The 288,358-nt window shown below is 34.8% G+C and overlaps 4 protein-coding genes and 1 long non-coding RNA gene across 7 annotated transcripts; 3 read left to right on the forward strand and 2 right to left on the reverse strand.

Moving 5' to 3' along the window:
• Window positions 1–64,550: 64,550 nt before the first annotated feature.
• Window positions 64,551–70,770, reverse strand: LOC106673930 (tubulin alpha-8 chain-like). Its single transcript, XM_014406320.1, has 4 exons — window positions 70,639–70,770; window positions 65,819–66,077; window positions 65,462–65,763; window positions 64,551–65,400 (listed from the first exon to the last, which is right to left on the reverse strand). The coding sequence occupies exons 1-4, from the start codon at window positions 70,639–70,641 to the stop codon at window positions 64,609–64,611; spliced, it is 1,356 nt and encodes a 451-aa protein (XP_014261806.1). The 5' UTR covers window positions 70,642–70,770; the 3' UTR covers window positions 64,551–64,608.
• Window positions 70,771–98,069: 27,299 nt separating this feature from the next.
• Window positions 98,070–227,515, reverse strand: LOC106673913 (transcriptional repressor scratch 2-like). 3 transcript variants are annotated; one of them, XM_014406301.2, is made up of 4 exons: window positions 227,036–227,515; window positions 165,941–165,967; window positions 120,386–120,427; window positions 98,070–101,222 (listed from the first exon to the last, which is right to left on the reverse strand). In XM_014406301.2, exons 1-4 carry the CDS (start codon window positions 227,169–227,171, stop codon window positions 100,189–100,191), a joined length of 1,239 nt encoding a protein of 412 aa, XP_014261787.1. In that variant the 5' UTR covers window positions 227,172–227,515; the 3' UTR covers window positions 98,070–100,188. The 3 variants fall into 3 exon arrangements, with proteins under 3 accessions (XP_014261787.1, XP_014261788.1, XP_024083056.1); XM_014406302.2 differs by lacking the exon at window positions 120,386–120,427; XM_024227288.1 differs by lacking the exons at window positions 120,386–120,427; window positions 165,941–165,967; window positions 227,036–227,515 and adding an exon at window positions 105,115–105,172.
• On the forward strand, window positions 130,281–131,610 carry LOC112127027 (AFG3-like protein spg-7). The gene is made up of 2 exons (XM_024227290.1): window positions 130,281–130,515; window positions 131,384–131,610. The coding sequence occupies exons 1-2, from the start codon at window positions 130,302–130,304 to the stop codon at window positions 131,497–131,499; spliced, it is 330 nt and encodes a 109-aa protein (XP_024083058.1). The 5' UTR covers window positions 130,281–130,301; the 3' UTR covers window positions 131,500–131,610.
• On the forward strand, window positions 149,117–150,734 carry LOC112127026. The gene has a single exon (XM_024227289.1). It carries the CDS (start codon window positions 149,324–149,326, stop codon window positions 150,140–150,142), a length of 819 nt encoding a protein of 272 aa, XP_024083057.1. The 5' UTR covers window positions 149,117–149,323; the 3' UTR covers window positions 150,143–150,734.
• Window positions 154,053–158,781, forward strand: LOC106673914. Its single transcript, XR_001341442.2, has 3 exons — window positions 154,053–154,184; window positions 158,558–158,672; window positions 158,729–158,781. It is a non-coding gene; the product is annotated as an uncharacterized LOC106673914 (long non-coding RNA).
• Window positions 227,516–288,358: the final 60,843 nt, after the last annotated feature.

A 288,358-nucleotide genomic window follows, 5' to 3' on the forward strand; every position in this document is an offset into this window, starting at 1 on the left:
TATACATTAATTAAGTGCTATTATTATTATCAACTATATCACAATATTATTATTATGTAGTTGTTGTTTTATTACAATTGATATTATTTGGATATCATGAGGTGCAGTCTGGTGTGCTGTAGGTTTTAGAAAAACATTTATGTTTATTGTGCCAACGTTTCGATCTTTATTGAGATCATTTTCGAGGCTCAAGTGTTTGTTTTATGTGGAGATGTGTCATTCTTGTATGTGACTCTCAACACGACAAAAAAAAAGAAAAAAAAAAACATTGAGCCCTGAAGATGATCTCAAAAAGATCGAAAGGTTGGCATGATAGAAAAAAATCTCACGATCTCCATATAATCATTAACTAATGGTCACTAAGCACAGCACAATTGATGGTGTTACGTCAATTTATTTTTATTTTTTATCGTTATTTTTTCGAGGTTATATGAAGTTTGTAAATATGTCGCATTTGTACGCAATAAATTTAGTATCAAACAATTAACTTTTATATTTTTTGAGATTTAAGCAAACAGTGGGGTGTTCAAATATTTTTTTTACCCACTGTAAGTGCTTGAACCATAAAATAAAAAGCCTCTAAATTTAATTAAGTGTGGAAATATCTTTTGACCTTATCTTCATTCTGGAAAAAAAGCTTTAGTTTAATAATTCAAAAAGGTCTATTTTCGGCGTAGATTGTACAGCTTTATTTTTTTTCGAAATTAACACTTAAATGTTTAATAGGTAGTGAAAAAGAAAGGGTAATGCGTTGGAGCGGATGGGTCACTTGAGGATTGAAGGTGGACATAAAGTTGTGATCTAACGGAAGCGGAGTTGGACCCATTCCGACTGGATGGTCCCATTGGCCCAGTGGAACGATTGAATTAAATTCGGAAACTGGGGGGAGCTCGTCTCCGTTATTACAGGGGTAATCGACAGGAGTTCCCTTTATGGCAGCTCCTTTAAGTTTCTCTGAACCCGTGGTATACGATCCGTAGGTATTGCTTTACCGCCCCTCCGCTCATCTGACTTCAAATTTATTATCATACTTCTTCATCGTCATATTACAGATATGCGGTAATCGCAGGATATATAAATAGAAACGCTTTTGGCGTTTATATGTGTATAAGAAAGAACGTAATTTCATATAGATTCAAGAAGGTAACATTTCACAATTTGTAATCGAATCGACTCTGATATATGATCTACCTTTTTCGTTTCAGGTTCTGTAATGGGTTTGTGTGATATTTTAGCTTCTTAATTCACCACATTTAAGCCCTTGACCTACAACAAACACGCAACGTATTATGTTTTCAGCGGTGTTCTTACGTATGTATTCAGTGAGAAATTAAGTGCTTTTTTGCCTTTGTTTTAATTCTCTTATTGTAACTAGAACGAAATTTAACATGTGTGAAATATTGTAAGATTGAAACAAATTTTAAATTATGCTTAATTGATCAGTTTTGCATAAATTTTTAAATTTATAATGAAATAAAGTTAGAAGAAGAGAACATCGTTCCAAATGAACAGTTTTTTTGGTTTTAGAAAATACGAAAGTTGTCCAGATGCAATCTTTTCGTTAACGTCTGCTTTAAATTTCCAGTTGAAGTAAATAAATCTACGTTTCTGTTTTATTTGCTGACATTGAGAAAGCCGAAAGCCTCTGTCCCACGCTTTAGTTTTCGAAAAATATATAACTTAATAAATTCACTAGTTTTCGTGATCCGCTTGATCAATTAATATTTTTCAATTAATTAAGGTTTTTACTTGAGATAAAAAAGTCAGTGTCACGAGCGGGATTCGAACACGCGGCTAGATACGCCGCTATTTTACCATTTGAGCTATAGTGACTTCAAAATTGCAAAAAGGAGGGAAAATTCAAAGGTGGAGTTAAGATGGGAAGTTAGTGATTCCGTGTGGATCGAAATCACGATAGCTCAAGTGGTAGAGCAGCGGCGTATTTAGCCGAAGCTGGTAGGTTCGAATCCCGCTCGTGACATTGGCTTTTTTATCTCATCCAAAAATTGAAAAGAATTAATTTGATCAAGCGGACCTCGATACCTAATAAATGTAATAGGTTTAAAGAACTGACTGGCTCCTTATAGGGAGTGAGTAGGCTTGACTCCAGACATGAAAATAGTACTCGGGCGGAGGAGCAGAATGTTGGATCCTCTGTTCCATTTTTTCAAGATAATACAATAAATACCGAAAGTTGGGCGGTAGTGCAATAATTGTCATTCTTCGACCACATCCTTGATCCCAAAACATCAACATCACAATTATTAAAAAAAAAACAACTTCAAAATCATTCTGGAAAAATGTAGCAATCATTACTTATCCCTGGATGTGGGAAGAGTTCCTCAAAACAATTTTACTAGTATTTCTAGGAAATTATGTCAATTTGGCCAAAAATAAAGATAGTTGTTGCAAAATCAAACACATAGTACTCGGCTAAAGGCTCAACTTCGCTTTATAAATGAAGAGTCTCAGCAAAAGCAAAAACGCAATCCCATACCAGAAAAAATGACCTACATTTTTGAAGCTGCGCAGATAATATAGCACATTTTTTATATTGCCATTTCTACTTTAACATTTGAACTCGCTATTCACTCTCATGGATCGGTACATGGACAGGCAAAAAAAAGCACTGCATCCCTACTTGAGGTGAGAAGTGACCAATAAATACAACAAATTTTTTTATTGAATAACTAGCATTAGACAAAAGAAATTCCTTAGTTAAAATTTTCAGCTTGCCGTCATTTAATTTGTTTGCAGAACAATTTATTAACCATAATACAGATATTTTATGTTGCTATGCTGTTAAAACGGTTAGTTGAAGGTATTTGATTTAATCCATTACAAAGAAAAAAAAAGTAGCCTAAAATAGTTTGTTCTTAAACTCTTAAGTATTATTCAATTTATTACAAAATTTTTTAAGTATAACACAATTTTTTCGAAATGAAAAATTTGTGTCACAGGCGGGATTCGAACCCACGACTTTCGGCTAAATACGCCGGTTATACCACTTGAGCAACAGTGACTTCGATCGCCCATGCCACAAACTTATCATTTCGACTTCCCGTTTATTCACATTGTAAGCAAATCGGGGCTTCATACAGAAATACATTTTATCAACGATTGAACTAGATTATGGGACTGTGTGCGAGTCCCGCCTGTGACACAAATTTTTCATTTCGAAAAAATTTATTTTATAATTAATTGAGTAATTATATAATTAAGAATAAGTTGATAAAATAATAAAAAGTTAGTACTCTTGTATATAATAAATATTTAAAAAGTATTGATATTTGTAATAAATAGTAATAATAAATATTTAAAAAAAATTAAATGACAAATTGTGAAGCATCAAATTCCTGCACGAATAAAAAGGATTCCTTCGTTTAGTTTATATAAAATTTAAAACAAAAACAAAACAAGCAACAGTTTTTTAATGAAATTTTTTGTTGAAAAGAGGCAAAACAAAAATCGTGAGAAAAATCCAAAATGCCTCTGGGAAAGAGGACGTTCTTTCTGTAAGAAAACAACATTGGAATAGATAATAACAAAACTGGGCGGCATGAAAAACTTGACAAAGGTTGTATGGGGAATCATTAGGATGGAAGTGTTTCCTCGACAACTTTGATCTCACGTACGTTCTTCGCCACTCTAATTGGCACTCCTTGGCTTAGGAGTCGGTGATTGCTTTGAACACCTCGAACACATCTAACAAGGTGCCCATTGTTCAAACCATCCACGTATGTTCCCCGTGAGTTAATTCCAGAAGATATGTATTAATTTCCGCCGCTGTCAAACCCCAATAAATTATCACCGGTTAATGTGTCACGTGTTGCCACCCAAGAAGAAGGGAGAATTAGAACCATTTGTTTTTATTATTTCGTGCTCCAAAAAACAAAACAATACCGTTGGTATTTGAACAATGCTTTCCCATTAAAAATTGTTAACTCAACACTTTATTGTCAAAATGTTCTTAGTAAAGTTAGTTTTTTCTTTGGTTAAAATAATAATAATTGAATAATAAATAGTGTAGATGCTCAAACGTAAAGTGGGATGCCATGAACATATTCTACAATAGATATTGCATCCACTTTATTAAGGAAAATAAAAAATAAACCCCTTCATTGTAGTATGGCAGTTTGTGAAAGAAAATTATGAATAATTGAACATGATATCACGAATAAAGAAATTTGAAAGAAATAGTTTGATGCATACTTGAGATAGCAAGATAGGCAGGTAGATAGATACAGATACATTGATAGATAAATAGGCACATGGATAGTTCGATAGATAGAGAGAGGTAGAGAGAGAAAGATATTGATTGATTTATCCATACAAAGTTAGGGCTTGTGGATCTTTTTCCACTTAACGCGTGAGTGTATGCGCGCGCGTGTGTGTGTGTGTGTGAGAGAGAGATTATGTGGGAGGGAGAGAGAGATAGAGAGAAAGAGAACTATAATTTTAAAATAAGATAAATCCATAAGTTGAATGATTGATGATATCAGGGATAACGAAACTTGAAAGAAACAATTTGAAACATACTTGAGAGAGGAAGAAAGATCAAACATAAGTACATAGATGAAACGATAGATAAAGATAGAGCGATAGATTGATTGATTAAAAACTACTTAAACATTTTATTTAAGTTGAAGATGGGTGAGATTGAGAGAGAGAAAGAGAGAGAGAGAGAGAGAGAGAGAGAGAGAGAGAGAATTATAATTTTAAAATAAAATAAATCCGTAAGTTGAATGATTGATGATATCAGGGATAGCAAAACTTGAAAGAAATAATTTGAAACATACTTGATATAGCAAGAAAGATCAAACATAAATACATAGATGAGACGATAGATAAAGATAGAGAGACGCATTGATTGATTAAAAACCACCTAAACGTTTTATTTAAGTAGAAGATGGGTGACAGTTAGAGAGAGCTATATAGATAGATAGAGATAGATAGATAGATAAATAGATAGATAGATAGATAGATAGATAGATAGATAGATAGACAAGTAGATAGATAGAGATAGATAGATAGATAGATAGATAGATAGATAGATTAGATAGATAGAGAGAGAGAGAGAGAGAGAGAGAGAGAGAGAGAGAGAGAAGAGAGAGAGAGAGAGAGAGAGAGAGAGAGAGAGAGAGAGAGAGAGAGAGAGAGAGAGAACAGATAGACAGACAGACTGACAGAGAAGCAAAGAGAAAGAATGAAAAAAACTTAATTATTTCCTCTGGACATAAGAAACATCGCTTTCGGCCAGCCAGGTTTTCCTCAATTGCTAGTGTGAATTTTAGGTCATATTGTTTATGAAAAAACTTGTAGACAGAATCCTATCCATTAGCTAATTATATCATTTACATATCGTCCACACAAAATCATCAGATATGTTAAATATCTTACCTGAAGGCAGTTCATACAAATATCAGAAAATAATGAAAAGGGAAACCATAGGAATACTTTTCATAATATAAATGTTAAACTTATGATTCTTCTTGAAGGTGGGATAATAGGTCATCTCAAAAAACCACAACCAGTTTTTATCCACAACGTTTCGGATTTATTTTAATTCTTCCTCAGGTGAGTTAACGCAATTGTTAAAAAAGTGGTCGTCAGTCATTAATATTTTATAACAATTTATTTTAAAAAAGAGCCAGTGTGGTACTTATTCAGACTAGAAACAAAAGTTTTAATATTTTGAAACTGACAATTAATTGTTAAATCTACAATAATTTTAATAGTCTATAGGAGTACAGGTTTTACTTGTTTATCAAAAGATTCAATCGAATTTTTTGGGGAAAAAATAATTTATTACCTGGAATCAGAGAAACATTGCTACAAAACGTAATAACATTAAAAGCTCTCATGCTGTACTGGCACTGGGTTACTTACTTATTGGGGCCGTCTTTTCAAAAAAAATTACATGTTAAAGTAATGGAAGAACCGATGGAAATTTTACTTGCGAATATTCTGGATTTCAGTATGGTCGGAAAAAACCTCAATCGTTATGTACCAAGCTTTCGACCTATTTTAAGGTCATCATCAGGGTAGACCAATTTTATAGATGTCTACAAACTGTCAAAGTCTGACGAATAAAAACTTAAGAGAATTTGTAGAGTTCCTTAACATCATTTTAGGATTTAAAATACCTAGAAAAAGATCCATTTCATTCGGCTCATACCGAGATCCAGATTATTCGTTTAATTACTCAAATCCGCGAGTAAAGACGGGCTCAAATAAGTGACCCTGTGCCAGCCCAACATGTGTCCACAACATTAATCAACAACACCAGCAGCATCAACTTCAACATTAAAAGTTAGAAAATAGATTTTTATTTACAAAAATTTAGTTCACAGTGAATCAATCTTATATACATCCAAAACATATATGACATAGTTTACAACCATCTGTCAGAATGCATAACAATCTTTCATTCAACAAGGATTTCCTATATATACATCATTCAAAAAACATTAAAAAATACTAACATAAATGATGAATAAAGGGATAAATAAAGACGAACCTTCTTGAGAATATTATTAAATGGAATTAGTGCGATCAAAATAATTTATTTGTTTTGGCTTAATCTGACTGCCCATGATCGCTGTCGTACCGTCAGGTCCATGCTTGGCGGGCATACTGTATGAGAGAATTGACTTCTGGCTCGTATAATAATTTAATTAGGTTTTCTTTTGATAGGGCACAACTCTCAAAATTTAGTTTACGGGTCAGATTAGTGATTCAGCAATAAAATGGAAAACATTCTCCACAGCAGGTGAGTTGCAGATCGTAACATTCCACTACCACCTAAGGTACTGTACCCCCTTCAATGACAATTCCTCATAATTATCTTTACTTAAATGAAATATAATTGTATTTAGGAGAGCTGACTGTAAATCAACTGAATAGATTTGGCCAATTCTAAACATAAGCGACGGTCTTGGCTGGAGATTCCTTTAAAAGATTTGGAAAAAATCCAGGCCAAAAGCATGGAAGGTGTAAAAAGTCTTTGTTTGTGCTCGAATTTTATTGTAAATTTTACACGTCCCGCTCCACTCGGTCTTTTTTGCTAAACATCGTCAGTCGCTCGCAACTGTTGACCAGCTCTCTAAAAACATAGTTTTCACGGTATTTCTTCTTCTCAATCTTGCCATCTTAATTTAAGACGTTACTTCGCTTCATAGCCGCTTGGAAAGTGTCTGGATCGGAAAACAACGATTACTAAAAATTGATTCAATTGCCCCTTTTATCTCTTAAAGTTGTTCCCTTCTTTTTGTGTTCTTTGCATTTAAAGTAATATCCACTTCGTTTGCCTTTTCTCGTTTTCACTATATCTATTAATTTATTTCTCTTCCATTTTTTTATTATGTGCAAACAAAATAATATATATATGTCATTTGATCTGAGAAATTTTTATAAGAACTAAAGTATTTCACAAAATGTCATACAAAAGTTGATATCGGTTGTATTGTGCTTAAAGGAAGATTTTTTTATTTTTTTAATTTTTTTTTCTAGGAACAAACCATTTCCATTATCTTGGAGTTTAAGAACTACACTTTTAGGAATGAAGGGTTGACAAAAGAGGTGTGGAAACCAGGTGTTCTTAAGGGTGTGGATGAAAGTGTTCCTATTGCAACCTCGTTACAGGCGAGCGGACCTACATTGTCCCCTCTAACGAGCTAGCGGCAATCTACCTTCGTCCCCCTAATGAACAATGAAACCTAATTAAGTACTCAAACAATCTAAACAGCTAAAGTGGTACTTCTATGGATACAGCTTTTTCCGAGGGGTCTCGATCCGATAGAAAATTCCGTTAGCGTAGAATTCAAGTGCCTCCTAATGAGCTTAGCTGAAGTAAAATACAAACATGGAAGTAATTAAATTTTCCCTCTCAATCTACTTTTGTATCAACACAGATAAAACTATAACATTAAGAGTCTTGAATCAGAAAGTTTTTGTTTTGTCTGGTTGAGGATAGGAACTTATAATGAAATCCAATTAACATTTTTTTATCCTTCTAGAAAAAATATAGTTATGCAAATAAAACAATCAAATGAAAATTAACAAATTCAACCACCCGATCGAACCATTGGGTTAACCGTTAAGAACATGATAAAGGTACGAGGGTTGCATCAATGGGCGGGGTCGTCCGAGAGGCGGTACGTGTCAACAGAACATTTATATGGCTTCCCAAATACCTGAGTTGGAAAGAAGGATCGTCTTTACCCGATTAATAACAGGTCATACGTAGTTGATATTGCTTTGATACTCGGTTGTCCTAAAAAGGACAATGAGGATCTTTAACGTCCACACCTAGCCTTCCGGTCTTATCGGACGTTTTGATTCTCAAGATGAGAGTTGACGCACCTCCACATATGACAGAATGGTATTACTGCCGCAGCATTGGTGTAGAGGTAGCTCAGCCCCAAAGGGCCAAGACAACCTCGCTCCCCGCGTGCCCATTCCGAGTGGTCGGGTCTGCATTAAGCATCAGACCGTATGCCGCGAGCAAACGGCTACCTAAGCCGAAATACATCAGCCCGGTCTCCCGCGCACTCCCTAAATAGAGAAGGGCACTCTATCTCCCAGAGTATTGGGGCTTTTCTAGCGTCTAACTACCGGATCCACTCCAACCGCGGTTTTATTTAAAGTGGAATTGCTAATCACCGCTTAGAGGAGACCGCCTACGGTAAAGCCTCTAATCGAGGTCAGCCTACACCTACGTGCAAACCGTACTGGAGTAGGAGGAACCGATTCACTACCCGTTCCCATCCGCCACTAATCACGCATTCGAGGGACTTTTCAGCATAATCATACCGTCCTCAACGCTTATACGCTGCCGTCTGATCCGCCGTATCCCGTGAAGCCGGGTGTATAACGGTGGTCATACGCAAGTTTCATGCGAAGGTCCCAGATAGAAGACAGCCTTTTTTCTAAGTACCCGCCAGGGGTCTCACAACGGCCAACTACGAATCCATTCCCATTGTAACAGGGGCTGAATTTTGGAACATTTCTGTTACCCCGTAGTTCAGATGGTTATGCACCCTCCCCGGTCTATGCAGACAGGATCTGGTACACTAACCTCGTGTGCCTCTGATAAGGCACCCGCCGCCCATGCCGACCCGAGGCCGACCCGAGTACAGCTTGTGCTTTAGAGAGATTGCCACGCCCTCGGCGCTACACCATTATTTTGCGCCCGGACAGGGGTTGGGAGGGGTCACAGGAACCTAATGAGGTTGAAGGAACCTGGATTGAGAAAAGGACGTGGATGAAGACACGAGGTGCAACTTTTCAGTGCCCCGAGCCTTAACCACATTGTACCACCCGTCGTCGTTGTGGTACCACATTGAGTGGGCCACAACTCTCAGGGTGGATATATGCAGTTGACATTGGGTTCCCGATTACTCATCGTCAACAAGACAAGAGGATCTTTAACGTCCGCACCTAGCCTATGCGGCCTTATCGGACGTTTTGATTCTCAAGATGAGAGCTGACGTACCTCTGCATACGACGGAAAAGTGTTACCGCCGCAGCATTAGTGTAGTGGTGTCCCGGCCTCTAAGGGTCGGTAGCCACGCTCTCCGCTTGTCCACTCCGAATGGTCGGGCCCGCATTGTGCGTCGGGTCATACGCCGCACGCGAGGGGCTAACGGGCCGAAATACATCAGCCCGTCCCCCCCCCCCCCGAACCCCCAAATAGAGAAGACAACTCTATCTCTCTGAGTGTAGAGGCTCCTCTAGCGTAGAAACTTTCGGGAACGCCCCGACAGCGGTTTCGGATTAAAGTGGGATATGCAGTTGACACATGGACAACTAAATGGTGCTCGATGTATCCCACATAATAGAACCTATCATGGCTTGGTTCCGTATAGAGAGCATGTAGACATGCCGCTGGATTTAAGAATGTTCTCCTGCAGAGTAGTAATTTTCTGGGTTTTCTGTTCCACTTTTTAGAGGACGCGGGTTATTTTTATTGTAGTTGTGTGTTTTCTCTGAGTGCGTGTATTTATTAGAGTGAGTAGTGTGAATAGTGAGGGGCTGATGGTGAAGTATAGCGTCACTATCGCTATCAATGTGCCACTTATGCGCTTTTATTAATCTTCATATCGCCGATGGCCATATATTTTTGAAAATTTTCCATTCAAATTACCTTACGACTTTTGGGAGTAGATCGATGGAGAAACTCCTCCGAATTTTAGACTTAAATCATATTTTTTCTGCGTTCCGGGGCTGAAATGACCTAGCTGTCTAAAGCCCCGGTAGACTAACCCATTTGGTTGGAAAGGAATCTGCTGATCATCTGGCTTAAGGGGGATACTTAGCCTAAGGTGCACCACGGGGATTGACGCCACCGGATTAAAGACCAACAAATTCATTTGAATTTTTTGGACAGTTGTAAAATAGAAACTATGCAAGTTTTTTTTGTTTGTTGAAAAACTTAATAAATCTGTTATCATCTACCAAAGATATAAGCAACATTTAATCAAATTATTCACGGTTACACGTTTTAATCTACGGGAGAAACGTCCATTTGACTCGTGTTAAACCTCCTTGTGAAATAATTAAAATCTCTGTAAATAGAACAGGCGGTAATGCCCTCAGAGACTCCTGCATATTGAACACGCTTGAACGAGACTGAAACGTCGCATTTCGCCTCGGCTATTTACCAGAATATCATTGAAGATGAATTGTTTTGTCGTAACAATGAGGGATGTACAGGAGCAAGTCTTCATTTATTGTAGACATTATCGATTATTTACTATTTACTATTTAAATATTATTTGCTCTCGCTCAAAGCAAATTGTTCTTCACTAGTCCTTTCTGTAATAATATTTCCATTTCGAATAAAACGAATTGTGAGATTCCTTTTCAAGCTAACAGATTGGTCAATTCTTAACAAACCAACCACTGTGCATAGCGAAATGTCTAAACAGCAAATGAAGAAAACATCTGAACCAATAATCTAAACTTTTTTTAACGCAAAAGTTACAGGAACCGACGAAAAATACCGATTCAAAGTAATCAAACAATCAATAATAGGCAACATCATACTAGGTGACACAAACCACCAACCAGACGCAAAATGGGACGGAGAGAGGGAGAGAGAGAGGAAGAAAGAGCGAAAGACGGAAAGAGAGAGAACAAGAGAAAAGAGTGAGAGAAAGAGAGAAAAGAGAGAGAGAGAGAGAGAGAGAGAAGAAGAAAGAGCGAAAGACTGAAAGAGAGAGAACAAGTGAAAAGAGTGAGAGAAAGAGAGAAAAGAGAGAGAGAGAAGAAGAAAGAGCGAAAGACTGAAAGAGAGAGAACAAGAGAAAAGAGTGAGAGAAAGAGAGAAAAGAGAGACAGAAAAAGAGAAAAGCGAGAGAGGGAAAGAGAGAAAATGTAGAGAGAGAAAGAAAAGAAAGAGAGAAAGAGGGAAAAGAGAGAAAATTGAGAGAGAGAAAAGAGAGAGAAAAAGGCAGAGACGGAGAGGGAGAGAAAGAAAGAAAAGAGAGAGAAGGGAGAGAGAGAAAAGAGATCGATAAGGAAAGAGAGCGAGAGAAAGAAAAGAAAGAGAGAAAGAAGGAAAAGAGAGAGAAAGAGAGAAAAGAGAGAGTAAAAAAGGCAGAGACGGAGAGGGAGAGAAAGAGAGAAAAAAGAGACAGAAAGAGAGAAAAGCGAGAGAGAGAAAAGAGAGGGGCAGAGACGGAGATAGGGGGAAAGAGGGAAAAGAGAGTGAGAAAGACAGAGCAAAGTAGAATATAAATGTGCTGCAAAAATTTACAAAAAGTACAAAAATGATTAAAATCTTCTAAGACTTATAACATACCAACTCGTACTCATACTCATTCAGAATTAAACTTTATTTATTTGTTCTTAAGGCACTTTAAATCGTAGTGTTTTTGTTGCATGTCATTTTTCTGCTTCTTTTTCGTTTTTTCTTACTTTGGTGCACATTTTTTTTGCCGTCCATGGGTGGAAGTGAAAATTTTGAACTCAGAAAATCACCAGGATTAACCTTGGGAATTGGATTTTATTTATTGCCAAGCATGTTTTGGTTTTATGAGCGCAATGTTTATAATCCTTGTATTAGATGTAAACGTAAATAATTAAAGGAAAATTTTAATTTTTCTTCAAATAAGTTATTTTAATCGTTGGGAAGCAGTACAATTGTTTGAAAAAAGAAACTTTATTTATTTAATATTGTTAACCATTACAGTGTGATATCACAGTTTATTTTCAAACACAACGTTCGCATTTAACGACAGTTTAGAATTGCTTTGTGTTTATGAAATTCGTTTTAATAAAGCCCATAGGTGGACCTCACATGTAAATTCCATACTTCAGACGAAATCAGCAGATTCTACCATCTGATGCGAGGCGCATATTGCTCCTCCCGCTCTTGCTTAATTCATGAAATATTTTACTGCCCTCTTCAACAAACATTTTCACTTTATCCAGCTATGCGAGGCTCGATGGGAGGAGGGGGGGTTTAGAGCGTAAACTGCTCTGCTCGGAATAAAATCACGGACACTTGATTGCATTTTTCTGGTGTATTTCATTTCTATACCGTCACGTTGAGTTACGCGTCGGACTATTTCAGAAATTGGCCGATCGATGCACAAAGAAAAATTAAATCAATGGGCTTGTAATATTTGACATGTATTCGTAGCCGGTACCAGTATATAATATATAAAAATATATTCGCGTAGTTAATTTTACTCGATCACAACAGTGGCACTATGTGCAGTACGGTACAAAGAGGACTCATGAAAAAACCAATGAAACAATCAGAATTAAAAAATATTAGAGGTTAACCCCTAAGGGTTGTCACTTCCCGATGTGCAAAGTCTATACCTCAGGGAGTTCACCTATCCAGTTATGCAGCAGGGGCCCTTAGGGCGCTGACACACGGAGCGGTTTTGCTTGGTTGTGACACATGCAGCGGTGTATGATGTGCGTTTTGGCCAAAGCGGTTTTGTTTTCTCTCAGTTTTAAATGTATCCTACAGCAGTGCATATAAGCATTGAACGTCGCAAGGTGTTATTTTGCAGTTTGTATAACAAGTCCTGTTTAATAAATCTATTGTTCTGTAACTATATGTAACTTCGTGTATTAGTTTACAGAGTTCCCATGGATGAAGAGATACTTCTGGTGTCTCTGTTGTACTATCGTTGGAAGAAGAGAATGGAGAAAAAACACAGGAGATTGTGGGTTCATCCAATTGTCGAGAAGAGAAGCGAAAGAGGGCATTTTAAGAATTTGTTTTCAGAGATGAGGAAACACCCTGAAGAATTTTTTAACTTTACGAGGATGTAAATGGGCAGTTTTGACGAGTTACATAGGAAAATAAACTGCCGCATTACAAATTTTTTTCTCCATCTATGTTTTGCATCTTAAAAGTAAATTAGAAGACTGACAAACAAACAACCCTTCAAGAAAATGTGGGGTACGAACAACTCGAAAAAACGCCACGTGTGTCAGGGCTGATGCAGTACTTGGGTACCACTCACCGCCTGGCGTTTTCAAAACCGACGCGTTGGGTCGTCTCCGCCACCGACCGACTCGGTTTGAAAATCGACAGGCGAGTACGACCGCTACGTCTGTCAGGTTATATGCAACAACAATGAACGACGCACCGCCTCGATTTTTCTCACGATAAACGCTTCGGTCAAAACCGCTCCGTGTGTCTTCGCCCTTAAGCAAGATCCCCAGGGGATCGTTACTTCTTAACCAACAGGGACTTCGAAAGATAGGTGAATGCAAAATAAATCTAACCTAAATCTGACTTACTTCTGTTATACAGTCGCACAATAAATACATTCACACCTTCGTACATTGGGCTCATTCTGATTTGTCGGTGGAGTACTCAATATTTCTTCATCGACCTACACACAATATTAATAATCTAATCTAAATTAGGGTCGATAGGGTACTTTTATAAATATTCCACCATCGACCCTCACCACAAACACACACACACGCACACACATCGCTGGAAGGGCAATGTCAAAGTTATACTTCAACATCAGTCCCTCATCCCTCACATTAATAAACCCACGCAATCAAACAAAACATAAAACAGATCAATATCCAAAAAAAGTCCTACGAAAAGCGGAACACAGGACCGAGTAACCGCTACTTCGCCCGAGGTCCATTTTTAAATTCGGCGTTTTGCATACACGCTCTGTGAAAGGAGCCAAGCCACGAGATAAGCTTCTACTATGTAGGACACTTTGGGCAACCTTTCTCTTCACAAAGACCACCAGGAGTAGGTTTCCTTCGTCAACCGCGTAAATCCTATTCTTAATCGGGTAACGACGATTCCTCGTTTTTAGCTCAGGTTCTCGGTGGCCCTTTACATGTCGAAGTTGGAAAATATTTATAAATACAATTGTTGTATAGCACTGACTCTTAGCACGACACGCAAGAATGACACATCTGCAAGGAAAACAAACACTTTGAGTAGAAATGATAAATGATGGAGTGAGTGTGGTGTTCAATACTTTTTAAAAGGATAGTTCCTACTCACAGTAAGTTGTTTTCCAACGATCCGGATTTCGAGCCTTTTAGCTCATCATCAGTTTGAAGGACTTCTACAACCACGTCTCTCGACATGAATTGCAGAAGTGAACCCGCTGATACCCCCGCCAACGCGACGTTCCAATTAGCAGCTGATTTTTTTAATGGCGCTCAATTTGAACGTGCGAAACGCGGAAATTATAACACAAATAAATATTAGAATAATAAATACTTAATATTACTATAAATTACTATAAAAATAATAACAATTAAAATAATTAGTTTAATTATTTGTATGTATTGGATGCTAAGGTTTTAATAGTTTTTAATTCTTTTTTATAGTTATCAGGTGTTAGCGGAAGTTTTAACATCCGGTCTATGAGCCAAATGAAACCAGCAGCTTTTTGGGACCATGGGTGGGAAGAATCAGCTGGTATCAGTGTCTGTAGTTGTGGGTTTTCTATATACCCACAAGGGGGTTGTCCTTCAACCTGATGATGAGCTAAAAGGCTCGAAATCCGGATCGTTGCAAAACAACTTACTGTGAGTAGGAACTATCCTTATAAAACACTTTGAGCACTGAAGATGATCTCAATAAAGACCGAAACGTCGGCACGATAAAAAAAATGTCTTTCTATAACCTACGTCACACCAAACCGCATCTCACGATCTCCAACTAATCAATAACAAATAAAAGTAATAAAAAAATATTTCTTTACGTAATTATGATTTTATAATTACCGAATAACAAATACTTTTATCACGATGTTTTATTTTTGTACCCAGCAAGTGGGATTTTCATGTCTTTTTAAATAATGTAATATTTGAATTAAAAAACAGGAATGAAACGATTTCATTTCAATTTATAACTTGCTCGTAAAAACATTTTTCACTTAAAAATAATCTATTCGTCCCAAATAAAATTAGTATAATGGAATACCGTTGTCACCTTTCTCGTAGAAAAATATGTGCAATGTTCGCAAAAAAAAAAAAAAAATCATACCCGTTGCATCCTTTGTTTTAAAAAAATATAAATAATTCCATATTGATTGGAACCGGTCATTCAGGGAATTGGTGAGTTTTACATTAGCCCTAACTCCTTATTTGCTCGATATTCCCATACCCGTGACATATCGCGGCGGAACGGACACCTGTTTCCCACACCCTGACCTCTGCCAAGGAACACATGTTGCTTCTGCTAAATTATATACAAAACGCATTTCATAAATTCTGACGTAGCCAGTCAATGATACGTTATTTTTAAATTTTCTTGAATAAAAAATCAAGAACTGAAATAATAAAACATAAATATTGACATTTTATAATAAGGTGTATGAAAAATTAAGGTTTTATCTACTCCAAAAACTCCAGGGACGATAAGGTAACTCTATTTAAAGCTTATCTACAATATGATATATAACCCTCTATAATTGTATAACCTATACAGGTTGTCCTTTTTAGATAGCCGGGCTAAATTTATCTTGAACCAATGACGCTAAAAAAACTTATTTTATATTTTTTAGTTTAGTTAATTTATTAAATTATATTTAATATTATAAAAATTATAATGATAACACAAACCCAGTTCAACATCAAAATTTTAATACGACACATAATTTTAAAGGATTTTTGCTCTGAAAACAATGTGCAATCGGATTTTAAATTGGTCAAAAAATGACTAAGTTATGGCAAAAAGAAGAAAACGGCAGCGAAATTTCGACGTGGAGCTGAATATTTTACTGTATGTTGGCGAAAATCCTGAATTCCTCTCTCCGAATTGTTGGAAGGGTTTTAGGTTTTCAAAAAATAAAATTACACATATACTCTGGACTTTTAATTTTTAACCGTGTAGCTCTCAACTTGTTCAAGGACTTCGGGACTGATTATGAAAACGTCTATCGTTCCTACCACAAATGTTTTTCGGGAGGCTGAAGAAAACGTCCTTCCATACTTCCTATGGACTGTTGAATAAAAGTTCACCTCTAATGGCATACTTAACCGTTGGAATTTTCGAACGTGGTTGGTCCACTGGTGGTTCACAGTATCAACGATTGGAGTGGACTTCTCGGCAATAAATTAATTGGCCCTTACTTATTAATTTTTTTTACGGAGACAACACTATTAGATCATGTTCTCCTGTTTGATGGATGCCCTATGAAATATATAGCAAACCAAATGATTTTTTTTTTCAAACTTTTTGCCATGACTTTGTGATTTTTGACCAATTTAAAATCTGATTACAGTATTGTTCTCAGCTTGAAACAATACTTTTACGTTTCGATCTTTACTGAGATCATCTTCAGGTCCTGGGATTTATAAACATTGTTTAAATTATACAAATACGGGTAGGATGTGAAAAAGGTTTTTTTAACCTACATCACACCAGGCCACATCTCACGAATTCTAAATAATCATCATTAACTAACGGTCACTAAACACCACACATTTGTTTACAGTCGATTGTGTTAATGTTAAAAAATTGTTGAAGTTCCACTTAAACTTATTGAGTCTTATTTCGTGGAATAACTAAGACAACAAAAGTTGAAATAGTCTATAGCAATCCATCTCTGGCATTCCTCAAGGTACAATTTTGGGTCCCCTGTTTTTCCTTTTGTATATTAAAGACCTTTTAAAATTGAAAATATCCGGTAAAGTTTTAGTTATGCTAATGATTTGTGCTTGATTTTTTTTGGATGGATATTTGATAATTAATTCTTCTCCTAACTGTGAGTAGGAACTATCTTTTTAAAATGATTGAACAACACACTCACTCCACCAGTTATCATTTTTATTAATTTGCTAGTCAAAGCAGTAATGGATTAAAACTTTTTTTTTTTTAACTGGGGCTTCCGACATCTGGGTCATTTCAGCCCCAAGCTAAGTCAAGTCAATATTCTATTTACACTTCTATTTACAAACACTACATTCATACAGATAAATACATTCATACACATAAATACATCCATACAATACACTCATTCCGTTTGGTCGGTGGAGTACTTGATATTCCTCCACCGACCTATACTCGAACTAAACTAGATTGGGGTCGATGGAGTACTTTTATAAATATTCCGCCATCGACCCCGGACACATACTCATACGCTCTCAACGTTCGAGGGGCGATGATGATGTTATATTTCACCCTCACCCCTCGCCATTCACGCTAATAAATACATGCACTCAGACAAACATATAGACACACAACACATGAGACATACTATATACAATAAAAAAAACCAATTTCCCGTAAAAATCGGAACAGGGGACCCTGAAACTCGCTGCAGTGCTCGAGTACCTTCTTCAGATTGGATGGCATGCCTACGCGCTCCCTGTAGGGAGCCAAGGCATGGCATGTTTCCAGTATGTGGGACATATCGAGCAACCTTTCTCTGCATAAGGGACACCTGCGCGGGCTTTGGCCCAAGAGCAGGTGGCCGTGTGTCAACCGTGTATGGCCTATTCTTAATCGCGTTAGGACGATTCCTTGTCTCCGGCTCAGGTTCTCGGGGGGCCATCGAATCGTGCTCTTGACGCGCAAAATCCTCTCGGACGACCCGGCCCACTGACGCTGCCATCTTTCTTTTATCATGGTCTTTACTGCTAGCTTGGCGTCAGAGGGCCTGGTCGCGATGGTCCGGTCTGGAGGGTTGGACGTCCCGATTAAAACGTAATTAATAGTACTACCTCCACTTACTTAAAATCAGCCAGCAAAAAATTACTGTTAAAACTTCATTACAAATTATGAATTTCATGCTAAAAATAAGCAAATCAATCTGGTTCAAGACTCAATGTTTGAAATTAAAATCCCAAAATTCGTTCGAGCTAAATTAAATATTAAGAACTTTCAACTTTTTTATAACGTAAATGCCAAAAAACGATATTAAATAATGAATTACATAAATTTTACAGTCAAAGAGATACAAAACGTTTTTAACAATATCTTGTGCACATTAGGCTTGCCTCATTATTGTCTTCAATATATTGGGATAAAACGATTATGATACCCGATCAAAAGTTAAATTTATCATTGATAAAAAACAAACTATTTGGGTAAAAACATGAAATACGGTACACTTAAAAATAAAAATATTCATAAAGACAAAAAAACTCCAATTAAATTTTACCTAGTGGTTATAAATTTAACAAACATGGAATTAAATAAAGAAAAGAACAATTTAGTAAACAAAGGCTTAAAATTTGTCCCCGAAACAGAATTAAATACAAAAAATGTAACTACGAGTAGGACCTATCTTTTTAAAACGTTTAAGACTTGAAAAAACATGGTGTTTTCTATCTGTTTACTTTTTAACAATGATAAATCCAATGTTTAACACTTTTCATTAAGTAAAAGATTATTTAAATTAAATTTTGTTTCCATACTAATTCATTTAACTGTTACAGTTCTTCCATACCAAATACATATAATACTAATTACTTATATTAGTTAGGGAGTTATATTAAACTCTAGGGTATATTTATTCAGAAATCGTGAGATGCGGTCTGGTGTGATGTAGGTTTCAGAAAAACATTTTCTTTATCGTGCACAAGTTTCGATCTTTGTTGTTTACATTGTCTCACTGGCACTCTGAACACGACACGCAAGAATGGCGCAATTACACAGAAGACAAACACTTTGAGTGAGGAGAAATACTTTGATTGAATATAAAATATATAAATATATTGCATATATATTGCATTGTAAAAATTCACTTTTCCACATCCTAAATGTATTTGATAAATGTAGACAATGTTTGTAAATCCCAGGCCCTGAAGATGATCTCAATAAAGATCGAAACGTTGGCACGATAAACAAATGTTTTTCTGAAACCTACATCACCCCAGACCGCATCTCACGATTTCTGAATAATCATCGATTAACGGTCACTAATCATCACACATTTCTAGGTTATATTTTAAGTTATACATTGATTCTTTGGTTATGCGATTGAAAAAATTTCTTTATAAATTCAGTGTATTAATAGAGATCCCAAAATTAAAATAGTTAAAATCAATTTATTATGTCTTAGTTCAGGCTATAATTAAACAATGGAATTGTTTCATGGGGTAGAACTAAGAAGTGATATTTAATCCATTAATTATAACTCAAAATTCTCTTTTGAGAATTATCCTTTCTAAACCTTTTATATTCAACGCCAATAAACAATGTGATATTTTTCAGGTTCTGAAATTTAAACAATTGTTTTTAAAATGTTCTTGTCTGTGTGTCTTTAAAAATAATCTTTTTTTCTGATTCAAACAATGAGTATCAAACAGACAAAAAGTAATTAATAATAATTTTATGTTCAAAGTAAACACTATTCTTTACTTTAATTTTCATTCCATGTGGTTTTTAAGTTTCTTTACAATCATAAAATAAATTTTAACAAAATTAGTTCTCATTATGATTTCAAAAAAAGCAAAGATTCTTAAACTGAACTTGGGGAAACGGCTAAAATATACTGGATAATATGTAATTAATCTTGAAAATCAATATCTATGTCTGGCTGTTTTCAGAGCATTTAGTTCCCATACATTTTCAAATCGGGCATTTATCGTCAAAAGCTCGTTTCATCGTGAGGTAAAACGTCTTATGGCAAACTGACAGTAAATAGGCGGTTTATTGCTAATTCTATAATACAGTCGAGTCTTACGTGGAATATAGCTCTTAAATTTTCGTGTTTACATCGGAAGTGAAGGGATAATGTTAGCCATTAAAGATGTTCCCGTTTTACTGCTTTTTTATTGTCCAAAGGCAATGAGAGCCGTTTATGGTTTGAAACAACTCTGATAAGTTTGTTTTATAGCTATCAATTCAATATTACTATATCTTCGCCAAACGGATCCCGTGAAGTTTATACTTGAGGAAACGATCCAGATTTCTTTGAAACTAAAATTGGATCGCCGAAATAAAATATTTATTGACTTATAATCAATATGAACCAAACATTTTATTGAGCCAGACGAATACACAAATTTAGATAGTGCTCTAAAAAGGGTATTAAATCCTACGGTTATTAAAATATATAGTAAACATTAAATGGAATAATTTTGTGCCTCTTACGAATTCGTGCATTGGGCTATACATTCCATTAGAAAGGTCAACCGCCAACTAACACTACATTAAACACCTAATAATTCAACGATATTATTATTATTATTATTAATATTATTTATTACAAGTCCACTATGGAAGGGATTCTTTTGAAAGGTAGAATTTAGCCAGCGGGAAAATTAAATCTGATCCGATCGAAAAGTACATTGTAACTTCGTAAAACATATTAATCTACACGTATATAAGTAAAAATACTTTCTTTACTTCATTAGTACTTAGTTTATTCATTTAAAACGAAGAATTTCATGCTAAAAAACCAAAAATCAATCTGGTTCAAGACCCAATGTTTGAAATTAAACCTAACGTCAAAATTCATTCTTGCTAAATTAAATATTAAAAACTGTTCAACTTTTTTACAGCGTAAATGCCAGAAAAAGCATATTTAATAATGAATCACATAAATTGTACAGTCAAAGAGATACAAAACGTTTTTATCAGTATCTTGTTCACATTAGGCTTGCCTTATTATTGTCTTCAATAAATTGAGATAAAATCGATTACGATACTCTATCAAAAGTTAAAATGTTGAACCGGCACACGGGCACTACTGGGTCTGTCTTCACTCGCGGGTATTTGTTAGAGTTATTCAAACGCGTTTCGGCATTACGCCATCTTCAGTGAAAAACTGTCTGTCATTTAGTCTGAGTGGGGTTTATATAGTGTTGCGTCCGTCGCTTGTCGCTGGGGGCGTTGCGTTAGGGGGCGTGGTCTCCGTGCTCGTTGGTCGGTCTCGGTGGCGGTTATTTCCATTGTCAGTTATTATTTGTGCGTTGTTGGTTTTTTGTTTAAAGAAAACACACTCAGAGACCTCAACACAATACATAAAAACATTACGTACACTATAGAAACCGAAAATAACAACAGCATCAACTTCTTGGAATTAACACTCACCAGAACCAATAACAAAATCGACTTCAAAATATACAGAAAACCCACTGCTACAGACAACATAATAAATGCACAATCCAACATCCACACCTACACAAACTCTCAGCACTGCGACACATGATACACAGACTAAAAACAATCCCACTCAACACCGAAAACTACAACAAAGAACTGCAAACAATAACAAACATTGCACTAAGAAACGGTTACAAAACAAACACCATACAGAAACTCATTAAAAAAAAAAAAAAAAAAACAACGAAACACAAATCAACAACAAATGGACAACATTCACATACACAGGAAAAGAAACCTACAAACTAACAAATCTGTTCAACAAACTCGGACTGAAAACAGCACTAAGGACCAATAACAACACAGTAAACTACTAAAAAGAAACATAGACACAACTAACCCGCTTGACAACAACGGTGTTTATAGCATCACATGTCAATGCGGATACACTTACATCGGACAGACTGGAAGGAAACTAAGAGATCGATTCAAAGAACATCTTAGATCCTAGAGACAATGACGGAAAATCAAATTACGCCACACACTTAATACACTACAACCACGAACCAAACACAATAGAAATAAGCATGACATTAATACACAACGCACAAAAAGGACGAAAACTAAACATACTGGACGAAAACTAAAACCTCGAGATATACAAACAAATAACACTTAAAGACGGAAAACTTATAAACGCACAAACAAACTCACAATCACACACCACCTTCACACCACTAAAAACAATCCATAACAAAAAACGAAAACGTTCAGAAGAACAAAACATCGCAACCAACACCAGGAAAAAACAAAAACCAACAACGCACAAATAATAACTGACAATGGAAATAACCGCCACCGAGACCGACCAACGAGCACGGAGACCACGCCCCCTAACGCAACGCCCCCAGCGACAAGCGACGGACGCAACACTATATAAACCCCACTCAGACTAAATGACAGACAGTTTTTCATTGAAGATGGCGTAATGCCGAAACGCGTTTGAATAACTCAAACAAAAAACCCGCGAGTGAAGACAGACCAGTAGTGCCCGTGTGCCGGTTCAACATGAGTTCGCCAACTCGCAGACCAAACCCCATCATCTATTAAAAGTTAAATTATCATTGATATCGATAGAAAATAAAAACAGGAAATAAGGTATATTTAAATATCTCATAAAGACCAAAAAACTCTAATTAAAATTTACCCATTATACCATTTTAAACTTACCAATATTTTTACCATTATAAACTTAACAAACATGGAACTAAATAAAGAAGAAAACAATTTATTAAATAAAGGCTTAAAATTGGTCCCGAAAACAGAATTAGATAAAAAAATATAACTGCGAGTAAAACTATCTTTTTAAAAAGATTTAATTAATAATTTGTTTATGTCTATTAAAAATGTTCTTACACTTGAAAAAACATGGATATCTTCTAACTGTTTACTTTTAAACAATAATAAAATAATGTAAACAAAACTTAATTAAACGAAGGATTTAAGTTGTGATGTTATTAAATGTATTTCAATTATGATGTCCCGTACAACTTATCGTTTAAATATAATTTGTAATTTGCAAGTAAATTTGAAAAATAAAAATAAAATATTTTGTTTGTTAAAAAATTAAACAAAAAAAGATTGAGAAAATTTTTAGTATGGAGTTCAGTATAAAAGTTGGGCGAATGCGTGATAGTGCGCGTGTTGGCGCTTGTGATGGAGACAATGAAGGAAATTCATTTTAAGTTGGACATAAAAGTTCCATCGGCGGCTGTTCGGGAAACGCAAACGGTGGAACGATAGCAGTCGGTACAGATTTATAGCCGGGACGAGCGTCAGCGGGTTCCCCGACCGCGAAACGACGGCGCATTCTCATCGGTGCGCGACTCGGGAAATTAGTGTGAGCCAAGGGCTGTAAATCCCACGGATCATGGAGGAAGGAGTAATTAAAACGGGGAGCGATGAACCGCGGACTTTGCCCGAGTGTGAGATTAAATGGGGTAAAAAGAGGAAAATGCCGGCTTGTTCTCCGGGTCCCGGTTTTGCATGTCCCTATCTAACCGAGGGAAGGCCGACATCTACCCCTGGCACATAAATAACCCGATAACCTTCCGATCCGGCCTCTACCACAGTTTTATCTTACAGTTTTACAAACCAATAGTTTTATCTGGTCCAAAAAACCTTTCAGGAAAATAAGCCCCTCCGACCATTTCTACCAACCTACTTTAAGTAGAAGCCCTGGTATATTTATATCTCAAAACAAGATTGCATAATCTCGGCCCTAATTTATTATTTACCAAATATTAAATTAAACTTTTAAAAAGAAAAATGCATTTTCCGTGAAATTAATTCGTTTCGGGACTTAGTCACTGTCATTGGCTGTCCCTGTCAACTTCCCATACTTTCTCAAAATGCTAAACGAAAATCTCCAGCGTTATCACAATGATTTAATTAAAATAATTAGTGTTTGACATAAACGTTAGTTCCCAGGTTAATGTCCAAAAGAAGAAAAGATGTAAAGAGATTCGGGCGTCCGACTCATATTCACCAAGTTAGCAGTTCTGCGTTCAAATCTCAGCATACTGCATGGTTTCTTGCTTGAAAATAATGTAAAAAATGTTGGAAAATAGTGTTGACCCCTTGTGGCACCCATGAGGTAGTTAGACGTTAGCAGTCCCGTATCATAAAAATTTCTTTAGTTTACTTAATTTAACGAATTTTACTTAGTAGAATAATACATGAAAACACAGTTGACATGAAATGAGAATATCATCAGTTAATTCTTCAGAACCATCAGAAGAACCTTAGGAAAATCTTGGGGTCTAAAAGCAAAAATGGCATATTGTCCATTTGGCTATTTTTCGAAGCACCGCAGGAAAAATGAATCTACTGATTTATATAAAGTCAGATCTGTACGTGCGTGTTCATACAGAATATAGTTAAGCCTATCAATTCTCGCAGTCCATCGGCAATTCCAACTTTTGCAATTTACAATAAATTCCAGGCCCCAACAATCACCCACCTCGGGTGATGATACTCCGGGGTCAGACCTCGGTTTTATCTGTCCAGACACCAAGTGTACAGACACCAAATACAAAATGGCGCCGACGAACACCGCCGGAGATAGGAGTTTAAATTAATAAGAAGATTGTTGCGGCACCAATGGGAATGGAAGATTCCCGATTGAATAGATGTTAATTTAGGAAGAATTAAATGTAGGAATAAATAATGAACGAAAGGAGTAATTGAAGACTCACTGTTTAATGGAATTTCTATGGCTTACAAGATGGCCGATGATCGTATTGGAGATTTGAAGGCGATGACGGTTCAAAGGCGATGAATGCCTCTGAAGGCATTGAAGGCCGGACAGCGATGAATGTCTCCGAATGCGATATCGTGCGTTGTTCGGCGATGACTAGGCTACTGCAGCTGCCAGGTTCTTGCAGCGTCGATGATGATGATGATGGATGATGAAATCAAGTGGCGATGATAATGAGATGATGCAATCCAGGTGGAAGCCAGTGAAACGATGGAGTCTTCCGGGGATAATGATGGATGATTCGTTCGAGGAATTATAATGATGATAGATGGAAAAGGAGAGACGAGATATTAAGGGAAAATGGCGATGATAGGTTTGTGGCCATGCGGTCGGAAGATAGGGTGCACGCGGAGGTCAAGATCGTATGGCGATTTGAAGGGGAAACGTGGGGATTCGCGTGGCGATGAAACTTTAAGAAACGGCGGTCTTACACGGAGGTGAATTACTATGATGCTACACTTAGGGGAGATGACAGGGCGATAGGAGATGTGCTCGCTCCGAGAGCTGGCGGAGAAGAGAGCTCAAAAAGGCTGAAAGTGGTGGTTTTTTGAGGAATAAGGAGGGAAGTGTGTTATGATTGGTGGATTGTGAGAAGATAGGAGTTGTAGATAGAGGGGTACAGTGTACGTCATCAAGGATGGGCTCCAGGTGCTGTGAACAGTTAGGTCAATTTATCCCCAACACAATCTGAGTTTCTAGATCCAAACTTATTCACATTCTAACTCACTCTTAAAACATTTTTTCCTATTTAACATTCACTCAGTTAGAATGGAGAGCACTTGAGTACTCATTCCGCCATCGGCCTTACTTATTCAGACTCAATATAAGAAACCCAAAAAGGGATATTTGTAAAAAACTATTTACAGTAAAACAGTCCTGTTTTTCCAAAAATTGGAACAGGGGACTAGCTACTTTGCTTGAGCACAATTATCATATCTGGCCTGCTTACACACAAGTAAGTGGCACCCTTCCATTGTGTGGGACCCAACGAGCATCCTTTCTCTACATGCAGAATACATACGCTGGCTTTGTCCCCAATGTAAGTATCCGTGTGTCATCCTCGGCCAATTCTTAATCGTGTGAGGATGACCCATCTTCCATGATTCAAATTCTCCACCACCTATCGGCAATGCTCTTGATGCAGGATACTCTCTGTCGATCAGACTCAACGACGAAACTAATTTATTTTAAACATGTTTTTTAATTGTATTTTTAACCTAAGAGGGCCGGATAGCGGTGGTTAAGTCCGGTTGGTCGGTCATAGCCATAGCATACAACAACCACCGTTTTGCCGAGCAAGACGCTCCATTTCCACACATTTCATTTATGTGTGGTGTTTAGTGACCGTTATTTAATTCGGAGTTCGTGAGATACAGTCTGGTGTCACGTAGGTTTTATAAAAATATTTTCTTTTCGTGCCAACGTTTCGATCTTTATTGAGATCATCTTCAGTGCTCAAAGTGTTTGTTTTCTGCGTAATGGCACTCGACACGACACACAAGAATGACACAATTACGCACAAAACAAACAATTTGAGCCTTGAAGATGTTGTACAGCCAAATAAAATTTTCATTTAATTTTACCCTTGCTTATAATTGTAATACTAATAAAAATACCAAGTAATTAAAAAATATTTAAATAGGCACACTCTTATTGCTCATTCACATTTCATTTATTAAAGTATTTTTAAGAAAAAAAGGTTTTTATGTTATATACACATTGCTATAGTGTGTGTAAATAGAATGGAATGTTTTTATTTTCATTTGGTATGGAAATGTTATTTTTTTTTATTGAAATGGAATTTTAAATGCCGAGGGTTTCGCTTTGTGAAATATTTTTCGATAAATTCATTCGAGCTTTTCAGCTGTAGCTAACGATCAATTGATTGGGCCAGAAAATTAATTCAGCTGATTGTCTCACCAGCAATCTTTAAATCATGAGCTTAAGAATCGAATAATTGATGAAAAATCAATGTATCAACTTTTCAAAACGGAATGAGTCAATATTAAAAAACAACTTTAATCTATTAATTGCACCACAATTTAAAAGTGTAAAAACCAAAAGCGAGAAGGATTTTCTTCAGAAAAGGAAACGGTATTAAAGACGATGCATGCTTACTCGCTAATCCCAAGAAGCCTCGACAAGACGTGGGGTTGAATAAGTCCAAACAGATTGGAGCTCCAGTCTGGGGATTAAACTGAGAAGCGGCATTACCAAGGACACCTGATAAACAGCCGAAGCGGAAAATTAGTTAAGTTGGTTTAATTCATATGTTAATACTGTTTATTAGAGAATCCTTACAGATAACTGCCCCGTTGCGCCTCATACTACAACTTTGTTGTTACCTAATAACTCTCCAACTTAGGAACGGTTATGATACCTAACACTATACCGTGAAGTTCTTTATAAAGAAAATACCATATTCTTACGCGAGAGTAAAAGAGAAAAGAAAATGATAGAAAAAGTGTTTATTTATAATAGAGTAAGTAAATAAATACATAGAAATCCAACTATATTTAGGTCTCTGGTCCCAATGAAATACTTCTGAATTAAACAAAATTAAAAAAGACATCCTGCTAAAACAGTTAAAATTAGAATACTTTCATCCATTGTGTGGTGATTAGTGACCGTTAATCGATAATTATTCAGAAATCGTGGGATGCGGTCTGGTGTGATGTAGGTTTCAGAAAAACATGGCAGCAGTCTCAACACGACACGCAAGAATGGCACAATTACACAGAAGACAAACACTTTGAGCCCTGAAGATGATCTCAATAAAGATCGAAACGTTGGCACGATAAAGAAAATGTTTTTCTGAAACCTACGTCACACCAGACTGCATCTCACGATTTCTGAATAAGTATATATAAAGTATTTGCCACCTATTAAAAAAACAAAATTTAATTGTGTGCCCCTTGAAACGGGTTTCAAGCCCCTCTCCCAACATCAACTATAACATATTAAAGCCAATAAGACAAGTAAGCAACTATAATATTTTAAAGCATTAACATGTAAACATAATTAATTCAAAATTGGTCAGTAAATGCATCAAAATCTTCAAAACCTGGGGAAACAATACATCCTGATGATGTCGTGGCTTCCAGGACAGAAAGGAAATACGGGAAACGAAAGGGCAGACTCACTGGCCAGAGGAATATCGGCAAGACCAAATATAGGCTCTGAACCTATTGTTAGGATAAGAAAACCCAAGTATAAAATCCTCCTTCCGTTTTTTTAATAGGTGGAAAATTCTTTATATATACTTATTCAGAAATCGTGAGATGCGGTCTGGTGGGATGTAGGTTTCAGAAAAACATTTTCTTTATCGTGCCAACGTTTCGATTTTTATTGAGATCATCTTCAGGGCCTGGGATTCACAAACATTGTTTACATTTAACAAATACATTTAGGATGTGGAAAAGTGAATTTATGCAATGCAAAATATATTTTTTATATTCAATCAAACTATTTCTACTCACTCAAAGTGTTTGTCTTCTGTGTCTTCTTTGATTGAATATAAATATATTTTGCATTGCATAAATTCACTTTTCCACATCCTAAATGTATTTGTTAAATGAATGAATGAAAAAGTACTTTATTAGATAAACAAAAGAGCGTAGAAGAAAAATAAATTGTACATAACCAAAAAGCACATAACGGCAATGGTTATCAACCGTCTGCCGGAATCGGACTATACATTTTTAATAAACAAGAAACACATTTCTTCTTAAGGAATAAACAAAAGAAAGAGAGAAAAAACTATATAATTAAACTAAAATAACAATATATCTATTTATGCACATATAAATAACCAGGGTGTCTCTGATATATACAGTAAACATTTAATAATTGAAATAAAAAACAAGCATTTTCCTGTAGTTCCAGGCTTCCATCGCTAACTTTACCAGATTTAAAGACTCGGGGTTATTTAATAAAGAGATTAGGTGCTCTCTCGTCAACGTGGGCAAGCCTGTATAATATTTGTTAAATGTAAACAATTAAATTCACTAATTTCGTGGTCCGCTTGACCAATTTTTATATATTTTTTATATTCAATCAAACAGTTTTTTACGCAGAAAACAAACACTTTGGGTGAGTAGAAATACTTTGATTGAATATAAAAAATATTTTTTGCATTGTATAAATTCACTTTTTTTCACATCCTACTTGCATTTGTTAAATTGAAACAATGTTTGTAAATCCCAGGCACTGAAGATGATCTCAATAAAGATCGAAACGTTGGCACGATAAAGAAAATATTTTTCTGAAACCTACATCACACCAGACCGCATCTCACGATTTCCGAATAACTTTCATTCATTGTTTGATGGATCGAAGATGAAAATGTAATTAACGTATATACCGACGGAAGCTAAGAAGATTATGGAAACGTGGGATGTTCATTTGTTGTCTACCACAAAACGAAAAAATTCACTCGGAAAAGTACAGACTGGAAAATTTTCGCTCAAATAATCAAGCGGAAGAACTTGCGATTTCTAAGGCTTTGATGTGGATTAACGCTGGCGGAGATCCTAAAATTATTATTCATACAGACAGCATAGTGACAGATCAATAAGGAATCCGAAAAACCAGTTATGTGAAGATATCAGGGTTCAAGCCAAGCAACTGAGCTGGAAAACAATTGGCTTTGCTTTGGGAGAAAACACATCGGAATCCTAGGCAATGAAGAAGCGGACCGACTGGCCAAAGAAGCTGCTGATGACATTCATATACCAATAGAGTATAATCGATACCTTACAAAATGAAATCTTGCATGGAGATAGTCTACCAAAGGGGAATAGACGAGAAAGTTTTTTTCAAAAGATACAAGACAGAAGCGGATTGACACTCAATTAACGGCAAAGCTGACGGAGACTCTCACTGGACATGGGCCCAACATTAAATATTTGCATAAAATTGGAGTGACAACATCACCGGTAGTCGGGTTCAGAATGTGGATCATCTCTTGTTCAACTGCCCAGTGCTAGATGCAAAGAGATCAAATTTGACACCTGCTGAATGTATCTGACTGATGTACTCGAAGAAACCACCTCAGTGAAAACAATGTAACAGTGTTTGAACAATTCGTTAAAAATTGTAATTTGCGGGAAATAAACAATGAAACAATAATCATAATTAATATTAAATCCATTGTATTTCGTGGTCCGATTGACTAAATAACTTCTTTCAATTAATCAATCTTTATGTAAGATATTGGTTGAAATGAAAAAGCTAGTGTCACGAGCGGGATTCGAACACACGACCTTCGGCGAAATACGCCGCTGTTCTACCACTTGAGCTATCGTGACACGAAAATTGGAAAAACACGACAAGTAACATAAAACGCGCAAAAGGCAGGAAAAAAAAAGGATTGAATGCTGGTTATTATCACTGGTGCTTGCCGGCTTTTAAAAATATTAAAAAATTAAATATTTAACATTATACATAACATTTAATATTAAATTAAGAATGTTTAAACATATAAACTCAGTATAGAATATCAGGTGATACAGTACACCGTACATAACGTAAAGCAATATATAACATTAATATCAATTGCAAAGAACAATTCATAAAATAAATAAAAAAATAAAAATAATGATGAATGCCGCTATACAGCAATTTCTATTACCTGTAAATGCATAAATATTATACAGAAATATCACGTAACTAGAGATTGGTTTTCTAACTATATGTTGAAAATGTATCATATTTCAATAATTAAACTCACTTATTAATTCCGATGTATACTTTACCGCCTGAAAAATGCTAATGTATAATGTTTCCTACTTATAAGCAATAATATCACAATCAGACTTTGCCTCGTGAAAAATTTATTAATGTCCTTAACCATAAATTCTTTTAACACTGGACATACAATACGAGTATAACTGTATATTTGTGACACAGTATATCAATCTCTTTATTCAAATATTAATTTATGTCAATAATGGTGAATAATTACAAGAATTGTATTTTCGTCTTCGATCGATTGAATATAAACGCTCCCATTTGATTATGCAAATAGGAGTTTGATTGATTGACCATCTGCCAATTCAGGTGGTGTTGATACAGCTTCGCACGGTAACACTTTCGATAATTATCATACCCGCGACATCCGAACCACCTGTCGCAACGTCTCCGAGCAAGGTTACAATGCATTGACCAAATTCAAATTAAATATCAATAACATACATGTATGATCATCAAATCACATAAAACATATAAAACAATGTGTGGTGTTTAGTGACCGTTAGTTAATGATAATTTGGAGATCGTGAGATGCTGTCTGGTGTGACGTAGGTTTTAGAAAAACATTTTCTTTATTGTTCCAACGTTTCGATCTTTACTGAGATCATCTTCAGGCCTCAAAGGGTTGGTTTTCTATGTAGATGTGTTTTTCTTGTGTGTCGTGTTGAGAGTACCAGTCACATTTCTACACGAGAAGAACGAAGAACATGGGATTCTATGAACAGTTTTCAACTACATATGGACACTATGAAAAGAGTTTTCTGAAGGACATCGCCAACAATGAAAACAAATTCACCAGCTTTCGTAAGACCAATTAATATCTTTCAATTAATTAAAGTTTTTAGTTGAGGTAAAAAGTCAGTGACACGAGCGGGATTCGAACCCACGATCTTCGGCTAGATACGCCGCTTTTCTACCACTTGAGCTATCGTGACCTCGATCCACTCGGACACCAACTTCCCATCTCAACTCCACCTTTTGAATTTTCCCTCCTTTTTGCCATTTTTTAAATGTCGAGTCGGCGACAATTGAAATGGCCACAGTGAGCTTTAGTGAAGGTATACTTCATTTTAACTCATTCAATCCACTAGTTTTCGTGGTCCGCTTGACCAATAGCCGAAGATCGTGGGTTCGAATCCCGCTCGTCTAACTGACTTTTTTTAATCTCAACTAAAAACCTTAATTAAATGAAAACAAACTTGCACCGGCAATAAATCAGAGAACTTTTTTTGTGGAAATGCAGACAACACAAGGTATTTCCTACTGACATCAAAAACAACTTCAACTTCACAAATGCCACACTAACACAACCAAAACCAGAATTAACGACATACATAAGGACACAATACATTTCAAAAGAAACATTTTAAACATAAAAATCACTACCAGCATTAAAAACATTAATACACTAACACAAAAATTATACTATTTAAAACTCAGTGCCGCCAACATAATACCTACAGACACTTAAAAAATTCTACAAACATCAAAAAGGTGTATACAATTTCGACTTTGACCAAATTAAAACCAAACACACCATAAAACTTAACAAATTACCAACAAAGAAACACCTGATAACACAAACAATTAGTTTCTAAACCTAACAAAAACTAATATTCCTCCAGAAATCTAAAACTTCCTATCACTTAGTCCCAAACATTCCATTCCTTACAACAAACGAGATTTCCCAACATCCTAAATTAATTACTGATGTAGACTATGCAATCCAAATGTGAACAAAAACGGCACTCTTGATAAGACACACAAGAATGACACATTTACACAGAAAACAAACACTTTGAGCCTTGAAGATGATCTGTCAAAAAAAATTTTTCTAAAACCTACGTCACACCAGACGCATCTCACGATCTCCAAATTATGATCTATGAAACAAACCTTACATTCCTCACATCAATCATTTCTACATAGTCTAATTCTTCAACAATTTAGCTTTCCTTTTTCTAATTATCTCTGTCTTTGACAGGATAATCCAGCCTAACCCATTCTTTCACATTGTCGGCTCCTGTTGACTCAAAGAAGCGACTCCTCATATAAAAATGTTTTCTGTTCCAACTTCCTTCCCCTCCCATTCAAAATCTAACGTATATAAACATAAAACATCAATACCTCACTGTCACTCTGAACACGACACGCAAGAATGGCACAATTACACAGAAGACAAACACTTTGAGTGAGTAGAAATACTTTGATTGATATATAAAAAATATATTTTGCATTGTATAAATTCACTTTTCCACATCCTAAATGTATTTGTTAAATGTAAACAATGTTTGTAAATCCCAGGCCCTGAAGATGATCTCAATAAAGATCGAAACGTTGGCACGATAAAGAAAATGTTTTTCTAAAACGTACGTCACACCAGACCCCATCTCACGATCTCCAAATAAACAGTGACCAAGTTCGAACAATTCGCGATGTTACAACACAACAACTTTGTGTTTTTCTTGAAGGAATTAATGTTAAAAGGCGATGGGAATTTAACTGTAAGGCGTTATAGATCCCTGTTGACCTGGAATGCGGTCAACGAGGGAGTTGAAGTGGACCGAAAACTCTCAAAGTAATTTATAGCTAGGCCTCACTCGTGGAGTAGGGCGTGGTTGATAAAGGGACCGGAAAAACTGGTGCGAACCACGGCCTCTGCAGTCGTAACCACTTACACATATACATCTCTGACCTCATCTTTTATCCTAAAGCGAAATCCCTTAATTTAGTTACGATTCAACAAAAAATTTTCCGACTCTAGAAAAAAAGGCAACTGTTTATTTATTAGTTATTTTCTTTCCTTAAGATATAATCTTATTCTAAAAATGAATACATTATTCATGACGGATATTTAGTTTTATCCGTTTTCGGGACAACGTTCTATCCGATAATTTTGAATACGGGAGCTCTTCTAGGTCGGAAAGGGTGCGCTGTGGAAATGAATTATGCACAAGGGACAAAACGGAAACTTCAAAGTTTCCATTGTTCGGCAACCTGTCCACGGAAGGTCGTCTAAGTAAACGACTTGGAAATAGGTGAATTATTTTATAATTTAGATTAATTTCTGATCTCGCTAACGATTAGAAGGCTGTAAAATTTTTAAAACAAGGTCCAACATGAACAAAGGAACTATAAATAAGCTACAAAAATATTAATACTTAACTTTATATTTAAATAAAACATGTGGTGATTGGTGACCGTTAATCGATAATTATTCAGAAATCGTGAGATGCGGTCTGCTGTGATAGGTTTCAGAAAAATATTTTCTTTATCGTGCCAACGTTTCGATCTTTATTGAGCACTCTCAACACGATACGCAAGAATGACACAATTACACAAAAGACAAACACTTTGAGCCCTGACGATGATCTCAATAAAGATCGAAACGTTGGCACAATAAAGAAAATGCTTTTCTGAAATCTATCACACAAGACCGCATCTCACGATTTCTGAATAATTTTAAATAAAACTTTAAAATTTATGGCTATCAGTATTTTTATTATTTATTAATTATTACATATTTTATATTAGTATTCCAACTCCGACAACTATATTCCTGTAAACTTTTAGGTATTGCAGTTTTTGTGTGATAAAGTCTGAAGAAAACAATTTTATTTTAAACGCAATGTGCCTTTATAGACATCTCTAAAAGTAAGGTCAACTGTTAATAATTCTATTTGTCTATTTGTAAGCTCAAATAAACCAATAACCCACTGAACCTTTATGAACTGTGAACACAATAAAAAAATATTATTAAAAAATTGAGGTTGTATCAAAGGGCAGGCACTAATAAAGTTAGATTGATTTTTGGTCATACGATGAGAATAAATAATTAAACGTAATTATCATTAACACACCAGAGTACTCGATATTCCTCGGGGTATATGGGGAATAAGCCATTCCATTCACGCAAATAAATACATTCATTCCAATAAATAACATATATCACATAATTATTCAGGAATCGTGAGATGCGGTCTGGTGTGATATAGGTTTCAGAAAAACATTTTCTTTATCGTGCCAACGTTTCGATCTTTATTGAGTTCATCTTCAGGGCCAGGGATTTACAAACATTATTTCAATTTAACAAATACATGTAGGATGTGGAAAAAAGTGAATTTATACAATGCAAAAAAATATATTTTTTATATTCGATCATAGTATTTCTACTCAAAGTGTTTGTTTTCTGCGTAAAAAAATTTTTGATTGAATATAAAAAATATTTTTTGCATTGTATAAATTCACTTTTTTCGACATCCTACGTTTATTTGTTAAATTTAAACAAGGTTTGTAAATCCCAGGCCCTGAAGATGATCTCAATAAAGATCGAAACGTTGGCACGATAAAGAAAATGTTTTTCTGAAACCTACATCACACCAGACCGCATCTCACGATTTCTAAATAATCCTCGACTAACTGTCACTAATCACCACACATATATCACATAAATGTAGGCACAAAGGTCCAAAATATAATTTAAAATATTTACGGTCCTGAGACATAGTAACAGCAATCTGTGCTTCCTCAAGGCCGCTTATCTGGTAAATCTGAAATATCGATATCATTCAGGTATAGATGTGTGTGGTGATTAGTGACCGTTAATCGATATTTATTTAGAACTCGTGAGATGCGGTCTGGTGTGATGTAGGTTTCAGAAAAACATTTTCTTTATCGTACCAACGTTTCGATCTTTATTGTGTTCATCTTCAGGGCTCAAAGTGTTTGTCTTTTGTGTAATTGTGCCATTCCTTGCAATAAGAGTGCACTCTCGACACGACACGCAAGAATGGCACAATTACACAGAAGACAAACCCTTTGAGCCCTGAAGATGATCTCAATAAAGATCGAAACGTTGTCACGATAAAGAAAATATTTTTCTCGAACCTACATCACACCAGACCGCATCTCACGATTTCTAAATAAATAGTCAGGTATAGGTTAAATTTATGTTTTTACTCCTGTTTTTACTTTAAAATGTTTCGACCCTTATGAACTTTAAGATTTTTTTAGTTTCCAATTCTTTCTTTGAATCTGATAAGGGAGGAGTGTATAACGCAAATTACATTAATTCTATTAAAATCATACTTATATACATGACAATGAAATGAAATTTTGAGTTCAATTTTGATTCATCTGTGAAAAATAATTACAGTAATGGGTATCCCGTTCTTCCAAGAATTTTTTTCCAGTGTAAAGAAAGGAAAAACATTGACTTAATGGCTTCATTATAAAAGTGCTCCAATTAGGACGTACAATATAATTAATGTTTTCCATTAATATAATTATGGACTGTTTGAGCTTTGCAACGATGCTAATTACAAATATGGTATCCTTAATCATTTTTAAAATTCCATGTCTATTCAACTCAATATTTACACTTTGACATTTGTGGAAAGGAGGTTGAAAATTTTCCTACTTAACAAGCTTGTTTAGATCGTTTATTTCATAGATCATATTTCATACGTTAGAAGGTAGATTTTTTTCCAAAATCATTATGTTTTCACAGGTTTTCTAAGACATATTCTTATTATGATAAGGTGAAAAAAAATTATGCGTATGAAAATCTGCTCGATTAAGAAAATTAGGAATATCATTTTCAATTTTATAGCATGACAAGTGTTCTTTTTCGTGAGAGGACGAAAGTACAACAGGTAGGCAAGTTTCCATGGGCAAAAATGAGATTAGACCGGCGAGTCCTTCCTTCTCCCCTTGCCCACCCCTCGCCAGGACGGTGTTCCGGCTAAAGATAAAAATATCAGTTTCCAAACTTGGCCCTGGGTGGAATGGGGCGATGGCAGAAAAGCTTGGAAAACCGTAGTAATCGGATTTCTTTACCGACGGAAGAGTCGGGGGAGCTCGTCGGGGAGTCGGGGGCAGTGACTAACTTTTCCTCCACCCCGGCCGAGCCGAGAGTTGCCGCAGAGTTGTAATCCTAGCACGGTTCCAAGTACACAAGTCACCCGCTGGTCTTGTAATATCTCTGGCAAACATTTCATATAACATGGGATTGGCAGCAACTTCCCATGCCCCCGAACCTCCAATCGTTTTCAATATTTCAATTTCACTTTTCTTTTTAATTTAACTTTGGATTTTCCGCCTGTAACAGTTTCGAAAACATGAATTAGTCTTTCAACCATAATTTTTCACTTCTACTTTTTTCGATTTTATTTTTGAAGGGAACAGATTGCTTGCTGTTCTAAAACATCGGTTTATCATTCCAGTAGTCGATCGGGGTACAAAACTACCCAAGTCCATTATTATAAATTATATTAATAATTATTCTTCTTATCTAAGGTTTTTAGTTGAGATGAAAAATTAGTGTCACGAGCGGGACTCGAACCGTAGTAAATTTTTATTTTGTATTTATTTGTCCTCATACATACATGATTTATGAATTTTACATTTTTCCTTAAGTATAAACGTACATATTTCTGGAATTTGCTTGTGATTACCATTTTTTTGGACCATGCAAGATAGCGTTATGCTAGTTCCTTGCGTGGAGTTGTGCCTAAGTAATTTTTCTACATTTTATATAACATTTTTCAATTAATTAATATTTATGAAAGCTATTGATTGAGATAAAAATTCAGTGTCACGAGAAGGATTCGAACCCACTTCGGACACCAACTTCCCATGCTAATCTCAGCTCTCGAATTTTCCCTCCTTTTTTGCCATTTTTCAAATGTCGTGTAATCTATTTGACTCTCGGCGAGAAATGAAATGGCCACGGAGAGCTTTCGTGAAGATATACTTCAGTTTAATTATTAAATCCATTACAGTTCGTGGTCCGATTGACCAACTAACATTTTTCAACTAATTAAAATTTATGAAAGGTGTTGGTTGAGATATATTTTGAAAAATGGCAAAAAGGAGGGAAAATTCGAAAGTTTGTAGGTTGAGGTGGGGAGTTGGTGTCCGAGAGGATCGACGTCACGATAGCTCAAGTGGTGGAGCAGTGGCGTATTTAGCCGAAGGTCGTGGGTTCGAATCCCGCTCATGACACTGACTTTTTTAGCTCAACCAATACCTTTCATAAATATTAGTCAATTGAAAAATGATAGTTGGTCAATCGGTCCACAAACTGTAATGGATTTTATATAACATTTGTGTAAATTTGGTATAAAGCTTTAATGTACATGATATGTTGTGCATGACAAAATTTAATACAATGGCAATTAAAATTAGTTTATATAATAGCTGGTACTGGGACGTTTCATGTAGGTAAATCGACAAATTCGTATTTGAACAATTTAAAATCAATTTCTTTTATCATTGTGTGGGTTCTTTTTATAACAATTTCGCTTAAAATAGTTCAGTATTAAATTATATAATTTGGAAAATAAATTATTTATTAATACTATTGCTCTAAACAATGGTGAGTTTTGCCTAATTGTTTTTTTGATCATTGGTAATTTTATTCTATATCTCTAGTAACAAAAGTGTTCTGTATAATTAAACTTTTTTTTATATAATTACTTGCATAAATTTTTAACAAATAATTTCTGAACGCTATGTAAATTAAGATTTTTCAAACAATGGTACTGGTGAAAGTCTAAACTTCTTTTGAATAACATTTTTGTATATCTTTTTTGTAATAAATAAACAGGATCAACTATAAATCTATATGTTCCTCCCCATGCAGTTATTCCAAACTGCATTATCGATTGGAATAATGCTTTGTAGACCAATTGTCTTATTTTGTCTGGAAAACATTTTATGCTGTGAATTGTATACATTTGCGTAACTTATTACATAAATAATCTACGTGTTTATTCCATTTCATATTTTTATCAATTTTTATGCCGAGGTATTTTGCTTAATCAACAGCGTTTTGGCAGTTTAGTTGCGTTTGGTTTTCAAATTGATGGATAGTAAGGGTTATATTTTTGACCTCTAATTCTTGTCGGATTGAAAAAGAAAATAATTATTCAGAAATCATCTAAATGTTTACAGGAATATAGTTGTCTGAGTTGGAATACTAATATAAAATATGTAATAATTAATAAATAATAAAAATACTGATAGCTATAAATTTTAATGTTTTATTTAAAATTATTCAGAAATCGTGAGATGCGGTCTGGTGTGATGTAGGTTTCAGAAAAATATTTTCTTTATCGTGTCAACGTTTCGATCTTTATTGAGATCATCTTCAGTGCCTGGGATTTACAAACATTGTTTACATTTAACAAATACATTTAGGATGTGGAAAAGTGAATTTATACAATGCAAAATATATATATTTTTTTAAAATTATATTCAATCAAAATATTTCTATAAAAGAAAATAATAAAATTGTGATGTTATTAAATTTTTTTATAAAAATGAGAAAAAAAATAAAAATAAAATAACCACAAATATAAAAATTAATTTATTGTTAAAATTAAAATTTGATTCCAGTTTGATGAAAATAATTAAACATATAAAATAAAAAGTAAATAACTTCCAATTGGATGTGAGGTAAAAGTAACCCTTTTAGCCTTTTCAAATTAAATACTCAAAAATAAACGTTCTTAATATTTATACATTGAATATTTTCAAAATAATAGTTTTAACACCTTCCAAAATCTTTTGTTTCAAAAATTTAAATATTTTCTATTTATTATGACTAATTATAGTTGAACAACGATCCACTCAAAGCCCGAGTAAAATGGCGACTATGCTTCCAATCACCCCTCTTTCTTAAATTCTCCAGCTGACCCATCTACGACGAATCGTATTTGGAGGTTTCCTTATTCGTTTGAAATTTGTAACTTTTAATTGTGATGGGCCACCATCACAAAATAATAAAATAAACCTCTCCAACTAATACGCCGCTGCACTGACCACTTGAGCTGTCGTGACTTCGATCCCCTCGGACTTCTCACTTCAACCTACAACCGTTCGAATTTCCCTTCTTTTTGCCATATTTTCAAATTTCGTGTAATCAGGATTCGATTCTCAGCAACTGGTAAAGTGGCCACGGGGAGCTGCTAGTGAAGTAATTATTTCTTTTAATTTTTAAATAATCCACATTTGTTTAGTGGCCATAATTGTCCAATTAATAATTCCAATTAATTATTCTTTTTATCTAAGGTTTTTCTACGGCTGGTTTCGAATGCCGCTCGTGACACTAATTTTTCATCTCAACTCAAAACTTTAGATAAAAAGGATAATTAATTGGAATATTTATAATGCTTAATTATGACCAGTAAACAAATATGGATTTTTTAAAATTATTTACATTTCTGTACCTGTAAATGATTAAAATGACAAAAATAATTGCTTTTGTACTAATAGCACTAACCTTTTAATAACATTTGCAAAAATAATCATAGATATTATAATAATTATTTGGAGAACGTGAGATGAGGTCGGGTGTGACGTAGTTTTAGAAAAACATTTTCTTTATAGTGCCAACGTTTCGATCTTTATTGAGATCATCTTCAGGGCCTGGGATTTATTAACATTGTTTAAATTATACAAAATATATGTAGGATGTGAAAAAAATTGTATTTATATAATGCTTGCAATTTTAGACTCGATCGTAGTATTTGTACTTGCATAGAAAACAAACACTTTGATTGAGTCTAAAATTTCTAAGTTTGTATAAATTCACTTTTTTCACATCCTACATGTATTATAGACCGCATCTCACGATCTCCGAATAATCGTAGACTAACGGTCAATAAACACCAATCAGATAATATAATAAATAATAATTTATGCAATTAGAATTATATCATCATAAATTGCATACAGACATCTTATCTGAATTTATCCTTTCTTTTGTTTTTCCCTAATTTTCAGAATATATTTTCAAAATTGTGTTCTACAAGCTTAGCCATTATATTACTAGCACATATTTCAGTAGTTCAAAATACAAAAAGAAAGAATATTTTTTATCAGTTTTTTACGATGAAATTTTCTTTTCCTGTGCACTTTTCTTAGATTAAAATTGGATTTTACAACTTTTGTATTGTTGTTCTTTTTTTTCTTGTCTGTGTTTAGTGCAAATAGTTTGTCCAATTTTTCTGCTTTAGTAGATGAGTTTTTTTTAAATTCTTATTAAGTAAAACTTGGGAAAGAAATTTTACCCAAGAACGAAAAGTTCAATTATTGTATTAACCCCGTTCCCTTTTCTTAGCCGTCACAATTTTTTTCCATTTAGGATAAAATTTCCGCATTTGGTTTGATATAATTAAAAGGAAAGGTATACCGCCAGAAAGCTTATTAAACCAAGAAGTCATGAAATTTGCTCTACCCTGAATTTTTCCAATGAAGTTTCAAATTTAGATTTTTTTAAAATTTTAAATTAGCACTTTTTGAAATATATAGATTTTTTTGCCGAAAATTAAATTCTGAATGCTAGAAGTTTGCATTCTTAACGGAAATTTTACTCTATTTTCAATTCTTTCCCCCCCCCCCAACAATGAATAGTTAAGGGCTACGGGTAGATTTATGATGAAAACCGTAGATAGTTGAAAAAACATGTTGAAAATTGGACCATGGTTCATAGGAACTTTTTTGTTCCATTTGAGGTGTAGAAGCACCTGACAAAATTTGAAATACGAGCAGCGAAACACCCTGTATTTGATATTTTTGGATTTGTATGGTTTGAAGTAATATTTCGTAGTATATCCATGATTTCTAGTTTTTGTAATGGATTGGAACAACTCAGGAGACAACCATACGGTATTGTAGTGTACAGTACCGCACCAATACCGAAATACGTTCTTGAGCTCAGATCGGAATATGCTGGTTTTCGGCTCGTCTTCACAGACGGGTCTAAGACACGAAGGTCTGGTGTACGTTGTGTATAATGGAGGTTCGTCCGTTTTATGGACGTTCCCGTGTCATTGAAGCACGTACACAGCGGAACTGTACGCGTTCGAGGTGATTCGAGATGATGGAGGCTCTGCCTACCTCGTCTGTACGGATCACCTGAACGGGTTATCGGCAATGCAGGAAATGCTCTCGGTAGAACCACTTATGGTGCGCTTTTTGGAAAGATTGAGAAGGAAGGGGTTGGGGCGCGCGCGGAAAAACTATAGTACATGTCTGGGTACCCGGGTCCGTCGGGCTGCAGTTCAACCATGCGCATCAAACCGCCATATCTTGAAAAAAAAAAGATTTAACAGAAACGCATACTTACTCAACATAGCAAAATGGGAGACAGCAAGGATAAGCAGACCAAAATCATCACTAAGAATCATATTTCGATCACCTCCTTGGAAACCATAGCAGGAAATGTATTAATATCCGTTTTATTTTAAAAAGACTACGTTTAGGTATCATTACCGTATTTTTTTAGCACTCATAATAATTAAATCCTGAATTTAAAATACTTGTACCCAAACTACGAACGTGTTTGGCTGTTTTAAACCAGAAGATCCTGAATTTTATTATTGTGCGTGATATATCACACATTTAAAGGTGATTTTTTTGTCGAGATGGATGATAGATATTCCTTTCGTATTTTTCTTTCCATTCCTCAAAATAGTTGCGAAGCATACAAATCTTTTTTAAACGTCACTGCGAAAAGCGATGACCGATTTTACTAGGTAATTTTTTTATTTGCGTCGTAAAATTTTACAACAACGATCGGTGAAATGCAGCTCACTCAATTCCGACTTTACTGAAATTCAATATGAAAATTGTCAATATCCGAGATAGATCTATTCCAGAAAGTGGATCTGGCTTTACTGCTTCGGTCCCTTTTACAACCGGTTTACTCTAGGTTTATTGGTGCCCCGAGGACCCGGGTGGCTATATACCCAAGTAGATCGCCCCTCCTCCCAGGACATGAATGCCTTGACCAGTCTGACCACTGTATTGCTGTTTGTTAGATTTTATTCTTATCTCCTTCGTAGAAAGTGTCATTTTTCCCATCCTTAAACTGGCCAATCACCGTTTTTATTTGACAAAGCTATCGTCGGCGTAAGCTTGTAAATATTTATACTTAAGATTTTTGTAATAAGACCCTCTATTCTCAGCTCATAGGATCATCAGACATTGGAAATAAATTTTATTTATATGTATATACAGGGTGTCAACCAACTAGGGTCCCCCCTGGTTTTCTCAGAAACTACTCTACGTAGAAAAAACAGTTAAACCGAACTATTTTTAAAATGAGCTCTAATTTTTCTTTACGGATTCATCAAGTCCATGAAAATTGGCGAAAACGAAAATGAATATCGGTTCTGAAAAAAACATTAAAACTTAAATCAGATACTGAATAATTAACTTCATCATTATTTTTAGGTCAAAAATGATTTAAGCTTTTCTACGTATGCATTGAACTTACAATATTTACGAAGAACCTACAGAATTTACTTAAATTCACTAATTTCGTGGTCCGCTTGACCAATTAATACATTACAATTAATTAAGGTTAATTACATTTGGGATAAAAAAAGTCAATGGCACGAGCAGGATTCGAACCCACGATCTTCGGCTAGATACGCCGCTGCTCTGCCACTTGAGCTATCGTGACCTCGATCCACTCGGACACTAACTTCCCATCTCAAACCCACCTTTTGAATTTTCCCTCCTTTTTGCCATTTTCGGCAAAGTAAATTCAAGATGTAAATTCTTAGATTCTTCGTAAATATTGTAAGTTCAATACTAACGTCGAAAAGTTTAAACATCATCATCACTAAAACATATATATTAGCTTACTGCAAGTTTTGTTTAATTTAAAGCTTAATCGCTCATAAACTATTTGTAATTTTAAACACATGTTTATAATTTAGTATCACAGTATAGGTTAACAAGATATATTTCAAATTTAAGGCCCCTGGTTAGTAACTTAAACTGTAATTAAATAAAATTCCATCGTGCTTCCTTCTCCAGTATATATTTCTACAGTCAATATTCATGAGTTATAGAAATTGTGTTTTTACACTTGTTTTCTTTGTTTAAATAGCATTCGATTTTTATAAACATTCTGATGAGTCTGATATCTAAAGAAACGTTCGGGGTCCGATGGGGGCTATTTCTGTGAGCGATAAAATAGCCGCAACTTTAGGGATGTTGCTTAATGTAAAGGTCGAACTCGTAAAACGCAGGGAGTTTCTCAGCACCAAACCAGCAAAGGCAGGGAAAGGTAGAGGGAAAAAAAGTAAAAACAGAGTTGTGCTTAAGTGTAGAATTTCAACTCGTAAGAAATAAGTACATTCCAAGAGTGGGATGTAACGTTGAGTTTAATGGTTGAAATTATTAGGTGCCTTAACTCCTTCGAGGTAAAAAAGTTAGATTAAACAGGATTTTCTCTCTTTGTATGCCATAAAAAACATACAATCAAACAAGTCAAGTATTTACTGACAAACTGGTGACATCTGATATAAACAGCTCAAAAATGAATAGAGATATTGCCAATTTTGTAGTATTTACTTTCCATAGAATTTTAATTTTATTTTTATTATAAATTTCATTAAAATTTATTAGAGATTATTTTGTTTTTGGACTGGAGGAAAATTTAATTAAGTGATTTTGAAAAATAACAAAATAAATGGTTCTGATTCCATAATTTTGTTTATTAGACACAATAATTTTTTAAAACAATTAATACCCTGAATAATATCCTCTGTTAGCCAAAACCTTCGGGCACCTGTTAGGCATAATGTTAATGAGGTTATCACTAATTTCATAAGGAATTTCACACCATAGATGTTGCCTTGCTGCACTCACTTGTTACAGGTCAATTGGCTGCAGATGGAGATCGAAAATTCTTCTCTGCAACTCATCCCACAAATGCTCAAGGGATTCAGGTCTGACGTCAACGGGGGAAGAGGCAGATAGAAAATTCCCAGATTTTCTAAACCTTGATGAACAACTCTGCCTTTATGAGATCTTACATTGTAATCTAGAAATCGAAAATCCCTGCCAATGAGATCCCTGGTTTGAGGGAAGTAGTCTTCGATGATTTCTTTGACATAACGGACTACGGTGAGGTTGCCTTCAACAATATGGATTCCAGTTCGTCCTCTAGTGTAAATCACCAGCCCAGAACATCACACCGCCAACTCCAAACTGCACTGAAGTGAGCACGCATCCCCTGTTCTCGGTAGACTCTTAGTCTCCTGCTATCACTATACTGATATAAATGCATCAGTAAACATAACAGCATTTCAATTGGTTGTCTTCTAGGCGCTCGCTGCACCATATTCTCCTGAGTTGTTACTATCGGGCGTTGCTGCAGGTCGTCTCAAAGGGGCATACAACGTGAGGCCAACTTCCCATAAACGATTACGAATCGTTTGTGTTGACAAAGGTCATGCCAAAACTTCTTGTACTTCATTTGCACTATGAAAAGAGTCCTATCTTGCAGCAATGACAATATTTCTGTCCTAACTTAGCTTTGTAATGCGCTTGGATCTGTCACCTGAGCTCTGATTGGTACTTCCATTCCCTCGGTGTCGAGCTGAAGTCCGGAGACCATGCTCTGAGAAAGGCCAACTGCCTTTGCTATCTCCACAAGTCGGTGACCTCGATGACTCATTCTTACAACAATATTGCTAACTTTTGGTTGATGATGTTTTTCCATGGTTAAAGAGAATACAACAGGAATTAAATGGTGAAAAGACGAAAAAGGTCTTTGTTTACAAAACGAATAATATTTACTATTATTTAAAAAATCCGTCATTAAAAATTTGTTTGTATTTTCTACTTTGTTTTATCCAACTATAAGAATATATCAATTTAATTAAAATTAATAGAATAAGAATAAGTTACAAATATCTCTTTTCATTTTTGCGCAATTTATGTGTATTTCAACATATTTACTCATTTCAATCAATTAATTATTCCTTCTACTTAAGGTCTTGGTTGAGATAAAAACCTGGATTTGCTGTGGAAACTCAAGCGCATCCTACCATCTACGCACATCCTCATTTTAAAATCCTGCCTGGCTACGAGTAGTTTGCACTATTTGGTTTGGATCGTCTCACTCTAATTTGTCCTAGACAGTAGCGGGCGTTGCTCAGGGTAGCGTCTTATGCCCGTTACTCAGTATATGCGGCTGATTTCCCCTACCTTTCCGACATAATCACCTTTATTCCATTCTATCATACAACTCTTATCCGCATATAGCTCATTGAATCCTTCAGGCGAAATAACTTTAAACATTAATTGATTTAGAAATCGTGAGATGCGGTCTGGTGTGATGTAGGTTTCAGAAAAACATTTTCGTTATCGTGCCAACGTTTCGATCTTTATTGAGATCATCTTCAGGGCTCAAAGTGTTTGTCTTCTTTGTAATTGTGCCATTCTTGCGTGTTGTGTTGAGAGTACTCAATAAAGATCGAAACGTTGGCACGATAAAGAAAATGTTTTTCTGAAACCTACATCACACCAGACCGCATCTCACGATTTCTAAATAAATATCGATTAACGGTCACTAATCACCACACATTTAAACATTAAATTGAAAAGTTGCCAAGGTTTTTTTAAACTTTCCGTGGGAAAATAATCTACAGCAAGAAAACTTTCGAACACATTTTTCTAATATTTAAGAATTTATTTCTCCCAATGTAATTGTTATTTTCGGAAAAGCTCTCTTAGAAGTGTTGAAAGACCTTTTATGTTACTGCATAAAAAATTTAAACCGCACATTTTAAACGGCTTGGCAGATTTTGTCCCATGTGTAACCAAAACCTTACTTTTCAGGGCGGCTGTTTTTATGACGTAGTTCCCCTAAAGTGACGTTTTTCGTTATTTCGCATTTCCTATCGATTCTATTACGATGAACCATTTGGAAAGAAAACTCTGCCTAATTGTGAACCTGTTTGCATTGTTTTGGGCCTTTTCCTGGTATTTTCCCGACTCTGGTATTGTGAAAATACCCCTCGGAAAGAGGTAGCGGCAGGCGTTTATAGGAAATTGCGCGCCCTCATGGAATAGGAATTCTTAATTCAGTAATTTTTTTAACTAACTTCTAGTGATCCAATTTTAAAAATCCTGAATCCAAGAAAGGTAATAGTTTTTTACAGCCAATAAAACCAATTTGGTTAGAATGACCTGCAACACTTTGTCCGGGTCTCCTTAAATCAATCTTATTCTAGTGTGAAATATCCTGTTAAGAATTCTGTTTCTTCATTCACAAAGGTGGAGAGTGATCATAATTAATCCATGATTTAAAAATTATTTTCGGTTTTGTAACCTTGAATCACAATTACATTATATCTGTCGGTATTTCAACAACCATCCTGGTACCTTAAATATTTTTCTGGCCATATAAATAAATCAAACTGCGAATGTAACGATTTGAAAGATTAAGATTAGAACGTAATATAACTATAGAGGTAATTAATGGATCCGGGAATCAAAAGGGATTAAATATGAAGTAGGCTTTTAGCTAAGTTCAGTCATATGTAGATGTAACCAACATGCACAAAGCTCACTAAACCACCCTTTGCACAAACAACTTAAACCGAGCAATAATTATATTACACGTACGTTACATTGGGATAAAAAGGGTTATATTTTTAAGTATAAGTGCTTTACTGCTTAATTAAATATGGTCTCGTTTTTTTCTTGAAACCATTGCTGACTATGTAACAGGAGAAAAAATATGGGAAGGCTAATTTTAGCTGGTAGTCAGATTATATTTCTTAAAGAAAAATAAGTCTAATCAAATAAGGTAATTAATTTTTACTTTTCCGATGGTTATTAGACCATTATTGTCTATTTAGTTTGAATTTTTAATATTATTATTAAAGACACGTTATAATCATATTGATTTTATTTTAAATTGGGTCGTATAATATAACAAACTTAAAACCGTCAAATAATTTAATTCAGAAGTTGTCTGACCCATGACCCAGGAGAAAGGGAAGCTAGATTTCCTTTCGTGTTTTCATAACGAGGGTCAAATGATGATGGCAGTGACGCTTCCCCAATTCCATACAAGCTGATAGGTATGAATAAAAAATGAGGGCAGGGTATCACGGCCCATTACCTATGATCCCAGAGCCCATGTATTTATGTCAACCCTTTTAATGACATCGACCCATCAACTGTGTCCTCTCCAGCTTCTGCAACATGTCAGACCCACCCTATGTATAATTACGAATAATTTAAACGGAAAAGCCTTTTGGATAAGTGGAGCCTTCAAGGGCGGCCGGGGTCTGTGTGCATATTTTAATTTGGAAAATTTTCAACAAAATCGTGAAGATGCAAAGAAAAATACTTAAAATAAACGTTTCTGTGAAATTATGAATGTAGATTGTTTTAAACAAGCAAATAAAATGTATTAATAAACTCCAATTTTTATTCAAAGGGTTTCATTCAGTGTGAATGAAATGAAATTATAACGGGCTTTTCCCCGAACTTCTCACGCAACTGTAAGTGAACTTTGTATGCATGGTCGTTCAATAATGCATTATCCCGCTTCTGGTTCTTTCCTGATATTAACTTTGTAAACATTATCGCTTTCTTTTTCACATGTTTCCGTTCTTATAACTTAAAGAAGCGGCAGACGCTTCCCAACAAGTACGCTCAGCGTACTTTAAAACTATTAATTTAAAATACAATAACAAGAGAATGGAAAAACCTCTATGCTCGTAAAAATATAAATAACCCTGCCAAATTGTGGCAGCTTAAGTATGACAGGGGTTCCCGACACGGAGAATAGGTCGAAGAGGGAAAAGGCCTATTGACAAGAGTGCGCATAAGTTATTAAAAAAACTCACTGACAACTTCTTCGGGGGACACCCGTCACCCACTGGGGAGAGACTGACCACCACTCCCCCTGAATGCGTCAATATGGAGAATGGATACTTGAGAATGAATAGCTCGGATTCGTCACTCGAGATGACTGGTCGGGATGGTGTCGACACGTTCGGCCCTTGAAGGCCGTTTTATCTCTTTTATCCACCCAGGGGAGCCATAGCCCACTAATGTGGAACTACGGCGACAATGGGTGGTAAAGTGTGGACAAGGTGGTAGGTGCAGCCTGAAAAGGTGAGCCTCGTGTCCCCGTTAACTTACCTTTCTCAATCCAGGTCTTTCGGCATTCTTCCTTGAGACCTCTCCTAACCTTGGTTGCAAGGGAGGTATCAGGGGGCAAAATAAATGTGCAATGTTGAAGGCGTGGCAACCTCTCTAAAACACAAGCTTGATTCGACTTGGCTTCCGGGTCGGCAGGGAACGGCGGGTGCGTTATCAGAGGCACATAGGGGGTTAGGGTACCAGATTCTATCTGCATAGACGGGGGAGGGTGCATAACAATCTGTACTACGGGGTAGCAGAAATGTTTCAAAGTCCAGTCCAGGACTAGTAGTGGTTAGTGGTGATGCTCCTGGCGTGAACTTAGAGAAGAGGCTGTTGTTCTATTTTTGACGTTCGTCCAAGCACTTGCGTATCTCATTCGTCCCTTCGTTATAAACCCGGCCTCACGGTATACGAAGGATCGAGCCATCGAAGCGTATAGCGTTGAGGACGCTCAGACTACGCTGACGGAGTCCCTCTAATGTGTGAGAAGTGGCGGATGGCAACGGATGGTGATCAGTGTATTACGTGTGCGATTTTGCGAGTCGGAGTGAACGCTTCGCACGCTCACTTCTATCGCTCCTCTCCCCAGAGGTTAATGAATCTCCTCGTATTTTTTGATCAATCCAAATTGAAAGGGTGTAATAATAATGCGTGCACAAAAAAAGTTATACGATTTTACAAATATATTTTGATAATTTAAAGGAACAGAAATTGAATAAAAAAGAAAGAAAAGGCCAACACTTGCAAGTTTCAAACATTAGCTTAAATATTGTTTGCGAAGGGTATTTTTTAACATAAAAAAAGGACAAAAAAATGTTTTCCTTTGGGTCACTGTCCTCCACCGAAAACACAAATAAGTGAAATTTTCACTCCCCTGGAAGACGTGCCGCGTAGTCCCGGCTCCAATATCGGGTGGCGTTGGAAGTAAAAAAGATGACTCGCTCACGCAGTCCAGTCTCCAATGTCGGGCGGCGTTGGTAGTGAAAGAAAAAAAGTCTCATTGTTATGTTTTCAACAGGTTTGTTGTCACCTCTCGGCTGGCCAGGGCTAAACTAAAACTTCTCGTCCGATCATCTTTATCGGAAGGGGGGGTTATCTCTGATTGCGCCTTAAGTGATACCTACACGAATGGCGACCTGTACCGAAGACAGTCTCCTCTAGGTGAGATATTCCGAGGCCGGAGCGGATCCGGAAGTTCTTAAGCTGGAGGAGCCCCAATACTCTGGGAGATAGGCCTCGACATTCCAGCCTAATAGGTCCAGCCTTCTTCTTTGGGCGGACCCGACCACTCGGAATGGGCAAGAGGGAAGTGAAGTCCGTCTTAGCTCTTCGGGGCTGGGGCGGCTTCTTCACCAACGCTCGCGGCTGTAACACCTATCGGTTCGCGAGCGGAGGTGCGTCATCTCTCATCTTGAGAATCAAAACGTCGGGTACGGCCAAGAGTACAGGCGTTAAAGATCCTCATAGTCGTTTTCAAGACGACCGAGAATTTGGGAACCTAATGATAACTTCTGACCAAAAAGCGACCAGGTAGGTGCCCAATATGTACGAATAAAATAAAAACAGTTGCGCATATATTCAATTGCAGAAGGCAACATTTTGATATATCTTCGGATATTTCCGTAGTTGTTCCGGTACATCAGGGTTATAGGTATATTTAATGTATATAGTCTTTGTGTTGTGTTTCTGTTAATTTATTAGAATGAATATAGTTTATTATCGTGAAAGGGTTTTTTAACCCGCCTCGAGGTATATCGAGAACCCTGGGGTGAGGTGGCCGACTGGAGAGAAAAAGTAAGTTATTAGCGTGAATTGAGTGGGCTCGACCAAGCCCTGAGAAATATCAATTACTCCGGTGGAGTGAATGTGAACAGATTTCTTTGTTTGTGTTTGGATCATGTTTCTGGTCAGTTAGAGAAAGACGTAGATTCTGTGATCATTTGCCAAGCTTTCGGCCTTTTTTAAGACCATCATCATGGACTGAATAAATATTATAACAATACATTATTACGATAATTACAGGTTTTCTGGTTTGTTTTAACTTACAACATCCTATTTGTCATATCAACATGACAGAATGACGAAAAAACCCCGACGACATCGACTACGAGGTCTCCTAGTACATGAGGTTGGTTAAGTTGAAACGAAGATAAGTTTTTCCAGGTTTTTCTATAATTGATGTAAAATTAGATTAAACCAACAAGAATTGCTTGTAATAATTCTTGTAATTAATGAAATAACATAATGTTGTAAAAATTATGCAGGCCCTGATGATGGTCTTATAAAGGCCGAAAGAATGGCAAGTGATCACAGATTCTACCTCTTTCTCTACCTGACCAGAAACCAGATTCCAAACACATTAATCATCGTGGTCGATTTCTTCTTCTTCTATGTTTATATCACACAATATATATATATATATATATTGTACGTTTTGTTCTGATAAACTTAGGTACAAATACTTAGACTTTAGAACAGCTTTGTTTTAAATTGATATGAATGTTGAAAACAAAATTACTAGTTTTTATTTACGTCGGTATGTTTTTTGGTATCCGTTTGTTTAAACTTGAGAAGACAAGAGTTATTTCCTAATCAACAATTTTGTAAACAATTATTATTCAAAAAGAAGGCTCACGACGCAAAAGGCAACAATTAAATGTAGTGTTACAAACAAGGGGAGTCTACGAACATAGGTTCACTGGTTGGAAAATACTTAACAATTATCCGAGCGTTTTTTGCACATATTTTAACAATCATTATTTGGAAGCATATGAAAAGGAAGGCGATATGAGTGAGTACCAGGACTTCGATTCATAATTTTCTAATTAAACGTACGCGTTCCGGAATTGAAGGCCAAAATCACATTCACTAATTGATAATTAAAGTGAAGTAGATACAAAATTATGTTAAAATAAAAATTGTTGGTGCAGCGGTACGCAACTCATGGTACAGCAAACCTAGAAGCTTTAAAATTAATCGCTAATAGTTTAGTTATTTACAAATCTGACTTATCTGTCAGACCAAGAGGCAGAGGGGAGAGAAATCAGCCAGTGCTGTAAGATTATTTATAGTCGGGAGGGTTACGATAGGAGGTCATGAGGCCATCGTCGTTTTAGGGGGCGTGTAGGATTATAAAGCTGGGATGTCGAGGAAATAATTTGGGCTAGTGGATTAGGACGAAGGGATAGTTTAGAGCGGAAATTGAGGAAGCGTGTTCGGATCAGATCCTTCATAATGGGATTTTAAAGTCTTTATGGATCATTTGATTAGTAACGTAAAAGGGAGCGTTTTGGACAAGGCGGAGAACTTTGGAATGAAAGGATTGGATTTGGATGTAGAAGGATTTGGCTGAACCCAACAGTTCAACACCGTAAGTTCATATCTATCTGATGAGTGTTTTGTGTGTTGTATGGTTAGTGTTGATTTTGTTGTTTTTTGATTGGCAAGTAGGTGTCTGAGCAGTCCATATCTTTTTTTTAAGTTCCTAACTTTTTAATCTTGCATGCAGGCAGTAAACTACTGCCTAAGTATAACTTAATACCATAAAATATTAACTTTTTGTTTATGTGTACTTGCGTGCAGATCTACAGCAGTAATCAGGATTGTCTGATTGCTTCTATGGCTAGAATAGATTGGAGACTGCATATAGGATCGTCCGATTAGGTTGTGAGTTGTGTACGTGGGTGTGTAGGTATGTCGGCAATGTAGACGGTTTAGAAGTTTGGAACTAAGGGATTCTCCTGGAAGACCAGCTTTGATTGGCGTGATAGGTAGAAAATCGGAGTCGATTCTCACTTTAAACAATCGATCCGAAAGGAAGAACTTCAGGATAAAATAGTTGGTATGAGGGATGATACGTTTTAACTCGACTAGGAGAGCAGTGCCATACTCGGTGGAATGCTTCCAAAAGGTCCAGAAATACGACTAGAAATTATTGTTTTCTTAAGCCTACACTCTCATGAAATGCTCAATAAACAAAAATAAATAAATTAAAAGAAAAACCTATTTACTCGCTGTAAAATTGCTATCGTGATAAGTGGTGGTTTTTGACTTATCCAGTTTTGCCTCGAGTTGTAAAATTAAATTACACCCTTTTAAATATTAATTTTCCAAATTTTAATTGCTTTTTTTACAATTAGCTTTAAATATTGATTGCTTTATACATAAATGGTAGCACCGACGTATAAAAATAAGCCCTTTATTTTAAAGCCAAGCTCATTTTTTGCATATTAATTCATCCTGACTAATTAATTTTTTGTTTTTTCAGAAAGGAAATGATTTAACAACATGCAAAAAAGCGGAGCTGACCAACCGACATTCAGCATAATTGAATACCACGAGGGGCAGTCTTTGAAATTACACCACTCTCTTTTAACTATCGTCACAATATGATGAATTGTACATTTTACATGGCGAGTTCAACTTTTGTCCCCCCCATTATGTATTGTTTTTTATTGGGCCGTTTTTGGATCTTGAATAAAAAAGTTACCAGTTTAAATCACAACAAATTTGCCGCAAAACCATATACACAGTTGACATACGCTTTTACACCATGTAAAAAAGGAAAAGGGCGGATGATTACAAAGACCAACCAGAACAATAAAAAAGACTTAAGCCCCCAAATTGGGGGCAGACTGAGAAAAAGCTGAGACACCCAGCATAAAACTTAACAGGATAGCACAGACACCCTGAAGACGGCAGATCTTACACCAGCAAGAAATCCAACCAAATTGATCGGTAAGAATATACCTATAGCTTCATCACCTCTTAGATCACAGAAGGAAATCTCAAGATTTCTGATAGGAAATTTGATATTTCTTGCATTTGTTTAAATAGTCAGTAATTGTAGTCAAGTGAATATTAACATTTCAAATTGTTGCCAGGTCCTTCAATAAGTTTATTTAACTCCGTCAAAGATGTGACACTGTATTGAAAACATTTGTAACATTGACAGCAATCGACTTAACCTGATCGTCTATGTCAATTAGAAGTTCGAGTCATCGTTTTTGCCCTGGGAATTTTAAAACTCCTTGTAAATTCTCTAATTTGGGAATTAATTTATAATAAATTTTTCAGTTGCTCTGTAAAAACACAAAGACAACGAAAAGTTAATTTTTTTCTAATGTATGGACATTTGAAAATTGGCAAAAGGAGGGAAAATTCGAAAGGTTGTAGGTTTTTTTTTGTGGCTTCATCAGGGATATTCAGCCAGATTCAGGTACCAGAAACTAACAATCTAAGTAACTGTCTATGTAAAGAAATAAATAGATGAATAAATATATAAATACGCTAATAAATATACAGGGTGAGTCATTTTTTGACACACCATTGGAAAAATCAACGTGGGTCCGTTTAAATCTGACTCGAGGCTTATTTCCTTTGATTAATACGTTAATAAAAAAAAGTGAGTCAATTTTCGAAGCACCATAGGAAAATCAACGTTGGTGCGTCTAATTATGACTCGGCACATTTTATTTTGTTAGTCTCTTACCAAAAAATAGGCGAGTCACTTTTCGACACACCATTCGTTACAAATTAGTTTTAGTAGGTTGGAAGGAAAATAAACAAAACCAATATTATTAAAACATTCAAACACAATGTAAAAATTTAAAAAAAATTTGTCACAAATTAATTTGATTAAGGTTTAAGAGTATTTTTTTCGTCCGATCATCGTTTTACGATAGACTAGGCTACAGTGTTGCAGCAAATGGAGGTTTGTTCGAAAAATTATTATAATGATTTTGAACATTTTTGGTTTGCTAACAAAGGAGATTGTTAGATTTATTTAATTTTTTACTTTACCAGAACAAAGGAGATTGTTACATTTATTTAATTTTTTTACTTTACGAGAAAAAAGGAGATTGTTACATTTATTTTATTTTTTTACTTTACCAGAAAAAAGAAGATTGTTACATTTATTTAATTTTTTTACTTTACCAGAAAAAAAGAGATTGTTACATTTATTTAATTTTTTTTACTTTACAAGAAAAAAGGAGATTGTTAAATTTATTTAATTTTTTTACTTTACCAGAAAAAAGAAGATTGTTACATTTATTTAATTTTTTTTACTTTACAAGAAAAAAGGAGATCGTTAAATTTATTTAATTTTTTTACTTTACCAGAAAAAGAAGATTGTTACATTTATTTAATTTTTTTTACTTTACAAGAAAAAAAGTGTTACATTTATTTAATTTTTTTACTTTACCAAAAAAAAGGAGATTGTTACGTTTATTTATTTTTTTACTTTACCAGAAAAAAGGAGATTGTTACATGTATTTAATTTTTTTTACTTTACCAGGAAAAAAGGAGATTGTTACATTTATTTAATTTTTTTACTTTAAAAAAGGAGATTGTTACATTTATTTAATTTTTTTACTTTACCAGAAAAAAGGAGATTGTTACATTTATTTAATTTTTTTACTTTAACAGAAAAAAAGATGTTACATTTATTTCATTTTTTTACTTTACCAGAAAAAATACTCTTAAACCTTAATCGAATTAATCTGTGAAGAATTTTTTTTTAATTTTTACATTAGGTTTGAATAATGTTTTAATAATATTGGTTGTGTTTATTTTCATTCCAATCTACTAAATGGTGCGTCGAAAAATGACTCTCCTATTTTTTGGTACGAGACTAACAAAATAAAATGTGCCGAGTCATAATTAAACGCACCAACGTTGATTTTCCTATGGTGCTTCGAAAATTGACTCACTTTCTTTTATTAACGTATTAATCAAAGGAAATAAGCCTCGAGTCAGATTTAAACGCACCCACGTTGATTTTCCAATGGTGCGTCAAAAAATGACTCACCCTGTATACATAACCGGATAAACAACTTAAACATTAATGTCACAATTCTTGAAGTATTTGAACTAGGCGTCATAGACTTCCGTGTCACCCTCTGCCAGCAGCAAGCTTAAGTTCAGTGGCCTTTTCACTTGCCCCAGAGCCTCCAATTCTTTCAAAAACTGTTCTCACTGGGCCTCATATTCGGTTAACTGCAGTGGTATATGGTCAAGGCTTTCTTCTACATTGCACGTTTTGCAGTTTGGCAGTTCTTCAGTTACTGTTGGGAATAATGAACGGTAGAACTTCCCTGCGGTGCCCGTATCGTACCAATTTGGCTAGTTTCTGCACACGTCTCTTTTGATATTGTTTGTAACATCTCCGACGGTTAGCTGCACAGTCGTGGGAGATCCTTAAATGGTTGCCTCCTTGGGTAACTGGTCGACTCTTTCATTATGTTTATTAATGCATGTCCTTTTATCCTGCATATTACAATTTTTTTCCTTTAATTTGTAAGTTAACCTGACAATTTCGATTAAAATATGTTCATACTTCTTATCAAAATCGAAAGTCGTAGCTGGCATACCGTGCTGAGACTGTCCGTCATAATCCAAATTTTTTTATTTGGTATCTTCGCGGAGTATTCCAGCGCATTCAGTATACCTTCTGCTGTGTAAGAGCTAACAAGATCCGGAAGTAAGTGTTCCTCCTGATACCTGTTCAGGCTGTCATAAAATGCACAACCTACGGAACCATTAAGTTTAGATCCGTCTGTGAAGATAAGGATCTCGGAACTTTTTGCATCTGTTTGCCCTGAAATGAATTTCTACGAAATTGTCTGGGCGTTCTATGTAATTCAGTTCTTGACAATTTATTTCGCTTATTATTGCTTGATATTCCAGCGAGAAAATTGATATTATCGGATTTTTGTAAACAGAATATATTATTGGAACTAAGAGAGCAATGATTCGACTATGAGCGGAGCGTTTTTCTTTCGCCAATATCTGGACTGTCTTTCGCGTATATTTTAATTAGACAGTTCTTTGCACTTTAAGTTCGGCGGTGGCTCACATGCTTCGGCATAAAGAGCAGGTATGGGAGTTCTGGGGAGACATCCCAGGATGCGCCGCAGGCATTTGCCTTGCAATATCGTCGTCCATAAAAAAAGGTTGTAGGTTGAGATGAGCTGGTGTCCGAGTGGATTGAAGTCACGATACCTCAAGTGGTTAGAGCAGCGGCGTATTGAGCCGAAGGTCGTGGGTTCGAATCCCGCTCGTCACACTTTTTCATTCCAGCCAAAACCTTACATAAAAAGGATTAATTAAAATATGTAATTTGATCAATCAGACCACTATATATAAAGTGGAAGGTTTATGGGCCGACAAACAGCTGAGGCATAGCCGGCCCTGCGCGTGTATTCCTTCTCTTTCCTGTCTTTCTCGCGTGTTTTATATTGAACTGCAGCCATTTGAGCATCTCGATCTGGTTACTGACTCTCTGATTTTACTTGTATATTACGTCGTTATTTTAAAAAGCTAGACTCTTGTTAGTACCTCAGGTTGTCAATTTAAGAATAGATACACAACATACAATACATAACATATATATCGCCACAAACATAGAAGTCTGGTCACATTCACTCCCCCAGAGTACTCGATATTCCTCGGGGCGGGGTTGAACCCACTCCATTCGCGCTAATAACTTACTTTTACTCTCCAGACGTCACACACTCACCCCAGAGTACTCGATATTCCTCGGGGCGGGGTAAATAACCCCTTCCTTTCATGCTTAAATTACATTCATTCCAACAGAGTAAAATATAAACAACATACAATACTAACATAAAAGTCTGGTCACATTCACTCCCCCAGAGTACTCGATATTCCTCGGGGCGGGGTCGAACCCACTCCATTCGCGCTAATAACTTACTTTTGCTCCCCAGACATCACACACTCACCACAGAGTACTCGATATTCCTCGGGCGGGGTAAATAACCTCTTCCTTTCTCGCTAATAAATTACATTCATCCTAGTGTATTAACATAAACACCACACAAACACGACACAAAAACTTCAAACACAACACAAGCACAGAACAAACACACATTAACTATATACATTTGAAAATCCCTACAGCCCTGAGGTACCGGTACAGCGATTTGTGCCCGCTGCCGTGCCCCAAGACTACGCACAGGTCTGATGATATTCCAAAATATTGCCTATAAACGTCGAGCCTTCTACAATTGAAAATGTGCTCGACTGTTACTCTATCCTTGCATAATGGGCACCTATGCGATCGCTTTTCTGCTAGAAGGTGCCCGTGCGTAATTCTTGTATGACCTTGTAGTCTTGTCAGTACGATCTTTTCCCTTTTTGACCCATTTTCCGTGAACCAGGGACCGACGTCTTTCTTAACCTGCCACAGTTTGGCAGGGTTATTTCTATTTTTCCAAGCCCAGCGGTTTTTCCATTCTTCTTTTATCGTATTTGAAATTAATAGTTTGAGATCCGCTGGGCGTATTGGTTGTGAAGCGTCGTGAAGTCCTCTGGCTGCTTCTTAGGCCGCCCTGTCTGCTGCTTCGTTCCCGGCTATCCCTATGTGGCCGGGAACCCACACCAATACGACCTTCTTCCCAGCTGTGTCGATCCCTTTTAATTGTTGTTTTATTTTGTTTAGTAATGGGTCCACGGAGCTTCTTCTCCTGAGCTTCTGGACCGCGCTGAGTCGGTATATACTACAAATGATTCGTGACGCTGACTTTTTATTATGCTCTGTGCGAGGGATATGGCATTTAGTTCCGCCGTGTACATGCTCGTGACGGGAAGGAATGACAATATTTTTGTTTCTTCCTCCGTGTACACGGCACACCCCACGCCCTCTGCCGTTTTTGGCATCTCTGTATTCGTTTTTCAGGACTTCAAAAATTCCTTTATATATATATTGGTTATATAATGTTATATATATAATGTACAACAAAACCTCTAATTAATTTAAGTAGTTTTTGTTAAGTATAGTGTATTATATTACGAAAAGAGCATTTTTGTAATTATTGATTCATTTTATACTATTGGTTATCTTTATAAAAAAAAGTGAGACTAGACGTAATAACATTAATCGATGTAAGTAAGAAAGTTTTTAAAACAAAAATTAAAAGTATTTATATATGATGTTAGAAGTGTGGCTCAGTTTGACTTAATTTATCGTTTATTATGCTTCAGAGAACCTGAATCGGGAAACAATTCAATTAGTGAGCCAGCACTCAAGGCTCTATAAATCTAAACTCAAATAGCGACAACCGTCTGGTTTAATTCTAATGGGCTCTTGTAAATCAAACGCTTTTTTTATTCCTTCGGTATTGTTTCCTTTTGAGAAGAGAGCATTCGGCCTGTCTGGCTTTGATATTTTTGCCAGAAATTTACCGCCCAGCCCGAGATCCTCTTGCAAGCTTGTCTTCATCAATAATTCGAGACGGGAACTGATGGATGGACTCGGAGATAAATATCTTTCCGATTGCTTTTCTCTACGGGCGCGAGGTCGTTTCAGAACAGATTGCCTCTGTTGTCCTATACGCAGGAAATTTATTCAATAATTAGACATTTATTATTGAAATATACTTCATACTTTTTCTGTACTGAGTCATTCCGGTGGGTATGAGGTGATATAAATAACTAATGCTCCTGTGGATATAGAAATGTTGATTAATGGCATAACATGGACTCTATGGGCCCAGAACCCTACTGCGGCCTAGCAGCCTGCCACAAAATGGATCCTGAATGAGTCCAAAATCTGGTGGAACAATACCACAGGTATGAACGCAAAGAGATTCATAGAAGGACCTCCGGAAACCTTACAAAAGTATTACTGCAAGGCAACCGTAACCGACTAGGATTTTGGTTGGACTCCTGACAAGGCACTGCCATTGAAAAAGGCACATGTACCGGATATGAGTACAGAAAGGCGAAACACTGTGCAGATACTGCAAGAGGAGGAGAACGCAGAACACATTTTATGTTTCTGTGAAGGTCTATGTAGGTGCAGGTTCTTGCAAGCTAGGACAAGAAAAACCACAAGGAAGATCCTACACCAAGGAACCGCTGGCAAAGCTGTGGAGGCTGATTAATAACCTGAAGCTGGCCAGTGAGATATAATTAACAGAGGAGAAAAATCGATCAATTTAGGTCGAGGTGCAGTAGGCCTTGTGGCCGCCCATCTTATCCCTTCCCTATCCCTATCCCCGATTAATGGCATTAAAAAAATAGGAAATGAAAAATCGGTCGACTATCTGGCATCAAAAAGAAAATTATTACCTCAGCCTGACGAAGGTACGAAAATAGGACCAAAATATCGACTAAGTAAAAAAAAAAACATTTTTTGATTTTTTAATAAATAGACGTTAGGGTCTACACCTGTAAAATAACATTGAATTGATTGACGAAAAGAAAGCAATGGTATATTCAATAATTACAATATTAAGAAATCGTGAGATGCGGTCTGGTGATATATTCAATATATATTTTTGTTTTTTTATCAATTTATATCCCTAATATAGATTTATGACAATAATGTGTCATTACGAATAAGCGCTCAAGCAATACGAGAAAACTTATAAAAAAGAGAAGCGATGAAGGAGAAAAAGTAGGTCAGTTTTTTTTAGCTAAAATTGAATTTATGATATTCATTATTTCAAATGCATAATTTTCCTTTGCTATCATTTCTCCAGTTTTGCCCTCCCCCCGTGACAGTAAAGTGTAATAATAAAAGTACGATGGGAGCTTTAGATCGATAAGGCAGTGGTTCCTCTGCAGTGCGCTTCCACATTTGACTTATAGTCAGCTTTTGAACCGCCACAATTCAATCGGGACCAAACGATCCCCTCATGAATTGGTCCCGTAATTCATACCGGCTCCAAAAGGAAGGAAAAAAAGGAAACAGAAAAAAAACGGGTCTAAAGCTTGTCGGGCTTAACCGGGTCGAACGAATGTGGAGTCTTTGTGGCCAATCAAACAGATGGAGATAGCATTACGGTGATCGGGCAATCTCTTTTATTTAATTCCCCCTCATCCCATCGATTCCCGCGAATCAGTCATTATTGCCTTTGGTTGAAAAACGTTTGAAGCTTCTGAGCTAATCACATTAGAAGTATCATTTGCTATCCTTTGAATGATCAATTCAGCCCTAATATGTATCTGTGACGGCAAAACAAGCTTTTGCTTGATTACTGATCTTTTTAAATAGCGCAGAAATTGTCACGGGGACAAATCTGTTGTGTGGTTTGAACAATCGACGAATTCGCATTGTAACTAGTTAATGACTTAACAATTCAACACAATAAAAATAATATTTTGACGTTACTTTCTCTGAGTCGTCTAATAGGTTTCGAAAAAATTAATATTTTATTAAAGCCATATGATAAACCTTTTATTCACATCTAAGTTAGCCCATTTATGTCCTTTCTACTAGTCAGTCCATACCAACCAAAAATTGAATACCCTGACTATACTGATTTCCTCATATTCCGTGCAAGAACCCTTCATCACGGAATGCATCCAGTCCAATATGCAATACAAACAGGGCTAAACTCAGTGAACTGATATAACAATATGCTGATCACTGAAATCTGATTAAACATCTTCCTAACATCAGCATATTCAATGATAACCACCATTTGTAGGTTATGCAATGAGGAGGATCCCATCCGGCCATTTGAATTTTCAAATTTAAAGCAAATGCCTATAAAGTAAATAGGAAAAGTACAATAACCCAGAAAGCTGTAACGTTTTGGAAACACCAAACCTCTGCTCCCTAGTGTCCTCTTCATCCTTACCATCACCACATCCATTGTAAACATCAAATTATATTTTATCAACACCACACGGTTATATTCAACTGTTGGGCCCAAGAAGCTTCATTTTTATTTGTTGTTTTCGGCCGACCGAGGTTCGTTTCCGGAGGCCTGTTTAAATCGCTGAGGGTATTGTTTTTATTTTGGCAAGCGATAACGCCGGTAGCTTCGGCCTTTGCACGGCCAGCATAAGACGCACCGCCTACACAATCGATTATCGAACCTAAACTCGATTTGGATCGATATTCACCATCGATTTCGTCATCGTGTCGTGTCGTCACATAACCGGCTTCACGGACTACTACGTCAACTGTATCGTCATCCGGCTCAACTGGCACCTTCTGTGTGTCGAACCAAGCAGTAACCTCCAGCTCAACACCGATTATTTTGATTGTTTGGAAAAGCGAGTCGTCATCAAGCCAAGTCCTTTTTTCATTTCGTCTTTTTTTTTCTAAAATCCTGGCCAGTAAGGTTGAACTAGGAATTTGAATATATTTGAGGAAAATTAATGAAGGTTTTTAGTTGAGATGAAAAAAAGCTAATGGCACGAGCGGGATTCGAACCCACGATCTTCGGCTAGATACGACGCTACTCCACCACTTGAGCTATCGTGACCTCGATCGGTGGAGCAGCGGCGTATCTAGCCGTAGATCGTGGGTTCGAATCCCGCTCATGCCATTAGATTTTTTTCATCTCAACTTAAAACCTTCATTAATTGTAATGATTTAATTGGTCAAGCGGACCACGAAAATTAGTGAGTTTAAATAATTGAGGACATTTCATTTATTTTTTTCTTTGTGTAAATAAATTGTAAATATTTAATTTCGATTCTTAAGTATTATCAATTTCCCTCTTTTTCTCAATACCAATTAAGTATAAATACTGTGTGTGGGGATTAGTGACCGTTAATCGATAATTATTCAGAAATCGTGAGATGCGGTCTGGTGTGATGTAGGTTTCAGAAAAACATGGCAGCACTCTCAACACGACACGCAAGAATGGCACAATTACACAGAAGATGATCTCAATAAAGATCGAAGCGTTGGCACGATAAAGAAAATGTTTTTCTGAAACCTACATCACTCCAGACTCACGATTTCTGAATTATATATAAAGTATTTGCCACCTATTAAAAAAAAAAAAAAAATTAATTGAATACCCCTTGAAACAGGTTTCAAGCCCCTCTCCCAACATCAACTATAACATATTAAAGCCTATAAGACAAGTAAGCAACTATAGTATTTTAAAGCATTAGCATGTAAAAATAATTAATTCAAAATTGGTCAGTAAATGCATCAAAATCTTCAAAACCTGGGGAAACAATACATCCTGATGATGTCGTGGCTTCCAGGACAGAAAGGAAATACGGGAAACGAAAGGGCAGACTCACTGGCAATAGGAATATTGGCATGACCATTTATTGGCTCTGAACCTATTGTTAGGATAAAAAAACCCAAGTATAAAATCCTCCTTCACGAAATGGATCCAAAAACGATGAAATGATAGTGGGTAAACCTAAAGATGCTAGATACAATAAGATAGATATAGTATGCTTATGCTAAAACAAACCCTTAGAAATAATGACAAACTGACTGCTACAGTTGGAAAGGGATAAATCAAGAGGAGTGGTAAGACTATTTACCGGTCACTGCCATTTGATAAAACATTTGTATATTCAACAATGATGTAGGTTATGCAATAAGGACGAAGAATCTGCCGTGTGTGGTGACCGAGAGGAAACACCGCGAATCTGTCGCCTATTCCCCGGTCAGTTCGGCCCATGAGAGAGTCCACATCCACCGGGAGTGGAGGAAAGAGGATATATACAAAAAATGAGGAGAGAGGGAGAAGGCTGGTTCCTAACCTGGAGATTGCTGGATGGTGGATGACGAAAAGCTGACTGCTGAATCGGAGAGAAAAGAAAAGGAGAGAAAAGAAGAGGAGAAAAAGGAAGAAAAGAGGACGTTACCCCGACGTGACCACCTTTTCTTAGGCAGGCTTGTTTTTCTTCGCTCGCCCCCCCTATCTTAAAAGACAACCCCAAATTCAGAGACCATTTATAGCGTTAAACAGTCGTAAAAAAAACACAATTAGTTTAAATAAAATTCTTATGTCCTGGCTAAAATTTTGAATTCCGAAGTCAACCTTGCTTCCCAGTTCCTGAGAGTAAAAGCCACTACACATGGTATTTTCAAATGCGAATTAACCGCTCAATAGAGACATAACCTTGGATACAAAGAAAACTAAGGAAAAGAAAGTGCTGCAACAAGGACAGTCCATGACCTAATACTTCTTATATAAGGATCGAGTCGATTGAAAGTTTGGGCCCAGGGTAGAATCAAGCAGGCTTCGCCCCCTTTTTTTCCTGTACTGCTCCGACCCTAAATCATCCTTCAGTTCTCGTCTCGATCTCGAACGATCAACCTCTGTCCTTAACCTCAAAAATGCTCACCTCACCTAAGTTAGCCCTTTCGCATGCCAAATCCTTGGAACCTTAAGTTTCCCCATGTTTTCATCTATTCCAACATTTTCGAAAATTTCACGTTTTTCATCCACCCTGTAGGTCACCATCGTCGTCGCAACTGGGCCCCAACTTCACGAAGCGGCCTGTGGTTCTTCTCCGTTACTTTAACAAGAGTTCACAAAAGCCAAGTAAGTTTTCCTTTCTTTTCTTTTTTCCTATTTTTCTCACATTCTATTTTTTTTTTGCAGGCCCAAACACACTAAACTAAGAAGTAGTAGTAAGTACAACAAAGAAACTCTTGCTTCCTGTTATTATCATGATCATTATAAGCACCATTCTGGAAATTATCACCGCATTATGGTTATGCCTAACGAAGAACTATTTGTAAGTTATACAATAAGGAAGAAACACTACTCTCATATTATGTTAAAATTTCAAGCAACCGCTACGTATCGACATAACATAGAGTTTTAAGAAGATCCGGGATAGTCAGATTGACCAATAAACCAGATGACTGCAGTGTTTGGGAAATAGAAAATTCTTGCTTTCAAGTAACCTAACCATCATCACCACCACATCATAAGCATCAAACTACAATTCGCCTACATAAAATTGTTTTATCCAACGATGACCCCATTGTAGGTTATGTAATGAGGTTCATGACTGAGTCCAGTATAAGGTTACCTTTTTCACTAAAATGGATTCCACTTCCGAAACTGCTTAGTGAATAAGTCCTGCTGATAGCACTTAGAACTAAACATTTACACTGAAATTATCCTGTACAAATATAATAGGTTGCTAAATAAAATCATTTTTTAAATATATTTGTATTAGAAGTGAAAAGAACCGATCTAAAATAAGCATGACTGCCCGTTTAGGCTTAGTGTAAGAAAAACAATATGTTAATGCCAATGTATTCTTCCACATGCTTTCTTTTAGCTGTCTTTAAACACGAATGTTAATTGACTTTATTCATTAACTCGTACTCCTCTTCTAGTGTTAAAAGATTTTCTTGGGCATCGTAAAAGTGGTTTGCTTCTAACCCTTCGCCTAGGTACCAGTGGAAGAAGGCCTTTTTGTCAAGCATCAAGTGATATTTAATGTTCAAATTGGTCCAAGCTTCTTTGACCGCGGTGGTATTGCAGAGCATGCAGACGGCCCTGGTGCTTCTGGCTAAGTCTCCGTCGGGCACGACGGCAGGTGGAGAGTCGTTGATCCCGATTTTGAATCCTGTCGGCGACCACTGGACAAACTTGATACTTTTCTTTTCCTTTATCGCAGATACAGCCGCGTTGACGTCTTTTGGGGCGACGTCTCCTCTGTAGAGGAGACAACAGGACATGTACCTTCCCGCTTCGTTTTCGCATTGCAGCATACGACTCGACGTGTCGAAACATTTGTTGGTTATATCGGCGACGCTCAGAGATTCGTGGCCGTGCGTTTGTACGCTGTTAATCGGAGCATAGCTCATCACTGGAAAATGGATTCGCGGATATGGAACCAAATTGGTCTGAAAATCCATAAAATCTGCGTTCAGACTTCCCTTGAACCTCACGCTGCTCGTAATCGAGCTGACAGCTTGAGCCAGTATTCTATTTAAATTCGTATAGGAAGGACTATCTATGTCCATTTTCTTTTGACAAATACTATACATGGCCTCGTTATCAGCAAGAAAAACACATTCAGCTTCTTCTAATGTTGCATCTGTAGCTAAAACAGCGTTGTAAGGTTCGACTACAGCCGTCGACATCTATGAAGAAAATTTAATTGTTTAAATCCACAACGTAATAATTTTAAAACTATTTGAATACCTTAGGCGATGGAAAAACGGCTATTTCCAGTTTAGTTAATTTTTGAAATTCTTTTGTCAGGGCTTTAGTTACCAAAGCATGTAGTCCAGATCCGGTTCCGCCACCAAAAGAATGATACAGCATAAAACCTTGCAGCCTGTCGCAAGATTCTGCCAATTTATAGATCGGCGACATGACAGATTCTAAAATCGCTCTTCCTGAGGTGAGGTAGCCTCGGGCAAAATTATTCGCCGCATCTTCCTTCCCAGAAATCAAATTATTGGGACTGTAGAGGTTCTTGAACCTGCCACTTCTTATATCATCTGTAAAACAAAAATTAATAATAGTATGTATTCAACATAATCGGACTTTTTCTACCGATGACCGTCGGGTCAAGATCGACAAAAATAGCTCTTGGAGAATACGATCCTGAAGTATTTTCGTAGAAAAACGATCTGAATCCTTCTACGATACAGTTCTTCCCCTCGCCTGAACAGCGAAGCTGCTGGTCCATCGGTGCTTGAGCTTGTGACAGATAGCCATTTTCTAACAAATTGTGTTCAAGACAGTACAGTTCCCAGCCAATATTGCCAAGTTGGACACCAGCCTGTCCAAGGTGAATTGATATTACTTCTCTCTGTTAACAAAAAAATCATAAAAATTCATCATTAAGTTTTTATTTTAAAGCAAGTTAATTTTTCAATTAAGTTGCGAGAATCATGCCCTCCTGCCCCATTATTAAAAAAAATATTGTATCTACTGATCTAATTTAAATATATCTAAATATATCTTTTTTTTTATAATTTGAAGTACATTAGTACTACTTTCAAACTAGTACAAGTAACATTGAGCAAGGTAATATATACAAAATTAAAACCAACAGTGGGGAAAACACCCATTGGTATTAGGAAGAAGAAAAATAACTTTATTTTGGGACTGGTGTCCCCTAAGAATAATTTACATGAAATAAATAAAGGAAGTTCCTTCTATGAAGTTAAAAGTAAAAAAAAAAGATATAAATCTTGGCACAATGTATACCAATAAGGCAGGACAGAAGAAAAAATTACGAGAATGTTAAACAAAAATAACAAATGTTAACGTGAGGTCTCTGCTTGGAGGGAGAGGAGGTGATTATACAGGTGGGATTTAAAGGAGGAAAAGGAGGCAGCGTAGAGCGACGAATAGAAAGGGGAAGGGAGTTCCAGAGTTTAGGGCTCGGATCAGAAAGGATCTTTCGAAGTTATGGGTTGTATGTTGCAGTAGGATAAGGTCGATTGGGGATGAGCGGGTTTTACGAGTGAGATGTGAGGAGTTGAATTGGAGGGATTGGATGATGTAAGGAGGACGACGAGTGTTGATGGACTGGAAAAGAAAGCAACCTAGGAAATACTGTGCCCGGAAGGAGGGGAATAGCCAGGAAAGTTGGGAATACAACCCCGACACCCGGGATCCCCGTAGAGTGCCGTACACAAATCTTACGCAACAATTCATAATACGCTTCAAACTCGCGTTCTCCCCCTCCGAGAGTCCACCGTATGCCAAACAGCTATAATCGAAGAAGGGAAGTACAAGGGAAGATACAAGGTGTTTGCTGGTGGAGAAAGGTAAAAGAATCCAAGACCGACGAAACAGGCTGACGGAGGCAATGGAATGAAATAATAAAGTATTACTCTAATGTTACTAAAATATTGTCAGTTTCATTGATACTTGAGTCATAATCACTTTCACTATCATTATCATCACTTCCTAGGATTATCTCGCGGCCATTGTCTCTTCAGTCGGCGAGGAGGGTTTGAAATGATTCGTCGGGATGCGAGGTTTATCATGTGCTGATTTACGGTAGTTGGGAGGTGTTTATGAAATTTACGGTAACGAGAACGACTCGTCGTTGGCTCAGGCAAAGTCCGACTATCAACCCTGGTGCTTGGAGGTAACCAAAATTCCCTATTACCTTCCCTTTCCTTCCTACCCCTTTCCTTTTTCCTAGCACTCCCCCCACTGCTTTGGCAGAGGCTTCCTGGGTTACTGAACCCGCACCCCGCAGGCAACGGGTGCATCAGTAGGGGGTTCGTATGAACCCCCGGGTGGGCGATCAGTCCCACCTTAAAAATAATACCGAATCACGGGAGTAGAGTATCCAAGCGGCTCTACTAATTGAGGTTGGACTCGTGGTGGTCGTGGTTTATAAACAAATTGTACCATAGCTGGAGGGTACCGGCCAATCGGAGCTCGGCTAGAGTGCCTTCTCTATCTCTCCGAGGGTGTTGAAAGTCAAGACTGAAAACCGGAAACCACAAAAGTGCCTTTTTCAAGGCATATGTATGGATATGCCCTTTTCAGAGCATTTCTGAACTTGGTAGCATTGCACCATCTTGCTAGCCACGAGATGTGACAAGTCCATGCATGTAAAATCTTCCAGGTGTTCTCTTTGAGAACTCTGGGCGTCTGAATAAGTCCGGACGTTAAAGATCCTCACGGGTCTCAATACCCATGAGTAAAGGTAGTTTTGAGACTGATTTCATCTTGAACAAAAGGTATATGTAAGTCTGTAGTGGTTAAGTGCGATACATAAAATGGAGCATCTAGAATTTTTAGTAGTATTAAGGACTGGGCAGTTTGAATACCGTGGATGTTGGAATGTTTGGCTGAACTCCTCAGTTCAAGTCCTTAAGTCCATAAAGGCTTAACTATGGTGTTGTAAAACATCTTTTTATTTTTGAGAAGTAAATTAGAACGTTTGTCAAAAAGTCATGCAAGAGGTCTATATCGTGTCATAACCTCCTGACGTTTCAGTCGTGTGTGACGATCAGGCGTTTGTCGTATGTTCAGTCCGAGGTGCCGAAGCTTGTTCGCAGTTAAGAGTGGAATATTATTTAACAAATCAAGGGAGAGCTGTCTACGGAGGGTGAAGGTAATGTGGGTGGATTTATCTATGTTAAATTTGATCCTTTTCTTTTTACCCAAAGACTAGTAATATGAGGTGTTAGAGGTTTCGAGTGGAAATTACAAGGTCAGATTAGAGAGAGTTGCTGTATCATCTGCAATTGTGAATGTGCTGGTTTCGGGATGAGATGGCATGTCAGCTGTGAACACCTGGTATAGTGTGGAAGCCAGAACGCTACCCTGAGAATAGGGAAATATGCAGAGAAGAAATGGCCTTCGATGACTTGGAAGGATCGGTCAGTGAGGTAACTGCAGTATCTAGTTCAGAACTAAACCAGGATATTAAATTTTCTATATATTTTTAGTTGGTTCTAATTAACCAAAGTTATTATTTATATTGATTTATGATTTTTACGTAAAGTGTGGTTGAGACAAAAAATTATAAATCAAGTTATTAATTTTGCTTTTTCTGATCATTCGGTGTGTCTGCTTTGGGCTGGTAGTTTGTTTTGGCTTTTACCGTCTTCAGAGACGAACATTTGCGTTATTTTACTGATTATTTTACGAATCTCTCTTGTATTTCATTTTGTGTGTTAACCGCGGTGAATTCGACAGATCTACAATAAACACTTTCCTGAATAATTTTTCAATAATTGATAAATAAATTTGATATATACTTATCAAGATGGGGATGAAAATACAAGGAGGAAAGGGGATTTCCCTAAGTATTTCTTCTGGCTTATTATACTTTTCCTATTTATTATGTTTATTTCAACTAACTTGGTTTTTCTTTTACAAAGGCCATCTAATGTCCCGGGTCTTCCCGGGGTTATGTTTCCAATGAGCGAATCTTTTCATACAAAATAACATGAGGCGGTTTGTTCCTACTTATTGAATATCCCTCAAATAACGTTGGTTATAACAATGTTGTGAAGGTGATATCAAGATGGATGCCTATAATGAATGTGGTGATGATTATTTAACTACGAGACATGGATTTGGTATTCCAAAAACACTGGGTGAAACTACTATTTAGCTACGCAGATTTCATCTGAACAGTTTATTTATTTAACTATTTTGGATGTGAGTTTTATTACTCGCTAACGCTTGGCTGTCTGATATTATGTACTTCATACATGACAAGAGGCCGTACGCCTGAGGTATCACAAACCAAAATAGCTAAGATATGAAGATAAAAAACGAAAACGATTAATTTACAGATTCAACAACCAGCAAATCTCAAGAGGAAATCTCATAATGTATGACATATATTATTTCTTATTGTATTAATTTTACGGCAATAAAAATTAAAAAAATCTGGACAGTTTAAACGCAAGAATATCATCGTAATTTCTCTTGCCAATTGCCACCATCTCGCGTTCTTTTTTTTTTTTTAAGAACAAAAATATCTCTCTCGTAGGACACCTGGCGTTCTTTCTGATGGAACTTTTGGGACTTGATTCTTAGTCGTATTTAGCCCCTCGACAGGTTGTGAATGTTCAGCAACGCATTGAAATTTTGTCTAACCTTAGTTTGGCAGGTTTCTGGGACTCGATAGCAGGCCCTCATTCACGCTAATAAATACAGTCATACTGATTATACCCTTTCATACCATATGCATAGCTAAAAATAAGTAAACAACTGGGGTATTAATATTATACCCGTGCTTGTTATTCTACGAAAGTTTTAAACGATAATTAAATCATTATTGAAATTGTATATTCAAATCAACCAATATTTTGAAAGGATAAAATAATTTCATAATCAAAGAATATAATCAGTACCCATAGGTAAATGCTGTATGATAAAAAATGGAACAAAACTCATAATGAGAATATAACGGGCAAATAATTTTTTCTCATTGAGATATTTATATTATATGTGATGAGCTAATTATACTTGGTTAACCTAAAACCTGCCATTCCGGCAGGATGGCATTTTTCGTATTAACGGACAACGTGATTTGAAAACAAATTGTGCTATTGAATTGGGACTACTTTTATTTATATTTTTGCTTTGACGCCTTACGAAACTTTCTTTAACAAGTGCTCTTTCCCAGAGTTGTATCTACAAAGTCGGCCTTTTTAAGCCGCCGGAGGAGCCACCTACGAAAAACGCGCCTGCTTTCCTACCCGGCAAACTTCTATTTTATTTCAGACTCGGTTATACTTATCTACTCCAAAGTTTACGCGTTACAACCCAGCTCTGGAAGATGGATGACAATAGAAACCATTCACGTAATTTATGATGCAGTTCCGATCGCCGGGGGGTTGTACAAACTAAGCCCTGTAAAATTGACTGCAGCGTTTACGTACCATGGTCTGAGGTGAAGGGTTGTGTGATTATCACTTAGAATTTAGAATTGGAATGCCAAAAGTTGGTGTTGTTGAGAATATGCACTTAAAATTTTGTCAACAGTAACATATGTTCAAGGTATTTTCAATCTACCATGTGAAATGAAAATTAAACTTTCGAAGTTTTACCTTTTTTATTTATTAAATGGCTTGGATTACCTGGATGAACTTAGGCTCAAAATTGGACGCTTGAATTAATTATATAAAAAGGGTCATATTCTGAAAATATATATGATAAATGTGATGGGAAATATGCCACTATACAAATTAATCAAGAGTTTTTTTTACAGTTTATGTTTAAACGAACTTTAAACATTTATAAAAGAGACTTGACTGCAAAAATTGCACAGACCCAAACTAAGGATAGCGAAATACCGAAACGCGTCTGTCTGCCCAAGACAGCGAATGTAGACGGAGTAAAATGATCAGTAATGACGAAATTAAAACAATGATGTCTTTTCTTTTTCCTTGTTAAATGATTTTAATATAAAAGAACAAAATAAAACGAAAAACCTAAACCAGAAGGGTTTCTGTGAAGGTCTGGTTTGCAAGAAGTACCTCATCATTAGGGGAACCTTGTTAAATATTCAATAATGAGCCTTTGCTGCGGTAGTCTAAACCATTTATAAATGCTATACTTTTGGGAGTGATTAAGAAAAATTCGCCAGTTTCCCCCTTAAAACGGCTGTATTATAATGGCTTCAAGGCATGAATAAACTTGCGGCGTTAAAAAAAAATTCATCACGGCTTAATTACAATTAGTAAGATTATTGAATAAGCCATGTTAGACGTCTTTTGGAACTAAGATAAAACGGGTCCAAGAGGGCAATTTGGCGATATTTTCCTTCCGCTTGGAAGTCGCAACTTTTTTATTTAATCCCTTTAGGCCCGTCATATCCTCCGTTGATCCCTCACCCATGAAGCCTGGATAATAAAATTACTATGCCAACGGCATCTGCACTCTTGGGCAGTAAATGTTAATCCACGGTTTCTAACCCTGGCAAATTGTTGGACAAACTTCAGCAACATGCAACGATGAATGTTAAATACTTACTTGAGCGTAGATTAGTTTCTGTTTGTGATGTAGACAAGACCACTGTGGCCTTTCACGATGCTAATATATTTTACAAAAAGACTTTACTCTGAACTTTGCCTAGACAAACATTAATAAAAAAAGTTAATCGAACAATTAAAAATACATCTATAATCTTCATGGAATAGTAAACTGTATTCCTACTTGCTTAATAATCATAACAAATATTGTTAATTCTCATAATTTTGCAACCTGTCTTACACTCATTATAAAACACAAAATATCTAAATCAACAACGAAACAGTTACAGTAATTAAAATATTAAGTGTTTTCATTATTATTTGGGAAATGTAAGAATAATTATTTCAACCAAAACAAATATTAAAAATACAAGCTATCTTACTAGGTATTTAGAAACAGATTTTGAAATTTTGAAAAATACTCTTTTATGAATGTATAACAAAGAAATATAAATCAATATTATACTTGTTATTCAGTACAGTTTTAAATAAATAAACTAATTATATTAAATATATTTAATAACTTAATATTTCAGCAGTTTTTATTGAATGGTAAATTTAATTTTAACTATTCTTTTTATGTAAGGTAAATTCACTAGTTTTCGTGTACCGCTAGAACAATTAATATCATTCAATTAATTAAGGTTTTTAGTTGAGATAAAAAAGTCAGCGTCACGAGCGGGATTCGAACCCACGACCTTCGGCTCAATACGCCGCTGCTTACATCTTGAGCTATCGTGACTTCGATTCTCTCGGACAGCAACTCTCCGTCTGAACCTGCAGCCGTTCGAATTTTCCCTCTTTTTTGCCATTTTCAAAAGTCGTATAATCGAGATTGGATTCTCAGCGAATTATGAAATGACGACGGAGAGCTTTCGTGAAGATATACTTCAGTTTAATTATTATATCCCACAGTTCGTGGTCAGATTGACCAATTAACATTTTTCAATTAATTAATATTTTATGAAATGTATCGGTCGAGATAAAAAGTGAGTCATGAACAGGATTCGAACCCACGACCTTCGGCTCAATACGCCGCTGCTCTACCACTTGAGCTATCATGATTTCGATCCTCTCGGACACCAACCCTCCATCTCAACCTACAACCGTTCGAATTTTCCCTTTTTCTGCCATTTTGAAATGTTGTGGGTTCGAATCCCGCTTGTAACTCTCAATTTTTTTATCTCAACCAAGACCTTATATAAAATGAATAATTAAGTCAAAGAAGTAACTTGGTCAATTGACCACTAAAACGCAAATGGATTTTCTTTTAAGATTGAAAATATAAAACGAAAATAACAACCACTTAGTGAACATATTTTGGAAGAACATCTGTTTGTGCCTTTTTAATACTTTTTGAACTCGATATATTATCATTTTAATTATTTAAGTGCAATCTACATTTCATTTTGAGAACAGTCTGTTTTTTTAGTCAATTGTAAAAATTTAAAATTTTACCCAATTCAGCGGTTTTTTGGTCATTTATTGGTTCGAAGACAACTCGAAAATAAGCCATTTTAAGCAAAATTTTCTCCTAATCTATTTAGTCTATTACACAGAATTTCATTTCTTACTAATTTGATAATATACTACATTGGTTGCAAGTGTTTTTAAATAATGAAACTTCAATTAAAAAAATTAAATATATAAAATAAAATTTTTTTGCTTCTGGGTGTATTTAAAATATTGTTTTCATTACAATTATCTGCCAATTATAAGTAGTTGTAGAAAATTAAATAGAACTGTTCCAATATGATGAACATTTTTGGAAGAAAGTGTTTTGTAAGGTGAGAAAATAAATTTTTTTCTCCAGAAAAGATTTTCTGATCGAGATTTTCCTTGCCGCTCAATTTAAGCCATTAAGATCAATTTCCCTTTTAGTAGAGAATCGATAGACGATGCTTTAGTCAGAAAGGTAGTTTTTAAAAACGAATACACATGATAGATAGTTTTGAAAATGCGTAAGGGATGGAGAATTGGATGCTCATCAAAGCAAAGTAGGCAAGATTGGAAACTTTAAAAAATCATTTAAAGTACTTAAAGAACTCTAATCTCATGAATTCTTTCTGTATAAAACTGGTTCTAACTTAATCAAAATGCAGTTTGTCCAAAAAACAGTTGCTACCATAATAAAAATTACATTAAAAGTTTTTAGTTTTTTGCCTCAGCTCTGGAATTAATTCGTACAATAAAATACAAATACATTTTAATTACGCACCAAATTTTTAATATTTCTTTATTCTCCTAGACGTATAGAAATAAAATAGCACTTTTGTTGAAACATTTTTTGTCGAAGGAGCAGAATACAAAAATCATTCACAATTTTTTCTTCTTGTCAAAATTCTTCTTTTTTAAATCTTCCTTTTCTTTTGTATTTTTCATCAGTTAATAACTGTTTAAAATCGATCATTTTTCGGAATTTTTGAAATTACTCTCTGCAACTGGCATCGTTAGTAATTTAAAATAATAGTTTTTAGAAGTTAGGAACCTTTCATTCAACCCAATAATTTATTATTTGGGTTTTGAAATCCGAATTGCCATAGGTTCTCAACTGCAGCTACTAATCGTTCTAACTTCTTGAAGCTCACAAATTTCCTTTTTTTTACCTATGTTTGTTAACGATATTTAGGTCTTTCTCCGCAACTCAAAAAAAAATCACATTTGAAATAGTTGAAAGGTACTTAGTCGAAAAACTATTGATGAAGAAAGGAGAATATTTCATAAAAGTTTTTTAAATAACTGAATATAACATGTTTACTTAACATTTAAGAAATGAAGAATCTAGAACAAAAAATCATACGTTCGTGTATATTTAGCGAAGAAAATTTGGATTGTGTTGCAAGTGAATAAATAAATTATTCTAAGCCCTATACGTTGACACTATCACGATAACGTATGGAAGCACTGAATGTGAAAATAATAACAATCACAGTCAAAAATCCCCTGAATCGCGTTAAAAAGAAAAGAAGGAAAGCTGTGATGAATGCCACTTCCTTTCCCCGGAAACGGGAAAAAAGTTAAAAACAATTTTTCAAACAGCAATCTTTTAAAATTAAATATCCAAGCTTAGGGCTGTTATTAAACGCCTTTGTGACGGTTCGCCCATATCATCAATCATAATTTCATCTTTGCACTTCAATTAAAATTCCAATTTATCCCCTCAAAGCTTGATTGTTTCTTATTAAATACTTTCACGCCGTTCCACAGGGGCTTTGGGAGAAAAAATATTTTTTTATATCTATCCTTTCTTTGCTAAATTAAAAAAATCAACGAAGTTTTGTAGATATAACGAAAATTTAAAAATTTAAATGTTAACTTCAACGTATGTTACTTGGAATGCGATGAATGGAAACTACTCAAAATATATCAATATTTTATCATGTAACCTTTTAGACAAATATATTTATTGAAACATAACACAATTTTCTACTTTTATGAAATAGTGTCTTTACTCAGATTGTTTTAGTGAAAAATTATTACTTATCATTACTTATCTTAAATGTTATTGATATAAACAACGACATTATTACTCAATATTTAGAAAAAGAAAGTTGATGAACTTGTATACAAGTAGTTTCGGACCACTCAGGTCTGCGTATTTGCTGATTTTGGTCTAAGGAATTAGTATTATTAGTACGTGTTTATGTATGCATATTTAACACAAATTTTAGCTTATATAAATCGAAAATCAGCAGGGGATGATGATTTTGATTGATTTTTTCCTATTGTCAACTTGCCATTTTTGGCTTTAGTCCGTAAAATTATCCTAAGATTTTTCTTACGGCGATTAACCTCTGATATTCACATTTCAACTCAACAGTCTTTTCATTATACAGTCTATTATAATAAGTAAAAATAAACATAAATAGAAATAAGTGACTTAAGTGAAGTAAAGTAAAACATTTCTTGAGGTAAAGGATGGCTTAATTTCTAACAACCCAAGGAGTGTCTCGGAAGAGTGGTGAAACCGTAATACAACATTTTTCTATTATTTTCAATTAAAAATCCATGGAGTGTTCTGGGATTCGAACCCAGAACCGCTACCTTCGCGAATATGACGGAACGCTCCAACCCCTTCACGATATTACAAAATGTACTTCTGCTACAGTCCATTATCCTTGGAAACTAACGTTTTATTTTAATAAATTCACTAGTTTTCGTAGTCCGCCTGACTAATTAATAACTTTCAATTAATTAAGGTTTTTAGTTGAGATAAAAAAGTCAATGTCGCGAGCGGGATTCGAACCCACGACCTTCGGCTAGGTACGCCGCTACTCTACCACTTGAGCTATCGTGACTTCGATCCACTCGGACACTAACTTCCCATCTCAACCCCACCTCTTGAATTTTCCCTCCTTTTTGCCATTTTTATCTCAACTAAAAACCTTAATTAATTGAAAGTTATTAATTGGTTAAGCGGACCACGAAAACTAGTGAATTTAATAAGCTAAAATGAAGTATACTTAACAAAACATTTGAAAAAAAGGTTTTTAGTTGAGATAAAAAATGGTAAAAGGGAGGGAAAATTCAAAAGATGGGTTGAGAGGGGAAGTTAGTGTCCGAGTGGATCGAAGTCACGATAGCTCAAGTGGTAGAGTAGCGGCGTACCTAGCCGAAGGTCGTGGGTTCGAATCCCGCTCGCGACATTGACTTTTTTATCTCAACTAAAAACCTTAATTAATTGAAAGTTATTAATTGGTCAGGCGGACTACGAAAACTAGTGAATTTATTGAAATAAAACGTTAGTTTCCAAGGGTAATGGCCTTTAGCGGAAGTACATTTTGTAATTTCGTGAAGGGGTTGGAGCGTTCCGTCATATTCGCGAAGGTATCGGTTCTGGGTTCGAATCCCAGAACACTCCATGGATTTTTAATTGAAAATAATAGAAAAATGTTGTAATACGGTTTCACCACTCTTCCGAGCCACTCCTTGGGTTGTTAGAAATTAAGCCATCCTTTACCTAAAAAATGTTTTACTTTACTTCACTTAAGTCACTTATTTCTATTTATGTTTATTAAATTATTAAATTAGCTTATTAAATTCACTAGTTTTCGTGGTCCGCTTAACCAATTAATAACTTTCAATTAATTAAGGTTTTTAGTTGAGATAAAAATGGCAAAAAGGAGGGAAAATTCAAGAGGTGGGGTTGAGATGGGAAGTTAGTGTCCGAGTGGATCGAAGTCACGATAGCTCATGTGGTAGAGTAGCGGCGTATCTAGCCGAAGGTCTTGGGTTCGAATCCCGCTCGTGACATTGACTTTTTTATCTCGACTAAAAACCTTAATTAATTGAAAGTTTTATCTTAACTTTGTTTTGATTATATAGCTTACCGTAAAGAAATAAATAATGATAAGTTAAGTGCCAATACATTTTAAAGGATAAGGTAATAAATTAGGGTCGATTGTGAAATCGGTCATAAATTTTTTTTTATGTTTTTAGAAATATTAGTTTTGTTTACAAAATTTAATATATATGAGTGGAAGGACGATCGAATAAATCGGAATGAACTGAATTGGTTGTGATCCTTAAGCGGTATGAAATTATACGAGATAACGATTTTAACTAATAAACAAGATCGAATTCCGGCTTAGGAATGTTATGACTCTAATAAAAAAAATGGTGGGCTCTTATATTTTTTATTATACGATTAAAGTCAGAGCTTAGAGGTCAAATAATACACAAGTCGAAATAACACCGACTATCAGAAGTACAACTCGTACGATCATGTGGCTCTTGGTAATCCTCTTTAGTGATGTTGATCCAGGGAAAAGGAGGGTCAAGGGCCTTCGAGAAAAGAAGGGATAGAGAAGTAGGAGGGGACTTTAGCCTTTCCTACGTGCTTGAAATATAAATGGAGGCGGTGTAGAGAAAGCAATATCTTAGCGAGGTGCCTTGGTTTTCTCAAAGGGCCTCAACAAGTGGCGGGGCTCCTTTCTGATTTCAAACAGCCCTTATCCCCGGTTCGGAACAAAGTCAGGGAGATCAACGGCGTAGAGTCCAACAAATTTCTGACAAACAAACCCAGATAGGAACGGGAAAAACTTTATCACATCCCATCCAGGCCCTTGGAAATATAATTCAAAACACGTAAATTCTTGCTATCAGGAGCCTTGGTACAATTTCCACTTTTATTTCCACCACATGATTAGGTAAATACTCGTTTTTTTTAAATATTTGTTTCAGTATAAAATATGTTATTATCAATAACTTGATCTTTTTTATAGTAAAGAGATTTGTGAAAATGTATTTACATTTCGATTAAGTTCCAACGGATGCACTATAATTGTAAAGCGTCAATGATTTCCTTAAGGAAGCTCACCAGCATGACATCATCAGCGTAGAGAAGGTTTAATAATTTATACGTTTAGAACAATGTGATATTTGCCAGGAACTGGGAATTCTTCTTTTATTTTCCTTTGTGTACATAAAAGTGAAATTTCTGGAGCATTGTGAAGGACGAGAGAGAAATGGGCAGACTTCATCGGGGCCAGGTTCATTTAGATGGTCCGTGCCAAGTTGTTTTTTCTTAATCTTGAGGTCCTTAGTCCGGTAGTTCAGACCGCAAAAATAAACAGATGTTACACTGATCCGGTAAAAACCAAAGAAAGATCTTAGTACATGTTTTTAGGCTTTTTTTCTGACTCCCGAGCGTTCAGTTCTCCATTGGCTGAACCGGCTTGGATGAGGAGGAAGCACAGAGGTTTGTGGCGCCTCTCCGGCTCACCACAGAATAATATAAATTGTTATTTTTAATTTATTTGATGTTGTTTAATTCTATCTGTATATAATTACTCTCTCTTATTATTTATTAGTTAGATGGGAGTGTTAACGTAGGATGTCATGAGGCCATGGTCGCTTTAGACGGCCTGAATGATTGTAAGGTTGGGGCATTGAGGGAAGAGAGAGAGGAGAGAGAGAGAGAGAGAGAGAGAGAGAGAGAGAGAGAGAGAGAAAGAGAGAGGATTTGAGCTAGTGGATTAGGGTTAAAGGATAGTTCAGAGTGGAAAATTAGGAAGCGGATTCGTAGAAAAAGGATTTTTAGATATTTACGATCATTGATTGTTGATGTACATCGTTGAGGGTATGGCGGAGAGCTTTGGACAGAATAGTAATTTATTGTCTATGTTCAATCCGAAAGTCCGAATCGGTCCGATGAGTGTTTTGTAAGCGGTTAGGTGCTTATGGTAAGTAACTAATATAAAGCAAAAACAACAAAGGGCTTAAAACGCCGTCCTGTCTAAACCCAGGTTTATCCTGAAAGTACTGAATGTTTACACATAATATGGTGTAATTTACAATTAATTGTAAAGTAATTAATCTTTTTATAGAAGGTATTGGTTGAAAGGAAAAGTCAGTGTCACGAGCAGGATTCGAACCCACGACCTTTGGCTCAATACGCCGCCCTTAAGCTATAGTAACATCGATCGACACCAACTCCAATTTCAACCTCCTTTTCGAATTTTTCCTCCTTTTTGCCATTTTTCAATGTCGTGTCATCAGGATTCGATTCTCGGCGACACATGAACTGGCGACGACGAGCTGTTAATGAAGATATACTTCGTTTTACTTATTAAATCCATAATATTTGGTGGTCCGATTGACCAAATAACTTCTTTTAATTAATTAACTTTTTTAAGTAAGATATTGGTTGAAATGGAAAAGTCAGTGTCACGAGCGGGATTTGAACCAACGACCAAGTAACAACCAACCTAGTGAAGTATATATATATGNTAACTTATTAAATTCACTAGTTTTGTGGATCGAAGTCACGATAGCTCAAATGGTAGAGCAGCGGCGTATCTAGCCGAAGGTCGTGGGTTCGAATCCCGCTCGAGACACTGACTTTTTACCTCAAGTAAAAACCTTAATTAATTGACAGATATTAATTGGTCAAAGGGACCACGAAAACTAGTGAATTTAAGAATTTAACATGTTTATTCAGTCTCATTTGAATTATGAAGCAATAAACTCTTTAGTTTTCATCTTTGTTTTCTTAATTTCAATTTGTAAACTTAAAAATGCCCCATAGAGCTGAGATGTTGCGCGGCTGTGGCACGTATTGATGATGGATGTTCCATGACGTATGCGACTGTTTCCATCATCGGAGTTTCGTACGAAACACTGCGAGACGCCGTTAGACGTTTTCCAAAAACTGGGTCCTACCATCGAAGGCCCGGTTCTGGACGCCCTAGGGTAACAGAACCACAGGATGACCTTTTTCGATTTTGAGAATTTTGCGAAACCGTCACCTTACTGTTGTTCAAGCAATTCATCAGTTCCAGGAAGTTCAAGGAGTCCAAATTTCTGAACGCACTGCTCGAAGAATATTAAATCAGTCTTGACTGAGGCTTTTTCACCCCATAAGAGGACCAGAATCGAGAGTTGCACAGCTCCATTTGCTCTAGAACACAGCCATTGGTCTTAGGACGATTGGTCTCCTGTACTTTTTACAGATGAGTGTAGATTTGCTCTACGATCTCGAGACGGGCGAAAAGAGTGTGGAAAAGGCGAAACCAAAGGTACGAAATTTGAAATTTTTCCCAGAGCCAACATTTTCAACATAGCTCAGTGATGGTGTAAGAGGGAATTTCAATGAAGAGTCGCAAAGAGTTGGATGTTGTTAGTGGAGGGTGACGGCCACTCGCTATTTGAATGAAATTGTGGAACATCATGCATTGCCAATTCTATATCAAATCAGCGACAATCATATTCTAATGCACGATAATGCCCGTCCAGCTGTCGTTCGCATCGTACAAACATACCTTCAACGGCATAACATCGAGGTCTTAGCTCGGCCATCCGTTCTCCAGACTGGAACCCCATCGAACATTTATGGGATAACCTCAAAAGACGAATAAGAGCACATCTATCCATGATACACTCCACGATCTTGAAAGGTCTCTTCTTGAAAAACCTCCAGCAAAAAGACATTTCCACAGTGATAGAAAGTATGCCGAGGCGTCTTCGCAATATAATTAAGACAAGAGGAAGAAATACGCGATATTGAAATGTTAATTAAAAATCTAAAACAAAATTAAAACAAATTAAATCGGTCGATCTTTTTTGTTCATTTTCCTTAGTAATTTACATTTTTAAAAACTTTTTTAGAAAAAGACTCAATTATTAAAAATTCTGAAACTTTGATTAATATATAAAATATATAAAAATCAAGTTATATTACGAGTCGTTGGAATTTATTGCCTGTCAGTGTATTGTTCATTATAATTGATTAAAATATTTTAGGAATATGTCATAAAATATAAACTGGGCGGTAGTTATTTTAGATTATTCCTCTGTCCATGTTTATACAATGGCATAACAAACCCTATTTTATACAAAATTTCGAAAAACACCTTGCCCCAGGGTAAATTTAAAAAGTTGTTGAAGAATAGGGGCCAATACAAATCAACATTGATATATAAGTAAGGGTGGAGTTCCGTTCACAAATCTTAACAGAATTTACGTGAGAGAAGAACGCTTCTAATGAAATATTGAGCGAGTTTATAGTATGTATCGGTGATTTAGGATGAAAATTTGTGTTATTTAACGGTGAAGGATTTATATGTAGACTTGAAGTGCTCTTTAAACAAATTGAAGATGACAACCCCATCACTGCATGTTACACCATTATTAACAATGATATTGGGTATACCATCTGACTTCTTTTTGGATTTTATAAATCTCCGGAAGTTTTTCTAATTAAACTGATTATTTTCATTTACAGAGTAAATACACGTATCGCAACAATATTTTGATAAAACATTACATTGTTTTCGTTAATTAGGAAATCTTTCATAATCACTTTTAATCTAGAATTTTTATGACAGTGAGTTGGATTTTTAGTTTTATCGTGGAATTCAGATCTTTGAAAAACCAAAATGGCTAAGTATTATAGGTTTTAATAATTTTACGGACATATCTAAAAATAAGAACTTTCAAGATGGAATAAAATTCATTAATCATTGCATTTACATTTATAGTGTTACAAAAGAGGAAAGGCCAATATTAAAGCTAAAAAATATTGCATATGTTTCCCATCTTAAAATTGTATTTGGAGAGGTTATGGTCAAATTCAGTGGTGTTATGGAGGATATTATAGACGTATAGTTAATGGAAAGAACTGGATGATCTGAATCCACATTGACAATAGTTATTCTTTTTATGTTTAGATGTTGGTTGAGATAAAAAGTCATTGTCACGGACGGGATTCGAACCCACGACCTTCGACTAAATACGCCGCTGCTCTACTACTTGAGCTATCGTGACTTCGATCCTCTCCGACACCAATTCTCCATCTCAACCTACGACCGTTCGAATTTGACCTTTTTTGGCCATTTTCGAACGTCGTGTAATCGGATTGGATTCTCAGCGACTTATGAAATGGCCACGGGGAGCTGTTTCGTGAAGTGATACTTCGATTACTTTTTAAATATTAATCCATTTTTGTTTTTGTAGTTAATTGACCAAGTTTCTTCTTTCAGTCAATTATTTTTTTTTATGGTCTTGGTTGAGATAAAAAAGAATGTCACGGGCGGGATTCGAACCCACGACCTTCGACTAAATACGCCGCTGCTCTACTACTTGAGCTATCGTGACTTCGATCATCTCCGACCCCAATTCTCCATCTCAACCTACGACCTTTCGAATTTTCCTTTTTTTTTGCCATTTTCAAACGTCGTGTAATCGGATTGGATTCTCAGCGACTTATGAAATGGCCACGGGGAGCTGTTTCGTGAAGTGATACTTCTATTACTTTTTAAATATTAATCCATTTTTGTTTTTGTTGTTAATTGACCAAGTTTCTTCTTTCAGTCAATTATTCTTTTTATGGTCTTGGTTGAGATAAAAAGTCAGTGTCACGGGCGGGATTCGAACCCACGACCTTCGACTAAATACGCCGCTGCTCTACTACTTGAGCTATCGTGACTTCGATCATCTCCGACACCAATTCTCCATCTCAACCTACGACCGTTCGTATTTTCCCTCTTTTTGCTATTTTCTCAGCGACTTATGAAATGGCCACGGAGAGCTTTCGTGAAGATATACTTCAGTTTAATTATTAAATCCATTCCAGTTCGTTGTCCGATTGACCAATTAAATTTTTTCAATTAATTAATATTTTATGAAAGATCTTGGTTGAGATAAAAAGGCAGTGTCACGAGCGGGATTCGAACCCACGACCTTTGGCTAAATACGCCGCTGCTCTACAACTTGAGCTATCGTGACTTCCTCTCGGACACCAACTCTTCATCTCAACCTATAACCGTTCGAATTTTCGTTCTTGTTGTAGGTTGTAGGTGGAGATGGAGAGTTGTCCGAGAGGACCGAAGTCACGATAGCTCAAATGGTAGAGCATCGGCGTATTTAGCCGAAGGTCGTTGGTTCGAATCCCGCTCATGACAGTTACTTTTTTATCTCAACCAAGACCTTACATAAAAAGAATAATTAATTGAAAGAAGTAACTTGGTCAATTGACCAATAAAACGTAAATGGATTGATAATAGTGTCATTGATACTTCTTCCATATTAGTGAAGACAAGGTGCAGAAAAACATTAAGGTGGCCATTCACGATCGCTCCAAATTGAACCGCGCCAAGCCGTACAGCTCCATTTGGAGTGCCTGATTATTTGAGGGGGCATTCACGACCAGTCCACAGCCAGTCGCTCCGAACGTCATCTAGTGAATTACCTTCTCAAAATGGATGACGATCTCTTGTGCTACGCTGCTGTTTCTTTATATATTAAAAGTAGAAAACCGAAGGGGACATGGTGTAAGAAGTGGCTGGAAGGAACCGGTGGTTGAGGACCGAATTTCTTTTATTTCTATCGTGGTAATCATTGTCCACCACTTTCCATAAATAAGGTAAACTTTCATACAATTCAATCACCTAAACAATAAAATCTTGATTGGATGTCATCACTTTTTGAGAAGTACGACGGAGATGTTTGCTCAGTGACAAAAAGACGGAGACTGCGCCAAACAAAAAACGCTGGTTTTCCCATGGTCGTCGCGCCGTAGATATTTGGAGTGGCGCGATGGAGTTTGGACCGGTCGAATATTCGGCACAGCCGGGCACGCCAGTTCAGTTTTGCCATTGACGTGGTTTTTTGAACGACGTCGCTCCGTGGACTGCTAGGAGCGATCGCGAATTGCCACCTTTGACACATTCAGTTGAAAGTTAACTTGGCGAAAATTATGAAAAGAACATATATCTAATAAAATATCTGCTGAAGATCTGGGAGGAGATGGCTCATGAGATGACTTCTAGAGGCTCGGTAGATTGAAGGCACCACAAAGTATTATCTGAGGATGCTTGTTAGAAAGAACTTCATCCAAAGCAGTAATCAACTTAAACACTTTCACTAGGCTCAGGTGGATTCTATACGCTACTTATCAGGATTTAAGCACCATGTAGTAATTCCAATTGGGTGAGAAGCCAACGTTTGCCATATTCTGAAGAATTAATGTGCAAAATTTGCTTTAATGTAAAAGTGTTTTAGGATTTCTATTTTAAGTACATTCACGAAAATAAGGGTTAACAGTGAAGTAGTCTTCAACAAATCCAGTCTGAAATTCACCTAGGCTATACTTTGCGCGGATGAAATCTTTCATGTGACGAAATTATTTTTCTTTGGATCTAAAACGAACAATCCAGAGCAATGAACTTACCTTTATAAAAGTATCTCAATTGTCCTTTTTCTTCAATAATTGTCCTGCCTATCTTTCCCAGTCTTCCGACGCTTTTCAAAACAATTTTTTTTCCTCTCTTTTCCCATAGCTGGGTTTGATAACTTGTGATCCCATTGTCCCAAACTGGCGACAAAACACAATCTCTTTGACAAAACAAATCCTGGCCGCCTTTTTTCTTCCCCGGCTCGCCCTGGGTATCTCTGTTATTAAGTTGTGTTCTTTTTACAACAATGAAAGTTTTTATCTGAAATCCCTATTTGGCTGGAAATACTTCAATTGACCTGGTATCCAGGAGGCACTGGACTGAATATTTTTACACGTGTTATTTCCATAAACAAAGATTTATTCAGTGGTTTTTTTTGCTTTTGATTAATGTTTTTAATGATATTTTAAAACTATAGAATTGTTTCCAGTAAAGAGATTTTAAATACGTGAATTTATACATAGTTCATACGCAGAATCAAATAGGTATGTAATGAAAAATACATAACAATTTATCTTTAATCTCGATCAATACCTTTACGAAATAACCAATAAAAAACAAAGATAAAATAATAAAGCAATCTTATAAACTGGATATTAAAAAATTTATATTCCTATTAGGGTTAATAACAATAAATGAATTATTTTTAATTACTCGTTTCGTCCATCACTGAATAAAAGCCTATTTAATATTTTTAATTATGAAAATGTCTGATTATGCCTTTTTATTTTTCAAATTTATAATTGAGTTTTATTAATTTCATTATATTTGGTGGTCTGATTGATCAAATCACTTCTTTTGATTAATTAATGTTTTTATGTAAGGTATTGGTTGAATTGGAAAACTCAATGTCAGGAGCGGGATTCGAACCCACGACCTTCGGCATGCTACTCGTGACACTAACTTTTTTATTTGAACGAATACCTTATATAAAAAGTATATTTAATTCAAATTGTGTTTTATATTTATGTTTATAATTTATAATTGCATAAATGATTATTAATTAGAAATGATCTGCACAAAAGAAAAATTTATCAAGTGATTGTCATTTATGATTATATAAATAATAATTCAATTAATTTAGGTTTTCGGTTCAGATAAAAAAGTCAGTGTCCCGAGCGGGATTCGAACCCACGACCTTCGGCTTGATACGGCGCTCCTCTAACACTTGAGCTATCGTGACTTCGGTCCACTCAAGCACTAACTTCCCATCTCAACCCCACCTTTTGAAAGTTGGGAAATTAGAGCCTGAGTGGATCGAAGTCACGATAGCTCAAGTGGTATAGCCGAAGGTCGTGGGTTCGTATCCCGCTCGTGACACTGACTTTTTTGTCTCAACTAAAAACCTTAATTAATTGAATGATATTAATTGTTCAAGCCGACTACGAAAACTAGTGAATTTAATAAATGATAATATTTAAATTATTCAAAATAAAAAAATGTGTATTTTCAGTTCATTACAATAACTTATTTAATTTGAAATTCTATTGGTATTGCTCTATTATTTATTGTCTTTAGTCGTAATTATTTAGAAAATATTTTATCCCAGAATTATCACAAGTTTGTGTTTACCAATCGAACGATGATAAGAAAAAGAAAAAAATAAACTTTATTTTGGGGCTTTCAGCTTCTTTAAATAACATAAAAGTACAAAATTTGGTACAATTCGTGTCAAAATGAATATGTACATACACGTTTAATTGTAATAGCATATAAGTAATTTTAACGTAGTAAATGAAACATGAAAGGGAAATTATTTACAGAAAATTAACCATCATCGCAATTAAATTATAGGGACAGGCGATTTCCAAAACGACAGTTCGAAATGGCTGATTCATCTTGACGTAAGGAATTTCGAAGGTTTTATGAACAGATAAGGAAGAAGCGAATAAAAGCAGTGGATTTGTATGAGGAGTTAGAGGAAAGAAAGACGGGAATGAGTGTGATTTAAATTTTGAAGCATCATAAATATAAGAAATGAAATAAGAAAAAATTGTTTGATGATGGAAGGGGCCAACAGCTTCTAGCCTGTGATATAAAGCATTTCAAACCACGATATTAGACACATGGGATCTCTTTAGGGAGCTAAATATGAACCAAAGAAAGCATTTCATGATTCTCTCGAGTCCAATAACAATAACGCTTGATTCTTGGTCTCTTCCCTTAGAACATTAAACCAAACAGCCATAGTCAAAATTGGAAAACACAAGTTAGGAGGTCGGGAGTTTGTCGGTGCTGATTGGCAAGTGATGCATGACGGGATTGACGGAGAGTGGAAAAGCAACGGCGGGAAATTTGGGAATGTGGGGTTCCCTGGTTTTAAGGATTAAGGACGATCTCTAAGTGTTGGATAAATGAAGATCGTTTGCTTGTGAACGCAGATCGGAGTAATAAGAGGTAAACATTGCAGAAGGTAATGGGATCCAAACGTACAGCCTGGACTTATTGGTATTGAAAGAGAGACAGTTTGACGGCCCAGGAATTGATATAGATTGCATAGTTGATAGAGATTTGATGGTAATGAGGTGAAGAGGGGAAATAGATTTGGAAGTCATCTGCTTCGAAGTGATATGTGCCATATTTTAGGATGTTAGGAAGATAATGGTTATAACAAAAAACGTGCTAGGCAGATGGAGCCTTGAGGAACATCAGAATTGAAGGTTAGATGATAGGAAGGTGCTGGTCTGGGATGAAATCTATTTGACAACGGGCTGAGAAGAAGGAATGAAACCATGGAAGAATACTACAGGAGACAAAAAGGCATGTGAATTTAGAATCAGATCATAGTGACTTTACAATATTAAATTTTTGGTACATTGAGCCATTACTGAAAGTTTACAACTTCCAAGATTGGCTGTCCGATTTGAACAGGAGGAAACACTGAATGAGTATGATTCAACATGAAATGGTAACATAAGAATTAAAAAACGAGTAGGTTCAGGTCGTTCAATGGTGTCTACGTCCGTGTCTATATTTTACGACGAAAAATCGAGACATTCAATAAAACCCACTCTGAGTCGGCTTGAAACATGTGGTTTGCGCCAATCAAAACGTTAATGAACATCGTTTTGTGTAATGAGACAAAAATACATTGGCGTAAACATGTTCAATTTGAGAAAAATGACGTGATTATTCCTTTCTTAATAATAGGAAGTAATAGTAAAATAATTACATTCATAAATTTGGGGACCGCGGTAGCAGAGTGGTTAGCATGAGAGACTGTCACGCCGCGGTCGTGGGTTCGATTCCCACCGTCGCCTCTGCCCCTTTTTTCACGATAACCCCCCCCCCCCAATTTGAACACACACATAAGAATTCGTCACCATGGCTAATATGCATAGATCCTAACGAAAAAAAAATCATAAATTCACTAATTTTGGGGTCCGCTTGACCAATTACTATATTACAATTAATTAAGGTTTTTAGTCGAGATAAAAAAGTCAATGGCACGAGCGGGATTCGAACCCACGATCTTCGGAGAGATAAGCCGCTGCTCTACCACTTTGAGCTATCGTGACCTAGAACCACTCGGACACCAACTTCCTATCTCAACCCCACCAAAATGGCAAAAAGGAGGGGAAATTCAAAAGGTGGGGTTGAGATAGGAAGTTAGTATTCGAGTGGATCGAGGTCACGATAGCTCAAGTGGTAGAGCAGCGGCATATCTAGCCGAAGATCCTGAGTTCGAATCCCGCTCGTGCCATTGGCTTTTTTATCTCAACTAAAAACCTTAATTAACTGTTACATTCATAGTTCGTTCCAGATAGTGGAACGGTTAGTTTTTAACTCCAATATGATAAATTTGAAAAAATGTACGTTTTGAAGCAGGTAAATCCGGTTGTATTGAAGAGGGACGAAATATTATTTCAGGGAGTCAATCTCTGCCTCACACGTTCGTGATTACTCGTCGAAAAAAAAAATGAGAGAATCCAACTTTTATCACACCTGCCTTATACCCCGTCCGGACTACCATTATTTTCGGGAAATGGTTCACGTTTTGACAAAAATACAAAGTACATGATTTTTTTGGTTCTGAATCTATGGTACCGCCTCCAATAATGTTGGATTCAATAGTTTTTACATGGCACTTGACCATCCAAAAGACAACCTTTATTTTGAATTCACTAATTTTCGTGGTCCGCTTGACCAATTAATATCTTTCAATTAATTAATGTTTTTAGTTGAGATAAACTTATTCTGAATGATGAAATAGTTATTACTCAGATAAAAATGAATTTTTATTTTTATCCTAAAACTGTGATTGTTTGGACTCACCCCAATATTTAATTTAACTCGGTTTTAATTAATTTACAATATATTCATATTTATTGCATGCTTTCTTTTGTTATTTAATATTTGCTTTTATTAATTAAGGTTCTTGTAATCCACTCGGGCACTAACTTCCCATCTCAATCCCAACTTTTCAATTTTCCCTCCTTTTTTCCATTTTTCAAATTCAAAAGGTGGGGTTAAGATGGGAAGTTAGTGGCAGAGTGGATCGAAGTCACGAGAGCTCAAGTGGTCTCCACTAAAAACCTTAATTAAATGAAAACAAACTTGCACCTGCTATAAATCAGAGAACGTTTTTGTAGAAATGCAGACAACACAAGTTATTTCCTTCTCACATCAAAAACAACTTCAACTTCACAAATGCCACACTAACACAACCGAACACCAGAATTAACGACATACATAAGGACACAATACATTTCAGATGAAACATTTTAAACATAAAAATCACTACCAGCATTAAAACCATTAAGATACTAACACAAAAATTATACCAATTAAAACTCAGTGCCGCCAACATAATACGTACAGACACTTTAAATTTTTTTTACAAACATCAAAAAGATGGATACCGTTTTAATTTTGAAAATTGGAACCTTGTTGGCTTTGTTGGCAACTGTACATGAAATGTTAAATAAAGTTTGCCGTTTAAATAAATTTAATTTTAAACAGAAATAGATAATAAACCAGTGTCATGTCTTTTAACAGCTCATAATAAAAATAATTGATTAGATCAGCATAATAGTTAAAAAGAGATCAATTTTACCTGGATAAAAACGTCCATTCCAGGGAGGCAGATAAAACTGTGTTCTTTATGTAACTCTACCGAAGGAAAAGACTTTCACTTTGTATGCAAATGCTCTGTTTTCAGAGATTTTTAGCTACTTCAATAAATGTAGACTTAGCATTTAAGACTTCGTGTCACATTGAACCGAATGGTCTCTACTGTCTAATTACACATTAGACAATAAAACAGTATTAATATTTTACACGAGTGCATAAATTAATGGGTTTCCTTTACATGAAGGGTTAAAATATGATGGATTAAAAAAAATGATAAAAATTGTTCATCTATCTGTATATTATGAAAATATGTCTAAGATATATACATTGTACATTATAACATAGTAATCTTTTTTGAGAGAGTAAACAGTTATAATATTTCATGGGTAACAGTTGCAATGAACCCACACCACGGAGTCGACGAGTCGGAAGTATAGCTGCATAGATAAATCTATCTATATATATTTTTTTTGACCATTATATACATACAGTAAGGTTAAAAAGCTGTCGAACGTACTACATGTTTTTGAAAACTAGTTTCACCCCCTTATAAGATGATTATAGTTGTTTTTCCATAATAAATGTTTGAAATTAAATGTTTTTAAAGAATGCTAAAATTTACACTGTATCTATACAGTGTCATTTTTAGATGGTCCCGTTGAATTTCTCTTGAACCAATGACGCTATTAAAAAAAAAGTTTAATATTTTTTAGTCCAGTTCAATTTCAAGCTGTCAAATGACACGCTATACATCCTGACACATCATTTTAAATGATTTTTTACGCTGAAAATAGTGCAATCGTATTTTAAATTGGTCAAAAAATCAAATTGTGTTTCTATAATAAATGTTTGAAATTAAATGCTTTTAAAGAATGCTAAATTTTACACTGTATCTATACAGTGTCATTTTTAGATGGTCCGGTTGAATTTCTCTTGAACCAATGACGCTATTAAAAAAAGTTTAATATTTTTTAGTCTAGTTTCACATTTTTACTTTAAAAAAAAATTGTCCAGTTCAACTTCAAACTTTCAAATGCCACGCTATACATCCTGACACATAATTTTAAAAGATTTTTTCGCGGAAAATAATGCAATCGTATTTTAAATTGGTCAAAAAATTAAAATGTTTTTCTATTTTAAATGTTTTAAATTAAATGATTTTAAAGAATGCTAAAATTTAAACTGTATCTATACAGGGTGTCATTTTTAGATGATCTGGCTGAATTTCTCTTGAACCAATGACGCTACTTAAAAAAACAAAAAAAACCTTTTTTACCTTTTTTGAAAAAAATTGTCCAGTTCTAGTTCAAACTCTCAAATACCACGCTATACATCCTGACACATAATTTTAAAAGATTTTTTACACTGAAAATAGTGTAATCGTTTTTTAGATTTTAAATTGGTCAAAAAATGACAAAATTTAGTAAAGTACCAGCCATTTGGTTTGCTATATATTAATCTCATTTCATGTTCGAACTGCCTGCCTTGCGAAAAATGCAAAACTTTGGTTTTTTAACTCTCTTCACCATTCCTCAGATCGAAAGAGTCAAGGGGATGGAGACTCAATGGGACACGTATTTTATTTTATTTTTATTTTTCAAGAAGCGTAAAATTTTTAAACTTTTTTGTTCACAGAAGAAATGAATGAAATTGAATATTTTGTTTCTGCCAGTTGTAGGTAAGGGTTTACTGGGTATGTCCACTTTTAATAAATAAACTAATTAATTAATTTAAAAAATAGTTATTTACGAGATAATTATTTTGGAGTGTGTGTAAAGCAAATAGAAGAAGATTATTCGGAAAAGTTTTTTTTTTGTTTTAATTTTCCACCTTACGAATCCGTCAGCCACGGTTTTTTCCTTTCCTCCATCAATTTCTTCATCTTTGCAAAAAGTTCATAAAAAAGTAATTGCACTACTAAAATGGATGTTATATGGTGTATGTTATCTGAAATTTGCTGGTCTCTAGATTTGGAATAGTAGGTTAGAATCACCTTAATAAGTTTAAAAATTTTTTTTTTCAATGTTCTCTCTACTAAAACTCTTATTTCACCAATGTTTACAAGTTTAGTTTTGTTCATATCTTATTGGAAATCTAACGTAGTTTTCATTGGTTTGTCCAAAAGTTTATTTATTATTGTTTATTTGGACCAAGGTCGTGAAATCATAAAAAATCAAAAAAAGTGAAATAACTCCGAAAATGTTGAGATACGGATAATAGTTAATTAGTACTTTTGGGTTCAATTTTGAATGTAGAATCTAATGTTTATTAGGACTTATTGGTTCCATTTTGAATGCAAAATCTACAGGAAAGTTTTTTTTTTTTAATTTTCCACCTTACCAATCCGTCAGCCACGGTTTTTTCCTTTCATCCATCAATTTCTTCATCTTTGAAAAAAGTAATTAAAAAAGCAATTAAACCACTAAACTGGATGTTAAGTGGAGTATGCTCTCTGAAATTTGCTCGTCTCTAGGTTTAAAAATAGTAGGATAGAATCACCATAGTACGTTTTTCAACTTAAATTTTTTTTTCAAAGTTCTCGCTACTAAAGCAATAACTGACGTTTACAAGTTTAGTATTGTTCACATCTTATAGGAAATGTAACTTAGTTTTTAATAGTATTTAGGTATGGACAACGGATTTGTCCAAAAGTTTATTTATTAGTTATTATTGTTTATTGGACGCAAGGTAGTGAAATCTTAAAAAATAAAAAAAGTGAAATAACTCCAAAAATGTTGAGATTCGGATCATAATTAATTAGTACTTTTTGGTTCAATTTTGAATAAAGAATCTAATGTTTATTAGGACATGTTGGTTCCATTTTGAATGCAGAATCTACAGGAAAAGTTTTTTTTTTTAATTTTCCACCTTACCAATCCGTCAGCCACGGTTTTTTCCTTTCATCCATCAATTTCTTCATCTTAGAAAAAAGTAATCAACAAAGCAATTAAACCACTAAACTGGGTGTTAAGTGGAGTATGTTCTCTGAAATTTGCTCGTCTCTAGGTTTAGAAATAGTAGGATAGAATCACCATAGTACGTATTTCAACTTAAATTTTTTTTTTAAAGTTCTCGCTACTAAAGCGATAACTGACGTTTACAAGTTTAGTATTGTTCACATCCTATTGGAAATGTAACTTAGTTTTCAATGGTATTTTATTATGGACAACGGATTTGTCCAAAAGTTTATTTATTAGTTATTATAGTTTATTGGACGCAAGGTCGTGAAATCATAAAAAATCAAAAAAAGTGAAATAACTCCGAAAATGTTGAGATTCGGATAATAGTTAATTAGTACTTATTGGTTCCATTTTGAATGTAGAATCTCATGTTCATTAGGACTTGTTGGTTCCATTTTGAATGCAAAATCTACAGGAAAGTTTTTTTTTAATTTTCCACCTTACCAATCCGTCAGCCACGGTTTTTTCCTTTCATCCATCAATTTCTTCATCTTAGAAAAAAGTAATTAAAAAAGCAATCAAACCACTAAACTGGATGTTAAGTGGAGTATGTTCTCTGAAATTTGCTCGTCTCTAGGTTTAGAAATAGTAGGATAGAATCACCATAGTACGTTTTTCAACTTAAATTTTTTTTTTCAAAGTTCTCGCTACTAAAGCGATAACTGACGTTTACAAGTTTAGTATTGTTCACATCTTATAGGAAATGTAACTTAGTTTTTAATGGTATTTTGGTATGGACGACGGATTTGTCCAAAAGTTTATTTATTAGTTATTATTGTTTATTGGACGCAAGGTAGTGAAATCTTAAAAAATAAAAAAAGTGAAATAACTCCAAAAATGTTGAGATTCGGATCATAATTAATTAGTACTTTTTGGTTCAATTTTGAATAAAGAATCTAATGTTTATTAGGACATGTTGGTTCCATTTTGAATGCAGAATCTACAGGAAAAGTTTTTTTTTAATTTTCCACCTTACCAATCCGTCAGCTACGGTTTTTTCCTTTATTCCATCAATTTCTTAATCTTTCAAAAAAGTAATTAAGAAAGCAATTACTCCACTAAAAAGTATATTAAAGTGAATTGGTTTTCTGAAATTTGCTAACAAAAATATTTTTATTAATGTGTGATTTTTCTTTGTATTGTGAAAATGGATATAAAGTCGTAGGATTAAATCGATGACGGAAATCACTTCTGTTTGTATTTTCCAAAAGGTTTTTATTTCACCAAAGAGATTGTGTTTGACTTCGGTTGAGGTAGAAAACGGAATGAGACAGGAAACACATTGCCAGTCTTGGAATGGATACAATCCTATAAACTCTCGTTTTCATGCCGCCATAAAATGGTCGAACAATGAATTGGACTCAGAGCCAGTAACTCGCTATTGCTCGGCTGTTTCAGCAACCAGGTACAATCGGCAATAAAGGCCGTTATTACCAGGAATTCCGTTCTCGCGTTCTCAGATAAACAGTTATAACAATGTTGCACAGACTCAACTACAAAGGATGGGAATTCTTTCTTGAAAAGCCGACCCGTCCCCTGAGCAGAAATAGAGGTTTCCCTTTTTTTCCTAAAGTAAAACAAACTTGAAGAAATTTTCTTTCGTGAAAAGCGTTATTATTGAATTATTAGAGGCGGCGACCATAATAAATTAATTACATGGTAAATTTGTCTCCGAGAGGGGGATACCGCCCAAGACTTTAGGATAAAAAATTGAGAAAGCGGAAAAAAATATTAATCCCTGTCAAAGGGTTTCATCCGCAAAGTCTTCATCTCTATTTACGTTAATAATGTGTCTATCGAGTGATGGATTAAGGAAATTCAGAATTGATGAATTGTGGAATCGACAACGCAACCCCCTTTCACCGGATTTTAATTTTGTTCCGTGTAAAGCTCTTTAATAAAATTTCAAAACCAAACTTTCCTCTCGAGATGGGAAAATAAAGCTGGAGTTAAAAAAATCTTTTTAAAGCTCATTTTGTTTGAATAAAAAGATTGTCAATATAATTCTGAATAAATTGTGATATTGTTATTAATATTATTACTGCCATAATTGCCAATAACATTTTTATCCAATGGACATGTTGATGCCACAGAAATTTATATAAAAAAATAACATAGAAGATAAAGGAAGAAAAAAAAATATTCTGAGAAGGAGTCTCCTAAAATAGTATATAGGTTAAAGTAAGAGTTGTTAACATTTTGACACAAAAATAGACCTTGTCGTGGTAAAGTAAAACAATAGCCTAAAAAATCTAACTCAGAGGGGTTAAAACTAATTTGAGTTACTCTGAAAATTAATAATGAAAATAATAATTACTGAGTATATGTAAACTGTGGTTAAATAGACTCTGTATGGAGAGAGAAGAAGTGCGTGTATAGGGGATGCTTAAAAGAAGTAAGGGAAGGGTCTTAGAGGGAGGGAGTTCTAAGATTTTGGTGCTCGGACTAGGTAAGACGGTTTAAAAGTGCATGTTTTATGCCGGGAAGGATTATATCACAGGGAGATGAGCAGGAATGGAAAGAGAATTTGAATCGGATGGACTGGGTTATGTAATGAGGATGATGGGTGTTATTAGCATGGTAAAGGAAGAAACAGAGAAAATGTAGAGTTCGGGAAGAAGGATATTGCCAGGATAGGTCAGAATACAGCCGTGACAACCTGAACCCGCGGGGGATGACGAATATAAACCGTAATAGTTCATTAATCATTTTAGGCGCTTATTCTGCTCCCCCGAAAGCCCACCGTATGAATCTGTAGTCGAGGAAGGGGAAGATGATGGACGAGACTACGAGTCCAGGTGGACAGTGGTGGGAGGAGCCAGGACAGGAGGAATTAGATGAGGGCGGCAACACAACGTCGGTAAATTTGGAAAATGTGGTGGTACCAGGTTTTGGTCAAGGAAAACTCCAAGTTTTTAACGGAGGGGCGGAAGGAATTAGGCTGGTTATTGATAGGAAGAGAGGAGAAATTGGGGTGGGATTTGAGGAGATGGCTGGATTCTATACTGATAGTTGAGGACTTGCTTTATCAGAGGCAAACGAGGGTTAGGGTACAAGATCCTGTCTGCATAGGCGATGGAGGGTGCATAACCATCTGAACTACGGGGCAGCAGAAAATGTTCCAGCCCTGCTACATGGTAATGGATTCGTAGTGGCTTGGATGCGATGCTCCTGACGAGAACTTGCTGTTGCTCGGGGGTACCGTTCGCGGTTCCTTCCGAGAGCAGTGTTCCTCTAGAGGGTGGTTAGATATTCCACTTTAACCAAAACCGCGGCCAGAGCGTATCCGGAAGTTCTTACGCTGGAGGAGCCCCAACACTCTGGGAGATAGGCCTTCTCTTTCTAGGGAGCTAGGCGGGACTACCCAGGCTGATGTATTCATTTGCCACTTTGGATAGCCCTTTCCGAACAGTCTGGCGCTTAATGCAGTCCCAACCACTCTGAATGGGCAAGCGGAGAGCGATGTCCGTCTCGCCCCCTCGGGGTTCATCACGGGGTTCTGCACCAAAACTTGTGGCTGTACTACCCATCCGGTCGTAAGCGGAGGTGGTGTCATTCCTCATCTTGAGAATCAAAACGTCCGGTAGAGCTGAAAAGGCTCGGTACGGACGTTAAAAATCCTCATGTCCTGAGTAAATACGCTCACTGAGCCCATGCAGAAGCTGTACATACTCTACTACCAGGGCCTTTGAGCGTTTAGAACGAATACAATGGCCAGCCTGTGCTAAGACCTAGGAACTTCGGAGAGAGCAGGCTACTCTCAATTATGCGGCTGGGTCCTTGGCCAAACCGGTGTAGCAGCTTTCGGATGCGTTCCTCAGATTTCAGTACAGTACTTCTACGAGCGACTTCAGACAAGGAAGGGATTTTTAGGAATACGCTTCGGCGAAGCCTTAGGAAGGACAGGAATGACCCTAGGAACCGTAGCTGGACAACCAACCTACTCTGCTCTGCATTCTCCCGTCGTACTCGGCATAACCACCGCCATCCGGCCTTCTGGCGTTAAAAAAGCAACATAGGTGGTCCTCGCAGGATAAGGGGGTGGCACAGTAAATGAACCAACGTAAAAACTAAACTTTAGTGTGATGGGATTTTATGATAAGTGGATTTTTTTTTCTGGATTATTCAAAAGCATCAAATGACAAGAAAATATTTTTTATTTACATTTTATTTGCAAAAAATTCTTTTAATTTTGTATTTGTGGGCCGAGATTAGAAGAAGCAGCTGGGACATGTGCAAAAATCGTACTGCATTCAAAAAAAGTTCATTATGCGTAGGAACGCCCAATCATATCAAATAACCCCTTAAATAATGATACATTTTCTATATTTATTGCAGTTGAATTCCCAATAAGTGACAATTATTTTGAAGTAAAAGGCAATGAAGCTTTTGATCATGATTGGTATAGGACACACTTCTTCTTTCAACTGAATTACAAGAAATATACACAAACGTTCAGAAGTAGAAAAAAATAAATACACATCGTGTGCAAAATATAGTATGCAAAATATCAAAAATGAGTAAATATGTCAGAAATTTGTAGTTTTATGCTTCAGGTATGCATACAAATTTATTAGAGACTAAATTCTTCTAGCAGTTCAGCACTTAATTTGCAGCCATTTTGGAAATTTCCTTTATTGATAGGTAAATGCTGTGTGGACATTTTATTCAAGCGAAATAAAGGAAGAATATTTTTACAAAGATTGGAGGTTACTTGGGTGGGCTATAAAAAAGATATAAATTTAGCATATCGTTGGTTTTTTTTTCACTGGCTGGAGGATAACAGATATTGGGTTTTTCTTCGTGAGCAAGAATACCCGACTTTTCTTAAAATCTTTGTTTTAACGAAATCGATTTGAAGTGCTTCTGCCTCCTCTCGCTACAAATTTACAAATTAGCGTATTATTAGTTCCCTAGTTTGCGTGGTCCGCTTGACCAATTCAATCTTTCAATAAAAACTTCTTTAACTTCTTTGAAAAATGGCAAAAAGGAGGGAAAATTCAAAAGGTGGAGTTGAGATGGGAAGTTGGTGTCCGAGTGGATCGAAGTCACTATAGCTCAAGTGGTAGAGCAGCGGCGTATCTAGCCGACGATCGTGGGTTCGAATCCCGCTCGTGACACTGACTTTTTTATCTCAACTAAAAACCTTAATTAATTGAAATGTATTATTAGTTTTGTAATTTGGATGCAACTCTAACATCTTACATTATTGTTTTCTTTCCCTAGTATTTTTACATTATCAAAATTTATGTCATGTACTATATATTTTATATGCTGATTTAACCTGTGTTGTCATTTTGATAGTTTATATCATCTTTGTGTTGGTTTAACTGTAATTTTTTGTATAATTTCTACTTACCTTACAAATTTTGTAATCCAGCAGAGCTATTTTCTTTTCTCGTTATCATGGTTTTTGCGAAGACCAACTGAGTGAGGGGTATTAAATTCACATTTAATGTTGGTAACGAGCCTCAGTCATTTCTGGACCCAAAATGATGTAAAGAAAAGCTTGTATGTCTTTAGAAAGCATTAAATGTGAATATAGAAGTAACTGTTTTTCCCCAAACTCATTCTGAAATTTTTTTAAAAATTGGGCAAGGAAAGAAAAACACGTTTACATATTACATTACAATATATTGCTATTTTATTGCCACTTTTTACTAAATAACTCCGAACTTCTTTTGGAAACATGAAGCTCAATTGCTTCTTGTGTTAAAATGGAGCCTGCTTTTTTCACTGCCATTTCAGGGCTGACCCATGGCGTTTTCCAGGGTTTTGACTAGAAAAATCTACTATCCAACTATCTCACATGCAAAGTTCACAAATTTTCAATAAAATATATAACAAGCTATGTTTTGACAGAAATTATTTTCAATAACCTCACAGCGTATTATTTTTTTTAAAAATTTGGATAATACAAGTCTAAGTCTTTTATACGCAAATTGGTGTGATATGAAAAAAGTTTATTAATAAAAGAAATACCCGCATTTTTTTTAATTATAAAACAAGCTGCTTATGAGTAAACCTAAAGCTTTTCGTTTTATCTGCAATTTGTACTGTTAATTAATTTATACAGAATTGAAGTTCAAGCCAATATTGTATGAATAATTATGGTGTTCTATCGGTTCTTGGTCCTTTAAGCTATTAGAAATGATCGGAAGAAACTACTGAAGGATTGCCACCATGGATCAAAGTTTCAAGCGATTGAAAATCCTGTTCGAATTATAATAAATTTCTTTTGTAATATATAATATATAAAGATTTTTACATCTATGAGTTACAAAATCATAAAAATGTTAACAAGATCCGTGCAACTTGATAGAGCTCATACTTTCACCCGTCTCCATCATATAACCATCCATTTAAGCGTAATATCTTTTTTTTCTTTATACACTCCCTAGTCTTCACTCTTTTAATAATTAAGTATGAGCTCTTCCTTTTTTTTTAAGTAGCTAAGGAATCATTACGTTACAAAATTTGTAAAAGGATATCTAATTTAAGGCCTTATAAATTTACCGGCAAAACATTGTAGGATTCACATAATTCAAACGGCACTGTAACTATTTTCTCATTAAACAATTTACGAATGGAAACTATAACTAACTTTCACATTGTATGGATTTTTAAAACTAAGTATAAAAACATTAATATCCGTCAAATAACACTCTAATTGGTCGTTTGTTGATGTAAATGATAAAATTTTTAAAATTACATTTTGGTATCCATCACAAAATGACTAGAAAACATTGAACCCTAAACTGATATTCAACTAAACAAATGCACACACCCTTGTTTCTACCATCATTCATCATCACTTACTCATAAGTACTGTTTAATATGAGCCTGTGTCAAATTAGTCTGTACATTTTTATAAGATTATAAAACTATACGTTTTAAAATAATGGCCGTATTTTGATATTTCAAGCTGCTTTCACGGCCTTCCAACGGGCCAGGGAACATAAGCCTATTTATTTAATCGGGAATGGTTATCTGGCGTTAGATCTAATGAAATCTGTAAAATTCTTAACGAAAAATATGTAAGCTTCTAAAAGTAACATGCCAGACGTTATTAATTCACTATTTCGATTCTTGTAGCCTTCCTAATGTTTGCAATAACTATAAATTACACAGTAGGAATATATATTATATATAATATACTCACTTAAGATATACCAAAAATACCTATGGCTATATATTATTTTATATTTTAATTACAACTCCAGTCTATAAAATATTATACTGAATTTGCCATATCTTTAAATACTCTCTTCCATTAGATAAATATGAGTATTTTTCTTGTTATTACAACAAACACGTTTTTGAGCAGGTCAATAGGCTAAACGATTACGTCATTATTGACAAATATCAAAACTGGTATTTTAATTTATATCTTGTAAATATATATCATTTATAAAAATTAATTGGATAGTTTTTTTATGAGTATTCAAGACTAGTATTACTTTATATCTAATATTCTATCGTTGCTCGAATAAAGACGAAAATATAACTTTGTTTATAGCTAAATTACCATATACTTTATTTTTTTTATTTTTTGATAATTAGCCTGTCTTTTTGTTTACTTAAATAGATTTTAATAAAATTTTAATGTTATCACTGAGTGTTCATTATATCATTAATTTTTTTGGTGTGTTTGGCGTTTTAAAGGGAGTCTGGCCCGAATATTGTATCATTTATCACTAGTCCTGCGTTTTTCTCTTTGCGAATTGTATCACAGAGAAATCCCTTTGCTGCTACTGAACCTGTACTGCTGAGCGTACAGTTTCGAACACGACTTTCATTTCGACACCGTCCTGTTCTTCCTTGATACAAGCGGATTCCAGGTGTTTATTGAGGTAGGATTTGAGAGCGAACGTCTTGTGGCACCTCGTGCATTGGTAGTTCTTGTCGGTGGAGTGTGTCTGCATGTGCGCTCTCAGGTTCGACCTGTCGGCGAAAGCTTTCCCGCAATGCGCGCATCCGTACGGCTTTTCTCCTGTGTGCGACCTCAAATGACCCTGCAGCAGCCACGGCCTGGAGAACAGCTTCCCGCAGACGCCGCACGCGTGGCTCAACTTGTGCGTAAGGAGATGCATCGCCAGAGCGGGCATGCTCACGTACGCTTTCCCGCATGTCACGCACTTTTTTGCCGACTGGGAATCCAGGCTTCTGTGTGTCTGTTTGTGCCTGGACAGGTTGCTCGAAGTGGCGTATTTCTTTCCGCATTCTGAGCAGGTATAACGTCCGGTCTTTTCACAGCCGTTCTCCTCCACTTCTGTCGTCACTCCGTCGTCGGATGATGATGGACTCAAAGGGGCCGCCCTCCCGGGGGCTTTTCTCTCTTTCCGGTTCTTCGACCTGCCGTCGGTGACGAGGAGGGCATCGTACGTGTAGACGACCGCGTTCGCTTGTTGGACCTGTGTCGCTTGAGTCGTCTGAGGATTCGGATTGTTGTTTTCAGCGTCGGACGAATATTCCGAATTTGGGGGCGTTAAAGGCGGTGGGGGCTGGGGAGTCGGCCTGTAGCTCACGTCGGTGCTGCCACAGCAATGGTAAACAGGCTCGGAACTCTGGTAAATCGGCTCTGGTGGTCCGGCGTTCGTCGGGTAGTGAGGGGTCACTCCCGGGGCCGGAAGCGGAGGTAGGGATCTGGATAATTCCAGCAGATCGTGGGCAGCTTCCGTTTCCTCGACGCTTCGCAATCGGAATATCGGGATTCCACCGTCATGACAGCTTACTGGTTCGGTCCTCTCGCTTTCGATATTATCGTTCGTAATGTATCTATATTCTGAAACAAAACAAAAGCCAAAAATTAATTTAAAAAATATGTGTTTTTAAATTATTTAACAATTTGAGCTATTTCATTTAATTTCAGTGTTTGAATTAGTACAAAACCTAAAATATATCTTAATAAATATAAAACAGAAACTATTATTTAACTATAAAGATAACAGCATTTCAGATAGGACGATGATATTTATTGCTAACACTGCCATATAAATCAAAGCAAAAGTTTATTAATCCTAATGAGTTTACAGTTCCGGTTTAAGTTCGGTACTTGATCATCTCTATTATACGCGACAAGTCTAAGCCAACCTCCAACTGTAATTAGCTAGATATTGAAATGATGTCTAATTAGAAGGCATCAATTTTAGATATGCCCTCCTTCAAAAGACAAACTAATCAAAGAAAATGGTTAACCTTCGTATTGGAATTCTGACAGTTTTCGCACAAACTCGGCTAAGAGTTAATTAATTACGTACTTAAGATAAAGGCTAAATTAATTTGATTATCTCAATTGTAACAAAAGCAAGGATTAAACTTTCCATGGAAGCCTTCAAAATTATTCTAATAATGAGGTAAATTTGAAATCTTTTTTGCGCCAAATTTTGTTCATATTCGTTTTTTTCTTCTTACAAACAGCAAACCTTTCACTTCATTTAAGATTGTAAGGCGGTGGCGAGTTGTGGTAATGGTTCAAAGAACAAGGTGAGAATTACAGGGTGTATCAGATGTGCAATGCTACCCTTGAAGAAAAATATTAGGGGTATTCACGATTTTTGTGTTAACCCTGTTAACTTACCTGTTAGATCGAGAAAAATGATGACGTAAACTTGTAAGAATCGGCTAGTTAACAGTGCTCGATTTAACAGGCCAGAGCCAACGTTAGGTGTTAGGGCGAAAGTGTAGTCACATTTCTATCCGTTAGGGCGGAGGTAACCAACATGGCAGCCATGACTTTAACAGCTGTTTTTTGTTAACACTTATTTTTATTCTTAAATACGCATTAATTAAATCAGGCAAATACATTTGTTTTGTTCATTTCTGACCATCATTCATAATATATATCGTATCCTATCCTATAAAGTTGTAGGCTTTTAGAGGTTAGGATACAAGTTAGGTTAGTCGGCACGAATTGACGCTTGTCATTTGTTAGTACTTTTCGAGTGCATAGATAGCACTTTGAACGAAAGAGTTGGTTAATTTTGCTTTTTTATTAATATCTGGCATCTTATAATTTAACACACACACAAACAAAAAAACTAACAACAATTAGCCTTCAAGGACTGTTATAGTTTTATTTTGGGTGCTACCAGTCGCCATGCGGAGCATTTCGGAAAAATTAACGTTTAACATGCTACGAAAAGAAGGGGGCGTTCACAATCTTACTGGACATTTCTCTATTCGAGTTAACACGAGTTAACATCTTAAAACATCTTGAATACCCATATGATCTTCGTATATGAGTCTGTTATTGTTTCAAACTGATATGAACATATGGAATAGAAAACTATGGGGCATCGTTAAACCCACCAAAATCCAATTCTTTTTCCACAACAATCAGATTCTCTCCTTCCAGCCCAAAGTCCTCGAAATCATAGTCAACACTCCCTACTGTCTTTTTATGCCTCCACTACCAACCTCGAACAACGGCTTCAAAATAAAGTAATACCAACGAAATTTTCTAAGTTCCACAATTAACTCTCCACTCACACCAACCCATCCTAATCCATGTCTAACATAATCCATCTCTATAATCCCGTCAGACAGCTAAAGCGGATGGCACTGCGGCCCCCTCGTCAGGAACGATCCCTTGTGTAATATTAAGGGACAAGAATGGTTGCTAACACCTCTTAAGACATAGTGTATTGTAAATATGTCTAATAAAAATGCATAAAATTCCAAAATATATTATCTTATACAGAGGTAGTAAATATGTTTTAAAAAAACTATTTCAATTTTTTTTTTCACTGAAGACGGATACAGCCTGGAACCGATCTCTGATATAATTGGTGATCTGCCTCCCACAAATCCGCTAAAGACCTTCGACAAACAATCATAAGGTTTTGAAAATTTAATTATTAATTTCAAAAGTTAATATTCCTAAATAGGATAAGAAAATCAATTAACAAAATTTGACGAATAGTTTTAAGTACAATGAAATTAATGTTGTGAATCACTAAAATTTACATGACCCTTGACATGAAAAATATACAGGCTACTTCTGGAGTAAATTGCAACTGATTTTAATTTCTTTTTATTGTTAAAAATATATAATTTTATTATTGTTAAAAAATAATCTTATTCTTTCAATCAAGTAATTATTCTTTCTATGTAAGGACTTGGTTGAGATAAAAAAGTCAGTGTCACGAGCGGGATTCGAACCCCCGACCTTCGGCTTAGCAATACTCAACCAAGAACTTACATATTAACAAATTTTAACCAATAGCTTTAAGTACAATGAAATTAATATTGCGATAAATTTCACATGGCCCTTGACATGATAAAAATACAGGCTACTTCTGGTGTACATTGTAACTGATTTTAATTTCTTATTGTTGTTCAAAATATATAAACTTATTATTGTTAAAAAAACAAAACAATAATCTTGTTCTTTCAATCAATTAATTATTCTTTCTATGTAAGGTCTTGGTAGAGACGAAAAAGTCAGTGTCACGAGCGGGATTCGAACCCATGACCTTCGGTTTATCGATACTCAACCTCACATAGAAAGAATAATTAACTGATTGAAAGAATTAATATTTAAAAAATAATCTTATTATTGAAAATAGAATACTACATAAAAAAACATACTATACAATCTCTAACCCAATATTTGGTGATACAGTTTAGATAAAGATGGTTCTCATAACACTAAAAATTTATTAAATAACATAACTAAAAGAGGCTTTCACATATCAGGAGCCCTGTCGATAGATAACAATAATGGAAACATTTTGGTTTTTATTGTAATTTTTTCCCGGTAAAATTTAGGTTGCGAAGCCTCTTCTCCAATTTTATGCTGCACTTCCTTTGGCATAGAAAATAAAAGCATTAAAAAAGATGAGCTTCATCAGCTCGTAACTCGAGCCGAGAGAGGGGGCTGTCTCCCCGATAGCGGAGATCGGTATAAATCCACGATTAGTGACCTCCACAAAGACGGTTCAGCTGACGAGGCCTTAAAGCGAAAAATTTTACTTTCCGATAGCCCTGAATAAACGCCTTTAAATAACAGATAAACTCCTTTTTATGCCCATCCTTTAGGCCTTTCCGTCCCCGAGGCCTTTATCAAAAATGGGACGGTGCCTCGCTTTACCACTCTCCCCATCGTGACACTTTTACTTTCAAGGTAATCCCAAAGGATTATTTCCCTCTTTTCCTTGCTTAGTCTGCAATGGGTTTAATTAATTTTACAAACGCGCTGGCAAAACCTCCCTTTCTGACAAGTAATTACATTATTAAAAAATGTTACGTTTTGTTTATGTTAGGATTTTGGCATATTACATATCAATGCCTGTCGACTGCCAAGGTTAAATAAACGTCATAAAAGTATGCTATAATACATTATGCAAACATGTTTCTATAAGGATGTAATCTATTACAAAAATCAGTAAATCATTACTTTTCGAAAATAATCGTTTGCAGCTATTGAAAAAACATTGAAAAAGTGTGACGCGTTTCTGCGGGAAAAATATTGCTAAAGAAAATACATAATTATTAATTGTGGTGATTAGCGACCGTTAATCGATGATTATTCGAAAATCGTGTGCGGTCTGGTGTGATGTATGTTTTAGAAAAACATTTTCTTTATTGTGTCAACGTTTCGATCTTTATTGAGATCATCTTCAGGGCCTGAGATATACAAACATTGTTTAAATTTAACAAATACAGTGACTCACCGATTCGTTCACAGCTGAATGTAAATTGAGTCATATCATTATTTACTTTACAAAACAATTATAGGACATCAAATAAACGTAGTTTTTTTATCTTATGATTCTTCCTTCTTGAAGGTGGGATAATAGGTCATCTCAAAAAACCACAACCAGTTTTTATCCACAACGCTTCGGATTTATTTTAATCCTTCTTCAGGTAAGTTAACGCCTGTACACAGAACAAATATTTTTTACATTTTTATATCGACATAGTTATCATTGTTTCTTCACTACTTACAATTGTTAAAAAAGTGGTCGTCAGCCATTAATNGGTCTGTGATAAGATGTTGATAAGAGGTCGAACGTCACATAAAATATTAATGACTGACGAACACTTTTTTAACCATTGTACGTAGTGAAGAAACAATGATAACCATGTCGATATAAAAATGTAAAAAATATTTGTTCTGTGTACAGGCGTTAACTCACCTCAGGAAGGATTAAAATAAATCCGAAACGTTGTGGATAAAAACTGGTTGTGGTTTTTTGAGATGACCTCCTTCAAGAAGGAAGAATCATAAGATTAACTGTTGAGGTCAAAATATAAGAAAACATCGTTACTCTAATCATGGGTAGTTTTTTTAATAATTTTATTTATCTTAACACAAAAAACAACCAAATAATTAAATTGTTCCTTTATCATGATAGAATTAAAATAATAGAAAAGAAATTACCGTGTGTGAACGATAATATGATTGTGTCATAGAAAGTCCTTTAATATTTTGTATGTCCTCCTTTGGCTTTCAAAACTGCATCAGTTCTTCTGGGCATACTTTTCACGAGATTTCTGTACTGTTCTGGATCAATTAGATCCCATTCAACATGTGTTTTTTCCCAAAGTCGATCGAAGTTTGAAGCGTCTCCTGCAGCATCGGCTAAAGATTTTTTAGTTTTCCCCACAAGTGCTAAATTCGATTAAGGTTAGGTGACTGTGGGGGCCATTCCATGACATTAAAACCACGATAAGCAAACCACTCTTTGGTCTGCAACGGTTTCTTCACTTCCCGTCGCTCTTAATCCGGCCTCAGCAAACATCTCCGTTTGTTTCAGCACTGACATCCATATTATCATTATCACGCGGCCTACGCTGAATTTGGACACCATAGTCAACCTGTCCTGATCGAACGGAGCGCGTAGATACAACGTCTTTTGGCCTCGGAAAATTTTGTTTCATGACCACTCCTCTTCTTTTTAAAACAACTTTTGTAAATTCCGGAAGATCTTTCAGGTTTCGTTATTACCCCAATAATAACAATTTATATTTTTTTGAAATTTCACGATAAGGAAGTCCTTCTTGTAGAGATTTTATTATTTGATCTTTCAAAAACGTTGAAAATGGCTTCATACTGTAATTAAACGGAATAGATCATAACCATTAAAGAAAGGAAATATTTTCAATATGTAAGAAAAATAACTAAATTGATGATATCTGATAACAAATTTGAGACGAATTATTCAATGGTTTTTTCGAAATTTGCAATGAATTAACCCGAGTCACAAAACTTTTCACATGAAGACTCGTAATAAACTGGCTCAATTCAAAGGTATAAACATAAATAAAGATTATTAGGGTGAATTTTGTTCAACGAACTCAATCCTATGGCTGTTGTCTCGATTAAAAAATACGGGATTTGCAAAATAGAGATAATAGAAAATTGTATACTAATGTGAACAAATAGGTGAGTCACTGTGCATGTAGGATGTGGAAAAAATTGAATTTATACAATGCAAAAAATATTATTATATTCAATCAAAGTACGGAGAAAATAAACATTTTGAGGGAGTAGAAATATTTTGATTGCATATAAATAATATTTTTTGCATTGTATAAATTCAATTTTTTCCACATCCTACATGTATTTGTTAAATTTAAACAATTTTTGTAAATCCCAGGCCCTGATGATGATCTCAATAAAGATCGAAACGTTGGCACGATAAAGAAAATGTTTTTCTGAACCTACATCATACCACACCGCATCTCACCATTTCCGAATAATCATAATTACATACTTCGATTTTATTACAATTAAGCCATAAATAGAAAAAATACTAATAATATCTGGTACTTTAATTTAAAAAAAATTAATTACAACATTACTTCCTATTTTGCAGATTGTCGGTTCATATTGTTGTTCGGAAAGAGGAAAACTGTGAGCACGGTTAAAAATAACTTTTAATAAAATGACCCCTGACTTAATAGAATAAAAGGGGTTTCAGTTACAGGCTAAGCCTCTCTCCCACACTGTCAGCTTTTATTATCAATGATAACACTGCCAGTGAAAGTAATTCATTTTTAACCTTTCGACTTTGACACAAATCAAAATTCATTTTTTGACGGTATTGTCTGAAATGATAGCTAATTGTATAATAAAGTTGAGAACTGTACTTTTAACCAGAACGAACAGACAATTCTGGAAGTGTTCTTGAAATATATACATATGCTAGCAGTGAAAAACGTGATTTGTTCATTTTAATTATTATACCTACATTTACTCGATAGAATACAGTTACAGTACTTGGAAATATTGGGTCCGTTTTCACTCGCGAGTTTGTTAACCAATACCCAGTATCAACTCAATTTAAATTCCACCTGATCCTATCCGACTATTTGGGGGAGTTAGATTGAATTTTTTCGCTCATGTGAAATTAGACAAAAAATAAAAATTTTCGTCTCTCGGGGTTTTTAAAAAAAAATCCTAAATACAAAAAAAGAAGTAGGGAAGAAGAAGTTATACCGAAAGAACTTACGGTTAAATAATACAGAATTTAGTGTTGTTGGTATAATTTAATAATAAATTTTCCTTAATTATATTCACTATTTATTTAGATTATAAACTTAGGCCTAAATACATACGTATGAAGGTAACACTGAAAACTAACGCGTTTAAACATTCTTTCAGTTCATTCTTGATAGAAAACGTGGACCATGACAGTTATACCATGGTACCGATTTTATTGAGCTGGTTTCAGTTTGACGATTTTGTTTATTGCCATCTTCAGTAAGTATGTGTGATTTTTCAGTCAAGTTCCTTGTGTAAAATTTTGAGAAACAAGAGCCAATATTCTTTGTAAACCAACAGCAGAATACCAAAAGGGGTTCTATCAGACTAAAATATTAAATCATTAAAATAATCAGAAACCACCAAAGTGTGAAAAATAAATAATAAATACAATAAAATCATTTAGTGAGATAATAAAGTTAATAAAAATTTACATTAGCAATAAATGATTTTTCAGTATTTTGACGAATTTTCTTTGACAAATCACAACGAAATAAATTTTATTTGAATTTCTTATTTTATTTGATTTACAATGAAATAAATAAGTTGTAATTAACACACCGATAAAAGTAGGTATTTGAGATTAAAAAAACACAAATCGAATATCCTATTTTTTGCTCTTTAAGTACAGAACAAGAGAAAAAAACAATCTTTGACCGGAAACGGGAAACAGAGAGATGTCATGCTCGCCTTAGTTTTATACTCGATGGGATTAATAAAAATTTACGCTGAAAAAGATGGCTTTTTAAAAAGTTTTCCTAGCTTCGGGTCATTCATCAGTAAATTAAAAAATTCTGGAACATCAATTTTTGCAATTTCACGAAAACTTCAAATTGGACTGTGGAACCGGGAAATCGTTCTGAGGCGAGGCATTTTAGCAATCGAAAGGAAATTTTAATAACCTCTCAATTGATTACCTTTCACTTTACCCGATTTCTTAACCGTTTTCGAGTTATTCGCGATTTTTGAGCAAAAAAAGTGGTTTATGAAAAAAAACCATTCACACTCTCTCCCGATTTCACCATACATAAACCAATTGTTTCAGTACATTATTCGAAACCAAACTGCTGCCAAACTGAAGGAAAAGTTTAATTGCCGTGAAGTGGTAAACACGTGGGTGGCGACAGGAGAAGCAATCCTCATGCCAAAAGATCAAAGAGAAAGTGAGAAATGTCGCTTCCCCGGTCACTTTTTTGAAAAAAAAAATCGAAACAAGGGTTGTAAAGCGTAAAATTTGCAAAAACGTGCTGTTTCAAAAATGTTTTGAAAATCGGGCGAGAGAGTCGGATTGAGGAACAGGTTTATTGTACAAGTATAGAACTAGTATCAAGGCGGAGTGTAAAGGTGATAAGTTGTTACTTTGAGGGTTACACTTTATTTTTCAAAGATTGCTCCATTTTTCGATAACATAAGTGAAGGTTGTGTAGAAGACAGATGACTTGTTAGTATGGCGGTATCATCTGCGTACATGGTGGTAAGTGTATTCTCATTTGTGGTCATATTAGAAGTAAAGATTGTGTACAACAGCGGAGCGAGTATTGACCCTTGTGGCACACCTGCAAGCACTTCTTCCATCCCAGAATTCTCCGTACCCTAGTTTACTGCGAAAAACGCGCCTTAAGGTATGATTGTGTAATCAGATAATAGGCTAGGGTAAAAATAATTTGTAATTTGTATAGTAATCAATCATGTCATAATGAAATCTGTGAAGATGAGTGGTGGAATGATAGGTTCGAAAGACAAATTGATGGTCTGGTTTCTCTATAACGCCCGTAATGTCACAAACAATAAATTATACAATATGCTGGTTGTATATAATACATGTACAGATGTAGATACAAATAATTGAAGTAAACAAAAATCTAACAAATATTTTGCTATTTGGTGTACTTTCTTATAGAAATATTTTATATATTTTTACATATTTTTATGGTACATAAGTCGTTAAAAAGCTACGTCCCACTTCTTTCAAATATTCTGTATGACTTTAACATCCTAATCAGATATTCCGACAATGACTTCTCAAAAATCGGAAAAATTTTAGAGTTCAAAAAATAGATGAATTTACATTCATACAAAAATTTGAATTTAAGGGGCTATAGAGGTGCAAAAACAAAATCTCACAGTAGTTTCACGAGAAAAAAATGACCTAGCATACATGAAAAATATTTGGTTTCTGGAAATTTTTTAGTTATTAATAAACTTTGATATCTTTTACTATAGTTTTATAGCAATCTACGTAAAAAAATGTGACACGGGCACAGTAGGAGTATCAAGAAATAGTTGATTTTTTTCTATGAGCACGTAAAAAATCACATTTTGCCCCTCAAAAAATGGGGAATAATTCGAAAACGGTTAAGAAATCGGGTAATGTGGAAGGTGACGAATTGAAAGCTTATTAAATTTCCTATCGATTGCTAAAAGGCGCCGCTACAGAACGATTCCCTGGCTCCAAAGTGCTCAATTTGAAGTTTTCGTAAAAAGTGCAAAAATTAACAAGTTCCAGAATTTTTGAATTAACTGATGAATTTATTGAAACAAGAAAACATTTAAATCAGCCAACTTGTTCAGCGTAACATTTTATAAAAAATTCGATCTAGCGCAGGTCTATGTCTTAACAGGCTGAGAAAATATTCATTTCCAAAGAAAAGTTGGCCAATTTTCGTGCAAAAACCGGATGGTCGGTGTTTTTGGTGGGTAAAGTATTTACTAACTATAATTATTCAGAAATCGTGAGATGCGGTCTGAAAAGGTTTCAGAAAAACATTTTCTTTGTCGTGCCAACGTTTCGATATTTGTGTGGTGATTAGTGACCGTTAATCGATAATTATTCAGAAATCGTGAGAGAGCTAACCTTTTCCCTAATCCTAGATTGTCATTCTAAAGATAAGAACTGGAATATACTATATACAGTAATTCCAAGAAAACAAACTATGCTCACATTTTTAGCACTTCTCGATATATATTATCTTATACTTACCTGTCGCCAGAGTTAGAGAAAACTAAACATGGAATAATTGTATTGCAAAAAGTAGTTTAATATTAAATACTGTAAAAGGTAGAGACAACTCTACTATTTTTTTTTCTTTCTGAGGAATTTAGCAATTGTCCAAGTGAAGGGCAAATAAATAAATACAAAGTTTTAAAAAGGTAGCGTTAAGGAATTATTATAAATAATTATAAATATTATAAATCATGTGTGGTGATTTGTGAGCGTTAGTCAATAATTATTCGAAAATCGTGAGATGCGGTCTGGTGTGATAGGTTTCAGAAAAACATTTTCTTTATCGTGCCAACGTTTCGATCTTTGTGTGGTGATTAGTGACCGTTAATAGATAATTATTCAGAAATCGTGAGATGCGGTCTGGTGTGATAGGTTTCAGAAAAACATTTTCTTTACCGTGCCAACGTTTCGATCTTTATATTATCTATGGGCACTCTCAACACGACACGCAAGAATGGCACAATTACACAGAAGACAAACAGTTTGAGCCCTGAAGATGATCTCAATGTAGATCGAAACGTTGGCACGATAAAGAAAATGATTTTCTGAAACCTACGTAACACCAGACCGGATCTCACGATTTCTCAATAATGATCGATTAACGGTCACTAATCACCACACCCGTATATACTACCAACAAATTTTATAAATGCACATCAAAAGAATCTTTTTGTTTTGTTTTTGTGTTTCATAACAGTAAATTTTTGACACATTATAATAGCAAAATATGAATTAAAAAAAGGGGGGAGAAATGAAAGGGCTATGCAGTGTACAACAAAACGCAATCAAAATATTTAAAAAAATATATATATAGTTTTTTGTCCCTCCACTAACAGTGGAATGGTGTTTTCAGTCCATTTGCCAGTTGTGTGAACAACGCACTTGCACAATGGCCGATTGAGAATGTGGAGAGACGCCAAATCCGAGCACAATGCCGACGGGGGACAATAAAATATCATCACTGCCGGTTTTGCCAGATTCTCACCCTTCCCCGTTCTCATAACAACTAGCCCCGCCTCACCAACAAACGGCTCAAAGGTGGAGAATTAACCTGTCTATCTGTCCGTTTACGTCTTACGACCTTGTCACCCTTTGAATTAATCATCCTCATAAGACGACGAGAGCCTTCAATGTGACAGGCATCACTGTCAAGACGGTTCCTAGATTGCAATTCACACAAGAAGTCTGATTAATTGTATTAAACGCTAGTGCCACAATTCCAATTCACATATTCCGAACAAACTAAAATATCTATTTGTAACCCATAAATTTAAAAGAATTTTTTATGAACACCATAGCCACGGTGGACAGAAACACATCCTTGATATCAAGATCCAATGCTCTTTCAATCTGAATTTTAAAATTGAATTAGACCTAACAATTTTCATCTCTTCCTTGTGAACAGTCGAAACATTTGATTGGCGTGATTTGTATTGCTTTCCAAACTTTTGTTATACAATTATGTTTTAGTGAACAATTGACTAAGTTACTTCTTTCAATTAATTATTCTTTTTATGTAAGGTCTTGGTTGAGATAAAAAAGTCAGTGTCACGAGCGAGATTCGAACCCACGACCTTCGGCTATGGTGACTTTGATCATCTCGGAACCTTTTCTCCATCTCAACCTACAACCGTTCGAAATTTTCCCTCTTTTTGCAATTTTATTTATTTTTTCTCAACCAAGACTGACATAAAAAGAATAATTAATTGAAAGAAGTAACTTAGTCAATTGAACAGTAAAACATAAATGGTTTAAAATTTAATAAGGAAAAGAAGTATCAAGTACCCACAGGCCCACCAAATTAGTATAGATATGTTATATATTTGTAGTATGGTGAGAGGGACGGGTCATTGGCATTTCGTTGGTACTATACTTCCGAAGTGTAGTGTCTTGTCCAGAATGAATGTATTTATTAGGGTGAGAGGTGATGCGTGAAAGGACGTGGCTGTGAGGAATATCGAGTACTCCACAGGCCCGTCAAACAATTTAGATTAGGATAGGTTAGTGTGTGAGTGGAACTTGTAAATACAGTTTGAACGTATTTATTAGTGTGAAAGACAGGAGGGCGCAAGATCACGATAATCTTCCGACCTCCAATTAGTTGTAGTATAGGTTAGCAAATTAGTATGAATGTGAATTATGAAAATGTGTAAATATTATATCTATGTATTTTAATTTATCACGTGTGGGAGGGTAACAACAAACAAGATAACGAATCCCCTTTTAGGTGAATTAGGTGAATCGGAAGGCAACAGTTGTTTAGTTGAGGCATAAGAAGACTCAGAAAAGAATATACACATAAGGTAGATAAGAAGAAAATGCGAGAAGGTTTATATGTGAGGCGCCGGCGATGACCCAGGTAGTTAGCCGGCAAAAAAAAAAAGTATCAGTTCACTGAAAAAAAAAAAGAAGTATCAGTTCACTGACAGGTCCCCGTAACCACTTCATAAATCGCTGAGAATGCAATCTGATTATACGATATTTGAAAATGGCCAAATGGTGGGAGGTTCGAACGGTTGTAGGTTGAGATGGAGAGTTGGTGTCCGAGAATATCGAAGTCACGATAGCTCAAGTAGTGGCGTATTTAACCGAAACTCGTGGGTTCGAACCCCGCTCGTGACACTAACTTTTGTTATACAATTTAAGGTGATATTTTTGTATAATAAATTGAATAAAGGACTACATTAATTTGTTTGTAAAGAGTTACGGATTTATTTTCACTGTACCTAGAAAATAAATCTTAAGACACAACAACACAACAAAATATCCATCAGAATCTGACTTGACCGTAAAAACTAAACTAACTTTATACGAGACTTTGTTGCAACCACTTTGGACGTATGGAGTGGAACTATGGAGTTCTCCCAGCCAACCAATGCCTAGCACATCCAATCCTTCCAATCGAAAGTCCTCAGAGATATCCTCAAAGCTCCTTTCTAAATTCACTAATTTCGTGGTCCGCTTGACCAATTAATATATTACAATTAATTAAGGTTTTTAGTTGAGATAAAAAAGTCAATGGCACGAGCGGGATTCGAACCCACGATCTTCGGCTAGATACCCCGCTATTCTACCACTTGAGCTATCGTGACCTTGATTCACTCGGACACCAACTTCCCATCTCAACCCTACCTTTGAGTTTTCCCTCCTTTTTGCCATTTTTCAAATGTCGTGTAATCGGATTGGATTCTCGGCGACAAATGAAATGGCCACGGAGAGCTTTAGTGAAGTATACTTCATTTTAATTCATTAAATTCACTAATTTCGTGGTCCGCTTGACCAATTAATATATTACAGTTAATTAAGGTTTTTAGTTGAGATAAAAAAGTTAATGGCACGAGCGGGATTCGAACCCACGATCTTCGGCTTCATACGCCGCTATTCTACCACTTGAGCTATCGTGACCTCGATCCACTCGGACACCAACTTCCCATCTCAACCCCACCTTTTGAGTTTTCCCTCCTTTTTGCCATTTAAGATCGTGGGTTCGAATCCCGCTCGTGCCATTGACTTTTTTAGCTCCTTACTAAGTCACTTAACTCGTTTTTCTCAACGTTCGTTTACTCGACGAACTGATTAGTTCCTGATTCCAAAAGTATCTCACACTAACCTCTCGATCCATCCTAACTGCTCGAGCCTCTTTACATTCCCATTCCCAAAATTCGCCAAGCCTCGATACCTCCTTGAACCTTAATCTTTCACTGAGTGACAGCATTGACTGGTTCTCATGATATCCCAGCATTAATTTTAGAGCTGTTACCCTATGAAAAACCTTTTATGATCACATTTGTAAATTGTACCAATATGTAATAGCAATAATTATCGTATATTCCACCTTTCCTTTTATATAAAATATTTGTTAGTACAGCGATTATTTCATGTTTTCTAAACGATTTCTATCATAAAAAGGGCCTAAAATTTTTTTTAAAATATACTTTTTTTTAAACAATTAACGTGTTTTCTTGGCCTCAGCACACTTCAAGCACTTAATATAGATAAAATCATAGACATTAACTATGGATTTAATTATAATTGTCAATTTAAACGTGGGGAATGTCAATATTTTCTTTCTGTAGAATAACTGTGACTGTTTGGCTTATCGATTAGTTATGTGGGTTTTATATGAATTAATCCTTATTTTTTTCTTTATTCGTTTTTATTGTAAATACCTTTCGAGTCATGTTTGGCCCCTCAGTGCATAAAAACTTCTCTAGAACTGTAATTCATTCCAAGTAAATTGTTCGTTGTTCCGTGTGAATATTTCATTTTTAATTTAAAACTTGACAACAAAAACAACAACACTGAGATGAAAAAATTTAATGTTGTTCGACCTTTTCATATTAAATTATTTTAATTATTATATTCTCGGGAAAAATGAAAAACGGGTTAAATTGAGAAAAGAAGGAAAAAATATAATAACAACAATGTTGGCACGAATTCTCTAATTAATAAATAAATTCTTTCATTAATAATTTACAACGCGAGACATTATCACATGTTCTTTCGTATATAAGATTTGGACGGTCGATATCTGTTGAAGTATGGAATAGATTTCCTGTTCTATCTCGAATAAGAAAAAAAAGTCTGATTTTTTAGGCTGGTCTGTTGTTTCTCACAAATGTCACAGTGCCCTATTGTTTTTGAACATTGACTTGGAACTGGATCGACAGGTAGGTTGGGCACCTTGGCCGAGGGATCTACTCCCTCAGGATTTGGGGTTATCCAAATCCCTTTGGCACCGGTACGGTTCAATCTTCGGGGCGGGAAGAGAAAAAAAAAACGCAGAGCGAGAGAGGGCGAAAGAATGAAAGGAGAGTATAAAAGTCGATTCGCCGTCCAGAACAGGAATTGCATCTTTGCCGAAGGTGGGGGAACTTTCAAATTGGACCGAGGGTGGAAAATAAATTGGCGAGTATTAGAGCACCCTGAGCGAGGATGAGGGAAGTGGTTGAGATTGTAACTTTTGATTTATACTCTCTAACGTACGGTATTAAAAGTATAACAAATAAGGGTAATTTGTTTCGTCAAAAATTGCTATATGGGTTTTCTGCCGTGCTATGAAATTTATAGCAAACAGATAAGTAATACCTCTGCATTTTGAAATATTTACAATGTTTGATAATAAATTAGACATAGAGGAAAAAATCTAATTTTTAAAATTTCTTAAAGTAATAACTTTCTATTGTTACTAAAGTTGCATAGGCGCTGAGTCGACGAAAAATTCTTTAATTCCGAAAACGACGGGCAAGATTGTCGGAAATTAAGTTATTACAGATGGGGTGTATGTGCAAATATTGACAGCGCGTCCCAAAGCTCGCTTCGGGGCCCAATTAAGTGGAACCTCTTTCTTCCAATTGAGATTTAATTCGAAATTTTTCGTTCGCGCACAAATATTTTCTTTATCCTCTGTTTTTTGTTATTAATAAAATTCCACTTCATTGAAAATAAAAGCGAAATTAACCAAATAAATTTGTTTTTAATACTACCATTAAAATTTAAATATTTATTCTTCAACTCACGATGGGTTGGGTTTGTAAAAATTACAGATATTATTGGGTGAAGAAATGGTTCATCGTGTATTATATTATCGTACAACTTGTACAGCTAATAAAGCAAAAAGAAAAATCTAAAATCTACAAGGGACTTAAGGCCATACAGTCATAATTTAATTAGATAAGTATGTTCAATGTATAAATGTTCTTTTAACTAATAACACAAAAAATAAATAGGTTAAAAAATAACCCTACTGATTATATTATAAACCAATAGTTTAAAAATACAATACTAATAGTAAATCAGATATCGTGAGATGCGGTCGGGTGTTATGTAGGTTTCAGAAAAACATTTTCTTTATCGTGCCAACGTTTCGATCTTTATTGAGATCATCTTCAGGGCCTGGGATTTACAAACAATGTTTNTGCACAAAATTGTCTTTTATATACCGACTTCCTTCCCCACCCCTTCAATACCAAACATATATAAACATAAAACAGCAAAATCTCACTGGCACTCTCAACACGACACGCAAGAATGGCACAATTACACAAAAGACAAACATTTTGAGTGAGTAGAAATACTTTGTTTGATTATAAAATATATTTTGCATTGTATAAATTCACTTATCCACATCCTAAATGTATTTGTTAAATGTAAACATTGTTTGTAAATCTCAAGCCCTGACGATGATCTCAATAAAGATCGAAACGTTGGCACGATAAAGAAAATGTTTTTCTGACACCTACATCACACCAGACCGCATATCACGATATCGATTAACGGTTACTAATCTCTACACATAAAATACTAAGTTTTTATAATTAGTATTTTTGGGAAATGTAATGAATCTATGTGTGAATAACTTTACAGTGTATATCAGGTTACAAAAAAACACAATTCATTATGAAACTTATAATTTTGAGAAGGACACGTTTGAAGCAGAATCCCTTAAATTCGCCATTATATATTAACTGTATAGAGTATAATGGACATAAAAAATACAGACGAGGTAAAATTTTGTTTTTTAAATAAATTAAAGGACCTATTTTAGCACTTTAAAATTAAAAACACATCTATTAAATTTTCACGTATTTAGAGTACAACGATTGTCACAGATTTTCTGTTTTAAAATATAAATCAGTTAAGACAACTATTTTTTTAAATTATTCGTTGAGTCCAGCTGGGCTTGTGATTATCTAGCAAGTTTGTTTTTGATCATTTTAGTCTAAATCAGTTAACTGAACTCTACATAACCTAAAGCGTTCCAAACCTAAACTTCAATCACTTTAGCCTGTTACTAATCCAAACATCCTAAACTGTCGCTAAACTAACTTTTTGTATCCTAACCCGTCCCTAACCTGATTTCCAATCAACTTAACCCGTCCGTAATCTAACCTTCAATCACCCTAATCCATCACTAATTTGACCACATTAACCAGTCCCTAACCAAACCTTTCGTAACTCAACCCGTCCCTAATCTTGAATCAAACTAACCTTCAATCGCCCTAACCCTCAATTAACCTCACCTTCAATCATTATAACCCGTCCCTAACCTAACTTTCAATAACACCAGGCCATCCCTAACTATAACTGTACCTACCAAGTTCAAACCATAACTAACCTGAATTTTCGCAATGTATGAAGCAAAAATGCATATCATGCAATAAAATGTGTATCTAGCTGATGTTTAAATAGCAAATATCAAAACCACATATCACAGTAGATATCAGTTTATACAATGGTTTTTGTAACATTTTTCCATGTGTGTTTGGGATCTGGTTTCTGGTCAGGTAGAGAAGAAAGTAGACCCTGTGGTCACTTGCCAAGCTTTCGGCCTTTATCATTAGGGCCTGAATAATTATTACAATGTAATATTATTACATTAATTACAAGTTTTTTTTTAACTTACAGCATCCTAGTTCTCATATTAACATTACAGGATGACGGAAAAAACGAACGAAATTTTTTTTTACAAAAGACCTATTTTACTTTTGAAATTGTTGGTTTAATGTAGTTTTGCATTATTATAGAAAAACCTGGAGAAACTTATCTTAATTTCATCTTAACCAACCTCATGTACTTGGAGACCTCGTAGTCGATGTCGTCGGGGTTTATTCCTCATTCTGTCATGTTAATATGAGAAATAGGATGCTGTAGGTTAAAACAAACCAGAAAACTTGTAATTAACGTAATAATGTATTGTTATAATATTTATTCACGCCCTGATGTTGGTCTTAAAAAAGGCCGAAAGAATGACAAGTGATCATAGAGACTCTACTTCTTTCTCTACCTGACCACGATATTCCAAACATCGTCGAAGAAATCGTCTTGGTCAATTTCTTCTTCATCAACATTTTTCCTTGTGGCGTTCTGGGTTGATGAATGGGTCTCATGCGGGTTCCCAGCGTTCCATACATTTCTTCTAACTCGGCATTAAAGATAGGGTTATGTAAAAAGTGATCTTTTTGTGACCATATCTTAGCGCGTCAGTTGCGTCCTTTTCTCGCCGGGTACATAGTTTGATTCCGATTATTTTAGTTTTCCTCTGTTAGCCTGTGACTTTCGTCATTACCATATTTGATTTTTTTTTCAGGTTTTACTATCCGATAAAAAGCAAGAAGTTTATTGTTCTATTAAAAATCACCCGGAAAGATGAACATGTAACTTGGTAGTTTACGATCATTTGGTTTGGACTATTTTCGCTTTTTTGTCATCTGGCATTCCGACTTTACGCTATTGTTATTGATGGGTTTGTTTCCTCTTAGCTGTTCCTTCTATCTCATTGTGATAACTTCGTAAATTGGTTTCTGGTGTATTGCTTGCTGTTTCAGTTTGTCCGACGCGTTTCTGATTTTTTCAATTTCAATGATATTTTGTAACATGTGAAGAAAAGCAGAAATGAATAGCAGACGAGGAAGCTACCGTAATTACCAAACTACTGATTCCTGACATAGCATATCTGACGAAAAAATATCCCCATTAGCAATGTTGTATTATAATTTTAGATAAATATAAATATAAGCTATTTTCGTTTTATATGTTTAATGATCATGAACGATAAATAAACAATCTGAAGATTCTGTTTACATTTTGTCTCTGTTGATTTCTGTCATACGAATACCTGTCAAGTTGCTATTTTCAGTTGTGTGTTACTTCGTAAATTTACTTATCCGAAAAACCATCTTAGACAGAACGATCAAAATCCGACCAAACTACATGTACAAATATATACATTTGAAAAGTGGAAAAAATATAAATCACACGATCGGGCAATATTAACTGTGTGCCCTCCAACTTTGCGTGCTTTGGAGGCTTTTTAAACCCGGTTGATACTGCAATTTACTAAAACTCAGAAACGTTTGAAGAGGCACGCGATGTTGACTGCCATACTTAATCAAACCAAATCTCTGAAAGAAACATGAGACCGTTTTCCGCAAGAATTAACTCCGTCTAAGAACAGTTTATAAAAGTTGGAATAATACGAAACGACTGCGGTTTTTATTATTTTACTCGTGTTGAAACGTTTTTCATAAAAGCTGATCATGCATTTATACATTGAAGCGTTATGTAAATGTGATTTACCAAGCATTTTGCAAAATTTATACAAATATGTTTACAACGGTTGAATACAGAGTTTGAACAGAAAATGATTCTTGAAGAAATTCAAAATATTTCTTAATATAGAAAATTGAAACGTCAAAATAGTTTTCTTACAAGAGTTCGCAACAGGAGAGGTCATATCAGTCCTTGGGGTGTCGGTATATAAAAAAATGAAAGCCCCAAGTATGTCCGGTTCGAATGCCGCTGGATTCAAACTTAGAACCTTTGTTATGAACAACTACGATTAATAGTACTCGTCAATAAAAAATTGAATATTTCAAATTGTATATTTTTAAATACTTTTGAAGATAACATGATTAAAAAAAGAAATTGGTAAGAATGCTTACATGCTTACCTTGATAATGAACAGCTGCTCCGTTTTCGTTACTGCACAGCCCTGTCAAAAAATATTCCATTATAGTTACGTTTAATTATTCAAAAACGAATAATTGGTAACTATAAATAACAAAACTACATAGTAAAGTTGAAACAAGTTTCCCAACTTATTGTATGAAGGAAGTTTCTATAAACGGAAATTTTTTGAAACAATCAATATTTGCCTATATCTTAAATTTTAATTTAAGAATTTTATGTTTGAATATTGAAATTGGATAACACAGCAGGGTGAAAAACTGTGTACATTTAATTAGAACCACCTACTAAACTTTATAAAATCGATTCTTCTGTAAAAACAATTTTTTAATGTATTATTTAAAGCTGGTTTTTACCATCATAATATGAATATATAACCACTCAGTACGCGGATGACTTGGCATTCCTTTAATATTCGTGTAAAGAATCACAGATTATGCTAATGTAAAATAAATTGTGGAATTTTTGCTGGGAGTCAGCGGTGTGATAGTTATCCATCTTCAGAGATTTTTGTAGAGTGAAATTTTAGTTAGTAGGGCGTGGATGTGGGTGGGCTGTGTAACGTTTTGTTACGTTCATTTGTCGTACTTTTTATACGCCGTGTAGTAGTTTCATATTTTTTTTGACGATAGTTTCTCGTTGTTTTCTATTAGGTGTGTCTCGTAATTCGATTTTTCGTCTTTCTCCTTAATTTTCTTTTTTGTACGGTCTGGTCGATGGAGTTAACTCCGCATTCGCATGTTAGTGTTTCCTTCTTGTGCTGGTTGGTCCGTCTTACTGAAGATCAAACAGCTTAACAAATTGGCATAGTGGGTGACTAGTTGAAACGCGCCTAAATCAGCCTAACAACATGATCATCACCTCACTGAACTCACAAAGGATTTCATAACAAATTGTAAATATAATAAACACAAATGGTTCATCAAACATCAATGGATGATTGCGATGATTGTTAATTAATGAAACGTGTCAGTCTGTCCAAAGCAAGCGAAACTGGGTAATTGGCAGCGACCAAACTAAAAAACAATGTATTTAATTATTTATTCCGATTTGTTCAAGACACTTTTTCTTTACAAACTGTTGTAAAATTAACAATTTATCAGCTCGTTGATACATAAATTACTGGTGGCAAGTCTGACCTAACGGGGCGCAAAACCAACACTTCTGCAACACTCGCCGGTCTTGCGGGTTTAGCATGTCGGGAGCGCCGTATAAGACGTTCGAATCTTTTAGTTTTCATCCCTACCATGTATTTCTTGTCGGAGCATTGTCTTCATCTTGGTTTATGAGATGCGTTCCGGTTTTTTTTTTTATAATTATTGTTTTTCCCCCCGTTCGTAATGGAGATTTCATAACAGCTTTTCAGCTCTTCGCCTTCTTCCGTAATTGTCACAAATCGAAAGCTTATTGTAATACTAGTTTAGATAGAAAAGTGACTTTGTTATTTACAATCGTGTTAAATAATGTTGTTATTATGATCTATTTACAAAAGGAAAGACATGCATTACCACTGGTTGTGCAAACCGTTGTGGGTGAGTTGACCTTGCGACCTATTACATTTCTTTTATTTAATAATTAAATTAAATAATTCTCTTTTAAACAAATAGTATTACATTACAGTTAATCTTTCATTGACAGAATAATATTAAACTATTAATGACTTTATGGCTAACTTACAATTGTACATAAATCATATTATTCCTTTTTAAACATTTACTAAATTCTTTTACACATTTTACACTTTATACCAATGTAAAACATATATATATACATATATATATGTCGGTGATAGAGAAGAAACCCAATGATTAATGTTTATAATGTTTATGTTTTCTACTTATCACATTTTTGTAAAGTTGATTAATTATTATTTATTATTATTATAAAGTTATTACTTCCTGAAAGGCAAACACATTGTGTCGTCTTGAACGCTCCCCACTGGTATAGAATCTAAATTAACCGCGGAGGTAGTTTTTAGAAAGACCATGGAGTGCGCTCTATACTTTTGCGGGGGCAGAAGCAATAAGAACCTCCAGTATGTTACAGTAACATTTTATTCGTGCCAGTGGGGAGTGCATCCGTGCCTTGATCTTTTACTAAATAAAATTATAATTGTTAAATAGTCTTGTTTGTTATTATGTCCGACTTAGAAGAGGGCCAGATCTCCGAGGATGAGTGGGATCATAGCCCAACGGATGAATTCCCGACATATATATATATATATATATATATATATATATATATATATATACATATATACATGCAAATTACCCTTATACTATTTTGGCCAACAGATTGTAAGCTGCTCTGCAGTAACGCCACTCACTACCCAATTTTCCCCATTTATACATTCATCATTTTTTGGGATCAAGGCGAAAATAGTCCATTCTTAAATCGGATAGTTTGGGACATACCCCGAGAAAATGAATCAGATCTTCTACCACGTACTGGTCATTACACAATGACACCCCAACTCTATCTCCTTGTATGGTTGTTGCTCGAGTTTCAGAGTTTGGCTTCTTACTGCCATTATCCATTGTAAGTATGACCATGGGAGCTTTGCCAGCTCGTAGCTTTTATATTTTAAATCAAAATGTAACTCCCAATTTAGAGGGTATGTTTTTCTTTTCCTTACTCCCTCTAGAATTTCTCGGCGCCATGGTAGGTTATTTAAATTTTGAATCGTCTTAAGGAAGCTCACCCATTCTGTAATATTATTTAATGAGTGAATGAATGAAAGTTTTTTTTAAACAAAAGTATTTACATTAAATTTATATTTCAAAAAGCTAAATTGACAATTCCCTTAGCCGTCTGTCGAGTTGATTTATAAATTTATATCCCTATTTTTGTAACTTGAGAATGACATTCTTTGATTTTACAAATTGAAGTGGTCAACCAGGTATTTTCGGTACTGCAAGGCGTGAGTGAGGTACACCACAATCTTCCTCCAGTTACCCCTTCCGTTAAGAATTGCAATAACTTATTCTACATCCAGCTTCAGTTTCCCAAAGTACGTTTGGCGGAAATCTCAGAACAGGATGTGAAGTGGAGAGTGTCCTCTGGGACGTTGAGGTTACATAAGGAGCAAATGATGGCACGGTCCTGTCTCCACGGTTATTTTACCCACCCTGGGAGTCGTGGCCCCCTGTGTGTGGAATTAAGACGACGATGGGTGGTATAGTGTGGTTTGAGACTCGAGACCCCGAAACGGCTCACCTCGTGTTCTCATCCACGGCCCTTTTTCTCAATCCGAGTTCCTTCATTCTATCCTGTGACCTTTCCTAACCCTTCGGTGCAAGGGGGTTATCCGGGCACAAAATAAAGGTGCAGCCCAGACGGCGTGGCAACCTCTCTAAAGCACAAGCTGTACTCGTGTCGGCCTAGGGTCGGCATGTGCGGCGGGTGCCTTAGCAGAGTCACACGAGGGCCAGTGCACTAGATCCTGTCTGCATAGACGGGGGAGGGTGTATGGCCGACTGTACCACGGGGTAACTTAACAGTCCAAATTCAGCCCTAGTTACACTGGGAATTGTTGTGCGTATGACCGGCGTGGTACCCAAGGGGAAGCGAAGGATCGGACCACCTAGGCTGAGCCTATAGCGTCGCTCGAATGCGCATGGCAGGCTCGATACACTTTACCGTAGGTGGTGCTCATCTAGGGTTTGGTTAGCAATTCCACTTTAAACTAACCCGCTGCCGGGGAGTTTCTACGCTAGGGGAGCTCTTACACTCAGGGAGATAGAGTGGCCTTCTCTATCTAGGGAGTACGCGGGAGAACAGGCTGATGTATTTCGGCCTGTTAGCCTTTTGCGTGCGGCATACGACCCCATGCACAATGCGGGCCCGACCACTCGGAATGGGCAAGCGGAGAGCGCGGTTGCCTCGGCCCGTAGGGGCTGGGGCGCCTCTACACCAATGCTGCGGCGGTAACACCATTCCGTCGTATGCGGAGGTGCGTCAGCTCTCATTTTGAGAATCAAAACGTCTGATAAGGCCGAATAAGCCAGGTGCGGACGCTAAAGATCCTCTTGTCTTGTTGACGATGAGTTCTCGAGAACGAACTGTCTCCACGGTTGGCAGTTCAGCTGATGCAATTCACCCCTCGCCCTCAAGACCAGAGGCACCTAATAGGCTGTCATATTAGAGCACTCAATGTAGTTTCGCCTGTCAAAATCCAGTCTTGCGTACAAGTTGTCATGTAACTCGCATGGGTTACCAGGTCTTTCCTTACCTCCCAATTTTTAATCAGGTAATATTATTTAATTTGGTAAGTACTCTGATGTCCACTGTACCGCCATTACAAGGATATCTTTGAACCATGATAATTTCTTAACTATGATTTCCATAGGAACTATTTTTGGATATTTATGTTCGGGCATATTCAGTACCTTTATAATGTCATCGTGGTGAAGTTGGAGTGTATGATGGAAAACTAATTACGATTAATAGTTTATTTCAATTGATTAAATTGATCCATAACTCATTAGGGATTGAAACAACTATTTAAATGCAGTCATTTAATCATGAATGGGCAATATTTGGAAGTTACAACGCTGATAATTGTTATTATGAACTTTACCATATTTACATTTTAATGATTAAATTTATGAAAAAGGTTAGTTGAGAATGATCAACTGTCATAGTTATTAAGTCAAAGATAATTATTTAAGGGTCTAGATTTTTAGAAAATTGTCGAAATGGCGGGTCATCATAAAACGAGGACAATTCAAATTAACTCAAAGGGTGAAATAAACCGAGATAAACAGTGTGACGTCGGTAATAACATGCGGCAGAAGACCAAGCCGTCTTGACGTTTCAACATCCAGCCTTGAGCGAATAGTATCTCATATAAGTTGACAAGGAAACCACTTTCCGAGCGAGGGATGGGCCCGAGGTAAATAGGCGGATTTCAACCGCACTTCGCCTAAGTTGAAATTCGTCCAAATAAATTTGACCCAAATCTAGTTTGGACATATTTACTTTCGCAAGTCCTTCTTTTCTCCCATTCTATTATAAAAGATAATATATATAAAAATTAACAATTAAATGTATTTATGACAATCCATAATTTAGATTTGAGGATTTTGGTTTGTTTACATGACAAAGAACTGCAAAAATAAAACGAATTTTCAAAACCTGCATTAATTTTTACCAACCCAATGACATATTATCCTGTTGGTATTACGTAATACTATCATATTTCCTATAAAAATAGAAATGTTGGTTAACGTTATTAAAACAATAACAAATAAAAAACTGCACAAAAAAATAACAATCACAATAAATATTTTTGTTTATTTTTAGGATAAAAGAATAAAAGACGACACAAGAGATTTATATTTATAAGATTGCAAAGGAAGCACTGAATATTTTCCAACAGTTGAATTAATTTAGAATTGCAGATTTTTATTCTTCTCCATGACTCTAATCTAATCGCGGAACCGTGAGAATTCGAAGGCCTTTGAAGTCCCGGATTTCTAGAATTACCTCTAAACATACAAATGGAAATCAGGGGCTCGCTTTTTCAATTGCTGGTCGCCTGGCGAAATAGTCTAATCCATTGCTAAATCCCTCACTCGGTAGGAAGCTATTATTTCCAACGGTTTAATAATTTCTAGAATCCCTTTTAAGCTCAACAACGGTTGATGATTTTATATTGTAATATTACTTTAAACAGGCACTTCCTTATTTGACCAATTATATGTAGGACCGTTTCTATTTGTTACCAGATATTGATCGTTTTTGTAATATACTCATTTCTTATGAATTTTTTTCTTCAAATATTATGCAATATTCAAGACAAATAAGTTAAACATTAAATATAGAAAATACTTTAGTGGGCGAAACAATTAGGTAAACAGAATCAATCATTTACATTGTTAAATGTTGATGGCCTCCTTTTTTTTCAAATATCCTGAGAAATAAAACGACCAATGACCATCCGAATCTCTAATACAAATGATTTCCTTTTGCTTTGAAAATCATTTAAAAGCATTCGCCTGTTTATGCTTAATAATTTATTTGTTAAAAGGATAGTCATCAGCAACGTAAATCCCTGGAACTTCGGCCGTTTTTGAAAGATTCAGCAAATGTAAGATTGAGTAAATCATTCGTTCTAAAATATATAAAATAATCAGCTCATTATTATCGTTTGTTTAGAAATAGAAAAATTGAATTGTAATGCCTAGTTCTTGCTTTTTTCTCTAATATGGATTCCCTATTATTCATAGTAACTTTTGTCATTCCACTACATAAAGCTGGCGATAGATCTAATGCTTTCAATTACAGACCAATATCTATTCCAGGGGTGCCCAAGCTCCTTGATATCCTAGCCATTTTTCAAAATTTGAAATTTTACGCGAGCCGCAATTAAATACGTATTTAAAAGGTATGCAAAAAAGGTATTAAAAATTTTTTTTACAGAAATTATATTTATTGAAAACATATAAATAAAAATACAAAATATTGAATTTAAATATTAAAAATTAAACACATTTATTTTACTTCTCTTGATAATTCTTTAAAATTTGGTGAATAATTGGTGACAGCACTTCTCAATAATTCTTTGAGATGCTGGTTAGTTAATACTGATTTGGATTTCACGAATTTTAAAGTGGAATAAAATGATTCACATAAGTAAGTTGTTCCGAATATTGAAATAATTCGACAAGCAGCCTTTTTTAATTCAGGATACTTCGATTCTGGTACAAATTTCCAAAATTCAGCAATCGACGTCGACTTATATTTTAATTGTAGAGCTTGATCTTCTTGCATCTCTATTAGTTCTAATTCTCCAGATGCTTTTTGGGTCATAATTATATTGGAAATGGAAAACTCACCTTGAATTATGTTAATTTCAAATGGATTCAGAAAAAAAAATCAAGAGACGATTTAAAATATTTCAAGTCTTGAAATCTATTTTGTAATTCCGTCTATATTCCTTCTAGCTTTTTTATATACTCGTTGAGTTTTTCTTGTTTAATATTGGAACAAATTTTTTTAATTCGAGGAAAATGACAAAATGTTTTCTTTTTAATGTTCTTTTGAAAAAGTTGTAATTTAGTTTGAAAACTGTGAGAGGTCAGATATTATTTTATCTTTCCCCTGCAATTGTAAATTCAGTGTTTGCAAATGTTCCATGACATCAGTCAAAAACATTAAGTCTTGTAACACTCGTCAGCGTCTAATTCTGAATATGTTATTTCCTTTTCTTTTAGAAATGCAGTTATCGGATCAAACAAATCTACAAAACGATTTAATACGTTGCAGCTAGATAACCATCTAACAATGCAAAAGAAATTAATGTCATTTTGAAGTTCTTCGTCCTTTAATTCTTCAAGGAAATTTTTGAATTGTCGATGATTTTTTGCATTGGTGCGAATGTAATTTACAATGTGTAACACTGTTTTCATAACATCAGGATATTTTAAATATTTTGTAACAAGATGTTCTCGGTGAATTATGCAGTGAATCGGTATGAATTGTGGAATTTGAGAAGCATCTCTTAAAAGCCCAATAAGACCGATTTTTTTACCCAGCATTGCCGGAGCTCCATCAGTTGCAATGCTTACAAGTTTATTAAGAGGCACATCAAAAGTTTTCATTATGGAATCTAATGCATTTTTAATATCGACACCGCGGGTTGACTCTTGAAGTGCTACTAAATCTAATAATTCTTCTTTAACAACGAACTCAAGTGAAACAAAACGTATGAAAACTGCCAATTGCGGAAGATCTGTGATATCTGTCGATTCGTCAAGGGCTAAGCTAAATGCAATACAGTTCTTCAAATCATTTTTTAAATTATATTCAAGAGATGTAAAAATTGCAGTTATCCGTCGTTCGGTTGTGTGTCTCGAGATGGGAATTTACGAAACAACTTTGTGCAATCCTGCATTATTTGGACCTAAAACTTTAAGTATATCTTCCAAGTTTTTTTAAATAAATTCTCCCTCTCTATACGGGCGTTTTGCACGAGCAATATTCCAGGCAATAACAAAACTGGCTTCAGCTACATTATTAGCTTGATTGCTAAAGGTCATCAAAATTGACTGTTGTTTATTTAAATTTGATTTTAAAGAAGCAAGTTTATCTGATCTTAATTTGTAATTTGGTGAATACTGATTAGAAAACTGAGGATGATTGGTTTCATAATGTCGACGTAAATTGCTAGCTTTATAATTTTTATGACCGTGGAATTACAAATAACACATAATGCTTTTCCGCTGTTGTCAATAAAAAAGAAATTCTCCTCCCACTCGTTATTAAAACTTCTATTTTCTTGCTCGTATTTTCTTTTTTTATTTTCGTTCTCTGTCGTCATATTTTTAAAAGAACTGGAAATGAATAAAGAAATTTAGAAAATACAAGTTTAGTGTTATTAAAACAATAACAACACGTGTTACATACTACCGTAGCAAGAGTGATACAAATTGTTTCCTTCAGAGCACAATGTCAACTGTCCGTGGCAATGAAAGTTTATAAATTCAAAATCGGTCTGAAGTCGGTCATGTTTATGTTCGTTCGCGCAGTTTTCGATGAGTCATATCGTTCTTAACTTGGACGGAAATGAAATTTGTTACAACATTGCACTTAGTCTTTCATATTTGTTGTCAGTAATTTAAAAGACATTTTGAAACACATACGGAACGATAATAATTTTTAAAAATATAATAGCACTAAAATGAAAAGGGAACTCGGGTACATTTTTCGAGAGACACAAATAATCCTTCAAAGAGCCGCATGTGGTTCGCGAGCCGTAGGTTAGCCCCCTAGATCTATTCAATCCATGCTCTCCAAGATATTTGATTCTATTATTTGTAATAAACTTAAAAACGACATTAAATATTTTATTATACCGCAGCAACATGGTTTCTGCTCTAATAGATCAACTGTTACTAACCTGCTCACATTTCAAAATTACATCTTAGATGCAATAAACTCTGGACACCAAGTAGACTCAGTGTATACTGATTTTTCTAAAGCTTTTGATAAAGTAAATCACACAATATTGTTAAGGAAACTAATGGATTATGGTTTCACCGGAACTATCTTGAATTGGCTGACCAGCTTTCTCTCCGACAGAAAACAAATAATCAAAATAAAATCATTTAAATCATGTCCCTTTGCGGCTTCCTCGGGAGTCCCTCAAGGGTTTCATCTTGGACCAGTTTTGTTTCTCTTATTTATTAATGATATCCACTTTTCTCTCCCTTCTCCTCAATTTTTATTATTTGCTGATGATATGAAAATCTATTCCATACTCACTTCTCCTTCTGATTGCTTACAATTACAAAATTCTATCAATAACGTGCAAACCTGGTGCTCTAATAACAAACTTGCTCTTAATGTTTCCAAATGCTACACAATTACATTCTCTCATAAGAAACAACCTTTTATTTATCTCTATACTCTCCATGATGCTCTTTTAACGCGAGTTGAGGTCGTAAAGGATCTTGGTGTACTTTTTGATCAAAAGCTCAAGTTTAAAGAACATATTTCTTCAATAAAAAATAGTTCTATGAAGAATCTAGGTTTCATCATCCGAAACACCTATGAATTTAAAAATCCTCTATGTTTTGTTCATCTTTATAAAGCTTTTGAACAACCCATACTAGAATATGCTATACCTGTTTGGAACCCATTCTATCTATTTATTGATGAAATTGATGCTGTTGGTCGCAAAAGAGGAGGGAAAAGTTTTGGAGGACACTCCGAACAGGAAAATACCTTGAATCAAGTACTGGTTGAAATGGACGGTAAATTAGTTTTGTTACATCAAACATCTTTTATACTTGTAGATAATTAATATATGTTAATGTTGTTAATAAAGTTTATGTTATAAAGTGGACGTATATTCGTATAATAAATAGTGGATTTTCTTCAACAGGTTTTAACACATGAACGTGGTAGTGCTTGCTGCAACCAACCGAGTGGATATTCTTGACAAAGCGCTTCTAAGGCCCGGAAGATTTGACCGGCAAATATTCGTTCCGGCCCCGGACATAAAGGGGAGAGCTTCAATCTTTAAAGTCCACCTTTCCCCTTTGAAATCGAACTTGAACAAACAGGAAATATCTCGTCGCCTGGCAGCGTTGACTACCGGATTTACAGGTATTTCACATTATCCTTGAGCACTGTCTCAAAAATGATCCTGTCTTACTTTGGCAAATCCTACTGTCGAATATTTGCTATAAGAATTATCTTTTTGATACAGAAAACTCAATCCAATCTAATACTAAAAAGGTTTTGGAATTATGTGAATTCTGTCAGCACTTCTAAAGCCATGCCCTCTTTCATGCGTTTAGGAAATGAATCTTCATCTAGTGGCCATGACATTGCTAATCTCTTTGCTAAATATTTCTCCCAAGTCTATGACCATAGTTCCGATCTTCCCACTTCCCTTCCTGAAACAATCTCTCTCCTTACGCCATCTTCTCACACTATCTCTAATTACTATATCTCACACAATGAAATACTAAATTCTATCTCATTACTCAACGTGAAAAAGTCTTCTGGTCCCGATTGCATACCCCCTATATTAGTTAAAGAGTGTTCTGCGGCTCTTATTGCTCCTTTACACTATATTCTGAACCAGCCGTTAAAAACAGGTATTTTCCCCAATGCTTGGAAAAGCACTTTTGTGATTCCTCTACATAAAGCTGGCGATAGATATAATGTTTTCAATTACAGACCAATATCTATTCAATCCATGTTCTCCAAGATATTTGATTCTATTATTTGTAATAAATTTAAAAACGACATTAAATCTTTTATTATACCGCAGCAACATGGTTTCTGTTCTAATAGATCAACTGTTACTAACCTGCTCACATTTCAAAATTACATCTTAGATGCAATAAACTCTGGACACCAAGTAGACTCAGTGTATACTGATTTTTCTAAAGCTTTTGATAAAGTAGATCACACAACACTGTTAAGGAAACTAATGGATATAATTTTTTTTGCCTTTCACTATTAGCGCAAAGACCACACCTCCACCCGGGAAGAAGAGAGCCCCAGCCCGCCCACCGGGGAAAATTGCGGCACCTGGGAAAAATGCGGCACCAGGGGACTCCACCTCAAATTCCAATTTGACTCAAGTACGTCCTGGTGGGATGTGCGTGTGTGCCTGGCCACCCACATTCCAAACCGATCGGGGACGGCTATCGATGTCCATGTACCAGAGCCACCCCCAGCAACCAGACAAGGACCACCCCGCCCCCGGGCAGCAGGCCAGAGACAGTTATCGTCTCAAATAGTTATATGGCACTCATGGACAAATTTAACGATATTTGTATCAAAGATCTTTAGAAAACAGTCGACATCTATAATCAAATGGTTTGTCCAACGTTTTTAGTTTATACGTTGGAACCCATTCTATCTAAATTATCAAAAAATTCTTCAATCTGTACAAAAAATTTTAAAAAACTTTCCTACAAACTCAATCTTCCTCCGAATTCTGCCTACCCTGGAATCCGCTCTGAACTTAAACTTTTCGAATTGGCACTAAGAAGGGATTACATTGATATTGTTTTTGTATTTAAATTATTAAACAATCTCATTGATAGTCCTTATCTCCTCTCTCAACTACAGCTACATGTCTCTTCGCACCTCTTAAAACCTATAAATTATTTTATATTGAATTCCAAAGCTCTAACTACATGCTCTCTCCTCTACACAGAATGATGATCAAGAGTAACAACATCTGCAATAGCATTGACTTCTTCAATAGTTCTGTGCAATTTGTGAAAAACTTTATCCTACAACCTTAGTTGAATGCTATTATATTTCATACTGTACAAAATTATTACAATTTATTTCATTTTCTGGTTCAACTAATTCTCGCACTCTAGTCTTATTATATATTTACAAAGAGCATTATTTTCATTAAATATGTACCTAATTATTGTAGTTTCAATTGTCTTTCAGATTTATTTTGTTTCCTCTGCCTTATTTAGTTAGTAATTATGTCTTTAATTTTTGTTGTTCAGTTTTTGCTCTTTAATTGTATTTTTATATTTATCATTTATATTTACCATTTATATTATTATCTTGTATATACGTCCTTATTCTTTTTATATATATTATTTGTATTTTTACATATATTATTTATATTATTTGTTATTGTAAAATGTCTTTTTTTATAGTGGATTTCGATCCGTAAATAAATAAATAAATAAATAACTGACGTGATTAATTATAAAAAGATTTTGTTTGATGTAGATATTGTGGAGGCATTATTTGACGTCTGAGAGTAGAGGTTATGTGCAGGCTGTTGTCTTGTTTTGTATTATTTGATTGTTGTATATTACAACTAGCTGCAATTGGATAAAAATTGTAGCGAATGTATAAAATAACCGACACGCAAGGATGGCACCATTACACAGAAGACAAACACTTTAAGCCCTGAAGATGATCTCAATAAAAGATCGAAACGTTGGCACGATAAAGAAAATGTTTTTCTGAAACCTACATCACACCCGACCGCATCTCACGATATCTGAATAATTATCGATTAACGGTCACTAATCTCTACACATGTATTTTTAGTTCTACTGTCTGTGATATTATATGAAACTAGTCCAGTCATTTCATAGTTTAGAAAGGTGAAGAANATAAAGAAAATGTTTTTCTGAAACCTACATCACACCCGACCGCATCTCACGATATCTGAATAACTATCGATTAACGGTCACTAATCTCTACACACACGTATAAAATAAAGTTTAAAAAAAGTGGGGAAACTACTGGTTGTCGGTACTCCTATGGGTCATTCTTTGGGATAAGAGCATTTAAGGATTTATGCTAGTTGGACGGTATGAACGTCTAGATAACGGGAGTGTATTACATCTTGAACAAAAAGAATAAAGGTATGTAAAGAAAATGAGAGCATCAGGGATTTTTCTGAGCCGTTGGACTGCTTGGATTCGGAGGACTGTTTGGTTATACCCAACACTTCCAACCCGAAATCCACATGGCCTTTTATTTAAGAATGGTAAATTAGGGCATTTACCAAGAAGTCTGATAAAGTACGTTTTCATTGCTTTTCGTTTAAATCGTTAGTGAAGATTCGCGTCAGATAAGTATGTCACTAACCTAGAGTACCGCACTTGTCCGTAAATGGGAGGGGTATTTGATTGAAGCAGACCTTTTTCAAAGAGTAAAACTTATGTGATTTGATTTTTCTGAGTTAAATCTGTTTCTTTCTTATACTTTTGGTCTGCCTGACAATCCTCGCTAAAAAAATAAAACAAAAAATAATAATTAATAAAACCATGGACTTAATTTTCCTGGTTTATTGATGATGTTTAAAAGCTAGATGGCGGGCATATCGTAAAAGCAATGATTTTTGGGTTGGCCTAGATAGTTGAAAAAATTGGAAGGTTATTATGTTTATACAGCTAAAAGATCAGAGAATGTGTTTGTTAATATTACAGACTTTATGAGTACAGAGAGAATAGAGAAGTGAGTCATGGATATATGAAACACTGGCTTTTATTGAATAAATAAAGAAGGAGAACCTTGAATGACGTGAAATTAAAGGTGAAATAAATAGTAGATAATACGTGAAAGGTTTCGCTTATGTTTTCCCCGTTACCGTTATGCTTTCAATGCGTAGGAAACAGCAGGGCTTTGTTTTACTTTGTTGGGATTTTGATGACTGTGGTTGATTGTAAAACAAGAATATTATAACGGAGTCTTATTTATCCGGAAATTGTTGTTTGTTTTTGCGTTATGGAGGTCCGGGAGAAGTGAGAAGGAAGACAAGGACGTCATGAATTATTGATCCCATGTATGTCTTATATGTCCGGGTGATGAGTGAAAACATTGGATAGATGGATTACGAAACTTTGGCCCTTGTTCATATTCAATTTAGCTCGTTTGGAAAAGAGGAAGGATGCAATATTGATTAATTATGCTTGTTAATCATCGAAAGTTGTTCGCAGGAATTGATTCTGTATAAGGAGCGAAAAATTTTTTGACCCAAAACGTGCGACTTTCTATAACCTGTCTAATTTGTATTCCATAATTAAATTTAATTTTCGTTAACATTAAGTAAAATTTCCAAGTCATAAAATCTAAAGTCTCAATTTTTTGTTGTAATATGAACATCTAAAATCAAAGCAAAAAGAGATTTTGCGGATAATTAATCGTTCACTATGTGTAGGGGCAGTGTTGTATAAGGACTGAGGAAGTTGGAAACAGGCAGTTAACTAGAGCAACCAATTTAAAGTCTGAGCGCCCGGAGGCTAGTAAACCGAGCTGGGATGCGGTTACGCAGTCGGAATTATACAGAACAACACCCTTTATGGCAGACAACTATCTGAAGACAAGCCCGTGTCGATATTTAGGTTAGCTCGCTTTGAATTTCGGTTTTAGCTAATAATTCGCACTCGAGTAAACAGTAATAGTTATCTAGAAATGTGTGGTGATTAGTGACCGTTAATCGATAATTATTCAGAAATCGTGAGATGCGGTCTGATGTGATGTAGGTTTCAGATAAAAATTTTCTTTATCGTGCCAACGTTTCGATCTTTATTGAGATCATCTTCAGGGCTCAAAATGTTTGTCTTCTGTAATTGTGCCATTCTTGCGTGTCGTGGCACTCTCAACACGACACGCAAGAATAGCACAATTACACAGAAGACAAACACTTTGAGCCCTGAAGATGATCTCAATAAAGATCGAAACGTGGGATGATTAGTGACCGATAATCGATAATTATTTAGAAATCGTGACCGGGATTATCCAGACCGCATCTCTCGATTTCTGAATAAAGATCGAAATGTTGGCACGATAAAGAAAATATTTTTCTGAAAAACTACATCACACCAGACCGCATCTCACGATTTCTGAATAGTTACCTAGAAAGGAGAAAATTGATCCTGGGTTTTTTGTTTAAAAATAAACCATAAACACATAGTTATATAGCATAAATACACATGGAGACAAAGTTGCCAATTAGCCCTAGGAGCAAATAAACAATATATTTTACCTAATACAACCAAATTTAAAAAATACACATTTCTGCTCTCATCGTGCAAGCATTTAATCACAATGGTATAGTAATCGACTCCTTTTATTTATTTGAATTAACAAAATAATATAAAGGATTTTATCTAACGAGGTTAAGCTTATAAAAAGTTACAAAACCAAAAGAAGCTTTGAATAAACTAGACACAAAAATATGTTATAAATAATTGGATTCGTTCCAAGAACTCTGTAATTCCATAAAATACGAATTTTTATTTCAATAAAATTCATTTATTGAATTTTTAATTTATTTTTAGATTTGATTATTCGGGGAATTTTGTTCCTGATGTTCTATGTTCTACTTTGCGATTTAGAAGCCTCTGGATTCCAAATTATTCCAAGATAATAAGAAGTAAGAAGGACATGTTTCTAATGTCGAAAAAAAACACAAAACTAATTCATATTGGTAACTTAGTTTATCTTTTATAACTCTAAGCTAACTTCTTTTTCTTCAAAGTTATTATCAACGTCTTATTTTGCTGGAAAACTATTTTTTTTCTTACAGGCCATGGCTACAATATTTTGATTCTATGCTATTATCATTAAATAAAGTAAATATAAACTCAATAAAAATACCTCAATATTTTTACCAGAAATTCTAATCTATTTACATAAGCTGTGATGATGAAATTACGTATAGTTTATAATTTTCCAAAACATTATCAAGTTTATATTAGATGAGTGGAATCATATAAAAAATATCCTAACTTTTTTAAATAAATTGAAAGGATTAGAGATGCAAAAAATAAATTCTTTTATTTTCCCCAAATTTTGTTTTATTCTGTGAAAAATTCTAAAAAATTCTAAAAATAAATTATTCTGAGAAAAGCGTGGTAAAAACATTTAACAAGAAGCAAAGTTGCTATTTGTTGTTTGTACTAAATAAAAAACCTTCAACAGAAAACATTTGTAAAAAAATGTTTTTCTTAAAATGTGAAGTTAGGAGATTTTAGGGATTCAAAGAATGAAATATCCACTTTGTTTGTTCTTAAAAAAATATTTAAAATTACTTTTCTAAGATGCTCGGCTACAAATGACGTATTGTATTTTGTAGGCAGCTTGAATTTTTGTCACTGATGAGTGATTGTTTTCGTATTTTTGCATATTAAGTTAATTTATTTTTCAAGGTGCAAGTTTGTATCGGTTTGTAATCTTTTTCTCATCCCAAAAAAAGTTTTTTTTTTAATTTTTCCATGAATAAACTTGAAGTACTTTGGAGTAAATGCTCAGCATACACAAAAAACAAATTCAAATTTGTCCGTGGATCAAATACCAGCAAGCTAATGGTTTGTTAATTGAAAATAATAAGAAAAATGTGTTAAATACTGGTTTGTCTCTTCGTTCGCTACCTTACAGATAGTTGGACTTTGAACCCTGATTTAGGAGAAAAATTACTTTACTTTTATTAATTACGTTTACTTTCAACTTGCTTTACCCTTTATAACTACTAGGATAAATACTTTTGAAGTTATTTTAAATTTAATATTATTACATCCGTTATTAAAACTCTCTGTTTAAGGCTGTTGCATAAAATTTGGGATTCATAACATTATCGGTGAGAATAAGTACAAAAAATCAACGAAAACTTCTCAAACGTTATTTTTTAAATCTCCAGTTATAATTTGTTTATAGAGGACAAGTTTGTACCATTACGTGAAGTTTGGTAGATCTCCTAAATATTAAGTATTTTGAAGTTTATTTTTGTTATGTTCAAAAAAATATTTTTGCTCGGAAAATATATATATATTCCTAATAATGGTTGTAGTTATTAACATTGTTTTATGTACAAACAGAATATCACAACGTGAGAATTGTCATGTTGAATACGAAAAAATGAACTGAAAATAGTTAAACTTTATTAATAAAAACTCACTAATTTCGTGGTCCGCTTGACCAATTAATATATTACAATTAATTAAGGTTTTTAGTTGAGATAAAAAAGTCAGTGTCACGAGCGGGATTCGAACCCACGACCTGCGGCTAGATACGCCGCTGCTCTACCACTTGAGCTATCGTGACCTCGATCCACTCGGACACCAACTTCCCATCTTAACCCCACCTTTTGAATTTTCCCTCCTTTTTGCACATGATTTGAAAAATGGCAAAAAGGAGGGAAAATTCAAAAGGTGTGGTTGAGATCGGAGGTTGGTGTCCGAGTGGATCGAGGTCACGATAGATCAAGTGGTAGAGCAGCGGCGTATCTAGCCGCAGGTCGTGGGTTCGAATCCCGCTCGTGCCATTGACTTTTTTATCTAAACTAAAAACCTTAATTAATTATTAATAAAAACGTAAAAATTGATTTCATTAAAGTTTCACTTCTTCGAAGCAAGAATCACAGCTTTTTGTTTGTGAGCTTTTTCATTTTTTTATAACGAGGGTTCGCAACAACAGAGGTTATATCAACCCTTGGGATGCCTGTGTTTTTGAAAGAAAAAAAAACCCATTAACATGCATGTGAGATTAGTGTAGAATGGAAATTCAGGAAAACAAACTTATCATAATGCACATAAACTTTGTCAGCCTAAAAGAGAGTCTGGAAAAAACGAACGGTGTAACAATCTCGGTATTGCTTCTTGTCAGTTTGCTGAATCAGAAGGAGCATGTCTTATATTCAGCCGTGTCAGCAGTGAAAAGGCTGCACCGGCTGAAAGACCGAATCAAATGAACCGTATCTGAATAAAATCGAACGGAATTACCAAAAAAGGTGAAAGACGACGGGAAAAGACAGCCGATAAATAAAAATAATTTTTGGATAGAGTCGAAGGAAGTCATTATCACATAAAAATGACAGTTTGCATTGGAAGGTAAGAGGAAGTCAAACTGAAGTGACCAGTTTCACGGCGCTAATAGTTCACCTTACCCGCAACACGGCTGGGTAATGAGGGTATGATAGTACCTCTGCCCCGTTTATTAAGAATAGCCCATTTATACACACATGTTTATGTTAAAAAATGGTTTATTTAATATTCCAATTAATTTAAACATCAATAAATGTTAAAAAATTAATATGAACTATAAAAATATCTAACGCATTATTAACCAATATTTCATAACAAAATAAAGCTGTTATTTGGTTGTAGGTTATTGGTTTTCAATCAAGTCACTACTGGAAACCTTGTATTGTGTGTAATCTGTGTATGCTTCGTCGTTGGCCTTCGTAGATAGTGTGAACAAACGTCGACTCGTGGAAAACCGTGGTTAGAATGGAAATTCCTGTAAGTAAATCCTTTAATCGTTTTGAACAGTCTGGAGAGTCATTTGAATTTCATTATGACAGTGTAGCACTGGTTGAAATAATCCTTAGAATCCAGTGTAAAACGGCGAACATTCTGTCCGAGCTTTCATTAACATATCACGTATTTTTACAAAAATTTTCATCGAATGTAGCATACGTTTGAAGTTTTATAATTAAAATGTATTTTTTATATGGTTAATTAATATTATTATCTATGGCAAGTTATACATACAAGTCAAAAGAAAAAGCTGAAAAGTTAGCAGTTTATCTGAGTTCTTTCTTTAGAGTTTCGGATTCACTGATTACCAAAATTTATCTTCCTTCAAAAACACCTATTGTGGATTAACTCCTTCTAATTCCCAAATTTCGAAACATCACTACCCATAAGATAATTTTCCAATTTTCTAGATTCCTCTTAGCTTATTTCTTTAAGTGTTAATAAGGCGAGTATAAAGGATTATTATTTTTCTTAATTTACGCCTCCTGCGAGAAACGTCTGTTTGTTCTTGCTTAAAATGATTCGGGAATTTATTTTGCACGTGGTGAATTCATTCAGTTTATGTTCCTTTCTTTTTCCATTTTCGTTCAGTTTTGCTTTTAGTATTACTTTAGAGCCAGCCAATTTGTTATTACTTGCTTTCAATCCTCTCGTATTCTGAAATCTACATCAGATTTATTTGATAACATTTTTTTAGGGTTGGAAATTTGCAAAGCCACGCCAGACTAGGTTTGAATCGAACTTAGATGAGGTTAAGGCTTTTAGTGCTGCTTGGCTGTCTGACAATATTTATGTATTTGCTCTTTTTATATCTTAATAAAAAGTGTGGTGATTAGTGACTCCTTATACAAAAATGTCTTTTCTATACCGACTTCCTTCCCCACATCTTCAAAATCTATCGTATATAAACATAAAACAGCAAAATCTCACTGGCACTCTCAACACGACACGCAAGAATGGCACAATTACACAGAAGACAAACACTTTGAGTGAGTTGAAATACTTTGGTTGAATATAAAAAATATATATAAAAACTAAAGAAAATATGTATATAAAAATATATTATATCATTGTATAAATGCACTTTTCCACATCCTAAATATATTTGTTAAATGTAAACAATGTTTGTAAATCACAGGTCCTGAAGATGATCTTAATAAAGATCAAAACGTTGGCACGATAAAGAAAATGTTTTTCTGAAACCTACATCACACCAGACCGCATCTCACGATTTCTGAATAATTAATTAATAAATGTTTTGTACCCTACTCTGAATAATTTTGTGTATAAAATTTGGGCCTGTGATACCCCACTCCAATTTCCATTTTAAATACTTTGTTTAGTAGTTTCCGGGTTTTTATCCTTCCAAACAACTTTTGTTCTGTTTATTGGCAGCGTCTGTAAAAATTTTACTTTAATTTCATTCTGACTTGTTTGTAACCATCGTATTGGGTTTTGAAAATGTTTGTTTTTTAGGACTTTATAATGACTTACTTTTACTTCTGATTGGTTTTTTTTATTGCAATAGTGGCAGGCCCAGAGCAACTTTCCATGCTGAAATGTGGCGAGAAATTGCGCCTGTTATGTTCAGACATGCTAATCTTTGTAATTTCTGAAATTTATCTTGTGTATTTTTTGCTAAAGTTCGTGATTACCATACTAGAACTCAAGAAGATTAGAAGGGTAAGTTTTTCTTCTCACTCAGAAAGCTATGTTTGAATTTCTACCATTTTTTCAACCAAAATTTTGGTCAAAACTTGTTATAGCCTTCACTTTTGTAATGGCTTGTTCTAGATGAAGTCTTTGGATAAAGGAATATTTTTATTTTTTTAATGAAGGTGTATTTAGGGTTTCTAAAACTTATTGGTTTAGTTTTTTGCGACTTGACCAAGGACCCATATTCACGAATCACATTTATATTAAATTGATGGGACTTTCATTTGAGAAGAAACAATTTGATCATATTTGTCACTACATGGTCATCACCATAACATATGGTAAGATATTTTAGCCAATTTTTCAATTAGTATAAATTTTAAAAATAAAAGTTTCATATTTGAAAACGTTCCAAAAAAATTAATGACTATCTTTTCATTATTAGCACGGTACTTGTGCCGGCTGATTTGTATGGGGAAAAAGAGCCTGAAAACTCTACAGTCGACAGTGGGAATCGAACCGACGACGGAGTCTATGAGACAAAATCTAACACGCTATCCAATCTGCTCCTCGGTGGTAGATTTATGGAATTTACGGGTTATTAACTCATTATATGATGTAATGACTATAAAATGTTGATTTGCAGTTTACAATAGATAAAATAAAATATAAAAACCAAACTCATATTTAATATTTGACGAAATTTCAGATTTTATATAAAAAATCACTTTAAACGGACAGTGTCGAATTAAAATGCTCCCAAAACAATGCTTACTTATTTTTTTTTGGTTATTTCTTGAATGCTATCTACAAAGTATCTTTGTGAAATGATTTAAAAACTGAGACCGGATTTTTTTAAACTTTTTCAAAATTTAACGGCCCTGAATTATGAAGAATGAACACGGTTTTTTTAAAGACAAATAGTAACAAAAAATCTAAAACATTACATTTTTGATTGCTCATATAGAAGAAAAAATCGATAATGTGTAAAATTAGAAAAAGGTTTATTTGGCTATTTCCGGAGAGGTTTTGTGAACGAGTCATTTATCATTCAGCACATTATTAACAGTACGTTAAACACCATGGGTGAGGTGCAGCTAAATTTGATATCGTCTTCTGAACTCCTCATTAGGTCGGTGAAGTACGTTAATAGAATATTATAACTAAGTTAACTCTCTTGAGTGTACATTACTGGAGGGTGGGAATTTTGAAATTGTGTTGGCGGGGGTTCGGCCTGGTTCTGACAGGGCCAGGAGCAACTTCTAATGGGATTTCAGGAGGGTCGCAACCCCTGGTACCAACCTTTCCCTAAATGCCAATGAAGGGATAAATAATGCAGGTCCTTCTGCGTCTCGTACCAATCAAAGCGCAACTTCGGCCTTCACAATTCCCCATCTCCTTCCCGGCTTCATCAATTTTAAACACCGAAGATGACTCTCCTTTCTAGAAAAGAGACTTTCTTCAACGTTTGACTGTTGAGAAAATCTTTAATCTCAACAATCCTTCATTTCAAATTCGTTTTTCAAATAAAAGGCTGCTTAATTGTTCAACTCATTACTTATAAATAGTTGCAGGGAGAGAATAAATTTAAATATTATTTCTTAATTGAACAACTAAACGTTCAAATCATTAATAATATCATTGTGTGGTGATTAGTTGATCGATAATTATTCAGAAATCGTGAGATGCGGTCTGGAGTGATGTACGTTCCAGGAAAACATTTCTTTATCGTGCCAATGTTTCGATCTTTATTGAGATCATCTTCAGAGCTCAAAGTGTTTGTCTTCTGTGCAATTGTGCCATTCTTGCACTCTTAACACGACACGCAAGAATGGCAGAATCACACAGAAGACAAACACTTTGAGCCCTAAAGATGATCTCAATAAAGGTCGAAACATTGGCACGATAAAGAAAATGTTTTTCTGAGACCTACATCACACCAAACCGCATCCCTCGATTTTCGAATAATTATAAATAATTCATAAGAGTTGAGATAAAAAAGTCATTGACACGAGCGGGATTCGAACCCACGACCCTCGGCTAAATATGCAGCTGCTCTACCACTTTAAAAATGCCAAAGGAAGAAAAATCCGAAAGGTTCGTTTGAGATGGAAAGTTAGTGTCCCATTTGATCGAATTCACTATAGCTCAAGTTGTAGAGCAACGGCGTATTTAGCCGAGGGTCGTGGGTTCGAATTCCGCTCGTGACAATGACTTTTTTATCTCAACCAATACCTTACATAAAGATTATTTAATTATGCCTAATGTAAAACCTAAGAACCTCTACCTTGCAATGATAACAATTGTATTACAAAGTAAGAGGCAAAAACAGCATATATTAGCGGGCTTAGTATTCCCCCAGCGGGAGCCCTTTATATGGTGTCTTGGGTCCTATCAACGCTTCGTTGATTCTAAAGTAAAATTTTCTGTTTGATATTAAACAAGAAAACATTTAAAACTGCCAACATGTTCAGCGTAACATTTTATAAATAATTCGACCTAGCGCAGGTCTTAACAGGCTGACAAAATATTCATTTCCAAAGAAAAATTGGCCGTTTTTCGTGCAAAACCCGGGTGGTCGGTTTTTTTTGATGGGTAATGTATTTACTAACTATAATTATTCAGAAATCGTGAGGTGCGGTCTGGTGTGATGTAGGTTTCGGAAAAACATTTTCTTTATCGTGCCAACGTTTCGATCTTTATATTATCACTGGGCACTCTCAACACGACACGCAAGAATGGCACAATTACACAGAAAACAAACAGTTTGAGCCCTGAAGATGATCTCAATAAAGATCGAAACGTTGGCACGATACAGAAAAGTTTTTCTACATCACAGCAGACCGCATCTCACGATTTCTGAATAAAAATATCATTATTGTGAAGGAGTATTTTTAAACAATTCTAGCTGAGTGTGCTACTTTAAATGGACTCTTTTAACTGTCTAAGAAGAATAAAGTTTCTAACTTTTATTTGTGATTTGTCGTTTTAACTTTAATCGCTCGTCGATAAGCAAGTCGTTTTATTTTGATTGGTTTTTCGATTGGGTAATGATGGAAAAGTGAGTGCTGCTGAGTCCATCTCTTTAAATCATGGGACTAATTTTACGACAAATTTGATCGTTGTGGTTCAAAACTACCAAAACAAACCAAGGCCTGGAAACTGAATAATAACCTTAATTAAATAACTCGGAACAACTTTTCCGTCTGAATATAGTTATTTTGATTTTTTTGTGTGCAAATTATGGCTGAGGTCAAAAATTAGTGTACACATTGTAAAGCCATCATCCGTATAAATAAATTACAATTAATTAAGGTTTTTAGTTGAGATAAAAAAGTCCATGGCACGAGCGGGATTCGAACCCACGATCTTCGGCTTGATACGCCGCTGCTCTACCACTTGAGCTATCGTGACCACTCAGCAGTGGCGTATCAAGTCGAAGATCGTGGGTTCGAATCCCGCTCGTGCCATGGACTTTTTATCTCAACTAGAAACCTTAATTAATTGTAATATATTAATTAGTCAAGCGGACCACGAAATTAGTGAATTTAACGTATAAATAAAATTTTTGAGTACAGTTTGTAAGTTCTGAAAGACAAAAATTATTTTATTCTATGACGAGGGTCCCTAAGAATAACAAATATGATCATAAAAATGTTTAAAATCTGCAGTTGAATTAATAAAGGATTGTCGTTAAGTCATAGTTAAATAAATTTACATAAATTGATACAACACAGAAATTATAGTAGCATTAATATGAATTAAGATAGAAAAAAAGAATTGTTTGTCTTGTGCAAACAAAATTACAAAATGTGAACTTAAAAGTTGAGAAAAAAGGGACGAAAAGTTGTCTCATGTAGCAAAAGGGCCTAATAATATTGACATATTAGTCTGTTATGAAGGGAGATTAGGTGTTGGTAAAAAGAGATAAGGAAGGAGCTTAGGGATTGGACAAGAAAGAATATTCTAGAGATTTCTGATCCTAGATCGAGTCGTCCTGCCACCATGGTTGGAATCAGGGAGGATGCTGTCAAAAAAAAGTCTATTCAGCATTCAAGTCTTGCTCTTCCAAACCCATTCAAACTCACGTTTATTCTTAAATACAGTCTCTCCTATTTACAACAATCTGAAATATGCCTACATATTGTCATAATTAGGCTTTAGTAGATGATTGCAAATTTTTTTCAAGAACGACTCAGTACCAACATTGCCAAAGATTGCTAAAACAATAAAACATAAACTTTATTACCCCCTTCAAAATGAACATGTAAAGTTAATACATTCTCTAAAATTAGGTTTAATATCATCAAGCATTCATTATTTGCAAACTATTATCATAAATTTTCTTCTTATTCCAAGAAACAGAAGAATGAAGTACTGTACATCATTCCAGCAATGAATCTTTTCACGTCTGGGGAGAAAGAAAAGCCGGAACATTTTCGCTGTCGAGAAATACGTCTTAATATCAAATAGAAACTTCATCAGAGTTGATGATTCAGCTCATGATCTGTCCCTCATAACGGATATTGGGCTTTTAGATGTACTAAGAGTATGTTAAACATGCCGCATCAAAGGGGGAGGTGCTGTTAAAGGGGTAGAACTTGTTGCTTCAATCCCACCCCCTTCGGAGCCACAACAACCCATCATCATTCGACGAACTCAAGGTTGGCCGGAAATTACTGCTAAATTACAAATTCAACTCGGGCGAATTACGGCAATGTCGCCGGTCGGCCTGGCTGTATAACATTTGCCAGAGGTTAAGGAATTCATTACAAAGATGATTCTGAAGTAAGTTTTCTGTTTTACAGAAATATATATTATTTCCGTCCCTATAAAAGACAGAATATGTTAGAGGTATAAAAACTTTTTTGCCGTCGTGCATTGAAGGACATTCAATAAAATAGATGGTGGATTCTTATTGCATGTTATACTTTCTTGAGTGAAAAATCGATAGCACTAACCTTGGGACTGATCTCCCCTAATACATCAAGGATGGAACTTTTATGTAAGGTGAGAGATGATTTTATTGAAATTACATATTTTCAATCATTCTACTTTTATCGGTAATTTATCTCCCTTGAAGAACATCGTAATAATTTATACATGTTTTACTATTGAATATATCGAAGAGGTTTTGAACCATTAAAATTGAAAGAAGAAGAACATCAACGTTCACCGTCTCATTCATTTATCTCGAAATGAGGGGAAATTTTTTAGAGGGACTTCCTTTTATTTTTAATCTACTTTTGAAAATCTTCCGAATCTAATTCTTATGGAGTCACTAGATTTGAATCCTGGTGTTTTATCAAAGACCAAACATTCTATATGCTATTATTTCAAATAATTCCAATAAGATCAAATGGGCTTTTAGAAAGATTATCAAGTATATCAATTAGTAAATATTCTTAACCTAGCAAATTATTAACAAAGTTTCAAAGTCCTGATGAAGAAAATGGATCGAGAAATTTTCACTTATATTTTTTTATATTTTTGTTTTAGGACCGACAAAATGGCAAGGTCTGTCCTCTTTATCTTTGCATTTTTCTCTTATCTTTCTCGCGTTTTAAACAAACTAATTTTATTTACTGATTTTCCAGTCAATCTATGATGCTTTATGACATAACAGCACCAATTCTTTCTTTTCTGTGTGTGTGGTGGTTAGTGACCGTTAATCGATTAATTATTCACAAATCGTGAGATGCGATCTGGTGTGATGTAGGTTTCAGAAAAACATTTTCTTTATCGTGCCAACGTTTCGATCTTTATTGAGATCTTCTTCAGGGCCTGGGATTTACAAACATTGTTTATATTTAACAAATACATGTAGGATGTGGAAAAAAGTGAATTTATACAATGCAAAATATATTTTTTATATTCAATCAAAATATTTCTACTCACTCAAAGTGTTTGTCTTCTGTGTAATTGTACCATTCTTGAGTGTGTTTTTCCCCTTCGTCGGCTCTTTTCAGCCTCAAATGATCTCAACAAAGATCGAAACGTTGGCACGATAAAGCAAATGTTTTTCTGAAATCTACATGACACCAGACCGCATCTCACGATCTCCAAATAATTCTGAAAAAAAATTTCTGAATAATTCTTTCTTTTCTTTTTTTTCGTTATACCAGCCTCTCTCTATCTCAGGGCTTCGTCATTTGTGCATAAAATAACACAAATACAGAGAAAATAAATAAAACCATGATAGTTTTCTGAACATTCAAACTATATCAACGTACCTACTCGATATTGCTTAGGGTAATTGGGAATATGCTCGTCTGTTCACGCAGATAAATTACTTCATATTTATGAGTCCATGGATCAAATTAATTCTTTCAATTAATTAATATTTTTATGTAAGGTTTTGATTTGAAACGAAAAAGTCAGTGTCACGAGCGGGATTCTAACTCAAAAATGGCAAAAAGGAGGGAAAATTCTAAAGGTTGTTGGTTGAAATGAGAAGTTGGTAACCGAGTGGATCGAAGTCGCGATAGCTCAAGTGGAAGGGCAGCGGAGTATCAAGCCGAAGGTCGTGGGTTCGAATCCCGCTCGTGGCACTTACTTTTTCGCTTTAACCAAAGCCTTAAATAAAAGGACTAATTAATTACATTCACTCATCAGGCTTTGTTGATGCTACACTAGAGTACCCGATATTTTTCGGATTTATTGGGGATTCACACTAATAAATTATATTCACACGTGGTTTCCATATTTATAATAAAATTATATTTATTAAATTAAACGATATCATTAAAAATGTTTCAACACTGAATTTCAAGGGTCTTATAATATATAATCTTTCTTTTTAAAAAAATCGCTAATTTGATGATAACATTTTTCAAATGATTTGAGTTACTGTAAACGGAAAGTTAGAAAATGACAAAAGGAATCCCAATTCTGAAAATCTGTGAGTTAAGTTGCTATAAACTTAATTGGAATTACACAAAACGCATAACTCTGTTTGTGAAGGCAACATAAAACAAGAGAATTTCTGGCGCGCTAAATCTCCTAACTTAACCCTTAGCCCCGGGTTGCGATTCTAGTTCTACTTTGCCCATCTAATTACAACATATATGTTATTAAGCTGTTACAATTTATATGTTATTGTATACAATTTGAAAAGGCGGAAAGTTTTTAATATTTAATAGTAATAATAATAAAATTCGATCCGCTTAAGAAAACCGAGCAATAAAGAGCATGATAAAAAACGTGACAGTATCAGGGACTGCGACGTCCGTGAAGCTTTTCCTGTCTAGAGCACGGTTAATAGGTGGCCCCCGAAGAATCTAAACCGTATGTGCCCGGCATGCAAATAAAGGATGCTCAATGAATCCAACATAATTAAAGTCAGTCTTTGGCTCTACATAGAGAGCTAGTACTTCCCGACATAAGAATTGTGCTCGAGCACGGCAGCGAATCTGGGAATCTTTGGGCCCCTTGGGTACAGGGTTGTTTTATATACTATATATANATATATATATATATGTTTCTGTACTTAACGTGTGCTGAGGGTGAATGTAATTATTAGCGTGAATGTTTATTGCAAACGGGCTGATGAATTTCGAAAATGAATTTTTATAATGACATCTATAATCGCTAAGAAAGTATTTTTTGAAATTACATACATATTTGCTCTCTCTGTATATATGAAACAATTCCGTGACTGACTGTCAGACAACGCACAGACCAAACTGCTGGATCTAAACGACTGAAAGTTTGACAGTGCAAGTGAAGCCCTAGGGAGGACTGGACTGGCCCTGAGGACGGTGCTTCGTCTGGGCGACAGACCTACGCCGCTCTTGACTCTTCCTGCCCTACTCGTCCGTGACGATATGTCGAAGTTGCCCAAATCGTGTACACCGCCATACCTCTACAAAGGCAAGATTTATAAACTTAAAAACATATACACCGGTTTTCGTCCCGTTTTTACAGACGGGTCGAGGACCGACGATGTTGTGGCGTGTGGCGTGTATAGCGAGGGAGCGGACAAGTCTTGGTCGTTGCCTCCGCACTGCAGCGAATACCCGGCAGAAACGTACGCGATTTTGCACGCTGTCGAGGCGGTGCGGACCGAGGAGGGTTCAGCCTTCCTCGTATGTACCGACTCTCTGAGCGCTGTTTGGGCACTGCGTGGACGGATTCTCTGAGGACCCTCTGGTCGTGTTCTTGCTAGAAAGATATACCGAATTGGAGCTCCTCGGAAAAACCGTGGTTGTGTCTGGGGCCCTGAACAAATCGGAGAGTAACGAACGCGCGGACGCGGCGGCGAAAGCTGGAACGTCTCACCGTCCCTACCGGACAATCGAGATCAGTCCCTCTGACACTAAACGAGCTGTAAAAAAAAAATGATACGGGATAAATGGCAGCGTCAGTGGGCAGGGTCATCCGAGAGCTCCTTCGTGTTAAGTGCACGACCTGCAGATTGTCCCCCGAGGATCTGAACCCCAAAGAAGTAATAGTTATTACCAGATTAAGAATACGCTATACTCGGTTGACACATGGGCCCTTGCAAGTGGGCCAATCCACCCGCAGGTGTCCGTTATGCAGGGAAAGGTTGCTCGATGTGTCCCACATAGTCGAAGCGTGTCGTGCATTGGCTCCCTATAGAGCGCGAGTAGTCATGCGGCCAGATTTAAAAAGAGTTCTCGGACACAGCAGCGAGTTTCAGGGTCCTCTGTTTTGCTTTTTAAAGGATTTGGGAATTTTTTATTGTACATAGACATAAAGGTATATGTTTTGAGTTTCTGTGTCTTGCATGAGTGAATGTATTTATTGATGAGAATGGGGAGGAGCTGATAATAGCTTTGCAATCGCTTCTCAGGTTGTGAGTGTGGCGACCATTTTGGCAACACTGCCTCAAAAAGTGAACCTTCCGAGACTGCTTTTGAGAAGTTATTAAATAAAGTATCTTTCGGCCGAACACGTGTTGCTTTCGTACCCCCCAGTGTTTAAACCAAATTGGTGACCCCGACGATTTCGTAAGTTTATCTACGCATTTCATAATGTCTGAAAACGAAGAGGAAAAGGCTGCGGAGCCCGTTATAGCCAGAGTTGCTGTGAAACTGCCTCCCTTTTGGAAACAGAAGCCAAGCTTATGGTTTAAACAAGTAGAGTCCAGTTTTTACGTTTCTGGAGTGATCGCAGATGAAACCAAATTTCATTACATTGTGAGCTGTTTGGACGGAGAGGTGCTCGAACAGGTGAGTGATATAATCAACAATCCTCCTAAGACAGATAAATACGACACTGTAAAAAAGGTGATAATAGATGTGTTTGCCGATAGCGAACAGTTACGATTAAAAAAACTGTTAAACGAGCTGGAACTAGGAGATCAGAAGCCTTCACAATTATTCAGAAAAATGCGCGATTTAGGTGGAGCGAAAGTCGGGGAGGAATTGTTGCGATCTCTTTGGCTACAACGATTGCCCAGCAATGTACACTCAACTTTATCGGTACTCGGCGACGAAGTCGCAACCGGAAAATTAATTTCGATGGCAGACAAGATGATGGAAGTGCAAAGACCAGGATTGTGCCCATTGCAATCAGACGTTTCACCTAAACCTAGTCAGTGTTCCCTAACGGATGAGCGTTTACTCGAGCTGGCGCGAAAAATTGAAAATATGAGTTTAGAGATTAGTGAGCTTAGAACTCAAAATCGTCGCAATAATAATCGCCGTAATAACCAGATTTCACCACGAAGCCGCAGTTCCTCACCCTTCAACATAAACAACGTGGAATTTTGCTGGTACCATGCAACTTTCGGTCGCAGGGCTTCTAAATGTCGTCCCCCCTGCTCTTACGTCACCGCACCGGAAAAATAAATCCTCGGCTACAATTGGCGGATTGCAGTCGAGGTATAAATAACCGCCTATTCGTCACTGACAAGACTTCCAATATTAAGTACTTAATCGACACCGGCGCAGACGTATCAGTATGGCCAGCAACAAACGAAGATAAATGTCGTGGACCTTCAAAATTCTCTTTAGTTACCGCAGACGGTTCTCCTTTACACACTTTCGGCACTAAACTAATTAACCTAAATTTGGGTCTGCGTCGTTGTTTTCAGTGGCCATTTTTACTCACTACCGTCATGCAACCAATAATAGGCGCAGACCTACTTAGATATTTTAACCTACTGCCTGATTTGCGGCGTTCTTGTCTAATCGACGGATCAACGTTACTTCAGACACCTCTCGGTGTACAACAAACTAGAGCACCTTCGGTTTTTGTCATAGAAACATCTTCGCCTTTCAGGAAACTCTTAATGGAATTCCCTTCATTAACCCGACCGTCTATCGCGCCAAAGACAACGAATCATAATATAGAACATTACATTATTACGACTGGTCCACCTATCGCTTCTCGTCCTAGACGTTTAGCTCCGGCAAAACTAGCAGCTGCGAAGTGTGAATTCGATTTCATGGTACAACAAGGCCTTTGTCGCCCTTCTCGTAGCCCTTGGGCAAGTCCATTGCATTTAGTTGCTAAAAAAAACGGTGATTGGCGCCCTTGCGGTGATTATCGTAAACTTAATGCATTAACCGTTCCGGATCGTTACCCTATTCCGTTTTTACAGGACTGTACCCATTTTTTGGCTAATAAAACTGTTTTCTCAACCATCGATCTTGTAAGGGCTTATTAACAGATTCCAGTAAGGGAAGAAGATGTAGCAAAGACGGCCATTACAACTCCATTCGGTCTGTTCGAGTTTCCATATATGGTATTCGGTCTTCGTGGAGCGGCGCAGACTTTCCAACGGTTTATAGATCGGGTGCTTGAGGGACTGCCGTTTTGCTATGCTTATTTGGACGATGTTTTGGTGGCTTCGGAGTCTTATGAACAACATTTATCAGATTTACGTACGATTTTTCGGAGATTCACAGAATTCGGTGTCGCTATTAACCCATCCAAGTGTATTTTTGGCAGACAGACCGTACAATTTTTAGGTCATCAGATAACACAAGAAGGTTTAGCCCCGCGGCACGATAAGGTACAGGCCATCGTGGATTTTCCTCGACCGGAGACAGTGAAGAGTTTACGACGCTTCTTGGGGATGGTAAATTTTTATCATCGTTTCATTCCGCGGGCCGCTCATATCCAAACTCCCTTATTGAACGCCATTTGCCAGGGTTCTCGTTCAGATCGTTCACCGTTACAGTTTACAAACGAAATGACAGTCTCCTTTAATTCACTAAAAGAAGCCTTAAGCAAAGCGGCCCTTCTAGCCCACCCTAAGACAGAAGCTACTATTTCTTTGACAACTGACGCTTCGGATGTAGCAATAGGTGCGGTGTTGGAACAGAAAATGGGTCAACATTGGCAACCTCTGGCGTTCTTTTCCCGTAAGTTGGATGAAACCCAAAAGCGATATAGCGCCTACGATCGCGAACTACTGGCAGTTTACGAGAGTATTAAGTATTTTCGTCATTTTTTGGAAGGGCGTACCTTGACGATTTATACTGATCATAAGCCGTTAGTATATGCTTTCAACCAGAAGCTAGAGAAAACTTCACCGAGACAAACAAGGCAATTAACTTTTATAGCGGAATTTTCTACGGACCTGCAACATTTAAAAGGAAAAAGTAATGTTGTAGCTGACGCCCTTTCAAGGGTGGAGACGATCAATTTTCCTTCTTTTCTGGATTACGACATGCTGGCAGTACAGCAAGACTGCGAGGAATTGCAGGAGCTGCTTCTAAGGCCTAACCTGCGCTTCGCCACCTACCCAGAACCTTCTAAGCGCAAAACCATTTATTGTGAAGTTTCCACGGGCCGGATAAGGCCATATATTCCGAAAGAGTTTCGTCGTTCGATTTTTGACAGGCTACATGGTTTATCCCATCCGGGAACTCGCGGTTCCGTTAAACTAATTACCGAGCGATATTTCTGGCCGGAAATCAGAAAAGACGTCGCAAATTGGGCCAAGTCGTGCGTTTCCTGCCAGCGAAGTAAAATTCACCGACATACCAAAGCACCCTTGTCCGATTTTGCTGTCCCCGAGAGTCGGTTTAGCCATGTACATCTCGACATCGTGGGGCCGCTGCCTATGTGTCAAGGTTTCAGGTACCTTTTGACCGCCACCGACCGGTTTACTCGCTGGCTGGAGGCATTTCCGATTTGCGACCAAACGGCCGAATCGGTAAGCAAAGCTTTCATTTCGGGTTGGACGGCAAGGTTTGGTATTCCTTATAAATTGACAACAGATTTAGGTCGTCAATTCCAAAGTGAGTTATTCATTTCTTTAAAGCGTTTACTCGGCATTTCTTCGTCCAACACTACGGCATATCACCCTCAGTCGAATGGTTTACTCGAACGTCACCACCGAACAATGAAAGCAGCACTGACAAGCCACCTACAGTCATCGACATCATGGATCGATGCTTTGCCCTGGGTGTTACTAGGAATGAGGTGCGTGTTTAAAGAAGATATTCAAGCTACTCCATCACAATTGGTCTATGGGTGCAATCTTAGGCTCCCAGGAGAATTTTTTCATGATGCTAACAATCACGCACCTAATAATTTCGCTCAACAGCTACAAGACATCATGCGTAAGCTGCGTCCACCTCCAACATCACTACATGCTAAGCAAAAACCTTTTGTACACCCGGGACTCAGCTCTGCCAGCCATGTGTTCGTCCGAAACGACACTGTGAGACCACCCTTAGAACCACCTTATGACGGGCCCTTCGAAGTCAAAAACAGATACCAAAAATTTTTCGACATCAGCATGAATGGAGTTTCTAAGAGAATATCTATCGATCGCATTAAACCGGCTTTTGTGGACGCAACCTCGGGGCAGCAGCGGACTTCAAGTTCATCAGGTCCCCAGGATTCAACAAGCAAAAATGACAACCAGAAGAACATCAACGAGACAGACAAGCAAGAAGATGAAAGGAACAAACATACAACCTTAGAAGAGGGCAACCTGATGACACGATCGGGTCGGAGAGTGCATTTTCCAAAGCGTTTCCTTGATCAGATTGGTTTTTAACTGTACATACCTATATGATTATGTTTCAATTATAATACATGTAAATAAAAATGGACATTGTGCCTTTTATACGTAGCTTATTAAATTTTATTTTGTTGTCAACGTTTCATAAGGTAATATTTTGTTTTCTTTTGTGTTTTGTTTTGTTTCATTCCTTTAGGAAGGGAGGTAGTGTGGCGACCATTTTGGCAACACTGCCTTAAAAAGTGAACCTTCCGAGACTGCTTTTGAGAAGTTATTAAATAAAGTATCTTTCGGCCGAACACGTGTTGCTTTCGTACCCCCCAGTGTTTAAACCAAATGAGTATGACTTGGGCTGATGGCGGAAACTTTATAAAAATAAACCATCGATCCCAGTCTAGATTATTTTATTATAGAGAATATCGAGTACTCCATCTACCAAACAGTATGAGTGCGATCAATGTATATAAGTATGAATGTATTTAGTGTCGTGTGCGGTATTATGTTAGTGCTTCGGGGGTGAAGAAAAAAAAAACAATTCCGTGACTGATTGCCAGACAACACACAAAAAAACTAGCTGGATCTAAGGGGCTGAAAATTTTACAGTGCCTTCCTATAATGACATGGGTAGGCGCTAAAAAATGTTCTTTCGAAATTTCGTCCCTACGGGAATGATATAGGCAATTTTTTACCATGTTTAGACCGAAGCGAAATCAAGAAGAGAAGAATATCAGAAACCAGACGTTATATTAAAAAACCATATGAGCACTTTGCATTGCATAAAAAAGTTTCATTTAAACAGAGTCCGGGGGAAAGAAGTCGCGGGTAAAAACCAGTATATTCGTATTCTAGAAAATAGATTTAAAGCCGGCTGATGATGGAGGATTGAGTACCTCATCGACCTTATCTAGGTAGTTATATAATAGGTGTGAAGGAATATTGACTACTACACCAACCTAAGTGAGTGAAAGGTATGTAAACTGGAAAGAATGTACTTGAGATTATGGAGGTACTTCAAAACCGTCCATATTCATGACTTTGCTGCAACTGACTTTCATCATTTGGATAAATGTTTAACAACTACAGTACACAACAAAAAATCGTTCAAATCTACCTTTCAGAAAGTAAACCATGAACTCTTTTACGATATTAGGCTAAAAAACAAGTGTTCTTTCATTTTCCTATATTTTTGACCAAACCAGAGTGTTATGGGGTTAATTATCAACGAGGGTGTTTTCTTGTTAGCAATTAGACTGTTTCCAGGTTATTTGCTGTGATTCCTGATTGTCTTTTTCTAACAAAATTGAAGATAATAGGTACTAGAGACACTCTCACGTCATTTAATATGTCAAAACCCAAAGCATTATTAAATTTTACGTTCTTAGAATCGCCCTTGGAAAGAATGAAAATTTGGTACCCAAGAATATATTTTGGTGCATAAAACCTCTTAAACCCCTTTTAAAAGAGTAGCAATGGTGCGGTAAAAGTGAATTGCATTTTGTAAGTGAAGGTTGAACGTTTATTTGCTAAACGCTGTAAACACCGCTGCGATTAAAAGGGAAAGTTATTAATTTGAAACGGATCTTCAACAGTGCAAAGGTGGCTTAATGGAACGCCATTTAGAGACGAAGGTGGGATTTCGCCGTACTCGTAACCCCTTCCGCAACCGCCTTCAAGGGTAATTGGGGGTTAAGAGAGGGTAAGGAACGAGTCCTCCTTCACACAATAGCCTAACTTTACCGCACCTGATTTTGCTTGCGGGATTTAATTAAGACGTCACTTTCCCCTTTCATAAGCGCTGATTGAACTTTTCGGATAATGGACTATTTGGGGTTTGAATGTCAATTTCGGGCTTACAACTAAATTGGAGTGTATAAATTAGCCGGTTGATCCGCAAGTGGACAACTTAATTGATTTTTGATCAATATGAGGCTATTTTTGCTTCATATAACCGAGGAACCTGGCAACTGGAATCTAATAAAACCTAAAAATGTCAGTAAACACACCGCAATTGCGTACATTTTGGGAAATACTTATCTTTTATTTAAACCACAAATCAATATAAAACCTAGAAAATCTTTAGTTTAAATATTTTGAAATATTTTCAAATTTTTGTAACGTATAAAGCGTTATTTTGTAATAATAACGAGGATTTGACCATATGCTAAAGTTAGAGAAGCTATAAAGGACACCATCATTTGTTCTAATAAATAAATAACTCAATTATCTCAATATCAATATCTATCATAACAAATATTTTTAAATAAGTTTCTAGTTGTCAAGGAATTAAAAAAAAAACAAATTAGTCATTTGATATAGCGTAGGTTTTAGAAACAAAGAACATTTTCTTTAACTTCACTAATTTCGTGGTCCGCTTGACCAATTAAACATTACAATTAATTAAGGATTTTAGTTGAGATGAAAAAAAGTCAATGGCACGAAAGGGAAAACTCATAAGGTTGAGATGGGAAGTTAGTGTCCGAGTGGATCGAGGTCACGATAGCTCAAGTGGTAGAGCAGCGGCGTATCAAGCCGAAGGTCGTGGGTTCGAATCCCTCTCGTGCCATTAACTTTTTTTCATATCAACTAAAAACCTTAATTAATTGTAATTTTCTTTAACGTGCCAACGTTTCGATCTTTATTGAGATCATCTTCAGGGCTCAATAAAGCTCGAAATGTTGGTACGATTAAGCAAATGTATTTCTAAACCCGACGTCGCATCAGACCGCATCTCACGATCTCTCCAAATAATCATTTGTCACTAAACCCCACAGATTTGGTTTAGCCTTGATCCAAGCTATTTTCTTCTGCCATTCGCTTTTTACTTTTGACATCTTTAGCAGCGAGCTTGTTTAGCATGAATTTGTGTTTGATGCTTTTTGCCTGCAAGGTAAGGATACGTTGAAACGCGTCTGACAGGCAAAACAAGAAAACTACTGAGGCGAAAACACATTTATAGAGACAGAAAGCGTGCAAGAAAGGAAAAGTGTAGAAAAGAAAGAGAGCAAGAAACCAAAAAAAAAAATAGAAAGTAAGAGTGAGAAATAACAAACTATTGACGGGATAGAGAAAGAGAGTATAAAGAGTGTGTGTGTGTGTGTGTGTGTGTGTGTGAGAGAGAGAGAGAGAGAGAGAGAGAGAGAGAGAGAGAGAGAGAGAGAGAGGGAGAGAGAACAAAGACGGGTAGTTAGAGAAAGAGAGAAAATTAAAACGAGCTGGAGTGAGAGGGAAAAAGGAGAATGAATCAATATCGTTTTATTTTAAAGTAATGTAAATTTAGGTCTTTAACGAACATGGTTGAAATTAACAAAAGAAAGAGAGAGCAAGAAAGAGAGTGAGAAAGAGAGAGAGAGAGTGAGAGGGAGAGAGAGAACAAAAACGGGTAGTTAGAGAAAGAGAGAAAATTAAAACGAGCTGGAGTGAGAGGAAAAAAGGAGAATGAATCAATATCGTTTTATTTAAAAATATTGCAAATTTAGGCCTTAACGAACTTGGTTGAAATTAACAAAAGAAAGAGAGAGAGCAAGAAATAGAGTGAAATGAGGAGATAGAGAAAGAAAGAGAGAGAGTGTGCGAGAGAGAAAGTGGGTGTAAAAAAAGACGTAAGGGAGAGGCAACATAAAGGGTAGAATCTTTCAGAAAAAGAATGGAAAAGAAGTAAGAGAGAATGCAGGTAAAAAAAATATACAAAAATAAGTAACACATCTACAGAATAATAATAATAAATAAATAGAATAATAACGAGTAAGTAAGTGGGAGAAAATATTAAAGAGTTAGTAAAAGAGAAAATAAAAACACTTAGATAAAAGAGAGAAAGAAAGAGAAGGGGGAGAGGGTGAAAAAGAAAAGATGTAACGGAAAGAAAACATAATGGATAGAATATTTCAGAAAAAGAAAGGAAAATAAATAAGAGAGAATGTAGGTATCGAAAATATGAAAGAATAAGAAAGACATCTAAAATAAGAAAGCGTAAGTAACTGGGAGATAATATTAAAATGTTAGTAAGAGAGAAAATAAAAACGCGTAGATAACAAAGTAAAAGAAAGAAAAGAGAGAGAGAGTGAGAGAGAGAGAGTGAAAAAGAAAAAACTTAAGGGAGGCACAAATTAAGGGATAGAATCTTTCAGAAAACAGAAAGGAAAAGAAGTAAGAGAGAACGTAGGTACAGAAGATATGCAAGAATAAGTAAGAAATTGAAAATAAGAAAGTGTAAGTTGGCGACAATATTAGAGTTAGTAAGAGAGAAAATAAAAATGTGTAAATAACAGATAAAAAAGAGAGAGGGAAGAGAGAGAGAGAGAGAGAGAGAGAGAGAGAGAGAGAGAGAAATAGAGAGAGAGAGAGAATAATGATGTGTAGTTGGATAGAAAGTGAGTGTAAGAGTGTGAAAGAAAAAAGAGCGAAGATATTTAATAACAAATTAGTTTTTTAAATAAAAATAACATTAATAACATTATTTTTTCTTCGAAATGTCTGACAATAAATTTCAACTTAAGAATTTACTTTTATACAAATGATGCAATTAGTTGTCTAATGTATTCAAAATATTAAATATTTTATTACATCTTTAAGTTAAACTTGTAGTTATACTTAATCCAATTATCTATATTTATCGATTAACAAATCTTTGTGAGCAAATTATACTCAGTGGCCAATTTCCTCGAGCCGACGAGTAAAGCCATTTGGTCGTAAAAGTGTCTATTGGCAATAAATCCATTGTCATTTATCTACTTTAATTGGTCATTGTCGTTTAAGCAATCACTAGCCTTATATATAAAGGCAAATGAATGTTTCTGGCATAATCCACTTAGCGACTCCGCAAACAGCCAGTATCCGTATCAGGTATTTTAGCGCTAAGTGCTGTGTACGGTCCCACTAACAGTCAATTAACGCAAATCGTGGTTCACGAACTCGTGAATGACAATGCCTAGCCATTAGGTCACGGCTAATCAGCAGATAAATAACATAGATAGACAAAAGATAAAGTTTATCTATCTTTAACCAAAACTCATAGTTAACAATTTATTAGCGATAATAAGTGAAATGTTTTATGTTCAGTTAGCTAGCAATCTAAATAACCATAATTTTTTAGTGTATAATAAATTTCACAATATTTTGATAACATACACTATCTATTATAGTAAAAGATTGAATTTAAATAAAGTACGTAAAGGATTTTAAAAATAATTGTTCAGAAATCGTGAGATGCGGTCTGGTGTGATGTAGGTTAGGATCCGTTTTTGATGAGCAAGATTTTTCTATAATAGATCTTTTTGTATGTCAGAACGGTTTTCAGCATTTTACTCACTTCAGTGGAAGATCAGACGATTGAAACGAGTCTGACAGTCGAAACAAGCGAGATTGAACGGACCATTATAGAAAAAAATGAAGAAAAAACAGTAATGCAGGAAATAAAAAGATACCTTTTTTGAATATAAAGATATTTCTTTTATAGATATTCTGGCATAATAGTGGATGATTATTCCACAACAGAACCAAAGACCATTTTATGGATTAACGTTGTTCTATCTTCCTGTGATTGAAATAAATAATTGAGTTCATTGATATTTCTAGTGTTAGTTTTTTCTTAAATTATTACATTTTTTATTAATATTCACGAAAAAATTGTTGTCCAAAGTTGTAAGATTTCGTATTTTTATCAACCTGAAAATAAAATTACTCGTGTCTACCCGACAAGTACAAGTAAAGTTACCTTGATCTGATAACGACAAAAAATATTTAACTAGTTTTAACTAGTACTTGTACGATCTTCTTGATGTCTGTTTTCTGATGAACCTGCAATTTGGTCATTTAAGGTCATTTTGGTCTAATAGATACGTATCAACATTTCGTCATCTTCAGTAGTAGTTCTGAGTATTATTTGTTATTTGGAGGTCGTGAGATGCGGTCTGGTGTGATGTAGGTTTCAGAAAAACATTTCCTTTATCGTGCCAACGTTCCTCACTCTCAACACGACACGCAAGAATGGCACAATCACACAAAAGACAAACACTTTAAGCCCTGAAGATGATCTCAATAAAGATCGAAACGTTGGCACGACAAAGAAAATGTTTTTCTGAAACCAACATCACACCAGACCGCATCTCACGATTTCTGAATAGTTACCGATTAACGGTCACTAATCACCACACAGATTTTAAAAATATTTCCATAAAATAAGTATTAAAGCAATTTGACTATTAAAGTAAGTAGTGTAAATTAAAGTAGTACACACTAGTAAATTAAAGTGAGTAAAGAACCAACCGCTTGTTTCCGAACGCTTTGGTCTGCTGAAGTATTTAAGAACACGTCTGACAGACAATAACAAGTGATGGTAGTGAAACTTGAAATTAGTGAGGCAACTCATCCGTGGACATTACGCTATTTTCTTCCGACCTCGCCCTTAGAAGAAGATGGGAAGCTATGGATGATCCAATATGATCGTACTATGTCCCAATCCTTTTCACAATATGAAACTCCTCAGCACTAAGCTTGTCAAGCACACAGGTCAGATGAAATATCAAAAATGCAAACGAATGCTTATAGGCTTGCCTGGGAGGAAAACAAATCCACACTCCACAGAGAAAAATTGACGTACAACACATTTGAAAAAGTCTTAACCAATATGTCCCATCAGTTTCCTTCCTGGTTCATTGGAGCATTCCTGAAAATAAGAAAATGGTTTCCCACAAGTGAAAACGTAAGATACGGTGGAATACACAGTGCGAAGCGGCAATAAAGAAAAAATTATAAAATCTCCCCATCTTTAGAAATCTATGACATCTTAAGAACGCTTTCACTCGAAGCACAAAATATCAGGGATGCAAAAAAAAAAAATCCTGAAGAAATTTCTGTTCCTCTATCAATTACACGACCCCAATTTCAGAAATCTGGGCCAAACTAAAGATTTTTAAAAGCACTCCAATCTTCTTTGGGCAATGGACGACAGACCTGATAAACAAGCTCTGTCCTAGCGGGCCCAACGAAAAGTTCAGGCCTGGACGTACGCATTACCACGGTTCCCACTACTTAATAGATAATTTCACCAAGGCTGAGTTAAACTGCGCTTTAAAGCCAACAAATAATAGTTCCCCTGGTAAGAATCAGATCCACTATTCCATGATAAAAACCTGCCTCCTCTAGCGAAGGCTGCATTACTCGAACTATACAATCGCATTTCGACTAGCCAAGAAATGCCAGATCAATGGAATGAAACGGTAATAATCCTAATAAAGATAGCAGGGAAGCCTCCTGACTCTTCCAACTCATACAGATCCATTTCTTTGGTTTCGTGTGTTCAAAAAACCTATGAACACATGATCAAAACTCGCTTTGAGTGGTGGGCGGAGCAAAATTGTAAACTTCACCAATGTCAATTTGGCTTCCGCAATAATAAATCAGTCATAGATGGACAGCTACTTTAGTAACCGACATCAAACTGGCCCTTTTCAGTATTAAATCAGTGCCCGCGCTCTTCTTGGACATAAGCGGAGCCAATGTTGTCACACAGCTCCTCGCCTCCAATCTGATTGCCATGGGTCCTCCAGTCCTTTTTGTACTGGAGTACAAAACATCGTCAACTTAATATCAGACAGAAAATTTTACTTTAGAATCAACGAAGCGTTGATAGGACCCAGGACATCATATAAAGGGCTCCCGCAGGGGGGAATACTAGGCCCGCTAATATATGCCCTTTTTCGCCTCGTACTTTGTAATACAATTGTTACCATTGCAAGCTAGATGTTCTTAGGTTTTACATTATGCATAATTAATTAATCTTTATGTAAGATATTGGTTGAGATAAAAAAGTCATTGTCACGAGCGGGATTCCAACCCACGACCCTCGGGTAAATACAACTTGAGCTATCGTGACTTCGATCATCTGGGACACTAACTTCCCATCTCAACCCAACCTTTCGGATTTTTCCTCCTTTGGCATTTTTCAAGTGGTAGAGCAGCTGCGTATTTAGCCGAGGGTCGAGGGTTCGAATCCCGCTCGTGACAATGACTTTTTTTATCTCAACCAATATCTTACATAAAGATTAATTAATTATGCATAATGTAAAGAACCTCTACCTTGCAATGATAACAATTGTATTACAAAGTACGAGGCAACTATTATGAATTATTTATAATCATTCGAAAATCGTGAGATGCGGTCTGGTGTGATGTAGGTTTCAGAAAAACATTTTCTTTATCGTACCAACGTTTCCATCTTTATTGAGATCATCTTCAGGGCCTGGGATTTACAAACATTGTATGTACTATTTAAGAAATACATGTAGGATGTGGAAAAAAGTGAATTTATAGAATGCAAAAAATATTTGTTTATATTCAATCAAAGTATTTCTCCTCACTCAAAGTGTTTGTTTTTTGCATAATTGTGCCACTACATGTATTTGTTAAATGTAAACAATGCTTGTAAATCCCAGGCCCTGAAGATGATCTCAATAATGATCGAAACGTTGGCACGATAAAGAAAATCTTTTTCTGAAACCTACATCACACCAGACCGCATCTCACGATTTGCGAATAATTATTGACTAACGGTCACTAATCACCACACATTATTTATAATAATTCCTTAACGCTAGCTTTTTAAAACTTTGTATTTATTTATTTGCCTTTCACTTGGACAATTGCTAAATTCCTCAGACAAAGAAAAAAAAATAGTGAGTTGTCTTTACCATATACAGTATTTAATATTAAACTACTTTTTGCAAAACAATTATTGCATGCTTAGTTTTCTCTAACTCTGGCGAGAGGTAAGTATAAGATATATCGAGATGTGCTAAAAAATTGAACATAGTTTTTTTTTCCTGGAATTACTGTATATAGTATATTCCAGTTCTTATCTTTAGAATTACAATCTAGGATTAGGGAAAAGGTTAGCTTTTCAATTAAGAAATTTCGGTCAAATTGAACTTTGTTCAAATGAGTTCAATAGACACATCATCCTACACAAAATATATATTGTAAGCATTGACTCTTGTGTTAATATTGATGCAATTTTGCTAATTAAATGTAAAAGGGAAAGGATAATTAATGGGATCGATTTCCTCTCAATTCAGGAATTTTCAATAATGAGACTAAGGATTGTTAGCAGTCAGCGGGTGGCTATTTACAGAGTAGAAAATATTGACGGTTAAACCATTGGAGCGAGCTTCGCATACTTCGATGAACTAATTAATCCGCCACCTCACACACCCATCCAACACTGCTTAAATTAGTCTTTCAACCGAGCGTTAACTTCATTAATTTATGAGACAACAAATAACTAATTAGTTCGTTCTAAAGGGACTTCCCATTAATTTTAATTAGTAAAATATGCCCCGTCTCTCGGTTGATTAAACGGTGCGTCACTTTTATATATCAGCGCGAAATAATGCCCTGTCGGTGCGAGAGAAGAGATGTTTCCGTTGGCACACGCATAAACCGCACATATTAAAATATATCTCTATAAATCTCAATAATTATACATTTTCATTTAATGAAATTCGTTTTTGACAATATTATTATCAATAATTATTCAGAAATAGTGAGATGCGGTTTGGTGTTTTAGGTGTCAGAAAAACATTTTCTTTATCGTGCCAACGTTTCGATCTTTATTGAGATCATCTTCAGTGCCCAAAGTGTTTGTCTTCTGTGTGACTGTGCCATTCTTGCGAGTCGTGTTGAGAATGAGAAACGTTGGTACGATAAAGAAAATGTTTTTCTGAAACCTACATCACACCAGACCGCATCTCACGATTTCTGAATAATTATCGTTTAACGGTCCATGAATTTTCTTTTAATCAATTTTTCGCCTTCCAACAATATAACAATCGGAATCATTTAGGTTCTCTACAAATTTATTTAAATTGCCAAATAAGTGTTTAAAGCTGTTTTAAAACGCTATAAATTATCTCAGAAATCTTGTCGAATTGTAGTTTTATCCGTTTTATTCATACGTATCGATTTAAATGGACTATTCGTAGTTGTCCTTTATCGAGAAAGCTCTGAACATGTGATCTCCTGTCGCATGAACAATTCCACTAATGCAAAGCGGTGTGTTTCAAAGGCCGTGAAATGACACCTCAGATAAAATGATTTTCTACTTAATTCAAACACGACCGTCCAGTCCATTTATTTCTGATATCCGATCGATGTGATGAAAATGATGCTGTTAGGATATTCAACTTTCAAACAGTGCTTACAGAGTGTAAATTCATGACTAATATTTTTTTATGTATGAAATTTTTTTTGGTTAAACTAAATAAAACAATATTGTAAGCATGTACATTTTTAATTATTTTACTTTCGCGACGTTTTAAAGTAGAGCTCTTTTTAGATTACAACACTAAGCGCTGAATTAAGTTAATTATCCGAAAAAGTTTTTCTATTTGCATTTTGGGAAAATTAACACCAAGTTTTTCCTCAGTTCAGCCGCTTTTCCTTCTCTACTTTTCCGTTCGTCTCCATTATAATATTATAGTCTTTATGAGAGTTCGCGGAGTTGGGGGGGATAAAGGTAAAACTCTCAGAGCAATCCATTTTATATTTACCTTTGGCAAACTCATTTAGAGTCGGAAACTTGGAGGATTGCTTCTTGAATTGTTATGGATCTCTGACGGTATAAGTATTAGCACTTTCAATTTACAACCCTTGAATCCTTATTAACGCCCCGGGGGAGTATAGGTGACATTAGATTTGGATAGCCTATTTAATTTTCATTCAGGGAATACTTCGCGTTTTATTATTCGCCTTTTTCGTTAGGCGGTTCAACGAAGTTAAGTCTTAACAAAAAAAGAAAACAATCCTGTCAGAAATAAATTTCATTTTATCGGATATAGAAAATCTTAAGTAGGTTTTAAAACGAAAGCATTTCCTTCAATTCCTTTTGGCTTGGGATTTTTTTGGATTCATCAACTTATTTTTTTATGGTTATCAATACATAAGAACGTAAAAATTACTTAATGAATGAGCTATCATGTCAATAATAAAAAAAATACGAAATCCCAAATATTTCAGTTTTATTACGGCCAATCCGTCAAATAGCCCTTTATTTCTTAATTAATTATTCTTTTTATAAACACCAATATTTTTTTTATTCGTAAATTTTTACTCTGATCTAGCAAAAAATATAAAAGGAAAAAATAATGTGTTGTCTAATGAATTAATATATTTTGTCCGTAATATTAAATAGTCTTTCCTAATTTCAAATTAACTTATCTTATTTTAAATTACCTTTTTATTATTTTCAAATTAACTCTTTTTAATTTCAATTTAATCCTTTTTTAATTCAAACTACCTCTTATTGATTTCAAATTACATATTTTTAATTTCGAATTAACCCTTTTTTAATCCCAGATTAACTCTATTTTTTATTCGGAATCAACCAATTTTTAAAGCGTTAAAGAAATTAGAAGATGATATGAAATATATCCGTCTGAATTAAAATTCTTGTATAGTCGAAAATATTTTAAATATGTGAAATAATTGGGTTTTTTGAAAAAATTATTTACAGTTAAAATTGATATACAATTAAATCTGAGAATATTTTAATAATATGAAATGGGTTTGTACAGAAAATACCGCATGGAAATCAGTTCTAATTAATTTTAAATGTTCTATAAAATTAATCAATTCATTATATACAATGGAATTAATTCTTTGATTGTGAGAAGTTTACAAAAATATTAAATAGGTTTTGATTCAAAATAACGTATAAAAATTAGTTAAAATTTAAATTTAAATTCCATAAAATTAAGTATAAATAGAAATTATCATTCTATTAATTCAAGATTTAAAAAAATGCGACATAATTATTTTATAGATATTTTATTTTGTGTTTAAAAATATTTTGAATTGATAGAATAATACTTTCTATTCAAATTAGTTTTATGTCAATTTTAATTTTAACTGTAATTAATTTTCAAAATATCTAATTAAAACCACAATTATTTTATATTTAAAAATAAATCAAATATTCAATCATTTCCAGTCTTCAGTGTCCAATGTTTAACAATCAAAAAATTATGAGATTGATGATATATAAATCCATATCATTTTTTAAAATTAAAACAGGTTTATTTGAAATTACAATAGAGGTTAATTTACAATTCAAAATGGTTGATTAGAAGGGAAAATGAATAATTTGAAAATTGAAATCGTTTAATTTGAAGTAAAAAAGAGTTAATTTGAAATGGAAAAATATTTATTTGAAGTTTACATTGGTCAGTTTCAAATCTAAAAAAATATTTTTGAAATCAAAAACTGTTAATCCCAAATTAATAAAAGGATAATTTTACATTAAAAAGTCTTAATTTGTGGAAACAGTGCTATACTCTACAAATGATATTTATGATTTGATCAAGATATTGCCTTTTATCCTCTCCCCAACTTCTCAAAATTTTACCTCCATTTTGTAAAAATGTGACTTTTACACCTCATAAGATTATAGTTGCGAACTATTAACCTGAAGAGCTAAAATGGTTGATATAAATTGAACGAAAATTAACGACGAACCGTGGAAACCGGAATGGTGAAGGAAGCCAGTCCCCGACCGTTGGGTCGAAAATCGATCCATTTTCTCACTCGTGTTTAACATGGGAAAAATGATCGATCTTTTTTCCATGTTTCAATTCGATTTGACATACTGTAAACGTATAACTCTAAGCGTACTTACTTTTGGTCATGAGAACCGGACAGTTGTCTGCAAAAGAAACGAAAATTCAATTAGAAGATAATTTTGGAACAGATTATTAAAAATCATTTTTTAAATTGCAAACTAACGTACATACCCACACGCACAACGTCACACCATTTGGAAAAAGGGATGGTTAAGGGCGCATTTAAAAATTATATAGTTAAACATTATTATATTATATACCATTCCTGTACCCAGTGTCTCCTATATCAACGATAGACAAGGAACTGGAAAATTCCAGAGTATCTGTCTCAACATCTCAGATCCGGTTTGTCCTTGCAATCAGATACTCGCCTAAGACTGTAGACTGTTTTCTTCTATGCTAAAAGAGCAGGAAGAATCGCTTCCTTTGCTGTTGATTGATATAGTTCCTTCTTCAACTCAGGTATGTGCACAGACAAACGGCTGAGGAGGGATCATTCTTAAACGAAACGATGACAGTTCAACCAATGAAGAATTAAACTGGATGTTGGTGGGCGTTTCCAAGATTGACGTTGACCTGTTCGACACTGATCACTTTTTCCAATGGATTACTTCCACTCAATGAAATAACCTACGGGTTCATGACCCCACAACCATCATGAAAAATTTCACAGGCAGTGAAAGCATCTACCAGTTACTCTTAATATAATACATTTATATTCACGGATGCAGATTTGTTATTCGGATTCTTTTTCGATTGCAAATTGGACTGGCATAAATAAAATTTAAAAAAATGGTTATTCGGAGATCGTGAGATGCGGTCTGGTGTGAAGTAGGTTTTAGATAAACATTTTCTTTATCGTGCCAACGTTTCGATCTTTACTGAGATCATCATCAGAGGTCAAAGTATTTGTTTTCCGTGTAGATGTGTCATTCTTGTCTGTTCTGTTGAGAGTGTGAAAAAAAATGAAAAAATTAGCACTGAACGACTAAAAAGAAAACAAAATTTTCCTACTTATTGCATTTAATACAATATAAGAACATTATAAGAATTATTTGGAACTAAGGACTTGATGTCAAGTTTTCAAAAATTACAATTACAGCTCCTCTCCTCCAAACTGATTGCCCTGGGTCTTCCAGTCCTTTTTGTACAAAATATCGTCAAGTTAATATCACACAGAAAATTTTACTTTAGAATCAACGAAGAGTTGGTAGGACCCAGGACATTATATAAAGGGCTCCCCAGGGGGGAATACTAAGACCGCTAATATATGCTCTTTTTGCCTCGTACTTTGTAATACAATTGTTATCATTGAAAGGTAGAGGTTCTTAGGTTTTACATTATGCATAATTAATTAATCTTTATGTAAGGTATTGGTTGAGATAAAAAAGTCATTGTCACGAGCGGAATTCGAACCCACGACCCTCGGCTAAATACGCCGTTGCTCTCCAACTTGAGCTATAGTGAATTCGATCAAATGGGACAATAACTTCCCATCTCAAACCAACCTTTCGGATTTTTCCTCCTTTGGCATTTTACAAGTGGTACAGCAGCTGCGTATTTAACCGAGGGTCGTGGGTTCGAATCCCGCTCGTGACAATGACTTTTTTAACTCAACTCTTATGAATTATTTATAATTATTCGAAAATCGTGAGGCGCGGTCTGGTGTGTTGTAGTTTTCAGAAAAACATTTTCTTTATCGTGCCAACGTTTCGATCTTTATTGAGATCATCTTCAGGGACTGGGATTTACATTATATGTACTATTATGTTACTTTACAACAAAGTATTTGTTTTCCGTGTAGATATATCATTCTTGTCTGTTCTGTTGAGAGTGTGATAAATTGTTACTTATTGCATTTAATACAATATAAGAACATCATAAGACTTAGTTGGAACTAAGGACTTGATGTCAAGGGTTCAAAAATTTTCTATGAAATGTTACTTTAAAAAATCCATCACTGTCTCGGCAGCAAACTTAACTGGAATCAGCACGTAAAGTAAACAGATTAGTACTAAACATGTGATTGAGTATTCTATGCAGAGTAACAGGTAATCGATAACAAGCAATCAAACCTAAACTGAACTTAATATTTCAGTTAGAATTCATCATCATTAATGTCCCTTTTTGGCAGAGCAGTAAAATTTATTCCACGTGAATGAAACCACTCACAAAGACAAAAAAAATTATACTTCAAGCTTTCCACATTACTTCAAAAACTGGATGTTATTGTTTTGAAAAGTACCGATTCGAAGGTCAATTTGCAATATGAATTTCTTAGATAATTGAATTTTATAGTTTGTATATAATAAGACTTTCGATAAAAAAGAAAAAGCGGGTTTAATTACTTGTGAAAAAATAACTGATAATCGCTCAAAGATAAAAGAATTGAAAGACATATGAAATGTAAAGTTCGAAGTTGCACCACCTCGCTAATAAGGCTTTGGGAGAGAAGCTGACGTGGGAAAACGTAAGGTCCTTTGCAAACCCCGACCCGAGTTTAAGGGAAAGAGCCTTGTTAACTATTCATCCGGATTGATCCCTGGCAAAGATGGAATCTTCAGGGTTATGCACAAATCCTTAAATAAATTATTTCTGAGGAGAGAAGTTCTAAATGCAAGCAGTAACGATATTTCTATTTTCATCACATTTTGATTTCGCCACTTGATGTTTTGGTTTGAGGAAAAGCCTTTGATTTTTAAAACCTTACTTTTATTATATTAAAAAAATATTATACCAACATGTAATATATAACATTATGAATTATAATATAACGTTTTTCTGAATTAACTTTAAAATGGCTAATTTTTTTATAGAAAAAAACTAATTGATAAAAACTAACGTTATCTCTAAGTCATGCGCTTATGCTTTAAAGATGGAGTGAGCTGGTTTAATACAAATACTAAAATTATTTGGAGATCATGAGGTGCGGTCTGGTGTGACGTAGGTTTTAGAATTTTCTTTATCGTGCCAACGTTTCGATCTTTATTGAGATCATCTTCAGGGCTCAAAGTGTTTGTTTTCTGTATTGACAGAGCCCAACACGACACTCAAGAATGACACTCCTAGACGGAAAACAAACACTTAAGATGATCTCAATAAAGATCGAAACGTTGGCATGATAAAGAAAATGTTTTTCTAAAACCTAGGTCACACTAGACCGCATCTCACGATCTCCGAATAATCATTGGCTAACTGTCATTAAACACTACACACAAATATTAAGCATGATAGAAAAGGGTACCATACCATAGGCTGCGTAGATGGCCTGGTACAATCATAAAATTGAAATTCGATGACACTGTCAAATCAGATGCAAAAACGCCCTAAATATTGTAGGAAAACAGTGTGAGAAAATGGGTTTAAACATAAACCCAAGGAAACATATCTTCTCTCTCTCTCTCTCTCTCTCTCTCTCTCTCTCTCTCTCTCTCTCTCTCTCTCTCTCGGTAAATGTAAGAAAGTTTCATGGGACCTAATTTTTGCGATCTTTTATAAATAAACGTTCAATTCAATTATCTTTAAATCCGGTATATGGGACATTTCAGTTACAGCCAACAGCCGTTTTACCTGTTTCCCGCCATTTTTTAAATAATTTTTCACAATAAAGGCAGTTTATCTCGAACCATCCAGTCGACCTTACACATCCAAATACAGAGGTGGCTTTAAGAACGATTACTGAATGCTGCTGGCCTCTAATCTGAATCAGGTGAGTTTCAGGGCAGCTTTGAAAGCTGTTTGTAAAAAGCTAGTTGGATGCTTTCCATTTTTCGAGGTACCACAGTGTTCGAAGGAATCAAAGACTGGAGCCTACAGTGGTTCTTAACAGGTAAGACCACGACTTGCAACCACCTACACCAGAATCTGCACAGTGCCACAACTTCCGACCAATCTGGAAGCGATCCCTTAAGAAAGAAGTGTTAGCGGCTTCCAAAACTGCCCGGTCTCACGAAGGGTGTCTCAAAAATTAACTCCCGGTCTCGTAGTGTTAAAAATTTTCTCTTTTCTTCGTTTACATAAAACCTTGACTCATTCTAGCTGCTCCTATTGGATTAAAAACTTTATTTTTCTTTGTATTGACTATTATTCCATTCTTGTAAAATGTTTAAGTTAAAAATCCGTTTTCCTTATGAAAGAAAGCAAGATCAATTGACAGCAGTAAAATCTATAAAGAAAATATGTCACGCTTGTATTCTTCAAAATGGTTGACTTGAACTTGGGATTCTTAAAAAAATACAACATTTAACATATTCTGAGCTATGTTACCCATCCAAACTATTCCTGCAGAATTATATTGTAAATAAAATCATATACAAACAAACATCGAAAAATGTTGCCCATTGCTCCTACATCGGGGGGCAAGTATATGATGGTACGATGTTTGAATATTGGCGGTTAAACAGGAAAAATTTAAATAGTTGTCGGTTGAGGTGAAGAATTGGTATTTCGGAGAGCATAGTCACGATAGTTCAAGTGGTACACCATGGAGGTGTAAAAAGCAGTCGTGGGTTCGAGCCCTGGTCGTGACAATAATTTTTGTTCACTAGTTTTGTGGTCCGCTTGACCATTTAATATCTTTCAATTAATTAGGATGTTTAATTGAGATAAAAAAATCAGTGTCACGAGCGGGATTCGAACCCACGAACTTCCCACTTGAGCTATCGTGACCCCGATCCTCTAGGGCACTAACTTCCCTTCTCAACCCCACCTTTTTTTAATTTTCCCTCCTTTTTGCCATTTTGCAAGTTAATGAATTTAATAAGTAAAAATGAAGTATACCTTAACTAATGCTCTCCGTGGCCATTTCATTCGTCGCCGAGAATCAAATGGATTACACGACATTTGAAAAATGGCAAAAAGGAGGGAAAATTCAAAAGGTGGAGTTCAGATGGGAAGTTAGTGTATGAGTGAATCTAATCAAGTGGTAGAGCAGCGGCGTATCTAGTAGAAGATCGTGGGTTCGAATCTCGCTCGTGGCAATGACTTTTTTATCTCAACTAAAACCCTTAATTAAATGAAAGATATTAATTCTTGTTCTTAACCTTCTTTGCATAAAAAATAATAATCATTAAAGACTGATAAGATAATAAAAACAATTGTAAATAATGTTTTTTTAAAAATATTTTTGTGTTTGATGGTTCTTTTGAATTTAAATAAAATTTCTTTCTCGGACGCTGAGCTCTTTCCAATATTTGAAAAATAAATGAAAACGGGATTGGAGAAATAACCTGTTTGACGAATACAGCACAAAATGGTTGAAATCTCCTTTCGGATGAGCTCTCTTTTACTCTCAGTCTAACAAGATGAGCCGTGGAAATCTAGTTCCAGACCACTCAAGTCATCCCTCTCCACGAAGCGGATATATGCCGCGGGGATGGGGTGGAACAGTAAGCTCTAAACGGATATTCTATCCTTTGGGATTCGCCACCGCTCCGCCGACATTATGACCCCGGCTTTACTTCCCTATCGATATCAACGCGTCAATCTTTCCGAGTCACGACGTCGACCAATGGGGCCGCTTTGAATTTAATTAAATTTCAATTTACCTAACCGTGACGATACCCGATTTGTAAATAGAGGGATCGACTTGATGGAATCATTCTGTTACATTCGTATATTTGGAAAGGGTTGGTCACATCCTGCTTTATCTCTTACGCTTCGTTGGCTCGGGATGAATTTAACTCATTTCACATGGACAGAGGAACACGGATTCGATATGTTCATCCGATATCTGTCACTGTAATCGATCCGGTTTTGATCCTGGAAGGAATATGCTATACAAATTGTATATTACTATATTTCAAATACAATGAGTTTTTTGAGTTTAAAACCCAGAGGTGATTATTAAAACCGGAAAAACACATTTGGATTTTAGCGATGTTTCGGTATTATTTAGAATAATTTATTATGGTTCATTGTCGGACTGTCTGAATAGTGTTTTTCAATTAATTAATCTTTATATAAGGCATTGGTTGAGATAAAAAAAAGTCAGCGTCACGAGCGGGAATCGAACTCACGACCCTCTGCTAAATCCGCCTCTACCACTTCAGCTATTGTGACTTCGATCCACTCGAACACCAACATCCCATCTCAACCCCACCTTTCGAATATCTCTCCTTTTTGCCATTTTTCAAGGGGGTATTCGAAAGGTGGGGTTCAGATGGGAAGTTAGTGTCCGAGTGGATCGAGGTCACGATAGCTCAAGTGGTAGATCATCGGCGTAGTTAGCAGAGGATCGTGGGTTCGATTCCCGCTCGTGAGCTGACTTTTTTATCTACGAAACGAAACTATTTTAAAGTTATCAGAAGAGAGAAATATGTTTAATTTAGATGATAGACCGTGAATGAATGGCATGGATACGTATATTGGCTTGTGGTTATGTTAATAAATCCCAGGTCCTGAAGATGATCTCAATAAAGATCGAAACGTTTGCACGATAAAGAAAATGTTTTTCTAAACCTTCGCCACACCAGACCGCATCTCACGATCTCCAAAAAAATTATAATTTAATTTTTTTGCAATTTTTGTTAAAATAATTTTCATAATGCGGTGCAATGTTAGCGTAAATATTATGAATATGTTTATTATAAAAACATAATAGAATTGCTGCTTGGTGTTGGCCTCCGAGTCGTTGAACTCATGCTGAAGCGGCCTGGGTCACTTATTGCTTGTTTTCACTTGTGGGTTTGTTCGGCAGTTCCTCACTGAAGATGGCGCAATGCGGAAACGCGTTTCTGTTCAATAAGCCCGCGAGTGAAAATTGATTCAGTAAGTCGCCCAGTACAAGTATGAAAAATATATTAAATATTTAAAAACAATAATGGAAAATTAAAGTTTTTCAAAAATAAAATTATTTCTTGAAAATTGCAGAGCATAGCCGAAACGTGTTTCATTTTTCGATTAAAACCGCTATAAAGCCTACTATAAATAAATTTTTCATCTATTAAAAATAAAATTGATAAAAAATTATAAGTATTGACCAGAATTTATAAAAAAAATTTGTACAAATACAAAATTCAAACTGATAAATATTCAAACGTTATACATGGAACGACATTTGTATGTTTGCACACCTTCGCTTTCTCGTACAAATGCTCAACTTAATTTTCATTTTAGTGTTCGATTTACTGGAATTTTTGGCGTTTTCTTGTCGGAAAAGTCGAGTTCCGGGAAATACGGAATTTCGCATTTTTGCAAACTTGTTTGAAAAGAAAATGAAAACGAAAACAGCGATAAGTACAAAAAACTGAGCTGGATATGCCTATTTCTACCGTAAAATCCGTATTTGATTATTCCCCAAACAACCAAAGAATTCCAACGAAACTACGGAAACGACATTGACTTGTTTTCACCTCGAATTTTCAATTATTCGGTTTTCCCTTTCCTGAAAAGAACACGTTTTTACACAAAAGTTACAATTTTCTCGGAACAATGTGTACCGATTTCGATAATAAATTTATCAAATCATTAAGCATACGTTTTCCAAGAATTCTCGTCTCGGAATTTTAAAAAAAATACATAGTTTCTGAAATAAAAAAAGTTTCAAATTCCAAAATTTAAATTCTCATCAAATTAATATTGTATGTCTTATTATTATTTTCTTTCCAGTGGGCATATAATCACAAACAATTGTGTAAAATTTGAGTCAAATTGAGTAAACAGTCATTGAGAAAAATGTTTATCCTATAACGATAAGATCCAACCATCCCTAAGATGGTTTTTTTCGCCACTTAACTTTTTCTGCCCATCTTTTCTATTTTTTCTATCAGTTGCCGTTTCTCAATAGTTAGAATTAGCCGAAGGTCGTGGGTTCGAATCCTGCTCGTGGCACTAACTTTTTCATCTGAACCAAGACCTTACATTAAAAAAACAACAACAATTAATTAAGGTTTTTAATTGAGATGAAAAAAAGTTAATGGCACGAGAAGGATTCGAACCCACGACCTTCGGCTAGATACGCCGCTGCTCTACCACCTGAGCTATCGTGACCTCGATCTTTTCCATTTTCATCTCAACTAAAAACCTTAATTAATTGTAAAGTATTAATTGGTCAAGCGGACCACGAAAATAGTGAATTTAATTTTTAAAAAATTAACTGAAAGACGTAATTTGGCCAATTAGACCACTAAACAATGTCTTTAATAGCAAACAAACCAACCAATAAACAACATCCAAAATAAGCAGACAGTATATTGTGAGATGAACTGCTGGGCTCATCACGAGTCTTTACCCCAATGGGATCAAGACACACAATTTTATGATTTATGACAAAATGAAAGATTAAAATGATCGTAAATGATCAACAGGCTTACCCGTCCGACCGAAAATCGCACATACGGCATAAAACACCACTAACAACTAAAAAAGATCCACCTGTTACTTTCTTACTCCTACCTTCCCGGTTCCACGCAGTTCTTCTAGTAGAAATATTCCATAATATCATAATCTAGAATCGGTACCCAAAATTGAAAAGGTTGAATCTGAACATACGATTGAGAATTTTATACAGACTAAGAAAAAATAAGTACCAAGTTAACCTAAACGGAAAATGTACATATCAGAAGTCATTCATATTCAAAGTTTATAATTACACTGCACAATTTAGTTTAAAAAATCGTACAATTTAATTTGATTCAGATGGAATGGGCCCACTCATAAATTATTAGGTTTTCCTTCTGCTCATGAAGTTCGATCCCGTTAGCATATGCCAAGTAACCAAAGAAAGTTCATGCAAGTTTGAATTGTCACAATTAAAGTTAGTTTAGAAATATTTTAGTGGAAGGAATCTATAATCATCTCTTAACGAGTTATCGGTTCAGTTGTGCCCTTTATCATTAATTAAAAATTTTATTCAGCTACTGGCGACTATCAAACTCCCGAATTCGCATATGACAGTCAATTTCTAAGAAAAAGAGAAAGCTAAATCGGTTAAGATCTGGATAGTACAGATGATGTGGTAGCACTTCATTATCATGCTTCATTATCACCTCCTTCGACGTTCTGACAATATGAACTTCCAAGGTTGCCCTCGTGAAAAATTACATATTTTCTTTTTACGAGAGCAGGTCGTTTCTGGGTCAGGGCAACAATACAATTATACTTGGATTGTGTAAAATTCGGCAAGACAAAGCATAACCGTTCGCTCGGTCAGTATTTGGTTTTCTTATCAGTGGGAAAGGGTCATCTGGCCAAAGGTACGACCAGTGATACAGCACAGGATCCATTTATCATCGCATGTGACATTCCGCTCAAAAAAATCTTTGCCGTGGAAGCAATGAAAGACAAATGTTTAGACGCTGAAGCTTGCTAACGTAGGTCAATTTATCAGAAATCCATTTGCTCAGGTTACGTCTTCCCAGATCGATGTAAGCTAGGGAAAAACGTATCACCGCTTACTTTGAACACTGGCAAGCTTATGACAAGTTTGACTCGACTCAACTTCGATATCTTTCCTCAATTCGTTGTCATTAAAAAAAAATGTCTACCAGATCGTGGCTCATCTTCCACACCATAATTCCTAGAAGCAAACATTTTGAACCACTTATTGTCTCATCACAGTACGCATATTTTAGGAGCTTCCTGGGCCGCTCTAGTACCGAAAAAAATTCATAAAATAAGCTAGCACAAATTATGCCTTTTCAAACTATGAGAAAGTAAATATTTTATAATTTAATGTGAACCGTTCATGTCACTTTTTCTTTATGAACTAAGAATCATGGTTTTACTTGATGATTTTTTTAAATTTATTTTTATTACAATCTGTAATTATTATTTACAATATGTAATTTGCGGATACATGAAATTATGTACAACTATTTACATTGAGGGGAGGAAATAATCAATGTTATCCTCCCTCTTCCCTTTGTTTATGTTTTTTTACAGTTTACTCGGAAAGGAGATCGCGGGGCCATTTCCTCTTAAGACGCCTTATGGGGGTGTAGAGATGGGTTCTATCGGACAGGGCTTGGGTAAGACTATTTGGATGGTGGGAGAGTTTTTTTGTGAAAGTTGGTAAATTTTTCGGGAATAAATTTTTGGATATAAGGAATTTGAAGGTCGTTGTGGAGGGTAGCATTTGAGACATAATAAGGAGCATTTACAATGGATCTGAGGACTTTAGATTGAAAGGATTGGAGACGTTGGGTATTGGAAGGTTTAGCGGTTCCCCACAGTTCTATTCCATACGTCCAAATCGGTTGTAGTAGTGTTTTGTAAATTGTAAGTTTGTTTTTTGTCGATAGTTTAGACTGTCGTCCTATAAGTCTGTGCAGTAGACCATACCGTCTGTTTAGGTTTTGTCGTGTCAGTCGTGTATGTTGATTCCACGTTAGTCGTGAGTCTAGGTGGAACCCAAGGTAGCGAACGCAGTCGGATTTGGGGATAGGAACGTTGCTGTAGTATATCGTGAGAGGAGGTTTGCTTCGGAGTGTAAATGTGACATGTACGCTCTTGCTTTCGTTTATCTTCATTTTCCATTGTCTACACCAACCTGCTATACATGAGATATGTTCCTGCAGATCTTCCGAAGCAACCGCAGGATCGGAATTGGAGGATAGTACAGCTGTATCATCAGCGAAGGATGCAAGTAGGGTGGTAGGTTTAGTGGGAATATCTGCAGTATAAAGGATGTAAATGTCTCATCCTCCTATCTAAACAGAAACGTTGATTAACAGTATTAAAACAATCTCAAATGAAAAAAACCCAACTTTTCTAGTTTCTTGGCATTTCGTAAAAACTATTCCTCCTTACTAATCGAAAAACATTCACTACAAATTTCCTCTAACCAATCGAATTGTCTTTACGAACATAAACACGCAGTAAAATAACAATAAAAACAAACGGACGCACATAATCATAACCGGACCCAAAAAATCGACTCTTAACAATGCATGACACTACTGCAAGGGGACACCTCCACATCTCGCCCCACGGGAAAAGGCAGGAATATTTGAATGTTTATTGTTGCCTTCTCCGACCGTCGTGAATTTCATTTTTGTTTATTTGTCAAGCAGTCGGCCAGGAAAGAATTTTTTTCTTAATAAACAGCATCCATGTTGAAAAGAACGAGTATAGAAAAGAATTGCAAGAGAAAACATTCCTACATTTTTCTACAGTATTCTCCAATGCTAACGAAAACCATTAATTTCATAAAATATGCTAATTTTCATTGGACGAAACAATGGTGCAGCATGAATTCCCACAGGATAAACCGGGCTAATAGATTGTTTGAAAATTTAGCAACCGTTGTTCGTAAACCGGGGTCTAATCAAGGTTGGTAACCTTGTCACGGGATTATCGCCCATGTCTGCAAACTTTCCTTACATCCCCAACTCCTATGAAGGATATTATTTACCCGAACCAGTTCCATCAACTTTTTCAAATAATTTTTATGAAAGAAAGTATACATAATTGTTTTTTTAGAAAATTGTCATCTCATCCTGTTGTATGTAGTAATAAACCGTCTTTAAATTATTAAAATTTTTTTTGGGTCGCGGATAATTTCAAAGGTATTACAACATACGTTGCAAAACATTGCGTGCCAAGTTAAATTTGACAGACGAAATGTATTCGAGTGGAATAACGGCGGGGGTTCGATCGAAACTGTTTATTCATTTAAAGGAATACCAAGAACCGAGAAAATAGAAACCCTCTTGTAATGTTTTCCTGGTTTATAAATTATTAAGAAATGGGTTCTATTCATCCTGTTGAAATCGTAATAACTCGCGAAAAATTTATTTTTTATTTATTTTTTGCAAACAATAGTTGAAAAGTCATGAAATATGTATGTGAAATTGTATTTGTTATTTAACAGCATGGATAAAAATAAAACTGGACATTAGAAGGTCTGAAACCCGCGCAAGCATGAACCCTGCAATAAAGATGGTACTCGGCGGGTGAGTCCTTTAAATCACAAATTAAATCAATTTAGGGAGAAAAATAAAATTACAAAATTCGGGTTCGTTGTTGGGCGGAGGCTGTAAGGCGATAGGTAACGATAGCCGTTTCGGCACACTATCCAATTGCAAAAAGTTATATCGTGGAAACTTGTATTTTATCTCAGAACCAAGCCATGTATCTGAGATTAGTTGTATTCCCCAAATGCAACACCAGCTAAGTTGACTCCATTGAAATGACTTTAAATCTATGGGTGTAATGAGGCTGTGGGAAGGTTGAAGATGATCGCAGGCATGACCATCTACAATCTCTGGGATTTAAAAAAGGCATAAAAATGAAATAATACAGTATTAAAGATTTTAGACTCAATCAAAATATCTTAAACACTTTGAAAGAATACAATACGCTGATTGAGAGTAAAATTTCTAAAATTGTAAAAATCATTCATTCAGTCATTTTTTCACATCTTAAATGTAGTTGTAAATTTAATCAATGTTTATAAATCCCAGGCGCTGAAGATGATCTCAATAAGGATCGAAACGTTGGCACGATAAAGTAAATGTTTTTTTAACCTATCCACTATTTATTCAGAAATCGTGAGATGCGGTCTGGCGTGATGTAGGTTTCAGAAAAACATTTTCTTTATCGTGCCAACGACCGACCTCCTTCCCCACCCCTTCAAAATCCAACGGACATAAACATAAAACAGCAAAATCTCACTGGCACTCTCAACACGACACGCAAGAATGGCATAATTACACAAAAGACAAACACATTGAGTGAGTAGAAATACTTTGATTGAATGTATAAAATATATTCAATCAAAGTATAAATTCACTTTTCCACATCCTAAATGTATTTGTTATATTTAAACAATGTTTGTAAATCCCAGGCCCTGAAGATGATTTCAATAAAGATCGAAACGTTGGCACGATAAAGAAAATGTTTTTCTGAAACCTATCACACCAGACCGCATCTCGCGATTTCTAAATAATTATTTATAAACATTGTTCAAATTATACAAATATATGTAAAATGTGAATAAATGAATTAATCAATGATATGTTTTAGACTCAATTAAATTATCCTAAACACTTTGAATGTGTACAATACCTTGATTGAGTCCCAAATTTCTATTATTGTATAAATTCATTTTTTCACATCTTACATGTATTTGTTTAATTTACAAAATTTTTATAAATCCCAGGCCCTGAAGATGTTCTCAATAAAGATCGAAACGTTGGCAGGATAAAGAAAATGTTTTTCTATTAATAAATTTATCAAAACATTAAGCAGATGTTTTCCAAGAATTCTCGTTTCGGAATTTTTAAAAAAAATATATTGTTTATGGAATAAAAAAGGGGCACTCTCAACACGACACGCAAGAATGGCACATTTACACAGAAGACAAACACTTTGAGCTCTGAAGATGATCTCAATAAAGATCGAAACGTTGGCACGCTGTATCCCTGGCATCCTCGCATGAAACACCTGACCGATAAGCCGAGCATTTACACAGTTTTCCAAACAACGACATTTCATAACTCGTTTATTACATCAATTATTTATAAAAGTTTAGGCACATTATGAATAATATATATAGGATGTGTATCCGATTAGCTGAACATAACTATCCGAACACTTCAGAAGAGGTAGTTCCGTGACTTGACCTAATCGTGATTGGAACAATCTCAAAAGAAAAGCTCGGTCACGGAATCAACCCCTTACATCCCTTGAAATGCTAAAGACGGTTGTATCGGATGAGTGGAATAAACTCAGGATTCTTTCTAATGGGACCTATTTTCACTTTAACCTTTACCTCAAAGTTTTTTACGCACCCACTACATAAAGTCCCGATATAACGAAGTCGAACAACGAAGATTTCCTCATCATCAGATCCTACTTGTCCATAACGTTGTCTCTTAAGTGAGGATGTATATTCATCAGAATCTGGTATAAAATGATTGTTTAAAAACTCAATATTATTAAATGTAAAGTTTTATATTAATATTTAAATGTTTTAAAAATGTTAAATGTTTTAAATTTAGAATTTTTAAATTCTTACAAACTCGAGACTGGCACTCGGGCTTGCTTTGGAAACTGAAGAACTATCTTCCTCATACGTACTATCTTATACTAAGTTCTATCTGACGGATCGATTTTGCCGAGTTCGTCAAGAAACTGAATTCTCACCTTGGGTATTAGGGCGGGTGTTCCTCAGGGAAGCAAACTTGGCCCATTTCTATTTTCAATATACAATGCACATACTCCTACACACTGTTAACATTTCAACACATATTCGTTGATGATACAACGATTCTTACACGTAATCCGTACCCTTCAATTAACACTCAACACTTATAACAACACCTAAATCAATTTACAGTATGGTTCACAAAATGGAGAATGAAGACAAACCTAACGAAAAACGTCCAGATAAATTCGACCTTAATTAAAAACATCTGTCCTTCAGTAAATATAAATGGAATTCCGTACCATTAACGTTGTGGGCTATCTTGGACTTTTCATGGATAAACTTGGAATCTCCACACAAGACTGAAAAGACAGGGAAAAAACCGACGTTCTAAATCATTAAAAAGACTACCTGACTCACGGTCAAAATTAGACGTTGAAAACAAACTTTTAATTTACAAGACAATGATTAGACCTTTTTGGGGGTACGACTGTGAAGTGTGGGGCTTAGCCAAGGATTCCAATTCCCCACGTCAACAATCAATCCAATCAAAAATTCTCCGTCAAATTAAGAAAGCTCCTTTTTACTTTTGAAATTACATTATTAATAACGATCTACACATCCCAGTTGCACATGAATTCATCAAAACCCGCTATAAAATATTTTATCATTCACACACACAATAATTTATTAGTACGACATTTAACACTTCCAATCCGATCTGAAAATCCACTAAGACGATTGAAGCGAAAGTGGCCCCGAGACCTTCTCATTGAGTGAACATAGAACAAGATTACGTAAGGTTTTTAGTTGAGATGGAAAAGTCACTGTCACGAGCGGGATTCGAACCCACGATCTTCGGCTAGATACGCCGCTGCTCTACCACTTGATTCGATCCCCTCGGACACTAACTTCCACCTTTTTTTAATTTTCCCTCCTTTTTGCCATTTTTATCTCAACTAAGAGCTTTAATTAATTGAACGATATTAATTGGTCAAGCGGACAACGAAATCTAGTGAATTTAATAAGTTAAAATGAAGCGTATCTTCACTAAAGCTCTCCATGGCCATTTCATTTGTCGCCAAGAATCAAAAAGGTTAGACAACATTTGAAAAATGGCAAAAAGGAGGGAAAATTCAAAAGGTGAGTTTGAGATGGGAAGTTAGTGTCCGAGTGGATCTAGGTCACGATAGCTCAAGTAGTAGAGCAGCAGTGTATCTAGCCGAAGATTGTGGGTTCGAATCCCGCTTGTGACACTGACTTTTTTATCTCAACTAAAAACCTTAATTAATTGAAAGATATTAATTGGTCAGGTGGACCAGGAAATCTAGTGAATTTAATAAGTTAACATGAAGGATATCTTCACTAAAGCTCTCCGTCGCCATATCATTTGTCGCCGAGAAAAAAATAGATTACACGACATTTGAAAAATGGCAAAAAGGAGGGAAAATTCAAAATGTGAGTTTGAGGTGGGAAGTTAGTGTCCGAGAGGATCAAGGTCACGATACATCAAGTGGTAGAGTAGCGGCGTTTTTAGCCGAAGGTCGTGGGTTTGAATCCCGCTAGTGACAGTGACTTTTTGATCTCAACTAAAAACCTTAATTAATTGCAAGATATTAATTGGTCAAGCGGACCAAGAAAACTAGTGAATTGAGCCACCAATCATTGTAAAGGAATGTTGTCACTGGGCAACTTCTCCTACAAGAGATTTAATAACAATTTAAACATATTTGAACATTAATTATTCAGAAATTGTGAGATGCGGTCTGGTGTGATGTAGGTTTCAGNTTATGATTTTGATTCTCTCTAAAAATTAACGGGGATTTCAACGGTGCTTATAGATTTTAAGAGAAATGTTTAGATTAAAAGATATCACGATTTTCCGATGAATGCCCAACATCGTAATTAAAAAAAAAAGAGGATGAAGAAAAAGAAGTTTTATTGTGTTTTTGTTCCTTATTATTGTTAAGTAGCATTAGTTTATTTATCATATTTGAATGGAAGAAAAAAACGATAACGATGAGCCTATACTCACGCTGAGACTGTTGGTAGACTGACTCCATTATTATTATTATTGGTCATACAAGCCTATGGGAAGAAAGCAAATTAAGTTGGTAACGCCAAGCTTGCGACCTATTTTAAGGTCATTATCAGGTCAAATCAATCTTAAATTGATATATAAATGATATATTCTACAGATTGAAAAATATAAGTATTTTACATGCGATCTCAAATTTTATTGAAGACCGAATAAGTCCAAACATTGCCAACTGTTGTCACAGTCAGAGGTGGATTTGTTATTGTTATTTTATTTATGTCTTTTACCTATTTTCAGTGGTCGATTTTTATATTGCAAAATATTTATTTAGAAATCGTGAGATGCGGTCTGTGTGATGTAGGTTTCAGAAAAACTTTTTCTTTATCGTGACAACGTTTCGATCTTTATTGAGATCATTTTCAGGGCTCAACGTGTTTGTCTTCTGTGTAATTGTGCCATTCATGCATGTCGTACCCGAGTACCCGCAAGAATGGCACAATTAAACAAACGACAAACACTTTGAGCCCTGAAGATGATCTCAATAAAGATCGAAACGTTGGCACGATAAAGAAAATGTTTTTCTGAAACCTACATCACACCAGACCCCATCTCACGATTTCTGAATAATTATCATTTAAATTACAATTTCGATAAATTGATTAGTATTATATACAACAGTTTTTTATTAACTAAAAGTCAGGCAAGCAACATTTAATTAAAAATGATTCTATTATTTTTATTTTCTTATTATTACAAACGTGCATTTGCAATTAAATTTCTTTGATTGACAATGTTCTTTCTTCATTTCTCCAATTTTGACTAGGCAAAATAAAATAAATCTAAATCCGATATAAATAAAAGACTTTTTTAGTAAAATGGAAAAAGTCAATCTACGAAGGGTGTTGCATCGGATAAAAAATTCTAGAATAATTACTGCAGTACACTGGCTGAACCTTGAATCACTTGTTGGGAATCAATAACGTTCCCCTACTGGTCGCTCCCCTTTGCAGTTTACCTCCTACGCCAACATAATAAAAAAAACACTCGTCCAAAAAAAAAAATCCATAAATATCAATCTATCTTTAACATCATACATGATGAATCTTAGACTTTTAGACTTGATGATCAAAATTTTCAAATTGAAAAACTAAAACCACTGCCGAATTTGTAGACGTCTTTAATTTTTAAGGCGTTTTGTAAAACCAACTGGCACTAGGAAGAAGTATAGGGTTGAAAATGTCCACCAAATATTTTTGGCTGAGTTTTGTTGCTCCCACGTCACACAAGAGTTAGGACTTCTGTTCGGGATGAGTGCCAGAATAATTTCTAATCCTCTTAAAGACTTTGGTAAACAGAAATAAAAAAAAATGGAAAAGGGGTGTTGCACAGGCATGAGAGGGCGTTGTAAATTAACAGGTAGGAAACGTATTATTTCTTGTTTACTTAAAAGATATAAGAGTTTAGAATACATAATATTTTTGAACAAAAACCTGTACTAATTAGTCATAAAACGAATACTTGAAATGGATTCCTCAACAAACTATCATTATTCAACAAGCATATGTCGTTAAAGGGATTACAATGTTTTACGTTTATGATTGAAACTACTATTCATAACTACTAAAATCGTTTTATTGTAACTGTAAATTTTTGAACAAAAATGTACTAATTAGTCATAAAATGAAGATTGAAAATGTATGACTAAACAAACCATGATTATCCAACAAACGTAAAGCGTTATAGGGAATTACAAAGTTTTACATTGATGTTTAAAATATTTTAGATTGTTCGGACGCTATATATGAAAAGTTATGAATAAAAACGTATTTATAAAAATGGCATCTAGGAAAATTCAAAAAATTAAATGGTAAATCATGTAAGATCATATCTCAGGCTAAAGTTATCTGTCATATCTAAACTTCAAAGTAACACAAAAGATGCGCTAAACTTAGCGACTTATATTATTTGATTGTAACTTCAGACACGCACGTGCTTGATGATAGTCATGAAATACGAAGCTTTACCAAACGATCACCCTGTGATGAGTAACTAAAAAAAGATGTAGAATTTAGAAGAAATGTCGTCACTTGATGTTGGTCAGTCACCAAGTAAACATACGTTGAATAAATTAATTAAGGTTTTTAGCTGAGATGAAAAAAAGTTAATGGCACGAGAGGGATTCAAGCCCACGACCTTCGGCTTGATACGCCGCTGCTCTACCACCGGAGCTATCGTGACCTCGATCCACTCGGACATCAACTCCCCATCTCAACCCCACCTTATGAGTTTTCCCTCCTTTTGCCATTTTTTTTTGAGATGGGGAGTTGATGTCCGAGTGGATCGAGGTCACGATAGCTCAGGTGGTAGAGCAGCGGCGTATCAAGCCGAAGGTCGTGGGTTCGAATCCCTCTCATGCTATTAACTTTTTTTCATGTCAACTAAAAACCTTAATTAATTGTAATGATTTAATTGGTCAAGCGGTCCACGAAATTAGTGAATTTAATACGTTGAATAGTTGGAGCATTTACTGTGTCCAGCTAACTTGCCCACGACTGAAGATGGCGCAAAGCCTAAGTGCGTTTGATTAATATCAAACCACGCGAAAGTAGACGGTATATGCCCCAGTGCCTAAAGAAAATGTTTATCCTCCATTTTTAAAAAATATTTTTAAGATCTATGGTATGGCATATTAGCCAGAGACGAGATATGATCAGATGAATTTTTTTGTTGGTAGGGGGGAAGACAGTTCACAAAATTCCAGGGGCGAAGGTGGGAATCGAACCCATGACCTCAAGAAGTACCAGAGTTTGGCATGCAGTTAATATTATTATTATATATGTACATAGTTTGATTTGGTAGGCACAACTCTGTGAATCTTTGTATAATTGACCTTATGCAAATCAGTAATCGGAAAATTCAACATTTTCCTTATTAAACTTGAACATAGTAATTTTTTTAACGAAACCTAGTTCCACGATTGAATTTCCTTTCTAAATGATATATTACATAATATAATATATATTTTTATTTCAAAATTTTCATTTGATTTATCCGACAGATTGCAGTTGGAGATTTTTGAATTTTGTCGTTCTATCACATCATGTGGTTTCGAGTCGTCTATGACAAAAGAGTTTTTACAAAATATTAGAATTTTAAGTCAGTTCAACAGATTAATGCTTTATTTGATTTTCATATCGTTATTCTGAGTCGAAATCTAGTTTAATGTTTCAGCATTATGTAGAATCCATTAGAGTTCGTGGTCCGATTGACCGAATAACGTTTGTCAATTAATTAATCTTTATAAAAGGCATTGTTTGAGATAAAAAAGTCAGTGTCACGAGCGGGATTCGAACCCACGACCCTCCGCTAAACCGCTGCTCTACCACTTGAGCTATCGTGACTTCGATCCATTTGGACACTAACTTCCCATCTCAACCCCACCTTTTGAATTTTCCCTCCTTATTATGTACAATAACGAACGAATTTTTCTGTTATGCCTCAGCTTTTTCTTAATAGTAAGCACGAAGCTCAGAACTAGTTGTATTTGCTTGCAAACTATTTTCATAAACTTTGAAAGGAGGGTAAAGAATTCTTTGCAACAAATTCCGTTACCCCATTTTCTTTTTTCAATATTAATAAAATGAACTCTTCCACTGCATATTTTCATATGGTAAAAGCCCGTTTTTGGATTCCTGGACTATACTTGACATGATTTCCCAAAAGGCATTTATTTGGAATTCCCCTGGGTTACAATTTGGCCCCGTAGCCTCCAGAGTGTTCGCTGCAACAGATTCTAACATGAATTATATAGAAGCGCCTTCCCGCGGGGAAACGGGGCCAGCCGACCATTCATATTTCCAGTACTTCCGAACGCGTACTCCTCCTCCAGAAAATCATTCAATATTCCAAGCCGGGGGTAAATATTTAAGAGAGATAGAATATTTACCCACAGATTTTTACAGGCGGGCCGATTTATGTAAATATGAAGGAGTGTGGGTTTGGGTTTTTCTTAAATGTATGAAAGATAAAAATTGTAAAAGAAAATAGTTAAATATATTATCACTAGAGTTTCTTTTGAAAACTAATTTTAGATTTTTCACGAAGGTTTAGCGTGAACTAAAGCGATAATGTTAAAATATTTTTCTTGTTATATCCAGCCCGGTGTAAACCATATACTACTAAGTTGCACTTTCTGGTCTGGTGCTCGACAGGCCCTCTTTGCTGTCGACACCGTAGGACATGTCGTATGGAAAGTAGTACAACCCTTGAATCACAATTTTGCTCAAAAGAGATAGTCAAGTCTGTTGGCAACTCAACCACTCCAACGGCAGCTTTATTTTGGTTGAGTTAAGCAGACCGCATGATTCTAAACGATATTAAATCTCATTAAAGAGTTATTTTATGACCATGCCGGCATAGTTAGTACATAACACAAAATAATTATCGAATGTGTAATGAAAACACGGATGTTTCGTCGTTTTTTGGGATTGTGTTGGGGATGAATGTAAAATTCGATCCTTACCAATCATAGCATTGGTAGACCAAAATGATCGGTGAACTTTACACGAAGATTTACGCTGACAAAGTTTTAAGTATGTGAATTTTTATCTATAACCTACACATAGTTTATACTTCATCTATTTCGGATATTCAGAAAAACAATTTTTGTGGACAATTTTTTATTTGTAAGTTAATAATAATATTGGGTTGTCTCGTAAAATTAAGAACTTACTTTAATATTTTTAATTACTTTCGATAAATTAATCTTTAATTAAAGTTTTCAGTTGAGATAAAAAAGTCACTGTCACGAGCGGGATTCGAACCCACGACCATCGGCTAAAATTGAGTTTTTTATTACATTTATTTAATATTTACAATTAAAAATATGGTATTAAGTAAATATGTTCAAATATGTGTGGTGATTAGTGACCGTTAATCGATAATTATTCAGAAATCGTGAGATGCGGTCTGGTGTGAAACACTTTGAACCCTGAAGATGAACTCAATAAAGATCGAAACGTTGGCACGATAAAGGAAATGGTTTTCTGAAACCTACATCACACCAGACCGCATCTCACGATTTCTGAATAATTCATGTTCAAATATGTTAAATTTGTCATTAAATCTCTTGTAGGAGAAGTTGCCCAGTGACAACACTCCTTTACAACGATATCTTGTTCAATTCACTATTTTTCTTGGTCTGCTTGACCAATTAATACCTTTCATTTAATTAAGGTTTTTGGTTGAGATCAAAAAGTCAGTGTCACGAGCGGGATTCGAACCCACGATCTTCGGCCAGATACTCCTCTGCTCTACCACTTGAGCTACCGTGACTTCGATCCACTCGGACACTAACTTCCCATCTCAACCCCAAATTTTTGAATTTTCCCTCCTTTTTACCATTTTTCAAATGTCGTGTAATCTATTTGATTATTGACGACAAATGAAATGGCGACGGAGAGCTGTAGTGAAGATACTTCATTTTACTGATTACATTTATTAGGTTTCATGGTCCGCTTGTTCTAATAAATTCTTCTCAATAAATTAATCTTTATCTCGACCAAAACCATAATTTAGATTAATTAATTGAAATGAATTTATTTGATCAAGCGGACCACGAAACCTAATAAATCTAAATTAATAATAACTTTAGGATCGAATACTCCAGGGAAGTATGAATGTAATGTGGTATATGTCATTTATTATCGTGAATGAAAAAGCTTAACTTTAATTATTCCAAGGAATTTCGAACGCTCTAGGATTGAGTGAGTGAATATAGGAATGTAATGTTTTATCACGAATGGAGGGCTTATCACTAATTATCTCAAGGATTATTAATCACTCTGTTGTAGGCTGAATAAAAGTGTAGGTGTCTCATTTATTAGCGAGAACGAAAGGGTTCAAACCGAATTCCTCTTAGGAATAACGAGTAGCCCCTTATGCAGAGAAAGGTTGCTCGATGTGTCCCACATACTGGAAACATGCCATGCCTTGGCCCCCTACAGGGAGCGTGTAGGCATGCCATCCAATCTGAAAAAGGTACTCGAACACTGCAGCGAGTTTCAGGGTCCCCTGTTCCGCTTTTTAGAGGAAATAGGTTTTTTTTATTGAATATAGTATGTCTCATGTGTTGTGTGTCTATATGTTTTGTCTGAGTGCATGTATTTCTTAGCGTGCGTGGCGATTAGGGTCATCATCACCCCTGGAACGTTGAGAGCGTATTAGTGTGTATTCGGGGTCGATGGAGGAATATTTATAAAAGTACTCCATCGACCCAAATCTAGTTTAGTTTGAGTATAGGTCGGTGGAGGAATATCAAGTACTTCACGGACCAAACGGAATGATTGTATTGTATGGCTGTATTTATCTGTATGAACGTAGTGTTTGTAAATAGAAGTGTAAATAGAATATAATATAGGAAAAAAAGAGTATATTAAGGTAGAGAAGGCAAAGTTTGTTTAGGGATATAATTTATTAGCGTGAATGCTCGGGCTTCTTTCCCACTACCTCGATTAATATTAAATATTGTCGTATGGAGTAATGAATATGTGAATGTAATTTATTAGGGTCAGTAAAGGGGATTATTCCCATTTCCCTTGAGGAAGTCAGGATGGCATCTGGAGTAGAGTGAATCAATACGTGAATGTAATTTATTAGAGTGAATGGAGAGGATTGTCCCAAGTTACACTGGGGAATATTAAGTACTTTTGTGTAAAATCTAACCGGACTATTATTTATTTTGTCTTTATTTTTATGTTTTTTTATGTTATTTTATGCAAAATTGACCAACAAGCTCTGACGTGAGAGAACAGAAATAGGATAGATAAAAGAGAGTCGGTTACCGTTATATCATAACTCATAATATCATAACATGTTTGTGGAAATGCAAAAATAAATTGGTAGGAAAACGGAAAACGGAAAAATATTCCCAATACGTGAGAAAAACAAAAAAACGTCAAGAAGGAGAGATCTGGTGATGACCAATGTTGTTTGCCGACCCTAGAGCTAAAAACAAAAATAAATAAATACAAATAAGAACACGGATTTATTAATGCATAAAGCATCCTTACTGTTGGTTGATATTTATCGATTTTCAAATATATATCCAGCATGTAATAATATATACGAGTCTATCTATTCTCAGAGAAACACTGCATATTAATTAATTAGAAAAGAAGATTAGAATGAATTAATTTCATAGCACTTTTAGATATCGTAGAAAATAGGATTACTATTTCCAACAAAGGCGTTACTCGTCCTGTTTTCGTTACCAAACAAACTAAAGAATTGTTGATTAATTTTATTTGTAAGCTTATAACACAAACTTCCAAAGAAGTTTTACACTTGGAATGCAACTACTTGAGAGATTACCTAGAAAATTGAATCAAATAGTTTTAAGCGAGCTCAGAAGTCGCCCTACCGATCCCACTTTGGGAACAACGGGATGTAATTATCTGAAAATAATTAAACTAGGTAACTCCGTGAAAGGGAAGTCTGAGCGCGCAATTTATTGCGAACCGTTCTACCAGTGAAACAGCTCTCAGACTTAATTTAAATGTCTAAATGTCTTACAAGTCCAGTAATCTTGACTGAAAAAAAAGTCTGAATAAACATGAAGGATCCAAAGCACAGTATATTCAACAGTGCGACATCAAAAGAAAATTAAATAATTTTAATTAGTTGTGGAATAATTTTAAATTAAGGTAAATTGGTGCAAATTTTACATAGCAGGTTTGTAATGGTGTAAAAAACTGTTTTGAAAAGGATTCATGTATTTACAAATAGAAATGACTTATCTTCACTGAGATTACTTTAACTTTGATATTTAGAATGGATTTTTGTTTTCCGACATGCGTAAGACGGCCAAATCCCGACCGATGCGTCGAGATAGGACCTGCGAAAGGATTGAACAGTGCGATAAGGAGTCCGAGAAAAGGGAGAATGGGAAGGAAAGGGTTAAAGGGCGGCGGCTAAAAGGGACGAGTGACGTCGAAAGAAGGAAAAACGATAAAGGATGAAGACGGAAGGGTAGTGTTTGTTTAGCCCTTCTTGTATTGACCCTGTCCTAAGTTACAGGAAAGGAAACAGTAATCCGACACTGCTGACACTATGTCTACTGATAACTAATCTAAAACCCCTTCCCTTCCTACAAGTTTATTATTGTAATTTTAATCACTCTCTGCTGTAAGCCCCGTCTGAACAGTTGTAGCTCTTACAATAAAATTCTTTTTAAAAAGTAATTTTTATTTGGAGTCCATTTAATTCTAGACACATCGGTGTGCCGAAGGGATTGCGCCAAAGCATTCCAGTCCGAACTCGCATTTTCTCCCGATCGTTAAATTGCCTTTTAAAAGGGTTTCAATGCCCTCAAGATCCAGGTCGTCTATTAAGACATTACTGGAACAAGTAAATAATTACAATTTGCTTTCCTAGACGAGAGAATTTTTATCCTAAACCGGGTTAACTGGATTATTTTTTACGTCCCTATGAAAGCTGAACAAAAAATCTACTTATTTAATTAAAATATTTACTTTTCTGAGAGCACCGGATGATGATTACAACAGTAATGCTTAGTTTTGTTTCATCCTAGAAGTGCTGGAATCCTAGATTGTATGTATTAAAAATTCGATATGTATTCGCATAGAATTCTTAAATTCTGAAATTACCTGAATAATTTGCATGTATGCGAAGGAGAGTTTTAAAGTAATTTTTTTCAGGATCTGTTTTCGCTTCATCAATGGTGACTTTTTACATTATCGAGTACTCTGTACCAAGGTCTTAAAGAGGAAAGCAAATTAAGTTGATAATGCCAAACTTGCGTCCTATTTTGAGGTCATTATTAGGTCAAATCAATCTTAAATTGATATATAAATGACGTATTTTACAGATTGAAATATATAAGTGTTTTACATGCAATCTCAATTTTTATTGAAGACCGAATAAGTCCCAACATTGCCAACTGTTCACAGTCAGAGGTGGATTTTTTACTGTTATTTTATTTATATCCACGAGGCTAGAATAAGTAATTTATTCGATTCCGATCATTATGGTTCGCAGATTTGGTTAGATGTCTTTCAGCTATTTTCCGTGGTCGATTTTTATATTGCAAAATATTTATTTAGAAAATGTGAGATGCGGTCTGGTGTGATGTAGGTTTCAGAAAAACATTTTCTTTATCGTGCCAACGTTTCGATCTTTATTGAGATCATCTTCAGGGCTCAAAGTGTTTGTCTTCGGTGTAATTGTGTCATTCTTGCACGATAAAGAAAATGTTTTTCTGAAACCTACATCACACCAGACCGCATCTCACGATTTCTGAATAATTATCGATTAACGGTCACTAACCACCACAAATATTTGAACATATTTATTTAATACAATATTTTTAATTGTCGTTATCAAATAAATGTAATAAAAAACTCAATTTTAAAAATGTACCAACGAAAGAAAGAAAACGTGTCTCTAAAACGTTTTTATTGTTGGGCGGTAGGGATCGAACCTGAAAGAAGAAATACATTTACTGTTTTATTATTGATTACACGTTGTAAACCTTGTACCAATGGTAAACTCTGTGCAAACAAAAGGGGCCTGCTACTATCTCGTTCTATTGTTGAACCGTTAATAAACCCGCATTTAGGCCTAATTGGTTTTTTAAATGAATAATGTTCTGGGTAATTATGCGTTGATTGTTGGTATTATAATCCGTGTTATGATAAACTGTTAATTCATAATTCTCAAGGATATTTATTTAAAATTAATATGTGTGTTTCTATGCTTCAGTATTTTGTTAATTAATTGACGAGAGGTTTCTGAAAAATTTGAATAGGTACTCTGAATATTTCCCAGGGTTCACTGATTAGGGGAGACTTTGTCAAAGGGTTTCTGCCGTAGTGGTTCAAACGGGCAGAAATGGCGGGACTGAGAGGGACGGGTGCTAGGGGGTTGAGGGTGACAGTCGGATTGGCAGCACGAAACGGAGCCATTAGACCTGGGGGAGCAAAACGCCAACTAACACAAAGACACGTCCACACCTAGAAAGCACCTACAACTTCATGCGCAATCCGTCAAGTCTGACTTATTCACGATAGCACGTAGAAGAAATTTGTCCCTGCTGATCATATTGTTTGTTTAAAATCAACAAAAACGTTCTTTAAATCGGCAAAAAAATCATAGTATTTTATTTTACATTTGATTTGTGTACAAGTATGTAATAATAATAATTTTTTAATGTTACATAAAAGAACAGAAAAAAGGAAAAACAAGCAGAAAGAAACCAAAAAAACAATTTTCATTGATGTATAGTTTAATTCTTTTTAAAAATTGTTTTTCACAACACAAACACTATACTCAGAAAAATATAAAATAAAATTAAAATAAAAACAAAAAACAAAAGAGAAGGAACTTACATGAATACATAGACTCGCTTAAATTAGAGTATTTTTATTATATTTAAACATTATATACGTATGCATATACAAGGGATGTACATTTTTTTTATATTTAGATAGTTATATAACAGTATATAAAGTGGGAAATTTATGGGACGACAAACAGTTGAGGTCATCGCCGGTCCTCTGCGTATTTTCCTTCTGTTTCTGACTCTATTCTTTAAACGTGAACCACGGCGATATCCTAAAAATGCTAGCCTCTCGTTTGTACCTCAGGTTGTCAAATACAGAATAGAAACAAAATATGCAATCCGTATATATACATCACCACAAACATGTCTAATCACATTCTCTGGCCCAGAGAACTAGATATTCCTCAGGGCGGGGTTATAAGCAACCCCTTCTTTTCACGCTAATAAATTCCATTCATTCTAATAAATTAAACAAACACAACATAGAAACGAAAAAGTCTGGTCACATACATTCCCCCTGAGTACTTGATATTATTCCGGGCGGGGTTGAACCCATTCCATTCTCGCTAATAAGTTCCTTTTACGCTCCAGACGTCACACACTCACCCCAGAATACTTGATTTCCTCGGAGATGGATTAAATTACCTATTCCTTTCACGCCAATAAATTACATTCATTCCAATAAATTAACATAAAGTCAACACTATATACATTTAAAAATCCCTATAACCCTGATCAACCCTTCTACAATTGAAAAGGTGATCGACCTTATTCCATCCTTACATTGTATATATTTACAGTTATTCTATATATTACAGTAATTTATCAATTCTAAAATTATCTACAATAGAATAGCATATACATGGTGTTCGGCTACTCATGTTACAAATTTTGCCAGTAGATTTTACATTCAAAATAGAACATTTGTTGTTTTTCGATTAACTGTGGTCCGAATCTCAGCAGTTTCAGAGTTATTCCACTTTTTCTGATTTTTTAAAATTTCACGACCTTGCTTCAAATAAACATTGATACTCCAAAATTCAAAGGACAAATCCGTTGATACCATTGAAAACTACGTTAAATTTATGATTAATACTAAACTTGTAAACGTTAGTGAAATAAGCGTTATAGTAGCGAGAACTTTAAACATTTTTTTTCAAAGTTGAAAAATTGACTATGGTGATTCCAAACCTAGGGACCACCAAATTTCACGACACGTACGCCATTTGATATCCTTTTTAGTAGTTCAATTGCTTAGATTTATTAGATTAGTTGATTAGATCCTCTTAGATATCTCACATGTAACATTTGTGATCACAGAGAATGTATTTACAACTAAAATTACAGCTATTTACAATGTACAAAGGTTTAAAATTAATGAGAGAGAGAGAGAGAGAGAGAGAGAGAGAGTGAGACGAGCCCCGTCGCCTCTGATTGGACTGCTATGATTAGTGAAGGTTACCAAGCTCAAAGCTTTTACTTTAATTTTTAATTCTATGCTGCTGTGCATTTATTTTATTTTGTAATAAAATAGGCCCTGATGATGTCACTATAAGGTGCCGACAGCTCGGTGAACCCAGGCAATTAGTCTTTTTTTCCTGTCTAATGACCTCTACGAAGGTTGGAATGATAGAAATTTGAGACTCAATCAATGTATTTGTACTCATTCAAAGTTCAACTTATACAGGGTGAATTGCTACTCGTGCTACAAACTTCTCCAGTAGATTCTTCACCCTAAAATGAACAAAAAAGTTCATATTGTCCATGGTCCGATTCTCAACCATTNGCGGTCTGGTGTGATGTAGGTTTCAGAAAAACATTTTCTTTATCGTGCCAACGTTTCGATCTTTATTGAGATCATCTTCAGGGCCTGGGATTTTTCTGAAACCTACATCACACCAGACCGCATCTCACGATTTCTAAATAAATATCGATTAACGGTCACTAATCACCACACATATTGCAAAGTTTTTTAATGCAAGTAAATTTTTTCACCTACAAGGCTTCATCCCTGATCTCTTTATTTCAATATTTATCATGAAGGCCGATATTGCACTGAACGAAGTGCAAGTAAGGTTAAGAACCTATATTTAATAATATAATTAATTTTATTAATATGTTATGACTTTATTTTTATAAACTTTATTATACAGAATTCGTGAGATGCTATCTGGTGTGATGCAGGTTTCAGAAAAACATTTTCTTTATCGTGCCACGTTTCGATCTTTATTGAGATCATCTTCAGGGCCTGTGATTTGCAAACATTGTTTAAATTTAAAACATGTAGGATGTGGAAAAAAGTGAATTTATGCAATACAAAAAAGTATTTTTTTATATTCAATCAAAATATCTCTACTCACCATTTATTTCTTACCTTTTTAAGTTAAGGTTCACTAATTCATATTATTATACATAAAAATTAAAACGTTAATATAGCTGCGTGAGTTTGTTTTTCACATAGTTTTCAACTGACTTTTCAGAAGTCGAATTCAGGGTGGCGGAAAAACGTTCTTCGCGGGTTCAGCATAAAATGGAGCTTAACTTGAAAAGAGGGGTGATTTTGACTTGGCTGTTTGCCATTTGTAGCTCGGAACGTGTTTTCCAACCGGATCGTTGTTTGCGTCTTCTTATTTGCCACTCGCGATCCAAATCCAAGGGGAGTCTGAATTATATTCCTCCCCTACATAACAACGTTTGTGTTTTTAGATCCGGGGGGTAGTAAATTAAGTATTGCCGGCAGATTTGTTTTTCTTTTCTGTTTTTCTTAACTAATGAACGATGTTCTGTTGGAGCTGGGAAAGCCGGTATTAAAATAAGACACATGGTGGCGTCTCGCTTGTTATGTTTTCCGTAGGACGTCGATTTTGTCTCGTCCTTAACTGGATTATGAATTTCGGCGACCCTAATTAATTATGTTCTTTTTCATATGTTGACATTTTCTTTTTATAAGGAAAGCTTTGTTATATCTTACCCAAGACTTGATGTATTTTATAACGTAAGAATGACGTTTCATTTTATATTGCAACTCGCGTAAAAGCTAAATAAAAAATAAACCCCCTAATTTGTATATTATTGATGTATAAAAAGACATGAAGTTGTGTTCCAATTTATTGTTATAATCGTTACCTTAAATGAATATCATTATTTTTTTTTTAAACAAAGATAAATTGAATTTCTGATAAAGTATTTGGAGGAAATTTGAGTTTTTAACCATACAGCACCTTGGAAATACATATTTGAAATAATATCAAAATACAATTATTAAATTGTAATTGTGTGTTTTTTATTTATTTACCAATTTTTCAATTAATCAAGCATATTTTGCAAAGCGGAAATCTAGAAGGCTGCAGGATGCGCTCTGGATTTCCTACTGACCTATGCATGGAATTATGTCACGGCAGCGGGCACGGATCGCTTTTTCGATAAGAGATTTTAAATGTATATAGTATGTGTTTATGAGAATTTGTTAGCGTCAAAGAAAGGGAATTTTAACATCACCCGAGGAACATAGAGTACTGTGAGGTGAGAGTATGTGGTCTGGAGAATGAAAGTAATTTATTAGCGTGAATGTAAGCTTTAAACCAGTCCCGAAGAATATCGACTATTTTGATTCTTACCAAACTTGTCTTGTTATCTGAGGTGACAGGATATAAGAGATTTTAAATGTATATAGTATGTTTTTATATGTTGTATGTTGTGTTTGTGAGAATTTATTAGCGTCAAAAGAAGGGATAACCGCCCGAGTAATGTCGAGTAATCTGGAATGAGAGTATGTTGTCTGGAGGGTGAAAGAAATTTATTAGCGTAAATGAAAGGTTTAAACCCACCCTGAAGAATTTCGAGTGTTTTGATTCTGATCAGACTTCTATTGTTATTGGAGTGACAGGATATAAGAGATATTAAATGTATATACTATGTGTTTATGTGTTTATGAGAATTTATTAGCGTCAAAGGAAGGGAATTTTAACAACGCCCGAGGAATATCGAGTACTGTGAGGTGAGAGTATGTGGTTTGTGGAATGAAAGTAATTTATTAGCGTGAATGTAAGGTTTAAACCAGTCCCGAAGAATATCGACTATTTTGATTTTTACCAAACTTGACTTGTTATCTGAGGTGACAGGATATGAGAGATTTTAAATGTATATAGTATGTTTCTATATGTTGTATGTTGTGTTGGTGAGAATTTATTAGCGTCAAAAGAAGGGATAACCGCCCGAGTAATGTCGAGTAATCTGGAATGAGAGTATGTTGTCTGGAGGGTGAAAGTAATTTATTAGCGTAAATTAAAGGTTTAAACCCGCCCTGAAGAATATCGAGTGTTTTGATTCTGACCAGACTTCTGTTGTTATTTGAGTGGCAGGATATAAGAGATATTAAATGTATTTAGTATGTGTTTATGTGTTGGTGAGAATTTATCCGCGTCATAGGAAGGGGTATGTACCTATAATATTGCCCTACGAATATCAAGTAATCTGGGATGAGAGTATGTTGTCTGTAGAGTGAAAGAATTTATTAGCGAGAATGAAAGCCCCCATGAATATCGAGTATTTTGATTCTGCCCAGACTTGTCTTATTATTGAATGTGATAGAATATGGGCGTTGTTGAAATACCTAGTACCACGCATTTTCTGTGATCACTGTCCTGATGTTTCAAATCACACAGGGACATCTCCTCTAAGGGCCTGGTTAAGTCCTTACGTCAGTTCTGGCGTCTAAGGATAACCAATGGTGGATGCAAATCCCCTTACCTTTCTATTATCCTAAATCCTTCTTCTCCCCCTTCTACTTTGGTGGAGGCTTCCTGGGTTACTGAACGTTCTCCCTCGGGTAACGGGTGAAAAAATTAGGGGGGCCAACCCCCGGGTTGGTGATCAGTCTCACCTTAAAAATAATACTGAACCACTAGTCGGGTGATTCACAGTATCCCCCAATTGAGGTTGGACTCATAGTGGTCGTGGTTTGTAAACAACATGTACCTTAGCTGGAAGGTACCGGCCAGCCGTAGGTAGAGCTCTCCGAGGGGTGGCTGAAGGTGGCAACACTGGGAGTCACCAAACTCTTGAGGGTGTTTCGGCACCCTTGGGCGTCCGTTAACCCTAGCATTAGGCAGGAACTGACGTTATATAAACCCTGAGTCCGCAGGACAAAGGGAAGACAGGGAAGTATGTCCTGGTGTTTCAATTTGCTGCTGCTTGCTTAAAATTTGCTCCTGTCGATAGCAATGTTAAAAAAAAATACAGTGACTTAAAAAAAAGTTAATTTGAAGTTTTTGGAGAAATGTGCTTGTATTTTCGTCGATTACAATTATCCTGGTCAATATTTTGATCTGTCCGACTGTACTCGCCATATTCAATGGTGAGATTTTTTCTTCAGGGATAAGAATTGTTATCATTCTGGATTGCCTACTTTTTCTTTTAAAAAAGGTTCATTCACATTGAAAAATGATCATTCTAAAAATAAATGGGTTAATTTGACGTAAAAATGTTGTAAATAAGGCTTAGAATTAGTTTGTTAAATTATTTAGGCACAAAATTAAAAAATAAACCTATGTGACTCACGTCAAAGGAAACTATCCCAAATTCTAAACCTTACAAACTACTATAATTAATTAAGGTTTTTAGTTGAGATAAAAAGTCAATGGCACGAGGGGGATTCGAACCCACGATCTTCGGCTTGATACGCCGCTGCTCTACCACTTGAGCTATCGTGACCTCGATCCTCTCGGACACCAACTTCCCATCTCAACCGCACATTTTGAATTTTCCTTCCTTTTTGTCATTTTTCATTCGGGTTCGAATCCCGCTCGTGTCATTGACTTTTCTATTTCAACTAAAAACCTTAATTAATTACAATATATTAATTGTTCAAGCTGACCATGAAATTAGTGAATTTAATGATTTGGAATGAAATATACTTCACTAAAGCTCTCCGTGGCCATTTCATTTGTCGTCGAGAATCCAATCCGATTACACGACATTTGAAAAATGGCAAAAAGGAGGGAAAATTCAAAAGGTGGGGTTGAGATGGGAAGTTGGTGTCCGAGTGGATCGAGGTCACTATAGATCAAGTCGTACAGCAGCGGCGTATCTAGCCGAAGATCGTGGGTTCGAATCCCGCTCGTGCCATTGACTTTTTTATCTGAACTAAAAACCTTAATTAATTATAATATATTAATTGGTCAAGCGGACCACGAAATTAGTGAACTTACAAACTACGGTGAAACTACTTCACGGGTTACTCGAAGGACAAAATATGATCCTGTAACTTGGACTGTATAAACGTAATACCTAACAAAATCTCACAGGGGGCCTAAGTTTAAGTAGAGTCTGATGCGTTGGACAGACAAATAAAATAAGAACAAGAGACCAAAATAAAAAAATAAAATTATTTTAGTTAACATAGTTGTTTTTGAAAGTACTTCTTTTGTGAAAATAATAATTGACATAATGCTATCCTTTCTGAAGAATTTACAAAAGATAAAAGCCTTTTGAATACACGAGACTCAAAACCTAATAACAATACTTTTGAAAAAACGGCCTTCTTCTGAGGGATATCGTCGAGAGAAAAACAAAATTACATACCTTTGAAGTCGGAGCCGATGTTATCATTTCCTTCTAGGATGTTATGAGAACGGTTTCCTTCTTTCAAAGACCTCCAGGCTTCCTCATATCTTTGTTTCTTATAAGAAAAATTATAGAAATTTGTTATTATATTTGAAGATTTAGTCAGAACACTTTCGGAGTAAGGGCAAGGGCAAACAATGACGGCGCGGCTTGAACACACCGACATCGATTGTATTTGTGATAACTGTGACGTCAGTCTCCAATAATAGAACTGCCGTAGCTTTTCCCTTCAAAGCCCTTGGAGGTCTGACTTTCCCGGTTAAAGAGATAGTAATGCTAACCAATCTCTTGCCGGAACCGAGGGAAACAATTTCAGATAGCCAGAATTATAAAATAACAAACATATTATCGAGGATGCTTTCCTTGCTATGGACATTCAACTTTTTTTCTATAGATATCCTTTATTGAAGAGTAAAACAGCATATCGCATTTTTTTAAAGAAATATTATAACAAAAAGCTTGTATCAAATAGTATTGATAAATGAAGCTAAAATTTTATCACAGTACAGTATTTGTAAATAATGAATTTCATTTTAGATATTGTTTTAATTTTCTATCGGAAAGTTAATAAAGTCTTTCATTCAAATTGAAATAGAACCTTTTCTGAATATTATAATAAGCATTTTGAATAGAGGAAATTAAAATGGGAAACTTATTTTTTATGAAAATCTCAGAGGAGTATTATTTCTTCAAAACGAAGTTTAAAATGCGTGGGTGAATCTGAAGTTATGATAAAAAGCTCATATAAATGCAAGCTGGGAAGTGCCTAAAGGAATCGTCGTAACTTCTTGTCTCAATGAACTCGGCAATTTATTAGGCTGTAGCTCTCGTCTCGGTGGCCTTTTTATAGTAATTCAGCCCATAAAAACGCCGCTGGCACGACTCGGCTGATTTATTTTAGATTTGACACCCTCTTTAACGCTTCGCCGAAGGACCTTGTTTCCCGGACGGAGAAAGAAAAGCGTAAAAAAACCTTTAAAAGAAAGTGAAAGAACGCAAGTTTTACAAGAAAGCCGTTTGTTTTCCCAATGTCCATTTATTAGAGGGTACACCTTGTATCAACCGCCTCTGAATAGACTTGCATTATCATGCCTACTAGTTGAGACAATGAAATTGAGTTCTGTCTACGTAGAAATTTATAAAACAACCTTTTTAATTAAAAAAAATGTATTTAAAAACTCTATTAAATTCACTAATTACGTGGTCCGCTTGACCAATTAATATATTATAATTAATTAAGCTTTTTAGTTGAGATGAAAAAGTCAATGACACGAGCGGGATTCGAACACACGATCTTCGGCTAGATACGCCGCTGCTCTACCACTTGAGCTATCGTGTCTTCGATCCACTCGGACTCCAACTTCCCATCTCAACCCCACCTTTTGAATTTTCCCTCCTTTTTTCCATTTTTCACGTTCGAATCCCGCTCGTGCCATTGAATTTTTTATCACAACTAAAAACCTTAATTAATTATAGTATTTAAAAACGATTATTCGGAGATCGGTCTGGTGTGACGTAGGTTTCAGAAAATTTTTTTTTTATTGTGCCAACGTTTCGATCTTTATTGAGATCATCTTCAGGGCTCAAAGTGTTTGTTTTCGTGTAGATGCGCCATTCTTTTCTGTCGTGTTGATAGTGCCTAAGGTATTTTAAAAAGATTATTAATTTAAGCTACATAAAATTTGTAGCCGAGATAAATAAAATATTACACGTAGGCGTACAATATATTTAAAACTGCCCTTAACGTAGATTTTGTTAATTTGAAAATATAGACAAAACGTTATAAATATATTTTCATATAATGTCAACTAAACACCAAGCTACAAGAAAATTAAATTTATATCATAAAAAATATATTATAATATTTTATATCAAATTAACGTGCGGAAACAGTAGATACGAAAAACAACGTTTTCTGCTAATCAACTACTGACTAAACAAATTAATCCTTCCTCGTAAATCTTGTTAACTCGTACATTTGTATTTTAATAACGCCCGAAAAGGTACTTATATTAACGAGGTAGAAAAGCGACGGAAAAGGCATTTATTTAATTAAAAACGGTTATGGAATTTTCAATATACCTCTCTACCTTAATCAAAATCAAAATAAGGACATAAATTGAGAAATAGCTGAAAATCGTCACAATGGCGTGAAGATATTATATTATCTATACAAATATATTCTGAAAGTTGGAATGTTTCGATCAACTAGATATAAAATAATTAGATAATATCGAGACCCTTTAAATACCATTCAATTTAGGTGGTACTAGAAGAACCAGGTTCATTGAAGAAAGATCATCCTCACCCGAATAAAGGATTAGCCATGTTACTACACAAATGGATTCTTACTTTTGGCCAAAAGCCGGCTTATGTGCTCTATGTGGCACCACTTTAAGGGTGTAAGTCCTTGGATCCATGTAGAGAGCGCGTAGGAATGCACCTGATGTGTGAATTGTTCTTGAGCATAGAATATTAGTGTCACTTGTGCTGATTCTTTGAAAAAACAGGGTTTTTTTATTGTATACAGTTTGTAATAGTTGATAGTTTTTTTGTGCCCTAGTGTGTGTTTAGTACCTGATTATTTAGAAATCATGTGATGTATGTTTCAGAAACGCATTTTCTTTATTGTGCCAACGTTTCGATCTTTATTGAGATCATCTTCAGTGCCTTTAATACTTTGATTGAATATAAAAAAATATTTTTTCTGCATTGTATAAATTCACGTTTTTCCACATCTTACATGTTTTTATTAAATTTAAACAATGTTTGTAAATCCCAGGCGCTGAAGATGATCTCAATAAAGATCGAAACGTTGGTACGATAAAGAAAATGTTTTTCTTAACCATACATCACACCAAACCGCATCTCACAATTTCTGAATAAAAATCGACTAACGGTCACTAATCACCACACATTAAATAAATAACAACTAATGGGTAAAACAATGTACAAATTTAGCTGTTTATATGAAATGTAATTTAAAAATTAAAAAAGGATTTCCTTTTTGCCTCCATTTCTATTTAATTCTTGCATTGATTCGAAATGTTTGCAGGTTAATTATTTCTGTTTGATGCTCCTTGTTGTTTGAAATGGTCGAAGTTGTATTAATCGTTTATAACTAAGTAAGTACAAAAAAAATTATCTTGTTGCTCTCAAAGTCCTATCGGGAACAGAGCCCACGCAGACACTATAATGGTTACCACAAGAAGATCTCCGCCGGTTGTTTAACACTGATGAAGGAAAATTAACTCGGAAACAAAAGCAATTAAAAGATTTCGTGAGATTCGAAGGGAAGATTATTACCCTCGACAAATATCTAGACTGGAATGACGCGGCTATGTATCAAAGCTCATAAAACAATCGCATTTTCTTCCCGGTCACTAATCACCACATATGTGATTAGTAGCATGATTTTGTAGTTCTTTTAAATAATAAGGCATCAATCATCATAAGGGTTATTTACGCCTTAAAAGTCAGTTATATGGCTACATTTCTATTTTAAATTTTTGAAAATAGATTAGTGTTCTTTAGAAATCTTATCAGCATGTCAATTGTGATGGTGTTATCTCCTAGAATTTCTCAGAGGCAGTATGGCGTATTTCCTATCGCCCTGTTATAGCTCTGCAGGCTGTGAGAACATGTTTTGCAGTAATGGGCACGTTACACACTACACAGGCATGGGAACTTGGCCATGAGATGGCCATGTGTGACGTGTGTCCTTTTCTTAAACGAGTTAGAACGGACTGTCTTGTGGATCGAAAAGAATATCCCTAAAATTTCATTTGGGGTTTAAGTTCTTTCATTTTAGCATTTCTATTTTCATAGCAAATATCATTTCTTTCATGTGAGAGGTTTCTTTTTCTCTCATGGGGAGTAAAGCCGTCATTTGTGGTTCTATCGCCGGTTTTGCGGCTTTATCTGCTGCTTCATTCCCAACTGTTCCAATGTGCCAAGGTACCCAAAGGAAGAGAGCCTCAGCCAATCCTGGTGAGCAGACTATGAGACAGTGCAGATTATAAGTTTTAAAAATCCCGAGGTAGTCACTTCCTTAATGCACTCATACATTGCATGGATATAGTGCTATATGCATATAGTTGCTGTAATCATGAGGTAAAGAGTACATATATTGGCGGACTCCACAGACAATCGCTGCGCCAATCCCAGCTTGTTCCTTGGATCCGTCTGTATATATAAATGTTGTTTCCTCAAGCAAGGCCTTAATTCTTAGAAGCTCTCGTCGACATACATAAGAAGCAATATTTTCCTTGGAATATTTTTGAGGGGATGATTTTATAGCATGGATTTTAATTGCGTTAGTAACAGCTGTAAAGGGTGAAGGATGTATATCGCATACTCGTACATTTTAACTTAGTGAATGGTGTATAAATAAGAAAGAAGATATTTAAGTGTGAGTAAAAGTGTGAATGGATTGTATTTGGAGATAATTGAGTTGTGGGCTAAAATGTTTTATTTGTTCAATTTAGATTTATTTTGTAGAGCTAACAATAAATAAAAAATAATAAAAATTATCCATATTGTTCCAATGAACTGGATATTCTAATGTTTCTCTGGTGTTTTCTTGCTCCATTTGTCTCTCGTTTCATGGCCTTATTTAAATTTGAAAGCGTGTGGAGCCTTGTAAACGTCACAGTTTTAATTGTCAATAAGTAGATTGAGCTTTATTTGCTTTACTAAGTTAGAGATCAGGGATGAAGTCATCAAAACAAATAAGGTTTTAAGTTGAGATGAAAAAGTCAATGGTACGACCGGGATTCGAACCCACGATCTTCGGCTAGATACGCCGCTGCTCTACAACTTGAGCTATACCTCGATCCACTCGGACACCAACTTCCTATCTCAACCCCACCTTTTGAATTTTCCCTCCTTTTTGTCATTTTTCATTCGGGTTCGAATCCCGCTCGTGCCATTGACGTTTCTATTTCAACTGAAAACCTTAATTAATTATAATAAATTAATTGGTCAAGCGGACCACGAAATTAGTGAATTTAAAGATTTAAAATGAAGTATTCAACTAATAAAGCTTTCCGTGGCCATTTCATTTGTCGTCCAGAATCCAATCCGATTACACGACATTTGAAAAATGGCAAAAAGGAGGGAAAATTCAAAAGGTGTGGTTGAGATAGGAAGTTGATGTCCGAGTGGATCGAGGTCACTATAGATCAAGTCGTAGAGCAGCGGCGTATCTAGCCGAAGATTGTGGGTTCGAATCCCGCTCGTGCCATTGACTTTTTTATCTATTATAATTAGTGAATTTAAAAACAAATAAGTTTTATAACTTACGCCAAGCTTTCAACCTTTCTTGAGGTCTTCTTCAACGTTTTACTATGTAGAGCCCTGATGAAGACCTAATTAAAGGGTGAAAGCTTGGCATAAATTAAAAAACTTACATGTTTTGATGACCGCATCCCTGATCTCTAACTTGCTGGCGATATCCTGACTGTCGATTCATCTTTTCTTCGTAAGTTGATCTATTTTGGTTTGAAGTTTATCTACATAAAAATCTGTAGTTTTGATGTAATGTTCAAACACAAAAACTGACCAATCCTCTGATGGATTACAACAGCAAGAACAAAGTGGGGCGTCGGTTGCCGCAACGGTTTAGGCGTTGACACGGCGCTCATCACGGTAAGGTAAAGGCCCCGGGTTCGAATCCAGCGGCCGTGCATTCAAACCCGACATACTTACAAATGGGCTTTTTTCAAAAACACCGGCATCCTGAGGGTTTATATGACCTCTGCTGTTGCGAACCCTCGTAAAAAAATTGATGTCGAGAGTAGCTTAAGGGTTAAGGGCTCAAACGGTCTGAACCAATCAAAACTGCTCCGTCAATCTGTCAAACATCCAACAAGACACCCTATATACAAGCAACAGTACTACTTTTCACATTCGAAGGAGTTTTTTTGACCCAGAAACAGAGCTTCTGCATGGAACAGCAAGGCTGCTTCAGGTGAGCCAACAGATTCGGGTCGAATACAATCCATTCGTATTGAAAAAAACCCAAACAAAATCCTACAGCACTGGCTACTACAACTTTGAACCGTGAGCACAATTTCGATTTCAACAATCCAAAAATATGTGGTGATTAGTGACCGTTAGTCGATGATTATTCAGAAATCGTGAGATGCGGTCTGGTGTGACGTAGGTTTTAGAAAAACATTTTATTTATCGTGCCAACGTTTCGATCTTTATTGAGATCATCTTCAGGGCCTGGGATTTATAAACATTGTTTAAATTTAACAAATACATGTAGGATGTGGAAAAAAGTGAATTTATACAATGCAAAATATATTTTTTGTATTCAATCAAAGTTATACAGAAAACAAACATTTTGAGAGAGAAGAAATACTTTGATCGAATATAAAAAATATATTTTGCATTGTATAAATTCACTTTTTTACACATCCTACATGTATTTGTTAAATTTAAACTATGTTTGTAAAATCCCAGGCCCTGAAGATGATTCGTTGGCACGATAAAAAAAAGACACCGGCACATTGAGAATTTATATGACCTCTGATGTTGCGAACCCTCTTAACTTAGGATGTAACTTGTTTTATGAATGGTCAGACAAAAATTATATTTCTGCAGGTGGTGCAGCCAACAAAACTTTAAATATAGATGAAAGATGAAGTTGTGAAAGCTTGCAGTGCAATCATTCGACGTAAAAAAGAACGTTAATAAGAGGGCTTTCATTTCCCTATCCGACTTGCTAAGGAAAGGAATTAAAGGCCTCTTGGGAGAAACAAAATCATTATTTATTATTAATCCCAGATAAGGGTCGACAAAGAGTTCGTAAACTTAAAACTGTAAAAGGGCGAACAATGGAGTGAAAGGGAAGTTGGCGCTTTTCTCTTATCTGGAAATTTGTCGTGGATAATTCTTTGTCTGCGAGATGGGGACGCTAAGGTCCTTGGCATAAATTAAACTTTAGCCTCTCCTCCGCGAGACGCGCATTGCTCAAGTTTAAATGGAGAACGGGCGGAAAAGTAGGTCCCGCCGGCCCCCGATCCCCTCCCACCTAGCGATAAATGCAAATAAGGAATTGTGTTTGCCAAGTGTGAAACTTGATCCGGCTGTTTGTCTTGTAGTATTGTGTATGCCGTGAGAGGGGTCGCATACATTAGCCAGACTCCCTCCATCCTCACTCTCACTCCCTCACGCACTCATCATCTCCCGCTGGATTCGTTACGCTTGATGTATGACAATAAAACGACAGACCCCTCTTCATTCTACCTCTTTTAACTCTAATCTGAACGGAATTTTCTTCCTCGCTCCGGATAACACGGGATTATCATGACAAAATGTTTGACTTGTATATTCATGCAAACTTACTTGCTCGAGATCCACATTTCATTTTATTTGGTTGATTATTTAAATAAGGAACTACTTTTTTATATCAATTAACGCAAATAAATAAATTATTGCACAGTTCCAATTATTATGGATTACACATTTTTTTTGGTTTTGCCCTGTTAGGCGCATTTCCACTTTTCCGATTCGAGAGATATGTAAAGAGATAAAGAGAAACAAAATAAAAGAAAGAAAAACTTCATTCTGTCCTGAAAACAGTTTCCCTTAAGGACAGCAATAACAAAAAAACATACAAATATGTAAAACAACTGTCTGAACTCTAGAACAATAATTTGGTAATATAATACATAATCGAATGATAGAACAGTATAAATAATCGATTAGGTTTCGTGGTCCGATTGACCAAATAAATTCTTATCAATTAAATAATCTTTAAGTAAGGTATTGTTTGAGATAAAAATGGCAAAAAGAAGAGAAAATTCAAAAGGAGAAGTTGAAATCGGAAGTTGGTTTCCGAGTGGATCGAAGACACGATAGCTCAAGAGGTAGAACATCGACGTATTTAGCCGAAAGTCGTGGGTTCGAATCCCGCTCATGACCCTGACTTTTTTATTTCAATCAATACCAATTAATTGAAAAGTATAAATAATCCATTATATTTCGTGGTCCGATTGACCAAATAAATTCTTTTCGATTAAATAATCTTTAAGTAAGGTATTGTTTGAGAAAAAAAAATTAAAAATGGCAAAAAGGAGGGAAAATTGAAAAGGTGAAGTTGAGATGGGAAGTTGGAGTCCGAGTGGATCGAAGACACGATAGCTCAAGTGGTTGAGCAGCGGCGTATTTAGCCGAATATCATGCGTTCGAATCCCGCTCATGACACTGACTTTTTTATCTAAATCAATACCAATTAATTGAAAAGTATAAATAATGCATTATATTTCGTGGTCCGTTTGACCAAAAAACTACTTTCAATTAATTCATGTTATGTAAGGTATGGGTTCAGATAAAAAATTATTGTCACGAGCGGGATTCGAACCCACGATATTCGGCTAAATACGCCGCTAACCTCTCACACATGAGCTGTCGTGACTTCGATCCACTCGGACACCAACTTCCCATTTCAACCCGAGTTCGAAACCCGCTCGTGACAATAACTTTTTTATCTGAACCCATACCTTACATAACATGAATTAATTGAAAGTATAAATAATATTCAGGTTGAATCAACTTCTAGTCCACACATTAAATTTTAAAAAAATTAACATTAGTAAAAAATGCGTATCCCAAGTTAATTTTACCTAGGATCCGCATGGTGGAATCATATTTAACACAACTTTCACATATAGCTGATAAATAAAAGAAACTTCGTTTTTTAAAATAAGAATCTCATATTTTTATTGCACAATTTGATTCTAGATCTTATTTTATGCCACTATTCACACGATTATTATTATTATTAATTAATCTTTATATTGGTTGAAATGAAAAAGCTAGCGTCGCGAGCGCGATTCGAACCCATGGCCTTCGGGTAAATACGCTGCTGCTTACATCTTGAGTTATCGTGACTTCGATCCACTCATCATTTCAACAAAATCTTACATAAAAAGATTAATGAATTCCACTAAATATAATGGATTTAATATGTAAAACGAAGTATATCTTCACTCCGCTCTCCGTGGCCATTTCATCGTCGAGAATCGAATCCTGATTACACATTTGAAAAATGGCAAAAATAACGGAAAATTCGAAAGGTAGTTTGAGATGAGAAGTTGGTGTCCGAGTGGATCGAAGTCACGATAGCTAACGTGGTAGAGGAGCGGAGTATTTAGCCGAAGGTCGTGGGTTCGAATCCCCCTCATGACACTGACATTTTTACCTCATATCTTACTTAAAGATTAATTAATTGAAAACTATAAATAATATTTAGATTGAATCCACTTCTATAGTCCACCCATAAAATTAAAACACGATTAAGTTTAGTAAAAAAATGTATACCCCAAGATAATTTTAGCTAGGATCCGAGCGGTGAGAACAGATTTATCATAACTTTCACATCTAGCTGAGATATGAAACTAACTTTGTTATTTTAAATAAGAATTTCTCATTTTTATTGTGCAATTCGATTCTAGATCTTATTTTATGCAGCCTTTACTAAAAGGAAAATGTTGACAGGATAAAACATTTCTGAATTATGCCCAACGGAAGAGGAGTGACGGTGTGTCCTTTTTGTAACAAAATGGCCCACCACTTTTATTTGGAAAACGATTAACTTTACCAAAAACTGGTCTTATACAAACCCCGTGATTTTAGCTAGAAATTGAGTTGGGGTTAAAGATTTAACATAACTTTTTCCACTAGCTTGGAAATGACACTAACTTTGTTATTTTAAATAAAAATCCCATATTTTTACTGGATGATTCGATTCTAGATGTATGGCGGTACAAAAGAAGAAAGAAAAGACTCCCTCTTTCTCAAAAAAACTCTATAATAAAAAAGAGGGGAGAAAGAGAGAGAGAGACAGAGAAAGATTGAGTGGATAACCTCTCTTACAATTACTTGGAGAAAACGGGAGAATGATAGGGCTGAGAAGAGAAAAAGTGTGTTCAATGCTAAAGATAGTGAGAGAGTGATAGTTATAAAGAGAGAAAGAGAGAGAGTGAGAGAGAGAGAAGGTGAGTGAGAAAGATGAAAGAAACATATAGACGAAAACAAAAATCGAACCGAATCAAATATCGAAAATACCTTTCCTAAAAATAAACGTGGAAAACTGAATTTTTTAAAACTATTACAGTTGTTATAGTTTAATTAAGGGGGAATTAAAGTGAGCCTGCATATTGACGATTTTTAATGCAAACACGATCGCACGCGGTGGAAAACTATTGGCTGAAGTTTGACAGGAAGCTCCCAGGTAGTTTGGTTGTTAGGGGGGTTTCGTGTGACGGACGTTCGCGTGTCGAGGCCCTCCAACCACCCCACCATCCAACATGGCCTAAATCACTACTGCAATCAACCGGTTTCGGGCTTCAACTTATTTCCAGGGGGTTTGCTCACTTTGTCTTATAAACCAGTACCGTGACTCATTGTTTCGTCCATTTTTCTGATCACGCAGAAAATAAATCGACTGTTGTACGATTGGGCATGGAGACTTGTTGACCAAGCGGGTTGAAGAGAAAATTATGATGGGCGATTTTATCGTAATGTATTCATTATTATAAAACTATTTATTATTAAATTGAAAGTAAGAGAAGAGAAAACAGATTTTTAATTGTGATGGAAACATTTCGTACAGCAGATGGAAAATCTGTCCCGGTACGATTCTATTTATAAACAAGGTCTTCCATTTAATCACAACTATAGCTTTAGAGAGACAAAAGTCTTTACAGAAAACCGTCCTAAATAAAACATTTTTTAAAAACTTTTATGCCGAAGAAAAATGTAAGCCCGTGAACGCTATCAAATGAGCTCTTTTAAATAAAAAGTGACTTTTTCCTCAATTACCTATACTGTCGTCCAGTACATTGCTAATTCTTGTTAATACAATATCATGTATATGATGAAAACTGGACCGAGATGAGTGGCTTAAAATTGCCCTTTTTCCATGTATATAGGTTTTTCATATATTTTTTGTGTCAACTCTTTACTTGTTTAGCAAACAATATTAACATTTTTTTTAACATTGAGACCTGAGGATCTACCGAGGTGCATGACCTGTATTGCTTTTATTTTATCTTAATAAGCGAACCCTCGGTACAGAGAGCCAAGCAATAGGACAAAAAAAAACGAAAGAGTAAGTTACCCTTATACCATAAAATATCGTAACATAATTGGAGAAACAGAAAAAGAAATTAGTTGGATTAAAGCGTGAGAAATGTAAAGCTAGCAGAAGAGGGCTGGCGATGAACCATGTGGTCAGCCCTAAATCGGAAACTATAAAAAAAGAGTAGTATTTAGAGACCGTTAGTTAATGATTATTTGAAGATCATGAGGTACGATCAGAAATGACGTAGGTTTTAGAAAAACATTTTCCTTATCGTGTCAACGTTTCAATCTATATTGAGATCATCTTCAGGCCTCAAAGTATTTGTTTTTAGTGTAGATGTGTCATTATTTTGTGTCGTGTTGTCATACACAACAGACAATAATGACATGGATTTTTATAATTTAACTAATGTTTATAAACCCTAGGCCCTGAAGATGATCTCAATAAAGATCGAAACGTTGGCACGTTAAAGAAAACGTTTTTTTAAATCTATTAACGTTTTTTTTATTGACAGTTAGTTGAAAAAACAAAATAGTTTAAACATCGTTTTGATTGGTTTTCGGTTAAAAAATTTTTTTCATAGACTTGGCTATTCACAGTACTCTCGAACTAGTAATGAATGACTTTGATCGTTAAAAATTGTTCGCTATTCATTTACCGATCATTGACGTTAATGGTCAACCTGATGGGTTGGACTAACGATTGATTTGTAAGAACTATTGTGACGGTTTAATGATTATAAATCATTAAAAGTCCTGCGAGGGCGGGTCGTTAGTGCGCCGGACTCTTGCTACTTCAGGCAAAATGTACCTGCTTTTGATAAGACTCTCACTTTTCATGTATTCCCGGGCTAAACAAGAGAGAAGCCGGTATAGATATATCCTGAACTTTGCAGCCTAAGCTATTTTCAATCAAAAGACACAATAAATAAAATGATCTAAATCAAATTCTCGGAGAATCATGACCCTGGGAATGAGTCACGAATAAAGATTGATTGAAGGACTAATACAAAATTTATATAATTACTGTAAAATAACCGAAATAATTTGTTGTAAATCTCCTGATTGGTCACTTTCAAATGTAAGTATATCCATCTTTTTTTAGAGGAGTTTCTCTAAACGAAGAAAATAGAGAAGGAAAGAATAATGAAAAAGTACAACAAACACAAAATGTTTCAACAAAACAAATAAAAATAATAGGGACACGTAGCAAATAAAGTACCTTGTAATCAGTTATTAATATATAAAAGAAGTCAATTATAACCTACCCTTACTCCTTGACAAAAATTCAAACAAAAACCTACCTCACTTTCTCGTGTCTAGGTCAGCTTTGATGACTATAGCCTTCTGGTTAGGAGGATAGTCTTATAGGGACAATTCTCATTTAAAAATAATATAATAGAAGTAAAAACAATCAAACAGTCAATAAAAACATTGTGCAAGTTTTCAGGCCGCGTTCCCAACAATCCCAAGCACATCCTGAGTCCCAATGTGCAAAATTAGCACAATTAGCACATTTTTTCTTCTGATCTTCGGAGCAGAATGATCCATGGAGAGATACAAGGTAGGGAAGAAAATGCGATTGTTTTATGAGATTTGATACATAGCCGTGTCATTCCAGTCTTGCTAGATATTTGTCGAGGGTAATAATCTTCCCTTCGAATCTCACGGAATCTTTTAATTGATTTTGTTTCAGAGTTAATTTTCCTTCCTCAGTTTTAAACAACCGGCGGAGATCTTCTTGTGGTAACCATTATAGTGTCTGCGTGGGCTGTGTTCCCGATAGGACTTGAGAGCAACAAGATAATTTTCTTTGTACTTACAAACAATTAATACAACTTCGACCATTTCAAACAACAAAGAGCACCAAACAGAAATAATTAACCTGCAAACATTTCGAATCAATGCGACAATTAAATAGAAATGGAGGCAAAAAGGAAATCACATAAAACAATTGCCATAGAGTAATATCCTTTTTTTGATTTTCTAATTACATTTAGTATAAACAGCTATATTTGTATATTGATTTACCTATAAGTTAGTTGTTATTTATTTAATGTATGGTGATTAGTGACCGTTAGTCGATTTTTATTCAGAAATCGTAAGATGTGGTCTGGTTTGATGTAGGTTTCAGAAAAATATTTTCCTTATCGTGCCAACGTTTCGATCTTTATTGAGATCATTTTTGTAACAAAACACTTTGAGTGAGTTGAAATACTTTGATTGAATATAAAAAATATATTTTCTGCATAGTATAAATTAACTTTTTTCCACATGCTATATGTACTTGTTAAATTTCAACCATGTTTGCAAATCCCAGGCCAAATCAAAATCTTACGGACATAAACATAAAACAGCAAAATCTTACCGGCGCTCTCAACACGACTCGCAAGAATGGCACAATTACACAGAAGACAAACACATTGAGTTAGTAGAAATACTTTGAATATAAAAAATATATTTTGCACTGTATAAACTCACTTTTCAACATACTAAATGTATTTGTTAAATATAAACAATGGTTGTAAATCCCAGGCCCTGAAGATGATCTCAAAAAAGATTGAAACGTTGGTACAATAAAGAAAATGTTTTTCTAAAATCTACGTCACACCAGATCGCATCTCCCGATCTCCAAATAACTGTATAAACAAATATTTTATCTATGTAATCTATGCGACTACAATAAATACATTATTCACGAGTATATCCAATAATTGTCTCACTTTTATCCACATCCTACATCTATTTGTAAAATGTAAACAATGTTTGTAAATCATAGGCCCTGAAGATGATCTCAATAAAAATTGAAACATTGGCACGATAAGGAAAATGTTTTTCTGAAATCTACATCATACCAGACCGCATCTCACGATTTCTGGATAGTTATTTATTTAAGTTATATAAATTTTAATGTTACAATGTACATTTTTGTCTGGCAAAATTCTATGGTAAAGTTTTCATAATTGATTGTTCCAAAAGAAATATAAATCATTCATTTAATTTATATAACTTCCGTTTTCTTTATTTATATTTTGTTTCTAATAATATAAGTAATTTATTTAAATTTATTTGAAAAAGGAAACATTTTGCGGCTTTATAAAGCCAAAAATTCTGCCTTAATAATAATAATAATAATATTAATAAATAAGGAGAGATCACCTGACTATAAAACGTGTAACAAACAAGAATTTCCGCTCCGGGAAAAAACCGAAGTTTTGAGGTATATTGGTTTAATAAGTGTATGACAGTGGTGTGTTGTGGAAGCTAGGACGTCCCTTTGTCAGCCCAGCGTTTTTTGAAGTGTTTTTTGGNTAAAATGGGAATTTTGTATGCATTTGGCCTTCCGAATTAAGAATTTTAAAAAGAAAAATTAAAGCTTGGATGGCAATAGGATAAATAAGATTACGAGTGAATGTTTGGAGTCAGAGCTTTAAAGCACTCAGAAGAGATATAGCTAACCTAAGATAGAAGGTTTGGATGTTAGGGCGTGAAATGACCTTAGCCGTTAAAACGCCCTTAAAAATTAATAATAATAATAATAATAATAATAAATAAGAAAAAACTAATTGATCAGTTAATTGATAACTTAGCAGTTTGTAAGTCAGCCCTAACGGGGCAAGAAAAACAACACTTCCGCAACACTCACGCGTCGTGTTGGTTTAGTATACCAGGAGTGCCGTTCAAAGAGACATCTATCACCAATTATCTCATTGGTTTTTGTGATTTTAATTTCGTTTTTTTAAATAATTTTTAAAAGAGATCAAATAATAAATGAAGTAGAACTAAAAAGCATGTAAATAGAAAATTGTATAGAGTTAGATTACAATGGTACAATTTTGCGAAAGTCAGCAATTAGGAGATGCCATTTGCAACCTAATTTTCAACACAACTAGAGTATAAACTAGAGTAAACATTTAAAATATAAATTATATGTGAGAAGTTTAAAAATATAAATTAGATTTTATGGAAAATTTATTATTACAATCTCGATCAGACCGTACAAACATTATCCACTGTACAACAAACTATACCAGTTATTTTCCTACTGTTTGTATTTTTTGTATTTTCCTATTGTTTATTAAAAGTGTATATTAAGAATAATATATGTAAACACTCATACACGTAAATAAAACACAATAACTAACAAAAAGTAACTGGAGTTTCTCTCAAATCATTTTTTACCCGGGAAAATCAGACTTAAATACTTAGCTAGTATTTTAGTCGGAGAGAGCTGATTAGAGGGAAGGCTGTAATTGGAGAGATGTCTCTCTTTTCAGAGGGCTTAATGTGATTACAACAGGTAACGACACGAGAGCACGTTCAGACATTACCGGCCTTTCCCAAGTGACCAAAACATAAACTTTGGACAACTCTTTTTTTGTTGCTTCGCAGGATTAAACTTAGTAGAAAATCTTTACAAAAGCCAGACGACAGGGAGAAGCCTTGTGATTGCAGCAATATAAAATAAATATTTACCAGTTTACAAAACATTTTCACAATTTATTTACAGCATTATTAATAATATTACAACAAACGATTAAATAGACAAAGTAATAACGATAAATGTTTAAGTGCTGTACTTTTTTTTAATGTAATAAGAAAACAAAATTAATTGGAAAAAAGAATTTCTCTAAGAGATGGTTTGTTACTAACTGAAAAAGCTTTTTTTTTCCTATCAAAAATAATGATTAGAATGGGCAGGTTGTACCAATTTTCATTTTAATATTTTTTCACAATGGTTTGGGTTGATCAATTATAAATAATAATTAGATAGGACAAATCAAACCATGACCAATATTCACACACCAACCAATGTTTTTTGTTTTCGATATATTACAGTACGACATTTTGGATATTTTAATAGAAAGTAAGACGAGAAAGATTTATGAAACGGCCCTAAAGTGCAAGGTTTAAAAATATTTTAGTGAAGAGCCGACCATAGGTTCAACAACACACAAGAAATAATTAATTATTAACAACAATAAAAAAATCTCTTTTTCCCCGTGTAATTTAAAACAACAGCCTTACAGTGTGCGATAATTGGTGACAAAACAGATAAATAATAATAAGAGAAAAAAAAAGATTCGATGTAAAACAGCTCGGTGCGAAACGTCAGGAACAATGAGGACTTGACGAAGTGACTGACACATTGTGTTGGAGCAGAACGATCAATACGCACTGTGGTCGATACGAGACTGAAAGCATTCGTTTATATGTAAACAAGGACTCATTCATCTTCTTTTTTCATCTCCCAACTCGGTTCCACCATTGTTACAACATTCGCTGTGAAGATATCATGGGTGAGAGGCCGGCCAAATCTAGTTGCGCTAGTTAAGGGGATGAATTTTAAGCTTCCTTAAATAAGGGGTGGTAACTCATTGCAAAGGGTTTTTACACGGTAATTGTACAATCAAATGTCACTTTTTTTTAACATATTTTGAAGTTTTCTCATTTATAATTCATTTATCGATATAAAAAAATATTGCTGTATAATATTTAGTTTATTATTTTATATAATGATTACTTAGGATCGTGAGTTGCGGTCTGGTTTGGTGAGGTTTAGACAAAAAGTGTGTTGAGAGATATTACTGTTTTTTATTAATAAAAAAACAAATATAAATATTAATAAAACAAAATTTATATTAACCAGACCCGAACGACAAAGCATCGTGATCGAAAATTTGGTTGGATAAAGAAAATTTTTTTCTATATCTGTATCACAACAGACAGCATCTCATAATTTCTAAATAAACACAAAATATTAAGGCGAATCAATAAAAAATGTCCGTTTTAAGAAACGAATTATATGTGTGGTGATTAGTGATCGTTAATTGATAATTACTCAGAAATCGTGAGATGCGGTCTGGTGTGATGTAGGTTTCAGAAAAACATTTTCTTTATCGTGCCAAAGTTTCGATCTTTATTGAGATCGTCTTCAGGGCCTGGGATTTACAAACATTGTTTACATTTAACAAATACATGTAGGATGTGGAAAAAGTGAATTTATACAATGCAAAATATATATATGTGTGTGTGTGCGCGCGCGCGCGTGCGTGTGTACGCGCGTCTCTTCTGTTTTGGGCCCAACACTGAATTCGGAGAACCGAAAACAAGGTCCCAGAGGTTTTCTGATGTTTGGGCCTGACTACAATAATTTAATTTATTGATCAGGCACCTTTTCTTTAATATGTTTCATTCAAATATTCAATTCAAACCAAAATAAATACGAGACCAAAATATTAATTAAATTTAAATCTTTTATTACAATTTATTTTCAACAAAAATTACAATTTCTTTTATTAATTATTATTTTTAATTTAAAGAATCTTTTATTCTATAATAAAACCTATTTCAGAATCTACAAACATTAATTTTAAAATCGAATTTAATTCTCGTTTTATAAAGTAAAGTTAAATAAAGAAAATTATTATTGCTATTATTATTAATTTTTGACCACCAATTGCAAAATACAATTAATATTTTAACATAACTTTTAAAATCAAATGTTATCTATCTCTTTTAGTTTTCTTTATAAAATATATTTTTTGGGACAACCCTTTTTTTCATTAAAATACAATTATTATTTTTAGTTTTCTTGACGTCAAAATATAAAATTTACTCTCTTGAATTTTGCGCACACAAAATTTTTCTTAATTTCAATAAAACAGCTCTTAACCCACGGAGGACAGAAAGGAAATTGTTTTTTTGACTGAAAAAAATAGCCCTTTCCTAGCCCCTACTCCTTTCACTGTCAGTGTGTGGAGGGGCATGGCGGTATATTCAAATCGAAACGTGACATATATATATATATATATATATATATATATATATATATATATATTACTTTGATTGAATTTATAAAAAAAATAAAAAAATATATTTTGCATTGTATAAATTCACTTTTTCCAAATCCTACATGTATTTGTTAAATGTAAACAATGTTTGTAAATCCCAGGCCCTGAAGATGATCTCAATAAAGATCGAAACGTTGGCTCGATAAAGAAAATGTTTTTCTGAAACCTACATCACACCAGACCGCATCTCACGATTTCTGAATAATGACCGAATTATATTTTGACATGTAATGACCAGATGATCTAGTCCCCTGGCGATGGCTTGGGTTTCGAATGAATAAACAAAAGAAGAAGAAAACCTCTGGATTCTCGACCACGGTTCTTTCTCAGAATCAAGAAGGCAATATATTTCCGGTTAAGGACAGATTGACAGAGAAAGCTATGCGTAATAGTATATAAATGGTTTAGTAAATAAAGTAAATTACACGACCTTGCTCTTCATGCTCATGGGGTGTCTTTCCTTCCACCTTCTATCTCATACAGCACAGATAACTCGCCAGTTTTTCCAAGAAATCGATGGATATTCTCACTCCGGGGTTTCCTCAGGGTAGCCTCAACATATTTTACACAGCTGACAATCCATTGTATACTCAAACTACCACACATTTGCAGAAGATACAGCGATCCTGTCTTGTAACTCCGACCTTGTCATTTCCGCTCGAAACTTTCATCATCTCACACAACTTCGTATGTAAATAAAATAGTAAAATTTAGACAGACATGGATTCCTCTGATAGTAGGACACGTCCATTTATAGAAAAATTAGCAATGCACATCCATGGAAGATTATTGAATGTATTTATACCTTATGATTCACGTATCATCTCTACTTAGGAGACACTCTAAATAAAGAAGACTGTCGTTTTGTCCTACATTCTATAACAGTTTTGTTCAGCAAACCTCTGAGAAGAAGTAATTCTAGAAATAAAACCCAAAATAAGAGAAATATATCATAAAATTATATAAATAAATGAGATATCTACAAAAATGACTCACAATCAGATAAGTTTAAGAAGATTCAAAACTAATCGAGGCGTCTTATTCTGGTACAATCATGGAAATAAAATGGTTATGCCTCACACCATTAATTTTCCGAGCTCAGATCAATGCAATGGAATTCAGTGTGTAAGAATTAAATAAAATAAATTAAAAAGCGATCAGATATATATTATAAGATAGCCAAGAAGTACTAAAGATTCTCCAGCACACAAATACTAACTACTTGTGTAGGGAAGCTTAAAATATTTCTAGCCCTTGGGAAAAAGCAATGAGGTAACTCTTCATGCATACGATATAAGACATGAGGACAACAAATAGGCTGGAAAAGTAGCAAACTGGCAGGTCACAAAGGCTGTTTGAACTGAACAACTGGAAAAGAAATGTCGACACACTGGATAAATTTGTTAAGTGTGAAATAATCAAAAAATTCCCTCAGCATCAAAACCAGGAAAACAAAAATATTTATCTCTCTCTCTTCCACTTTCTCCATTTTTCTCTCTCTCACTTTCTCTCTTTCTTTTTTCTCTTTCTCTCTTTCATCCCCTCTCATTCACTTATTCCCTATTTCTCTCTCTCACTCTCTCCCTTACTTTTTTCTTTTTCTCTCTCTCTCACCCTCTCTCATTCACTTATTCCCTCTTTTTTTCTCTCTCTCTCTCTTTTGCCTTCTCTCAGTAGCCAGAATGGCCTAAAGACAAAATAGGTCCAATAATCCAGCATAATTCTTGTTTTATTGTTCTACTACCTCTCATATTATTTATAATGTTTTATTAATTGAATTGGAATGTTTTATCGAATTCTTTAACTTCCCGTCCTACATCTAATATTATTTTTATATTCCAAATTTTTTCATTTCATGATTTCAGTTTAAGATGAAAATTTCGACAAACCAAAAGCTGTCTAAAAAATAGTGTTTGCTTCTTCAGAATTTTAGAACCAGCTCTAAGAGCATTACCTAACAAATTACAGCCTAGCAAATCGCTGTCAGGCAAAATTTAAACTTTCGTACGTTGAAAATCTACGTACCAAATATGTAGTATGTGGGCATACTTACATATATAGAACATACAGCTCACCAGAAGATCTCTTTTTAACGGACAACTCTCGAAAAAGGACTAAAATTACACTACGACAATCCGTTAGCAAGACGTTTCGTTTGGTAAACAAGGAAATCCATATTAATATTTTTAAAAAAGTCCAGTTTTGGAAATATAGAAGAAAAATATAAATTTTATTTACAGTAACTTACAGGGTAACCAATGGTGTATAAAAAAATTGAAAGAAAGAAAAATAATGTATTTTATCAACTTTTATTATTATTGTTTATATTAGTTATTTAAATTGAAAAGGAAATGAAAATGAATAAATCAGAAAATCTTAAAGGGATTTGTTTTTCTATGGTTTTAAATGTTTTTGTTATTTTTCGTAGAGAAAAACTGGCTTCCCTAATTGTATTTCAATGTCTTTAGACCTCCCCATCCTTAATGTCAAATAGTCTAGACGATTTTCTTCTTCCAGTCGGTCGGCACTCTGTGAACGCCCCATATAAAAACAGATTGATGGTCTAAGTCGCCGTTGTGAGTTGCGACTTTCCATAAATTACCGTTTAATGGGTTTTAAATTTTTCAGAGTGGGGGGGGGGTTGGAAGGAATAAGCAAACGTCTGAGGAATCGTGTTGATGCGCTCTGCAGTTAAACCCTGTACGGAATAAAATTTCTTTCCTGGGTGGTAATTAATTAGAAGGTGAAAATCGAGGGTGGGACTGCTGAGGCATGCTTAACGAGGTTTGGACTATTCATCAACTGAGAAGGAGCAGTCGCTAAACAGTTTCCCTGGCAGGCCACGGTTTACCAACTTGGATGATTTGTTGTTTTTACGTTGGGGGACTTGTTTTAAATACTATTCGGATTTTTATTCAAATCTCTTCTCTTTTTTCCCTTGTTCAACCATTAGTCGCTCATTGTAGTCGTTTGCCGGAAGCTAAACGTGATTGCCAAAATTATACAAATTCACGCGTCAGCTGGTAAAAAATACAATAATGTTTTATGTTTATAAAGTAACTGACGTTTTTGTATTTGAAATTGACCTACTAAAAATTCTTAAATATGATAAATCGAGAAATGTTCTCGCTCTTAATCGTAAGAAAAAATAAAACATAACGAGATAGAATTGAATTGATTATAAATTTTCTAGAGTTTTTGTTAAATTTATAAGTATTGAATATAATTTCAAGGTTTTGATAAAAATGGTGACCAAATAAATAACCATACATTCCATTATAATTTTTTGACGTATCTTCATAAGGTCTTTGTGAATCACACACCTTATAAAGATACCTCAAAACATTCCATTGTAATTACTGTCAGGTCTATAAAATCTTCAATTTTAATTATATCATTCAATTATATATTCTTAATGTAAGGTATTGGTTGAAATGAAAAAGTTAGAGTCACGTTCGAATCGCGCTCGTGACACAAACTTTTTCATATCAGCCAATAGCTTACATAAAATTTCATTAATTGAAAGAAGTTATTTGGTCAATTGGACAAAGGAATATAACGGATTTAATCATATATTAATTAACGCTAACAAACCGTAAATATCATTTTATAAAAGCTATAAAAAGTTGTATTTCCATTTCATTCCATTAAAATATTAATCAAAAAATGCTAATTGTTTTGAATTTTAACAATTAAATTGACTAATTAGCTTTAATGAAATAATAATTTACATATTAGAGAGGTTAAATTTTAGTGTAAAGTAAATCATTTAAAAATTAAACATAAATACTACTAAATGTTTGTATGAATCCAGTGCCAAATTTATAATTTTTTGACAATTTTAATTGGGCCAGATCAAATTGTATTATATCAATCATTGAGAAAGAGGATTGGACAAGAAAAACTCGAACACTGGAGAAAAGCACCGTTTCTATGTAGGCAGGATTTGACAAATATTATAGGTCTCTAACCCACCACTGTCCTTTTAACTGCCACCTGAAGAAGATGGGCAAAACAGGGCCGACTTTGACAGAAAGAACCAGAGGCATCGGTACATATCCATTCTGAATGTGAAGCATTAGCTCGTTTTCGGTAAATTATTCAGTAACCAACCAAATGAAATGGCCACGGAGAGCTTTAGTGAAGTATACTTCATTTTAAACTTATTAAATTCACTAGTTTCGTGGTCCGCTTGACCAATTAATTCATTTGTCGCCGAGAATCAAATTGATTGCGCGACAGAAAAAATGGCAAAAAGGAGGAAAAATTCAAAAGGTGCGGTTATGATGGGAGGTTGGTGTCTGAGTGGATAGAGGTCACGAAAGCTCAAGTGGTAGAGCAGCGGCTTATCAAGCCGAAGATCTGGGTTCGAATCCCGCTCGTGCCATTGACTTTTTTATCTCAACTGAAAACCTTAATTAATTGTAAGATATTAATTGATCACGCGGATCACGAAACTAGTGAATTTAATATATCTAATTATTTCTTAGTGAAGGAAAGGATTGTTATAATTCTTCACCAATCCCCCAGCCATTAAAAACCAATCATGATCAGTATTAAAGTATATTGATATTTTCTATATTATATTACTGAACTAAAAACTATGAAAAGCAGTCAATAAAAATATGAAATAAATATCTCTTTTCAAATTTATATTCGTTCCAAATTCGACTTGATTTTAGCCTGGTAGTTAAATCATTACTGGGCTAACTGGTATTAATTCCAGATCATTCCACACATAAGCTGGCGTGTCAACATGCCCCTCAAAAAGTTTAGTCGGTTTAACATCTTTCAAGTGTACATTTCCGTGCTAATTACAACCCGATTTTAATTGGTTGATATCGAATATTTTTGTTTTGATTTATCAAAAAGTCCTCTATGGATGAATAGAAATAAAGTTTTGATTTCTTTTAAAATGGTTATACCACAGAAAAAGATTTACCATATTATATGTTTTTGTAACACGAATGATCTTTATGGCCATTGATTCTTTTGGGAATGTTGCATGGTTATGTTTCTTATCGCTCATACCAACAATAAATTTTTAATGGCCTTATGACTCAAATATTAGCCAGAGAACACATTGCTGTTTCATCGTATTTGTTCCTTTTTTTTTTGAAGGGGGGTTACTGTGAAAAAAAGGCAAGGGTGATACGGTGGGAATCGAACCCACGACCGCGAGGTTTAGGAGCCAAGAGCACCTTAACACTGCGGTACCAAGTGATCGAAATTTTTACTTTTATAAAGATTTCATAAGATTAAAATAGGCTCTAGCGTCTTGAGCAGTAGAAAACGTTAAACCCTGAAAATCTACATGGAGTTTCTGTTCTAACATGTTTTTTCTGTGAAGCATGCTTGTGGCACGTCTACAAGGTTTCGAAGCTGTTATATCCTCAACTTAGATTCAGATTGCTTTAGAAGTTTAGAAAATCGCCTTTCTTTGTACTTGATCTTTTACCTGTGCCCAAATTTTTTCAGTTGAAAAATATAACCAGATACAATTAAAAAGAATGAACATATTGAGAGGTGGAAATAAAGAATTTTTTTTTAAATATAGTGGTAAACAAAGATACTTTCACCTTCATAATAATACGTTTAATAATGATTAAGAAAATTTTACAGCACCTGTTCTAAACTTCACCTAAAAATTAATAATTCACGTAATAGAAATGTTTCAACAAATCAGCTGCATTCCCAGCCTTATCTGTAATAGTGTAAAATAAAAGATCGGAATAATTGACAAAAATACGTTTGTAAAGAACAATTCACAATCAAACGGGAGACGACATGATGCCGATTCTGTCATCCTACAAGACAAGAGGGCTGACTAAAGGCAGCCTAAAAACCTCTATAAACCCGGAGAGGGTGGATTACCCCCTTCACTTCGAAGAAAGAATATTGCCACCGTGACATTTTCATTTTAATGAGAATGTTCCGTATCTGCTGCTTGTTGTGAAATACACTTTTACCGTTGAGTCTGTCTAAAAATAGTCGGACTAAAGAGATGTAACATATCTTTAACCTTTTGTTCACTTTATCTTCTTTTTTTTTAGCCTGAGGTGTTTTGCTTATACTTCGCTTCCGTGATCCATATATATATTAAGTTGATAGCATCACTAAAAAAACCATTTGAATATTACACAATGAAAATTCACTTTTCTGTTAATAAATTTGACTGTACCGGATTTAGACGTTCAGTTAATAATATATTTAAACGGTTTATGATCTTCTGTCGTTTTTTTACAAATAAAACAAGAGGAAAATGCTAGCAATTATGATCTTTTTGTAACTAAATTATCTATAATTTAAATAATTTATATATAACAATTTTTAATAATACCTACGACCACATTGGCAAATCAAGTCAGATTTTTGATTCCATCTGACATTAATTAACGTGAAAGTAATCGGACAAGGAAAAAGAACCAACTACAATATAGGAAAAAAAACACGTGTTAATAATACTTTTGCCTATTTAAAAGTAAGTATCAGGATAACTCAATGTATCCTCCTGTCACACTGAATTTGAAATTTTTTTAAATTTGAAAAAGTAATATGGAATTGTCCTGTTAAAATGATCAAAATACTGGTATCTAAAAATATGGTTAAAGGAAAAATGACGAGAAATGGTTTATGTAATTTATGAAAATAAATAGGCCTAAATACGTAACTAATGTTCAAAAAATGTAAACGTCTTTTTTATATATAAAAATTACAAAACTTTGACAACAAAAAATTACAAACTTTATTTAGAGAAACGACTTTAGGAAAAAATAAAAAATAAAATAAAGTAGTATAATTACATTACATAAAACATAATTTCTGATGTTTCACAATTGTAATGTAAAGGACGGTTGAAGTTCAACTTTTTAACATTGTAAATGTTAATATTTGTAAACCATGTAATCATAAAAAAAATTCAATGACCCCTTAAAGTAGGAATATTCCTATGAAATTTTGGCTAATGAACTTCCTTTTCACTGTTTTTTATTCAACTGAAATATTATTGCTGAATCGCTCAAATTAATATACAGAATGGAAAAGTTTAAGTGTTTTAAGTGTGATTGTATGATTGTCTTTTATCTTACAGAAAAAATGTATAAACAAAATATTAAAAATCATTTCAAATGTACCCTTGTAGGGTTCTATTTACTAAGATAAACTCAAAAATTTAAAACGATTGAAATCATAATTTTTAATGTTGTAATTATATCATTTTATTTGGTAACCGTGTATATCTTAAAAAAAAACAAAAAACATTTACGTTCTCTTGAAATATTTCTTGAAATTTGACAATGGAACTCGGTGTTATTTTGTTTTATATTTAATATCCTTAACACAGATTTATTTTTGTTTAGATTTCAAATATTATTGCTGATATCAATTACATCAAATTAGAAAACAGAACCATAAAATTTTATAATTATTAGGGTGATTGGATAATTATCAAAAATATTTGTTTGTTTTGCAAAAAAAATACAAATTCATTTCAAATTTCCCCGTGGTATATCTTGTCCACTTACAAACATAAATTTATAACAATGGAAGCAATAATTTTTAAAAATGTAATTATATGTTTGCATTTATTAACCGTGTATATAATTAAAACAAATTTAAATATCCAGTTAAAGGTGGAATATCCTTCAAAATCTTGGAAAAGGAACTGGGTGGTGTTTTTCAAAATTTTAATATTACTCATTTTGTATTTATATACCATTAAAATATCATCAAACATATCTAATTAATATGCATTATCGCAAAATTTTAGAATTATGTTGGTGATTTTATAATTATCAAAATGAATTATTCATACTGTAAACAATTGTAAAGAATAAATTATATTTAATTTCAAAATTCCCCGTGGTAGATATCATCCAATACTAAGTTCAACACATAAATTTATAAAGATTGAAGCCATAATTTTTAACATTTTAACTATATGTTTATATTTTTAACCGTGTAAATCATTAAAAAATTGCTATGTCCTGTCAAAGAAAATTTCTCAAAATCTGGACAAAGGATTTGTTTATTTTTTTTTCATCACTAACTAACACTCATAGCTAATATCAATCGCTTTAGATTAACCTGCAGAACCACAAAAGTTTAGAATTATTAGGATGATTTAATAATTCTCAAAAATATTTGTTCTTTCTTACGTCACTTCCTAAAGTTGATAATTTCACACCATTTTTTATAAATAATTAATTTTTTTGTCCGTGATAAAAATTCGTTGATTTAGTATGTAAACATCTTTTTAAAAAGATTTGACACACTTTAAATAATATGATAAAAGTTTTGAAATTTTTCTAAAAACTATTCTATTTCTTTTAAATTTCGAAATATAATTTTGTAAATAGATATATTTAAAAATAATGCTGAAAAACAATTATTTTATTGACCATTTTTCCTTCTTCTATTAGTTTTCTACGTCGGCTATACATTGGAAATAAATATATCTACAATTTCACTTCTCCATGTATGACAAACGTTAAAAAACATATACATCAAAAATGTCAAATACATTAATCATACACTATTTGTTTCTTTTTAATCTAAATGGACATCCCTAGGGGTGGGGGGTCAGCATTTTGACCGTTTTATATCATAAGCATTAATCTATTTCAACTAAAGTCATGTTAAATTGTAAGTATACGATGCTTGAATCTATCATTTCTTTAAAATAAAAATAATTCAAATTAATGACAATGTTAATTATTACTTTTTCAATAAGCTAAGGTTTCTGATGAAGACCACATTTTGATCGAGCAAGAAAAAATAATTATTGGATATTCCAAAAAAAAACAAAAAACAATTCTAATAAATATATTTAAAAAGTTTTATTGTATATTGCCTCCCCTATCTAGAAACAGCATCAAAACTACTGTTTTCCCGTAAAATGTTTAAGCGGGCCTTTTCGAACAGAAGATAGCTTTATGTGGCTCGGCAACATAACAAGCAACACACGGACCAAATGGCATTCTACAGGTAGCTGTCAGTCGAATAGGGCGCAACAGGATGAGGTATTTGGCACGACCTTTTCTCTATATTGGGTCAATAATAAATAAAACAAAAATCTATCTCTAGTTTAAATATCCAAAATTATGTGTCTACCTGTTATATTTTCGTCCTTCGTCTACGCAATCGGTGACGTAATCGATTCGTCACTTTATTGCGTGATCAAAGCATTTATGGTGTATAATGCTCGTATACAGTATATAAATTCAGAATATGTTGTGGTTAAATATGTTAAAGGGTGTGTCAATAATTATTAATATTTAATAGTTTCTCCTGTGCTATTTTAAAATTATGGGTCGAACAATTTAATTACTAAAGAGTTAACAAGTGGTTTTAAAAATTGAGAACACAGATTACATATATATATATATTATTAATTTTTAATTTAAAAGTTATCCTTTTGATAAAGCTTTTTTAGTTTAGTTACGACGATGGATGAAATTTATAATCTGTTAAGGCATCGTTTGGAATAAATGTAATAAATGTCATTTAATCGCATCATGCAAGAGAGTACATTTGTCAAGAAGATTAACCACCTGTTAAGAAGTGAAATCCGTAGAAAGCGGGTTAGCATTGAGCCGGCATCAGCTGAGTCGCCTGAAATGGGTAGAATTTCTCTTTGTCATTTCGTTTCTTATTTTCTTTTCTTTAACCATTGTCTTAGAGGCGGATTAGTGACAGCTAATTCTTGTCGAAAAGTTAATACAGGTTTTACCCAGTCGATTATGGCAGAAGAAGGGTCGAGTGTATTAAAACGGCATTGGTCTAAATTTGTCCGAGGTAGTATTTATCGGTTTATTTCCGTGGGGGTTTAATAAATTCAGGGTAGAACGCGCGGATCGATGTGATATTGTAACGACCGTCGTGACTCAGTGCGGCTCACATCACGAAAAGGAAGTGTTAACAGGCACGTTATAATTTCAGGGCCGTGCGGTTCCCCGGACGGGGTGCAACGAGGGTAGTTTTAATACCGGCAAGTGAATCACGAGGCAGGGATCAATATTGGGGCTGTCCGGCTGGAAGACAACCGACAGGGGATAAAGGTTAAAAAAACTCAATGGAAAATCCACTTACCGTTATCGGTGTTCTGTTCGAAAAATACTTGTTCCTCGATTTGAGCCTGTTCCTGGCTGGTAGCACCTTCGGGACTGTTTTCACGTTGGTTCTGGTATTTGTTGCACGCTTTCTTCACCATGTAGCAGCGCGGCATTTTGCTACTTCATCAGACGGATCGGACGAGGACCGAGGGGTGTCCGTGGAATAATTACTTTCGGCAAGAATCTTTTCAATCGACCTGTCCCTTCATCGATACACACACTTTATTAATCTCGGCTAAATCACAGAGGTGACATTCGTTGTAACGTTGCACTTTTAAGACAAAATTAGGCACGGTTTGTTAATTGTACGTTAGAGTTACAGAAAGAGAGAGAGAAACGGATGTCGAGAGAGATAGAGAGAAGACACACAAACGGAAAATAGATACGAGGAAGATGCGAAGTGAGAGGCGAACGGGTATATGCTACGATCCACCACTCCCTTTGGAGTGGAGCGTGGGGACGCTCGACGTCGGGGGTGGTTTTGATGGGAGCATGCGCCACCGTCCCCACCACTCATCGACCCGTACGGGACAACACCTGTTACCAACCCTTATATCGATTCAACCCCTCATACGGACGATCCGCACCCAGACGCACGCTCCACTCTTCCCACTCAATAATTACTATTCCCAAATAGTCATCTACTCAGAAATCACCGGATGACATCTCTTATCTCATAATAAAAAGCATTTTGAAAAGACTCTCGGAATTGTTTTAGTCCTGATAACAATCAATCTGGAAAAAACTGATTTCAAGGAGGCAGTAGTGTGTTTATTATAGTTACACATATAGACATATGTTAGCGAGATTTATAGTACATACTTCACACTCCGAATAAGGAAAAACGAATATAGGATCATAGATTTTATCAAACAGTAGTTATTTAACTTGAGTGAAAAAAAATTATTTTAAGTAATTTTCTAATTGATTTTTTTCTGCCTTTTTGCACAAGTTTTTTAAGGTTATTATGTATCAGTAGGCTTGGGTTTTTTCGTAAAGAAAAAACCAATGAGCGAAATGGTATTTACTAAGGATAAATACATAAAACTAGACCTAAAACTGTCCATAATATACAACCTAATAGAAATAGACGTATATAGAAAACCCACAACTACAGACACTATGATACCAGCGGATTCTTCCCACCCATGGTCCCAAAAGGCTGCTGGTTTCATTTGGCTCATAGACCGGATGTTAAAACTTCCGCTAACACCTGATAACTATAAAAAAGAATTAAAAACTATTAAAACCTTAGCAAAAAACAACGGGTATCAAGAAATATGTATTGATAGGTTGCTAGCTAAAAGAATAAAAAAATTAACTTTAAACGAATCGACAATAGGACTCAATCACCCCACCACAAATGAATCAGTAAGTTTCCGTTGTTTGCCATACATTGGTGAATTATCGGAAAAAGTTAGTAAAATTTTTAAACAAGAAGGTTTTAGAATAGCTTTTAGAAGTACGGGTTCACTTAAAAACATCCTCTCAAAACATAAAGACAAAGTAGACATCTTGGCAAAAAGCGGGGTTTACCAACTCAATGTAATGATTGTGATATTAAATATATAGGACAAAGCGGTAAAGAAATAAAAAAAAAGGGTAAAAGAACACTTGCCTAAATCGAGCAAATTTTCGGAATTTAAGGACCATCTAAAAGAAACAAAACATAATTTCCGTTCAAATTTAAATACAAGAGTGTTACATAGTTTCAACAAAGGGAAAGAACTAGATTGGTTTGAGAAATTTGAAATTAAAAAATGTAAAATTGAACTTGGTAATAAATGCATTAATAATATAACAGATTTTGATCTACCTCCCATTTTAAATATATACATAAATAATATCAAACATCCAAGTAATTAAACTAATTATTTTAATCGTTATTATTTTTATAGTAATTTATAGTAATATTAAGTATTTATTATTGTAATATTTATTTGTGTTATAATTTCCGCGTTTTGCACGTTCAAATTGAGCGCCATTAAAAAAATCAGCTGCTAATTGGAACGTCGCGTTGGCGGAGGTATCAGCGGGTTCACTTTGGCAATTCATGTCGAGAGACGTGGTTGTAGAAGTCCTTCAACCTGATGATGAGCTAAAAGGCTCGAAATCCGGATCGTTGCAAAACAACTTACTGCGAGTAGGACCTATCCTTTTAAAAAGTACATAAAACTCTTCCATAAAACTAGCTCAAAAGAAATTGTTTTTTCACAAACGAATTCCGATTCTTTCTAAGCATTCTGTTAACCAATAAATATGAATTTTCTAAGAAACAAACTAACTGTTCCAATTAAAAAAACTATATATATGTATGTATTAATACTATGTATAATGTCCTCTTTTAGCTAACAACTGTGTATACATTTTAGGCATACTGTTACTATATTAAAGTTGTTACTTATTTCATAAGGAATTTCACGCATTGATGTTGCAACGATACACTCAGTTGTTGCAGGTCTACTGGCTGCGGGTGGTAATAAAAAAGCCTTTTCTGGAACGGATCTCACACGTGCTCCATGGGATTGAGGTCTGAAGACAATGGAGGAAGAGGCAGATGGTACATTACCAGGATTTGTAAACACTGAAGAACAACTCTGCCTCTTGGAGGCCAGACATCGAAAATCCCTACCAAAGAAATCCCTGATTTTAGGGATGTATTCCTCGATAATTTCCTAGACATGACGGACTGCGGTGAGGTTCCCTCAACAATATGCCAGTACGCCACCCTAGACCAATACACCGCTTCCTCCAAAGTGCACTGAATAGAGCACCAACTGAGGTATTGTACGCATCCCTTTTCCCAGTAGGCTCTTTAGCGCTTGCGATCCATATACAGACCAAAACGCGCTTCATCAGTAAACTTAACAGTATTCCAAGTGGTGCTCTGCTCTAGACGCTCGCTGCAGTACATTCTTATGACTTGCTGGTGGCGGGCTGTTGCTGCAGGACTTCTCAAAGGGGCAACGATCCGGGGCCGACTTCCCACGATTACGAATCATTTGTGTTGATAAAGGTTATATCAAAGCACCTTGTACTTCATTTAGGAACTGGAGGGCACTATGAAAAGGCATCTAGCAGCAACGAAATGTTTCCATACATCGTAATGGGCTGAGATCCACTCCCAGCCTTCTATTAAAATTTCCAGTCTCTCACAATCAGGCTAAAGCCCGGGAGACAACTCTCTGAGAAACGCCAACTGCCTCGGCGATATCAACTTGCAGGTCACCTCGATGACTCATTCTCACGACAATATTGTTAACTTCTGGTTCAAGAGGTCTGACCATGGTTAAAGAGAATACAAGTGGATTAAAATTGAGAAAAGACGTTAAAAGGAGTATGGTTACAAAATGAGTAACCTTCACGATTATTATTCTTAAGTAAATCTTTAATAAAAATTTGTTTGTTTTTTATTTTCTATTTTTTACCAATCTATCATGAATGTATCGGTTAATTTAATTAAAATTAATAGAATAAGAATAAATTACAAATATTCCTATTCATTTTTGAGCATTTTTGTATATATACACGAACACTTTATAAATTTAAAAATCCCAATAGCGCTGAGGTAACCGAAGAAGGATCTGTGCCCGCCACCGTGCCCAAGACCACTCACAGGTACGGTGATATGTTAAAATAATGTTTATATACGACAAACCTTCTATAATTAAAAAGGTCGAACGTTATTTTATTTTTGCATAACGGGCGAGAAGATACCCGTGAGTTATTTTTTATGACCTCTGCGTCGTCTTGTCAGTAAATTTTTCCGTACCGAGACCGACGGCATTATTAACCAACCCAGTTCGGCACGGTTATATCTATTTTAGTATATATATTTAGACAATTGTACAACTTTTCTTTGTCCTAATGTCACAAAAAATCCGTAATCTCTTTTCGTCTGTACTCAAAATATTTACAATCACGAGAATTCGATTAGGCCAGTGGAGTTAACGAAAGTAAATACGCATAGTGATATGAAATGAAATAAATAAGATTGTAGAATATGTCTTCTTGAACTATACAAATTACAAAAACCCAAAAAATACAGACACAACCTTAAAAATAAAAAAATAAAACAGGGGTATAAAATAAAATGTATGATCAGGTTAAATCAATTTAATCCTTATTGTACTTACTTATAACAATTCATAAGGTTGAACTTAGTTAACATAATCTAAATGAATAAAAATAAAACTTTAGAACGGTGGTAATAATTTTGATTTTGAAAAAAATTCTAAAAAATTGTACATTTTTAAGTGGAAAATATTTGAAGAAAACTTTAAGCTCCTCTGAACCAGGCCAAAACTATTATTCGTTTGCTGCAAACATTTCGATTAATGGGCTTTAAATTGGGTCTGAAATAAGTCAAAATTGATTTTTCAGTTATTTGAAATATTAGCTTTCTTTCGGCTTCAAGGTCCATTTGAACGGGTGTATTTCTATTTTTCCACTTAGCAATACAAAAAAGTTCTATAGTAGATTGTAGATTGTAGATTGTAATTTCAGGGTGTAGTATACTGCGCCCTTTGAGAGCTATTTTATCCCCCGTGCCTAAAGCACATCGGTGAGTCCTATTTCATCAAGAAACTTGATTAATAGGCCCGGTTTCAGTGGTTGAAGCTCTTCTACGGTCACATTGTACATCCCAAAACACTTCCTCCTGCGGGCTAATGTAGCTCCGCAGTTTGTTAGTAAGTGTGTTGGTGTCTCTTCTGCTTCCTTGCAGAATCTACATGTGCCATCTTGGATTATTCCAATTTTCTTTAGATGTCCATTTAATCTACAGTGTCCTGTCAGGAATCCTGTTAGGATTCGCAGNTGTATTTATGAGACCCCTGTCCGTTTTTCGTTTTATTCTTTTTACTTCAATCACCCCCTGGCTTGACAGTTCTTCTTTGATTTCCTCCTCAGAGCATATTAGTAAATCTCGTGCTGAGATTACGCCCTGGGAGGAATTCAGCTTTCTGTGGGGGGAGGTTTTAACAGGGGTTGCGCCGAGGTGTTTAGTCTCCATGACCATTTTGGCCTGCAGAGAGTCAGTAACCTCTATACTCAGGATTCCTGATGACAATTTCTTTAGATTTTTAACTTTTCCCATTTGTTGGTTGACTACACGGCAGATCTGGATGGGGGAGTCATCTTTAAAATCCCCCTCTTTTTTTTCCATGATCCAGTATCTTGTGAAATTCTTTGTCATCTGGTCTTCACTATCACTTCCGCTCTTTTCTTTTCTAATTCTTTTCCTTTTTTTGGACTCCGGCTCAAATGGCTGCAGTGTCCTCACTAATTCGGTGTTACCTTTTCCGTTCCTAGCAGTATCCATACGTTGGGTGGCGCTGCTCTCTCCACCAACTCCAACGGGGCCCGAGTGAATAACGCCGAGGGTGGCCTGTGCCCCCGACGTCACCGGCATTTCGCCTTCCGGATATACGGCGTTTTTTTTTGTATTTTTCGGAGCTTGTTTGTTTTAGGCCAGGGGGAAGCTACCCACCCTGGCCCTAGCCGATTAGTGGGGCTGCCACTATAGGTGAACCGGCACACCTCCCCCTCCTTAAAGCCTGGGACGCCGGGAGAAGGAACAGGGAGGAGGTTAGTGTTGGGGAAGGGGTTATTATAGGAATGGAAGGTTAGGTAATGAGGTTAGTAAGGGGGTAAAGTGTTACGGAAGGCCACCAGGTACAGGAGGGGTATTGGACGCAGTTTAACCTCTTGCCCGGGAGGAAGATCTTTTATATATAATTCATTATATAACTTTACTACAAACATGGAGATTAATGGCTTTAATTTGGATCTGAAATCGAAATTGCTTTTTAAGTTATTTGAAATATTAGCTTATGAATTTTTAAAAAATAGCTTTATGAAATTTTGAAATATTACTTATTGGAAATTAATATCAGCCAATTTGTATGATTATCTAGCATAGATAAGTAAAATATAGAATTTTTGAGATGAAAAGTCACAAAATGAAAAGATGCTTCTAGTAAAATACGCAAAATAGTTAATTTTCATAAACAATTCGCATTCGGTGTTTTACATTTTTGTAGTGGATTCGATTTGGATTTTTTTTTCAGTAGTAACAACTTAAAATCTCATAACACCTCTCGATTTCATTAAAGTTAAATGTTATCTTTTTTTTTTAAGGAGGGTTCGCAACAGCAGAGGTTATATCAACCCTCGGGGAGCCGTTGTTTTTGAAAAAAAACTCATTTGTAATTATGTCTGGTTCGAATACAAGGCAGCTGGATTCGAACCCGGGACCTTTACCTTACAGTGATGAGCGCCGTGTCAACGCCTAAACTGTTGCGACCACCTATGCCCCACGTCAAATGTTATAATTCTGTGAATGGTAAATTTCTCTTTTTTTCGATTATGGAACAATATTAATTTATGATATCAACAGAAAACCATCTAGATTTTATTTTTTCCCGCTTCTGATTTTTTTGCGGAGTTAAGCGTATATGAATTATCTGTATGTACTTGAAAAGTCACAAAATGAAATCTTGCTTCTAGTAGAATACGCAAAATAGGTAATTTTCAAAAACCATTCGCATTCGGTTTATGTACGCTTAAAACATGAAGATACGAATTGTTTAGGAATTTTTTTTTTACATTTTTGGACTGGATTAGATTTGAATTTTTTTTTGTCCCCATTCAGTAGTAACAACTTAAAACCTCATAACACCTTTCGATTTCATCAAAGTTAAATGTTATTTATTTTTTAGAAGGGTTCCCAACAGGAGAGGCCATATAAACCCTCGGGGTGCCGTTGTTTTTGAAAAAAAAAACTCATTTGTAATTATGTCGGGTTCGAATACAAGGCTGCTGGATTCGAACCCGGGACCTTTACCTTACAGTGATGAGCGCCGTGCCAACGCCTAAACCGTCGCGACCACCGATGCCCCACGTCAAATGTTATAATTCTGTGAATGGTAAATTTCTCTTTTTTTCGATTATGGAACAATATTAATCTATTATATCAACAAAAATACATCTAGCTCTTATTTTTTTTTCTTTCTTCTGATTTTTTTGCGGAGTTAAGCGTACATGAATTACCTGTATGTACCTGAAAAGTCACAAAATGAAAATTTGCTTCTAGTAAAATACGCAAAATAGTTAATTTTCAAAAACCATTCGCATTCGGTTTATGTACGCTTAAAACTTGCATATACGAAAAGTTTAGGTAATTTTTTTTTACATTTTTGGACTGGATTAGATTTGAATTTTATTTCTCCCCATTCAGTAGTAACAACTTAAAATCTCATAACACCTCTCGAGTTCACCAAAGTTAAATGTTATTTATTTTTTTAGAAGAGTTCGCAACAGCAGAGGTCATATAAACCCTCGGGGTGCCGTTGGTTAAAAAAAAAAAAAAGTCAATTTGTAATTATGTCGGGTTCGAATACAAGGCCGCTGGGTTCGAACCCGGGACCTTTACCTTACAGTACGTTGCGACCACCGATGCCCCATGTTAAATGTTATAATTTTTTTAATGTTAAATTTCTCTTTTTTACGATTATGGAACAATATTAATCTATTAAATCAACAAAAAACCATCTAGCTTTTATTTTTCTTCGCTTCTGATTTTTTTGCGGATTTAAACATATGCACATGAATTACCTGTATATGGTGCTAAATCAGTTTTAATTTTCCTGTTCGGCTCGTTTCAACATTTTCATCATTATTTATTTTAGAAAAATATCTGAGGCGTTTAGAAAGCTTAAAATTTTCTTGTTTTCCTCTAACATTTGTGTATAAGGATTTTGCTGGTGGAAAAAAAAGAATATCAATTTTGTTTTTTTGTTAAACACATATTTTACCCAACCTTGCCACCTTGGTCGGACATAAATTACGTATTTCAATATCATATGTAATATAAGAAAAGAATTCCTCTCAGCGGTATTATATAAGGTTCCACATAACTGAAGAACTGTTTTTGCCAGGACCATAGCGTTTACTAGCTAGGGCAGATGCGTCAGATTTGCTTTTTTGTCTCCGTCTCTTCGCGACATTATCGACATCGGTCACCTGTTGATGTCCCATTTTTAGTACTGTAGCATGTCTTGTAAGTTTATAATTCCTTTTCGTGATGTACGATGTTTGCAGTTGACCTCAACTCCCACATGTCCGGGGACCACTAGAGGGTGACTTCATACCTATTCTGTTTAGTTTAAAGGCTGCTTAAGAATGCGTTCGAAAAACAGATGGTCGATTAAAATAGTAAGTGGAAAATCTAAACAAATAATCAAAATTTCCTGATTTCCACTTCATCACTGATATCATCATGTAAACACCTATAACCAATAAGAAATGTACCACACAAAGAAAAATCTGCATAAATTAGTGAGTGTAATCTGTAGATATGATAAATGAAAGAAGATTGCGTCTTGCGTGTATTTAACTGTAGAACAAAAATATCTAAAGCTGCTTGAGCCCTACTGGACCTAATCAAGCCTAATTGCTTCAAACAACCCCGTCTACAACCCCTACCCTATAATACATAATAGATTATATCTGAGATAGATAAGCAAACCGTATGATCACATTTTAGCAAAATACAGCCACCTTATCTAATGTTCCAGGGTTTTCCTATCACCCACTAATGTAAATGATCAAAATATATCGCATTAAATAAATTTTCAAGAAAAATGATATTACAAAAGTTCCGAACTGTAATATTCAAAATGCGTTTCGTAACTGCAATCTTACGTTGGTAAAATAAATGTTTAATTAAATTAATGACTCTTTATGTAACGTATTGGTTGAAATGCAAAAGCTAGCTAGAAAAATCAAAACTGTTTTCAAGATAGATTGACAATCGTCCAACTACATTGTGTGATCAATTTTACGATCAAGTATCTGGTTCAAAATGTCAAACATGCTTTCCTTTTACTACCATTTTAAAGGAAAGTAAATAATTTGCATTTATATATTTAATAAAAAATAGTTCTTAATAAATTTGCAGGAGGATTTATTGTTTTGTAAGTTCTATGAATAAGAATAACGACGGAAAATTTTCATACGAATATAGTGAATGGTTCGTAGGATTGCATTATACAGGGTGTTACAGGGTTAAATGTACAATACTGCCATGGTGGATTCAATAAATAAAACGTAGTTCAGTGCAGTAGATATTTTTTCATAAAATGGTAATTTCTCTACTGTAACTTCAATTAAAATACAAATCTGACATTTATTTTTCAAAATACATTAAGTTTTCCACAATATTCTTCATAATTTCCGTTGAAAAAATCGTGTTTTCTAATACACAGAGCCGTTCAAAGAATAACAAATGGCAAAACCTGTGTTTTTTTGGCAATTTTCAATTGTGGCTCGTGCAATGTCTTTTCTGTCAAAATTTTCCGGGATTTCACGAAAGTCGACTTATTTTACAAGAATGCGCAGATGATTCTCATTTTTACAGTTTTTAGCACTGTTCTTCGTGAAATATTTTTTGCACATTTCGTGGCCGGAGTGAGCAAATAACTTCTTTCAATTAATTAATCTTTATGTAAAGTTTTTAGTTGTGATGAAAAAGTCACTGTCACGAGCGGGATTCGAACCCAGGACCTTCGGCTAGATACGCCGCTGCTCTAACACTCGGACACCAACTTCCCATCTCAACCGCACCTTTTGAATTTTCCCTCCTTTTTGCCATTTTTCAAATGTCGTGTAATCAATTTGATTCTCAGTGACAAATGTAATGGCCACGGAGAGCTTTAGTGAAGTATACTTCATTTTAAACTTATTAAATTCTTTAGTTTCGTGGTCCGCTTGACCAATTAATATCTTACAATTAATTAAGGTTTTCAGTTGAGATAAAAATTATACGACATTTGAAAAATGGCAAAAAGGAGGGAAAATTCAAAAGGTGCGGTTGAGATGGGAAATTGGTGTCCGGGTGGATCGAGGTCACGATAGCTCAAGTTGTAGAGCAGCGGCGTATCAAGCCGAAGATCGTGGGTTCGAATCCCGCTCGTGCCATTCACTTTTTTATCTCAACTAAAAACCTATTTGATTCTCGGCGACAAATGAAATGGTTACGGAGAGTTTAGTGAAGATATACTTCTTTTAACTTATATTTCATTAGATTTCGGGTTCCGATTGATAAAATAACATCGTTCAATTAATTAATGTTTTTGTAAGGTTTTTGGTTGAGATAAAAAAGTTGAAAAATGGTAAAAAGGAGGGAAAATTCGAAAGGTTGGATTGAGATGGGAAGTTNATAAAATGGTAATTTCTCTACTGTAACTTCAATTAAAATACAAATCTGACATTTATTTTGCAAAATACATTAAGTTTTCCACAATATTCTTCATAATTACCGTTGAAAAAATCGTGTTTTGTAATACACAGAGCCGTTCAAAGAATAACAAATGGCAAAACCTGTGTTTTTTTGGCAATACTCAATTGTGGGTTGTGCAATGTCTTTTCTATCAAAATTTTCCGGGATTTCACGAAAGTCGACTTATTTTACAAGAATGCGCAGAAAATTATCATTTTTACAGTTTTTAGCACTGTTCTTCGTGACATATTTTTTGCAGATTTCGTGGTCAGAGTGAGCAAATAACTTTTTTCAATTAATTAATTTTTATGTAAAGTTTTTAGTTGTGATGAAAAAGTCAGTGTCACGAGCGGGATTCGAACCCAGGACTTTCGGCTAAATACGCCGCTGCTTTACCCCTTGAGCTATCGTGACTTCGATCCACTAGGACACCAACTTCCCGTTTCCACCTACCTTTAGTATAAGTTGTATAAGGTTTTTGTATAAGGTTTGTATAAGACCATTTTTTGCTAAAGTTATCCGATTTCGAAATAAAGGTGGGCCATGTTGTCACAAAAAGCATACTCCCTCACTCGTCTTCCGTCGGACATAACTCAGAAATGTTCGAGCCTATCAAAATTTTCTTTTTTTTCAAGAGTGGCAGAAAATAAGATCTAGAATCGAATTGCACAATAAAAAAAAATTATCATCTTATTTAAAATAACAAAGTTAGTTTCATATCTCAGCTAGTTGTGAAAGTTATATTAAATCTGTTTCCACCGCTCGGATCCTAGCTAAAATTATCTTGGGGTATTTTTTTACTAAAGTTAATGGTGTTTTAATTTTATGGATGGACTGCAGAAGTTGATTCAACCTGAATATTATTTATAGTTTTCAATTAATTAATCTTTAAGTAAGGTATTGGTTGAGATAAAAAAGTCAATGGCACGAGCGGGATTCGAACCCACGATCTTCGGCTTGATACGCCGCTCCTCTACCACTTGAGCTATCGTGACCTCGATCCACTCGGATACCAACTTCTCATCTCAAACTACCTTTCGAATTTTCCCTTCTTTTTGCCATTTTTCAAATGTGTAATCAGGATTCGATTCTCGACGATGAAATGAACACAGAGAGCTTTAGTGACGATATACTTCGTTTTACATATTATAATCCATTATATTTAGTGAAATTCATTAATCTTTTATGTAAGATTTTGTTGAAATGATGAGTGGATCGAAGTCACGATAGCTCAAGATGTAGAGCAGCAGCGTATTTAGCCGAAGGCCGTGGGTTCAAATCCCCCTCGTGACGCTAGCTTTTTCATTTCAAACAATACATTATTTAAAGATTAATTAATTGAAATAATTTATTTGGTCTATCGGACAACGAAATAGAACGGTTTTAAATGTTTAATTACATTTTTATAAATACATTTATAAATAATGTCCAAACTAATGGTGGTTTATATTGTACTTACAAATTTAAAAAAAAATATGCCCTTTTATAAGTTAATGTTGTTATAATAGTGCTTAAATTATATCGATTATTATATGGTAACAACAAAAAGCCAAATCTGAGTCAATCACAAAATGGTTTGTAAATCAATTTTCATGTAGGTATCTTAACTGACACGTTGAAGGATTTCAATCCTTTTTTTTCTCGTGGGAGAGTAAATAATTAACCTTTTGTCTCTTGATGGAAGGTTGTTTGTCTAAGCCCTTCTGAACAATTAACGTATTCTGCGTAATGTGTGTTCATCTCTCTACTCCTGCATTTACATAACAAAATAAGTTACTCATGCTGATACTTTTTTCCCTTCATTTGCGTCTTGTTTTCCTTCGCAATTCGTTCAGTTATTTTACGCCGTATGGTCCGAGAATATGCAGTATTTTGGACACATATGTAATACAGTCGTATGCATTTTATTTTCAAATTGAATACTTTTTTTTAAATTTCTCACATCTTGTCTTATAATCAAACGTAAACATTATATTCACTAATTTCGTGGTCCGCTTGACCCATAAATATATTACAATTAATTAAGGTTTTTAGTTGAGATAAAAAAATCAATGGCACGAGCGGGATTCGAACCCACGATCTTCGGCTTGAGCTATCGTGACCTCGATCCACTCGGACACTAACTTCCCATCTCAACCCCACCTTTTGAATTTTCCCTCCTTTTCGCCATAACTTTGTAAACGTTATGTTACGCCTTGAGCCGGATTTGCTATGTAGAATTTTTCACGGGCATTTGTTTTGTGAAAGACGCGAGGATTTTTTAAGGGAAAGGTCTCTAACTGCAAGTTCTTTTGATTTTGATAATTTCTGTATATTTTGTTTTTACAAATGCATTCTTTTAAAGCGCTTTTATACATATAGGTTTTCAAAGCCATCCAATATTAGGTGATAGTGTGTGAGAGTAAAAAACAAAAGAGAAAAGCAAACTTCCATTTCAATTTTGAAAAACTCTTATTAAGCTTGACTAAATATCAAATAATTTATATATACCAAAATTGAACTCCAAGGAATATTTTGTGTCAATATAATCTTTAGCATTATATTTCCTTTTGAAAAACTTCAGAGTACGGGCTTTTTTGAATATTTTTATAATAGATTAAACGGATGCGATGAATAAAACATCTAGGTACATTTTGACAACATGATGTCAACGTAATATAGGGTCTGCAGCTTTCGGCAGAGGTCTCTTTTAAAAAGTAATATTCAGAGGAGCAATTATTCATGACGCGCAGTAAAGATCCGAGGGCCCACGAATGATTAATTGGCTATTAAAAAAGAAGCATTCTCTTGTCAATGTTTAATTTATGAGGAGTGACTGCTGGGAACGGTTCAGAAAGGAGGCGGCCCGAGGGGCGGCGGTCGATCTGCCAAAGAAGAGCTTTTGATTTATGTTGCCGCTTCCTTGTCGGGCTATCATGTAGGCACGATGTGAAAAATGGAAAACCGCCCTTTCTCTCCGAAGGGGTGCGCGGTTGACCAAAAAGATTTAATTTTCATATTCTTGGATTTAATCACCAATTTGAAAGGAAAACGTACAATTGTTATGTCCACGTTATGGTGATCAGTGTTTTTCCTTTTTCCTACGTTAATAAATACAATAAATTGTCTTGTATGCCCTATTATAATCAATATTTCAATTATTTCTTCTTTTTATGTAATGGTTTGGTTGAGATGAAAAAGAATAATTAAATGAAATAGTTAAAATATTCAATTAGACCACTAAACATAAAGGGACCAATAATAAATTTATTTTTTTATTTTTATTATTATTATTTTATTTTATTTTATTTTTTTATTGGCCTTATGATCTTTGCATATTAGCCATGACGAATTCTTATATATATGTTGTTCAAATTGGGGGTTATCGGGAAAAAAGGGCCAGAGGCGACGGTGGGAATCGAACCCACGACCGCGGCGTGAGAGTCTCTCATGCTAACCACTCGGCTACCGCGGTCCCCGACTAATAATAAATCTATTTTAATTTATGCCTCTGTTTTTCCTTTTGTTTTTACTGTCTTTCGTCTTCATTTTTATTAATCAATTTATGTTTAGTGGTCTAATTGTACATTTAAATTATTTCATTTAATTATTCTTTTTATGTAAGGTCTTGATCGAGATGAAAACGTTAGTGTCACGAACGAGATTCGAACCCACGACCTTCGGCTCAATACGCCGCTACTCTAACCACTTGAATTACGATAGCTGGGCGGCATATTTAGCCGAAAATGTTGGGTTCGAATCCCGCTCGTGCCACTAACTTTTTAATCTCAACCAACAACTTACATGAAAAGAATAATTAATTGAAATATATATAACATATATTTGGATATCCTGAATGATTGGGCGAGAGGAAGCCACAAGTTAACACCTTAGAAAAAGTGCCCTCAAAAACATAATCAAAATCTGTGTAGAGATTAAAAAGTTAGGGTCACGAACGGGATTCGAACCTACGACCTTTGGCGAGTGGATCGAAGTCACGATAAATCAAGTGGTTATAGCAGCGGCGTATTTAGCCGAAAATGTTGGGTTCGAATCCCGCTCGTGCCACTAACTTTTTCATCTCAACCAAGACCTTAAATGAAAAGAATAATTTATTTTTATTATTACGACGTTTCAAAACTTTATCCAATTTAACCACAAATTAAATTTCAAGGACTATTATGGAATCAGAACCAAGACGGGCAAGCATAGCTAATAATTTCACCTGTTCTTCTGAGTCTTACAGACCTGCTTGACTGCCTGCTTGTGCATTAATTGGCAAATAACGGCTCCTTTTCATTTTTCCAAATTTGTATGGTTTTAAATATCTCACGTGGGCCAATAGAGAAAAATGCATAGTAAAAGTGAGCAAAGTATCAAATTAATCATGTCAGTTAAAGATGGGATACAAATTAGTAAATAAACGTTCATATTGCTAATTTCTTTAAGTTAATTATATTAGGTAAGTACATATACATAAATATTTTTATCGTTCTTTAAATAGTTAATATATATATATTTTAGAATAGATTTTTCCTCCATGTTACGTCATTAAATCATTCATCCAAACTTTTGTTCCGTTCTTCGCTTCAATGCTTTAATGACAGAGACATTTCAACGAATTCAGCTAAGGTTGAATAAATATTACACAAACGTCAAAAAATTGGAGGACTTAAAATAGCTCGTCCTTTTGCATTTCACGCCTCCGCCCAAAAGCTAATTTTGGCAGAGATACCCTATCTTTGATTCATTTTCCTCCCTTTGAATTTCCTTTATTTTGGGCTCTGCAAAATTTTATTAACAGGAAAAACATTACTTCACTTAAAGTTTGCAGAAAATACATCGCTTCAAAATTTGAGACGTTCTGGGAGGAATTGCAAAATGTTAGATGGCAAAAGTTAGTGGAACAAAATGGTTCATTTTTTTAAATCATATTTATTTAAAATTACCTGAAATTTCATTAAATTTAATATATAACATGCACATAAAATATATAATAAATAAGAAAAGCTACAAACTTTATGATCTGATACATTATTTCATTTATGAATACTATTAAAAAACAATAAGGCAAACTAATCTCTGCATGCGTGAAACTTTGGCCAAGAATATTATTTCTTTAGTAACATTAACTAAAATAGATGTTTATTATTTACTAAATCTTCATAAAAAATTATGCGATTAGAGAGGTATTAAAAACTTTGGCCTTTTGCGACAATTAATTGTTAAAAGATGTCCGGCTTAATATTTGAAAACCCCCACAACCTCAACCGGTTCCGCTATTCATCTTTTGATGAGACGCCTTTTGCCCACTCAAGAACTTTTGCTGGAGAACTTATGTACGACAGAGGAAAAGAGAAAAATTGAAGGGATGGACAAACTTTCAATAGGAAAGGGAGCAAGAGTTTCCCAATGGACTACGTTTTTTTTTTTAATCATAGCGACCCATTTCTTTTCTTTCCATCGATTTCGAAATTCAAAAACGTACCAATTGGACAAATTGCATTTAAAACATTTTGTAACAAAAAATTTGAAAAAAAAGATAAATATTTTAATTAAGTTTCGTTTAAGAAAAAACAATATAGAAAAATCAAAACTGTTTTCAGGATAAATTGACAATCGTCCAACTATATTGCTTGATCATTTTTACGATCAAGTATCTGTTCAAAATGTCAAACATGCTTTCCTTTTACTACCATTTTAAAGGAAAGTAAATAATTTGCATTTATATATTTAATAGAAAATAGTTTTTAATAAATTTGCAGGAGGGTATATTGTTTTGTAAGTTCTGGGAATGAGAATAACGATGGAAAATTTTCATACGAATACAGTCAGTGGTTCGTAGGATTGCATTATACAGGGTGTTACAGGGTTAAATGTACAATACTGCCATGGTGGATTCAATAAATAAANAGGTTTTTGGTTGAGATAAAAAAGTTGAAAAATGGTAAAAAGGAGGGAAAATTCGAAAGGTTGGATTGAGATGGGAAGTTAGTACTCGGACACTAATTATTTCAATTAATTATTCTTTTTATGTAAGGTCTTAGTTGAGATGAAAAAGTTAATGTCACGAGCTGGATTTGAACTCAGGACTTTCGGCGAATGATAAAGTGATAGCTCAAGTGGTAGAGCAACAACGTATTTAGCCGAAGGTCGTGGTTACGAATCCCGCTCGTGACACTGACTTTTTGTCTCAACCAAAAATCTTATATAAAATTCTTTGCAAGGTTGAAAAACTTGGAACTCAAGGAGAGCAACAACACAAGAACATCCCTCATGTCATAATTAGTTTTTAACAAAAATCAGATCCATTCTTCTCATAAAAAGTACATAATTCAAGAAAAATTACAATGAAAATGAAACATTATTAAATCATTCATTTTTTGCAAATTAACTGATATGTTGCTCGAAATGATTTCCTTCGTTTTGGATACTCAGAGAACGTAGAGCAACCGACGTTACTGCATGGAAGACTACTTTCCTTCTTTCCTAATGTCATTGCACGTAATTTAAATATTTTTTATAAACTCAGGACTTTTCGTTTCGATGGATGTGCTGTAAAAAGCACCCCATATGCAAACATCTAGTGGGCTCCCCACTGGCCATGCGACGAGAAGAAATTTAGACTAAATAAAATCACAAAAATGTTAATATCTCGGGAAAAGGTGAAGACAATCCTGTATCACCCTGCACATTGTGGTTAAGCTAACTATGCCATTTTGTGGTAGGTTTTGAAGTATGATGGGTTTAATTTTTACTGGAGGATTTTTTACTTGGGCATTTGTGAATGTGGCACTTAACTTCGTAAGGAATAAAAGGTTCGAGAGGGAGAGGATGAATGTAGTTTACAAACGTTATGCATAACCATTTGTGCTTGAAAGTCGTCATGTTTGTCTTCATGAGGACAAAATGTGGATTCTAAACGGATTGCAAGGAGGTTTGATTTATCGTTGTCGTTCCTGATAGTGAAATCAACTGAGCGATATTTTAATATTTTTTTGCTAGAGTACCTGAGGGACTTATCATATCGGAGCGGTAGTAGGAGAATTGCGTTCGTAGAATACGAAGAAGATAAGAAGGATAACGGAACCACTGACAAAATTTTTTTTTTTATTTTTTTATTAATTTTATATTATTTTAATAGATATATGTTTTAGTGCCGGATACAGGAAAAAGAACTATTACTACTTCCGTTCATAATTTTGTGTCCACGAAAAACATTAACGGGAAGAGCGCATGAGTTTTGGGTCGATTTATCGAAATGGAGAAAAATTCCTCACTCTAAAGTCAATTTTGGGAATTCATTTTCAAATTTAAAAAATTCCTTGATTTGATGTTTTACATTGATGAAGAGAAAATATAGGTGTCAAACGTAATTTTAGTTTGGTTCTTTTCTAAGGAAGAAAATCCCATTGTTTATTTTAATCTTAGCAAGATCTTAAGTAGAATAAACAAATCCTTATGCTTGATACGTCAGAGAGATTTAACTTAGCTAAGTGCTGTTTTTCAAAAAAATTATCTTTATTTCACGTTTTACGTTTTAATCACACCCGTTTCAAGTTTACTCACTTGAGCTATGCTGCACTTTCACACTATTTCTTGATTTCTCTGTACCAAACACAACCGGGCAATCTTACGCTTCGTTTCCACTCGCTTGGTGCCCACTCTATCATCCTTTTTCCCTCTCTCGGCTCGTCCCACTGAGTGCAGAGTCCAATTCAATTTTCTTTCCACTGTTTCCTTTTATTTCATCGGTCAGTCCAGTTTGGATCCGGTCAAACGTTTCTTCTCCCAACTTTTCTTGCAATTCTTGGAACATAATTTTACATATTGCTGGCAGGTGGACTTAATGTCATTATACTATATTGAACAATTTGAAATGTAATTTTCTTTTTTTCTGTTATTCTTTTGCATAGACACAAACATTATCTTGAAGTCCTCAGTTTTCTCGAACTGAATCATATTAATGCAAATTAGCAAAAAAAATAAATTCTGCATTTTTTATGTGTTCTACAATCTTATACGTCGGTGAATGTTTCTAATTCACAGTTCAAAAATATATTTACGATAAAATGGCAAAAAATTTAAAAATGTGCTTTCTAAACTACCTCGTTATTAACCTCTCCTCACGAATTCAACAAATTATAAAATTCAAGAGTTGACGGTTGAAAAACAATTGTCTCAGAAACTTCAGTTTTTTAAAATTGATAATTGTATTTACAAAAATGTTGTATTTATAATAAAGTTTGTTATCTATCAACGTATTCATCTATCTATCAAATCCTCAGTAATTCCCTTGTATAATTTAAAACCGAGCATGTCGGTTCGGTAATAAAGGTTTAACTCTTTCTCAGGGGGCGTCGGTGGCCGCAACGGTTAGGCGGTTATCACTGTAAGGTAAACATACCGGGTTCGAATACAGCGGCCCTGCATTCGAACCCGACATACTTACAAATGGGCTTTTTTTTAAAACACCGGCAACCTGATGTTTGATATGACCTCTTCTGTTGCGAACCCTCGTAAAAAAAACCTTTATATTTTTCTTCACTCTTTGGCTTCCTCCAGGTCGCACTTTTACACTCACTTTCTTTCACTTATTTTCTCTTTTTTTCTTTATTTTTACTTACTCTCTTGCTCTATATTACTCTTTCGATTTCGTTTTTTACGTTCTTTCCATTTTTTTCTCTCTCACTCTCTACGTCTATTTCTCCCTTTTTCTCTACACAATCCCCCAATCTGACCAATTTTCCTGTTCACCAGTTTCTTTCTCTTTAATTCGTGCTTTCTCGTTTTAATTCTCTTTCTCTCCGCGGATTCTCTATTTTGCAAAACTCTATTAGCTCTCTCTCTTTCTCTCTTGTATCTAACTGTATATTTATCTACCTAATATATCTAAATCTCAATTTTTCTTTAACCTTCTTGATATCTTTTTCTCTCTTTAATCTCGTCTCTTTTTTTTCCGTCCTTTTTTAATACTCTCTTGCATTCTTTCTCACTTTCTTTTGTTTTGATCCCTCTTTCTCTATCTTAAATGATCTCTTTTTCCTTTTTGTCTGTGTTTAGGTTTTTCTAATCTCACTATCTCTTCATTTCTTTTTCTATAATTCGATCTGTTTCTTCATAGTTTCTCTCTTTGAAACTCTTTTTCTTCTACGGACTATCTCTCTCTCTCTCTCTCTCTCTCTCTCTCTCTCTCTTGCTCTCTTTCTCGCTCTTTTTCTTTCTCTCTATGCCTTTTGAACAGGAATTTTCAAAACTATAAATTATTTCTTTCTCGTGTTTTTAGTGCAGTTTTAGGCTAGATGTTTGAATCCCAATCGTTGGTTTATTTTGCTATTTTGGATTAACCTGCTTCCACTGTTCGTTTATTAATCAACTTTAGCGGTTTTTCCAGCTAAATTTCAAATTTTTAATAAGACTGTATAATACTAGATGATTCTAAGTGCTGTTTATTATGTAAATTTATTGATTATTTACTAAAATGCTATCATTTTACATAAATACTGCTTGTTAAGTTCATATTTTTAGAAAAGTTTTTTTTACAGGCCGTTTAATTGATCAAATTAACGTGTGTTCTAAAACGAATAATTATTAAGCCTACAGTAGGAAATAGTGAGAAAAATATCTGTTCGCGCTATCCGAAGAAGTTTTCGCAAAAGCGTACAGCAAATTTTTCGCAAAATTATTAAATATGATTAATAAGAGGAAATTATTGTAGGTTTCTCTAAGCTCACTATCTCTTCAATTCCTTTTTCTATAATTCGATCTGTTTCTTCATAGTCTCTCTCTTTTACACTCTTTTTCATCTACGGTCTCTCTATCACTCTCTCTCTCGCTCGTTATCTCTCTCTGTGCCTATCGAACAGGAAATTTCAAAACTATTTATATATTCAGGTGTATCAATTTGGTCCTGTAGCTACATTTGTCTTAATTCTATGTTGCAAAAACAAAAAACACATAAATCCTCAAGGAGGAATCAAGACGTTCAAACCAAAATTGTGCACTTCTTTTGGAGTTGTACAAGTTAAACTGCTGATGGTGTCGGATCAACAATAAGAAAGGAGGCCGTCTACGAGATTGTTTTATAACCACCACCAGGAGTAATAAAACGGGAGTTTAAGGATCGCGCAAAGGAAAAAAAGGCCAAAAAAACCTTTGGTTATGGCAAAGATAGGAGTGTTTTTAACCGCTGGACTATGTTCCACCCGACGGCGCACAAAAGCGGGCAATAATAAAGATGAAGGCCCCCGGCTTGTTATTACTTAAATCAAAGACAAGCACAAATGGGAGTTCCACCGGCAATATCGGCTAGCCCAGCACGTCCTGGAGAGAAATTGCATTCTTCTTTAATAAAGCCTCAATTTGTTCCAGATCCCCGAACCCTGCCAACTTTTTTCTTTTTTCGATGAGACGTTTAACGATGGTAAGTATGACATAGCTATTTCACCTTTTCCTCCTTTACCTTCGTTTTTAATACTAATTTCAACACTAATATTATCTGAAGAAAAATTGACTTTTATTAAACTTTTGAACGCATAATAGCAATAAAAAACGAATTGGTATTTTTTCCTTGGCCATGTTGTACAAACATACGCAATACATTGATATTAAGTAACTACTGTTCAATTTGCTTTCTTGCTTTCTTTAAATCTAATAAATAAACAAAGGAAATGAAATTTCTTACATATTTTTATTAAAAAAAATTTTAATGTAAAATTTCATTCAACCTGTATTACTTGTTAGAAATTTCCGCTAATTTTGTTGTAGTTTATCAAACACGTTTGGCGTTGCATGTCCTTTCGATTCCTGATTGTCAGGTCAATTTATACTTTCCTGAAAGGAGAATCTTGCGTGGAGTTTATTTTCTGGTTGGTCCCTGTTATATTACCCACCCTGGGAGTCGTGGCCCATTTTATGTGGAACTACGGGGACAACGGGTGGTATAGTGTGGTTCGAGACCCCGAAACAGCTCATCTCATGTTCTCATCCATGGCCCTTTTTCTCAATCCGAGCTCCTTCATTCTATCCTGTGACCCCTCCCAACCCTTGGTTGCAAGGGGGGTATCCGGGCACAAAATAAAGGTGCAGCCCAGAGGGCGTGGTAACCTCTCTAAAGCACAAGCTGTACTCGTGTCGGCCTAAGGGTCGGCATGGGCGGCGGGTGCCTTAGCAGAGTCACACGAGGGCCAGTGCACTAGATCCTGTCTGCAAAGATGGGGGAGGGTGAATGGCCATCTGTACCACGGGGTAACTGAAAAGTTTCAAATTCAGCTCTAGTTACACTGGGAATGGATTCGTGATGGTGCGTGGTGACGCCCCTGGCGGGAACTTAGACAGAGGCTGTCTTCTATCTGTGACCTGAGTGAAGCTTGCCTATGGCCAACGTAAAACCCCCCCGGCCTCACGGGAGACGTTGCGACCGGACGACAGCATGTAAGCATTGAGGACGCGATGATCATGCTATAGTCGCTCGAATGCGTAAGTAAGCGAATGGAAGCGGGTAGTGAGTCGGTGTCTTGGACTCGAGTATGCTTTGCATTGTTGTGCGTATGACCGGCGTGGTACCCTTGGGGAAGAGAAGGACTCTAGCTAGGCTGAGCCTATGGCGTCCCTCGAATGTGCGTGACAGGTGTAGGCTGAGCTCGATAAGAGACTTTACCATAGGCGGTGCTCATCTAGAGGGTGGTTAGCAATTACACTTTAAACTAAACCGCTGCCGGGGCGTTCCCGGAAGTTTCTACGCTGGGGGAGCCTCTATACTCAGAGAGATAGAGTGGCCTTCTCAATCTTGGGAGTACGCGTGGGGGGGGGGCGATTTATTTCGGCCTGTTAGCCCTTCGCATGCGGCATACAACCCGATGCACAATGCGGGCTCGACCATTCGGAGTGGTCAAGCGGAGAGCGTGGTTGTACTGGTCTTTAGGGGCTAGGAAACCTCTACACCAATGCTGTGGCGGTAACACCATTCCGTCGTATGCAGAAGTGCGTCAGCTCTCATCTTGAAAATCAAAACGTCCGATAAGGCCGAATAGACTAGGTCCGGACGTTAAAGATCCTCTTGTCTTGTTGACGATGAGTACTCGGGAACACAATGGTCCCTGTTATATTGGGTGTTTTCTTTAATGTCTATTAATTTTAGAATCGCCATCCTTCTCTTTCTTGGTTTTTTCTTTACAATATTTTCCTCGAGATAATTGAGTTTAAGACCCTCGATTCACGCTAATAAATCACATTCGTTCACATTACCCCAGAGTACTCGATATTCCTCAGGGATATGGGAGATGAATTCTGCCAATTGTGGTAATAAATTTCATGCACAACCAAATTATTAAACGATGCTTTTTTTTGTTTTCAATGTATATTTCAAAGTTAATATATTCATTTTTTATACATGCATTTATCGTACTTCGTGTTCGTAGTGAAGTAGCTTCAGTCTCCCTTTACCGTTGAGGATTCGTGATGGCTTTCTGTCATTTGAGTGGTTTGATTTTCCATTGTTGCCTATAAATAAACTTATAGAATTAAATAAGGAATATCATTAAAAAATTTATATTACTGTAAATATAACTTCGGTAAACTAAATTATTAAAAATTGTTGACTTGCTTTTTGCTTGTTTTAAATTAATTTATTTACAACTGCACTTTCAATATGCAACAAGCAGAAATATTGAAGCTGTTATTATATTGCGTGTACGTACAAGCAAGGTTGTATGCAGGGACGCATAAAAGTAATGTAAAGTATGAACGGCGCCCATCCAGTAAGTGTAGCCGTCAGTTCACCAACAGGGTTGAGATCACTTTGCAACTATCCTTTGCCTATTTAAGGAAACTAAGTTGTCGCGTGGCCAACGTCGCTTTAGTCTCCGACGAGGATTGGCGGGTATGGTAGGGTATGGTAAAAAAGGATACTAGGAAGCGGGGTTTGCGCTCCACAGTCACTGCAGCCTTCTGGCTTATTGTACCTTCCTAGTTCCTTAGTTCAGTGCAATATACTCAATGCTTCTCCTTAGAAGTATCAGGTCGCTGCTGCAATTTGATTCCCTAACTTTTTTCCGTATGTTAGGTTAAATCTCCATTGAGCTGTTGCTTCGTATTCGAAGATGATATGAGCGGCTGTTTCCTCCTCCTCATTACATAATCTGGAAATGGGATCATCGTTGTATATACCCATGTTGTGTAGATGTTTTCTCAGATGCCAGTGACCGGTTAGTAGTCCTACCACTCCTCTGAGTTTGACTCTCTCCAACTCTCGCAGCAGTGCTTTTGTCAGTCTTGGCGAGGGTTGTTTCATCGTAAGTTTACTCTGTCTAGCACTGCTAGAGTTTATCCACGTCTCCTTTTGTTTTGTTTGGATCCATTCTGCGAGGTTTCTATATTTGTTTTTGTTATCCCAAGATAGGTTCGAGGTCTATGTACGGTCTGTAGATCCTCCTCTGGCCAAACTGTCTGCTTTCTCCTTACCCAAAATCCCCTGTGCCCTGGCAGAGATATCATCAGGTTGTTGTGTTTACCCAGGTTTTGGAGATTTTGGATGCAACCACTGACTAATTTTGATGTGATTCTTTTACATGCTAATTTATTTATTTATTATAACTCCAACAGAAAGAATCTACAAGAGGAGTAGTCAAAAAAAGGCACGTAATAACAAAAATAACAAATGAACAATTATGCAATAATAACAAAAACACAAGGCTTAATGATTCAAGGCACATAAACATTTTAATTGAACTTTATCTGAATTCAAGTAATCGCGAAATACATCTATTTCATTACAATAATAATTCAGCAACCTCATTATGTTCGGTAGGGGTGTATTTAGTCCATATTCTGTTTTGTAGTGTGGAACAAAGAACAAATTATGGTTCCTAAGTGGTCGCTGAGGCACACATGGCGATAAATGTAAGTTCAGGATATCAATGGCCCCATTCCACAATTTCCAACCCCAAATGAGATCGGCAAAAATACGGCGGGAGCTAAGCGACTCAAGACCAAGCCAGTTCAGTCTTTCCAAGTAATTCAGGAATGCAAGACCAAATCTGAAGGCCATTATCCTGGTTGCTTTCTTTTGTACTTTTTCCAAGTCGCTAATCTCACCAACGTAGTAAGGGGACCACACGACACTTGCATATTCCAGATGGCTACGAACGAGGNTGAAGATGATCTCAATAAAAGATCGAAACGTTGGCACGATAAAGAAAATGTTTTTCTGAAACCTACATCACACCCGACCGCATCTCACGATATCTGAATTACTGTCGATTAACGGTCACTAATCTCTACACATTTCTATTGTCAGTGCTTAACCATACTGCTCGAGCCCTTTCCACTCATACCCATCTTGACAACCCACCGCGTCGCCTTGACCGACGATGGCCTCGGGACCTCCTTGACACCTAATCATTCACATTAAGTGACAGCAACGACTGGCTCCTCAAAGCATGTGCTCTACAGGTGCAATGCTGACATTAGTGATAGTGTTGGGCTGTGTGATCTTGTACAGGTAATAAATAAATTTAAAAAAATGCAAAATATTCTGACCGTGTGAAAATTTTCTGTTGTTTTGTACTTACGTTCACAGCAAAAATTAAAATCTTATTTGTTTTTCATTATTTGCATATTACCTTCTGAAGCTCATTCACTAACGTTAGTAACTATATTTTGGGGATGTTGGATGATATGATATGTATGTATTTTCTTAAGATATACTAAGTTTGCTTGTCATGGTTCGTTGCAAATTTTTAAGAAATTCGTTTCTAAAATCATGTTTATAATTTTTTTTATTCATATTCGTTTTATAAACAGAAAATTATTAACATAAAATTTTAAAAGGAAAAGGTTTAGTCCATTAATATCGAGGGTTGCTAAAATTTGAAATGTAATGCACCCCGATGTGGTTAGCATTATAAGAAGCATGAACATAAATTCTATTTTTATCCCCTGTTTTTCGCCCAATGCACTTTAAATGCTTTCAAGATAAGATTGCAATAGATTTGTTGTCCTTGGCAATGTTGGGACTGAGATAATCTCCAAATAAATTTAAAACGATTTATTAAAAACTTAATTATTTCAATTTTTATACATATTTAAAAGTGTTTTGTACGATCTTCATCTAATATCTAGATAAAAGGTAAAACGACATATCTATGATAAAAAACCAAACAAAATCCTACAGCACTGGCTACCCATCATTTTGAACACCAAGACAATTTCGATTTATTCAAAAATATCGAACACAGAACAAAACAAACATAAATGTAACGTTTTAGAAAAGGTTGACATCAACAGAGCTAAAGTCAACAACAATTACAGAAAAGATACGAGTGAACTCAGACACAACTACGCTAATATCATAAATCAAATTCAATATCAATAACACACAAAACAAATAATACAATACATAACACAATCATTACACTTCACACATCAAACAATTCCCCATATTTCTAAATTTTCAACAATTTATCTTTCCTTTCCTTAATAATCCTGAAGTCTCACCAGGCCCGAACGACAAACCATTACCCATTTTTCTATTGTCGGTCCCTTTTACCTCAAAGAAGTCGACTGCTCGTAAAAAAATGAATTTCAATTCCTACTTCCTTCCTCACTCCTTCAAAATCAAACATATATAAACAAAAAACATTAATATCTCACTAACGTTCTCACCACGACATACAACAGTGACACATGTATACCCATATTTTCAGTTCGTACAAATACTTTGATTAAACCTAAAATTTCTATATTATGGACATCATTTTATAAATTTATAATCATATCTTATATGTTAATAATTAATAATAAATAATTAATTTAATTAATCCCAGGCTCTGAAGATGATTTCAATAAAGTTCAAAACGTTGGCACGATAAAGAAAATGTTTTTCTAAACCAACTTCCACCCGACCGCATCTCACGATCTCTAAATAATCATTAATTACCGGTCTCTAAGTACTACACAAAAGAGAAATGAGAAAATAGGCACCGAAGAAAAATATGATAGGCTACCAAGAAAATCTTAGAAAAAAAAATTATACAAGGGGAACGGGAATGGAAGTCCACTGTAAATTTAGTCTTTAAATATGTTATAAACTGTTATACAAAATAAAAAAAATTAAAATCGAATTAATTTTTAGGTACCAGGGGGTAGGTAAATTGATTAATTAAAAGAATTTAGGTTACAAAAGACTCATAAACTAGGTAAAAGCGAAGAAACGATTGTATAAATATTATATAATATAAATAGCAAAATGATTCTTTCTCTTGATTCAATTTTAAATATAGAAAAATCAGTAAGCAATTTGGAGCTGATTTATAGAGAATATTTTAACATAAATGTACATTTAGGCTGTGGTTACTTAATATTAGCAGAATTCATTATTTGTAATTTATGCTTTAGAATAACTGTCCCCTCTATCGAAAAATTCACGAAGCGTCCTATAAGTAACAAAGCATCGGAATGGTAAAAGATTATGGTAAGAAAAGGTTGTTTTCTCGTTACGAAAGTGGAACATGGTCTTGCAAATTTTTTTAAAAGTTTTTATAATGTTAGTTGCATCTCCTTCCAGCATACAATACATATTGATTATTTATTATTACAATACATTTAAATTAAAAATGCTTTATCGCATTTGTTTCGCAGAACGTAGATTTATCTTAGACCGTGTGACGCTTTTTCTGCTATTTCAACATGGCCATACCATTTAGTACTAGTAGTATTTAGTCATAACGTAGTAACACATATAGGTTATCTTGCCTTTCCGTGTTGACGCATTTAATATTATTTTGCAGGTTAGAATGATTTGTACTACTTATTTTAAGTTTTACATTTGCTATGGGAGTTTTAATAGTGAAGAACATAAATTTTTACATGACAATTAATTAAGGCTTTTAGTTGAGATGAAAAAAGTCAATGGCACGAGCGGGATTCGAACCCACGATCTTCGGCTAGATACGCCGTTGCTCTACCACTTGAGCTATCGTGACCTCGATACCACTCGGACATCAACTTCCTATCTCAATCCCACCTTATGAGTTTTGAGATAGGGAGTTGATGTCCGAGTGGATCGAGGTCACGATAGCTCAAGTGGTAGAGCAGCGGCGTATCTAGCCGAAGATCGTGGGTTCGAATCCCGCTCGTGCCATTGACTTTTTTTCATCTCAACTAAAAGCCTTAATTAATTGTTATATATTAATTGGTCAAGCGGACAACGAAAGTAGTGAATAAATTTTTGCTTTGCACTTGATAGTCAGTTACAGGAAAAACAACTCTCTACAAATATTAACGTGTGGTGTTTAGTGACCGTTATTTGATGATTGTTTGGAGATCGTGAGATGCGTTCTGGTGTGACATAATTTTCGAAAAACATTTTCTTTATCGAGCCAACGTTTCGATCTTTATTGAGATCATCTTCTGTGCCCAAAATATTTGTTTTCTGCGTAATTGCCCTCTCAACACGACACACAAAACTGACACAATTACCCAGAAAACCAACTTGAGACCCCTTGAGCCCTGAAGATGTTCTCAAGAAAGATCGCAAAGTTGGCACGATAAAGTAAATATATATTTCGAAAACTACGTCTCACCAAACCGCATCTCACGATCCCCAAACAAAAATACTATTATCGCCAATTATCGTTCATTCTGTGACCACCCAATTATGGACTATTCGGCAAAGATGACATCAGGAAAAGCCGTTATGAAAACCTTTAAATCCTGATGTAGTATTATAGTGTTAACATGAAAATGAATATAGCCGAGTGCAAACCCCTGCAACACACCATTTTCAACAATCCAACAATGCAATTTCAATCATTGGACCACGATTTTTCACGTATGAATTAAACCATAACACTGAAATAAATCTGATACCAGGGTCATCAAGTTTTTATAATAAAATTATTACATTTTTTCCTTCTTCTCGGGAAAAAAATTAATAAAGCGTAAATAGTGGCGGGACGAACCGAGAAGAGAAGCAGGAAGCAATTCGCGGCCTGCAAGATCCTGATCGGGATGGCACTGGGTCCGAGATTAGAAAAAAAAAAGCAAGGAGAGGCAGTTGCATATAGACGTTCCGAGGAAGAGGTGGTCTCCGCGAGGAAAAGAAAATATTGTTTTCTTAAAAAGTGTATGTGTGTGTGTGGTTTGTGAACCTAGTCGGGCTGATTGAAAAGTTCCTACGAAGAGGAAGGAACTGATCCCGGCAAGTGAGGAGTGATCCCGTGAGTTGTTACATTTCCAATTTCTTATCAGGCCTGATAATTTTGGACTAGAGACATTAGCTATAAGTTTCTGCCTTTTGTTAGCTTTTAATTTAAAAGAATTTGTCTATGTACTTGTAAATAGAATAGTTGTGATTAGTAGTCTTTTTTTTCAATCGTAGTTTTAAACCCTAAGTAAGATAATACCTTAAGATATCTTGCTTGTGTTAACGAATTATCTCGGATAGAAGCATGAAGTACTTCATAATTTAGCTCTCATTATAACCCTGGTTGGAAGCGCCATCAGAAAGAAGATAGCCAGAAGCGCTACATCGGTACTCTTCCTTTTCTCTTTCTTCCTATTGTTCTACTCTTCTTTTCCTTTTTATCCCCTAGTTTCGGTTTTATCCTTCCCCAAAAATACCGTGGCGCTCAACGTAACACCTATAATTAAACTTTCACCTCCTCACCGATCATCACTTGTCTCTCCCTTCAACACGTTCACCCCCTTCACCACTGAGTTACCTCCAACGTACGTGCAGCCGCAGTAAGGAAGCTGTAACAAAATATTATCATCTAAGGCTTTTCTTTTTGTTCGATTGTGTAAGAATACCCATGATAATATTTTTATTAGCACTTAAATTATAATAAATCAATGACAAGAAGTGAACATTTTATCATTGAACTTTGATCATTCTCAGTATTTTTCTTATTTTGGGGATCAAACTGAATGCAACTGATAACTTTATTTTTAGATTCACTAGTTTCGTGGTCCGCTCGACCAATTAATATCTTACAATTAATTAAGGTTTTCAGTTGAGATAAAAAAGTCAATGGCATGTGCGGGATTCGAACCCACGATCTTCGGCTAGATACGCCAATGGCAAAAGGAGGGAAAACTCATAAGGTTGAGATGGGGAGTTGATGTCCGAGTGGATCGAGGTCACGATAGCTCAGGTGGTAGAGCAGCGGCGTATCTAGCCGAAGGTCGTGGGTTCGAATCCCTCTCGTACCATTAACTTTTTTTCATCTCAACTAAAAATCTTAATTAATTGTAAAGTATTAATTGGTCAAGCGTGACCTCGATCGACTGAGACACCAACCTCCCGTCTCAACCACACCTTTTGAATTTTCCCTCCTTTTTTCCATTTTTCAAATGTCGTGTAATCAATTTGATTCTCGGCGACAAATGAATACATTTGGTGCCCACCGTGAGAAACTCAAGAAGAACTGATAAAATATTTGAATTGAAAATATGAATAAAAGAGAATTTTCTTTTATAAATTCATAATCAGATATTTTCTTAATTACTTTAATAATTATATCTCTGTAAATAAAAATGATTTTAAACTTGATGTATATTGTAGTTTTAAAGTTGTATAAACGTGTTTATATAAAGAAAATCATATTTGATTAAAACAAGTTCACTTTTTAGTATAGATAGTTTGTGTAATATATAAGTAAAAGCATTAAATTCGATTGAATTCTTTAAATTAAATATTAACCAATTTATCAAATAAATGAAGGGGCTAATCAGGGACATGTAAAGGGGGAGGAACAGGGACCAATTAAAATAAACATGAAAACCAAACTAGAAAATGCAATTGTTTAGAATATCCGGCAGGGTTTAGAACAGAGTAAATCGGAGGGGTGTTGTTAGCCGCCCCCAAGAGCCGTATATCAGCCGGGGGCGGCGCTACACATCTGAACCGGAGCAGCGGCAATATCCAGGGCCGGAGGTAATAGGCAAAGGAGAATATATTTGCAAGCCCGTATATTACCCGGAGCAACAAGTAATGCCATACAACGCCCCTTGAATTGAAAACTTCCTTCGGCACTTAAGTTATCGCAGAGGCCCAAATTAAAGTTTGTTTTTCTTTTTGAAAAACCCCTTTCTCCAAGTCGCGCATAATTGGATTTATTTGTTTATTGATCCTTTCTACTGATTGAAACATTGGGATCTCTCCAGTCGTAATGGATCAGCCGGGATTTTCTTTCCGGGTTTCAGGAAAAATTTATACCTCAAGGAACACCTCCTTCAAGTCAAATCGAAAACAGACACGTCAGCTCCTTTTCAATTGTCGTGATTTAAGATGGCTATTTTTCCCTTATGTGCCATTTTTGTACTATATTAAAGAGATTTAATGAAAAAAAGAGAAATATAAATACAAATTGTTAAGTAATCAATTACACTAATAGGAATTAAAATTATAATAGTCTGTTAATTATGCAGAGAAAGGTTGCTCGATGTGTCCCACATACTGGAAACATGCCATGCCTTGGCTCCCTACAGGGAGCGCGTAGGCATGCCATCCAATCTGAAGAAGGTACTCGAGCACTGCAGCGGGTTTCAGGGTCCCCTGTTCCGATTTTTACGGGAAATTGGGGTTTTTTATTGTATATAGTATGTCTCATGTGTTGTGTGTCTATATGTTTGTCTGAGTGCATGTATTTATTAGCGTGAATTAACCATCCCTAACCATCCCTAAATTTTTACACAAATCACACCATAATTTGTACAACCCATTTTAGTTTGTTGAGGTGTTTTCTTAACGATAAAGAACAAACTTAACAATTTTTTTTTATAAACTGTTGCAAAAGGTGTTAGATATATCAACCGATTTGTTTAATCACGAAAAAAACTGGATCTCGGTATGATCTGGATGAAAAAGCAAATTCGTTTTCAGCAAAGCTTTGAACTTATTTTAAGTCCTATATTAATTACACATTTTGAATATAAATTAGTGCAGTTAATTTAATAATCAATACAACTATGATGTTCGTTGATCGATCTGCAGGTAATCTATGTAGGGTTCCGATCTTGGTACAGGTCATTAGACAGGCGAAAAAAAGACTAAATGCTGGGTTCACCGAGCATTTATATTTGACAATGAAATCAATAATTTATAGTAAAGTAAAACAATACCTCGCTAAAAACCCATACGACTAATGGTACAACTATTTTCTTTTGTTCTGACTAGAAATTTCTTACAGGTAATTTTGTGATCACAGATCTATAAATATTCTCTATGATCACAAAAGAACCTGTAATAAATTGCTAGTCAGAACAAAAAAGAATAGTTGGACCTTTATCATATGGATTTTTAGCGAGGTATTGCTTTACATTCCTACAATTATTGTTTTCATTGTCAAATATAAATATTATATGTTAATAATTACTTATAATTTTATGTAGCTGTATGTTTTCACCGTAAAAAATGTAATGGCTGGCTATGTGTTTCAAAACGTTTAACACAAAACGCTTGTACAATAGTATTTATGTTAATTGTTTTTCTTCATTCTAGAGAAAGTATGTATATCATTTTATAACTTTAATTGCTACTGTGTATTTATTTGAATTTGTAATAAAACAGGCCCTGATGATGGCAATATAAGGTGTCGAAAGCTCTTGGGAAAGTATATATATTATTTTTTTACATTAATTGTTAATTGTATGTTACTGTGAATTTATTTGAATTTTTATTAAAACAGGCCCTGATGATGGCAATATAAGGTGTCGAAAGCTCTTGAGAAAGTACATACATATCATTTTCTTACATTAATTGTTAATTGTATGTTATTCTGTATTTATTTGAATTTGTAATAAAATAGGCCCTGATGATGGCACTATAAGGTGTCGAAAGCTCTTGGGAAAGTATATATATTATTTTTTACATTAATTGTNTGTGTTAAGGTAGTGAAAAGTTTAAAACAAAAACTAAATTTACGAATTTCTTGAAAATAGAGAACTTTCCGAAAATTTTCTCCTGAGCATTTTTTGCTCCAAACGAAGAGTAGAATCGATTCCCTGAGCTTCGTCAGAAGGAACTGGGACACCCTGTATATAGTGAGGTGTGAAATGTGAAAGAAAGTTTAGGTATAACTGTGTTTAAAGTATTTGTCAAAATTATGTCTGCACGTATTGGGCATAGGTTCCTACACATGGCTATGCCAAATAGTTGTTTTTATTTTGTATTGCGGCATGATTTTCATTTCTTTATTTAAATACGTTATGTAATTATCTTATATTTTATTGTTTGAATGTCGTAATTGGAGATGTATAAAATTGATAGGAAAAACATTTATTATTATCATCATCACTAATGTTTTTTATATTACCTTTATGATGATGGAATTGCGCAAATTTCCAAATGATCCCACAATCCTTTTTGACAGGGTCTTGCACGTTTGGCCGTTGAAAAGCTCGGCTCTCGGATCTAAATCTTTCGGTTAAGACTGTAACGAGGAGACACACATACGATGCATTAAGCATGCAAAACAGGCCCCTCGGCTGAATCCCTGCCGGGGGCGAGGGTGAAAAACGGAGGCAGCCTACTGGGCTTCTTATGACAAGAAGGGGAAAAAAGAAGAGTGCGTGACCGGCAGCCTGGTAATAAAATGGTAATGCGAACGCCATCCCAACTTTTCTTAGGTGGCCACGTGTTAAGTTATCCGTGGATAAGCATTTGTGAGTATGATCATTCTGAGAATCCCCGTGTTATGAATATAACCTTTATTACGATCCATTGTTAATACAACTTACATGATTCTGGTCTACCATAAAAATTTAAGGAAAAATAGCTAATGCAAAATCGCTAAAACAATATAATATTTATAATATTATTTCACGGTTGTAATTAGGCTACAATCTATAATTAAATGTAAAATAAAAACATAGAGATATTTTCCCTAATAAATTAAAAGTTAAATACGAAAAAGTGATGAAAATTCCATATCTATTTGAAAAAAGCATCTATTTACAGAGGAAAATCCTTTTTCTAGGTCTTTTGTTAAATTTTGTTGTGGCGAAATATTTAAATTTGTGTGGTGATTAGTGACCGTTAATCGATAATTATTCAGAAATCGTGAGGTGGTTTCAGATGTAGGTTTCAGAAAAACATTTTCTTTATCGTGCCAACGTTTCGATCTTTATTGAGATCATCTTCAGGGCCTAGGATTTACACATATTGTTTACATTTAACAAATACATTTAGGATGTGGAAAATTGAATTTATACAATGCAAAATATATTTTTTATATTCAATCAATGTATTTCTACTCACTCAAAGAGTTTGTCTTCTGTGTAATTGGTCTAAAAATGTTTTTTTTTTTTCGATTTCAACGTATATCATATAGATATATTATCATATAGTTAAAATACATATATCATTACATTACATTAAATGTGAACAATGTTTGTAAATCCCAGGCCCTGAAGATGATCTCAATAAAGATCGAAACGTTGGCACGATAAAGAAAATGTTTTTCTGAAACCTACATCACACCAGCCCGCATCTCACGATTTCTGAATTATTTAAATTTGTGTGCTATACGGAGCCGCGTGTATACTAAACCCGCAAGACCTACGCGTCTTGCAGAAGTGTTGGCTTCCGTGCCGTAAGTCCAGACATAACCAACTTTACACTAATTAATCAATCAATTGTTTTTAATTTTGTTGTTTATATTTAAAAAAAACGAAAAAAAATTTAAAAACAACAACACGAAAACTTGAAAGTAAAGGTAAAGGCCATATAATGCAAGTAGTCATAATTGGGCTTATTGGGTTGTAATTTTTTTGGTCCATTCCTTTTTTTCTAAGTCTCTATTTGAGACGATTAATTTCAAAACCATCTTTCAAAATTCACATTTTTGCAAAAAAAATTTCTAGTTTTTTTACAAGTTCTCGATTATTTACAACTACTACTAAAGCCGTTTTTACCAAACGTAATTCAATAAAATATAAAAATATCTTCAATGTTTGGGGTTTATGTAATTTTGTAAAAGTTCCTCTGATGCAATTAAAATGAGATGCTTTTGTGACGGATATGGAGGCAAAAGAAAAATTATGTGTTTATGAGTAGATTCGGCTTTTGGCCTCTCACCATTGCAACGAGTCAAATTACCTAAGTGGAAGTTGTTTTCCCAATAGTTGTGCATTTATTCTTCCCATCTGGACAGGAGTTCGGGAGATTGGAAAAGAAGATACGAACGACAAACACAATCATTGAACCTGAAGAATACGTACAAATATTTTCCGAAGAAGAAACAACGATGTCAGTGGTTTACAAAATGAGAGATTATTTATAAATTTAAAGCTTCAGTTGCCAGAATCGTGCGTGCACTTGGACAGAATAGCTCCACATCGCCTATCGTAGGATATATTTTCTTAGCCCTTTTTTTAAATCCAATCATTTCTGCCAATTCCTCTTCATTTGTTATCCGTTAAAATTTAATTCTTCCAAAAAATATTCGCAACACTTGTTCCAGCTGTTCTTTTCTCTACTCTCCTCTGATACAAATCTACCGCTTTTAGTAGCTTCTTCCTTATCCATTCCTATTACCAATGTAATTTCTTCCCTCACTCTATTTTCTGCGTCTCAACCCATTCTACATTTCTTCCCGTCATTTCGACCACCTCATACACAAATGATGCTTAATTTTTCCCAATTTTTAAATCAAATTTAGTATGTTTCACTTGTTCTTTGTGTTACATTTATATGTTTATTTACATATTCATTTTGTCACAAATTGTGCCAAATGTTGTACTTTAGTGTAATTCAATTTTAGCTTCCAAAGCCCCAGAATAAAATTTATTTTTATTTTTTATTTTTCTTATGGTATTATTTACATTTATCTTTATATAATTGAAAGACAGAATGACAAAACATTTTGTTTAATTTACAATTAATTAAGATTTTTAGTTGAGATGAAAAAAAGTTAATGGCACGAGAGGGATTCGAACCCACGACCTTCGGCTAGATACGCCAATGGCAAAAGGAGGGAAAACTCATAAGGTTGAGATGGGGAGTTGATGTCCGAGTGGATCGAGGTCACGATAGCTCAGGTGGTAGAGCAGCGGCGTATCTAGCCGAAGGTCGTGGGTTCGAATCCCTCTCGTGCCATTAACTTTTTTTTCATCTCAACTAAAAATCTTAATTAATTGTAAAGTATTAATTGGTCAAGCGGACCACGAAATTAGTGAATTTTGTTTAATGTTTTGTTGTTATATTATGCTATTATTTGCGATAGAGTAACTGGCTCAATTACAGGGGAAAATATTACAGAAGTAATCCTATCGAAAATAAATTTATTTTATAACGAACAGTCCTAGAATTAAATTCAATCGCTACATTTAAACCCAATTGCAATACATGTCGACTATTAAAAAAAGACTATTAAAGTCATTTAAACTCTTGGAACAATTTAATCTTTATTTTATTTTTTGTATGGAAATGGAGCAGGATATTAACTTTGTAGGGGAATGAGAAAAAGATACACCGACTCGGCCCGCAATTCAGCCCGAGTATTATTTATATTCGCTCTTGGTCGGAAAGGGGGGAAAAATCTAATCCTGGAAAACCATGAAGCTAACACAGTGGCCGGCCATTAGCCCCGACCGCAGGGCCAATTGCGCAATTATGAATTATACATTTTTGCAACATGCGCCCTCATTTGAACCGGGGCGTGGTCTACGTTGATATCGGGTGAAATGGCTTTGAAAATAGTTTAAACGCACCCGTTCACCGTTGGATTGTTACTGAGTGTAAATTAATGAACGACTATTTTCAGAGTTGAACATTACAATTTAAACTTGAGAGAATGTTGTTTTTAGAATTTTACCACAGCAATAAAACAGAACTGACAGTATTTGAGCATTTTCTAATTATAAATCAATAAAATTTATAATTATCTGGAGATCGTGAGATGCGGTCTACGGTCTACCTCACACGTAGATTTTAGAAAATTATTTTCTTTATCGTGCCATACATTTCGATCTTTATTGAGATCATTTTCAGTGCTCAAATTGTTTGTTTTCTGTGTAGATGTGTCATTCTTGTGTGTGGTGTTGAGAGTGGCATACACGACAGACAAGAATGACACATCTACACATATAACAAACACTTTGAGCCCTGAAGATGATCTCAATAAAGATAGAAACGTTGGCATGACAAAAAAAAATGTTTTTCTAAAACAGTCACAGCATCTCACGATCTCCAAATAATCATTGGCTAACGGTCACTAAACACCAGACAAAAATCTATAATATTTTTTACAAAGGATTTATATAAACAACTATTTTTCATGCATTATTAGACATTTATGAATGAATAAAGAACTTTATTTACAAAAAGAAATTACTTTATTATAAAGTAATACAATACAAATTCACAAAAAGTTATCTTATTTTTTATTACTCAACCAGAGATGACAACCGAATTAGGTACTCAATCTGATTATATTATGTACATAAAAAAATAATACTAAAAATTAAGTTAAATTTAAAACTGCTACATTTATCAGTATAAAATTTCAGATTAAACTGCTCCATAGTAGTAGTCATGATTGGAAATTACAAATAATTGAATTTTTTGATTGAGACGTAAAAATTTATCAATATTTTAGGTCTCAAAGAATACAATGCTTACCACGTTATGACCCCAGAATATCGACAGACGATCTGAAAGAAAGAATAACGAACACTCTGGATCATGTTATGGTCTTGAAGAAAAAAGCAAATTCAGCTGTCACTGCCAACCTTTCGACTGTTTTAAGGTCATAATCAGGGCAACCCAATCTTAAATATGTCTAACAATTGACATATTTAAGTTTTTTACAGGCAATCTTAAATTTCCTTAAAGACAGGAAGAATTTTCCCAAATTTGTAATAAGTAAAACAAAAACTTCATAATGTAACAATCACCATTTTAAGTAATATTATACAAGTTTCAGCTCTTATACAGTACAAAGATTAAACTTTTAAGATACAGATTGACATATTTATGTTTTTTATTTTTCATCTATTCAATCTGTAGACATATATAAGATTGTTTTGCCTTGATGTTGAAATTTGCTTTCTTCTTCGATATTCCTAATACTGAAAAGGAAAAAGAATAATCTTAGCCAGCATAGACCTAAAACCAGCCTTTGAAGGGCTGCTACTAGCAGAGCATCGAGTTGTGTAACCAATGATGGTGCCTAGTTTGAACATTTTCGCTAAATCATGGGTTATTTAAAAATGCAATGTTTTTCAATTTTTATTTTGCACACAAAAGTGATATTGAAAATGCAATACATTTTGAAACGCATACTCGTTTAAAAAAATTTGTTGTTTTCAGGAGCCTAAAAATTATCGAAAAAAGTAGTAGGGTCGCATTTCAAAAAAAAAAAAAAATAAATAAAAATGTTGGTTTGTATATTTTGCAATATTTATGGAAAAATTTTACTTAAGTAATTTAGAAATGCAATGTTTTTCAATTTTTGGTTTTTCACACAAAAATGATAATATATTTTGAAAAGCATGCCCGTTTAAAAAAAAATTGTTAATGTTTACAGGAAACTAAACATTGTCGAAAAGGTAATAGGCTCGCATTTAAAAAAAAAAGAAAATTGGTTTGTATATTTTACAATATTTATGGAAAAATTCTACTTAGGAAATTAGCAGTTTTTCACACAAAATTGATAATATATTTTGAACGGTATGTCAGTTTAAAAAAAAATTGTTGTTGTTTTCCGGAGGCTATACATTATCGAAAAAGTAGTAGGGGTAGCTTTTGAAAAAAAGAAAGTTGGTTTGTATATTTTGCAATATTTATGGAAAAATTCGACTTATCTAATATAGAAATGCAAAGTTTTTCAATTTTTTGTTTTCCACACGAAATTGATAATATATTTTGAAAGGCATGAACTTTAAAAAAAACAATTGTTGTTGTTTTCAGGAGTCTAGACATTATCGAAAAAAGTAGTAGGGGTCGCTTTTGAAAAAAAAAGAAGTTGGTTTGTATATTTTACATTATTTATGGAAAAATTCTACTTAGGTAATTTAGAAATGCGATGTTTTTCGATTTTTGGTTTTTCACATAAAATTGATAATATATTTGAAAGACATGCCCGTTTATAGAAAATTTGTTGTTGTTTTCAGGAGACTAAACATTATCGAAAAAAGTAGTAGGGTCGCATTTGAAAAAAAAAGTTGATTTGTACATTTTGCAATATTTATGGAAAAATTCTACTTAGGTAATTAAGAAATGCGATGTTTTTCAATTTTTGGTTTTTCACACAAAATTGATAATCTATTTCGAAAAGCATGCCCTTCTAAAAAGTTTTTTGTTGTTTTCAAGCGACTAAACATTATCGAAAAAAGTAGTAAGATCGCATTTGAAAAAAAGAAAGTTGGTTTGTACATTTTGCAATTTTTATGGAAAAATTCTAGTTAGGTAATTTACAAATGCAATAGTTTTCAATTTTTGATTTTTCACAAAAAATTGATAATCTATTTCGAAAGGCATGCCCGTCTAAAATTTTTTTTGTTGTTTTCAGGAGACTCAATATTATCAAAAAAGTGATAGGGTCACATTTGAAAATTGAAAGTTGGTTTGTATATTTTGAAATTTTTGGAGAATAATTCTAACAGTATAAGCCAAAAAAAAATATATCAGAGACCATGAAATACGTGATTTCTTTTTTAATTCGCCTTCATTAAGAAAATGAGGGTGAAATATATAGAGTCGGTTGCTCGGTATAAAAAACGAATAAATTGAGTTCAAAGGAAGCTTTATGACGAAACGTTTTTAAGTCGGTACAAGACGACAAAAATATTAACCAACCGCCCCCGCCCTAAAACTATCGAGTTTGCGTTTAGTGGGCGATTCGTTCAACAAATATGTAAAGAGGGCTGGGTTATAAGCCAGCTTATTGAAGGGCCGACCGGAGGGCCGTCGCCCGTAAATTGGCTTCAACTTGTTTGCAGAGCGGGAGGCGAACATGTACTTGGACTTGCGAGCACCGGGGGCATGGGCAATTTGTTGCCACCTCCGGCGCTAACTAACCCTCGCTACGCGATTCCACCCCAGACTACCAACGAAAATATCCTTTGTGGCAGGTGGCCCAAAATAACCCTTTAACATTTGGATTAACTATGAAAATTTTGGGCTAAAATATTAAAAAATAAATACTTCCAAATCAATTTTGTAATAACATCGCTTTAAGTATAAAATTTTTTGCAAAACTTAAAATTTTGGAAATCTTACCGGTAAATGTTTATTTATTTCCCACATCAACTGATTATGATCTGACGGAAGACAGCATTATACATTTTGCCATTATCAAACATTACATTTTACTGAAAACAAATGAAACATGGCTTAATGGGAAGTCGAAATTAAATTAGTGAATATTACTTTTAATAAATTTAGTCAGTCGTGAAAAACATCAGTTTCGTCCGAGAACCTCATCATCTTAAGCGGCCCATAGACGATCAATTATATTGTACAATATAGATTGCACAATAATTTGACGGTTGCCCCTTAACGTTCAATAATATTGTACAAAATTTTGTTCGCGCAATTAACCTTGAATAGTTTGAAGGCAATATTGAAGTTTGTGCGCAATAATGCCAACAGACGGGGCAATATTTTCCAGGTTGTACAATATATTTTCAAATTTTCGTCAATCATGCAAAGTATTGCACAAACTTTCAATATCGTCTACACACGATTAATTAAATTGCACAACCCAAAATATTGTGCAATAATATTGATCGTCTATGGGCCGCTTTAGGCATCGGCAAATTTAGTTTTCTTTAACAAATTTCTTTTCTACGAACACAGGATCGATCATGGCTCCTCTAGGGCCTCCTTGTCCTCGAAGAGATACCTTATTGGCTAGGTCTGGGACATCAACAATTCCACTGCTGATCTTCCATTCCAGAACAAGATCCATGCACGTGCGTGAAGTCAAAAAGTCAAATTTCAACGATCCCAATCTATCCTTGTAACTTAGACCAACATACCCTATATGTAATAATTTGAATTTCTCTAGCTTGACAAGACCAAACTATATATATACATGAAATTGACGGCTTTCCGAAATAACATGATCGAAATATTTGAATGAAAAGAAACCTTACACCGAAAATAATCGGGAATGTGCTGGACGCATTCATTACATAAATTACACACACACACACACACACACACACACACACACACACACACACACACACACACANTAAATATATATATACAGTGACTCACAGATTCGTTCACAGCTGAATGCAAATTGGGTTATATCATTATTTTCTTTACAAAACAATTGTAAGACACCAAATAAACGTAATTTTTTTAAATAATTTTATTTGTCTTAAAGTGGGGTGAGTAGTGAACGTGAATCGATATTTATTTAGAAATCGTGAGATGCGGTTCTGGTGTGATGTAGGTTTCAGAAATACATTTTCTTTATCGTGCGAACGTTTCGATCTTTATTGAGATCATCTTCAGGGCTCAATAAAGATCGAAACGTTGGCACGATAAAGAAAATGTTTTCCTGAAACCTACATCACACCAGACCGCATCTCACGATTTCTAAATAAATATTTATCTTAACACAAAAAACACCCAAAAAATTAAATTGTTCCTTTATCACGATTATTAAAATAATAGAAAAGAAATAACCGTGTGCGAACTATAATATGACTGTGTCATAGAAAGTCCTTTAATATTTTTTATGTCCTCCTTTGGCTTTTAAAACTTCATATGATGGCTTTCAAAACTGGATTTGAAATAAGTCCTTCTGGGCATACTTCTGACGAGATTTACAGTGCTGGATCAATTAGGTCCCATTCAACCTGTGTTTTTTCCCAAAGTTGATCGAAGTTTGAAGCGTCTCCTACAGCATCGGCTAAAGATTTTTTAGTTTTCCCCACAAGTGCTCAATTGGATTAAGGTTAGGTGACTGTGGAGCAATTCCATGACATTAAAACCACGATCAGCAAGCCACTCTTTGGTCAGCATTGGTTTCTTCACTTCCCGTCGCCTCTTAATCCGGCCTCAGCAAACATCTCCGTTTGTTTCAGCACTGACATCGATATTATCATTACCGCGCGGCCTACGCTGAATTTGGGCAGGATTGTCAACCTGTCCTGATCGAACGGAGCACGGAGATACAACGCCTTTTGGCCTCAGAAAATTTTGTTTCATGACCACTCCTCTTCTTTTTAAAACAACTGTCGTAAATTCCGGAAGATCTTTCAGGTTTCGTTATTACCCCAATAATAACAATTTATACTTTTTTGAAATTTCACGATAAGGAAGTCCTTCTTGTAGAGATTTTATTATTTGATTTTTCAAAATGTTCAAAATGGCTTCATACTGTAATTAAACGGAATAGATCATAGCCATTAAGGAAAGGAAATATTTTCAATATATAAGAAAAATAGCTAAATTGATGATACCTGATATAAAATTTGAGACGAATTATTGAATGGTTTTTGCGAAATTTCCAATGAAGTGTTACAAAACTGTTCACATGAAGACTCGTAATAAACTGGCACAATTCAAAGGTATAAACATAAATAAAGATTATTAGGGTGAATTTTGTTTACCAACAGTTCAACGAACTCAATCCTATGGCTGTTATCTGGATTAAAAAATACGGGATTTGCAAACTAGAGATAATATAAAATTGTTTACTGATGTGAACAAATAAATAAATATATATATATGTGTGTGTTTACATTGAGTGAATTTACAATCACCAATGCCAGCGCTCTGTAAGAAGACCCTTGAGATGAGGGCTGGAGTTGCCATGTACATATTAAGTTGACTCAATAATTAACATTGTTATAAATAAGTAACTATAAGTATCTAAATATCAATAAGTATCTTGTTAAATTTGATTTATATTTATAAATCACAATGAAGCCTATATCATCATAAGATTAAAATTACAAAATCCATCTCTTTAAATATCTATCTACCAGAAAATAAATAACGATTACTGTCGGAAATGCACAGTTCTGCTAATTACAACAACCAGTTAAACTAATATAAAGATTAATTACATTTAATCTACATCATACATGCTGAAAAACAACTTGCGAACATTGACTTTATCAACCATACATATCAATTTTAACTTTTAACAATTTCAAAAATCAACAATAGGAATAAATATAATAAATTACAAAATTACGTGCCAAAAAAATAAGTAACCGAGTAAACGACGCTGCTATACCACTTGAACTATCATGACTTCGATCCACTCGGACACTAACTTCCATCTCAACCCCACCTTTTGAGTTTTCCCTCCTTTTTGCCATTTTTCAAATGTCGTGTAATCGGATTGGATTCTCGACGACAAATGAAATGACCACGGAGAGGTTTAGTGAAGTATACTTCATTTTCAAGAGAGATAAAATTACACGACAATTACATTCCGATTACACGACATTTGAAAAATGGCAAAAAGGAGGGAAAAATTCAAAAGGTGGGGTTGAAATGGGAAGTTAGTGTCCGAGTGGATCGAGGTCACGATAGCTCAAGTGGTAGAGCAGCGGCGTATCTAGCCGAAGATCCTGGGTTCGAATCCCGCTCGTGCCATTGACTTTTTTATCTCAACTAAAAACCTTATTTAATTGTCAAATATGCAATTTTTACCATTCATTACTAAGCTTCATAACATCAATACAATTTTTTTTAAATATTTTTTTTTAAATTAAACAAACTATGAGATATTAGATTATTTTTTATTAAAGCCACATAATGTCTTTTACATTTATTTTTAGTTCTGAAACTGGTATAATTAAAATTAAAAAGAACGCAAATCTTCATTCCAATCACATAAGCATGTTTATTATAGAACGCTGTTTTAACTATAGGTAGCGCAATATTTGTTTTATGTGCTAATCTGGTATAATGTTCGTGATAGTAATAATTCTTCTGTTTATCAGAAACATATGGGAGCCACCAGCCAAGAAAAACAATTTCTCGAAAGAAAAACGCCTAGTTCGCCTAAATAATAGGTCGGTACGATACCGAGTTTAAGATGAATTTGAGTAAGGTTCTGTGAGAGAAGTTCAATATATATTGTTGAAAAAACTAACCATTTAAAATGGCATTTTCGTATTTTTAACTCATTTAAAAAAAGAAAGCGCGTAGGGTCGTACCCACAGTGGAATATTTCGACGGAGTTCACTAACGATCCTTTTGGTAAAACTTCTACAAACATTTTCGAAAGCTTTTCCAATTTTAATGTTCAATTTTTGCTTTGTGAAAGTTTCAATTAGAGGTCGCACATCAAAAGCGGTTTCTATCTCACAAATAAGACGTTCTAACGATGTGGGTTTATTAAATATAGATCCGGATTACAGGTTGATATTTCAATGTAAATATTTTCAATTTACTTTTTCATTTTTTTTTATTAGCGTATAAAAATCATTAAAATTATATTTATTAACCCGTGATATTTTCGTAATGTAATCAATTAAAAGGCTTATTGTTTCATCACGGATGAGGCCGGAGATAGTACAGTAGTTTTGTACTATCACAAAACTAGTAGTAATGTGTTAGAAGTTAGGCCGACGGAAATATTCAAAATCGACCAATCTACAGGGTTTTCACCCCCCCCCCCCAAAGATACTCTTAGAAAAAATATCACAATTTTTTATCAAGAATATTCGATAAAAGGTCCAACCTACATCACTAAAAAAAGTTTATATAAACCATGATAACAGTTGTGGATATGGTAAAACTGCAGCATTCCGAGTTACACCCGCTTCCAATATTTTCAGCGTCCGATGTAAAATCGCTTCATTGTTTTTGAATTCGTGTTAATTTTTTTTTCATTTTTTGTCGAAATATTTTCGGCGGTTAGTTATTGTTATGTTAAATTACGTTACTGTATGATAAATATTTTTTAAATAGGAAAAGAAAGATAGGAAAGAGAGAAATCCATGAAGAAAAAGAAGGAGTGAATTATAAAGAGATAAACCGAAATGTTAAGTTAAATAGTGAGAAAACGAAAGCCAGGAAGAAACAAGGCGAACAGAAAGAGAAAAGAGGACGAAAGAGATAAGGGTAGAAAAAGAGAAAGAAACATTAAGAGAAAAATAACAAAAAAAATCAAGGGAAAATCGGAAGAAAGAGACAGATAGATCGATAAAGTGATAGATAAATAAGTAGATAGAGAGGAAAAGAGCGGTGAGCGAGATAATAAGAAAAATTCAAGAAAAAAAAAGGAGTAAGATAAATAGAGCGATAGATAAATAGATAGATAAAAAGAAAAAGAGCAGTGAGAGAGATAATAAGAAAAATTCAACGAAAAAGAGGAAACAAGTGATAGATAGAGGGATAGACAAATAGATAAAGTGAGAGGGAGAGGAAAAAGTTAATGATTGAATAATAAAAACGTGAGATAGAAAAACATTTCGAGATGGATAAACAGAGAAAAAGAAATTTTAAAATATAAGCCAGAGCACCAGCAATGACCATATTTTGCTGATTGGTTGAAGCGCCGAACAATTCGGGAATTGATAGAACAACGGCAGTCTTTCTTATATGTTCCCTGAGATCGGAAATTATTTTTGATCAGAAGAAATTTGCAGACTTGAGCAATTAACTTTAGCGCTTTCTCAACCTACAGCCTTTTTTGTTATTTTTATTCATGAATGCGTTCATTTATTTATTTATTTTTTAAAAATAATATGCTGAAGCATGGCAGAGCCACCATTCTTTTGTTGTTGTTCTTTTTTTATATTTTAATTAAAGTCCATTTTTATATACAATCGTAAACAAATATTTATTTTTAATTCCTTGGCACTATTCTTGGGACGGAGAAAGATCCACAAGAATTTGGTATTAATTTTGTTTGGTTTTCAGTAACACGACGTAGTCCGCCATAAGAAGAAAGAGACAAAGGGAGAAAGATATATATATATATATAGAGAGAGAGAGAGAGAGAGAGAGAGAAAGAGGGATAAACTATAAAAAGTGAAAAAGAGACAGAGAGAAAATGAGCAGTAATGAGAGCAAAAAAAATATATATAGAAGAAGGGAGATAGTAAAGGAAGAAATGGTAGGGATAGAGTAAGAGNAGAGAGAGAGAGGGAGAGAGATAGAAAGAGAGAGAGAGAGAAAGAGAGAGAGAAAGAGAGAAAGAGAGGTAGTGGGAGAGAGAGAGAAAGAGAGGGAGAGAGAGAGAGAAAGAGAGGGAGAGAGAGAGAGTGAGAGAGAAAGAGAGAGAGAGAAAGAGAGAGGAAGAGAGAGTGAGAGAAAGAGAGAGAGAAAGAGAGAGAGAAAGAGAGAGAAAGAGAGAGAGAAAGAGAGAGTGAGAGAGAGAGAAGGAGGGAGAGAGTGAGAGAGAGAAAGAGAGAGAGAGAAAGAGAGGGAGCGAGAGAGAGAGGGGCGGGAGAGAGAGAGATAGAAAGAGAGAGATAGAAAGAGAGAGAGAGAAAGAGAGGGAGAGGGAGAGAGAGAGAGGAGAGAGACAGAGAGAGGGAGAGAGAGAGAGAGAGAGAGAAAGTGAGAAGGAGCGAGGTAGAGGAAAAAAGAACGCGTGAACGTGGGAGATAAACCATGATAGAAACAGATAGCAAAGTATAGTGAAAGGGATAGAGAGAATGAGTGTTTCAAGAAGAGATAGTTAGGGAGGGTAGGAGAGATAGAACGAGATAGAGGGAGACGTTGTAAGAGAGAAACATGGTTAAAAAGAGAAGGGTATTGAAAAAAAGAGAAATAGACAGACTGAAAAAGGAACAAAAAGCGATAAAAAGTGAAAAGATCTGGGGAGAAGGAAAGAGAAAGAGAGAAAGGGAAATGGTGAGAGGGAAGGAAGAGGGTGTGAGGGAGACAGAAGAAATGAAAGATAATAAGTGAGGAAATTAGTGTTTACAGTGAATGTACTAGTGATTTTTATCCTTGCTTGATATATTTACGAATTCTTCTATTCTACTTTTTTGTAATTCCAAAAATGTACCCATCGGATTGGCATAAAATTGCAGTTCATGAATTGACCCTTGTGCGAAGAGCGAGCCTTTCGCCGGTATTATTTCATTTTCCCCTCTGCCGGTAGAAAAAAAAGGACAAAAACAAAACTTTCGGTTTTACAAATCCGGCTCGGAGGGTAGAGAATAATAAAGGGCGAAGGGAACAATAACAGTCAAGTGGTCGGTTGTGTATAAATTGCAACTATTGTTCCCGGTGTAAGCCCGTTCACCGTCACACGGCGCAGGAAGGGGTCAGAAGCGTTATCAACACACAGCTACCTCCCTATACAGATTACCGACTGATATATTGCGGCTTTGGCTAATTATAGATAATGTCAAGCTACATTTATACAGGCCGTAAATGTGAATTCGGATTTTGCTATGAATGAGACGAAACAAGATTTCATTTAATTAATTCTATCAATCATAATTCATAAAATAATTCGCTTGCTTTGTGAATTATTATCTTTTAATTGATCAAATTCGTTTTTGTCCATTAATCATCATCTATATAAATATATGTCTATTTGAATCCACAGGTAGATTTAAAGCGGGGTGGAGACAGTCACATTAATTCATGAAATAAATTCGTTATTACGCACAAAAACATTTTTTTTAAACAATTGTAAATAATGTTCAGAAAAATTATCTTTTGCACTAAAATAGTTTTTAAAGATTATTCGGAGATTGTGAGATGCGGTCTGGTGTGATGTAGGTTTCAGAAAAACATTTTCTTTATCGTCCCAACGTTTCGATCTTTATTGAGATCATCTTCAGAGCCTGGGATCTATAAACATTGTTTGAATTTTACAAATACATGTAGGATGTGAAAAAAATCAATTTATACAATGCTACAAAATTTTTGATTAAAAAAGAATGAATTTATAGAATGCTAGAAAATTTTATATCAAAAAATGAATTTATATAATGATAGAAAATTTTAGATTTAAAAAAGAACGAATTTTAAATCTAAAATTTTCTATCATTATATAAATTCATTTTTTGATATAAAATTTTCTAGCATTGTATAAATTCATTCTTTTTTAAATCTAAAAAAAATTTTCTTGCCTTATAAAAATTCATTCTTTTTTAAATCTAAAAATTTTTCTGGCATTGTATAAATTTATTCTTTTTTAAATATAAATGTTTTTATCATTATGTAAATTCATATTTTTTAATCTAAATTTTTTTAGAATTGTAGAAATTCATTCTTATTTAAATCTAAAAAAAATTTCTATCATTATGTTAACGCCATTTTTCGTGGACTTTGAGCCCGAGGTCCGGCGATGTTAACGCTCGGTCCTCTCCGCCACACAGTTGGTAATTGTCGTTTGAACTGTGCACATCGGCCATTGGCAAATCGTTTATTTCTTCTTCTTCAAACTGTTACTCGTCTCATTTTATTTTATTCTCGCGATCGTCGTGGCGAGACTATCGATCGAAGGAGAGTCTTCGAAGGACAACGAGATAAAGGGTATCCGTATCCCTATATTCCTATATCATCTGTACGCCTGTCCTTTTTCCCCCTTTCATCCGTCGTAGAATTTGGAGAAGTCTTCTATNAGCATTGTATAAATTCATTCTTTTTTAAATCTAAAAAAAATTTTCTTGCCTTATAAAAATTCATTCTTTTTTAAATCTAAAAATTTTTCTGGCATTGTATAAATTTATTCTTTTTTAAATATAAATGTTTTTATCATTATGTAAATTCATATTTTTTAATCTAAATTTTTTTAGAATTGTAGAAATTCATTCTTATTTAAATCTAAAAAAAATTTCTATCATTATATAAATTCATTTTTTTAATCTAAAATTTTCTAGCATTGTATAAATTCATTCTTTTTAAATCTAAAAATTTTCTATGATTATATAAATTCATTTTATTTTTTTCTAAAATTTTCTAGCATGTATAAATTCATTTTTTTCACATCCTACACGTATTTATACAATGCTTATAATTTTGTTAATCCCAGGCCCTGAAGATGATGTCAATAAAGATCGAAACGCTGGCATGATGAGAAAATGTTTTTCTAAAACATACGTCACACCAGACCGCATCTCACGATTTCCGAATAATCATTGACTAACGGTCACTAAACACACACACACACACACTCACTCTCTCTCTCTCTCACACACACACACACACACACACACACACACACTCACTCTCTCTCTCTCTCTCTCTCTCTCTCTCACACACACACACACACACACACACACACACACACACACACACACACACACACACACAGACACACACAGACAAACAAACAAACAAACAAACACACACACACATAGTTTTTATAGTATTTAATTTTTTGTACATAAAATAAAATAAAAAATATACAAATATTTTAATTTTCATTTGTAGCATCAATATTCAAATTTCAAGTATTAGTTTAAATAATCCAAATGATATTTAAGAAGTAAATGCTCATTTATGTAAAATATTCACCAAAGAACACTGGTATGCTTTTAAAACTTACAACACTTCTGTTTTACAACATTAAGACTCCTGCTTAGTTTCTTTCTTATGTAATATTCAAGTTAATGTTGAAAGTGCAAGTGAGTAAGTCATCTTATATCAACATTCTCGTACAAAATTATAAATAAACCATACGTTTTAAAAATAGTTACAATAACTAAGGAAAAAGTACTGGAAAAATATGTGGTGTTTAGTGACCGTTATTTAATGATTATTCGGAGATCGTGAAAAAAAGGCACACGACACACAAGAATGACACATCTGCACGGGAAACAAACACTTTGAGCCCTGAAGATGATCTCAATAAAGATCGAAACGTTGGCACGATAAAGAAAATGTTTTACTAAAACCTACGTCACGCCAGACCGTACCTGACGATCTCCGAATAATCGTACTGAAAAAACTTTTTATAAAGCAAACATCATAAAATCAAGGCTCACTTCTGCAAAAACATTACAATAATTTATTATTATTATTAATTTATCTATATATTATATTATTTATTATAAGACATCTTAGAAAAAAAACCTATTTTTAAGAAATATATAATCCATATAAGGTGTTACATTCTTGACTTCTACTTAACGTCACTGGTACAACGGAATTTGATCGGAATTATTGGACTGAAATCATTACGGATATGAGAATAGGAATTTTATTTAGGGGTTTCACAATCGCCTAATTCCATTATTTTGCAAAAATGAAATTTTGTAAAAAAGTCGTTGACATGTAGAAGGACAGCAATTATAAATGGTAGACATACTTTAATGATCGTTATGGACACAGTAATATACAGGTGTTGCAGGGTTAAATGTCAATATTGCAATGGTGGGTTTACTAAATAAAGTTCAGTCACACCAGTACGAGGTTTTTTATCTTTCCTGAGATATTAACATTTTTGTGATATTAGTCCATAATCAGATTCTTTTTAAATAATTGTAATTTCTCAACTATAACGTTATTAAAATACAAATTTTATATTTTTTTTCGCAAATTGCATTAAATTTTTACAAGATAACAAAATTTCCGTTGAAAGATCCGCGCTTCTGAATATATGAATAGCAGTTAAAAAAATAATAAATTGCAAAACCCATGTTTTTTGGACATAATCAATTGTAGTTCCTGCAATGACTTCCATCAAAATTTTCGGGGATTTCACCAAAATTGCCTTACTTTGTATGAATTCCAAGGAAAATATCCTTTGAAGTTGAAAAACGTGATGTCGAAAAAGTTATTAATTTATAACAAAAATCAAATCCACTCTTCTCATAATAATTACATAATTCACGAAAAATTACAATGAAAATTACACTTTATTAAATTGTGCATTTTTGCAAATTAACGATGTATTGTTGAAAATACGATTTTTTGTCAAAAACTCTGATTTTAAACTAAAATCACAAAAATGTTAATACCTGTGAAAAAGAGCCAAGATAGGAACCTCGTACTGGTGGCAATGAACTACGTTTTATTTATATATTCCACCCTGGAAGTATTGACATTTAACCTTGTAACATTCTGTAAAATGATAGATGAAAATAAATAATTTAAAAAAATCAAGTTAAAAAAATTTTCCATTCAGTTGGACGTCAACAATAATGTAGCATGTATTTAAAAGGGATTAATATAAAAAATATAATATGAATTTTTTAATTATAAAATTTAATTAAATAAATTATTTATCATATGGTATAATTATTCATAAAATACATTTTATTGGCTCCCTACAGGGAGCGTGTATGCATGCCATCCAATCTGAAAATGGTACTCGAGCACTGCAGCGAGTTTCTGGGTCCCCTGTTTTGCTTTTTAGGGGAAATTGTGTTTTTTTATTGTATATAATATGTGTTGTGTGTCGATATGTTTTGTCATGGTGCACGTATTTATTAGCGTGAAAGGCGAGGGGTGAAATATAACGTCATCATCGCCTCTCGAACGTTGAGAGCATATAAGTGTGTGGTCGGGGTCGATGGCGGAATATTTATAAAAGTACTCCATCGACCAAATCTAGATTAGTTTGAGTATAGGTCGGTGGAGGAATATCAACTACTCCACCAACCAAACGGAATGTGTGTACTATATGGCTGTATTTATATGTATGAATGTATTTATTTGTATGAATGTAGTGTTTGAAATGGTACATAGAATATAGATTTAGTTGGGGGCTGATGTGACCTAGATGTCGGTAGCCCCAGTTAAAAAAAAATAAAAAAATACACATTTTATTTAGAGGATCTTCGGAAGAGGTCAAAACAGAGAAAACTTCCTTACGGTTTTCGCCGAGCTTTTGACAGTTTTATACCGTCATCTTCAGGGCTTTAAAACCTTAATAGGAAAATAAACAACATGGTGTTTTGGGCACAGAAGTACATTATGTTTTTTTCGGCTCAGCATCTCATATAAGTCTAAAAAACCAATAAAATCCACCTTTTTTTAGTTTTTCAGGTACAAATGATCACAGTACGTTTCCCAAATATGTATATACATATACAATTAACTTATTTTAAAATTTAAATAACAATAAAGTAGGATCACAGATCAAATCAATAAAAACCGATAAAAACAATCTCTACGACGAGGGGAAACAACCAAGGGGACATATATAGACTTATATGAGATGCTGAGCCGAAAAAAACATAATGTACTTCTGTGCCCAAAACACCATGTTGTTTAATTTCCTATTAAGGTTTTAAAACCCTGAAGATGACAGTATAAAACTGTCGAAAGCTCGGCGAAAACCGTAAGGAAGTTTTCTCTGTTTTGACCTCTTCCGAAGATCCTCTGAAAAGACTTCTTGTATCCAGCAGGTCGATAATCTAGTTCATCGTTACATTTGATTAAGTAAATCCACTATGGCAGTATTGACGTTCAACCCTATAACATCCTGTATACATATGTACATTTATACCTAAAAATATAAATCTTACATGAAAATTATAAAACACTTTGAGTAATTTCTCTGCTCAGCTAAGACTAAAACATAATAATATAATAAATACTTAAGGATCTGTGCTTCACTAACATCTCCATCTGAAGTAGCCACGGACTTCGCCACGAAGTTCGCCGAGAATCCCAACGATTGCACGTAATTTGCATATGGGGCAAAAAGAATAAAATTTTAAAAAGTCGTGGGTTGAGATGATGAGCTGGTGTCGTGGGGTACCGAAGTCAAGATTCGATCCGAACGTATGTATATATATGTGTGTGTGTGTATAACAACCACTACTTGCCTACGAATAAAAAACATATTTTTTAAAATGAATTTATCCCATAGTCGTGTGAGTAAAAGGAAAAGTTTACAATGGTGGGCATGGAATTAAGGTCAAGAGGGGCGAAGGGTGATATATAGGTCGGGACTGGAAGATAACCCGTCGGCGATTTGGTTCCGGTCCAAACCTTTCCAGATCACCTTGGAACTTCGCCCAAAACCCTGCAACAATTACACAAATACAAGCTCTTGTGAAACGTTTAATTATGGTTTCGCCAATTAGCCCGTGCGGCATTAATTCAACGGTATTGTCTTAATTAGATCATTTAGATCATGATCAATTACTTCTAATCATAAAGGTTATAATGAATCTTATTGTATTAAACTGGATATTCAAACACCTACTATCTGAGGTCATAAATTAATAACTAACTGAAAGTCTCTTTCTTTCCTTTCAAATTGGATACAACCCTGATTTTCAAATATCATTTTAAAATAGCGCTATTTAAAACATGAAATTTTTAAGACAAATCCGTCTTCTTTAAAATTGTTCGTTTATGTCAGACAATATTTCGATGTGGTTGTTTTAAACAAAAAAGTAAATACGTTACATTTTAATACATTATGCTACAAACTTAATCAACAATATTATTTTAAAAAAATGTAATATGAATTGCAATAAATGTAATGATGAAATACCAAAGTAGAAAAAACAGATAATCTAGATTGTACGTATTAAGCAATAATATAAATCAAAATAATCATAAACATATTAAAAAACGAAAACTATTAGAAAACATCAAGATATATATGTACTTAAAAAACAAAGTAAAATCTATCCTTCCAAATATTAAAGAACAAAAACTGAAAATGAAATTTAATTTATAAATTAACATATAGCTGTAAAACAGTATATATAGGTAAAACCATACAATCGTTAAGAAATAGAAACAAACAAAATGGAAAGGATGTAAAAAATAAATCGGTAACAACAGGTCTATCAAAACATTAAATTGCAACAAATCGCGTGATGGAGTTTAATCATTTAAAAATTTTGGATCAAGAAAGTAATAGTAAAAATGTGTGATTATTAGTGACCGTTAATCGATAATTATTCAGAAATCGTGAGATGCTGTCTGGTGTGATGTAGGTTTCAGAAAAACATTTTCTTTGTCGTGCCAACGTTTCGATCTTTATTGAGATCATCTTCAGGGCCTGGGATTTACAAATATTGATCAAAATCCAACGTATATAAACATAAAACAGCAAAATCTCACTGGCACTCTCGACATGACACGCAAGAATGGAACAATTACACATAATACAAACACTTGAGTGAGTAGAAATACTTTGATTGAATATAAAAAATATATTTTGCATTGGATAAATTCACTTTTCCGCATCCTAAATGTATTTGTTAAATGTAAACAATGTTTGTAAATCCAAGGCCCTGAAGATGATCTCAATAAAGATATAATGTTTTTCTGAAACCTACATCACACCAGACCGCCTCTCACGATTTCTGAATAATAATTGTAAAAGTTTAGAATAGTGGAAAACAACATATATTAATATATTTGGCAACAATATAAATAAGATGAACAAAGAAAAGATATACAACCAGTATCAAAATTAAATTAGCATATTTAGATAATAAACGATAATGACAATTAATTAAGGTTTTTATTTGAGATGAAAAAAAGTTAATGGCACGAGAGGGATTCGAACCCACGACCCTCGGCTAGATACGCAGCTGCTCTACGACCTGAGCTATCGTGACCTCGATCCACTCGGGCACTAACTACCCATCTCAGCCTCACCTTTTGAATTTTCACTCCTTTTTGCCATTTTTCAAATGTCGTGTAATCGGTTTGGATTCTCGACGACAATTGAAATGGCGACGGAGAGCATTAGTGAAGTGTACTTCATTTTCAAATCATTAATTCACTACTTTCGTGGTCCGCTTGACCAATTAATACATGACAATTATTTAAGGTTTTTAGTTGAGATGAAAAAATCAGGTGGTAGAGCAGCGGCGTATCTAGCCGAAGGTCGTGCGTTCGAATCCCTCTCGTGCCATTAACTTTTTTTCATCTCAACTAAAAACCTTAATTAATTGTCACGTATTAATTGGTAAGAGGACCACGAAAGTAGTGAAATAAATGATAATTTTAAAAAAGAGCAGGAAAAATGTCGTAAAAATGGCCTCAATTTGGAAGAAATACACCTATCGTCAGAAAAACAGTCGTCTATTAATACTCAAAATCTAAGAATCGAGTTGGTTTGTAAACTATTCTTGAGGTCCGAGGTCCAAAAATTTATTTTATTATTGTTGATTTATGCAAATTTACTAAAATGTACGGAGGAGGAGGCGGAAAGTGCCTCGAAATCCACATAAAAAATAAAAAGTTGGAAAAGCTTATTAAGTTTTTATAATCGAGATTCTCACCCATATCAAACAAAAAGAAAAGCCGGAAATAAATAGACTTTTTTACTTATTTTCATTTATTTGGAAGGGGAATTAACACCCATCATCAGAATCTATATTTACTAAAAAGACTAGTATAACATTTATTTGCATATTTTAATAAAAGCTTAACGTACTAAATTTCTAATTTATTAATATATATATTGTATTTTAAAAGACATTACCAACTTGCATCTAAAACTTAAGTTTATTCATAAACATTTTTGCAATATTCCTAACTAATATTAAAAAATAAAAGAAAAAATACTTGGCAACCGGCGGAAATAACACAGCCCTTTCTCATATAAATTGCTCAAAACAACCCCAATTTAAAAAACTCGCTTATTTTAGAATTTGAACAAAATTCTTTTAATAAACAAATCTTAGAATTCGCGTATATAAGAAAAATAGTGGAAAACTTTAAATTAAAAAAATGTTCCTATTAAATTGTGTTATTAAAAAAACTAACTTTCATAAAATATATAATTTTTTTAAATTTATTTAAAAAATATATTTTAAATTTTGACGCACTTTTAAATAATATTAAGACTGAAAAAACCTCATTAACGTAATATAAAAATGATCATAAATCTAAAATACATTAAAATTATGAAACTCATAAGACAAAAATTAGTAAAAATACGCCAAAAAATTAGATATCAGTGTTATAATTGTTAAATCCATTACATTTGTGGTCTGATTGACCAAATAACATCTTTCAATTAATTAATCTATTAATGTAAAGTATTGGTTGAAAAGAAAAAGCTAGTGTCACAAGCGGAATTCGAACCCACGACCTTCGGCTTCGAATTCCGCTCGTGAAACTAACTTTTTCATTTTAACCAATACCTTACATTAAAAGATTAATTAATTGAAAGAAGTTATATTTATTTATTATTATTAAATATAGATGCTGATGATGGGTGTAAACCTCCTAAACGTCGAAAAAAATGAAAATAAGTAATGTATTTTTTAACGAGGGAATGTTTTACGACCTTAACCAACCAATTTTAAAATATTAAAGGCGAAATAATATCAATTATGTTTATATATTTATTTATAATTGTTATAACAATGGTACCTTGAATTACGTAAAATCACAGTGGCCGTATTCAAGAATAAACACAAAACCTAAATCCAGCCTTTGGTTAAATTTAATATCCCGAGGAAGATCTCAATTGCTGTTAAGGGTAATGGAGTTCCTTTGGGGCTGACGTTATTCACAACGTTCCCACGAACGTTGGACCGCAGACCCTCCGTGGTTAAGTTCGATCCAACTACTGTAGACATTAGCCTTCCGCCTTAACTTGCAAAGTAAGTTGCCGGTCTACAATTACCATGCGTTCGGCTTAGCCAGATCGACGTTTCCCTATTCGTTAAATATTTGATTGAAGATAATACATAAAAATTTTCTTATAAACAATATGTTGAATATGCACATTTAACTTTCAATTAACAGACAGTAGTGCAAGTTGATTAAAGATATATTTTAATAAGATACATTTTACGTATTATAGGCGCGAAAGGAGTATACAATAATTCAAATTATCATAAATAAATTGTAGATAATCTTTTTTTTATAATTATTTAGAGATCGTGAGATGCGGACTGGTGTGACATAGGTTTTAGAAAAACATTTTCTTCTTCGTGCCAACGTTTCGATTTTTATTGAGATCATCTTCTGTTCTTCGTTCTTCTCGTGCAGAAATGGGTGGTGTTTAGTGATCGTTAGTGATTGAAAGTATAATATGATTTAAAATGACCATTGTTACCTTATGAAGTTTCTGTTTTCAGTGTTTCTGTTAATTTCTTCCTGTCTTTAAGGAAATTTGAGATTGCCTGTAAAATACTTAAATATGTCAATTGCTAGACATACTTAAGATTGGTTTGCCCTGATAATGACCTGAAAATAGGTCGAAAACTTGACAGTGACAGCTGAATTTGCTTTTTTCTTCAAGACCATAATTTGATCCAGAGTGTTTGTTATTCTTTCTTTTATGTCGTCTGTCGATATTATGGGGTCATAACATGGTAAGCATTGTATTCTTTGAAACCTAAAATATTGATAAATCTTTAGGTCTCAATCAAAAAACTCAATTATTCGTAATGTGTGGTGATTAGTGGCCGTTTATCGATATTTATTTAGAAATCGTGAGATGCGGTCTGGTGTGACGTAGGTTTCAGAAAAATATTTTCTTTATCGTACCAAAAGAAAATGTTTTTCTGAAACCTACATCACACCTGACCGCATCTCACGATTTCTAAATAAATAATTATTCGTAATTTCCAATCATGACTTCAGCTGTGGTGCAGTTTAATTTTTAATTTTAAACTGATAAACTATAGCAGTTTTAAATTTAAGTTAACTTTTTAACTAAATTTTTATTACTAGTTTTTTAGGTACATAATATAATAAGTTTCAGCGTCTCTAATTCGGTCATCAACTCTGGTTGAGTAATAAAATGTAAGACTTCTTTTTGCCAATTTGTATTGTACTATTTTATAATAAAGTAATTTCTAACTTTTAATTATTTTATCAGGTTCTATTTAAATACATAAATACTCAATTAATTATACACAATTTATTTTTGAAATGAAAAATTTGTGTCACAGGCGGGATTCGAACCCACGACTTGCGGCTAAATACGCTGCAGCTCTACCACTTAAGCTACCGTGACCTCGATCGCCCATGCCACAAACTTCTCATTTCGACTCCCCGATTTTATTCTAATTGTAAGCAAATCGCGGCTTCATATAGCCGAAAGTCGTGGGTTCGAATCTCGCTGTGACACAAATTTTTCATTTCGAAAAAAATTGTGTATAATTAATTGAGAAAGTAATTTCTTTTCGTAAATAAAGTTCTTTATTCATTCATAAATGTCTTATAATGCATAAAAAATATAGTTTTTTATATAAATCCCGTGTAAAACATATAGATTTTTGTGTGATGTGTAGTGACCATCAGTCAATGATTATTTGGAGATCGTGAGATGCGGTCTGGTGTGTCGTAGTTTTTAGAAAAACGTGTAGAGATTAGTGACCGTTAATCGATAGTTATTCAGATATCGTGAGATGCGGTCGGGTGAAAACGATGATATGGATTTGTATAATTTAAACAATGTTTATAAACCCCAGGCCCTGAAGACGATCTCAAAAAGATCGAAACGTTGGCACGATAAAGAAAATATTTTTCAATTTAATTTGCACTTTACGAAGAAGTTTGACTGTAGTTTTGTATATACTATCAAAAAATTGGAAGTTAATTTTTTACAAAGAAAGATTTTGGTATTCGAGTTTTTCCTTGCTAGACTGGACATTATTGTGATTACAATATGTTTTAGAGAATTTATTTTGAAAAAAATGCGATTTTGTATCTTACAAGGTTAATAAAAGTAAGAAATTAAAAAAAAAGTTTTTCATATTTCCCAAAAACGTTGAAAAATATGACTCATCGTCCTTAAAAGCAGAGTTGGGTCAAAATGACCCGACGTTGTATACATATCCGGGCGATTCACGGTGTTGACCGGAGGTTGAAGGTTAAGATGAGATAGGAAGTGTTAACTAGACCTCTGTCATACGTTTTATGACATCTATGACGCCCTGGTCTGATAATTCTTCTTTGATTTCTTCTTCGGTGAATATTTGTAAGTTTCTGGCCGAGATTACCCTCTTAGAGAAGTTCAGTTCAGCTTCCTGTCGGGGGTCATTTTGACGGGTGTCACACCGAGATGCTTCCTTTCAATACCATCGTCACCTGGAGAGAATCGGTTCGCTCTATACTTAATATTTTTAGTGATATTTTTTTTCAAATTTTTTATTTTCTCATTTGTTGAAAAAATTCGAATTATTTGGGTTGGGGTGAATCTTTCAACCTCTCTTCTTTTTCACTTGCGCTTTTTTTGGCGACGCCTCTTAAACCTGCAGCGTCATTGTTTGTCCACCCTTTTTTCAACATCCTGCCTTCTTGCAGATCCTAATCGCTGGGAGATGCTGTTCGGTGCAACCACACCTGCGAAGCTCGGTACATCAGGGGTGGCCTCGCCCATTTGACATCGTCTTCTGGAAAGATCAGAAAGGAAATATCATGAAGTAAATTTATCCCAGTTTTTGGCCATTGTACAAATTAAATTAATATTAACTCATTAAACAATTCTACCATCCTGAATGATTAGCTACGGACTCCCTGCTGACCTATCTGCGGCCTTACGTCATGGCAGGGAAGATGAGTATGTGTTGTATTATGTTTGAATGTGAAGCATTAACGTGAATGAGGGTATTTTCCCACCCCAAAAAATATTGAGTGTTCTGGGAGATAGAAGTAATTTATTAGCGTGAATGAAGGGTTCACATTTACCCCGAGGGATATCTTGTTCTCTTAATATTCTTTTGACAACCTGAAGTAGGTAGCAATATAATAAAACAGCAGGCAAAATACGAAAGAATCATTGACAACGATGCGCTGAAGAAAAAAAAACCTATGAATTTTCCGTTTAAAGGCAGAAAGCTGGCGATCACCACCTCGGTGTTCCTCGGACCATAAATAATACATACATTAATTCAAATTCTAAAAGCTTGGCACGTTTATAATCAGAAGTTAATAAGAAAAAGAAAATCCAAAGTTTCATGTTCGTTATCTTTTTTATTGCGTTTTTTTCTCCTTTAGACATTGTTTGCTAGCTCACAATTTCCTTATTTTTTTAAAAAGTGCCTACTTAAATACGGTTTTTAATATACTTTTTTTTCAATTAATAATCGAGCTCGGACGAGAAACTTGGAGAGATTAATCCTCACACAAAGCCCTTTGAACTTGTGAAAAGTTTTTCCTAACCGCTTGTCTAACCAAGTTAATTGGGTTTCCCGTTCTGAGTTAATTTTTAAAGTTGGAGGGAAAACCTGAGCAACTCGAACTTGGGGGCGAGTATCGTGCGGTGGGATGAGTGACAGGGGAAAAAAAGCGAAACTCCCCGATGCATGTATTTACACACAAATTGTAAAGTAATTAAGGGCCACACTTCTTCTCGTCCAGCTTATTTTTTCCAGCGTGTTTTTTTATTTATTAAAAAAAGCAATTTAAATTACTGGCACGTCTAGTCAGATTAATGTTAATGGCTGTAATAACGAGAACAGGAGCAGTTTATTTTTAAGGTGTTTCTTTTTAAATTCTATTTCATTTGATGATAAAATGATGTAGGAACAATTTTCAACATTAATATTTGTTTTCTTTCTTAAGCTAATTTGCTAAGCTCTTTATAAACAGAAACCAAATTAAATAATAAATCTATAACGTGTCTGACGCTTAAGTATTTTCAAAGAGAATGTGCTGAAAATAGTAGTCTTTATCGCTTAAAATTTTCTTTGCCTCAAGTAAAGAGACAGTTCTGTATAACAGCAAACAATATCCTGTATCTTGTTCATGCAAAATCTATTTTAGAAATTTGTGAGTGTGTGTTCGAAGGAGAACTGAACCCGGTAGAGATAGGTTCGAAAAGCCGTCATCGTTTAAAGTAATGGGAAAGTAAAACTATTAGGATCCTTAGCCCTGTTAGCAAAGTATTTGAGCGTGTTATCCTGACTGACTGCATAGCTTCCTTCCTTTTCGAAAACAGCCAGATTATGCCGGAGCAGTTTGGTTTAGGACTACCTACCTAGACTACCTAGAAAGCATATTGCAAAAATAGATAGATACCGATAGATAACCAAAAGGCCTTTGACAATTATTAGCATAATGGTGTATAGTATCGTATAGCGACCAAGATGAGGGTAGAATGTAGCTTCCCTCCCTAGATATTAAAAATTGTCCATACCTATCCGTTTTCCAGATAATTCCGAGATTCCTTTCGATCATCCCTCTTCCAAACAAAATTCATCTTTGTTGGTGTTCCTCAAGGCTCTATCTTTGGACTCATCCTGCTCCTTGTATATTTTAACAAAACACTTCGCTTTAACAACGTAAAAATTATATTTGCGCTAACGATATCGCTCTTTATTCTTGGACGATAAGTTAAATATCAAATGTTTAAGGGCGTATTCAAGGATTAATTTTGGTGGGCGGTATATTCGCGCCAATTCCTTCACCAGTATTACTCTACGTGCTACATTCCTAGAGCCCCTGGTTTCAGGCCAGGACTACCTACCATTGCCCAATTAGCTCGGATAATAAATAGCACAGTGCTAGCATTTAGTTTAAGAATGCATATTGCAGAAATAGATAGGTATTGATAGATAGCCAAAACGCCTATGACAATGTTTAGTATAATATTGTATAGTATGGTATAACCAGCAGGATGATTGGAAAATAGCTTCCCTTCATAGATAATAAAAATTGTCCATTCCTGCCTGTTATCCAGACAATTCCGAGTTTCCTTTCAATCATCCCTTTTTTAAACAAAATTCATCGTTTTTAGTGTTCCTCAAGGCACTATCTTTGGACTAATCCTGCGACGTGTATATTTTAACAAAGCACTTCTCTTTAAGAACGTAAAAATTGCTATTTGAGCTGACGATATCACTCTCTACTCTTGAACAATTTCTTAAATATCAAATGCTTCAGGACGTATTCAATGAGTAATTTTGGTGGGCGGTATATTCGCACCAGATCATGCAAAATTTAATTATTAAATTGTTCCAAATCCCCTAACCTTCAAACCTTCACCAACATTTCTCTACGTGCTACATTCCTAGTGCCCCTGGTTTCAGGCCAGGACTATCTACCATTGCCCAATTAGCTCGGATAATAAATAGCACAGTGCTAGCATTTAGTTTAAGAATGCATATTGCAGAAATAGATAGGTATTGATAGATAGCCGAAAGACATANATCATTTGGAAGAGGATTAATAAGTGTTGACATTCATACAAATGAGTAATCCTGTAAACGTAAACAGAATATTTTATATAGATTTTTTTAAATGAAAACTTAAAA

This window comes from Cimex lectularius, unplaced genomic scaffold, assembly GCF_000648675.2.
Source record: "Cimex lectularius strain Harlan isolate CLEC.00 unplaced genomic scaffold, Clec_2.1 scaffold42, whole genome shotgun sequence".
In the NCBI taxonomy this organism is placed as follows: Eukaryota; Metazoa; Arthropoda; class Insecta; order Hemiptera; family Cimicidae; genus Cimex; species Cimex lectularius.

Coding starts and splice junctions, on each gene's coding strand:
- LOC106673930 (XM_014406320.1), bottom strand. Junction 65,764..65,818: donor TCTTGACCCGACGGTCATCG/GTAGAAAAAGTC, acceptor TTTGTTTTACAG/ATGATATAAGAAGTGGCAGG. Junction 65,401..65,461: donor CCGTTTTTCCATCGCCTAAG/GTATTCAAATAG, acceptor TTTTCTTCATAG/ATGTCGACGGCTGTAGTCGA.
- LOC112127027 (XM_024227290.1), top strand. CDS start 130,302: ATGAACGTGGTAGTGCTTGCTGCAACCAACCGAGTGGATATTCTTGAC. Junction 130,516..131,383: donor GTTGACTACCGGATTTACAG/GTATTTCACATT, acceptor TTTCACTATTAG/CGCAAAGACCACACCTCCAC.
- LOC112127026 (XM_024227289.1), top strand. CDS start 149,324: ATGTCTGAAAACGAAGAGGAAAAGGCTGCGGAGCCCGTTATAGCCAGA.
- LOC106673913 (XM_014406301.2), bottom strand. CDS start 227,171: ATGCCGCGCTGCTACATGGTGAAGAAAGCGTGCAACAAATACCAGAAC. Junction 165,968..227,035: donor CGAACAGAACACCGATAACG/GTAAGTGGATTT, acceptor TTTCTTTTGCAG/ACAACTGTCCGGTTCTCATG. Junction 101,223..120,385: donor AGCAGCTGTTCATTATCAAG/GTAAGCATGTAA, acceptor GTTTTGTTTCAG/AATATAGATACATTACGAAC.